This window comes from Pseudorasbora parva, chromosome 22 (assembly GCF_024679245.1).
Source record: "Pseudorasbora parva isolate DD20220531a chromosome 22, ASM2467924v1, whole genome shotgun sequence".
Lineage (NCBI taxonomy): Eukaryota > Metazoa > Chordata > Actinopteri > Cypriniformes > Gobionidae > Pseudorasbora > Pseudorasbora parva.
The window spans coordinates 9075322-9331602 of record NC_090193.1 but is presented as its reverse complement, the minus strand read 5'-3'; the positions used below and the strand labels follow the sequence as shown (position 1 = coordinate 9331602).

The 256281-nt window shown below is 38.6% G+C and overlaps 10 protein-coding genes and 1 pseudogene across 16 annotated transcripts; 5 read left to right on the top strand and 6 right to left on the bottom strand.

Annotated features, from left to right (window-relative positions):
* Positions 1-28742: 28742 nt before the first annotated feature.
* On the bottom strand, positions 28743-45622 carry LOC137058878 (serine/threonine-protein kinase NIM1; the record flags this gene model as incomplete). The annotated part of the gene is made up of 4 exons (XM_067432377.1): positions 28743-30053; positions 33122-33390; positions 39540-39830; positions 45529-45622. Coding segments are annotated over 4 exons (1407 nt in total), but the record flags the coding sequence as incomplete, so codon positions are not given.
* On the top strand, positions 45553-54045 carry pole4 (polymerase (DNA-directed), epsilon 4, accessory subunit). 2 transcript variants are annotated; one of them, XM_067431607.1, is made up of 4 exons: positions 45553-45883; positions 48331-48415; positions 48509-48550; positions 53786-54045. In XM_067431607.1, the coding sequence occupies exons 1-4, from the start codon at positions 45689-45691 to the stop codon at positions 53797-53799; spliced, it is 336 nt and encodes a 111-aa protein (XP_067287708.1). In that variant the 5' UTR covers positions 45553-45688; the 3' UTR covers positions 53800-54045. The 2 variants fall into 2 exon arrangements, with proteins under 2 accessions (XP_067287708.1, XP_067287707.1); XM_067431606.1 differs by having other exon boundaries at positions 45561-45931.
* Positions 54046-62989: 8944 nt separating this feature from the next.
* ccl44 (chemokine (C-C motif) ligand 44) lies at positions 62990-65409 on the top strand. 2 transcript variants are annotated; one of them, XM_067431566.1, is made up of 5 exons: positions 62990-63147; positions 63504-63633; positions 63950-64097; positions 64194-64226; positions 65023-65409. In XM_067431566.1, the coding sequence occupies exons 1-5, from the start codon at positions 63087-63089 to the stop codon at positions 65029-65031; spliced, it is 381 nt and encodes a 126-aa protein (XP_067287667.1). In that variant the 5' UTR covers positions 62990-63086; the 3' UTR covers positions 65032-65409. The 2 variants fall into 2 exon arrangements, with proteins under 2 accessions (XP_067287667.1, XP_067287668.1); XM_067431567.1 differs by lacking the exon at positions 62990-63147 and adding an exon at positions 63214-63302.
* A 5001-nt stretch (positions 65410-70410) lies between these two features.
* slc1a6 (solute carrier family 1 member 6) lies at positions 70411-88107 on the bottom strand. Of its 2 annotated transcripts, none has more exons than XM_067431585.1 (10): positions 87840-88107; positions 80150-80407; positions 79873-80010; positions 79097-79304; positions 78966-79008; positions 78553-78866; positions 77991-78224; positions 73153-73347; positions 72858-72992; positions 70411-71805 (listed from the first exon to the last, which is right to left on the bottom strand). In XM_067431585.1, exons 2-10 carry the CDS (start codon positions 80364-80366, stop codon positions 71607-71609), a joined length of 1683 nt encoding a protein of 560 aa, XP_067287686.1. In that variant the 5' UTR covers positions 80367-80407; positions 87840-88107; the 3' UTR covers positions 70411-71606. The 2 variants fall into 2 exon arrangements, with proteins under 2 accessions (XP_067287686.1, XP_067287685.1); XM_067431584.1 differs by lacking the exon at positions 87840-88107 and adding an exon at positions 87304-87356.
* Positions 88108-95409: 7302 nt separating this feature from the next.
* tax1bp3 (Tax1 (human T-cell leukemia virus type I) binding protein 3) lies at positions 95410-118551 on the bottom strand. Its single transcript, XM_067431812.1, has 4 exons — positions 118181-118551; positions 116920-117039; positions 110902-110979; positions 95410-96296 (listed from the first exon to the last, which is right to left on the bottom strand). Exons 1-4 carry the CDS (start codon positions 118217-118219, stop codon positions 96156-96158), a joined length of 378 nt encoding a protein of 125 aa, XP_067287913.1. The 5' UTR covers positions 118220-118551; the 3' UTR covers positions 95410-96155.
* A 10027-nt stretch (positions 118552-128578) lies between these two features.
* nr2f6b (nuclear receptor subfamily 2, group F, member 6b) lies at positions 128579-143259 on the bottom strand. Of its 3 annotated transcripts, none has more exons than XM_067430841.1 (5): positions 142216-143259; positions 140758-141108; positions 136303-136397; positions 135515-136087; positions 128579-130299 (listed from the first exon to the last, which is right to left on the bottom strand). In XM_067430841.1, exons 2-5 carry the CDS (start codon positions 141024-141026, stop codon positions 130025-130027), a joined length of 1212 nt encoding a protein of 403 aa, XP_067286942.1. In that variant the 5' UTR covers positions 141027-141108; positions 142216-143259; the 3' UTR covers positions 128579-130024. The 3 variants fall into 3 exon arrangements, with proteins under 3 accessions (XP_067286942.1, XP_067286940.1, XP_067286941.1); XM_067430839.1 differs by having other exon boundaries at positions 135515-136090; positions 142216-143252; XM_067430840.1 differs by lacking the exon at positions 142216-143259 and adding an exon at positions 141187-142149 and having other exon boundaries at positions 135515-136090.
* An 8675-nt stretch (positions 143260-151934) lies between these two features.
* On the bottom strand, positions 151935-172306 carry ushbp1 (Usher syndrome 1C binding protein 1). Its single transcript, XM_067431645.1, has 14 exons — positions 171457-172306; positions 170690-170824; positions 170465-170607; positions 169058-169221; positions 168759-168968; positions 167470-167690; positions 165417-165557; positions 165153-165220; positions 164961-165072; positions 163031-163259; positions 161488-161646; positions 159726-159823; positions 159518-159640; positions 151935-154751 (listed from the first exon to the last, which is right to left on the bottom strand). Exons 2-14 carry the CDS (start codon positions 170818-170820, stop codon positions 154586-154588), a joined length of 1965 nt encoding a protein of 654 aa, XP_067287746.1. The 5' UTR covers positions 170821-170824; positions 171457-172306; the 3' UTR covers positions 151935-154585.
* Positions 172307-176901: 4595 nt separating this feature from the next.
* On the top strand, positions 176902-185536 carry babam1 (BRISC and BRCA1 A complex member 1). The gene is made up of 9 exons (XM_067431062.1): positions 176902-177038; positions 177428-177835; positions 177917-177975; positions 179794-179914; positions 181745-181823; positions 181945-181969; positions 182059-182188; positions 184447-184533; positions 184626-185536. Exons 2-9 carry the CDS (start codon positions 177434-177436, stop codon positions 184824-184826), a joined length of 1104 nt encoding a protein of 367 aa, XP_067287163.1. The 5' UTR covers positions 176902-177038; positions 177428-177433; the 3' UTR covers positions 184827-185536.
* On the top strand, positions 182655-182771 carry LOC137058924 (5S ribosomal RNA; annotated as a pseudogene).
* Positions 185537-187622: 2086 nt separating the features above from the next.
* Positions 187623-192458, top strand: plvapb (plasmalemma vesicle associated protein b). Of its 2 annotated transcripts, XM_067431188.1 has the most exons (6): positions 187623-188503; positions 188585-188981; positions 189410-189494; positions 189576-190261; positions 190364-190442; positions 191927-192458. In XM_067431188.1, the coding sequence occupies exons 2-5, from the start codon at positions 188595-188597 to the stop codon at positions 190433-190435; spliced, it is 1230 nt and encodes a 409-aa protein (XP_067287289.1). In that variant the 5' UTR covers positions 187623-188503; positions 188585-188594; the 3' UTR covers positions 190436-190442; positions 191927-192458. The 2 variants fall into 2 exon arrangements, with proteins under 2 accessions (XP_067287289.1, XP_067287288.1); XM_067431187.1 differs by having other exon boundaries at positions 187624-188981.
* Positions 192459-194649: 2191 nt separating this feature from the next.
* Positions 194650-254768, bottom strand: gtpbp3 (GTP binding protein 3, mitochondrial). The gene is made up of 9 exons (XM_067431224.1): positions 254582-254768; positions 254255-254493; positions 246167-246253; positions 243586-243788; positions 217466-217538; positions 216758-216901; positions 199403-199568; positions 198050-198349; positions 194650-194985 (listed from the first exon to the last, which is right to left on the bottom strand). The coding sequence occupies exons 1-9, from the start codon at positions 254632-254634 to the stop codon at positions 194754-194756; spliced, it is 1497 nt and encodes a 498-aa protein (XP_067287325.1). The 5' UTR covers positions 254635-254768; the 3' UTR covers positions 194650-194753.
* Positions 254769-256281: the final 1513 nt, after the last annotated feature.

Below are 256281 nucleotides of genomic sequence, written 5' to 3'. Positions count from 1 at the left end.
CACCTAACGGAAAAAACAGATAACAGATCAGTTGTCATCCATGCCTGAAGTGTTTGCTTGCATGACTTAGATTATGAACTCACTGATAAAGTCACCCACCATATAAAGCTTAATAAAGAGGCACTGTTCCAATCCAGGGTGCGACCCATCTATCCTCAAGACATTGATGCGGTAAGGAAAATCTGCATAAATTGTTATGCTGGGATGAACTCTATTCATCTGTGTATTGATTTCAGAAAGCTTAACTCACAAACCATCAAAAATGCATATGCCTTGCCAAATCTGGACAAAGTCTTTGTGGTGTTGACTGTCGCCGAGAGCTACTCATGTTATGCAATACTTAAAAATCTTAAATAATGCATCATAATTCTCACATTGACAACTATCCAAACTGTTTTACACCTGAAAGAGTGTAGTAGTAGTTCTAGTAGTCGGTACTAATACCATAAAAATTGTCTGGTATTCGGTACCAATTTTGGTACCACAGCAAAATGTAAAACTATTCTTTAAAAATAATTAATTCAGTTTATTATTTATGTTGATAATCGTTATAAGTAAATCTTATAAACTCTAAAACTTTAAAACTTTTATTTTAAACTTTAAGCTGCGGGTTTCGAATATACTAGTTGGTACTAGCCTACAGAAATGGTATCGACCAGGTATCGACGTGTTGGAGACCCCTTCTCTAATCTAATATGAAACAAATTATTATTATTTTGTTATATTATCACTTTTAAATTCACACCAATGCACGTGTATTAAATTAAGTAAATTAAATAGCACACACACACACACACAAAGAAAAAATAGATGCAGCTCACTAGTAAGTGGCGCAATGGTGAGCTATTTTTAAAACAGTCCCGCAGGCGACTCATGTTGTGCTTGCAGGCGACCTGGTGCCTGCGGCCACCCTGTTGGTGACCCCTGGTTTAGAGGTTGTTCTCTGTCCTTGACTTAAAATCGGGGTATTATCAGATCGAGATAGACGAAGCTGAAAAAGGTAAGAATGCCTTTGTTTGTCCCCTGGGGTTCTGTAAGTTCAATAGAATGCCCCAGGGACTCACCAATGCCCTTAGTACATTTCAAAGGCTGATGGAGGGATGCATGAGGTATTTGAACAGGAAAGTTTGTCCTCATAAACAAACTGATTGTTTTCTCTGAAAGTCTCGAAGAGCATGAGTCACGTCTATTGCAAGTTTTGAAACAGCTCAGAGACTATAGATTAAAATTGTCACCTCAGAAGTGCAAGTTCTTTTTCAGACCTCTGTCCGATACCTTGGTCATATTGTATCTGGGAATGGAATGGATACATATCTGGTGAAAACCGAGGCCCTTAAAACCTGGCCAAGGCCTAGGAACCTAAAGGAGTTAAGATGCTTCCTGGTGTTTTCTGGACATTATAGGAGGTTTGTCCAAGATTAATCTAAGACCATCAAGCCTCTTAACGATTTCACAACAGGGTATCCACCACTTAGAAAGGTCACAATCAAGACAAGAGTAAACAGTACCTTGACCCAAAAGAGCAGTTTGGAATCATTTGTGTCAACAAGCCTTCGCCTTGATAATGGAAAGACTCACTTCTGCTCCTGTGCTAGGATTAACGAATCCAAAGCTCCTGTACATTTTACTTAACGATGCCAGTATCAGGGCAGCCTTGTGGGCGGCAGTGGCTCAGTGGTTCATGTAGGTTGTCTACAAACCGAAAGGTTGGTGGTTCAATCCCCGGTTCCACCTGACCAAGTGTCAAAGTATCCATGAGCAAGACACCTAACCCCAGCTGCTCCTGACAAGCTGGATGGCGCCTTACATAGCTGACATCGCCGTTGGTGGGTGAATGTGAGGCAAAATGTAAAGCTTTGGATGGTCATAGGGTCTGTTAAAAGCACTATAGAAATGCAGTCCATTGACCATTTACCTTGTACCAGAAGCAAGAAGGACAACTGCAGGTGTACTTGCAAGCCGAGGATTGACGAAAAGTGAAACCAAGTAACCAATCTCTAGCTAGTATTTTTCTCTCTCAAATAGGTGGTTGCATCATAGTTCAGTGATTACCTGTATGGAATGGAATTTGTAGTTGTAACGGATGCAAGCAGCAAAAACTGGTTGTCAAGCCTGTCCACCTAAAATTTCAAGCTACAGTACAGGGCTGGAAGCCAGAACCTATTACAGTAACTATTACACAGCTAACAGTTACTTGTCTCAAGAAAATTAGAGACAAAATATTGTCTTGAGTTTAAATATTTTATTAGCTCTTACACAAAGCTTCCGCGAAGAAAAACAGTTCCAAACTGCTTTAATCCTTTATCTATTGCTGAAGATTTGTTTAGGTTTTTTTTACTATATATGTTGAAATGAATCCTGAAAGGGACAGTTCACCCATAAATGAAAATTAGCCCATGAATTTCTCACCCTCAAGTCATCCTAGGTGTATATGACATTCTTCTTTCAGAGGAATAAAATCTGAGTTATATTTAGTCCATAAAAGTCCATAAAAAATGCATCTGTCCGTCAAATAACGTGCTCCACACGGCTCTGGGAGCTTCTGAAATAAATCGCTGCATTTGCGTAAGAAAAATGTCCATATTTAAAACATACGGCTCCAACCGATCGCCTTCTGTGGAAAAAGTGTTGAAAGTGCCTTCTGGCAATTCAAGATATGTACGGCCTTTTGAAATGCAGAGGCACTTTCAACACTTTTCTAGACAGTCGTCGACATCACCAGCGGAGTGACGCGTTAAGCATATAAGTACCCGTCAAGATAACTCGTAGTACCTGGAGGAGTGGTGTGTTATTCAAATTTGCGTGGTTGTTATCTGGAAATAACATACCGCTGCTATGCACGATTGTCCAATCAGAATCAAGTATTTCACAGAGCTGTGTAATAAAACAATTTACCCTTCATCATCTAGATGCAACAGCTTAAGATTCTGTTATCCAGCAGAAAACCATCTGTGAAAGACATCAGATTGAAGAGTTTCCTAATGGTTGTAGATTGTTGAACCCTTCATTTGCCCTTGTTGAGTCTTTGGCTCTACATGCAGATGTGCTAACTGATGAGTTTGAACAGGAAAATGAGCAGTCTCCCTGATATTCCTTACCTGTCTGATGAAGAGTATGAAGCAGCAGAGGGTGAACCCAGGCATTAAAATCATAATTGATTGTTTGTAGTTGAATGAGAATCATCTTATTACAAAGAGCCAGTCCCTTGCTATTGCCTTGTGGATAAGAGAGTGGAATCGAAAGATGAAGTGCTCTACATATATTGAAAAACAATCAAGGGCCAGATTTCAAGTCACACTTGATATGTCACATGCATAACAGCTCATGCTCACGCACTGTTGTCATGACAATCAGTACACAATATTCACTTCAGATTTTATTATTAGTGTTGTATTATTTCTTACCATTTACCTTATAGAAAAGACGAGAGTCGCATTTTTTATTATTCAGCCTGATTTCTTAAAATGTTGTGTGTGTGTTTATCTTGGGTGTCATGACAACAGTGCGTGAGCATGAGCGCCAAATCCCTCCTGGACACTCCATATATGGTGCGGGTCGCTGAAAGGGATAGAAGGACATGGAGCATAGAATCAACAGCAGGGTGAGTAAAAGATGGCTTTAATTTCATTTCGCTCAAGTACTAGGGAGCTAAACCATTTAGTGCTTTGTAAGTAATAAGTAAGATTTTAAAATGTACACACAGCCAGTGCAGTGTTGACAGAACTGGGCTAATATGATCGTACTTCCTGGTTCTAGTAAGAACTCGAGCTGCTGCGTTCTAGCCTAGAAATCTAGACGCACTCTAGCGGCAGCAAATTTAATTTGCCCGCAAGTGTGGTCTAGCAACTCTCAATTCCTATCTGAGCTGTATTCCTCAGAATCTGGACGGCCCAATCACATCGTGTAGGTAGGCTATAGAGTCGGCGGGCATAATGACGACGGCCGAGTTGCGTTTGCGTGCTTCTAGTGACACAGTCTTCTAGTAAACACAGAAACTGGCGAACGGCGGCGGTCTTTCGAATCAGCTCTGCCCGCGCCTCCGGAAGACTTGGAGTTAAGCTTTCCTCTGAGAAAAGAACAAAGAGCGGCACTGAAGTCATTCTTAAAAAGGGAAGATGTGTTCGGCGTTTAGCCGACCGGATACGGCGAATGTTTAATCAGTCAGCGAGCTCCCCTTCACCGTCGTTGCTCCGGTTGGTGTACCGCTATCCTATCGCGTGCAGAGGGAGTTTGAAAGACAACCGTTTATCCCGCCCCTCGGACAGAGCCCTGTCTATGGTGAGTTTCCAGACCAAACATCTTGATGTGGGTCTGGCTTGTCAGGCTAGCTGCGTTCTGGACCAGCTGGAGTTTATTTATTAAGCAAGCAGGGCAACCACTCAATATAGCATTACAATAATCTAGCCTTGAGCTCATGAACGGCATTTTCACTGAAAGCATGATTTTTTGTACAATAATTAAAAATTATTTTTTTCTGAATTAAGTTATGCATTTCATTAATCTTGTGAATTGGTTTCGTCAGGGCGTGAAGAAATATAAATGTAATAAACAGATAACGGTCAGATAAGTATGATTTAAACTATGCCAATGCAATTCCACCAATGCCAACATAATTTTCAAGTCTGTTCAAAAGAGTGCTGTATATCTTCACAGAAATTGACGACATGATTAATGATTATTATTTTGGCTTTGTGTTTGCGAGGCCTTTTTTCCCTTCCCTTTTCTCTTTGCAGGTGTGAATGTTTCTTCTGCTGTTGAGAGCTTCAGCAATTGAGATTGTCATTGAACAATTGTCCTTGCCTCTCAAAAAAAAATGATTCTAGCTGTTTGCTCAGTTTATTTAAATAAAATAAACTGAAACAACACAAATCTTTAGTTTTTTTACTTAATTGTCATTTTAATCAATTTTATTACGTTAAATGAACTAAAATTTGTAAAATGTTAAGTTAACCTAAACCATTTGTGTTGGGGTTACATGAATCATTTATGTTGCGCTGATTGAACTGGGCAGTGTATTTCTAGTTTCCAGCTTGCTTTGCATAGGGATGGATCAGGAGCGTAAATGTTGAAGTTAAGTGCTGTTTAATGTGTTTTTTAATGAAGGGGATGACCTGTTAACGTTTGATGTTATATTTGACATTTAAAAGTTGTCTTATGTTGTGTAGGTTTTTTGAGATTACCATTATGGTGAAGTTTAGACCTTGGGGTTAGGCTGTGCTGCTCTCTATATGCTGTAACTGTGCTAATGCCAGTGATGAGAAATGCTTTACTTGGTCATTACTTGCATGTTACAATTAGCAAATGATCAAGTGTTGTTGATTAATAATTTTATAGAAACAAAAACAATAAATGAATGTGACACAGTTCTCATAGACTAAATATGGTCATCAATTCTACCCCATTTTTATCCTATTTTACCTAGTTGGAATGACATGATTTTTTTGTAGTTTTAACTAAATTATTTTAAGTTCATACAACAAGATTGCAACAAATTATTTCAAACCAATTCGATTTTGTTTGAAAAGCAAAATTCAATTTTGTTAAAATGTTTTCCTTAATTTAATTATGTTCATTCAAGATAACTTGTCACAACTTTTTTTTAGATGTGCTGATGTCATGAAATTTAAAATCAAGTTATTTTCCCCTTAAAATAATACATTTGCTCAGTTTAAACATCTGATATGTCATCTATGCTGTATTCTGAATAAAATATTGAAATTTGAAACTTCCACATAATTGCATTATGCTTTTATTCACAATTTGTACAGTGTCAGTGAAATGAATTGGGTTTGTAATCCCATCAAGATCTACAGAAACTTTTAACTGACTATTGAAGTTTGAACTGAACACTGCATTTGAATGGTGATACATAACTTGAACTGGGATTATCTTAACATCATCATTATCTTATTTTATTTTATTTTATGTAATATTTCCCGTTGAACAAAGTATATATTGTGGTTTATAAGTGACTAAAGCCCCTTTCACACTGCGATTCCGGCAAATACACGGATAATGCGACCCGGCATTTGTTCCCGGGCCGCTAGATTTGGTCCATTCACACTGCCAGCGAAATACCATAATATGTGCGCTTTCACACACAACCCGTAACGGTCCCGGATCGAGTTGACACATGTATATCCGGATGTGACGTATAATGGCGAGCGATCTCAGCTTCAGCGTGGATAGTAAGGAGCTCCGTGGTCTCTACTTGTGTCCAGTTTGCGCACATTTCTGCTTGTTTAATTTTAGTTTCTTTTGTATACGAACACTCTCTGGGTTTAAAACAGACTAGCTCTTCTGACACTGCAGGGTTGTATTATTGAAAAAACAAGCTCTAGGAGTTGCACGATAACTACGTACACGTTGCGGCATTAGTTTCGGCTTGAATCCCGCAATGTTACTAGGTCCCCGACCCGGGTCAAATTCGGTAATCAATCCCGGGACTTGGTTGCTTTCACACAGAAGGCGACCCGGCAATGTTCCGGGAATATTGCGGGTCCGACGTGCAGTGTGAAAGGGGCTTAACAGGGCACAGGTAAAAGACATGACTAATTGACCTATCGGCAAGCCCCTCCCCTCGGACCCAGATGAGCCAATGGCAGTTGAGCATCAGTTGCATCTTTAGGTTTCAGCCACATGGAGAAACTTTGGAAAATCCAAAGCTCTCATCGTTTTGTGTTGATAAAAAAAAATGTTAAAACAATGTGCCTGGGGAACTGTAGCACTGATTCCAGGTATCCTAAAAAGAATTTTTTTTAGTTGTCATACTCTTAAGTCCCTGACTCCCTGCTAACATACAACACAAAACAACAGCACATCACTTAACAGTGTAAGTCAAAAACGACTGAGGTGAATCAGAGAAATATCCTCACTTACCCTGGAAACCAACTGATAAGATGTTTAATCTCCAGAGGAATTTCCCACTGGGAAATACCAACAATCGCATTGGTCAAGTCTATCCCTGGAGGGTGTGACTACTCCCAGAGTTTAAAAATAGACGGCTCAGATCTCCTCTCTCTCTTCTTTTTCTCCCTAGTGGACACGACACGCTGTGTCTGTGGGTTTCTACCCAAATGTGTGTGGAACAAGAAACCTGATGACCTCACAACTCCTTAGGTTGATGGCTGACCAAGGCGGAAACAGAGGGGCAAAGGAGCCCAGAGAAGCTCAATGACCACTAGGTTCCAGTAGAGCCAAGGGAGGGAGGAGCCAAGGCTGTTCTGAAGTGTCTACAACAGGCATTGGCATAGCAGGGGGTACAGAGGCTGGAGGTGGAGACAGGGGATCCTCTGTGGGACAGAGATGATGGCCTGAAGACACTAGGCAGCTCTACATGGCATGTAGGAGATGTAGAGGGGCTGAAGAACATCAGTGGAAATTGGGCTGAGGAGCTGGCTGACTGAAGAGGTGGGAGAGGGAGGGTGAGGGGGAATTCTTGAGAAACCGGGGATGCTGGAGAATCAGAATATGCTGGTGATATCGAGAAATTCTGCCAAAGAAAAAAAGGGGTAAAGCAATAGTAGGAAGTGAGGCAAAATATCAAGATAAAATGACAATAAATAAATCTGCTACTTACCAGATTTTTTTATTAACAGCTACTTCTACCCCAATCCTAAATCTACCCTTACAATAATGCAGATACAGTAATAAAATGACGCAATATTGATGTGTGCATGCACAGTGCTCGTAGCTGTAATCCTTCTAGTCTTTACCACGTCGTACGTGGTTTGATGACCACCATTTCACAAAATATACGGATTGGCTGTACTTTACACACAAAAACACAAGAGTGTCATTTTCAGATTTATCATGGGACCCGTTTTCAAAAAATACCAGTGTAGCAAGGTTAAAAGGTTAGTTCACCCAAAAATGAAATTGATGTCATTAAGGACTCACCCTCGTTCCACACCCATAAGACCTCCGTTCATCTTCAGAACACAGTTTAAGATATTTTATATTTAGTCCAAAAGCATATGGAAGTGTATGCACACTATACTGTCCATGTCAGTAATCAAAACATCATCAAAGTAGTAACATCAGCCATATGAATCAGAGTATTGAATCATGATTCGCATTGTGTGTCAAACTACTGAAATCATGTGACATTGGCGATCTGAATTAGGAATCAATCCACTGATTCATAACCGTTCTAATCTTTATTTTAGGATTGAAAACAAACCAGGAAGAGAAGACAATGCTGAATAAAGTCGTAGTTTTTGTTATTTTTGGACCAAAATGTATTTTTGATGCTGATGTCACATATGGACTACTTTGATGATGTTTTTATTCCCTTTCTGGGCATGGACAGTACAGTGTGCATACAGTTGGATACGCTTTTGGACTAAATATAAAATGTCTTAAACTGTGTTTTGAAGATGAACAGAGGTCTTAAAGATGTGGAACGACATTAGGGGGAGTCATTAATGACATTAATTTTTGGGTGAACTAACCCTTTAAGCTCAGGTAAGGAAGGAGGACGGGGTCAGCTTGGAGGAGACTCAGTAAGCTTTTCTTTCTCAAGCTTTGAACCAACAAAACAACAAACACTCACTAGCGTTTCTCAATAAGTCGCTGCTTTCGCTATCAGGCCTTATGCTCTCCAGAGCTCACTTAGGTTCTCTCATACCCCTTTTCCACCAAGGCAGTGCTGGTGCTAAATCGGAGCCAGAGCCTAGTTTCAAATCGGTTCTTTGTGTTTCCACAGCCAAAGCACCAGCTCCGAGCCAGGAAAAGTGGTTCTTAAGTAACACCAAAACATTGCTGGGCTAGAAGTAAGAACCGCTTGCGTCACCGGCTGGGGGCGGCGTTACCGTGACCAACAAGATGAACACAAACCTGTGACCGCCATTTTTTCAATAGCAGCTAATCAAGCTAACAGCTGCTGGATTGTAATCTCCGTCTATACAAATCATGGAGAGCTGCACAAATGCGTTGGATTTGCGGCGTTTTAATGCTGATGTAGGATCATAAAGCCATGAGCCACTGAGGGAAGGCTTGTTCGAGATGCATCGGCGCGCGCTGTGCAGACTGATTGCGTATGACATCAAAGTAGAGCGAGCGCCAAAGACCCCTTATGCTTTTGAATCGCTCGCGCAGTATTTGGATATCATATGTGGGTTGGTCTGCGCAGCGTCAATGCATTAGATAGAACACGCCTGGAAATTGTGTGTGTGTGTGTGTGTTTCCCGCTGCCTCGCTAGCAGTAGAGTCCTGCAACGGGTCGGGTACCCGCGGGCATAAAAGTGGCTAAAACAGGTGGATTGTGACATAAATTATAAAATACACGGGCGGGGTGTGGGCGGATAATTAATTCCGTGCGAGCGGGTAGAAGCGCGGATGAAAAATATGTGCAATATTTTTCTGTGCTGTGGCAAGGCGGAGGAGCGAGCGAGACCGGGGCGTGATGGCGAATGAGTGTCACCTGTGAGCCACACCGGTCTCAAATCCTCTCACGAGGAAGCTCGGCGGCATATAAGGACGAGAGATCACCAGACCTGGATTTTACGTTGAGTTGTGTTTGTTTTATTATGTGTGTGCGTGGCAGATGTCCGTGAGGGGCCGCGTTACTTTCGCTTTGTTTGGTTAAGTCTTTTAAATGTTCGCCGGTTCTCGAAAAACGATCAAAACGATCCGGTCCTTCTTCCCCCCCAAACATACTGTATTACAATTTCTATGTCCAATTTACCATTACACATACACGCAACAACTATTTGCCATTTGATCCATCACGTCACCACCACTGTGACTTTTGTTGATGCCACTCGTAGCCCAGATGGAGCGAGCGTTGCAGGATAAGCAATGGATGAAGTAAAAGTAAAGTTGGAGAGTGAAGTATATAAAATTGTTGACAACGAGTCTATAAAGGCACTTTAGCCTGTTTCTTTAGCCCATTCATGATGCTGTTGATGTTGAGAGAAGTGCAATATTAAAAAAAATAAAGCATTTTAATTGAAATGATTTTAGCGTGTGTGATTTATTGCGGGCAGGGATCGGGTAACGGGCAAATATTAACGGGTCTGGGATGGACCCGTGCAGGACTGGTATGACGTAAGACCTGGCTCTGTTGTGGCTCTTAGCATGTGGAAAAGAAAACGGTTCTTAGAAGGCTCTCAAGTCGAACCAACTTAGAACTGACACTATCACTGGCTCCGAACTAGCACCCGGTTCATTCTGGTGGAAAAGGGGTATCACAGGCTTTCCATTTGTTCTTTCTCCCCCAATGTGCTCCTTGAGCTGGTTTTATGCCATCTCCACGCCCATTACTGGAACAAGACACAGGTGTTAATCATTTGAACTTGATCCACTTATGCCTTGCTTGTCTCTCAACTCTCTCTCCTGCCACAGACCTCGCTAAACCACGCCTCTCCTAGCACAACCGCTTTAAGGCTCCTAAAACGGCGGATCCGTGTGGATGAAACGCTGATACAATACTAGTTTTTTACGTATACAGCAAAACACATCTCCGTGTGGATGGGGCCTAAGAAACACAAAAACAGCAGACGATACATTTATCACTGATTACATTAAACCCTCATTTTTATTTGTTCTCTCTCTCTCTCTCTCTCTCTCTCTCTCTCTCTCTCTCTCTCTCTCTCTCTCTCTCTCTCTCTCTCTCTCTCTCTCTCTCTCATACACTCACATTAGTCACATACATATGTAATCAATTGGTGTGCCTCTGTTGGTTCTTCATTTGATGTCCCATTAAATGTATTATTATGTCATAGATCAACCAGATAGACAATTAATCCATAAACATTTCACACTTAGCGATCCAAGGCCGTTCTAGGACAAAATATTTTATAATCCCTGAAATTAGTCTCAGATGGCATAATTGTACGATGTACATTTCAGACTATTCCTCACACAAAGCTATGCTTTCAGGGGACTTGGAATATACACTGTCAAAAAAGAGTACAAAATTGTATCTTTTAAGGTACAAGTGGCTGTCACTGGGGCTGTACCCTTAAGGGTACATTTTTGTACCTCTAAGTCAAGGGTATGTTTGTTCTTAGAGAGCTGATGTCCTCCAGAATTTAGCTCCAACCCTTCGAAGCCACCACAGTATTAAACTCATGGCTCCCAGCATGCATTGCAGCATTAAGTATGTGACCATTCTCGATATCTGTGTGCATCTAAACTTTTCCCCCTTTAGAATGTTTTTAAAAATAAAAATTTAGATTATCTGATCTGTGGCAAGAAAGTATTGTTGGTGAATATTATTTATTATTATTTTTATTCAGTGATGAGTTTAGTCAAACATTATTCTTCATGATACATTTTGTTTATGGCTTAGTTTGTTTTGAACAATTATATGTTTTGCTTACACTGTAACTAAAAATCACAAACTCACACAAAAATTAAAGTCAAACTGCCCAACTAAAGGAAACACTGATCTCCATAATGGTGACCAAACTTTTTCAATAAAACATCAAAATCTAAACCTGTTAATTCTCAATAAGAGCTTCTACAGATGTCTCTCAGGGTTGGAACCGAACTCTGCAGGACAGCGACTCACTAGGACCGAACTGAGGAACACAATGGTTTAATTGTACCCTACGGACCAATTCTGTACCTTTAAAGGTACAAAAGGAACAAAATTTTACCTCCACTGTACCTTTTTTTCTGAGTGTATATGCAGTGCACATGTATAGTATAGTGTAATATAGAGTCATATTGAATTTTACGGTATACTTTAACTGTGCTTTTGATGTCTTTTTTAAATGGAGCTTTAGAGTATCTGATCACTATATGATTGCATTGTATAAAAAGTGCAGATTGTACTTTTTGTCAAATTTTCGAAGCTTATTACCTTTTCTCTTGTTGTTTAATGGAAAAAGTAAGTAATATACAGTAGACTGTAGACATTATACTGTTGTAAAAGGCATGAGGGTGATAAATGTAATGAAAAATAATGATAAATAATGACAGAATGCCAGTGGAAGTGGTCCCATATTCATTTCAAAACAGCCAAATCATTGGTGCTGAAGAAAGGAAAGGTTGAAGACAAATTCAAATTCCACATTGTAGGCAGAGCCTTTCCATCTATCTAAGAAAAATAGGTGTTTGACAGTTCGGGGAACACACAATCTATTCCATCCATGTTGGATTGTTAGATGAAATCAGATGATAAGTCTGAGCTGCATGAAGTTCAAAGCCTGGGTGTATGGCATTCATCCATAAGGCCCCTTCTTGTATATCCAGTGCCAAATATTAACAGTTGAGAGAGGAAAGTCAGCAGCTTGTTCAGGAGATGGATTGAGTTGCCGAAGAGCCTGCACAGCTTCACAACAAGCTACCCTTCAAAAATCCTTCATTGTATAAAATGAACATGCAGTTGTTGCTTTAAAGGGGTACTTCAGCGCTGGGAAGATGAATCTGTATTTAAACTGGGTCATTAATGTAGAAGAAATGTGAAATATTTTAATTTAGTGCTTTCTAGACTGAGAAAAGACAGAAAACGTATTTTTGCCTCATGGGGATGAAAGACAACAATTCCCAGAACGCTTCGCTGCCCTACGAGGCCCACTCGCAAAGCCACTGCTACTAGATTACTGAATCACTTTCACTTTCCCACCACCATCTTCATAAAATCAGTTCAGTTAGAGAACAGACACTACAATTAAAAACTGAACGTGTGTGTTCAATATGTGATTTAGCCGCTGAGGGAGTCTCCCAGCCCAAAACGCTGCAGGAGTCAGATATATTGACAGTCATAGTGAGCTCTCGGGATGAGAGCTGAGGTAAACGCGTCCGCGGCATAGATTCACAGCACATGTTCAGTCTGGAGTGTTTTCAGTTCATGCCTTTGAAAGCTTAACTTTCATAGGAATTAGTTTGAGAAGTTAAAAGACTTACTTTGCTCTGCTGGCCACACTATTTAAACATGAATGCCTGAGGCTGCAGCTGCCCGAGCCGAGTACTGTGAATGTGATCTCCATCCCCCATGCGGGAGTTGAAAACATGCGGAAATAGCTCTCTCTGCTGGCTGTAGTCTTTAGCCTGTGGCCAACAATTCCTCCGATGGTGCAAATTGACGATATTTGCGTCATGGGAGGATTTTTTCCAGAAATAAAATGCATAAATCTCTTATCTCTTGGGGATATGAGGGGGGGGGGGAGCACAATAATTTCAATATACTCCAGGGTTTCTACTGAGACAAAGCCATATGCTAATCGCTGAAGTAACCCTTTAAGGAGGTATACTTCTACCTTATTCTACCTATAAATCCTAATTTTGTTGTTGTAACCTACTTCAATCAGTGTTATGTAGGCTACGAGAAAATACGAGAACTGGATGAGGGAGGGATGAGAGAACTGAAATTTAGGAATATGCTCTTTTCTCCAATAGGGATTTTTTTAAAGTCATTAAAGAGTCATAAAGTTGTGGACCAAACCAACCAGCTAAAGGTAAATAACATTACAAATAAAGAATATGGAGAAAATGTATAGGATTTTTACTTCTGGGACTCTACTGTTGCACAAACCTGTCAGGGTTTGTAGAGTGGAAAAGGAGCGAGGACTCAATTGCAGGCAGAATGGGCTTTATTTCATAAAAATAAATAAAGACAAACAAAAACTACCCCAAGGCCAGCAGAAGGCCAGGGCAGAGCCAGAGGGACACACCAGGGTGACCCTGGCCAATCAGGGACACCGTCAGACAACCAGGGTGGGGCCGGAGGGACAGTCCAGGCAGGCTCCAGTGGATCTGGAGTCCTGGCAGAGGGCCAGGGAGGGATGGACCAGGCAGGTTCTGGTGGATCTGGAGCCCTTGCTGAGGGCCAGGGAGGATCAGGTGGGTCTGGATGCTTGACTGGGGCTGGCTGGACAGGAGGCCTGAGCGGGACCAGCAGATCAGGAAGCTTGAGTGGGACCGGCAGAGCATGGGACTTGAATGAGGTCGGCAGGACAGGCAGATCAGACAGGACTGGAACAAGGTTAATGGTGGGACAGTTCCCGAGCTTAAGAATGGGCTCTGGGGCGGCCTCCGGGCAGGCAGAGGGCTCTGGGGCGGCCTCCGGGCAGGCAGAGGGCTCTGGGGCGGCCTCCGGGCAGGCAGAGGGCTCTGGGGCGGTCTCAGGAGTGCAGACAGGACAAGAGACACCCACCTTAGAGGTGTGTGCTTCCCAGGCACGCCGGAAAATGATGGCATAAAAGGCGAGGATAGCCCTCTGGGCCATGGCAGGACATAAGGGGGAAACAGTTGGCCCAGGAATAGTCTCTGGGCAGATAACAGGCTTCAAGGCAGCCTCTGGGCTGGGAACCGATGCTGTGTGAGTGGCCCAGACACTCACACGAGGGCAGTGACATAGAGAGAAAGGGCAACCTCTTCAGACATGACAGGAAATTCAGGTACCGTCAGACTTGACGATATGGAGGAAGCCTTCCTTCTCCGCCTACGTTGGTTCGGTGATGGCATGGAGATAGATGCTTCTAGGTCAACAGAAGCGTTCACTGCCATCTCAGGGAGAGCTGCAGCATCTTCAGCCACCTCGGGGGGAACTGCAGCAAAGCTAGAGGTGGACTTCTTTCTCCTCCTTCTGCAGGAGAGTGTTGGAGAACTGGAGGTCTCAGTGTCTGAAGGAGGAAGGATGTGCACCACATGAGGAGGCACCTCTTGCTGCAGTGCTGACTGCCTCCTACTTTGGGCTAGAAACTCCACGAACCCCTCAAATGAAAGATCTCTCATGCCCAACATCCTCCAAAAGCTAATAGGCTCATCAAGGGCATAGTTAAACAAGTCCTTGAGAGCCGCATCATTGTAACCCAGCCCATCCGCTGCCTTCTTGAACTCCAGGGCAAATTCCCTCAGGTCATTCCCCCGTTGACGAAGGGAACTCAATGCTGTTACCTGGAGCATGCGTTGGAAGAGGGGACTGTAGGCAGTGGATGCTGGTAGATGGTTTGAGCCCATTCTCCGCTGAGTCCTCATGATGGCTGGATCGTTCTGTCAGGGTTTGTAGAGTGGAAAAGGAGCGAGGACTCAATTCCAGGCAGAATGGGCTTTATTTCATAAAAATAAATAAAGACAAACAAAAACTACCCCAAGGGGGAAAAACAAGACTTGACTTCGCTTGGCTTGAGTAGACTTCAGGAGCAGGGAAACATGAGGTAGGTTTGACAAGGAAGGTTTGACGACGATCCAGCCCCGGACTGCAAACACAAGGAGATTAAATGGGGAGCAAACAAACGAGGGTAATGGGAGAAGACAGGTGGGGCAAATGAACCAATAATCAGGAAACAAGGTGGGTGGGGTTAGACAATTGACATGAGAGCACATGGGACAAAGAAACACATGGACATGTGCTCACACCAAACATGACATGAACATGCAGTTAATGAAAACTCATAAACTGCATGTTCACACGAAACATGACAACAAGAAAGCATGCAACAAGTAAAACACCAGCTGCATGCTACACAACACAAAACACACAGACAGGACAGCGCACACACACAACAACACAGAGTGCACAAGAATGAGCGAATGCTCATTCTGTGCACTCACAACAGAAGACAAAACACAAGGAGCATGAATGTCCGAATCCCAACACAAAACCGAAACCCAACTAGACAGAAGTGCTGGGACCCAAACACCACGCCCCACATAGAAAATGACAGGGACAGAAGAGCACGCAGCTCGAGCATGCTCAAAGCTGCGCGCTCACACAAGACAAGACAAAATACAGGAGTGTCAGGACTCTGTCACCAAACCAAGAGAAAGCTAGACCGAAGTGACAGAACCCTGACACAAACCCATCAGCCATCAAAAATATGTTTTCTGACAACATTTAGCTAAAGTTTCAGTTATGAAAAGTTATGAAAATGTTATTTCTGAATGCTCAAATGTTTATACCCTTTACCGGAAACCCTTTATCTGAGCCATCGGTATACTCTGTACCGGAAACAGAAATAATTAGTTCTCTTGAGTCTTCGGTCCAAGTCTCGTTCTTTTGTCACGTGACAAGGGCTCCTGTCTGTCTGCCTGCTGCTGCTGCTGCCACCACAGTGTTTGTAGCTCTGTATAGCTGTGTTTGAATCTCTATTTGATATATTTTCTTTGTAATCTACACTGCTAAATATAACTTACTCATCACCATATAGTGTTTAATATAGCCTATCAATTTAAATTTGACATTACTAGCTTTTAATCTAAATCACTACCACACGTTAGCTTTTCGCTAGCTTTGGTAGCTTTCCATCCCAGTATCCGGGTCTCCTGTTTTCTGAGTTCTTTAGACAACTGTGGTGAGTTGGATTATTAAAAAGACTCCATCAGACAACTGTGGTAAGTTTTGGATTCATCAACAAATACGGTAAGCCATGTCTTCTTCTCCTGTCATTGTCACTTGCACTGCATGCTACATGTTTAGCATATCTATCTCCGTTGGCGAACAGGGCTTCACATGTGATAAATGTAAGGAATTAATCAGGCTGACGGAGAAGATTTCAGATTTAGAGACACGCATCCAAGCTTTATGTGAGAGTAGTGAGAATGTAACAGCTTTAGATACCGCTTTGGATGCAACTAGCTTAGTGAACACTCATTGTTTGGTTCCGGCTGAGCCCGCGCAGCAGGGCTGGGTGACGATGAGAAAGCATAGTCGCGGATCAAAAAACCGCTCTTCCGTTCCGATTAGAACATCAAACAGGTTCTCCCCACTCAGTGATGCACCCACTGAGGATCCTGTTGAAAGTGCCCTAGTTATTGGCGATTCTATTACACGGAAATTGAAAATAGAGACACCAGCCACCATAGTCACATGTTTACCGGGAGCCAGAGCGCCTGACATCAAAGCAAATTTAAAAGTGCTGGCTAAAGCTAATCGTAAATTCTCTAAGATTATTATTCACGTTGGCACTAATGTTGTTCGACTTCGCCAGTCGGAGATCACCAAAATTAACATTAAAGAGGTGTGTAAACTCGCAAGTACGATGTCAAAAGCCGTGGTTTTCTCTGGTCCTCTCCCGGCGAAAAGGAGTGATGAAATAGTTAGCAGATTATCATCACTCAATGGCTGGTTGTCTAAGTGGTGTCTGCAAAATAACATAGGATTCATAGACAATTGGAAAAGTTTTTGGGGCAGACCTGACCTGTTGAAGATAGACGGCATTCATCCCTCCTGGGCTGGTGCTGCTCTTCTCTCTAGTAATTTGGCACATAGTCTTAGAGCTAAACCTTGACTCACTGGGGCCCAGGTCAGGAAGCAGACAAACTGGCTAAACCAACCGTCTGCTAGCTGTCTCACGTCACCAAAGTCAGCTAAATCCCAGCACATAAAGACTCTTTCACCTAGATATTATCAAATAGAGACTGTGTCTGTTCCCCGAATTAGTAAATACAAAAAACCATCAAAACCATTCAACAGTAAAAATTTAATTGATGTCCAACAAATAAACAACAGATATAATACGGATGAACAATTGATAAAGCTCGGGTTGCTGAATATTCGATCCCTTTCGCCAAAAACGTTTGTTGTCAATGATATGATTATAGATCATAACTTAGATGTGCTGTGCTTGACAGAAACCTGGCTAAAACCTGATGATTACATTACTTTAAATGAGTGCACCCCCCGAGATTATTGTTATAAACATGAGCCACGTCTGAAAGGTAAAGGGGGAGGTGTTGCTATAATTTATAATAATATTTTCAGTATTACTCAGAAGTCTAGTTTCAAATATAATTCCTTTGAAGTTTTGGTGCTTTATGTAACGCTGTGTAGTGTAAATCATAAATCCCGTTTGACATTTGTGTTGGCTACTGTATACAGGCCACCAGGGCACAATACAGACTTTATCAAAGAATTTGCTGGTTTTGTATCGGAGTTAGTATTAGCTGTAGATAAAGTACTAATTGTTGGGGATTTTAATATCCACGTAGACAATGAAAAAGACACATTGGGATTGGCATTTAGAGACATTCTAAACTCTATTGGAGTTAGACAACACGTATCGGGACCCACTCATCGCCTTAATCATACTTTAAATCTAATAATGTCACATGGAATAAATGTTGATACTGTTAAAATTCTGCAGCAGAGCGATGACATCTCAGATCATTACCTAATATCATGTATACTTAATTTACCTAAGGCTGCAAAGCCATCCCCTCGCTTCAAATATGGCAGGACGATAACCGCTGCGACTAAAGATTGCTTTGTACATAATCTTCCTCATCAGTTCCATCTCCTCAGCATTACAGATAGCCAAGAGGAACTTGATGCTGCAACAGAAACTATTGACTCTCTCTTTTCTAGCACTTTAGACATAGTTGCTCCCCGGCGCTTAAAGAAGATTAAAGCAAATAATCCAACGCCGTGGTACAACGAGCACACTCGGGCCCTTAAAACAGCAGCCAGAAAAATGGAGCGCAGCTGGAAGAAAACAAAACTGGAGGTTTTTCGCAATTTGTGGAAAGAGAGCATGATTGCATACAGAAAGGCCATAAAAACTGCTAGATCTGCTTATTTCTCAACTCTTTTAGAAGAAAACAAACACAACCCTAAGTATTTATTCGATACAGTAGCTAAATTATCAAAAAATAAAGCTTCAGCTTCAGATGTTTGTAAACAACACAGCAGTAATGACTTTATGAACTTCTTTACTAGTAAGATTGATAATATTAGGAATAAAATTATAACCATGCAGCCGTCTATTACAGTATCACTTCAGACAGAGCGCTGTAGTGTCACTGAGGAAAAATTACACTCATTCACTGCTATAGGAGGAGAAGAATTGGCTAAACTTGTAAAATCATCAAAATCAACAACATGTATGCTTGACCCTATACCGACTAGGCTATTAAAAGAGATACTTCCAGAGGTCATAGATCCTCTGCTTAATATCATTAATTCATCTTTGACATTAGGATATACCGAAAACTTTTAAGTTGGCTATAATTAAACCACTTATTAAAAAAACGCAACTTGATCCTAAAGAATTAGTCAATTACAGGCCAATCTCGAATCTACCGTTTCTATCAAAAATACTAGAAAAGGCTGTGTCTTCACAATTATGTTCCTTCTTAGAAAGAAATGGTATATGTGAGGATTTCCAGTCAGGATTTAGACCGTATCATAGCACTGAGACTGCTCTAATTAGAGTTACAAATGATTTACTCCTATCATCTGATCGTGGTTGTATCTCTCTATTAGTGTTACTCGATCTTAGCGCTGCATTTGATACTATCGATCACAATATTCTTCTGAATAGAATCGAAAATTATGTTGGCATTAGTGGAACTGCTTTGGCATGGTTTAAATCATACTTATCTGACCGTTATCAGTTTGTAGCAGTAAATGAAGAGATGTCACACCAATCACAAGTTCAGTATGGAGTACCGCAAGGCTCAGTGTTAGGACCGTTGCTTTTCACCCTGTATATGCTACCACTGGGAGATATCATTAGGAAACATGGCGTTAGTTTTCATTGTTATGCTGACGATACTCAGCTCTATATTTCCTCACGCCCTGACGAAACCTACCAATTCACAAGATTAACGGAATGCATAGCTGATATAAAAAATTGGATGAATAGTAATTTCCTGCAACTTAATTCAGATAAAACTGAATTTTTAATTATTGGACAGAAAAGTTCCACAAGTAGTAACCGAGAATACTGTCTAACACTTGATGACTGCTCTGTCAAGCCCTCGTCGTCAGTGAGGAACCTGGGTGTGCTCTTTGATACCAATCTTTCATTTGAAAGCCACGTTTCTAGCATCTGTAAAACTGCATTTTATCATCTTAAAAATATATCTAAATTACGGCACATGCTTTCAATGCAAAATGCTGAACAGTTAGTACATGCGTTCATGAGCTCAAGGCTAGATTATTGTAATGCTCTACTGGGTGGTTGCCCTGCTCGCTTAATAAACAAACTCCAGCTAGTCCAAAATGCAGCAGCTAGAGTTCTTACTAGAACCAGGAAGTATGATCATATTAGTCCAGTTCTGTCAACATTGCACTGGCTCCCTATTAAACATCGCATACATTTTAAAATCTTGCTTATTACTTACAAAGCACTAAATAGTTTAGCTCCCCGGTACTTAAGCGAGCTCTTAACGCATTATACTCCATCACGTCTATTGCGGTCTCAAAACTCTGGCCAGTTGATAATACCTAGAATATCGAAATCAACTGCAGGCGGTCGATCCTTTTCCTATTTAGCTCCTAAACTGTGGAATAGTCTTCCTAGCATTGTTCGGGAAGCAGACACACTCTGTCAGTTTAAATCTAGACTAAAAACACATCTCTTTACTATGGCATACACATAGAACATTTGTAACTTTTTATTATTCAATTCAATTGACTGATTGTTAGGCTGCATTAACTAGGTCAGCCGGAACCGGGAACACTTCCCATAACACCTGATGTACTCGTTACATCATAAAAAGAGTGGCATCTACGCTAATGTTGTCTCTCTGTTTATCCCGAGGTTTATCCCGGATCTGGGCCCTGTCCGGATCGGATGGTGGACCTGCTTGGACATGACCAGCTCATCCTGGAGTGTCTGCTGAGCCGTGTCAAATGGTGTCTCCTCCGAATTTGCCTCACTGGCACGACATGCTCAAAACCCGTCTTCGGCGCAATAATTCCGATCATTCATGTATTCATACTCTTGTGTAATCGACGCACCATCCCATCATTTATTTCCAAATAAATCTGTCTCTTCCGTTATACCCTGAAATTTTGAATATTCCAATCTAATATGATTTCTGACCTGTAAGGTTGCCAGAATAATAATCTTACACGGTGTGTTAATAGGCCAGAGGAGAACTGGCACCCCGACTGAGTCTGGTTTCTCCCAAGGTTTATTTTTCTCCATCATGCCCTGATGGAGTTTTGGTTCCTTGCCACTGTCGCCTTTGGCTTGGCTTGCTCAGTTGGGGACACTAAAAATATGATTAAAGTTATTCAACTTATTATACAAATAAAATGTATGAATTAGGTCTTATTTAATTCTATAAACTTAAATACTGATCTGCCAACATTGTTGCTATATGATAAATTAAACTAAGCTTATAACATTACTGTTTTCTCCAGTACGACTGTACAGCCAAATCTAATTTTGTCGCAATATTATCCTGTTTGACACTGTGAAGCTGCTTTGACACAATCGTGATTGTAAAAGCGCTATATAAATAAAGTTGATTGATTGATTGATTGAGTGACGTGACAGCCATGTTGGATACAGAAATAGTTCATTCACAACCTTCCTCACAAACAAGTGCGTAGGTTTTTTCAGGGTTTTTTCAGCTAGTAGGCCTATAATAAATGATTTTCCTATGAATCCTGGACACATTGGGTTCATCAGAATGGATATGCATAGTTTATTGCCCATATTCTGAATGATTTTATAATAATAAATATATTACAACATGCAGTCAATAATACGACTAATGTTGTGACTTGTGAGACACTGAACCGGCGCGGTCATGTGACAAAAGAACGAGACTCAGATTCAGACCCGAACGACTTGAACGAGAAGACTCGAGAGATGAACTCATTTCTTCTGTTTCCGGTGACTGCATAGCCTTGCCTATATGGGGCTGGGACTTGATGAATGAATGACTCAAAGACTCGAGAGAACAAACATTTTCTGTTTCCGGACGCATGTATTATATGAGGCTGTCACGGCCCAGATCAGACATGATGACAGAACTAACGGCTCGAACCAGAAGTCATGAGAGGTGTTAGCTACTAATCTTTCTAGGGAACAGACGTGATTAAATGTGAAGTGACTAAAGAAAGAATGGTTTGGATCGGGAAGTGAGGCAAGCGCAATTAATTAATAATTTCTTTCTCAAAGTTTGGCCATGACTGCATTAGCTTATAGTTTATTTTTTTATTTTAAAAGTACTAAATGTGTTGAAAAATGTAACATGTAACATTTTAATTAGAATCTGCTTAAATGAACGAAATGAATAAAATGACTTTAAAAAAAATCATTTTGCTGAACGAGATTCAAAGATCCGAGTCAGTAAAATGATCCGAAGTTCCCATCACTACGGAACCTGTGAGGTCACTAAGTGGAACCTTTTGCATTTATTTCACCACCAATAGGCTATGTGCCAGACAGTTATAAACCTGAAGACAATTTCCATATCGGCCTGTGTAACATAAACAGTTAAAGCCTGAATGTGTTTCGTATGTAGTATTTGTCATTCTGACAAAGCCGCATATTTGTCACCAAATTGCAAATGTTTCAAAGGTTAGCGTCACTTTTCTCACTCTCACGTTTAGGGCGTTTGAACGTTTTCAGGATAATCTGTCATCACTGTATGCCCTGTTCCACCAACAACTCTAAACTTGTTATTTGCCTCTTTCTAAAACAATAAAGAGGGTTCATTTGGCCTGAAGCCATGAGAACTTTTGCAAGTGCTCGGAAATGAATATTGAATAGTGTCAGCCAAATGCATGAACTGTTTCACATGCTCGTATCCTGTCTGCGATTCTGATAACAGAATCTGTGATTGCTCAAACAGATTTCAACTTATGTTTCTGATAGGTTTAATTTAGAATAAAAAACGACTTTGGCCAATTTGCTCATTAATTATGTGTTGACAGAAGGGAAACCCCCATGAGGTAATTTCTCATACAGGGGAGATTACATTTTTATGAGTAATGAAGGGTACATTTTTGTACATTTTGCAGATTAGGTCATCCAAAACACACACAGAGACACACTGAGGATAAACATTTATAAACCAAACTGTCCTGTTAGTGGTATTATAACAAAGTGGAAGAAATTGGGAGCAACTACTCAGCCACGAAGTGGTAGGCCACGTAAAATCACTGAGTGGGGTCAGCGCATGCTGAGGTGCACAGTGTGCAGACAATAGCTACAGACCTCCAAACATCGTCTGGTCTTCAGATTAGCTCAAGAACAGTGTGCAGAGAACTTCATGGAAAAGAGTTTCAGCAGCTGCATCCAGGCCTTACGTCACCAAGTGCAGTGCAAAGCGTCAGATGCAGTGGTGTAAAGCACGCCGCCAATGGACTCTAAAGCAGTGGACACATGTTCTCTGGACTGACGAATCACGCTTCTCTGTCTGGCAGTCCTGTGGACAAGTCTGGGTTTGGTGGTTGCCAGGTGAGCGGTACTTGCCTGACTGTATTGTGCCAAGTGTAAAGTTTGGTGTAGAGGGGATTATGGTGTGTGGTTATTTTTCAGGGGTTGGGCTTGGCCCCTTAGTTCCAGTAAAAGGAACTCTTAATGCTTCAGCATACCAAGACATGTTGGACAATGTAATGCTCCCAACTCCATAGAACACTATTGGGATGAACTAGAGCAGAGATTGACTTCACAAATGCACTTCCAGAAGAATGGTCAAAAATACCCCGAACACATTCCTAAACCTCGTGGAAAGCCTTCCCAAAAGAGTTGAAGCTGTTATCTGCAAAGGGTCGGCCAACTCCATATTCCAAAAGTTCATGTGCTTGTAAAGGCAGACACCCCAAAACCTTTTAAAGGGTATTTCTAAATGGGAAATGAAACGCAGTTTGGCTGCTATTATTGTGAAATATACAAGTAGCATTTGGTACATCAGTGATCTTGTGTGATTTTCACCAGTCATTGATTGTACATTTTGGTGTCGAAGCATGTGAGAACAAGTCTGATATTATGGGGCCAAGGATACGATTGCAAAATCCATATCAGTTTGTAAACTGTCAATCGCTTTAAAGAAACCATAAACGCTGCAAGCTCAAACTAGTAGCACAGAGGAAGAGCGCACGTATTGTGAAATTGAGGCTAAGTGAATTCACATGGAGATGAAAACAGTTCGTCCCGAGGACAGTAAATCTCGGCCATGCTTTGCACGTCTAAGAAGGATTGGAAAGGATGTTTTCTCAAGTGTTCTGTTGCTGGATATTTGGGAAGATGTTTTGAGAGATGTTTATGTTAAGCGAGTCTAAATCTTATGGGCTTAGCAATAGAAGGAACATTTTCAAAAAATACAGTAGGTCTGTATTTTTGTGGTTGACTATGTTAATATATCGGTTGTCTTGAAAAATCAGTAGGACAGTTAATCCTGTCCCACTCTTGTTTACACTGGATAGCTTATTCAAATTGGGCAATTCTCAGGCTCCAGTAAAAAAAACAAAAAAACACTTCTTTAATTGTTTATTTAACTGGATTCTTTTTTGTTAAACTAAACACTAATGTACACAGAGCACTTATTATTCATTTTGTCTGATTTCACAATTTATCGGAACATATTGTACTGGATTACATGAGAAAATAAATGACTCCTTAGTCAACTTTTTGGATCAGATGTTGCTCAATGAGATGGAAATCATATCCCGAAGCACATAGATATTATACAGATGCACAATGTATACATTCCTTTATTAAAGCTTATACTCTTCAAATATCCAGGTCACATTTCAAATCAAAATCAAATGAAAAAATATACAGGTATGTTGTTGTTGTTGTTTTTGTTTTTTTGTTTTTTACATTAGTCAAAAACATTATCTTTATGACATTACACACCTTCCCCTTAATTCTCATTATCATAATGCAAAATTTTATTTTTGATATACACTGCTAGGCCTATATAATTACTTAATAATATAGTTATTTTTAGTATGAGAGTGTCATTTTTTTGCATTACAGTAATGACAATTTGGGATGAAAATGGACTTAATTGTCATGAAAATATACAAAAATAAAATATAATGTATTTTTCACATAGCATAATTTGCGTGACATACATTACATGAAATCATATTCCAAAGGATACTTTTTTAATGGATATGAGTTAATATCAACATGCAACCATCTAACAATAAATCACATCCAATGCTTGGCTGTAAGTCGGTAATTAAAGCTGGAAATTATGCATAATAACAATTTCACATCTACTGTGTCATGACAAGGATCAATATATGATTAAGCAATATGAAAATGTCTCTAAATATTATTTAAAAGGCATATGTGTGCAACTACAAAATACTATTATGCCTGTAAAAACATCGTCTTGGCAGTTCTCCTCCATTCCTGATATGAACGTGCCAAGGCTTGTTTCCCTTATAAGGGAAAATTAAGGTGATTAATTCTATAGAATACAATGTAAGTGCTGATAAGCTTTTTATAAAGCAACACGGTAATTAGGATTAACAGCTGACCTCCAATTAATCCTTTACGTCATACCTTCGGTGTAAACCCTGCCTGAGAGAAGCGATTCAGCTAACGTAATGGAGACAGATGGCAGTCCAGTCCATCAAATCACCATCAACTCTATCAGGCTTTTGTTACATAAGGAACAGCCAGCAAACATCTACTGTGTGACACTCAGCACAAAGCTGTTACTCAGACTATGTCAAACAAACAACATTCTCAAACAGTCAACCATTCAGTGATACAACAATGTATCAAATGTTTGCCTAACCACTCAGTTGGCCACGTTTCCATATTCCTCTTGGCAAAAAGTAATTGACCGACTGCAAAACAATATTTCAATACAAACATAAATGTCCTCCATTTGAATTACATGATGATTCCAGTTGTGCACGCTAATTGTTCTGCATATATGTATGTACAAGTTTGTTAAATGTAAAGCACCTGTATTACACATACATCAATGATGTCTAAGAGTCTGAGACCTCTTTGAAAGGAGCTCATTGCTGAACCAGTGGCATAAAACATGAATGTATAACATTTAAAATGTAAAAACAATGTGAAAAGCATTTGAACTAGTCTCAGATCTTTGAACCCCACTGGACCCCATAGATTTTGTAAAATATAATGTTTTTAAAGCAATACAACTGATTCATTCTGATTCCTTTGAGCACATATTCCTTTGAATGATTCAGTCTGGTTATTAAACTATTAAAGCTACACTGTGATATTTTCCCTCATCTAGCGGTGTAAAGGTATATGACCATCCAGTGAATAATAGTTTCTGTTCCTCTCAATTCTGATTTCGTTTAACTCCTACGGTGGCCGATTTAGTTAACATGGCAATCCCCCTCTTCACATTCGACACGGTGCCATCGAGCGTTAAAACGTGAAAGGCGAAGCTTGAATTTACGGGTATGTCCCTCTTTGGCTAATGTACTTTCAAGATGGAGGAGCAACATGGCGCCCGGCATTCGAACCCCTCACCCGTATGTATTTTCAATGGCATATTATAAACTTACGAGAATACTTTATAACTTGAAAGAAGTAAATATACATTAATGAGCACATTAATTTTTGAAAGAACTAAGTGTTTTTAGCTAAGTATAAACTAAAATAGTTACACAGTGTAGCTTTAAGCTATAAGACTTTCTGGGAATTGAGCTACGCTCCTTGTGCTGTATGTTACTGATTCCCTAAAAAGACTTTTAAGATTCATTCATTTCAAGAATCTAACTACTTTTGTCGCGCTGTATGTTTTTCATTCACTAGAATCAAAGTACGAGTAATTTGTTTCGTGAATCAGGCTACATTGTATGTTTTTGATTTGCTAAAAAGATCCACCTCATAAGAGCCAGTTGTTTTGGGAATCGGGCAACCAATCATATTGTATAAATATATAAGTACTGTACTGAGTAATATTACTTAATAAATGTACTTACTATATAGTTAGGGTTTGGTTTAGGGTTAGTTACTTGTTATTATGCATAATTTATATGTAATGTAATTACGGTACCTTAAAATAAAGTGTTACCAAAATGTAAAGAGCTGGCTCTTAAAGGGTTAGTTCACCCGAAAATGAAAAATTACTCTACCTCCTGCCGTTCCAGACACATAAGACCTCACAAATAAAGATATTCTTGTTGAAATCCGATGGCTCAGACAAGCCTTTATTGACACCAATGTCATTTCCTCTCTCAAGACCCATAAAGGCACTGAAGACATCGTCACAAAGCCCATCTCACTACAGCGGCTCTACAATCATTTTACAAAGCCACAAGAATTAGTTTTTGTGTGCAAAAACTAAATAACGACTTATATAGTGATGGCCAATTCCAAAACACTGCTTCGTGAAGCATCGGAGCTTTATGAATCATTGTATCGTTTCATGATTTGGAACGCGTGTCAAACCAGCAAACTGCTGAAATCACATGACTTTTGCAGTTCAAAGCTTTACGAAGCAGTGTTTTGAAATCGGCCATCACTATAGAAGTCATTATTTAGTTGTTTAGTTGCACAAAAACTATTCTAGTCGCTTCATAATATTATTGTAGAGCCACTGTAGTGAGATGGACTTTTAATGACGTCTTTAGTGCCTTTATGGGTCTTGGGAGAGGAAATGGCATTGGTGTCAATGAAGGCCTTTCTGAGCCATCGGGTTTCAACAAAAATATCTTCATGTGTGTTTCAAAGATGAACAGAGGTCTTACGGGTGTCGAACGACATTAGGTTAAGTAATTAATGAAAGAATTTTCATTTTTAGGTGAACTAACCCTTTAAGGCAATTTGTTTGAGGAATCGAGCTATACTGGATGCACTGTATTGATTCACTAAAAAGAACCGGCTATTAAGAGTCTTTTTTGTTTCAGGAATTGGATAACAATTGGCCCTGTCCCAAATGGCACACTTCATCTACATTGAAGGACTTACAATGACTGCCATGTGATCATTAGGTTACAGAAGGGTTCTTGAGACATTGATGCGGGCACTGATGCAGGCTTCTACCCGTTTGTCAAAGCGGTGTTAGTTCACAACTCGTAGGAAGACTGTAAGTGTTTAGGGTGCCATTTGGGTCAGGTCCATTTGTCATGCTGTATGTTTTTAATTCACCAATAAGAATCAGCTCGTAAGAGACATTCATTTCGGGAATCATGCTACACTGTTTGTGTCGTGTGTTTTTCATTTCCTAAAAAGAACCAGCTCATAAGGGCAATTCATTTTCAGTATTCGGCTACACCAATTGCACTGTACGTTTTTGATTTGCTAAAACTTTAAAGGGACAGTTCACCCAAAAATGAAAATCACCCCATGATTTTCTCACCCTCAAGCCATCCTAGGTGAACATGACATTCTTCTTTCAGACGAATACATTAGAGTTATATTTAAAAATGCCCTGGCTAATCCATTTAGCCTGACAATCCAATTAGCCTGACAAGCCAGACCCATATCAAGATGTTTGGTCTGGAAACTCACCATTGACAGGGCTCAATCCGAGGGGCGGGATGAACGGTCGTCTTTCAAACTCCGATAGCGCTACACCAACCAGAGCAACGAAGGTGAAGCGGAGCTAGTTGATAGATTAAACTTTCGCCGTATCCGGTCGGCAAAACTCAGAACACATCTTCCCTTTTTAAGAATGACTTCTGTGCCGTTCTTTGTTCTTTTCTCAGAGAAAAGCTTAACTCCAAGTCTTCCAGAGTCGCAGCCAAAGCTGATTCGAAAAACCGCTGTTCGCCAGTTTCTGTGTTTACTAGAAGAACGCAAGCGCAACTCGGCTGTCATTATGTTAAGCCCCGCCCACCGTCTCTAAACACGATGTGATTGGCCCGACCAGAGTTTGGCGTTTACAGCTCAGAAGTGAATTGAGAGTTGCTAGACGACACTCACGGCAAATTAGATTTGCTGCCGCTAGGGTGCGTCTAGATATCTAGGCTAGAAGGATGCCTTTTTTGGACTTCAAATTTTGGGCTGCCATTCACTGTCATTATTAAGCTTGGAAGAACCAGGATATTTTTTAATATAACTCCAACTGTATTTATCTGAAAGAAGAATGTCATATACACCAAGTCCTAGGATGGCTTGAGGATGTGTAAATCATGGGCTAATTTTGATTATTGGGTGAACTAACCCTTTAAAGATCAGAATCTTAAGAGTAATTTGTTTTAGGAATTGAGCTACACTCAGAATTGACTCATACACTCTCAGAAAAAAAAGGTACAGTGGAGGTACAATTTTGTACTCTTTTTTTGACACTGTAAGAGTAATTTGATTCAGGAAGTGTCCTATGTATGGTGTATTTTTGATTAACTTAAAAGAAACGGCTGAAAAGAGTCATTAGTTTCAGAAATCAGTTTATAGTGGTCACCTTGTATGAATTGATTCGTTAAAAAAATGACTTGTAATAGTCATTTGTTTGTAAAACATTGAATCATTAATAAATCATTAAATCGCCATATTTAGCAGCAGGTGAGAGCACCAAAACACTGATAAAGAGAACATTCTAACGTGATAGTGAAAACATTAATGAAAGTAAAAGCCTAATCTTGGGATCGGTGCTGTGATGCTAGCTGTGCGATAAACAGCAGAATTTCCTACATGTCAATTCATTACTTTCTGAAACATGGCATCAGATGTACTATCCGCACATGGACCATTCAGATACGATCACAGTTGTCTTCATAAGACATTACACACTGCGGAGGCATTGTGCTTAGCTGTTGCACTGGTGGCCCAGTATTTCTTGGTACCAAAATCCTCTGGGTACAGGGCCGAATATCCCACCGTCTCCACGGACCTCCTCTTCTGGATGCGGTGCACCAAGATCCGATAAGTCCCTGTTATCGGGCTCCGACAGTCAGTGCAGGTGTTGTTCTGCAGATGTGTGGCACTGATACCCAGCTCGCAAAGGGCTGACTTTACTTCCTGCTCCTCCACGCACAGGCTCTTTGCGGGGTCAGCTAGGTAATTGGGCGTCATGCTGAAAGCGGGATAGGGTCTGGGGTATTCGATGCCCTTCATCCAGGAGCATATCAAGAGCTGTGACACTGTGGTGCGGTCCACAGGTACGGGTCTCAGCATGCCTTTGATAACCAGCTGGCAGGGGTCAGGGACGTAGGGCGGGATGCTGTACGCCCCCTGCAGGATGCAGCGCTTCAGTCGGCCTAAGTTGTCGGCGTAGAAAGGCATCGTGGCGGTCACCATGAAGTAGAGCAGGACGCCCAGCGCCCAGATGTCCACGTAACGGCCCACGTAGCTTTTGTCTCTGAAAAGCTCAGGCGCCGCATACGGCGGAGAGCCACAAAACGTGGTCAGGGATTCCGTCGACTCGCTGACGATGCTGAAACCGAAGTCGCCCACTTTGATGCAGTAGCATGTGGTGTAAAAAATATTTTCTGCTTTCAGGTCGCGATGGATAATGTTATTTTCATGCTGGAAAATAAACAGAGAACAAAGTTTATTTCAATTATAAATATAATGAATAAAATGAAACTAACAAAATGAAAAAAAAAATATATCATCTGAGCCAATTCACGTAATTCACAGTGATTATATCGCTGAGCAGTATTAATAAATACCAATATTTGTCATAAGGAGTTTCGATCTGTCAGTTCAATTGTATAAATACTCTATAAATAAATTTTAATATATACATGTCAATATATATTTGAAAATGTTTTTTTATTCCTGTGACACAAAGCTGAATTTCCAGCTTCAGTACTCCAGTCTTCAGTGTCTTATATGATTATTTGCTGCTCAAAGAAACATTTGATTATTATCAATGTAGAAAAAAGTTGTGCTGCTTAATAAAAATAAAAATAAATCAGAATTCAACATTAATTTGAAAAGCATTATACATTTCTTTACTGTCAATATAATGCATAAAAAGTATTTTCACAATAAATATTACTGACCCCAAACTTTTGAACGGTGGTGTAATTTTTATTGATTTTGTTTAATTTCAGTTAAAACATTTAAATAAATACAGTAACAATTCTCACTGAAAAATGTTGGTTATGAATTTCACCAAAATAACCTAATTTAATTTAATAAATTACCTATTTTTATTTAGAGACACTAAAATGGTCATGCGCATAAATATTTGCACCTCAAATCAGATTGTAGTTATTTTAAAAAGCTATATTGTTCCAGGTTGTTGCTAGGTTGTTGCCATGGAGTTGTTCTAGGTTTACAAGTTCAAGTCAAAATCATCCATCCCAAATTCTTGAAAATATTCTGGTTATTAGTTATGTCTCAGTTAGGGCTGTCAAAATTCACACGTTAACGCAAACTCATTATAACGGCACTAATTTTAGTAACGCGCCATTAACACAGAGCGCATTTTCTGTTTGATCAGTGGCGTAGCTGGAGAAATTGAGATCAGCCATAGATGTAAAGGATGCAGCAGCAAACATTAATAGGGAAAGAAAAGGATTAACAGGAACATTACTCTGAAAGAAGTGCAGATAGCCTACATAAGCTACCACAACTTCAGCTTAACTTTTATTAGATTCCAGTTTGAAAGAAAAGTGCGTTTTTTTCACTGAGCACATTCTCTGCAGTCCGAGCGTGACGCACTGCAAGCTCACTCTCACTCCTAATACGCAGGTTACTTTTCTGAACAAAAGCGCTCCCACGTCTGTGTTTGTGTGAATCGCGGCGCATCTCTTAAAGGGGCCGCACTATATTTTAGCTCTTAAAGGGGCCACACTATATTCCTGCTCGTGGAATATGGACCTCCTTCTCCAGGTATGGTGTGGTACTGGTGCGCTCTCAGGTCCGCATGACAGCTTTCACATTACCAATTTTTCATACGAACTGTGCCCTGTTCTGAATTAATCTGCGAGTGTATAAACTCCCTTTATTTATATTCTTAAAATGAGAGAAGTGACTGATTTTTTAAGCTGAGGCATAAGAGACATAAACTATTTTTTTGAAAAACATCTGTGACCTTTGATACATGTCTAGTATTAATAATCTGAGTATGGTTTCACAAATAATAAACGTACATTTGCATAAAGCATGCATATTTGTCCATAAACATGTTGATTAGAGTATTAAAAACTTGAAACATTAATTTAAGGAACACAAAAATGTGCGATTAAATTGCGATTAATCGCAAGTAGGGCTGGGTTTCGATTCAAATTTCAAGAATCGATTCGATTCCGATTCTCAAGATCTTGAATCGATTATCATTATTTAATTCGATCCGATCTTCGAGATTTAGATAAGTGTTTTTGAAGAAAGCATTTTTTTCCAGCTGTTACCTGAATTACAGGACTGTAGTTATGCAACATATTGATACTATTATTATAGACATTCAACTGCAAATTAATGGAGTATTGATGGTTGTAAAGAACAATCCCCCTTCCAGGCTGCTCTAGTCAGCGAACGCGCACTGTGGAGCTGTGCTGTCGCGCGCCGTCATGACAACGCAGCCATTACAAGATCCTTGGCAGCAAGAGCGCGCTGCAGTGAGAATGGCTGTGTTCTTCAGCACGGTGACGGCGGTATAACGTTAGGCTGTGTGTCCACCAAAGCGTTTTTAGCCAGCTGAAAACGCTAGGCGCTCAGCTGAAAACTCCCCACTGTGAGCGCTTGAGAGCGTTTTGGCAGGCAGCGTTTTTTCTTCTCAGTTGAGACTTGCTTGTTGTTATGATACGGAAAATCCTACTCGCTCAGCGCCTCCAGGCGTTCTAAAAACGTGGCGCTCTCATTGAAAACAATTGAAAATGCCAGCCAGTATTCTCTGTCCGCGGCGTTTCTGGAGTTTTCAAAGCTGCCATGTTCGTTGTGTTAATGTCCTTCCACCTCACGCGCATGCGTGAATTCAATGACACGGCAAATTTAAAATTCAATGTAGGCCTATTATTAAATTGATCCTCTGAGTTACGGATCGATATTTAGAAATTAATATGAAAATCGATTCAGAATTGGTGAATCGATTTTTTCAACACAGCCCTAATCGCAAGTTAACACATGACAATATGCAATTAATCGCGATTAAATATTTTAGTCGGTTGACAGCCCTAGTTTATTCGGCATGTCTCAGGCTACATAAGGCTACATAAGTTCAGTTGCTTAGAAATATAATAAAAAACCTCTCTTCAAGAAACAATGTGCAATTTGAGGTATCATTTGTCTGTACACGTTTTGGGATGATTAGTTTCTTTCTCCAGCTGAACACAACAGAATATATTTTGAAGAATGACAGTAAGCAAACTGTATTTTTTTCTCCATGCTATGGAAGTAAATAGGGTTTAATAGGGCATCAACTGTTTGGTTACTGTCATTCTTCAAAATATCTTCTGTGTTCGGCAGAAGAAAGAAACCCATACAGGTTTGAAACAACTTGAGGGTGAGTAAATGATGACAGCATTTTTATTTTGGGGTAAACTGTCCCTCTTAAGATGGGGGTTTTGAACTCAAAGTCTGAGTAATTACTATAGCGACATTTGCTGTTGTCAGGTCAGATGAGGATAAAGCCCTGCTCTTCTCACCATGTATTTGATGGCTGAGATGATCTGTGCAAATACGAGCTTGCTTTCCAGGTCTGACAGGCGCCCCCTGGTGGTGATCCTTGAGAAAAGGTCTCCTCCACTGCCATACTCCATAGCGATGTACAAATGCTTACTGGTCTCAAGCACTTCATACAGACGCACAATGTTTGGATGGCTGAGTTTCTCCATACAGATGATCTCTGAGGCAAATACATTCTGGGACTTCTTGTCAAGGCGCGCCTTATTGAGAATCTTTACTGCAACACGCTCTGTGTGAGAGAGAGAAAGATGAGCGTTAAGTCAAAGTGAGTGTTTTGGAGTGAGGGTGCTATTGAAATATTCGTGTTAAGCCTGTAAAGCTTACTGTATCATATTTAATAAGTAAATAAGGCCTCTAAATTCAAAAATGCGCTGGAAAACCTTTTGATCTCATTATATAATACTGCACTAGCTATAGCTAGTTTACAAACTTTAAACTAAAGCTAGCACACATTAGCATTTTAAAAGAAAGCATTAAAGCTCCTTCAGTAAAGCTGTTATGACATTAGATGTTTTAATCCACAGCCTAAGCAAATGATCCACTCTTGACAATGGTAACCCATGCACTGTAATTTAAATTGTTCTAATAACTCCAACATAATTTAATATTAAACACTAATAAACACAATCAAGTCTCCCCCTTTCTCAAAAATACATAAAATAAGACTTATACATATAAAATAACAACATTTACTCTCTCTTGATTTATCCATATGCAAAGCATGCTGGGAACTAACAAGCCCCGCCAAGTTTCATCATCAAATCATTCATGTAATCTCAACACAAACAGATTAAGTAAATTTAAATTGGACTTTTATTTAAGTGGATTGAACACAATCAAATTAAGTTAGGACAAAATGTATAGCAATTGTTTTGCTTTAGCTCATTTTAATTAAGCAATTTGAACAAGCAGTAAAAATATTCTTTTTTTCAGTGCAATTTAAAAAAATAAGGCTCTATTTTATCAGGCCCTGCTGATTGTTAACAATCTAAATGTAATAGTGCTTTATGAACTTGTGCTACTAAAATAGGATTAAAAGTAAAAGGCTGGGTAGAGCGACATGTATCATTTTCAACACTCCCTTTTATCTTATATTCCTTTAAACGACTAGGATCAGAGGCTGAACCAGCAACAATAAAATGGTTATTAAAAGCATTAACAATATTTTCTTTCCCCTTCATAATTATTTCCTTTATTTTTTTAATAGTCAGGTAAACCAGGTGTGGATTTTTGACTCAAAACTGAGATAGATCAGAAACTATGATTGATAGTTTATACTTTTTTTTAAGTAAAACACCTTTTAGTATACAAATAATAATAATAATAATAATAATAATAATAATAATAATAATAATTAGGTCGTGACATGCTTTTTTTGTGTGAAATCTTTACTGATTTTTATAAAGTAAACGTAAAAACTCTTATATTGTTTGTAATACTTCTAGATGAACACGTACCGGACTTAAGCAATTTAGGTTTATATATATATATATATATATATATATATATATATATATATATATATATATATATTATATATATATATATATATATATATATATATATATATATATATATATATATATATATATATATATATATATATATATATATATATATGTATATTTATCATGTAAAATGTGTATTATATATAACACATCATCCTCAAGTAGGCTATATGAGCACTATATTTGAGTATACCATAATATATAAGCCAAAAAAGCCAGAGTCTATGAAAAAAATAGTTTTAATATTTGTCTAATGTTTCAATATCAAACTATCCCATTTATTTCCTATGTCAGGCTTAAAATCTTAAGGATTTAAAAACAAAAATATGTGGCAAAATTCTTGCGAGGCCTCCCTGCTGTGTTGTTTTTAAAGAGGCATATCACCAATCCCCTCACAAATATTAAAGAGATTCACAGAGGGGGTGCTGTAAATCTGACGAGATTACACGAGCAGATCAACTCGTGGTCATTGACATGAACAGACCCTCTGTCATCTTTTCTTCTTCAGTACTTTCTCACAAAAGACTGGATATTGTTGATTGGATATTGAGATGTGGACTTTGCACTGAAAAAGTGGCAGATTAATGCCAGCTTGGTTTTAAACAGACTCAATAGGTGCGTTAACATAGCCTGACAAGCCAGAACCACATCAAGATGTTTGGTCTGGAAACTCACCACTGAAAGCTCAATCTGAGGGTTGATAAACGGTTGTCTTTCAAACTCCCTCTGCACGCGATAGGATAGCGATACAACCAACCAGATCAACGAAGGTGAAGCAGAGCTCGCTGACAGATTAAACATTCACCGTATCCGGTCAGCAAAACTCCAAACACATCTTCCCTTCTTAAGAATGACTTCAGTGCCGTTCTTTGTTCTCTTCTCAGAGAAAAGCTTAACTCAAGTCTTCCAGAGTCGTGGTCAAAGCTGATTCGAAAGACCGCCGTTCGCCAGTTTCTGTGTTACTAGAAGCACGCAAACGCAACTCGGTCGTCATTATGTTAAGCCCCGCCCACCGACTCTAAACACAATGTGATTGGCCCATCAAAAGCTTGGCGTTTACAGCTCAGAAGGGTATTGAGAGTTGCTAGACGACTCTCGCGGGCAGATTAGATTTGCTGCCGCTATTGTGCGTCTAGATTTCTAGGCTAGCGTTAACATTGAGCACTGTAATCGGTTTAAAAGTCCAATCCGAATGAAAATGCTCCATATAAACACCTCAATCGGAATAAAAATGCCCAAACTGAATCAAATTGTAATCGGCTTGAGAGGGGTGGGATAAACCTTTTCATTAACCAATCAAACGAAAAATTTCACCGTGTAAACGACCTGACTGGATTACTTTTCAGTGTGCTTCCTTATATGACGTGATACACAGCGTGCGCCTTCACCACTGACCGCACCGCGCTCACACGCAGGCTATAATGTTGCGAGGAAAGTAAATTTATCTGTGGGGTAAACCTTTTTATTTCGTTAGAAGTTATGAAGATAATGTTGGCATAATGACACAGACATAACCCGGCTACATCCGCTCATCTTGACAGCGTTTGTCCGAGGCCCTTTTTACTTCAACTGCGCCTGACAGAAGAATTCATTTTTTTTCCTGAGATGATTACACTTTTTAATAAATAAATAGCTTTTATAAAACCTTAAGTCCTGGTGGCCGTTGAGAGTTGCTATGGCATCTGTGAACACATTCCAGCTGCTGGAGAAAACAGCGTTGACATTTCTGATGCGACAAACAAACTGCTCTGTGATGATTGCGATTGAAAGTCAGCACATGTAAACCCCAGATCGGTTTAGATAACGTCTCATGTAAACAGTCCACTAAATCTTTCAATCGGAATTATTTTAATCGGAATGACAAAAAAGTGTAGCCTAGAAATCTAGACGCACCCTAGCGGCAGCAAATCTAATCTGCCCGCGAGTGTCGTCTAGGAACTCTCAATACCCTTCTGAGCTGTATTCGCCTAACTCTTGCCGGACCAATCACATCGTGTATAGAGTCGGTGGGCGGGGCCATAATGACGACGGCCGAGTTGCGTTTGTGTGCTTCAGAAACTGGCGAACGGCGGTCTTTCGAATCAGCTTTGACTGCGACTCTGGAAGACTTGGAGTTAAGCTTTTCTCTGAGAAAAGAACAAAGAACGGCACTGAAGTCATTCTTAAAAAGGGAAGATGTGTTCGGAGTTTTGCCGACCGGATACGGTGAATGTTTAATCTATCAACAAGCTCCGCTTCACCGTCGTTGCTCTGGTTGGTGGTAGCGCTATCCTATCGCGTGCAGAGGGAGTTTGAAAGACAACCGTTTATCCCGCCCCTCGGATTGAGCTGTCAATGGTGAGTTTCCAGACCAAACATCTTGATGTGGGTCTGGCTTGTCAGGCTAAAAAAAGTGTGCATGTAAACGTGGCTAATGATTGGAGAAAGCAGCATACGTCACCAGAGAAAATATGACGAGGTCAAAAAAATGACAAAATAGTAAAGTAGAATTGCCCAACACATGGTACAACACAACTCATGGTAATCACACTAATCAATTAGTGGCTAATTTGTATAGATGTGTACGATATTATTTTTACATGTTTGTTTGCTCTGCTTCATGCAGACTTTTATTCTAGAAATCATTTTTTTTGTATGAATCAAATCACACAAATTCATACTAAATCGGCACATTTAAAATACTTTTTTTTTTTCTTGTAATAGTTTGAATTTTTAATTTCATGCTGACTTTGGCCTATTTATTAAATGTAAAAAATATTTGATTAAATAAAAATCTGACTTGCGCATGTTGTGGCCTCATAAAGTATTTGGACAATTTAAAATTAGAGATGCACACTATTGGTTTTATTTAATTTATGTATTTTTTTATAATTTTAAAACAATCTTTTAAAAACGTATAATTTAAATTAAAAAACTGTTAAATTAAATGTTTTTTACTGTAAATTATAATGCTGTGATGCAAAATTCACTTGTAGCGTTTAAGTATTTATATTATTTGTTAATAATTTATTAGTCTTATAGGCTACATATATACTCATCTATTAATTAATGTTATGTAAATATACATTATTTTTGAATGTATTAAAATGTGTTTTATTAATTATATAATATTATACAAATATTAAACTATATAATATAAAAATATTATTTCTGAAGTGTTGATACATTTGCATATGTAGGCCAATTCCAGTGTTTATGTGAATATATATATATATATATATATATATATATATATATATATATATATATATATATATATATATATATATATATATATATATATACATACACACACACACACACAAATGTTGAACGACTGCTTAGCCTATTTCTATACATTAATTTCCTTTTTTCTATTTTTACAGAAAAAATCTGTAAAATATTAATCAAACTTATGTAAAAATACAGAAATTTCCTCTTAAAAAATGGAAATTTGATGTAATACCAAAATACAAGCAATTTCCGTAAATGTAATAGTCAAAATATAAATTACAGCAAATATCTGTAAAACAACAGGCATTTCACTGTATAATGAAAAAACAGGAAAATTCTGTAAAAAAAAATACAGACTATTACCGTAAAATTACGTTTTTTTTTACAGTATACATTAATTTCCGTTTTTCTATTTTTACAGAAAAAATCTGTAAAATATTAATCAAACTTATGTAAAAATACAGAAATTTCCTCTTAAAAAATGGAAATTTGATGTAATACCAAAATACAAGCAATTCCCGTAAATTTAATAGTCAAAATATAAATTACAGCAAATATCTGTAAAACAACAGGCATTTCACTGTATAATGAAAAAACAGGAAAATTCTGTTAAAAAATACAGACTATTACCGTAAAATTACGTGTTTTTTTTACAGTGTATATAATTTAATTATTAATATAATTATTAAGTAATCAGTATCAGACAAAATTTCACGAAATACTAGCATATTTGGTAACTTGTTTCCAACTGCCACTTGGTTCTATTTCCCTCCAAAGCCTTCTTAATCTTAAATTTTGTTTATATATATATATATATATATATATAAATATATATATATATATATATATATATATATATATATATATATATATATATATATATATATATATATATATATATACATATATATATATATATATATATATATATATATATATATATATATATATATATATTACCTTACATGTAGTGTGTAATATCACTGTTTGTGAATGTAAAATGTCTGCAAAGTTTAAATCAAAGTGCAAGATAAATGGAGTTAAAAGAAAGAACCGATTCTGAACTGCCAAACAATCAACTGTCAGTAATTCCAGTATTGCTTCCGGCATAAACCTATGTATTTTTTAAGTTATAACAAATTCACATAATGCCAGCCTATGGTCTTCATTGGCTGCCCATTAAAAATGTCTACTTTGACACATCCTCAATAACTTAGTTGAAGCTGAGACTGGAAGTGTTTAGTTTGTGTGGTCAAGAAGACTCTGTTGCTGTGCTGTGAAAGCAAATCCACTTTGCATGGGTCAGGGTTACTGTTCGTATACTGTGTATCAAGTGCTGAGGAGGCCTCTGGAGCTGAAATTCAGATATGGTAATGAGTGTTTCATTTCTGACATGTGCTGTTAGCGGTAGACCAATCACAACAGACTTAGCCTTCTGACCAATCAGAGAAGTCTATAGGAGAAGCAGGGGTTCAGAGAGACTGACTCCTCTGACTCCTTGAGACAATGTGCAATGTATATTATGAGAAAATGCATTTGTTTTGTTTTTTACTTTGGATGCATGTAAACCTGTTGTAAGAGACCTCCAAAACAAAACTAGGAACCTTTATCATAGCATGGTTAGTAACACACTGAAATTGATGACTGATTGTCTCACCTTTAGTCAAAGCGTGAACGGCCAGTTTGACCTGGGAGAAATTCCCTGTCCCTATTTCTCCTCGGAGTTCATAGAAAGCAATCCTGCGGCCCAGCATAACATCATCGCTGACCCGGTCATTGTGGGACATGTCATAGAGGACCCTCTCGAAGGCTGTCTGCTTCGCTCGTTGTTCAGGTGTTAGTAGCGGAGCCTTGTGTGTTTCCGATTCTTTCTGAGCAGGTTGGGCCGCTGGCTCATTCTTTCCTTTTTTCCCATGTCGCTTCGCCAAAACATTTAGTATTTTGGTACCTTAAATGGGACGAAAAAATTCAGGATGATTAAAAATCGAAGCAAAGTCAAATTACTCAAAATAATATAAAAAGAGGTGGATAAAAATGAATTTATGGATCATCTATGATTGAGGATATGAAGAGTGGGTAACACTTTATCTTAGGGTTCAATTCTCACTAGTTGCTTATAAGCATGCATATTACTAGGATATTGGCTGTTTATTAGCACTTATAAAGCACATATTTCTGCATTACCTTATTTTACATCCCTTAATTCTACTCAATGCCTAAACTTAAACGCTAAAAACACTACCTTACTCAATATTAATAAGCAGTAAATTATGAGTTTGAGGCAAAAGTCATAGTTAATAGTGAACACTAAAGTGTTACCGAAGAGTGTTTCGTCTGACACTCAATGTGTCTATGAAATAAACTGGTTTTATTAAAGTCAAAATATTATTTATCACAGAATTTTGACGTCTGGTTTAAGCAGGGAGAAATAAAATAAAAAACTGCAGGATTTAAATGCAGCAGTCTTCTCTTTATTAAACAGAACAAAATACTCAGAAAACTCAAAATCACAGGAACAAAAGACCCAAACATAATAAGACTAGAATGGACCATGGACTGAACAAATCACAGGGCTTAAGTACACAGAACCAACCAATCAATGAAAATTTGGTCAGAGAACTAAGACATTTGACAAAACCCAACTTACAAAGAAACAAACACAGACTATCCGTGTCAAGAATCAACTTAAAGGCTCACTGAAGTGTCTTGAAACGTGCAGCATTATTCAATTTGTTGACGTAATTTCCACTGAAAAAGGAAGACATGGCAGGACATATCGAACAGCCCCTCCCCTTTTAAAAGAATATCCAACAGCGTTTCGTTTATATCACAGCCCGGCCAGAGCCGTTGAGCTCAGTAAAGCTGCAGTTTCCTCCTAATCTCTAACCATTTCTCCTCTTAATCGCCTTCATATCGCATTCTTGTAAAATATAGCATTCTCCTACTTCGGATGAAAAGTTAAACGCGAGGTCCTGACTCTCTGTGGTCAATAAAAATCGCAGGATGTCCTCTGATTAAAGAGTAGGGGTGTAACAAATTTGCCCATTAGCCGCTGTCCATCGTGTCCTTCCAATATTCCCCATATCCTGACTGGCTTCATCAGTCTGTCTCCTCTCCACCCTAAGCTGGTGTGTGTGTGTGGTGGGCGTTCTGACCCAATATGGCTGCTGTTGCATCATCCAGGTGGATGCTGCACATTGGTGGTGGTTGAGGAGAATCCCCCCCCCCCCCCCTTCATGTCGACTCGCACATATGATCTGTTCTGTGCTAACATGTCTCTAGACCCTAGCAGACTGAATGTGGTTTGCGTGACACCAGACTTTATCTGCCCCAACTGAAAGCATATTTACGCTGTCTGAATTGTTCCCTATCCCCTATATACACTGTCAAAAAAAGAAGTACAAAATTGTACCTTTTAAGGTGGCCGTCACTGGGGCTGTAAATCAGAGGTAAGCAAGTTTGCTCCAAGAGATTTGATGTCCTCCAGAGTTTAGCTAAAACCATTCTAAGCCACCACAGTATAAAACTCATGGCTCCCAGCATGCATTGCAGCATTAAGTATGTCACCATTGTTGAAATTCATAAGCTAATTCTTGATATTGTGTGTGTCAAAGACTTTTCCTCCCTTAGAATTTTTTTAAAAATCAAAATTTAGAACATATAATCTGTGGCAAGAAAGTATTGTTGGTGAATATTATTTATTAACATTTTTACTCAGTGATAGGCTTAGTCAAACATTATTCTTCATGATACATTTTGTTTATGGCTTCTTTTCTTTGAACATGTGTTTTGTTTACACTGTAACAAAAAATCACAAACTTACTTAAAATTAAAGTCAAACTGCCCAACTAAAGGAAACACTGATCTCCATAATGGTGACCAAACTTTTTTAATAACATTTTTTCAATCAAAATCTAAACCTGTTTATTCTCAATAAGAGCTTCTACAGATGTCTTTCAGGGTTGGACTCAAACTCTGCAGGACAGCGACTCACTAGGACTGAACTGAGGAAAACAATGGTATAATTGTACCCTAAGGACCAATTGTGTACCTTTAAAGGTATAGTTATATGTTTTGCTCCCCAAGAATCGAAATTGTTCCTCCACTGTACCGTATTGTTTTGGAGCACACTAGTGTAGCCTTAGAGACAAAAGTATGGCTAACATATTCATACTAAAAGACAAACAAAAAACATTATGGGTTAAACCAAGTAAAAGTTCCTAAAGGTTTTTACTTTTTACGTTATAAGATTTGTTTAGAGTTGCAAGAACCCTCATTTTAATGTAGTAACTGTGTATATACACAAATAATTAGATCAATTATGTGTTTGATTGTTATGAGAAACATAAATCAATTATCTCTGAAAGTTTGATTGGTACATGTCTAGAAATGTAAAAGCAATGATTATCAGTCTACACAGACTGGGACACTTCCTCTTAATGACCTTCCGTGTTGGAAGAGAGGTTTACAGAGGCTTACACTTTCAAAGGTGAACAGGGACCATGATACTGATGTAGGAAATCTGCTCATATAGTCTAGGCTCTAGAGAATCGAACATCAGGGCCAATACAATGCCATACAAAAACTATTATTAACTGCAATAATTCAATGTCATGTGTATGACCAAAAGTGATGCCCAGCCTAGGAAAATTGAGATCTTCACTCTTTATTCAAATATTATAACAAATGTGTTATTAAAGCATAATATGTGTTAATAAGCATATTGTGCTTGGAGTCAATTGTTTGACAAACACAATGAAACATGCCAATAATACAATAATTTTGTGTCAGGCTTTCTTTAAATGTAATTTATTTTTAACATATTTAATTAACTTACTTATTTTGTTAAGTAATTAACACATTTTTAACAAAAAATAACAAATGTTGTAACCCTATACGTTTGTTTAATCAAACTTATAGGTCATTTAAAACAAATATCCACTTTTGGCCCCTTACTGTAGAAAGAGGTTAAGTTTAAAAATGACTAAACTTAAACTACAGGCTATACTATACAATGATAAGGCTATAGAGTACACACTTATTCATTAAAGACTTAAACCTAAAATGACACAGGCATGACACCAGCATATTAAAATTACATATTGAAGACCCTTTTGAAATGTCACCTGACATATTTAGAGTCACATCTCTCCAGTCTAGATGTTCTTGTATAATCCTAATCCATGACTGCATGTCCTTTCTATTTTAGTTCAAATGTCCAGTATGTCTGCGCTGGAGGCAAGATCAGCCTTGTAAGTCTGAATAGGAAAGTCTTTAAGCAGGGTGGATTAGGAGCCTTTTTAAGACCATGCATCACAGGTTGCAGACTCGACATACGTCTAAAAATACACGGAATATCCACTGAACTACTTTTAATATCGGTAATACCTATACTACAGGGAGAAAACAAACAGTTGGGAATAACTACGACTTAATTGAATGACACATTAATGGCTTTTGCTGTTTTTAATACAATTGCATTGTAATAACAAAAGAAAATCTAAAAAAGCATTATGATTTTCACTTAAACAAAACTACAAAAATGTTTCTTCTTAATAATATTTCAAATAATATTACATCTTAATGTTTATCTATTGGTCTCACGTTTGTATTGAAAGCCCCCTTATCATCTTTAACAAACCAATGTCTGCAGATCAAAACTGTGTTTAGTGTTCAAATGATTTTATACATTCATTATCATAATATTTAATTATCTTTTTTCCTTTTTGATATTGTTCATAATCCATGTAACCTATCCTGAAGTTTGTACTACTGCACATAAAACAGATCTTACATGGTACAGAATAATTAAAATACTGTTGCCCTTCAACATTAAAAGATGGAGCCTTTAAAAGAACATTTGAAAATGGCCAATGTTGTTCAGTAAATAAGATCTTATATTTGCATCTTTGATTAAAAACTCTCCATACGCTATTCCATGAAGAAATACACTTTACCTGGTAGCTGTGGATCCTTCATGCTGGTGTCTGTATGAATGAATGTAGAGAACAGCACGAGAATCTCTTACTCTGTACAGTCTTTAATCCTTCACCCGTCACCAGTGCTCAATCCAATTAGAACAATGTATATCCAAACTGCAACCTCAGTGAAGCTGTACAAATATCCTACTCATACAAAACGTACTATTGTGATTGTAACAGATGGTAATAACACGTATTTGTTATAGGGAAGACCTGTAAATATAAAATAATATTCAAAAGTCTGGTTGGGGCTGATGTAGCTTGGGGAAAGTCATTGTATTATTTGTTAAATTACACTTCACTAATAACTTTTTTGTTTTTGTTGGCCAAAACAATACTCTATATAGACCACTGACGGGTGAAGTGAATAACTCTAATTATCTCTTCATCACAGCACCTGTTAGTGGGTCGGATATACTAGGCAGCAAGTGACCATGTTGTCCTCATTGTTATTGTGTTAGAAGCAGGAAAAATGGGCAAGCGAAGGATTTGAGCAAGTTCGACAAGGGCCAAATTGTGATGGCTAAATGACTGGGTTGGAGCATCTCCAAAACTGCAGCTCTTGTGGGGTGTTCCCGGTCTGCAGTGGTCAGTATAGTGAGCCAAGGTAGGAACAGTGATGAACCATAGACAGGGTCATGGCGGCCAAGGCTCACTGATGCACGTCGGGAGCGTAGGAAGAAGGCAAGCCAGTCGAGGCAGTATGATGCAGACCATATCATGTACGCCCTTTTATGGAAACGGTATTCCCCTGGTGGCTGTGGCTCTTTAAGCAGGATAATGCACCCTGCCCCAAAGCAAAAATAGTTCAGGAATGGTTTGAGGAGCACGAGTTTAAGTTATTGATTTGGCTAGCAAATTCCCCAGATCTCAATCCAACTGAGCATCTGTGGGATGTGCTAAACAAAAAAGTCCAATCCATGGAGGCCTCGCAACTTACAGGACTTAAAGGATCTGCTGCTAACATCTTAGTGCCAGATACCACAGCACACCTTCAGGGTCCATGCCTCGAAGCACCAGGGCTGTTTTGGCAGCAAAAGAGGGACCAGCACAATAATAATCATAATGTCATGCCTGATCAGTGTACGCTGTTTATTTTTTTAGCTGAAAACCCTATAATAGACTGACAAGACTGTTTAAGGTTCATATTTTGTGAAAATGTACACTATATCATTAACAGTATCTTATTTCCTGGGCAGTAATGGAAGAAAAGTTTAACTCCAAAATGCAGTCTTTTGAACACATTTAATCAATGAAAATTGTATTTATTGATTAATTTATACATACATACATATACCATTTTTCTCAACAACAACAAAAAAAGTAATTTTCTTGGTCATATGGAAAACAAAATCGTTATTATAAACCTAATGCATATAAGGGGCTCCATTTCCAACCCATTTTTATTAAGGAAAGTGGACATAAACATGCTTCATATATTAAAATATCTGTGCAATCTATTATTATAATTATTTTACTAATAGAACATATTTTGAAGCAGAACATTTATGCCAATCCGGTTTATTTTGTTATAATTTAAGAGTAGGGTATCACTAATCACTCTCCATGAACTGGGGAAATAACACATCATCTGCGATTAATTAAAAATCAACCTCCCTTAAAATCTAATTTGTCATTTTCTCTAGTTAATGGACTTTAACTGACCTTTACTGAATGGAATGAGTTGACCCGCTAAAATGACGTCGCGTTGTGACGTCTGTTCCGCCGTCAGCCTCGAGGTTGTGTTTACAGTCAGATTTGGCGGGAGAAGATTAGACTATCCGCTTTCGGTTTACACGCGTTCTACTCAGAGCCGCGTGCGTCAATGGCGGCGACTGCGTCCGCAGCTCCCGCGGAGTCGGACTTGGACCGCAGCGGAGTTGAAGACGAGCCCCGAGGCACCGAGCCGGAGGAGGACGGAGGGAATGGACAAGCTGGGCCCACCGCGGGCGCGCAACAGAACCGTCTCGCCAAGTTACCGCTGTCCCGCATCAAAGCACTGATGAAAGCCGATCCGGATGTGAGTCTGGCGAGTCAAGAGTCCGTGTTTATCATAGCTAAAGCCACGGTGAGACGCACTTACACGGTCTGAATTCATCTCCCATCCTCTCCCACTACCTTCTTTTGGCTTACTCCTTAACGGTCTCTCTGTAATGTTAATTTTTGCTCGGTGTGTAAAACATTCCGGCCAGTAGAATATGTCCAATTTTATTTGACCCTGGACCGCAAAACCAGTCAGAAGGTTTTTTTTTGTTGTTTTTTTTATTGAGGTTTATACATAATAAAAAGGCTGAATAAAAACGCTTGTTAGGATAGGACAATTTTTGGCTGATATAACTAGGATACAACAATTTGAAAATCTGGAATCTGAGGGTGCAAAAACATCTAGCTATTGAGAAAATTGCCTTTAAAGTTGTCCAAATGAATTCCTTAGCAATGCATATTTATAATAATTTACTTTTACTTATATATATTTTTAATATATTAAATATCTAAACGGAACATGATCTTTATTTAATATCCTAATGTTTTTTGTCACAGTAAAAAAAAAAAGTTATTGTTATATAAAAGTTGTTATTATATATATATATATATATATATATATATATATATATATATATATATATATATATATATATATATATATATATATAATTAATTTTTTCAGGGCTTGACGTTAAAGGCCGCCTTGGAATTATTATTTTTTTGCCTCTAGGATGACTGTTGGCCGTAAGGTTATGATGCTGGTGTGTTCCAAAACAATGACAAAATTCACATTTAGGAGATATTTCAGGAGATATTCAAAACTTGCAGTCTCTCAAGCAATTAATCACTGATTTTGATGACATCATTGCAGACTTTCATCAGCTGTTCATACAATTACTATTTCCTACATTGAGAATGGCACATTGCCCACTATATATGCAATAGGAAATCGTTCAGACAGTGTAAATATGCTTTCAGTTGAACCAAACGAATTCTGGTTTCACGCACATCGCCGCAGCACACACACATAAGCTGCGTCCGAAATCAAATACTTCTGTAGCTACTATATAGAATGCAAAAAACAGTATGCCAACAGAGTAGTATGTTTGAATTCATAGTATTCGAAAAGCAGTAGGTGAAAAGTACCTGGATGACCTTTCGGTGAGATCCTGAAGTGCGCATATAATTGACACTTTACTATCCCATGAGGCCACGGGAGACGATTTATAAAGGGAGGTGAAGGGACGTAACTGACAATGGTAGGTCACATGATAATGTCAACATGGTTGATGTAGTACATTCATACTACCTTATTTTTACTATAGAGAACATACTTTTTTAATGGACACGAAGTTCTTTTAAATTCAAATGTGGTACCTACTCACATAGTACAATTTGAGACGCAGACCAGAGCCGTTGACTAGACACGAGCGTGGATCATATGTGTAAGTCGGTGGAGACAACAAAACGTATCAAAACCATTTAAATTCTGCACAGAATGCTGCGATATGGAGTAGATTATGATGATAAATCATAATTTAATGATAAAATCTGCAAAAATGTCAACAATTCTGTGTTTTTCTTTCAATATGGAGTGCTGTGTGTACATTAATGAGAGAAATGAACTTAAATGATTTTTAGCCAATGGCTGTTTTGGAAAAGTGAAAATTAAACAGCCATAATACAATTAGTTTGTACTTTCTTATTGATGCGTTGACAATCACGAGTCATTTTTGTAGTTTCAATAAAACTATTTGTATGTTAGCCGGCTAGATAACACAATCTGAAAATATAGAATAAATCACAGAAAACCAAACAGTTTAGTTTCCAAGGCATTAAAATAGCTTTACAAGGTCAGTAATTGTAAGATTTTTCTGTCTGTCTCTCTCTCTCTCTCTGCTTGACTGTCATTTCAATTTATCTGTCAATATCATATCTGTCTATCATTTTATATGTTTTTGCCATGGTTTGCTTTCTCTTTTGCTGATTGTAAAATTGTTATTTGTACGACAAAATATAGTAAGACAATCTCGAATCACATTTAAGCAATATCCCATTAGCAAGTGTAATATAATTACATATTAATAACTAAGCACTAATGCAGCACAGACAATCACATTCAAACTAACTGCTTTATAGATTGTGGCATGCTCAGTAAAAGCAAGTTACTGTAATTGCCTTACATGGCAGAATTGTTGAAAATTAAGTGTCAAAAAATGTTTACAGTCCTACTGTGTGACTGTTCATGTGACGCAGCAGCTGATTAAATGTTTGAAAGAGGCAGAAATGATCTGTATACTAGTTTTCCTATGGGCCTGTTGTGTTGATGGGCCAGTTTGTGCCTTACTACCGTCAGGACCATCGCTTGAATTCACAGAGCCCCGCCCCGGACAACTTTTATGGATGGCTCCCACCTATATACTTGGGTGGATAAAGACAAATCTCATATCTGAGTTAACAAAATAGTTTTTCTGCCTGCAGGAGCTTTTTGTTGAGATGATTGCAAAGGACGCTCTTGTTTATGCACAACAGGGAAAGAGAAAAACTCTACAACGCAAAGATTTGGGTAAGTTACAACGTTCAATTCTAAAGTAGACATTTTAACTAGGAACATCAGTGGTAATGATGCTGTAATGGTTGGTGCTTTTTCTCTTGGCAGATAATGCTATTGAAGCAATAGATGAATTTGCATTTTTGGAAGGTAAGTGAGACATAATTTAATGTTATTTCCTGCTGGCAATGGTCTAAAGGAGTAAGGGCGAGTTTATGGATCGTTCTGATTGCCTACATTTCTTTCCTCCCTTTAAACCTCATTTTCCAAGAATGACAAACCTAAAATCAAACAGTTCTGCCTTGGTGTCAGATTATATGTGACTACACAGACTTTTGATTCTAGGAAATTAAAAACTAAGGCAGTTGGTAATATAACTGCTTCATTAGAGAGAGAGATTCTGTTGTGTTGTTGAGGGTTCTGTTTGCTTGGTTTTGTGAAATTCCATCAGTTACCCACACCCAATCAGCTCAAAAAGGTTTCTTTGTGCAGTTCATGTGAACTTCAGGACAATTTTTACAGTATAATGCATTCTGTCCTAATCATTAATTACAATAAAGGCTTTCGTAGCGGAGGTCTATTTCCATAGTTCCTATAACTATTGGTGGAAGTACCCACTTTTTGGTGTGTCCACACCTAAGGAACTGGGAACGATTTTAGTTAAACGAATGCCTTTTAAGGGAACTAAATTGGCTCCTACTTTAGAGTAGGGTCTATTCTAGCACAATAGGAACTACCAGTGACGTAAGTGTACCTTTATTGGCCGAAATCATGCCATATGAAAAACACCAGCACTATTTAAAAAGCAGTGTAAACACAAAGCTACACTGTGTGATATTTTCCCTCATCTAGCGGTGTAAAGGTATATGACCATCCAGTGAATAATAGTTTCTGTTCCTCTCAATTCTGATTTCGTTTAACTCCAACGGTGGCGATTTAGTTAACATGGCAATCCCCCTCTTCACATTCGACACGGTGCCATCGAGTCTTAAAACGCGAAAGACATAGCTTGAATTTACGGGTATGTCCCTCTTTGGCTACTGTACTTTCAAGATGGAGGGGCAACATGGCGACCGGCATTCGAACCCCTCACCTGTATGTATTTTTAAAGGCATATTATAAACTTACGTGAAAGAAGTAAATATACATTAATGAGCACATATATTTTTTGAAAGAACTAAGTGTTTTTAGCCAAGAATAAACTAAAAGAGTTACACAGTGTAGCTTTAAATACTCTACAAACATGGAAGACTGCAATTAGATATAAAGTTCATGGTAATGGCATTTACCCGTTGCCTTTTTCTGCAGTGTTGTTCGTTTCTCACCCACGATGATATGTAGCACTGCAAGTGTTCTTAGGAGATTTTATTACTCCTAGCTCTCCTTTCCGTCACTCTTCAGACTTCCTAGCGGTGCAACTGCAACCAGGAAAATGGAAGTTCCTATAACTACCTGGGTCCCGTTTAAATAAGAAGGTTCAACCAACTATGAGTTAACTTGAACTCTGAGTAGACTTACCCTGAGATGGGAAACTCAGTTTCAGAACAGCTGTATTGAGTTAGTTCAATCAACCCAGGGTAGTCTTACTCTTTCTCTAATCCAACCTGTTACATTTCTTAGTTCACCTCACCTAGAAATTAAAATTAGCCCATGATTTACTCACCCTCAAGCCATCCTAGGTGCATATGACATTCTTCTTTCAGACGAATACATTCAGAGTTCTATTAAAAAAAAGGCCTGGCTCTTTTAAGCATTATAATGGCATTGAATGGCAGCCCAAAATTTGAAGCCCAAAAAAGTGCATCCATCCACTATTAAAGTAATCCACACGGCTCCAGGGGTTAACAAAGACCTTCTGAAGCGAATCGATGGGTTTGTGTAATAAAAATGTAAAACTTTATAAAGTAAAATATCTAACTTCCACCAGTCTGCCTTCTATATTCAACTTAGTCACCTTTTACAATGCTGATTGTTTCAGAGAAGCTTCACAGTGTTAACAGGAAAATAATGCAACAGAATTAGATTCGGCTGAACAGCTGCTGTGGAGAAAACGGCGATGTCATCCAGCTCATTTCAATTATCATAGTGTCAATGCAGGCAGATCAGTGATATAGTTGAAATTTAAGTGTCCCCAACTGAACAAGCCAAAAGCCAAAGGCGACGGTGGCAAGGAACCAAAACTCCTTCAGGACCAGAGTGGAGGAAAATATCTTGGGAGAAACCAGGCTCAGTCGGGGTGCAGGTTCTCCTCTGGCCGACGAACAAATAGTGTATGATTATGATTCTGGCAACATTACAGGTTAGAAATCATTTTAGATCAATGGATATTCAAAAGATTGGCGTCGTCATGCCAGAGATGGGTTTAATGAGGATGTCGTGATCGATGTGGCAATTACAGGGGGAGTTTAGTTGAAGCACTCTGAAGACACTCAGGGATGTGTTTGTCATGACTTACAAGAAAGTGTAACGCCTCTCCTAGGTCAAAATGTTTGCACTACGTCTGACGTCGTCATCACGACTGTTACGATTCTTTCGTAAGTTACGGAAGGCGGTCTGGTGGAAGGATATTTGTACTTGAAATAAGACAAAAATACTTAATTAATGAAAAGAAAATGAATGAATGAATGAATTAACTATTTAAACATCACTAAATTGTGAATAATGTGTTTATTTGACATCTGTGATAGTAGTTATGGCATATATCTTTGACCGATCCAACAGACATACTTTCATTCCATACAGTAATCCGTTTCTTTTTTGGAAGGTGCAATGATAGGAATATAAGTGTCATCAATGCATCCAACCCCATTAGAAATCCTATAGGAAATTCTAATTATTAGGTTACTTCCAGAGGTCGCAGCAAGATGTTATCAAATCAACTTAATTTATCAGTGTAAAGCACCAATCTTGTTTTTCTAATTATCCGCCAGCGTTGTAAGAAAAATATTTTGTATTAAAATCATTTTTCTTACCCTACTGGCAGACAATTTTACTTGTTTTAAGTAAAATGCGCTTAATTTAGACTTGAGATGTAAAAAAAATTAGGAAATTGAAATAAGACAAAAATCCTCAAGTAAGAAAAGCATTATTTAAACATCACTTACTCTTTAAAAAACAGGAAGGAGACTTAAAGAAACTCTGGGTTTACCGAAGAAAACCTGTTCCCGACCAGGGGTGCGTTTCCCAAAACTATAGTTGCTAACCTGTTAGCAACAGTAAACCTGTTAGCAACGGTAAACCTGTTAGCAACTTTGTTGGCAATGGGAAATTATATTACAACCAACAAAGTTGCTTACTCTTAGCAACTATAGTTTTGGGAAACGCACCCCTGGTTAGGTTCACAGAGTAAGTTGATCCGAGTAAAAGTTCTCTCTTTCAGAAATGGGCTTGACTTACCCTGCTTTCTCAGATTTGACAAACCGCCCTTTCTGAAACCGAAAAACCCAGAGTTTCCCTCATTTCAGGGTTTACATAATCAGAATTTTAACCTAACCTCCTTTCTGAAACGGACCCCTGGGGTGAAAGCCCCAAATAGTAAACAGTTACAACGCGTATACTTACAGTGTTACTTAGGTCAGTGATGCGAATGTACCATGTTACAGAATAGGGCTGGTAAGCTATATCATATCAAGATCACAATAAAATTTACGCCAATAATTATGATAAACTCTAGACATTTTCACTTGATATGGATATTCTGTATTATTCAGTGTTTTCAGTGCCTGCCGTCTCAATGTATGAGGACAATGAGGAAAAACTATAGTCAAATACGCGCTAAAACTGAAAGATCTTTACGACAAAAACAGCCAAATAAAAGTGCTGTTTACATATAATGACAAATACTACTGTAAAATATACTTCATAATTCTAAGGAATATCATACAAGCAAGATATTTTTTCATCCATGTTTTAAATGTATGCAGTTTTGTCCATTTGGCTCAGTCTCACAGTACAAACATGTTTTTGACAAATTATAAACCTGAGTCCAAAAAATTTGGGACACTGAACAAATTGTGAATAAAAACAGATTGCAATGATGTGGAAGTTTCAAATTTCAGTATTTTATTCAGAATACAACATAGATGACATGTCAATTGTTTAAACTGAGAAAATGAGGGGGAAAAGTTACCATCAGAGATGCAGGCTTCTGAACCGAGCGCTTGGGTTGTCCTTGTCCTCTTTAGTCTGGATGACATGGTGTCCCAGTTTTCCAAAAAGAACTTCAAATTTTGATTGGTCTGACCACAGGACGGTTTTCCACTTTGCCACAGTCCATTTTAAATGAGCCTTAGCCCAGAGAAAACACCTGCACTTCTGGATCATCATGTTTAGATATGGCTTCTTGTTTGACCTATGGAGTTTTAGCCAGCAATGGCGAATGGCACGGTGGATTGTTCACCGACACTGTTTTCTGGAAGTATTCCTGAGCCCATGTTGTGATTTCCATTAGAGTAGCATTCCTGTATGTGATGCAGTGTCGTCTAAGGGCCCGACGATCATAAGCATCCAGTGCGGTTTTCCGGCCTTGACCCTAAGTTTGTTCCAGAGTCCTTGAATGATATTATGCATTGTAGATGATGACAACTTAAAACTTGCTGCAATTGTTCTCTGAGAAACTCCTTTCTGATATTGCTCCACTATCCTCTGCCCATCTTGACTTCTGAGAGACACTGCCACTCTGAGAGGCTGTTTTATACCCAATCATGTTGCCAATTGACCTAATAAGTTGCAAATTGGTCCTCCAGCTATTCCTTATGTGTGCATTTAACTTTTCCGGCCTCGTGTTGCTACCTGTCCCAACTTATTTGGAATGTGTAGCTCTCATGAAATCAAAAATGAGCCATTATTTGCTATTACATTTCTAAATGTCTCACTTTCAACATTTGATGTGTTATCTATATTCTGTTGTGAATAAAATATAATTTTATGCGATTTGTAAATTATTCCATTCCTTTTTTTATTCACAATGTATACACTGTCCCAACATTTTTGGAATCAGGTTTGTAAAAGTGCAATATTTTTGTTTTTAAATTAGTTATATTTTCATTTGTTTTTGGGTACTTGTATTTAAAAGGCCTGACTAAATTGTTTAATAAATTTGTATTAAATCCTACAACAAAGAATTTAGAGGAAAATAAAAATGTATCTCAACGGTAGTAATCTGTTGAGTTTAATTGTGAATTTACATTCAAGAAGCTTTAACTTTTCCATTAATTGTAAATGAGTATTGTGATCTCAATATCATGTATGAAAAAACAATTGTGATGATATTTTTGGCCATATCACCCAGCCCTAGAACCAAAAATACAATGTAACAAAATACCTGTGAAGGGATATTGAATCAAACGTTAAACTCTGCTCTTTTTCTCTATCTCTCTTGTGTAGGTACACTGGACTGACTGAAATGCTGCATACATATGAATTTAAAGACTGTCAACCAGTTCTGAAGGGTCCCTCTCAGATTTGAGAAATCACAAGAGAGGCAAACTGGCTGAAACGTTTTTTTTATTATTGTGATGTTGGTACCTGGGCAGTTTGATAATTCTGTATAGTTGTCAATGTTGTAAAATGCCAATTGTATTTTTCTCTGTTATGTAATTCTTATAACCATGTGTAGTGTTTAAATAAATTGAAGTTCTTTTATATGTTCTGGGTGTTGTTTCTTAAAATAATTTGTTTGAATTGATACCTTTTTGTGTGTGTTTCTTGTATTGCTAGACTTTTGATTATCAGTATAAAGTCAGAGCCTGTATTCATGAAAAATCTTAATGCGAAGAGTAGCTCCTAGTGACAAAATTCTATGAAAATTCTTAGAAAGGTGGGTGTTTCCTCTTAAAATTAAAGAAAGAAATCCTTGTAAAATAAAGTAATTCTGAAAGCTTTTTAACCCTTAAAAGATGTCTTAAGGTCCAAAAGGGTTAGGGTATTTTAAGAGGCTTGAAAGTTGCTTTATCAGAGAAAATGGACAAAACGGAAGGGATCATGTTTGTGACTGATCGTATTAGACGCTAAGATTTCAAACACAGTGCAGAAATGCCTAGCATCAGAAATCGAAATAATCACTACATTTAACATGTTTGGCAACTGGAAAAATACAACTATCCAACCGTGATAATTTGGGTCTGTCACAACCCTCTATGAGCAAAGTGATCACACAATTACAGCAAGTTCAGAACCTTATTGTGTCCCTGTTCATTTCCTATCAAATACTTTAAGTACAACATTAACAGCATAACAAAAAATAAGAAAATAAATATACTCTACCAGTCAAAAGTTTTGAGAATAGTAAGATTTGAAAATGTTTTTAATATATCTTCTGCTCACCATGCCTGCGTTTATTTGATCAAAAATACAGCAAAACTATTGTGAAATATTTTTACACTTTATTGAATACATTTTAAAATGCATTTATTTCTGTGATTCAAAGCTGAATTTTCAGCATCATTACTCCAGTCTTCATTGTCACATGATCCTTCAGAAATCATTCTAATATACTGATTTGCTGCTCAAGAAACATTTCTTTTCAATGTTGAAAACAGTTATGTAAAAAAAAAATCAAGATTATTTAATGAATATAAAGTTGAAAAGAACAGCATTTACCTGAAATATAAAGCTTTTGCAACATTATAAATGTCTAGACTGTCACTTGATCAATTTAATGCATCCTTGCCAAGTAAATCTATTAAGACTATACGTTTTTAAGGTAAATTATGAGCTTTTTGAAAGGATACTTGAGAAGTTTTAAGAATAAGGTCCCTGGTCTGCAGATTATTCTGGCTGTACCAGAAGAACCCTTATGACCAACCTGCGAGGAACCAGCGACTGTGATTGTTTAAATATGCCATAAATCTGAAATACAGTGACAAGAAATGGAAAAACTAGAAAAATGATGGCTTCTCTGTGAATAATTGTATAAAAAAGGCATGGAACATTTGTGGAAAATGCATGTACAGTAGAATTGAATTATACAGGTGCTGGTCATATTATTATAATATCAAAAAGTTGATTTCTCTAATTATTTCACAATATATATATATATATATATATATATATATATAGAGAGAGAGAGAGAGAGAGAGAGAGAGAGAGAGAGAGAGAGAGAGAGAGAGATATTAATTTATTACACACAGACTGATATATTTCAAATGTTTATTTATTTTAATTTTGATAAGTGTTATAACTGTTATAACTGACAACTAAAGAAAATCCCAAATTCAGTATCAGAAAATTAGATTATTACTTAAAATATAGTGTGCCTACACTTAGATACGCTCTCGGACTAAATATAAGATATCTTAAACTGTGTTCTGAAGATGGACGGAGGTCTAACGGGTGTGGAACAACATTTGGGTGAGTAATTAATGACATAAATTAAATTTTTGGGTGAACTAACCCTTTAAGACCAATACAAAGAAAGGATTTTTAGAAATCTTGGCCAACTGAAAAGTATGAGCATGTACAGCACTCAATGCTTAGTTGGGGCTCCTTTCTACTGAATTACTGCAGCAATGCGGCGTGGCATGGAGTCGATAAGTCTGTGGCTCAGCTCAGGGTTATGAGAGCCCAGGTTGCTCTGATAGTGGCCTTCAGCTCTTCTGCATTGTTGGGTCTGGAATATCGCATTTTCATCTCCACAATACCCCTTAGATTTTCTATTGGGTTAAGGTCAGGCGAGTTTGTTGGCCAATTAAGAACAGGGATACTATGGTCCTTAAACCAGGTACTGGTTGCTTTGGCACTGTGAGCAGGTGCCAAGTCCTGTTGGAAAATGAAATCTGCATCTCCATAAAGTTGGTCAGCAGCAGGAAGCATGAAGTGCCCTAAAACTTCTTGGTATACGTCTGCGTTGACCTTGGACTTCAGAAAACACAGTCGACCAACACCAGCAGATGACACAGCAGCCCAAACCATCACTGACTGGAAACTTTACACTCCAGACTCTGGGACCCTGATTTCCAAAGTAAAGGCTAAATGTACTTTCATCAGAGAACATAACTTTGGACCAGTCAGCAGTCCTTTTTGTCTTTAGCCCTGGCGAGACGCTTCTGACACTGTCTGGGGTTCAAGAGCGGCTTGACAAGAGGAATGTGACAGCTGAAACCCATGTCTTGCATACGTCTAATTGAAACACTGACTCCAGCTGCAGTCCATTCTGTGAATCTCCTTCCACATTTCTGAATGGGTTGAGGTTCACAGTCCTCTCAAGGGGCGGCGGTTATCCCTATTGCTTGTACACTTTTTTTCTACCACATCTTTTTCTTTCCTTTGCCTCTATTATTTTGCTTGGACACAGCTCTGTGAACAGCCAGCCTCTTTTGCAATGACCTTTTGTGTCTTGCCCTTCTTGTGCAAGGTGCCAATGGCCTTCTTTTGGACAACTGTCAAACAGCAGTCTTCCCCATAATAGATTAGCCTACAGAACTAGACGGAGACCATTTAAAGGCATGTGCAGGTGTCTTGAGTTAATTAGCTGATTAGAGCGTGGCACCAGGTATCTTCAATACTGAATCTTTTCACAATATTCTAGTTTTCAGAATTTGGGTTTTAGGTGTCAGTTATAATCATTGAAATTAAAAGAAATAAACAATTGAAATATATCATGTTTGTAATGAATGACTATAATATACAAGTTTTACTTTTTGAATGGAATTAGTGAAATAAATAAACTTTTTGATTATATTATTATTATATGACAGCACCGGAATTATTTTTGACAGTCTAAAATTAATTGTTACAGATTATTTCATTGGCAGAAAATATATACCAGAAAAAACTGCTGTGCTTTTAGATTAAGATTTAATGGCAATAATTCGGAAAATTTGGGCAATAATCAGTTTTGAAAGTGATCCAAGGTCATCTCATTTACTTTTCTCAGATCAAAGGCCTTTTCTTACTACTGTTTTCTAGAGCTTTGCTGTGTCCACTGTGGGTGGTGTCCCATCAAGGGTGCATAGAGGCTGCAACTTTCTGAAACCTAAAACGACAAATGGGCCACCTACAGTCTTGTGGACAGACCAGTGAGAAAGAAGAAAAGTCCATAGATGCCATATGTAAAAAAAAAAAAAAAAAAAAACAAGAAAGAAAAAACCTTGAAATGGTTTTGTTTATTATCAAGCTGTGCAGTGACTTTCAGAAGTTGTGTAAAATCAAATCTGATTGAAGCTTGTGACTTCCAGTTTTATTGTTCAGTATGCATCTGAAGGTCAGTGAAAGGACTGAGCAGTGTTCCATCTGCATAATCAGACTACCTGTCTACCTCAATATCCAGGAGGAGATAGGCATCACTGTCTCTCTCTTAATATCTGGGACTTTGTCTTCAGGCACGGAGCTTAAAGACAACATTTTACATGGCAACTAATCCAAAGATTTTTATGAATCACCAGATCAGGAGGAACTGAGCAGAATGTGCATGATCATCTCACCATAGCATGTTCTTTCCTGAGATTTAACTAAAGCGTGTCCCCAGGGGGAAACAGTCTGCCTTGAATGGATCGTCCTAGAGGTCTCAGTCTGAGGGATGCTGTCGATCCAGCAGAAATAAAAACATTGCCAAAAAAATTTAAAACCAATATTTTACGTTAGTTAAGATGGCCTTATGTCTTGATCCAGGACATAAAGTTAATTAATTTTAGAGGAAGGCATGCAAGTATGTGAGTCACTGCATGAGCAATTTAAGACCATTATGAAGAACTCTAGTATGCATGCTGAGAATTCTTTGCATAGTTGTCTTTAGCCACGTTTTTGACCGCAGGGATCAGGGTCTAAATGAAGTTCCGGGTAAAAATGTCCCCCGCACTAAGTTTCTGCTCGGGAGGTAGTACTTTTTCAAAGTTCAGGAACTTTCGGGGGTGGGACTTTTCTTTCAACCACCATTTTTAAAAGTCTGCTGTGCGTGCAGTTAGAGTTGTTTGTAGACCCATTTGGAGCAGAAGTCATAGGTACATCACATGCAGTTACACATAGCAGTTACAGTATAAAATAATATTTAAACCTATAACATTTTACTTAGATAACTTTTATCTCACAATTCTTGACATTTTCTTGCATTCTGAGGCAGAATTGCGGCTTATAAACTTGCAATTCTGAGGAAAAAAGGCTGAATAATGAGTACATCTCACAATTCTGTTTAGCCTTCTAGAAATTGTGAGATATAAACTAAAAATGTACTTTTTCTGGTATTTAATTCCATGGCTTTCACAGATTGCTACGGCAGAACTGCCATTTTCTGCCCACAAAAAAACATCCCTGTTTTCAAACACAAAATAGGTCCACACACTTGGGATGTCGATCAATATATGTCTGGCCATGCTTGGCCATTTTGTTTCATCATTTAGCATTGACTATGGCAAACAGATCTGTAAGACGCATCCAACTAACTAACGTCAATTTTATTGAATAACAGTGCTTACTGCTATATAGGTGACAAGCTGTATTTTTAAAAAATAACATCTAATCAATATAATATTTTTAAATCTATAAAGTGTATTGTATCAGTGTCATTTTCTAGTCGAGCCGATCGGGTTTTCTGCAACCATGATGTACGGGTCCTGGGGGGAAAAGTGCATGAAGTAAGAGTTGTTTGCTATTTGAATCAAATCAATTCACATTTTTTTATATAGCGCTTCATACAAGTCCAATTGTTTCAAAGCAGCTTTACAGTGTTAACAGGAAGATAATGCAACAGAAGTTGATTCGGCTGTACAGCCGCTCTGGTGAAAACGGTGATGTCATCCAGCTAATTTCAATTATCACAGTGTCAATGCGGACAGATCGGTAATATAGTTGAAGAGACTAACATTAGCGTAGATGGCATTCTTCTTATGATGTAACGAGTTCATCTAACTGATTTGAACAATACAAATCGATAATGTTCTATGTGTATGCCATAGTAAAGAGATGCATTTTTGGTCTAGATTTAAACTGACAGAGTGTGTCTGCTTCCTGAACAATGCTAGGAAGACTGTTCCAGAGTTTAGGTGCTAAACAGTAAAAGGATCGACCGCCTGCAGTTGATTTTGAAATTATCAACCAGCCAGAGTTTTGAGACCGCAATAGACGTGATGGAGTATAATGTGTTAAGAGCTCGCTCAAGTACTGGGGAGCTAAACCATTTAGTGCTTTGTAAGTAATAAGCAAGATTTTAAAATGTATGCAATGTTTAATAGGGAGCCAGTGCAGTGTTGACAGAGCTGGACTAATATGATCATACTTCCTGGTTCTAGTAAGAACTCGAGCTGCTGCGTTTTGGACCAGCTGGAGTTTGTTTATTAAGCGAGCAGGGCAACCACCCAGTAGAGCATTACAATAATCTAGCCTTGAGCTCATGAACGCATGAACTAACTGTTCAGAATTTTGAATTAAAAATGCATGTGCCTTATTTTAGATATATTTTTAAGATGGTAGAATGCAGTTTTACAGATCCTAGAAACAATAAGTTGCAGGAAATTACTGTTCTTCCAGTTTTTTATATCAGCTATGCATTCCGTTAATCTTGTGAATTTGAATGAACAATATTCGAATCAACAATGGAGTTAAAAAAAGAAAAAAACATTGGATTGATGATGAGGTTCAGGTTTTATTAAGCTTAAATGTTGAGAACGAAATCCAGAGGGCTCTGGAGAGTTACTTTAGACCACGATGGAAACAAAAACAGCAATAGTTCTGGGAGAAAAATAATTCCTGGTGAAAAATTTTCCATTTTGGTGGAAATGGGGGTTAAGACTAACCTAGAAATCTAGACGCACCCTAGCGGCAGCCAATCTAATTTGCAGCGAGTGTCGTCTAACAACTCTCCATAGACTTGCAAGCTGTAAAAAACATACTCTGGTCAGGCCAATCACATTGCGTAGAGTCGGTGGGCACATATTGACGGCAGTTTGCAGAGGTTCCGCGTGCTTCTTTTAAACAAAGAAACTGGCAAACGGCGGTCTTTCAAATGGGATTTAAAGGCAACTCTGGAAGACTTGGAGACAGTTAAGCTTTTCTTTGAGAAAAGAACAAAGAACGGCACTGAAGTCATTCTTATGATGTGTTCAGAGTTTTGCCGACCGGATAGGGGAGACCAGGGATGGTTGTAACACGGGTCAGTTGTAACAAATCCAATCTGTCCAATCAGGAACTAGTTACAAATCATCTATTTCACTTTGCACATGCTCAGTTTAGTCCTTATTCCACATGATAAAGTAGAACTCTGTGGCAGACAAAGCAGATATTAGAGTAATAAAACAATTTTCACGTAAGAAAGTAACTTTTTTTACTTTGTTTATTTTTGTTACAGGAATTTCGGTTTTGTAGTTAAACTCATCAAATGTAATCATATAATTTAATCTCATGTTTTGTGTGTGTCTGTGTAGATATTGTTCATGCAAGTTGTAAGTGCTAATGTTTTAGCTGTTAGCTGTAAAGTGAGGTATGTCTACATGTTTAGTTGTAACAACAAGACTCGGAGTTACAGAGTCACACACACACTAGGGTGACCAAACGTCCTGTTTTCCTAGAACATGTTCTATCCTGGCCCTAATATAACAATTTTCTATCCATACAGAGGGGGCATACTTTAAATGTATTGAAATTAATAAGGAATCTTTAAGTAAACTTCGAGTATCACTTGAGTATCTCATTGCCGGGCCAAGTGTCCTGATTTTCGGTAGGCTAATCAAAATACGGTCACACTCTCACACACACACGTGCGTTCAAGTGTTCAAGTTCAATATTTCTATATTTTACTATGACTGACAGTAACAAACATGCTTACACATAATGTTTGTGTTCAAGTTCAATTTATTATGTTCAATTACTATGACTGAGAGTGACAAACACACTGAGACTGGGAGTGACACACATCAGTTATAGTGAAAAGTTAGTGTTGAATAAAAAGCTTTCAAAATATATATATTTTTTGTCATAAACCTTATATCACCCCGGTGGATATCATAACGCTCATCTCACACCAGGGTATGTTAAAACTAACCCAGACCATGGGTTAAATTGTAACGTTTCACTCCTTGTGTTTGAAACTAAACCATGCATTTTCTGTTTGTGTTGCAAAGATAATAGTTATCTCATTTAATAGCAGACACTTGTAACTAGTTCGAATCTCATTTTGAACACTGGCTTTAAACTACTCTAAGATATAGACTCAACTAGCTCCGCTTCATGTTGATCTGGTTAGTTTTAGCGCTAGCCAATTACGTACATGGGGAATTTGAAAGACAACCGTTTATCCCGCCTCTCGGATTGAGCCCTGTCAATGTTTCTTAATTGAATCCATATCCTGGGATGGCGCAGTTAATTTTTTGACTTTGTCATTTTAACTGACAAGTACTGTGGATCAAGCTCAAATGGGCATGGGGTAGAACTTGCCACCTCAGTGAATATCCTTTTTTTCCCACTACGTTTAATCAAGTAAATGAAACAAACCATTTTGTTTGATTTGTTTTCTTCCATAGATACTCAAGCAGATGATGCAGTAATGTAAAAACATGTTCATTTGTCAACAGCCCATGAAGCTGTTCTTCGTTCACAAAAGAACAGAGGTTTCTTTGAGTAGTGGCTGGCATGCTTTGTTTCGGCATTCTGTGCAGTGATACCTTAATTGCCAAAGAAATATGCGGGGAAAACCGATTGGCCCGTGGACCGCAGTGTCAGTGAGGTCATGGGCAGGGTATGTTTTCGCATGCCTTCCACACCCACCTTGGACACGCAGATGGCATATTTTCGTTCTAATGATCCCAGGTATGCCAAAACCATAAAGTCCCAAAACAGTTTCTCCACATGACTCAAGATCTTGACATGAGGACAGGCTCTAAATGTCTGCACATGAGAATCCATATTGATTCCTGATGTTTTGTTCATGCGAATGTTTTCTCATACTCCTCCCTGCATGCCCCAGGACTGTATTTTATCCAGTTCCAACATTTTTGACTGGATTAAATCACAAGTTTTATGAAAAAAGTTGGACATTTCAGTGTAAGGTGTTTCCAGTGTTGGGTGTAACTAGTTAGTAAGTCATTTGTTACTGTAATTTAATTACTTTTCCCTTGAAAAAGTAAAGTAGGGGATTACTCTTATTTTTTGTGTAATTTAATTAGTTACTTCACATGTAATTGAACTCTATATATATATTTAGAATTTAGGATATTTAGGATTTAGAAAGTAATAATTAAATAGTTTTTGGAAAGAGTAATGTGTACAGTAATCTAATTACACTATTGAAGATGTAATTAGTAACTAGTAATTAGTTACTTTTTTAAAGTAACTTACCCAACACTGGGTGTTTCGTTCTCTTCCAGCATCCAACTTCAGGCCCGTATTTCATTTAAGACAGCTGTTTTTAATCTTGTTTCTTCAAATGTTTGGAAGAATTTTTTATTGATTTATTGTTGGGAGATTTTCAGTTGTAAATTCTCAAGCAAGCAGGGATGATGGGCTCAAAACTGCCGTAATTATGCCACACATCGCACCATCGCTTGCACAGCTCAGTGTGTTAATTGAAGAGAGTTGTGCGTTTCTCAACACTGAGGGGAGATGCTACGACTGTGAAAACAGCACACGGGGGGGGGGGGATTGTGGGTGTGTTAGCGCGTGAGAGAAAAAATAGGGGAAGGGAGGGAGAGAGGAGAGAAATAAAAACAGCACAAGAGGACAGCAGACAGATCGGAGGAAAAAATCCCTCTGAGGTTCCACCATGTTCCTGCAGACTGTCTCCATCCTCTTCCTCTCGGCCGTCCTCTTCGGCTGCCTGGAAGGTAAGGTGAAACTCTCCCTCGCGTCTGATTGTGATGTCGGAATGGGGCGGTTGGGACCAGATCTCGGTGGGAGGGAAATAGGCATAATGCTACGATAGCCAGACTGGTTCAGAAGCTTCGGATGCTGGAGTTTCACGCATGTCTGAGAATATGAGGTGTGTTAAAGCATGATGGGAGGCTGTACCTGTCACAGGAAGCTCCAAAAAGGAGTCCAAATCCGATTGTGACTACTGCAAACTGTTGAACATGCCAGTTTCTATGCATCATTTCATTTCAGTTATGATACTTGACGGTGGGTTCCAGGTGTGAATCTTTGTTGAATTCTGTTGCTGGTTTGTGACTTCTCTCTATGCCAGGAAAGGGTGTGCAAATGCAGAGAGATGTTCAGTGCTGCATGCAGTACTCTCACGGAAAAGTCCGGACCAAAGACGTCCTGAGGTATGAGAGGCAGACGGAGGGGCCGGATTGCAGCATAAGAGCCATCATGCAAGTATTCCAGGCATCCTGGAACAATCACAGACTTGGAAAATATGCCCTATTAAAGCTCACAGGCATTGCCATCTAAGCAGGTCAGATTTTTATTACCGAGAGCAGTAATTGTCAGGCAAGTAGAGCAAAAGAATGCACTCAGGCTGGGTGGACAATACCCAAACTGTTTCTTTACTGGGGCCAATTTGGCCTGCGCTGACTTGAAGCGTAGCAGATTAAGAGATTTGGGACTTGCTGTATGTAAAGAGAGAGGTTTTGGAGGGAGCTCTTGAAATCCTGGTGCTCATGTTCTCAATTGTTTGAATCACGACAGATTGTACACCAAAAAGGCAGTGAAGTGCGCTGATCCAAGGGACAAGAAGGTGAAGAGGTTACTACGGAAACTGAACCAGAGGCTGGGAGCCAAAGCCCACAGGAACATGTGGCCACATCGGCATATGAATCTGCCCGTCATGTCGGAGGTAAGATCTCTGTGGATTAAAGGAAGTAACAGCAGTAACGCTGTCCAAATAAAACTTAAATTGAGTGTCTTAAAGTACCATTTTCTCTGTTGGCAGGTTGATGTTGTTAACCCCCAAAAGATGAACAAGGTAAACAAGATCCACATCATGCAATTTTAAGTAGTTTCGGTGCAGCAGTAGGGTTCTGAAAGTAAAAATCCCATTAATTTTTTTCCCCATTCATTGATTTATTGATTTCTGATATCAACCCCTCACGATGGACCTACCGTGAGCTCAGAGGTTAAAGGATGGTATATGATTCTGTAGAAGGCAACAGTCGGTGTGATTTCAGCTTTATCTGAAACAAAACTGCATTTCATCAGTAAATTCCCAGTAAAGAACTACACTACCTAAAATCTTGATGAAAGATCCACCAATCAGAGACGTCGCTGTTACCATGGAAACGGAAATTGGTGCAAAAGAGTTCAGCAGCGACCATCTACTCCAAAGAGTTGTGAATAAGAATGTTCTAGCCGATATCAATAAGCCATAATATTTATTTTCTATAGAAGCTTGTTCCTGACACAATTTATTTTTAAAGATAATTGCCACTTTATATCTCACAGTTGTGACTTTTTCTCAGAATTGTGAAATATAAACACAATTGCATGAAGAAAACTAGTCTGACTTTATAACTTGCAATTGGGTGTTATAAACTCACAATTGCAAGGAATAAAAATCAGAATGGTGAGATAAAAAGTTGCAATTACCTTTTCTTCTTATTCAGTGGCAGAAACAAGCTTTCATAATTTTCAATATCATCTTATATTGTTAAAATAAAAAAACAATTTTCATTTCATTTTGGTATATAAAAAAATCTTCACTTTGAAGGTAATTTCCTTGTTCATCTCTGTGAATATTAAAGTAATGTTTTTCTTTCTTTCAGACCAAGTGAAATTTAAGGGATGAGGGTGACTGATGAAACTCCAGCCTTCTCGTGTGTCATTGTTTTCTTATATATGTATAAGAAAATATATGTAGACTCATAACATTCACTACCAAACAGTATGTTATCCAGATATATTGTGATATTTAGATGTCCTCTCAAATGACTGTTAATCTATATGCCAAAGTATTCTTCTCTGAGACTTGTTAAAGGTTGTTTATAATCTCTGCAGCTATGTATAGTCTCTATAACTTATACAAGCTCTTCTATAGAGTCCAGTAAGCTGGTATGACTGTTCTCAAACAATTTATAGTGCAATTATTGAATCTCTTGTGTATGATAAACACAACTGATTTTTATATATAAAAATAAATGAAAAATATTGAATTTTTTCTTTTTGTTTTTATTGTAACAGACTCCCCCCTTTCTCCCAGTGGACGGTTACATGTATATTTCTCAAAAAACGGGTTTGAGTACATGAACCCAGTTAATTAATTATAAAATGATCTTACGTTACTTCAAGGTCTTTTTTTTTTTTTTTTTTTGGTAACAGAAGCAGCTCTAAAGTTTTTATATATAAAATTAGATTTGTAGGTCTGCACCATTTTCCATTTGGATGTCTTTGTTCTCTGTGGAAAAATACACTTTAATACATTTCACTCCTAATTTTGATATAGAAAAAATATTACATTATCATTCTCGCATAGCCTGAGACGCTGGGATAGGCTTCAGCATCCCTGTGACAAGAAGCTTGGAAAAGCAACAACAAATTTAAAAAGAAATCTAAATAATTGTCTTTTAAAGGCACAGTATGTAAGTTTCGCCACTAGAGGTCGCTTATTCCACACAATAACAAAAGCATAGCTAGATGAATGAGCGTGGAATCATGGGAGTTGTCGTCTTCACCTCCACAGGTGATGAAAACCATTCAGACAGGCCATGTCGTGTTCATGTATAGGCTATTGTATTAAAGGGGGGGTGAAATGCTGTTTCATGCATACTGAGCTTTTTACACTGTTAAAGACTTGGATTCCCATCCTAAACATAGTCAAAGTGTCAAAAACTAATGTTGGACGTTTGGTGGAGTATTTCTGTTTCAAAAATACTCCTTCCGGTTTCTCACAAGTTTCGGAGAGTTTTTTTCGAGTATGGGTCGGCTTGACGTTAATAGAACGGAAGGTCCTTGTATGGGCCGTACGGGCTCTTCTCTCGGTAGGTTGCGCGCGCCCGTAAACACTCTCTCAGGTGCAGATCCAGTCGTCCGTGAACACTTATGTCGCGTGCCGCGCTCCACTTTATTCCTAGGGGTGACGTCGAGCGACTTCAACGCTTCAGCACAGCATTCCAGGAAGGCAGCGCTGCATTTGAACCGATTTGAACGCAGAAATGACGGGAAGCTTCACAACATCGTTTCAGTCGAAGTGGATTTACACGCCACTGCTGTCACAGGACTTCACCAAATCATACCAAAGAAGTGTGTTTTTGACGGAGCGGTCCCAGCGATAAAGGTTCGGTCCTGCTTTGGAAGCAGCCGGTGAGTAAAACTGCTTCAAATGTCTGTGCTGTTGGCTACCGTCGCGTGAGTAAACATCAGTAAACGACACAATCGCGTGCTTCGTCATTCAAATGCGCTAACGGTTACTCCATTGCTGTTCTCTGTTTTATAATGTTACACTAGTCTGACGTGCAAAACCGTTTTGCTTGCTACCTCTAAGGTCTAGTCGCATACAATAGTCCATAAACCGAATCATGTCATCATAAACTGCGAGTAAACACACACAAAGGCCACTAAATACAGTACATACCACAGAGACGGACGTCCTGATGTTGCTGTTTTTCCTGTTCAATTTATTTCTGCCTCAGATTTGATTGTGGATCATTATCTGTATTAGCTGAGATAGCGATGGGTTTCTCCACGCTTGAGGAGGTCATCGCTTTGTGCACATTCGTCATTCTTTAGCTCCGCCCACACGATACGCCTCCAGGCGCTCGTTTTTTTCCGGAAAGACTCGGTACAGTCCATATTTCTTTTATAAATATAATAAAACTAACGACTTTTCGGAGATATGAAGGATGCAATACTACTCTATAGGTACTCAAGATTGACATGAGATTGACTGAAACTGAGTGTTTCACCCCCCCTTTAACATTACTGTGGTATGAAGCAGGGCGCTGCCCAGAGCCTGGGACATTTGCCCAAAGCCATAAAACATACCTTGCTGTTTTAATTATGCTTATATTTCGCAGTCAACATATAACTTGTTTAACTGTTTGTTTATTTTACGATTAAAGTTCCATTTAATGTTAGCCTCCTTACCTAAACTTGAACTTTTTTTACGATTACGTTTGAGCACTTAAATTCACTTTGATTTATTTAATTCTAATGAAACAGCCGCAAGTGCTGAATACTCATACAGGTCCCTTCATCTGACAAATAAAAATTGTGGGGTTATGCAGCTCATTTTTAATACATTTAAGTGTGTTGAATGTTATAACATTACTCTTAATGTTTGCTCTGTGGCTGGTATTGTTGCGCACTGTAGTAAGCTAGATCGATATCAGGATATCATATTAATAAAAGCTGGATGACTTGCTAAATGGTATGCAAATCATTTGTATAATAGAGAAAATGCTGTATTACGGTTACTACAAATAAAGCTCTTTCTGATTATGTTAGCCACTTGACAAAATAGTATTTGACATAATATATTTAAGAGTTTTCTGTGATTAATTACTCACCCTCATGTTATTCCAAACCCACTGTATCATAAAGGCGACTCATTATTGGTCAGCACTGTTCATGTGAGCACCACAACACGTGTGTGATGCTGACGCAGGACCTGGCCAATAATGAGCCAGTGTTCTGATGTAGAACCCGGAAGCGCCGAACAGTGTTTATTCCGTGAACAGCGTAGTAGACTGACTTGAAGAAATTGTTGAATAAAGTCTTTATTTTTGTTTGTTTGCAGTTTGAGGACACGCAACAAGAGTGTAAGTTCAACTGTAAGTTTATGAGTTGATTTATCCACATTTTAATCTGTTGCAATGCTCTTGGATTTCTACAAAAATATCTTAATTTGTGTTCCGAAAACGTATGGGTTTGGAATGACATAAGGGGAGTAATTCATGACAATTTTTCATTTTTAAGTGAACTAACCTTTTAAAGCGTCTTTGGGTTTCCCATTGTTTTTACATAAGAAAAATCACGCAGATATGATGTCAGGCGATGACATGGGACATTACACTTGTTAAAGGTGCCCTAGAATGAAAAATGTAATTAACCATGGCATAGTTGAATATCAAGAGTTCAGTACATTGACATCACACACATCTTAAACACCATTGTTTCCTCCTTCATATGTAAGTATTGTTTGTGAAAAACACCTACGGAAAAACAGACGAATCTCAACATAACACCAACTGTGACGCAGTCGCTGGGATCATTATTTTGTACGCCCCCTAACATCACCTTCTCCACCACTTAAGTTGAAACAGTTGTAATTTGACAATGAATCTAGTCAATTTGTAAAAAGAAAAAAACACCTTACTGTACTGTACAAACAACATATTTACGCGCTAAGGTTACCCAGTTCGCTGTTTAGAGTTTGGGACTTAAAGTGAAGAAGCTATCATTGGAAAATCATAAGGTGACGCATTACAATGATTAAAATGTTTTTAAAATGCTAAAAACAAAGATGTGGCTGCCGATGATATGAGTTAACGTGTAACGTAATAGTAGGCTGAAGATATACTGATGTTACATTTTGCAGGTCTTATAGATTAAACTTACCACTCAAACGCGTCCATTTCCAATCTCAAAACAATTGGTTGTTCCTTAAAATCTTTATCTTCGTCAGAAACAGGATCGTACATAAGGCTGCATGCATAACCTTTCCATTGTCACAATGGACAATATAACGTATGTGTCTGCTGTCACTGCCGTGCAGTAAAACAGCCAATCAGAGCCGAACTCCACATTAATATTCATAACCCTTCCAAATAAGGCAAAAACAGACCATTTCAGTCTAGGGACAAATTTCGCCTTTAGAACGGTCTTAATTCTACATTGCATTGATTCAAAAAGATGCTGAAAGCATTCTTTAGAAATGTTGGCCCATATTGACAGGATAGCATCTTGCTGTTGATGGAGATTTGTGGGATGCACATCCAGGGCACGAAGCTCCCGTTCCACCACATCCCAAAGATGCTCTATTGGGTTGAGATCTGGTGACTGTGGGGGCCATTTTAGTACAGTGAACTCGTTGTCATGTTCAAGAAACCAATTTGAAATTATTTGAGCTTTGTGACATGGTGCATTATCCTGCCTAAAGTAGCCATCAGAGGATGGGTACATGGTGGTCATAAAGGGATGGACATGTTCAGAAACAATGCTCAGGTAGGTGGCATTTAAACAATGCCCAATTGGAACTAAGGGGCCTAAAGTGTGCCAAGAAAACATCTCCCACACCATTACACCACCACCACCAGCCTGCACAGTGGTAACAAGGCATGATGGATCCATGTTCTCATTCTGTTTACGCCAAATTCTGACTCTACCATCTGAATGCCTCAACAGAAATCGAGACTCATCAGACCAGGCAACATTTCCAGTCTTCAACTGTCCAATTTTTTCCTCTTACCTATTACCAATTTTAGCCTCTTTTTCCTATTTGTAGTGGATATGAGTGGTACCCGGTGGGGTCTTCTGCTGTTGTAGCCCATCCGCCTCAATGTTGTTCGTGTTGTGGCTTCACAAATGCTTTGCTGCATAACTCAGTTGTAACGAGTGGTTATTTCAGTCAAAGTTGCTCTTCTATCAGCTTGAATCAGTCGGCCCATTCTCCTCTGACCTCTAGCATCAGCAAGGCATTTTCGCCCACAGGACTGCCGCATACTGGATGTTTTTCCTTTTTCACACCATTCTTTGTAAACCCTAGAAATGGTTGTGCGTGAAAATCCCAGTAACTCAGCAGATTGTGAAATCCTCAGACCAGCCCATCTGGCACCAACAACCATGCCACGCTCAAAATTGCTTAAATCACCCATTCTGCTTTCCCATTCTGACATTCAGTTTGCAGTTCAGGAGATTTTCTTGTCCAGGACCATACCCCTAAATGCATTGAAGCAACTGCCATTGATTGCTATTGATTGATTGATTGATTGATTGATTGATTGATTGATTGATTGATTGATTGATTGATTAGATTAATGAGAAATTAAACAGGTGTTCCTAATAATCCTTTAGGTGAGTGTATGTGTCAGTAGTGTTTAAAATCCCTAAACCCTACTGCGACACACCACTAGAGGATGCTGTTTTGTGAGTCTCATATACTGGCATTTGTAGCAAACTGTCTGCTGTGGTTTGTTGTGACAAGAAGACAAACACTGTAAAATGAGAATTTTTATTCCTGAGACATTTATTCATCTTAACACCTTCCAGAATTCAAATACCCCAAAAATTCAAGCAAAAAATAGGCCTACACTATAACATTACCTCAAAAAAAGCAAACTCAAAACAAATTAATAAATACAACAAACTAATTTGTACCATATATGGTTATATAAATACTTATAAGAAATATTAAACAACATAACACCATTTTCACAAACTGTAGTTTGCATTTAAAGATCATTTCTACTGAAAGTATATACTGTGTTTCAAAAACCTGTGAGGATTGTGAAGTGAATCCATAATACCAATACTGAACTCTTGTGTGAGAGTAAACTGTTATGAAACCTTTGGAGACTGTGGTAAAGATTCAAGTATTTCACGCAGATGCAGTTGCAATATGGGCAGCGCAATCTGGGCATATTTATAAAGCGGGCAAATAGACTTCAAATATAAATAAAACAACCACTACGGCACAACACAAACTGAATAATCATAGAATAACAGCCATATTCCACCACAAAACAAAAATCTGTTTCTTTATAAACCATCATTCACCTGCTGATATGTGCTATCAAGAATTGATTACACAGAAATAATGTTACTAAAACTATTCTTAAGGGGGAATCATATACTTGGTCTATCACGTAACAGTGAGTAAAGGAAAAGCTAAATCCATCAAAGAAACATTACATTTTAAACTTGCAATATCATATAAACATCTACAAAAATGACATCATCGATAAGTTAGATAACAAAAACACAGTAAGAACATCAAAGTAACTCAAAAAGGTTCCCTTTGTCTCTACATCTATGAGTTTGGCAGTGTGTATGAGGTAATATAGCTCAAACGTCTAAAAGACATTGTGAAATAATGCTGGTTTAATGACATCAACCAACTCTAAAACAATATCCACACAAATTACAAAAGACTTTGATGTTTTTAACAGTCTCAACTCAGCATTATAAAACTAGCATAGTGTTATTTTAATTGGGTGCTACTTTGCCTTAGATGTAATTTATTTTAAAGTAAATGAAAATACTGACTGATAAAACGTTGGATTGGCATGTTACATTCTGAGCATACTCAAATAGCTGTCTTCTTTCCAACATTTTATTCAGAAAGTTCTGATATTCAGAAAAAAAAATTCTCTATAACAGTGCTTAGGTTTGAACTATAACCATATGAGAATTATTACATGGTGGTTTCACTGTTGCGATGCTTGAGAGAGTCATTTTCTTGACAGATCAGTTGATATGGCTTTTCATTCTCCTCAATCACAGAGTTGCTGATTTCTACATCTTGGTTCTGAAGTTCCTGTCGTGACAGATGCTCTACAATCCCGGCACCAAATGAATCTCCCAGCACATTGGTGGTGGTCCTGAGTCGATCCCTGAAGAACCACACAAAATATTTACATTAAACCCTTTTGTACAACTTTTTATATTTTCTGAAAATTGTGAGTGGTCCTTGCTGTTCAAAACTCGCCAGCACAATGCTGGAGTGTTGCAGGTGGTTATCACAGGTGACTTGCTGTACTTACTGTTTAGACCTTACTGTTAATGCTACGGTATTGTGGGTGGTTGCCAAGGTGTTGCTATGCAGTTGCTAACGTATTTTGGGTGGTCGCCAAAGTGTTGCTATGCTATGTTATGCTAAGGTGTTCTAAATAGCTTTTAGCATGTTGCTAGGGTCTAGGGATGGTTGTCAGGATGTTGCTATGTGGGTGCTTAAGTGTTTTGAATGGTATTTTAGCATGTTATGTAGTTTCTAGGGAGTTGTGGGTGGTTGCTATGCAGATTCTACGGTTAGTTGCTAGGGTGTAGCTATGCAAAGGCTAAGGGATTCTGAGTGTTTTTTGGCATGTTGCGAGGGTGTTGGGGTGGTTGCCAGGGTGCTGTTATGCAGGTGCTATAGTTTTCTGTGTGGTTATTAGCATGATGTTATACAGTTGCCAGGGTGTTGCCAAGACATTACCTGGTTGGTAATGGGGGTTTCTAGGATAATTAAGATTCTTCAAGTCATAGAATCCACATGTCTATGAATCTAAGAAGTCTATATATATCTTGGGTTCCTTTGTCAATATAAACATATAGCATTTTTTTTTCTTTTTTATGGCAAATGTAAAGCATCTAATGTTTTAAAAAAAGTTATATCACACATCTTCTTGACAAACTCTTCTTCCTATCACATCTCTTCTTAAAGAAACATCAAGTCTGAGCCTGACTAGTTAAATGATGAAGTTTAAAATCAGTCATTTAAGTGAAACATTCAATGTTTTCAGTTCAGTTTTTTAGTATTATGGAAGCACAATATGAAAGCAGAATGTGTCAACACTGCTAACACTCCTTTAGATTAGCATTCTGCATTATGTATCAATAACCTTTGAGAGAGTGCTCTCTACTGGAGCTGCATGCTTCAATGTGACATTTGAGAGAGACTCACAGGAACCAGTCCACTGCGATGATCAGTGTAATGTCCTCTGTGGGCAGTCCTACCGATGTCAATACTATCACCATGGTAACCAGCCCAGCCTGAGGGATGCCTGCTGCTCCGATGCTAGCGGCAGTTGCTGTAATACTGAAAGAAAGATTAAGCGTTTCCTAATTAAAAAGCACTCGTTTTGATGAAAATAGCTCACAGGAGGTGTTATTGGCAAGGAGAAAATTGGCAAAGTACAAATGTTTTTCTAAATGGATGAGATAACACTCCTTCAGTACTTGTACTTGCCAAAACTAACCTGATGGTGAGGATCTGGCCAAAGTTCAAGTCCATGTTATTGACCTGTGCAATAAAAATGGCCGCCACTGCCTCATACAGAGCTGTGCCATCCATGTTGATTGTGGCTCCAACTGGTAGCACAAAACGTGTCACTCGTTTGTCCACATGGTTGTTTTCTTCAAGACAACGGAAAGTGATGGGCAGGGTGGCAGAGCTGAAGAAGACAAGGAAATAATACAACTATAGTAAAATAAGCTGTTAAAACAAAAGGTGTTAAAACAAAATGTGGCAATATAAATCTATACAACAGTGAATAATTAGGAAAATAACTGTGAAACTGGTACATTTTCACAGACTGTTATGACATGTTTCCAAAGTTGCAAATTTAGTTCCCTCTCTGTCGTTCACTTTCAATGTTGTGTCAAAAAACAGAATCTAGAGGTCACCCTTGAGAGCCCTAAACCAAACACCTCTGACATATTCAGAAAAGGCCAATGGAAATGATCCTGGGGAGCAAGGGCCATTCCATTGTAGTTCCATTGGTGCCGCTGGTACGGAGTCTGGATGCATGGCTAGCACTGCCCATCCTGTCGAGCTGGCTCATCAGAACAATCCGGTTTAGCTACACAATCCAATCCTTTAGGCACCCACCCAGGTACAGTGCCATGCTTTCCACCAAAGTACAAGGTGAGAACGCTTCTGTCCTTTGGGGCGGAGATCACTGTCCTTCTGGCAAAGGATGTGATAGGCTGAGATGAAGAATAGGTTTTACAGCCCCTACTTCATCTTACCAAAGAAAGGAGATGGGTTAATACCAATCTTAGATCTGTGAGTTTTGAATCTCAATGTACAAGAGTCTCTGTACAAGCTTTCAGAAACACATTCTTTCATGTGTCTAACACAAAGATTGGTTTGTGGCATTAAAACTGTGTCTCGATTCTTCCATGGCACAGACCATTTCTAAAGTTCGCCTTCAAAGGTTGAGCATATCAGTACAAGGCCCTCGCCTTTGGCCTGTCCCTGTCTCACATCTTCACAAAGGTCAGAGGCTTGCATACTCAACTACCTTGATGACTGGCTAATCCTAGCTCACTCACAAGAGTTACTGTGTGCACAGGTACATCATCCTCAAGCACCTAACCAGATTGGGACTGGGAAGAGTGCAAGCATCTCTTTTCTCTGTGTGGAGTTGTATTAGATCGCCATGATGGCGTTTTTGAAGTTTTTTTTTTCTCAAGAACTGTGGTTCCACTGAAATATTTGCTCCTGGGGCATATGGTTTCCTCTGCCGTAGTCACTCTGCTGGTCTTGATGCATATGAGACCGCTTCAGTATTGGCTTCAGGCTCAAGTCCCGAGATGGCCATGGTGACACGGCACACATTCCATGGCATCACGGCTATCTGCCACCATTAATTCAGCCCTTAGTTAGACCTTGCATTTCTATGGGGAGGAGTTCCTCTAGAATGAGTGTCCAGGCGTGTTGTTTTCACAAAAGACTCCCTGTTGGCATCAATTCCTCCCTGGTGGATTCCCCTGAGGTACCTTCTTTCTCAGGGGCAGGGCACATCACTCCCAGAAAGGTGGAACTCCCACATCTGGTCCCTGGAAGGGAAGAGGAGGAGGAATTCAGAGCAATGAATTCCATCGCTCCATCAGATACCAATACCGTGGAGATACACTTTTGCGACACGACTGAAGCGCGATGTTGTGGCGCTTTCCCTCATTTGTGCGTTGACGGGCCTTCCTCAAGTTTACCTCTATGGGCATGCTTTTGAGCCAGCAAGGAATGAAAAACAAATGACCCGAGAGAGACTTCCCCCAGTCTACATGTGCACTACTTCTATTGGATAGTCGCATCGCGTTCAATGGAATCATTTGCATAAAGGTGGGAATCGGTCAGCTTTTTTGATGTGCAGCATTTTTTCAAATGCAGCGTTGCCTTACCGGAATGCTATGCGGGCACGTTAAAGTCGCTTGACGTCACCCATAGGAATAAAGTGGAGCGCGACGTGTCAGAAGTGTTGCATGGATAAGTGGATCTGCACCTTTACTCAGGCCAGAACCCACTCTACTAGGCAGCTCTATGTTGTGGCATCTGGTCCGTGCTTTCTTCAGCAGAGCCTAGAGAGGCACCTGTCGGCCTCCACCCTCAATGTGTACATGGCCACAATAGCAGCTAATCTCTACACAGTGGGTGGCAGGTCCTTCGGAAAGTACAACCTGATCATTAGTTTCCTGAGATGGTAAACCCTCCTAGACCTCGCCACAATCCCTCTTGGGATCTTTTTCTGCTCTTTCAAGCCTTGCAGAGAGATCACTTTGAGCCCCTGCAATCAGTCAAGCTTAGCGCCCTCTCTTTGAAGACGGCCGTTCTGATCATGCAAGAGGGTAGGGGACCTACAAGCCTTCTGTTAGTGAATCATGCCTGGAATTCGAGCCGGTCTACTCTTATGTTTTCCTGAGACCCGGACTAGATATGTGCCCAAGATTCCCACTACTCCCTCTGGATGAGAAAGACTCTTTCTCTGCCGTGTGCACTTTGCATATATATCAGGACCCGATGTAGAGCTTTAGATAATCTGAACAGCTTTTTATCTCCTTCAGAGGTCAGCAGACAGGGAAGGCAGTCTCCAAGTAAAGAATGAACCACTGGATTGTATATCTGCCATTCTCTGGGCTTATGAGGATGTACCATGCCCACTGGGAGCAAGGGCTCAATCCATCAGGGATAGCGCAGCCAAATTGGCTCCCTAGTTCAGTAGTCAGGGCACTTATCAGGGAATCAGTCCATGGGCTGTGACTACTGAATTAGCGAGCTGATTGAGACACATCCATAGTTTCCTTGTGTGTGCCAGTTATTGGGTCCATTACTGAGATGTAATTGCCGTTGTGCCCTTGCAAATAAAAAAATTGAACTAACTTCTATACTTAATAACTATGCACAGTTTTAATTGTGCCTAAGTGTAATATGATAAGTGATTAGGCTACAATATTTTTCTTCTGCGTACCATATAGACTTTTGATTAATAATTGTCTTTAAATGACAAGCAATCTATAAAGGGGGAAAATAATACAAAAATTCAATAGCTGTTAATCAGATACATTTTTTAGGTTTATATAGGTGAGTTTAGTTAATTGCACATTGCATTTTACTGCATTTTACTGTAAAAACCAAGCAGCAACCTCCCCCAGTTTCTGTTGAAGCCAATACAGAAGAAACTTAAACTGCAATTCATTGGCTGGCATTGACAGGCTCCAAAAGGGAGCTGAATCTCATTGAGCCCCATCAATCAATCAATCAACTTTATTTATATAGCGCTTTTACAAAGACGATTGTTTCAAAGCAGCTTCACAGTGTTAAACGGGACAATATTGCAACAAAATTAGATTTGGCTAGTTTGATTTTGATAGTTTATAGAATTAAATATGACCTAATTCATTAATTTTATTTGTATATTTAGTTGAATAACTTGGATCATAATTTTAGTGTCCCCAACTGAGCAAGCCAAGCCAAAAGCGACAGTGGCAAGGAACCAAAACTCCATCAGGGCATGATGGAGAAAAATAAACTCTGGGAGAAACCAGACTCAGTCGGGGTGCCAGTTCTCCTCTGGCCTGTTATTAAACTGTGTATAATTATTATTCTGGCCACCTTGCAGGTCATAAATCATATTAGATAGGAATATTAGAATTCTGGGTATCATGCAAGAGACGGTTTCATTTAGGATGGCGAGTTGATTACACAAGAATATGAATACTTGAAAGATCACAGTTATTGCGCCGGAGACGGGTTTATTAAAGATGACGTGCCGGTGAGGCAAATTCAGAGGAGACACTAATTGACACGGTCTCAGCAGACACTCCAGGATGTGTTGGTCATGTCCAGACGCAGGTCCACCATCCGATCCAGACACGGCCTGGATCCATGTTAAAATTCCTAACTTTACAGCAGAAAAAAACATGTTTAGCCTGGTACAAATTGTGTTTTTGGTCTAAACGGATAATTTTGCCCTTCATGACAACTATGACAGGGATGATTTTTTTTTTATATATAACTCATTAGTTTACATTATATAAAGTCTTAAAGTTTAGCATAATTAGGGGTGTGGTTACTTTTAGTGACAGGTGGTTAGCTATTTATCTGCTGTCTGTTTGTCACTGCGTCACCTAAACCCCACCCACATTCCCATTTTCTATTATCAGGGAGTGACACGCGATGACGAGCTGCCAAGATGGCAACGGCCATTCAGAACGGCCCTTTGGAACATCCATATTTTTTATATGGTAAAAACACATGAAATCCAAATTGTTTTGTGGTTTTTAGTTCATGTCTGTTTGCTTTAAGGTCAACTAAAGTATATGGAAAACATTTTTTTTGTATATATACACATTTAAAACAGATCAAAAAATCAAAAAATATCATATTTTTGATATCATATTATTAGCCTTGAGTGTAATGGATTACTAAGTAACTAAATACTGTAATTATTTTCCCTTGTAAAAAAAAGTAAAAATGTTCTGTAATTTTATTACAGTTACTTCTGATGTAATAGCGTGAAATATTTTATAGTCTATATAATAATTCTATATAAAACAATAGTGGATTTAACATCAAAATATAACGTTAATGTCTAATGATAAAATGTATGTTTTTATGTAACCTTGTCCCTTAAATACTTTAGATAGTTCAAGAATAATTTATGCAATTTTTATTATTTATTTATTTATACAAATATGGCACATCCTGCACTTTACAAATAAATGCTATCAAGAATCTATTGAAAATCCTGAATTCTACCTACATCTGACTACCAATAAATATAGCAAATATTTTTTTATTTACACAGTTGGTTACCTGGATGAGGTGCCTAGAGCTGTGATCAGAGCCTGTAGCAGCCCAGCAATAAAGGTGAAAGGGTTCTTCTTGGTCACCACAAAAAAGAGCAGAGGCAGAACGAACAGGCCGTGGATGAGTAGCCCGACAATGACCGATACCGTGTACATCCCCAATTGTCCGCCCACCTGGGCAAGGTCTTTCATCTCAACAATCTTTCCAGCAATCAGGAAGAGGATACCCACCGGCGCATACCTGCTCAGCAGATTTGACAAGACATTTTACAGCAATAATAGTAACTTCTACATACATGCATCCATAAATAGACCCTTTAATAGATTTATATTTCATCACAATAGCTTTAATTGAAAGATTTTCATTTCAATGGTAAAATAATTGCTCCTTATCCAGTCAAAGACAAATACTAAGTATCACTGACATTTTTTATTTTATGGTCTCCAAAATAAAATGTAATACAGAAAATGTTTGAATAAATTAATTAGCATAATGTTACTGACTCTTAAATGACTGCCTCACTGTTGTCAGCAGGAGGGTTATCAGAACATCATAATTGGACACTAACCAGATAATGATGGCCACCAAGCGCATTATGGCTTCATTCAGGCAGTCAAAGAAGTCCCGGAGAGCCTGGCCCTGCTGTTTCATGTTTCCAATCACTAATCCAAAGCACATGGAGAAGACCACCAACCCTAAGGCATTCACCCCATTTGAGGAACCTGAGACGGGAACCCCCTCTTCCACCGTCTCCTGGATGGTCTGCAGGATTGTGCTGAAGTTGGATACTTGGCTGAGATCTGTAGAGTTGATGTTGTCTGTCGCATTGACCATTATGGTGACATTTTTTGTCAACACCGTTTTCTTGTATAGTGTTTTGTACTGCAAGAAAAATGGGTGATTAGTAATATCTGTTGTTTTTACCAAATGAGTAGAAGCACTTTAATGTTATGGAAATGTATTCGGAGAGGATTCACAAACCTGTTTAAAGCAGGCTTCAACTAAATTAGGTGGAAACATATTTCTACAGGAACAACAAGAAAAAATCAGATCCCATAACGTCTTAAAAAATGAAAAAGATTTGCAACAGTCAAACGAAACTTTCTCCCCACCTTATCAAGTCCAGAAAAGCATCAGCGGCCTGCACCGGCTCAATGCTGCCACTAGAGGCCACTGGACTATCCCTGCTACCTTTGCCCGGCCTGATAATAATCACCATGACAATACCAATGAAAACTGCTATAAACGTAGTCACCATGTAGTAGACAATGGCCCTGATTCCCATCTTCCCAGAAGCCTTGCTGTCCAAAGAGGAAATTCCTACACAAAAACATGAACAAAAGAGGATCTGTGGTCGAGCATTTCCACTGAGCTGACAATAAAATACCATATTTCTGCTTAAGAACTGGTCAATGTTGTTTTTTGAATGTACTTGTTATATATAATTAAATGTATAGTAGCTATCATATGCACTACCGTTTAAAGGTTTGGGGTTGGTCAGAGTTCAAAAGTATAGTAAAAATAACTTTGTGAAATATTATTACAAAATAACTTTACTATTTGAATAAATTTTAAAATGTAATTTATTCCTGTGACCAAAGTTGAATTTTCAGCATCATTACTTCTGTCTTCAGTGTCACATGATCCTTCAGAAATCATAATATGCTGATTTGAATGTTTTAACAGTTGTGGCCTAAATATTAACAGTAATTAATGTATTATGAATGAACATAAATAGACAATGAACAATTAACCTAAATTAATAAATGCTGTAAAAATGGTTGTTTATTGATAGATCATGACATCTAATGTATTAACTATCGTAAAGGAATTTAAAGTGTTACTGAATTATCTGCAAAGGTTGAAGTGATGCGTTTTGCAGACGTACCTGTGACAAGGCTAGAGACGATGAGGGGTAGAACAAGCATTTGAAGCATCCTCATCAGCAGCTCTCCAGGGAAAGAGAAATATTTCACCTCCCTGACGGTAAGGTTATAAGGTCTCAAGGCAAAACCTAGCACCACCCCTACATACAGTCAAACAGAAAGAATTGTAACATGCAACTTCAGTTAGCTAGTCTGTTAACTTTTTCATACTTCACACTTCCCTCCTAAACAGAGCTACAAAAAACAACTACAACCTGTTGTGTTTGCCCACTGATTTACCTAAAGCCACAGCCGCCACTGTGAAGAACACAAATGCATTCCTCCGCAGGAACGCCTTTACACCGTCTCGTGTGATGCCGCCCATCTTTCGCCTGCTTCCTGACATCTGCTTCTGTAATACTCGGCACAGACGGTGGAACCCCTCCTCAGCACGCTGTGGCTTCTCAGAATCTTCACTTAGAAACAGGCTGGTGCTGTTTGGAGGCTTCTCATTCATAATCAGCTCTAATACATGGTCCAAGAGTGTTTCATGGGAAACTGTGGGAAAACATTGAGGCAAAAAATAAAAAAATGTCATGACCTAAAGTTCACCATCTCTTAATGAGCATCTTGGTTACTATTGGAACCTGTTCCCTGATGGAGGGAACGAGAAGTTGTGTCAATGTGATGACACCGGGATCACACTAATGCTGCCTTTACACCTAATGCGAATAGTGCATCAAATTTGCGTATATCGCGTCTAGATAGACGCTTGAACATTTTGAATCCATTCGTGCAAATAAAGCGTATTGGAGGTGTAAATAAATCGAGCATTTGAGGCGAAATAGACATGTGTTCAAGGCGCCCCAGGAGCTCAGCTCGCTCTCACTTCTGTATGTATATTTTAGAAAACAATAAAACAAAATATGTTTTACGCTAGTAGGCTACAATGGTAAAGTTAAATAGCCTAAACAAATAAGTTATGAACTTTACTTTGCTCTCAGTCAAAATGATTTGCCAGACAACAAATTATAGATTCATGAGACCAAAGATCGGCTATTAGCTCAACACAAGACGAAATATAGCTCATGTTTAACCACTACAGGACATCAGAACCAGCGGCAAACGCCAGAAGGACTAGCTGAGGAAAGGCTGCTCTCGCCGGGGTTAACGAGCAATCGACTGGATCTCACAACTCCGAAAACGCCAAGATGTTCAAATAGTGCTCTCTCTATAAATAAACCACACATTTTAGCTTTAAACAACCACATTCTCACCTGAAAAATTCTAAAACTACATTTTGTGGCACAACAGTAGTATTTTTTAAATACTCTGGTTTATCATTAATCACTTCACATGTCAGCAGCAAGCAGGCTCCCGATTGGTTAATGGGGCGCGATTTCATGTCAATGTTCAGATTTTTCCACTCGGGCATCAGAAGCGAATTTGCTTCAAACATGTGAATGCACAAAAAGCACCACTCGCACATAACGCGCATATCATGCAAGATGCTAAATTTACGTAAATATGGTATATATCACGTCATTCGCACGAACTGGATGCACAAATCAGGCGAAATCACGCCCACGCTTAATGAGTCTATCCAGACGGGGACCTCCAGACGGGCGTCAACGTGCCTTTCCATTGACTTAACATGGAAATCACTCGCTCCGGGCACTCTATTCACATTTGGTGTAAACACAGCATTAGGAGTCCCAAACACCTCTGATACTTCAGAAAAGGCCAATTGACGGGTGGAATTTGCATGCCACTCCCCCAGACATACAGGTATAAAAGGGGGTGGCCAAGATAGTGCCATTTCAGCAGTAGTTCAGTGTTGTGGCAGGAGGGAACAGAGGTTAAAATAGTTACCAAGATGTTCCCTATCTGTCAGTCATTTTGACATTGTGTCGATGTGATGACACTAGGGGTATTTTTAAGAAACACCACAATTAGCTGAAATTTGTTACGAGGTTTGGCTGTGCATATGCAGTCAGGCTGCTGTGTGCCTAATAACAAGTGCACCAGGCTACGTTGTAACTTTCCAAATGCCAGTAAGAACCATACTTACAATGGGAAAAGGTTGCTTTAGCCGTTCCTTGAACTTTTCTGTCTCTGAAAGGCTCTGCCCAGATGGAAGACTCAGAGTTTACCAACAGATAAACAGAACAGTGGAAAATAGATTATATGGGATTACCAACAGGGAATCATCGCAATGATTATTGGGTACCGAACCCACATACAAGGGCTCAGCTGAAAAGGGGCATACCGCATATAATGGGCTCTGCAGCAAACTCCTCTGCTGAATTTGACTACTGATGAGTGCTGGAGAATAGGAGGGCATTCAGGCAGCAAAAAAGCCTACGTTATCACCTCAAGGAGGAAAAAAGCACTGAAAAAAAGTCATACACACTGCCGTTTGCCCTAAATTTACCTGTTCGTACCTGATAACACCCGGGACAACACCAGCTTACCTCAGAGAAAGTAAAATATTGCAAAGGAGTTGGGTGTAGCCCAGCATGCCACTCTACGGATGTCTGTTAAAGAGGATCCATTCACTAGTGTCCAGAAGGATGCAACACTCATTGTGGATTGATACCAAAGAAATGGCATCCACAATCCATTGGTTACACCTCTGTTTGGAGACAGCCTTCCCCTTCTGCTGCCCTCTAAAAGAGACAAAGAGTTGGTCAGAGTGTCTGAAGATCTCTGTGCGGTCCAGGTAGTAAGGGCAGAGTTTGCACTGGACACAGCAACGATAAGGCTGGGTCTGTCTTGTCATTATAGATCACTCACAAGTCCATCACCTGATCCCTGAAAGGAGTAGTGGGAACTTTGGACACATATCTCGTCCAGGGGCTCAGGATTACGTGAGAATATGCCAGTCTGAACTCAAGGCATGTCTCACCCACAGAGAATACTTGCAGGTCCCCAATCCTCTTGGTGAGTTGACCTCCTGGCACCTCTAAGGAACCTGATGATCAATTTGAGCTTCCCAGGGGACTCATCGTCCACTGCATTGTGATCTGCCACTATCATACCTGTGTAGGCCCCAGGGCCAGTTGTGGGCAATGGGAGGATTCCTGGGAAACAATCAGATCTGCCTGTGCTTCGCTGAATCAACTCCAAATCAGCTAGACCACCTAGAGTCGCCCCCTCTTCAAGGTCATTGTGTGAAGTGAACTTACAGACCCTTGAAGTAAATCTAGGACAATTACCCCAGGTGGTGGCACTCTGCAGGCATGATGCACCATGGTCGCCTGCTCAGCCTATGCAACCTCTGTAGTGAGGTACCTTTGAAGCAAGCCCTGGGGGTGAAAGGTACCGACTTCATGTGATGCCCATGCATTTCCGGGAAGAAAGAAACTGAGACGGAGGGTGGCTGTAAGCAGCACTCTGAACAAGGAACCAATCGTCCAACCGAAGAACGCTTAGGGCAGGGTGGAGGGTTCCACTCGAGCCAGATGTTCCCAGCGGCCCAGGCAAGCATGGCTGCCAACTCAGCATTGCCCTCAGACTGGGCAACCACACATGAGGATAGGGGTTCAGCTGAGTCCTCAGCATCTTAAGAAAATAGCCCACCCGCCAAAGCTACTCTCGATAACTCTAGTCTGTGTGATCAATAAAGCTCTTCTCGCGCCCCGAATGAGAAATTAAGTTCAACCTGAGACAAACAACCTAACTAATTCATGAACTCCACTGAGGGAAATTAGCGTGACGGGGAATGGAAATCCAATGGGGATTAACCCAGCAGAAATGCTTCCATTGAAAGCCCAGATCACCTCCAGCATTTGCCGCCGTGGCCTTTCTTGACAGCAGAAGGACAAAACAGTGAGCAACTGAAGTGACTTTGTGTCTAAAATGAAGGTCCCGGGAAGCTCTCTGCACTCAACAGTGCAATAGAAAGAGAGCTCACTGTAGTGTGCCATGTATAGGAGCAGAATAATGTTTCCTTCTTTTTGAAGAGGTGTATGGAATGAGTGATTGCACCTGCAACCACTTGGCTCCGAAGAACAAATCTGAATGAGTGGATGCAAGCCACCTCCTTTTATACCTGTATATCCAGGGGAGTGGCATGCAAATTCCACTTGCCAAATCTCATTGCCCTTTTTTGAAGTATCAGAGGTCTTTGGGGCTCCCGAATGGTTGACCACTAGGGTGACTGACAGATGAAACCATGATTTAATAGTCATGCAACGTGTAAGCTACTATACATCTTGAATTGATTATTACAATTACAACTTGAACTTACAGTGTTCTAGTTAGCAAAAGAGAAGACTTACTCTTTTCCATACAACAAAAGCATATTGTGACCATATAGATTTTAAGCACTTTTAAAGGCCCCCTATACTTCTCATTTACAAGTTCATCATTTTGTTTAAGGGTCCTACTAGAGTAGGGTCGTATCATATAATGTGCTCCTTCTGAACGCTTTAATTTACGTTTTGTTTTTTCTTTAAAACCTGTCTTCCAGTCTGCACTAATTGGTCAAGCACTTAGAGTGTGTGCTGGAAAAGGAACTCCTCATACTTACCACAACCTGTGAGTATCAGCTTCAGGGGCTGCCTGAGGTGCTGTAAATAATACTGTAACTACGTTAATTATAATTGTTTGTTTTGCCGTATCAGTCTAAGCCCAAGTCTGATAATGACAGAGAAGAAGAATAAACTGATTGACCTGAAAAAGTAGTATTTTTTATGTTATAATTATACATCTCTTACATTTCAATATTTGTGGTGAGACTTATAATGGAAGTGAAAGGGGAAATTTTTTAAGGACTTAAAGGTGCTACTTGAGGGCGTCTATTCTAAACAAAGACGTAGTTTGATGACTCAAAGTTTGAGCGCAGCATCTTGGGACATGTGGTCTTCACCTCACAGCCGGTGGAAAATAGGACTCGGGCAGAAATCATGTTCATGCATGCGGTTATTAACGTTACTGTAGTGTAAAGCAGAGCAGGAACGAGTGTTGTAGACCTGAGCACAGCTGCTGGAGCGATTGTTAAACAAATTCCCGCCTCGGGAACACCGGTACTTTTATTATGACGGGACGGGACACATTCGCCGGGCACATGCACTGATCAGCTCTTCCGGTTATGATTATGAGGTAATGCAGCTCTGTTTATCATATTAGACACATTTAAGTGTGTTGAAAATGATGTTATGATGTTACTCCATGCGTTCACTTGTTCACACTGCTAAGACTAAAGTGCTCCTGCCAAATAAAACCCGAAACCGAGGGTAGCGCAGATATGACACTATTGACAGATGACTTCCTCAAACGCTATGCTGAAACGTACCGGTCCTTAGTTAAAATAGAAATTTTCTTACAATTTACAAATAGTTGGAAACATTTGGGATATTGTAGGTGCTCAACTGAACAACATTTTGGAACCTTTGAACAAGGTTTTTGGATATTTTACTGCAAAAATACTACATAGTGCACCTTTAAAAGCTGAAATGTAAATAAATTAAAAAAAGCACTAATATTAAGTCATCTGTTTAAATCATAATTTGTATAGTTATTTTAAAGTTTTAAAGCTTAGGGTGAACAGTTCTGTTGTTATGGCAATAAAGTTGTAAAACTGGATATAACTTTAGACTGAAAATTCTACACTTCTAAAAAACTTGTTTTTTGTTTTTGTGTTCCACAGGAGATAGAAAGTATGTGGTTTTGGAACAACATGAGGAACACGACCCCTCCTAAAATAAGTACACTCACAATAAATACACTTACATTTTTCTATTCTGTATTGCATCCTTAAAACTTAAAACTTTTTCTTAAAACTAATTTAAGTTTTAAACGTAAACATTTTTTTTATCATTTGAGAATACAGTACTGATCTTGTAAGGGGAATGGACGACCTGTTTACATGGCAAACCTTTCTCGCTGCCTTAAAAGTCATTTTCAAGTGACTGAGAAATTAAATGAGAAACCTTAACGGTCAGCAAGAGCATTAGAATTCACCACATACTCTTGCAGTTAGCACCAACTAAATCCCAGCTCGTGTTTAGTGACATGCTGACACCATATTGATGAGAAGCTACAGTAATGACATGCTCTAGAGGATTTTTAAACTGTAAATACAAAATAAATGCCATACTGAGGTGCTTATCCTAAAGACAACAAACAAATATCATGTGACTTCCAGATAAGCAGTGCACAGTGTCTCCACTGAGACGCTCATTGTATATTCTGTTTCAGATGCCGACCAGGATGGAATTGAAGTTATGTAAGCTCTGGAGGGTTGCTCTAGAGTCAGTGTGAGTGTGAAGAAGCTGTTGAGAGCGCAGGGTTACTCACGACAACTGACTTGAACAAATATAGGAAGGTCTGGATTTGTGTTAAGGCAGAACTGAATGATTACAAAAAAAGGTAAATAGCAGTATATTGTGTGTGTGTGTGTGTGTGTGTGTATATATATATATATATATATATATATATATATATATATATATATATATATATATATATATATATATATATATATATAATACTGACGGTTTAAGGGAAGCTGGTTTATATTGGATCATTTTGAAATTTTGATCGCAATGAAAACTTTCTATAATACTGAAAATTATATTATCAATATTCCATGACATCATACACACCACACCAAGAAGACAGCTGGCCGTCAGATAATGTTGGGTTGTTTTTGAGCGTTTGTAATTGTGAATTTATTTCTCATAATTGTGACTTAAAATCTGACAATATTTATTATTTTACTTTTTCTCACAATTACTTTTTTTTTTTTATTTAAGGCAGAAACGAGCTTAAATATCTTAGATATGATGTTGAAAATTGGAAAACATTTACAGCAATACAGGAAACTAGGAATTATTTCAATTCTGTCATTGTTTACTCAACCTTTACGTCATTCCAAACCCATATGGTAATTTCTTTTTCAGTGTAACATAGTTTGGGATGTTTATAAGAATGTGCAGGTTGCTCTTTTCCATACAATGCATTGATATTGTGGCTGTCGAGATCCACAAAAAAGCACAATAAAAGTGATCTACTGTATATGATATATACTATATACTTGTGCTATATATTCCAAGACGTCATGCTGAAAATCTGTTTTGTTCCCAAGGCAAAATCAACTGAACCCTTGTGTTTCTAGAAAAAAATATCCTTAAATTATTGACTGGATAACAAAGAAAAGAAAAGAAAAGAAAAGAAAAGAAAAGAAAAGAAAAGAAAAGAAAAGAAAGAACAATCATAAAGACTATTGACACAAATGCTTGCCTAATGTCAAAAGACATTAAAAAAAAACTTCATAATACTTTACCAAGAAGAAAACCAATATAACAAGATAATTTTTCATTTTTAGTAAATGATGTAGTAAGACTTTGGCTTAATAAAATTAAGCCAATGTTAAACAGTAACCCAGCAATTCCACTACAATTTCCAAACTAATCTACAGTATAAAACATTGCGATGGGTTTACTCACCACTCATGGTTGCTCTGCGGTGGGTTAGTGCTGGAAATACTGACTGAAGTGGCCACAGGTAAAACTCAACTAGTGCCAAACACATATGAAACAGTTTATTATATGGCCTGACTCCCTCACCCTCCATGTGACCCCATACTGAGTGACATTAGAGCTACACAACATGACTTTTGACCTGATCTAGGGCCAGTTTTTCCTCCATTGATCCCTACTTGACGGTCTGATCACTGATCTTAAATCAGCACAAATACTCACATTAACAAACGCCCCAGGTGAGCACTACAAAGCTGACCCACACCATCTTGCTCCCATCCTTTCCACTGCCCAATAGTGAACTAAAATATCACAGCAGAACTCAGGGGAAAACAGAGAACTGATATTGTATTTATGAACTGAAAAAAAAAATTATGAAAGAAAAAAAATATTTGATGCCTCATCCAAAGTGCCAGCACAGTTAAATTTGCTAAATGTTTTTTTTATATATATTAAAGTATATTTAGACACTGCATTTCAAAACAATTCACAGCACGACTTACCATTTCTCCGCAGCTCTGTAGCTCCTCTGTTCTCCCGTAACGTCGCGTGCAGCAGAAGCTGGAGACTCCGCGATATTCTGCCCTCACAACTGTTTAAAGAAATGAAAACGGCTGAGATGTTTGCGTGGGAAGAGGAGGTTACGGATATTTTTCTCGTGGGGAAAAAAACAAACTACTGCCCGATAGCGCGAAGAATCAACACGTTAATAAAGTATCATTGGGGGAGGCGTTTACTATGCAGACAACACCCACTGTGCCTTTACTGATGAATTAATTTAATGACTGTGAATGTTGAATATCAGTGACATGTTGCCATTTAATAGTAGTTATGTAAACCGGTTGTATGCTATAATCTTCATTAAATGGTAATAAAGTTGCGTTTTATGTGACAATGATTTGTTGCACTGTAGTAGGCTGCTGTATTAGCTAAAGAAAAATATTCAGCGTATCTCATTACCATGACAACGTGATTGCTCGCACTTGTTCAGGTCCAGCCTCAGATCTGTGTGTGTGACCTTCTGCTCCGATCTACCCACTCACCACCCACACAGTGTCTTATAGGTCTGTTGTACTTTACAAACTCATCTCGCGCTTTTCCTTGCTTTCCCCAAGGACCCTCTAAGGAATCTGCAATTTTATACAAAACACGCACTAATTGACTTCATTATATTGTACTTTCAATTATGTTGTGATAACTGTGAATCACAGTTGTTCAGGAATATCAGTGTATAAAAAAATGTTCACAAAAAGTCACAATGCAATCTACAGATTACAGGTTTATAGGAGCTATAAGCGCCAACTAAAGACACTATGGAAATCAGTTCGCGCTCAGCTTAATAGGCTACACTGGAAAAAAAAAATTTGATTCGACCTGAAGAATTTGTGCATAATTCCCACAAAGTATTTTTGTTTTTGTTTTACTTTAGTCACCAATACTATATAATATATATATAGTATAGTATAGTATAGTATAGTATAGTATAGTATAGTATAGTATAGTATAGTAGTATAGTATAGTATAGTATATATATATATATATAGCCTATTATTGTTATAATTATTGTTGTTGTTTATGTTTGTAACAGTTAAAAAATAAGTTACAATATAGTTAAAAAATATTTTTGAAATATCATTTGAAATGATTTTGCACTCTTTTTTGGGTTTTATTTTTTGAGCGGTGATGAAATATATTGCTCTTGTAAAAGTCCTGGGGTCTCATTTATAAAGCGTGTGCACGCACAAAACGGGGCTGGAAACGTACCTACGCCAGTTCCCACGCAAAGGTTGTGATCATAGACCGTAAAAAAATTGTGATCTATAAAAAAAAACTTGATGGGACAATGTGCGCACCTTTAAGCAAAAATTTGAGCTGTGCGTAGGCCTACGCACATTCTGGAGACAAAAGGCAACACATGGTGAAGTCGTGAACTGAAGTTAGATTGTAGAAAATAAATGTAAGAAGAACGATTATAAGAATTAATGGCTTTTAATTTTCGCTCCATTTTATACATTATAACCACATTATCATGAAGATTAAATCCAAAAGTGTTATTTGAAAAATTCGCATTCGTGGGTCTATATATCACATAATAGCTGCTTCGACCCGCAGACATAGAAAACAACCCGCGTGAAAAAACGTGGACTCGGGGTTGTATGTCTATCCAATCGAGGTCTTTTCCTGGTTCGGTTAAAACACACCCCATAATCACAGCCCAATGGAGCATCAGACTCATATTCTGACTAGAATTGAGTATGACCACGTCAGGCTAGTAAGGCACAAATGGCATTTGTAGTCTGTATCTAATTTTCAATGTATTTTACCTTTGACAGTGTTGTGTCACGTGGATGGGAATATGCATGCAAATGATATGCAGATGAGGTCATGCATAGTAAAACTAGGCGTTGTAAGCTCCATATATGGGGATTTCTTGGAGGAGACAGGGTGGAGATAGCTAGGGTGGAGATGCACGTACGCACAATCTGCTGCTGGCTGTAATTTATAAAGGTATTTTTGCGCAGGTTCTGGCGTATGCATGGTTTTATAAATCTGAATTTTTTTGTGCATACGCAAAATCTAGCTTTTGTACATACATACACTTTTAGGATGAAATCTACGCAATTTTTTATAAATGAGACCCCAGATCTTTAAAATGCATTCAAATTACAGCAAAACGCAGCACTACGGGGCTTGGCAGTGGTCAAAAAGGATGTTAACAGTGAAATTTGGAGTGATATATTCTTGAATTATTAATTTATTGTTATAAACATGAGCCGAGTCTGAATGGCAAGGGGGAGGGTTTGCTATAATCTATAATAATATCTTCAGGATTACTCAGAAGTCTAGTTTCAAATATAATTGTTTTGAAGTTTTGGTGCTTTTATTATGTAACGTTATTTAGTGTAAATGATCAATCCCGTTTGACATTTGTGTTGGCAACTGTATACAGAAGACCAGGGCACCATACAGACTTTACCAAAGAATTTGATGATTTTCTATCAGAGTTAGTACTGGCTGCAGATAAAGTACTAATTGTAGGTATCCGTGTAGACAATGAAAAAGAAGCATTGGGATTGGCATTTGGAGACAGTCTAAACTCTATTGGAGTTAGGCAACACGTGCCAGGACCTACTCATCGCCGTAATCATAAGACTTAATACTATCACATGTAATTATTTTTATAAAGCATAAAGATAAAGTCTAGGTCTAATTCTAGGGGGGAAATAATCCTTTTGGGACTATTTGCAAACAATATTTGCATTCATTTGCATCAAATATATTATTAGTCCCGAGATTCTTTAAAAAAAATGAAATATTGGGGGTTTCGCTAGAAGCCAGCTGCCTTCGATCTCAATCAAAATGGTCCAATGGCATGAAAAGGCCATGGGTCTGCGGAATTTGCATAATGCAACTCGCCTCACCACGTGGGTATAAAAAGCGTTGCATTGCAATCTCGCATTTATGTTTTCCTTTTGAGGAGCCAAGGCTGAGCACCCCGGCCGTACCAGCGGTACAGAGGATGTGGCATCAGGGAACGACGGTTACATACGTAACCAAGACATTCCCTTTCAGTCAGTACACTTTAGGTTACATCAGTACTGACGAAATGGGTGCCAATCTAATCACGCCAGAGCAGCTGTCTTCCAGCATCCTGGGCTGACCTGAAATCCCTGCCTCGAACATTACATGATGAGGGGCCGGCTCAGCTACCAATGTTCACTGGGAAGCATATCCCACTTGGAGAAATGCAACACAATGCCTGCCCATAGGGGGGACTTAGGAATACACGTATGACCCACGTATGGGCTGCATACGAAAGAATCTGGAGTTTCCAGCCGCAAGTGGAATCTTCAACCCCAGAGGTGGCAAGGGTATTGCCAAGGGAAGACACGCGCTCAAGGAGACTTACCGGGGAGAATACACATGTGGAGGTTGCCCAACGGGGGAACCATGCACATGGGGCACCTAGCCTGACACGAGGGCTGGGACCATCTGGGCATGCACTCTGGTGTCGGTGTCAACAGTGCTGGAGGAACTCAGGGCCTACTGAGAAGCTCCCTTGAGCGAATCAGTGCATGTATCCAGTCCGTGGAGTGGAATGGCGTAGCAAGCGAAGAAACCTGAGCCTGTCCAGTTACTGGCCGTCAGAGGCAAGTACACAAGGCTCCACTCGGAGATTATAGAATTTCATGAATGTGTTCGTGTCGCCCAGCCTGCAGCTCTACATATGTCCTTCAGCGAGGCGCCATGCACTAAAGCCCAAGAGGAAACTACACTCCTAGTGGAATGTGCCTTGACCCCTAGGGGGTATGGCAAGCCCTGAACCTGGTAAGCCAGGACAATGGTGTACACTATCCAGTGAGACAACCTCTGCTTGGAGAGAGCCTTCTGTTTCTGCTTTCCTCCATAACAGACAAAGAGATGGTCTGAGGTCCCTGAAGCACCGCGTCCTGTCTACATAAGCGCAAAAGGCGTGTACTGGACAGAGCAGCGCCAAGGCTGGGTCTGCCTCCTCCAAGGTCAGCGCTTGCAGTTTCACCACCTGGTCCCTGAATGGAGTGGTGGGAACCTTGGGCACATATCCAGGGCAAAGTCTCAGGATCACGTGAGAGTTACCCGGCCCAAATTCCAGCCACGCTTCGTCAACCGAAAATGCCTGCAGGTCCCCTACCCTCTTGATAGAACCCAGAGCAACGATGAGCACTGTCTTCATAGAGAGGAACTTCAGCTCTACGGACTGCAGAGGCTCGAAGGGGGCTTTGCGACAGCAGACAAGACCACTGCGAGGTCCCAAGAGGGTACTTATTAGGGGACGAGGAGGATTTAATCTTCCCGCCCTTCTAAGGCAGTGTTTCCCAAACGGGGTGCCATCTGATGAGAGCAGGGGTGCCGTTGCACTTGCACCGCGGTTCATCTAACATCTGATGATGCATCTATAATATGGGTTGTTACTTGAAAATAATGCTTTATGTATGTTTCTGTCAATGGATACACGTGCTGGCTCCTCAGAGAGACATTACAACAGCGATAGTAAACGAAAAACGTGGGTAAAATGGTCTCTCTTGTAAACTTTGTTCAATCCATGCGAATGCTCCTCTGTGTTCAAATATAATCAGTCATTTTCGCCGTCATCACCCGAATGTAGAGCCAGAAGAAGCGAATGAGGACTCACGTGCGCTGTGAGAAGATCTGTCTCTGTGCACTCATCCGAAAGTGCGCATACGTCTCACCGGGCGCAAATATTGATTTCTCTTTCAAGTCTTGCTCTTAAACGGACAAACTCACACAAGAAGTATGTCAACATGTCGATCTTGATGAGTATCCAAGCAGACATAGTCTGAATTAAGTGAACTTTATACAGTCAAGAAAGACGACACATATCCCTGCATTTGGTCTTAAAGGGGCAGTAGCCTTTACTGCTGTCTGTTTAAGGTTAAACAAAAGATAAGGACATCACTCACTGCTCTTGATTGAATAGCTTGTGTAAGGTGTGGCAGTGGCTTAGTGGTTCATGTAGGTTGTCTAAAAACCGAAAGGTTGGTGTTTTAATCCCAGGTTCCACCTGGCCAAGTGTCAAGGTGTCCATGAGCAAGACACCTAACTCCAGCTGCTCCCGACGAGCTGGATGGTGCCTTACATGGCTGACATCGCAGTCGGTGCAAGAATGGGTGAATATGAGGCAAAATGTAAAGCGCTTTGGATGGCCATAGGGTCTGTTAAAAGCGCTATATACTGTAAATGGAGTCCATTTACCATAAGTTAAATAATGATTCATCTTTAATTTAAACAGTGAAATATGCATTTATTTTACATTTGACTACTTTAAATTTCTGTACCTGAAAACTAATGTTAGACCTGCCTGAAAAACCTGAAAAGTATTGTTTATTTTATTAGTATCTTTGCTCAATATCATTTATTTATGCTGCTGCTTGTATTTAAGTTATTTGTTCTTATTTTATTTTTTTATTTTTAACTTACCGTACGGAAACCGTGAACCTAAAACCATATTAAAATCAGTACCCCTCTAGCGTAACTTCTGCAATGGGGTGCCACAAATTTAGAACATTTTCAAAGGGTGCCATGAAGGAAAAAAAGGTTGGGAAACACTGAACCTGTGGACCAGGTCTGAGGTACTGTATAGAGACTACAAAATGTCCCATGGTATAAGTTGAGACAGCCATAGCTTTCCATGATGTCTTTAATTGGTACTTAGCTCCTAGAAACCTGTAATCAACACAAATAATTATTACTTGCAGAATTAATATATTATCCACTGATATTCATAAACAACTAGGTGTAAATGCAATATGTAATGAAGTTAAACTCATAAATGCATATCCTGGATGAAATTGAATTTCCATTTATAATTCTTAAGTTTAATCATTCTTAAGTTTAACAATAAGCAGGCTCATATTAGCACTGTTGTGTTGGCTTATTCAGACTAAATATGGCACAGTTATTGCACAGTTGGCATAGTTATTGCAAATTGCAAACATGCAACAGTGTACTGTTTTGGTACATTTTTTTGTAAAGAAAACATTATGCAAAGTAATAGAATAAACATCTAAGTATGATAATTCCATAGAGAACATAGTGCTGTAGGTTGTGTTTTATGAAAAATGTGTGTGGGTCTGTTCTTTAGGGTGTATAAAGATTGAAAACATGGCTTTACCATAAAACTTCATTTCTGAAAGGGGACAGCAGTAGATTGCATCGCTATGGTAACACAATAGAGTGCCAGAGTGTGGGTGGTATGTTTCATACATGTTCTACATTTAGCTACTGTAATTACACATTCAGCTGCTGAGAAACAGGCATGAAATGCATTGCACCACTAAATGATTTAGACACAGTTAATATAATTATAAAAGGTTTGGATTTACTATTATACAAATTAAGTGTTCTTATTACAAACTACTAGCTAAGCAGGGACAAATCATTGTCTTTGCTTGTAGTTATTAGGCTATATAGGCTAAAAATCAATATGCATCTTAGAATATCTGGCCACACTTTATATTAGGTGTCTTTAAAGGTGCAGTGTGTGAATTTTAGTGGTGAGGTTGTGAATTGCAATCATGCACCACATAGAGAAGCTATGGGCCGACGGCAGAAGTGCCTGGCCAACTTACAGAACCAGGCTAGTAGTCCCATAAATGTAGATCCTGACGGGCGAGGTAAGTGACGGTTGCTGCTAGATCCATATCTAATCCTCTAACCCTGAGGATCTACCCCTGCTGCTCAGCGTATGCTGAGGTGTATAGAAGTTGGAACTTTCTGCAGAGTAAATAGCTATAGACCTCCTGTGATTTCATGTTGCCTATCACTATATGGAGTCGCTGTTGTTCCCAACTGCTTCAGTTGACCGTGGAATATTTAGTATTGAGGAAATTTCATTCATGAATGGACTTATTGCACAGGTGGCAACCTATCATGGTACCACGCCTGAATTCACTGAGCTCCTGAGAGCGACCCATTCTGTCACAAATGTTTGTATGCATGTCTAGGTGCTTGATTTTATACACATGTGGCCCTTGAAGTGATTGGAACACCTGAAATTAATAGTTTGGAGGGGTGTTCCAATACTTTTGGCAAAATACTGTAGTGTATATGTGATACAGCAAAATGCTATTTGTTTGTTTACATATGAATATTCAAGGAAAATGTTATTAACGAATTCTATTCTATTCATATTATATCCTGTCTAATTTGCCCTCTTTCACTCCAGTCTTACCTAGAAAATGAAGGTTACTGCATAAATATTACAGCCCTATAATTATCAAATGCACAAAAAATACAGTACCTTCTGAGTTGCATCATGAGCTACCTGGTTGTATGCTCACCTTTACCTGCTAACATTAAAGAGATGAAAGTAGCCTGAAGTACAAAACTGCCTGGACAAACAGCAAAAGGTCAGGAAATAGATTTGTTGCTTTGAAATGTCACCATCTTCAAGCTTAACGTGAAGACACAGACATTTACAGCCCTGACCAAAAACCCAATGAGAGATTCATCAGAGCTAAAGACAGAAAACTCTCCATTCAGTTCAACAGCTCATTACAATTACACACACAAATCATGTGCTAGAAGATTCCTTTATTCGCTTAAGTGAAGAGATCTCCATACAATCAAAATGCCACAAAAAAAAAATCTGTATCAAAAACATCTTCAAACAAAAGTGTGGGTGTGGGGGGTATTGTTAAATACAAAACTATAGTGTTGTATTGTGCCAAATCCAGATGAAGCTGCTCATCTTTCCCATGATCAGAAGATGATATTACGCTAATACTGTTTAAATTTAATACAAAAACAGAGTTATAAGATAAAGAGTTACAAAAATTATAAAAGGATCTCACAAGTTAGAAAAATTAGTGGTCATAGTACCGCTGTATCCTGGCTGTTATTACTTGATTGATTAATTTGTTGATGAAGCAAAGAGAAATTAGGTGAACACAATTCACCATAGCCCTTGAGATCTATGAATAAAATGATGAGTTTACAGACACCACGATACATTCAGGAGTATAAGTAGTACATATAGTGTAGTATTTGGCATAAAGTGTAGATAAATGGAAAATATGAAATGCAAACCACAATCTTTACATTGTACTCTGAGAGTGATCATTCATACAATATGCTGGTTCAGTTAGAGTTTGATGCATCAAACTGATCTTTAACAGAGGTGACTGATCAAGAGCTTCTTGGCATCACTCTTTGGCTGAGATAAGCTGTTTGTTTTTTATTAGTTAAAACATGCTCTGAACTTTAGATTTACCAATGAGGACATTCAGTTAGCTCAATGAGTGTGTTTGAGATCTGCATTAGTGTTGCATCATGGACTGTCTGACTGTTTCCTCCAGGGATTTTCTAGTGATGAGAAGCCTGACCACATCTTCTTTCTTCTTGGTGAGTCTTTTTCGTGCCTGATCATGTGTCACCATTGTCATGTCCCAGCCATTCACCTGGAAAAAAAACATTGAAAGCACACAAAAACTAATATGATATTTTATACCAAATATACAGTATAGCTACAGAGTATACACAGGAGGACATCAAAAGGCAATTTTTATTGCTGGACTTCTGCCACTTTTATTAGAGAGAAAGAAAAAATCCATTGGGTAAAAAAAAGGGAGAACTGTGTCTTGAAAGGTTTCCCGTAGAAGCATTAATCCTACTACTCCTTAAAAAATGACCTACTGGCATTTATCTGAGATCAGGCAGTCAGCCCATTGACTTATGTCCTGATCAGTGCCCTGACTAGTGAACTAGGGAGCCGATTGAGACGCAGGGTAGGTCTTCTTTAAACTAATGACCAAACACAAAACATTGTGAAAAGGGCTGTCACCAGTATATGACAAATAAAATGTCAAAAAAGCACCATAAAAGTTGTCTGGCTATCCCCAGACCAAGCTCAATCTTTTAAAGGAGTGATGAATAGGGCTTGGGCATGGGACGTGGCGGCCATGTTGATGGCCTCACAAATGTAAACATACAGCAAGTGGAATGAGGAGAAGCAGAGTTGAGAGAAAGAAAAAACATGTTAAAATCCCAAAAGGGATGTGGAATTTACCGGGATATGTTAAATAGGGAAGGCAGGGACCACTATATGGACAAAATTGGAACTATTAACGTTTTGGATCCACATTAAATTCCCAACAAAGAGTGGAGCACCGACGACGAAAACTTAATTTTTTTGGTCCCCAATAGACATTCTACTGACTATAAGTAACTTTGCAACTACAATTCAACTTATTCTACTAACCCAAACCCTAACACATATAACCATAACCTACTACTACTCTCATGAGAGTTAGTTGACATGTTGTTGAAAACATACATAATTAGTAGAATGTTTAAAGTGGACTTTCGAAATAAAGTGTAACCGAAACTAGGGCTGTGCTGTGTTGGAAAAAAAAAAAAAAAAAAAAAAAAAAAAAATTCGATTCACCAATTCTGAATCGATTTTCATATTAATTTCTAAAGATCAATTCGTAACTCAGAGGATCGATTTAATAATAGGCCTACATTTTCCCCGTGAATTTTATTTTACCGCGTCATTGAATTCACGCAAGCGTGAGGTGGAAGGACATTAAAACAACGAACATGGCAGCTTTGAAAACTCCAGAAATGCCGCGGACAGAGAATACTAGAGTAGATAAACTCGAGCCGAAGCTCTCGTCACTATACCGCCGCCGCCGTGCTGAAGAAGGCAGACAGAGAATACTAGAGTAGATAAACTCAAGCCGAAGCTCTCGTCACTATACCGCCACCGCCGTGCTGAAGAAGGCAGACAGAGAATACTAGAGTAGATAAACAAACTCGAGCCGAAGCTCTCGTCACTATACCGCCACCGCCGTGCTGAAGAAGGCAGACAGAGAATACTAGAGTAGATAAACAAACTCGAGCCGAAGCTCTCGTCACTATATCACCACCGCCGTGCTGAAGAAGGCAGACAGAGAATACTAGAGTAGATAAACTCGAGCCGAAGCTCTCGTCACTATACCGCCACCGCCGTGCTGAAGAAGGCGGACAGAGAATACTAGAGTAGATAAACTCGAGCCGAAGCTCTCGTCACTATATCACCACCGCCGTGCTGAAGAAGGCAGACAGAGAATACTAGAGTAGATAAACTCGAGCCGAAGCTCTCGTCACTATATCACCACCGCCGTGCTGAAGAAGGCAGACAGAGAATACTAGAGTAGATAAACTCGAGCCGAAGCTCTCGTCACTATATCACCACCGCCGTGCTGAAGAAGGCAGACAGAGAATACTAGAGTAGATAAACTCGAGCCGAAGCTCTCGTCACTATATCACCACCGCCGTGCTGAAGAAGGCGGACAGAGAATACTAGAGTAGATAAACTCGAGCCGAAGCTCTCGTCACTATACCGCCACCGCCGTGCTGAAGAAGGCAGACAGAGAATACTAGAGTAGATAAACAAACTCGAGCCGAAGCTCTCGTCACTATATCACCACCGCCGTGCTGAAGAAGGTGGACAGAGAATACTAGAGTAGATAAACTCAAGCCGAAGCTCTCGTCACTATACCGCCACCGCCGTGCTGAAGAAGGCAGACAGAGAATACTAGAGTAGATAAACAAACTCGAGCCGAAGCTCTCGTCACTATACCGCCACCGCCGTGCTGAAGAAGGCAGACAGAGAATACTAGAGTAGATAAACAAACTCAAGCCGAAGCTCTCGTCACTATACCGCCACCGCCGTGCTGAAGAAGGCAGACAGAGAATACTAGAGTAGATAAACAAACTCAAGCCGAAGCTCTCGTCACTATATCACCACCGCCGTGCTGAAGAAGGTGGACAGAGAATACTAGAGTAGATAAACTCAAGCTGAAGCTCTCGTCACTATACCGCCACCGCCGTGCTGAAGCGCCGCGGACATAGAGTTTTCCTCACTCTTCCTCTTCTCTCGTTCCGTCGAGCTAAGAAGAACCGTCGCAGACAGAGAATACTAGAGTAAGTTAGACGAGCGAACTCGGGCTGTTGGATATGTCAAGAACGTGCCTTACGCCACAGCAGTTCTCACTGCAGTGCGCTGTCTTACTGCCAAGGAAGTTGTAAGGGCTGCCTTGTCATGACAGCGTGCGCCCCCTCCACAGCGCGCGTTTGCTGACTAGAGCACTCTGGAAGGGGGATTGATCTTTACAACCATAAATACTCCATTAATTTGCAGTTGAATGTCTATAATAAGTAATAGTATCAATAATAGTATATAGTATAATAGTATCAGTATATTGCAACTACAGTCCTGTAATTCAGGTAACAGCTGGAAAAAATGCAAAAACACTTATCTAAATCTCGAAGATCGGATTGGATCAGATCAGATCGAATCGAATAATGATAATCGATTCAAGATCTTGAGAATCGGAATCGAAACGATTCTTGAAATTTGAATCAAAACCCAGCCATAACCGAAACGTATATTTATTATTATAAAATATTGCAATGTTATTGTTTACTATATGTATAATTTGCACTTCCTCCATTTTCTGTGTCCGTTGTTATTTTATAGATACCTATTTATTTATTTAATTTGTTTATATAGAATTGAAAGAATTTATTTTAAAAAAGTATTTATTATTGTTATATTAGAAATTGCACTCTTGTTTTCTGTGTCCATTTTTTGTATTAGTGCATTTGTAACTTTTTACCTTGAAGCATTCCAACTGCACTGCACCGTTCTGTGTTTTACTGTTACTTGCAAATAAACACTGAAAAACATCTGATTGTGTGACAATTCTTGATTTTTGCACATCGTACTGTTATTGCTTCTTGTCCGTGGTTGCGCCTCCAAGCAGGAATGCGGTAGCCTGACGTGGTCATACTCAATACTAGTCAGAATGGCCCTCATTTATCAAAAGTGCGTACACCAAATTTCCAGCGTACACCTTGCGTACACCCAAACCCACGGTGACTTTGAGATTTATCAATATGGACGTTGACGTACGGTCGCTCAAATCCTAAGCCAGCTCAGGAGGTGGTGTACGCACGTTTGAGTTAGTGGGAAAATGCGCAGAAAAACAATTCCTAACACCACAAAACGCACTGACAAGATATGCTATATGACCCACTGTAAAAAACCACAACAACATTCAGTGTTTATTTTTGTGCAACATGAACGTCAATGTTTAATTTGTGTGACTTTACCAAAAGCGCTTGATTTGTAGGCTTATGTATTCCTCCAGTCGCGAGCCTGTGCGCTTTATCTGACGTTTCAGGCCCGCCTGGCCCGGCAGCTGCGCACGGACTGGGACTAAAATAATTCAGACTGACAAAATAATAAAAATGACCTTCTTCTTTTAAATAATAATAAAATCAATAAAAACGACATTCTTCTTCTAAATAACAAGCGTCATTAAGAATAATAATCATAATAATAAGTCAACAAATTGTCATGTAATTATTAATGTGAATGAATGGTACTCCACATCACATCATCCTCACTATCGTAGGCCTACACCCCAATACATGTGCCGTGATACGAAATTAAATGCTAATTGTTTCAAAACATGTGCTGTAAAATAATGCAGTGATGGTAATTTATCATCCAAACAGCTATTTAAACTGCTGGAGTGCGCTTCTCAACCTCCACACTATTAAGAGTACTCGTAATTTGGGTCCATATTTTGTTTTTGTAGGTGCCTTTAATCCCACTCTTTAAACTCCCAAATAAAACAATTTCGGGTTTTTTTTTCCACTTCCCTGGTGATGGTCTCGATGGGTGCGTCTCAATCATCTCACTAGTTCAGTAGTCAGGCACTGATCAGGGAGTCAGCCCATTGACTTATGTCCTAATCAGTGCCCTGACTAGTGGACTAGTGAGATGATTGAGGCGCGCCCGATCTCCACGTCGGAGAAGTTTCGTTTCTTTGCCGTCTTCTGTTTGTCCATGCCGTGAAATGAGGGCGTGGGGGAGGCGGAGACTTGAATATATAGGGGCGTGTTATTCTAATGACGATCGTTTTCAGCCGCCGCATTTATCAAGGGCAGGTATTGCGTCCACCTGGATTGCAGAGGTGCGCACAGCTTCATAAATCAGGCGGTGAGAGGAGTGTACGCATAATCTTACGCCAACATATACACCTGTTTCTACGCAAAGGACATTACGCAATTGATAAATGAGGGCCAATATGAGTCTGAAACTGCTCCATTGGGCTGATTATGGGGTGTTTCAACCGAACCAGGAAAGATCTCGATTGGATAGACCTACAACCAATCAGAGCAACGAAACGAAGCGAAGCATTGTCAAATGTCAACAGAGCTCAACTGCACTGTGTTGCCAAGTCCGCGTTTTTTTCCGCCGGTTGTTTTCTATGTTCGAGGGTTGAAGTGACTATTATGTGATATATAGACCCACGAGTGCGAATTTTAGCAGGCAATCTTGCCTAAATAACACACATTTTAGCACCCAAACACCTTTTTTTTCCGGAGAACCCCCACGAGAAGCTATTGTTTAGGGCTAGGGCTGATTTTGTTGTAAAAACTTGGCAACCCTGTCTGCACGTGCGCTGGAATAAACGATCTTTGCCGGTGTTTATGAATTTATTGATACACAGAGTACTTACCCAACATGATCATCATTTTTGTTTAGAGAAATTGTGAAGGTGAATGCATATACAAACAAGCTCTCTGTTTAGGATCCGAACAAATATAATCCAAGCCCCTTTGATGATGTGCATGATTATGTTACTGTTTATCATCTGTCCGTCATCGGCTAAAGCCCGCCCTGATGATTTCATTGGTCCGAACAGTTTCTGTCCTGGGATAATTACTCCTCGATGGATCAAGTCCAGACCAAACCGCCTGACCTAAAACAATTGTGGGCGGGGCTAAGTTCGGCTGGCATCCAGGCGAGGAATGCGGTGAAAAGTTTATCTATTTTCGACCTTTTTCCAATGGCGATTATGTGTTGAGCGGTTACACCCCAAAATGCACCAACGGTTCACCATAGTTGAAATAACGCCAAAATAATTAAATTAAGACACGACTGAAATATAATTCATTCATAGTGATTATACATCTATAAACAGTGCGCAGTAGTCCAAGTAGCATTAAGGGGGTAATGACGTCACAACACCCAAGCCCTATTGAAAAATCAGCTTTTCCTTTTGATATACAGTCTTGTTCAAAATAATAGCAGTACAATGTGACTAACCAGAATAATCAAGGTTTATCGTATATTTTTTTATTGCTATGTGGCAAACAAGTTACCAGTAGGTTCAGTAGATTCTCAGAAAACAAATGAGACCCAGCATTCATGATATGCACGCTCTTAAGGCTGTGCAATTGGGCAATTAGTTGAATTAGTTGAAAGGGGTGTGTTCAAAAAAATAGCAGTGTGGCATTCAATCACTGAGGTCATCAATTTTGTGAAGAAACAGGTGTGAATCAGGTGGCCCCTATTTAAGGATGAAGCCAACACTTGTTGAACATGCATTTGAAAGCTGAGGAAAATGGGTCGTTCAAGACATTGTTCAGAAGAACAGCGTACTTTGATTAAAAAGTTGATTAGAGAGGGGAAAACCTATAAAGAGGTGCAAAAAATGATAGGCTGTTCAGCTAAAATGATCTCCAATGCCTTAAAATGGAGAGCAAAACCAGAGAGACGTGGAAGAAAACGGAAGACAACCATCAAAATGGATAGAAGAATAACCAGAATGGCAAAGGCTCAGCCAATGATCACCTCCAGGATGATCAAAGACAGTCTGGAGTTACCTGTAAGTACTGTGACAGTTAGAAGACGTCTGTGTGAAGCTAATCTATTTTCAAGAATCCCCCGCAAAGTCCCTCTGTTAAAAAAAAGGCATGTGCAGAAGAGGTTACAATTTGCCAAAGAACACATCAACTGGCCTAAAGAGAAATGGAGGAACATTTTGTGGACTGATGAGAGTAAAATTGTTCTTTTTGGGTCCAAGGGCCACAGGCAGTTTGTGAGACGACCCCCAAACTCTGAATTCAAGCCACAGTACACAGTGAAGACAGTGAAGCATGGAGGTGCAAGCATCATGATATGGGCATGTTTCTCCTACTATGGTGTTGGGCCTATTTATCGCATACCAGGGATCATGGATCAGTTTGCATATGTTAAAATACTTGAAGAGGTCATGTTGCCCTATGCTGAAGAGGACATGCCCTTGAAACGGTTGTTTCAACAAGACAATGACCCAAAACACACTAGTAAACGGGCAAAGTCTTGGTTCCAAACCAACAAAATTAATGTTATGGAGTGGCCAGCCCAATCTCCAGACCTTAATCCAATTGAGAACTTGTGGGGTGATATCAAAAATGCTGTTTCTGAAGCAAAACCAAGAAATGTGAATGAATTGTGGAATGTTGTTAAAGAATCATGGAGTGGAATAACAGCTGAGAGGTGCCACAAGTTGGTTGACTCCATGCCACACAGATGTCAAGCAGTTTTAAAAAACTGTGGTCATACAACTAAATCAGGGTATATGCAGGAATCCTGAAGTTAATTTCAATACCTTTTTAAGACTTTTTAAAGACCTTCTCAAAATATTTTAAGACCTCATCGCACTTCAAGTTCTAATCGGCAACAAACCTTTAATAAACAGTTGTAGTCGAATGTAAACTTAAAATCTCTATCGTAGGCCAATTTTGTATTGTTTATATTGCTTATCTGTTTTACAACGTCTGGAGGGCGACAACATTACCTAACTGCGCATTTCGCAAAATACATGACGTCACCCTTGGCTACCACTACCACTCAATGTTTTTACCAGCCACTTTTTTGTTTTTAACAAATTAATACTACAAGCTCTACAATACTTAAGCAGTTTATTTAATCTCAAGTCTCAATGAAATACTGACATTTTCACGATGATTTGTGGTCTTTTATGGCTTCCAGTTTTATGGTTTTTAGTCCCAAGAATGAAACTATTCGTTTTGGCATCTCTGAAGCGTGTTGACAACATACCGAGCAGAACATTGTCAGAATGGGATGCACCGAAATCAAAATTCTTGGCCGAAACAAAAAAAGAAGAAACCAAAGCCGAAAAACGAAAAATAAAATTTAAAATTCAAACTAGAATGTTTAACTCGATTTCACTCATGTGTACACTAAATAATAATGTACAGGTCTACTGGCCTGCAGAAAGGTACAGAAATTGAATAAAGTAATCAAATGTAAAATAACTGCATATTTAACTGTTTAAATGAAAGATTAATCCTTATTAAACTTACAAAAGCTATTCAATCAAGAGCATTGTTTAATGTCAAACTAAATATAAGGACATCACTCAGGCAGCAGTAAAGGCTACTGCGCCTTTAAGACCTGAGGCAGGAATATGCTCGTCTTTCTCGACTGTGCATAATACAGTTCACTTAAGGCATATTCAGACTATGTCCTCTAGGATACTCATCAAGATGGACATGTTGACATACTTCTTGTGTGAGTTTGTCCGTTTAAGTGCAAGACTTGGAAGAGAACTCAATATTTGCGCGCTGTGAGACGATGCACAGCGCGCTCTCGATTGCGCGCTCTCGGATGATGCACAGCGTCAGATCTTCTCTCAGCGCGCGCGAGTCTTACGGCGCGTCTACACGTGAGTGATGACGGAGAAAACGACTGGTTATATGCGCACATACGGCAGCACTCGCATCCATTGAACAAAGTTTACAAAGAGGTGAAACAGTTCGGTAGGTGAAGCGAGTTTACCGCCACAACTCAAAATCAGCCGCATTTGGCTGGTGGCGTTGCTAATTTCCACCCCTGGCGTGCGCGCTCCGAGCCGATCTCAGACTGAGCACCCCGTTGTTTTTTAATACTTATGGGGATGAAAAGAAATATATTCACAAATACTTTTTGGAGTCAAACTCTTTTGACAAAATACTTTCAAAATTTAAGACTTTATAAAGCCGGGATAAGACTTTTTAATACTTTATAAGGGTCTTAATTTTCCCAAAATTGATTTATCACCTTTTAAGACTTTTCAAGACCCCGCGGATACCCTGTAAATATTAGTTTAGTGATTCACAGGATTGCTAAATCCCAGAAAAAAAAAATGTTTGTACAAAATAGTTTTGAGTTTGTACAGTCAAAGGTAGACACTGCTATTTTTTTGAACACACCCCTTTCAACTAATTCCCCAATTGCACAGCCTTAAGAGCGTGCATATCATGAATGCTGGGTCTTGTTTGCTTTCTGACAATCTACTGAACCTACTGGTAACTTGTTTGCCACGTAGCAATAAAAAATATACTAAAAACCTTGATTATTCTGGTTAGTCACATTGGCCCTCATTTATCAAAAGTGCGTACACCAAATTTCCAGCGTACACCTTGCGTACACCCAAACCCACGGTGGCTTTGAGATTTATCAATATGGACGTTGGCGTACGGCACGCTCAAATCCTACGCCAGCTCAGGAGGTGGTGTACGCACGTTTGAGTTAGTGGGAAAATGCGCAGAAAAACAATTCCTAACACCACAAAACGCACTGACAAGATATGCTATATGATCCACTGTTAAAAATCACAACAACAACATTTAGTGTTTATTTTTGTGCAACATGAACGTCAATGTTTAATTTGTGTGACTTTACCAAAGCGTTTGATTTTTAGGCATATGTATTCCTCCAGTCGCGAGCCTGTGCGCTTTATCTGACGTTTCAGGCCCGCGCCTGGCTCAGCAGCTGCGCACGGACTGGGACTAAAATAATTCAGACTGACAAAATAATAAAAATGGCCTTCTTCTTTTAAATAATAATAAAATCAATAAAAACGGCATTCTTCTTCTAAATAACAAGCGTCATTAAGAATAATAATCATAATAATAAGAAGAAGAATCTTACTCCACAATACATCATCACTATTGTACACCCCAATACATGTGCCGTGATACGAAATTAAATGCTAATTGTTTCAAAACGTGCTGTAAAATAATGCATTGTGATGGTAATTTATCATTCAAACAGCTATTTAAACTGCTGGAGTGCGCGTCTCAACCCCCACACTAACAGTAGCTACTCGTAATTTGGGTCCATATTTTGTTTTTGTAGGTGCCTTTAATCCCACTCTTTAAACTCCCAAATAAAACAATTTCGGGTTTTTTTTCCACTTCCCTGGTGATGGTCTCGATGGGCGCGTCTCAATCATCTCAATAGTTCAGTAGTCAGAGCACTGATCAGGGAGTCAGCCCATTAACTTATGCCCTAATCAGTGCCCTGACTAGTGGACTAGTGAGATTATTGAGCGCGCCCGATCTCCACGTCGGAGAAGTTTCGTTTCTTTGCCGTCTTCTGTTTGTCCATGGCGTAAAATGAGGGCGTGCGGGAGGCGGAGACTTGAATATATAGGGGCGTGTTATTCTAATGACGATCGTTTTCAGCCGCGGGATTTATCAAGGGCAAGTATTGCGTACACCTGAATTGCAGAGGTGCGCACAGCTTCATAAATCAGGCGGTGAGAGGAGTGTAAGCATAATCTTACGCCAACATATACACCCGTTTCTACGCAAGATTGATAAATGAGGGCCAGTGTACTGCTATTATTTTGAACAATACTGTATAAAAGGTCCTGGTAATATAAGATTATCCTGAAAGTTTCAGAGCTGAAAACTTCCTTTTTAGTCAAAGAAAAGCTTTTGTAGACACCAGGACCAGAAAACGATCGTGTGCTTCATCCTTATGGAATTATCTTTGTCTCAATAAAACTGAACGAAACTTTTTCAGAAACTATCAAAAATATGCCATAAGAAAAGAAAAACACATTGAAAATAAAAAAGATAACCTCAGTCACACAAATGTAACAGGATATTTAGTAAGCTTCATTCCTTGTTAATGTTTTTCAAAGATTCATTTTCGCAAATCCTGGATTGTGAATGCATTGCCAAAGATTTCGCTTACATTTCTCAGTTATTCGTTTGTTCTTCAAGGCAGCAATAAGTAAGTTATTGAAGTAACCAATAGTATCCATATACAGTGTACAACTTGTTAAGTAAAAACAAGTTTTAAACTAAATTTTAATTTTGATATACACATTCAGGCTACATTAATATTCCAGTTTCATTAATGGTATTATGCACTGAAATTACATAAAGTTACTCAAAAATACATTACAAAAATTATATGAATTTAGGATTTTGATTGTGGATTTTGTTCATTTTTCCCTGTAACACACTTTTACATTTACATTTATGCATTTGGAAGACGCTTTTATCCAAAGTGACTTACATTGCATTCAAGGTAAACATTTTACATTATTGTCAGTTCTTGCTTTCCCTGGGAATTGAACCCCTGACCTTGGTGTTCCTAGCACCGCGCCCTACTGGTTGAGCTACAGGAAAGCCTGGGTGCTGTTTTAATGACAGAGATTCAGTACTTCCTCCACCAGTGGTGTTAGAGAACGCGTTATAAGCTACTCGTAAACAGCTTGTTGGACTGAGCAGCCCGCCAAGCGTCGGTAAGCACCCAGTCGTGATCGGTGTTGTGCAAGTTACTTCCAAACTGTAATATATTATAGATTACTTATTACTCCTATTTAAAAGTAATTCTTTACATTACAATATTACTGTCTCAGAATTGTAATGCGTTACATTACTCCTGTATTACTTTTGAGTTACTTTCACCAAAATAACTACAGAAGTAGCTCTTAACTTTCTAAAATGTAGGCTACCAGAGAGCATTTTACATCCAGTAGAAGGCGATGATTAAGCATAATGACGTGGGCCATCCAGGCTAACAATAGAGAATTGGCAAAGTGAATGCTCAAGACAATGCAAGAAATCATGACAGACAGAATCACAAACGATCCAATTCTGTTATAAGTGTTGTAGAGGTAAAGTGATTATCTGGCAATATCTGGGAATAGCTAGGTCTGTTCATAAACACAACAGAACTGTGTGTAAACTCTAAGTTATGACAATATGCGCATTTGTTCTTTTCTTATTGTTGCGACATCGATAGTTCTTTCGGTTTTAGACAAATGTTGCATTTGACTGCATTTGCATTTTGACTAGTCCTTATCTCTGATAAACTAAGTAAAGCGCATCCATCTCGCGAATGTACAGTAGAGATGTGACGGTTTGGACATTTTCCCACCGGAATGAAAGTTATGCTTCCATATGAACTGAAAACGCGCCAGTGCGCGCACACCGTGAATGACAGCTCGTCAGTAAATGCGCGCTCTGTGCGGCCAAGCAGATTTTAGTTTCGGTTTAGAATTAGCCTATTATTCTTAATGAAAAACACAACACAATGACAAACCACCTTTAATAGGCGCTTTTACATTTCACTTTGAAACCAAATCTTCCGCGATCATCTGACAGCTCAAAAAAGACTCCTGCTGCGTTTGTGCTGCGACACATTCGGTTTTCAGTTATTTGAACGGTCTGTTCTCTTACTGAACTAAATTGCTTTATTACTATAAAAAAATCAAAACGACTGTGTCACGGTGTGCAGTAGGCCTGGTCGTATTCTGTCATCTTCACCCAAGTGTTGTTTATACAGTTTGGCTCAGCAGCGCGCGCCTCGTCCTCGTCCGTTCTCCGTTGTGCTATTCTTTGAAACGACAGAGCCTTTAAACCTCATTTAGCCACTTTTCCACTGGCCAGTGCGAGCACAGATGCTGAAATCATGCCTGCGGCACTTCTGTAAAATCCGCAGTAAACACATACGCCGTCACAGGACTATGTCACACAATATCCAAATGTAGGCTTACACCAGCAAGAGGGAGATTAATTGAAGTACTGAATTGTAGGAAAATGAAGTAAATGCAACGACGCGTCGACGTCATCGATGACGTCGACTACGGAAATACGCCGACGTTCGTGAAATGCGTCGGCGCGTCGTGTCACGCATTCATCTCGCGTAATGTTGGCTTCTGCTCCTGGGAATGGAGAAAGTTCTCTATTCTATCACAAAAACCTAGACCATGAATATCAAAAGTATGGGAATGCTTTAAACAGAGGCCAAAAAGTGTTTCCCACACATAGACTAATTTGTGGCGGACCGCCACATAATCAATAACGGCCGCCACATATTGATTCGTCATTCATTAATTTTTACTCTATTTAAAAGACGCACGCATATTCGTTTAGCTGCATTTCCTTAAGTTCTCTCTCCGCCCTTTTGCGCGTCTCTTACGCCGCATTCACACGGGGCGTAGGCGTTAACGCTTGACGGAGGGCGTGACTGAAGCTGGGTGCTGACGCGATTGTCATAGTGACAACAGCCAATCACATTAACTTGCCGCTTGGACCAAAACAACACAAAAAAGCGCCTTTTTTGGTTGTATGTGCGAGTGCGATTGCCCGTGTAGTTGTTGTCAGCGCACTGCACAGGTGCACGAAGCTGTTAAGTACATTAAATCCTGAAAAAGCGCAGACAGCGGGAAGAATATCACGTAGTGGTCAAGGAGCTGCGTCTGGATTTTTAACTGTCTATGGTCTGGACGGTTCACGGAGCAGTAATGAACGCAATTGGCTAGCGTCTGCTGTAGGATATTTGCATACGGCGATCTGATTGGATGACGCCTGCGCTGGCGCTTGAAAAGTTGAGAATTCTTCAACTTCTGCCGCTTGCAACGCGAGTGAAGCGCCGCGACGGAACCCACAATTCAGTTCGGCAACGGATGATGTCACCCATTCAAAGTAAATGGGAAGCGTTAACGCCTACGCCCCGTGTGAATGCGGCGTTACTCACTCACACACACACGTGCGTTGCATTCGACCGTAAAACAAGTTTTATTGCATTTTGGCGCATTTAGTATGACATAGCTTTTAAAACCAGAGCAGTTGAATAACAGAGTTGCGACACGCCTTCATCACGCGGCAGCGCGCGGTCACGGCGCTCATTATAATTCTAAACAAACCAGCGCGGTGTCAATCAATTACAGACCAGTGTTTCCCAAGCGGGATCCCGAGCAAAAGGTGCCGGGACGCACTTACACCGCGGTTCATCTCACATCTGATGACGCATCTTTAATATGGGTTTAATATGGGACCTTTTGCCTGTTCTATTGACTACGACTTTGGATTACCCTTCAATAAATACTGCGTTTGGATCTTCAACCAACCTTCTGTCTCAGAGCAGTTCGTAACACATACAAAATAATAGATTCCTAAGATTATTTTCATAACTGTAAAATAATGTATTTCCTTGCCGATATAGTGATAGAGAGCGCGTTATACTTGTAGCTCAAGTCAACAGCAGCTGGCTAAACTGAGGCGTGAGTCGATTGGTGACGTCAACTTCCCTCTTCGATTGATTGGCTACGGGATGATCTGTCAATCTAGAACTAGTGGACCAATGGTGATGCTAAGACCCGCCCCTGAATTACATGAAACTCGAACCGCAACATTTGGAAATGCAAGCGCAGAATATGGAAACAAGAGCAAAGGAGAAAAGAGAACGGGCATACAAAAAAGAAAATAAGAGCAGAAAACATGATTTAAACTTGTTTAAATGTTTGACTTGTTTATTATTTTTAATTTCTGTGACCGAGTAGTTTGAGATTCTGGTTAACTTTGCATTGATTTTTCAGTTTTGTGCGTTATATTGTCACATGCGTTTTTTAAAATTTTGATTCATGCTTATTATTTTATTATTAATGACCGCAATTTAATTGCCGGGAATCTGATCCCATATGGTGCTGCCCAATTTATCAGTGGCCCACCGGGAATTCTCCCAAATCCTCTGATGTCAGCTCTGGGTCTGTACACATTGGCTATTTATATCTTATAAAATATACAGAATTTGCATTTGCAGCGTTGTTGTTTTTTTTGCCTAGAGTGGCAGCTGAGCTTGTGCTGGCCCTGGTCATATGGATTAATTTTATGTTTCTTTTTATTTTATTGTAATGCGTCACAGCCTCAATCCTCATTGACTTTCAAAAAAAACTAAAAACAGAGAGAGGTGATTTCAAACAACATGTAAAACTAAAATAGTAAGCAAGTAATTACAAAATAATACACAAACAAAATAGACAAAATAACGTCACAGCTCCCTCTTGTGGAGCTTCTTTTAGCAAAATCAAGTTTTGATTTTGACAAAAATCTCAGCAAAAATACATAACATGACAGGTTTGGACCACTCACCTGCATAATTTTGTCTCCTATCCTGAGACCAGCCACCTCTGCAGGTCCACCTTTAGATACACGCGTGACATAGATTCCCTGTAAAATAAATAAAATAACAAAGGTCACCTCTGAATTGGGTAACCAGGCAGTCCCCGGAAATGTCCCTGCTTGTTTTAAATTATTTATATGTGCACATTTTTTTTTTTTAATTCATAAGCTCTCGTAATCTTTAATAAAAAATGTTAACCTTCCCTCCTCCTCAAAAAACGTCCGTTTTCCCTTTATGACGTATATCTCAGCGGAGGGTGGAGAAATGTCACTTGTAAGTCTTACCAATGGAAACCTATTACAAGTTGTGGAATTTGAACAGGTCATTTTTTAAATGTCAAAAGTAATTTTAATTCATATAAATTATACGTTAACAACTTGGTGGAATTGGCAGACGTTCCTAAATGTGGTGACACAAAATCATAAATAAATAGCCTAATTGTGATATTACTGTATCTAATGCATTTTATTGATATTTACTTTATAAATGCATGAGATAATGATTTAGGATTTTGTGTCTCAATTACGTCAGTATAGGTTCTCGATTAATCTGTCACTACTGGAGGTGTCACAACACAAGGCGACTGTGTCAATCAGGTGTCAGTGTGTCGTGATAATGTCAGTGACACATGCCACTATCCACTGACACATGACAATGAGGACAGGATGTACCACCAGATGAGCCAATACGCAGTGACGTGCCACTGGCTTCTGTGCATCAGATGCCATGTCACAATGTTAATATTGCTATTGCAATTTCTGATAAAAATGAGACTAAATGCCAAATAATAAGCCTAATTTTAAATAAAGATCCACTTTCAAAAGCACAAACATTAAAAAGCAACAGTTATAATTAACTTATGAGTATATTCAGTCTGTGAAAATGACAATACAATTAGAAAATGCAATTTTTAATTCTCTCAAAGCCCTGTATTTCTTTGTTTTATTTTTGAAATGTGCTTTTGTAAAGTCCTAATTTTGTTATTATACAGTTATGATCTGTTTTGCTGTTTGCAATAGTTACTATTTTTCATGTTTGTTTTTTTTTTTTTATAAAATGCATTACACTTAGTTTGGGTCAGTTTGGCCCCATTATCATCATAATTATTAATCATGATAATAGTATAGTAACCAAAACATACAAACATGTATTGTCCCCGTTTTTTGATTCATTAAGAAGTGTCATTCCATTTAGATTTGGATCACTGAACTAGGAAATGCCCCAATTTCAGGGATGCAAACACATGTATGGTCAAAAAAGAGAGGTAATTAAAGCCCTCGCCCCGCGGCAAATATCCAGATAGGGCCTACTTGCATTGCCACCAAGCACTGCCATCCCCGGCCCACCCCTATAGGCACAGAGTAAAAAGAAAATCTGGAAATGTGTTGCAGTGAAAGATGCCATAGACCAGTGATCTTCGCTATTATTATTTTTTCAGGAGAGCCACACTGATTGGACAAAATCAATAGGAGATCCACTTTTAGCAAAGTGTAAAAGTTACATCCAATAGCATATCTGCTTATCAATCTGTCATCCCTGAACATACAATAGGCAATGTGATAAATAAAAAAAAAGGCAGATAGATAGTGGGTATGCATGCATAATATATTTTTAATGTAAACTTTCTTTTAGTGCTGTCAAACGATTAAACAAATAAGATTAAATCACACATTTTTTAGGGATGGGCAACAGTGGTCGAGTGGTCGAGTACTCGATTACTCGAACGTGACAGCAACGATCGATCATGAAAACGATGATCACCCTGACTTTAAAAAATATATTTGTATATTATTCGGATTGGTTATTGCGGCATTTTGGACGGTAACTGAGGTCTGGTTAGTTAGCATTAGACAGCACGCCTTCCAGACCACGAAATAAAGTTAAACTAAAACGCGCAGTGATGCCTGAAGCACTGTGAATGATCATGAAATACAGTGCAAGATGTGCGGCAGCCAATCTGTCACATACACAGCATTACAATGAGAACATGATTGTCATATAATGTTGTATTCTCCGTGCTTTAGTTCCCCGTGTATCAGCACGCTGTTAATAAAGGAAATCCCCAACCAGAGTCAGAGCGCGGGCAAGATCATCTGCGCATCTGCGTCCTTTTCCACAGATGCAAGTTGTAAGATTACTTGCTTTATACTTGATTATATGTTGTCTATATCTGATTAATCTCATATAGGACGGCGTTTGGTTGAGTTTAATAAACAGCTAGTAAAGCGCTGCCGTTATTTTGTCTGGTGTTCATTCTCTTCAGCTTTAGCTCAAATGCGACATTATCGACTCTGGGTTATTTGAGACGGTCATATTATTTTTAGATAGGCTATTTCTTTTTCAAAATCATTGATGATATTAATAATACAGCAGTGTTACTCGTTTTTTTAACATTCGATCTGTTTTAATGTTTCTCATGGATTCAAAAACGCACAGTGCTGCTGTTCTCACTTTGATCATGAAAAATAAAATGATGTGCAGCGCCAATCTGTCATGTAGGCATCATAGAATTATAATAAGAACACGATTAAAGTGTTGTAAATTATCTGTGGTTTCGTTGCCCGTGTATTAGCGTTGAAGAGCGCATTCAAATTGAGTTTCGTTTTCAAGCCTGTTGGCCAAGTTCACGTGCGCATTTGCGTCCTTTTGGGCAGATGTAAATTGTAATAGGCATATATCTGATTAATCTCATATAGGATGCATTTGACTGAGTTAATTCATTCTCTAGCAAAGTTCTGCGGGGTGGTGTATTCACAGTTGCAGCTCCAATACAATGCCCGATATCATTGACTGGGTTATTTGAGACTGTTAGGCCTATTTAGTTTATTTTTCTTTAAGACATTTATGCATCATAATGTAACAGTTATTTTTTTTATAGCCATATGTTCATATTTGCATAGACATCTCATGTTTTTGTCGCATACATTTTCATAACAGTCTTAAAATAGTTTAATATCTCCATGACGGAGATGCCCCGCCCCCCGCACAAGCCCCGCCCATGGTTAATCGATCACTCGTTTTTGAGACCTATCGATGATCGAAATGAAAAATTGACAAATGCCCATCCCTAACATTTTTCTGTGATTCATTGCGATTAATCACAATTAAAAACAAGCGTTTATATGTTAATATATTTTATGATACAATAATTTTACAGTAAATAACCAAATTAATGTAGAAAAAAAAAAAAGTATATTTTAAATATTTGTTCAATGGCTTTTTTTTATGAATATAAATGAAGGCCGGTATCAATGATATGTATGTCTATAAAATATTTTTTATATATATTTATATATAAATATTTTTCCCACCAATTTTAAACATTGATTATAGCCATTCAACATTACAGTATAACTGAAAGCTTTTTAAACATTTATTAGGCTTTAAACCTCAACTTAAAAGAATCCTCTCAGAAACCCATGTCATATTTTCCTGTGTCCTTCCTGTATCACAGGTAGAAAATAGGCTACAGAAATTAGTTATCAAAACAGTGAAAAGTTATCACGGGTGCACTAATATGCATTAATTCATGCTTAACTAATGCACAGATAATCATGAGTTAATGCATTACTAATGGTGAACTAACCCATTCATTAATGATTACTGCCTCAGCAACTAATGAAGATTCTGCATGAATAATATATTAAGTAATCAAAAAGTTATCAAACAGTCTGCACTGCATAAATTATGAATTAAATATGCATTAATCCTTATTAAAGCTACAAAAATTCTTTAATCAAGAGCAGTGAACGCTTAACATTAGTGACAGACAGCTGCTGTGGCTTTAAGATCTGCCGCTGCAGAATTGACGCACTGGCTCGCGCCTTTTTAAGTTCGTTTAAGGCGTTATTTGATATTTGAATACTCAACAAAACTGACATGTTGGCATAATTCTTTCTGTTATTAGTTTTTTCAAGTGCGAAAGGGAACTGGATTCTGGCATGTTGTCTGCTCATTATGCTGCCGCGTAACCCACGAATCCTAGTTGACCATGTGTAGGGCTGGGCGATATGGCCAAAATTTCATATCCCGATATAGCTCATTTGATATCCCGATAACGATATACATAACGATATAGCAATTTTTCTGTTATTTCGGTTTACGAATTGTCTATACAAAATTGCAATGTGGAAATGCAGTTTGAAATGATATACAAAACAAATAAAGGTAGTATGGACTACATTTTTATTTTATGTAGAACCTTTTTTTAAAGCAAGACTATTGGTAAAGTTAACACCTGCCTAGGGATGTTAACCGATGACCGTTTGACCGATGGCTGACCGTATCAACGTTAACCGATCAAAGTTGTCGGTTAAAATAAATAAAAAAGTGATCTCTAAATTAGGCTATTATAGACAGTGGAGTAAACGCTACTACAGTTGGCCGTCTCATTCCAAAATCTTTTTGTGTGAAGTGAACATATCCCTCGCACTCAATTTTTCATAACTCTCCTGTTTGTACTTAATAAACCAAAAAAAACATTTGGCGTGAGGTCACAGCGTTTGGGTTTGCGCGCTCGCAAAAAGTAAACACTCGAGGTTAGAGCCAGGGCAGACGACAGTATGAAGGGTGCATTTCGCTTAAGATGGGCTTACATTTGGAAATATATTACATCTTCATTTCAGTGGTAACATATAAGGTGTTGATCGTCTTTCTTTATTATTGTTAGCACTACCTCGAACTAAAGCGGCGTCTCTTCGGAGCTGTCATTTTCTTAAATGAGCCGCGGCAATGTTTTAAATGAGCTTCTAACGCTGGACAAACGCCTTTATTTTCAACGCAATCACCTTGTACCCAAACCATTTCGAAACTAAGGAGCAATTTGTCCTCTGATTACAAACAAGCTCCTCAGCGGCGCATTTGCGGGACTCGTATTTCGCGCTGTGGGGGATTTAAAAAAAGTGACGTGAGTGGAAGGGAGGCGGCAGCGCGTGTGTGTGTGAGTGAGAGAGCGAGAGAGAGACAGAGGGAGCGCGGCTCGCGGCTGTTGTTTCAAATAGCGCAGCATATTTTAAACTAATCGGTTAACCGGTTTCAACCGGCTAATGAGGCTCGGTGGTCGGTCAAGAAAATGTTTAGTTTTCGCCATCCCTACACCTGCCATTAAAATATTTCAATAAATGGCTATATGGTGTGCCACGCGTAGAAGCCCGTTGCAGCGTCTGTGTCTGAAGTTTGCTTTGAGCGCTTATGCCACCACTCTGGCATAATTACTCTGAGAATTACCCTGGTCTGAACCACGTCTACTACCGTCTTCCTCCATGTTTGTTTATGTATTGCAGCGTGCATGGGCATGCCGTTGCGTAAGGTGCATCTTGACGAAAAATTCTGCCATAAACGCCTTATCGTGGCGTAAGCGATAGAGCCTTATATAAAACGATAGACATTTTCTATCGTCCAGACGATATATTTCGTCATATCGCCCAGCCCTAACCATGTGTATCATATGCATGTGAAAAGTCATTTTGCGGTATACATCGCACGATAAATACAATTCATGTTATAGATACGGAGTTAAGAGCAGGAAAGGCAGCCAAAACTGGCAACTCCGCAGTGGGACGTAAGGGCAGAGCTGGTATACATTTTTTTGTGTATATTTCCAACTTTTGTAATGCCGCTGTTTTGGGAATTTAAAAATACATTTAAAATGTTTTATTATTTTTGTTATTAGAAATAGAGCAGACACTGAGTTTTTAATGGGTTATGTTATAGCCCTTGTATTTATCAAGTATTGACTGCATGATCATTTCACCGTATTATTTACTGCCATGCAAGCCACAAATTAAGCTGAGCAATAGCCGCGCAATGATACTGCCATAGACAGTAAAAGATACTCAGCAAGAAGAAACACCAGTGGTTCATGCTTGCTCGCATACTGCATCCCTGCAATTTATATTTCAGACATCTGATCACTTTAAAGACATTCAGCAGCAGAACGGAAAAATGCCTCACTAACAGAATTAATTTAGTTAAACATGATTTTTCACCTTGTCTGCCTTGTCTTCAGAAAATGGATTCTGGCTTGCATCCTGGTCGATTCCCCCTCCTATGCTGAATCCAAGTATTAAATTATCGCCATCTCGTAGTTTTTGAATCTCAATTCGTTGCTGAAATGAAGAGAAAAACAGGCACACAAAGTTGGTTTCAAATTGTAGCTAGCTATCAACATAGTCAGCCTTTTTGAGAATGATGCCCAAAAATGCTGTCTAGGTGGGCAGTTCACTAGGGCTGCGTCCGAAATCGCATACGCTCGAGGTAGTTATTTTGAATAAGTAATTAGTCACAAACGCTAAAATAGTTCTATGCATTATCTGGATGCACTACATTCGCCATGCTGTCATTATCATGTGACCTATCAGCGTCAGTTGTGTAGCTCCACCCACATTCACAAAACCTCTCCCGTGGCCTCATGGGATAGTAAAGTGTCCATCATATGCACAGTTCAGGATGTCGCTGGAAGTTTTAGGTCATCTGGGTTCTTTTTGCCTACACTTTCATTGTGAATTTGGACATATTTATTTTGACACATATAGTTTTTTTTTCCCCTACTATATAGTAGGCGATTAGGGAAGTATGCAATTTCGGATGCAGCCTAGGATTAGGATTTAAGACATCCTACGGCACAGCTGTTTATGACCATATATGGGAGCACTACCTGACGAAAACACGAACCACACCTGCTTACATCACACCTGAGTGACATCAGAGCAGTTTAAATACAACACAATGGACAATTAAACTCCAACTAAAATTAATCGTTATGTTTTAATTGAATCCCCAAAGGAGCTTTGTACAAAAAGTATTTCAATGAGCCAGCACTCTCTGGTTTTGATAAATTTTTCTCTCGTAAAACGTTTGGTGTCGTTGTATTGTGTCCCAGAACAATTATTTTTAATATAAAAAATCAAAATATAAAAACTATAATAATTCTTTAGTTATATAAACAATATAACTATTGTTCACTTTTGTTCGCCCCGGCTAGCGTTATCCTAGCATGCTAACAATTTCCATTATGTCAACTGTTAGCTTAAACTCAAATAAACTGAACTAAACTGTACTATTATGTCATATATTAGTCTTGGGAATAAAAGTAATGTTTAAATTAACTACTTTCTCAGGCAAACGATATCAAATGAATCACTGTCAGAATTAAAACCACACAAACACAAAGCTGAGTGTACTAATGCTAGTAACGTTAAAGCTTTAACGTTACATGCTAAAACTTTCACATACTGAACGCATACTCACCACAACAGCTGTGACAGGCTGGCCGGGTATGAACGACATTTTCTGCTCGTTAAAAAGACTTTTATTCCCTGTTGGTTCTTCTCGGTGTTTATTTCAGTGATTTTTCACTGATAATAATGTGAGTGAGGGTGTTCGGTTCCTCCCTTTTGGCTGTGTGTGTCATGTTGGGGCTGGGCTGCACCACACACCCTGCCCTCAAGTGCATTAACTTTACACTCTCTCTATCGTTGTTATTCGTCGAATTCAGTCATTTACTTAATCAAATTTGTCTGCGGAGCATGTGTAAACGTTGATACGATTAATTCACGGGCATACAACTAAAACAGTGATGTTGCTGTAATGTATTCAACCAGCGCTGAATCACCAGCAGATGAAGCTGTTTGATCAGTAACGTTATTCATTGTCTACATTATAGCAAGGCCAAACATGACTTTCTCTCCAGTATTAGAAACAGGCATAATAGGCACTTTATCATAAAATGATAATCATCATTTAAATTTCTGAATAAAATTAAATGTAGTTATTTTTCATGGATAAAAAGTAAACTTCCAAGGAGGCGTAACTTCATAATTAATACAAAATTAAATACTAGTAAACCTAAGTTTTCTTTTTGTTTAATGATTAAACTGCCCCTAAGCTATTTAAAAGGCTCCAAAAACATTTTTGGAGGTCACCTAGGTGAACGCTAGGTTTAAGCTTTAGCTAAAGCGTTTTCGCATTTTACTTCACCCAATTTTGAAGCTGCAGTCCATTATGCTCAGGTTTTGCTTCTTTTTCGCCATCTCTGTTGGAAACCTGCAACTGCAGTTATTTGAGTAATCATAATGTATATTTACACGTGTTGTGCATCGACTCAGCTCCTCAGCGCGAATTGATCTAATGTTTTGAAGGAGTGTGAGGCTGTCATTCATTCACTGCAGTGGTGTGGTTGTGGAAACTGTACTTCCGAATCACAGTCTTGGAAGTCAGACCAAAATAAGAATTTTTACTGTAGAATATCATCTGAACAAGTAAGTAAATGTCTGCAACTTATGTTCTGACCCAACTGAGAAAAAAGCATTACAATAAATCACTATCTCTTAGCTCATATCACATTTTTATTATTATTGTTGTTGTTATACTTTATTCTAAAAATGTTATTGTTAACAGCATCAGCATTGCGTGACATTTAGCGTTACCTGTAGATTTCAATTTCTGTACAGTCTAATCTTTTTTCTTTTAACTATGGAATCTCTAGTTGTTACTGATATTTGTCATTTGGGACTTTCTAGATTATAATCCGCCATCAAAATTATGTTTAATTATTCCAGCTGCTGTGAGAAAAGGCTATAAATGATCCGCCACCTGCAGCATCCTCACATGCTTCTTTAAAGGTCCCCTAGAATGATTTGTAACAATATGTTAAATTGTTCTCTGATATCTCAGGGCTCGACATTAACGCTTGTCCGGGACAAGTGGATTTTTTGAAGGGACAAGTGAAAAAGAATTGTACTTGCCCGACGGACAAGAGCCTGATTAAAACAAACAAAAATAACTTGCGAATCACCAAAATGCAAGAATGTGCATTAATTTAGTGTAAGTGGCGATCGATAGTGGTGGATAATATATGATGAACTGATGATAACAAGGTCGCGCTGTTGACACTCGTGCAGCCTTTTGAGGAGAAATTACAACACTTGAGCGTTTAAGCTGTTTCCTGAATACCATCACGACTGAAAATGACACTGCTTTCATATGGCAGTTTCATAAACAATTAATTAACATTCACTTACATTTTCATTCACTTAAAGTCACTTACATTTTAGATGCAATATTGAGTGCTTTTGTTCAATTTCAGCAGTGAAAATCGTTCACACAGCAGAGCCGTAACGCGTCTCACAGCAACAAGTGTGTTACTGAACGATTCAGTGTTTGAATGAATCGTTTAAATGAACGACTCAATGACTGACTCATTAAGACGGCCACCTACAAGAGGTTTAGTTTTTCATGTTTAAACAAACTTTCTAGGGCTGCACGTTTTCAAGTTTTTCATTAACCGTTAACCGAGGCCCTTAGCGGTTAATACTCGGTTAACCATAGTGTGCGTCAGGGTTATTTTTAGTTTATTAATTTGACGACCACCATCTCCGTAGTGAACGCGCCTATAGAGAGAAATGCACATCATGGATTACATAATCAGAGAGTAGACTATTTCTTTTCGTTTTAAATTGTTAAAAGACATTTCAAGCTTTCTTAAGATATATTTCATGTCTGTGAGGCGTACGTTAAATTAGGATGAGATGCGCTCCAGTTCACGAGCAATCCAAGTGGCCGCGAGGGCGCCTGCATGGTTAGGGCATGTAGTAAAATATGCAGCCGAGAATGATTCACACAGCGTTTGACTCGCGCGGCTGAGCCTCTCCCGGCAGAGTTCAAGCATCTGTGGTCTCGTTCCTTCAGCTCTGGCCATCTTGCTTTCAGTCCACGATTGGCTTTTTTTGTTTTTTTCATTACAGCTAAAGTAACCTCTGCTTTTCGCTAGTCCCTCACAAGTTTCTCACTTCAAACTTTCTTTCCTCTGCTCCGTTATGCACAGCGCGCGCGGCTCCCGCTCTGATCTGCCCTAATGCGACTTATAGTCTAGTGCGACTTGTTATTTTCCTCTTCATGACGCATTTTTTGACTGATGCGACTCCAGAGCGACTTATAGCCTGAAAAATGCGGTAAGCACTGGATTGCAATACTTGCATTTTGCCCCGTCACTCTCATTTTTAAAGTGCTACCACGCTCTACTTTTCTTTGCCCGCTTCATGTTAGAAAGCTGGTCATGACTAGCCTGACAAGCCAGACCCACATCAAGATGTTTGGTCTGGAAACTCACCATTGACAGGGCTCAATCCGAGGGGCGGGATAAACGGTTGTCTTTCAAACTCCCTCTGCACGCGATAGGATAGCGCTACAACCAACCAGAGCAACAAAGGTGAAACAGAGCTTGTTGATAGATTAAACATTCACCGTATCCGGTCGGCTAAACTCCGAACACATCTTCCCTTTTTAAGAATGACTTCAGTGCCGTTCTTTGTTCTTTTCTCAGAGAAAAGCTTAACTCCAAGTCTTCCAGAATCGCAGTCAAAGCTGATTCGAAAGACCGCCGCCGTTCGCCAGTTTCTGTGTTTACTAGAAGCACGCAAACACAACTCGGCCGTCATCATTATGGCCCCGCCCGCCGACTCTATACACGATGTGATTGGGCCGTCCAGATTTTGAGGAATACAGCTCAGAAGGGTATTAAGAGTTCCTAGACGACACTTGCGGGCAGATTTGCTGCCACTAGGGTGCGTCTAGATTTCTAGGCTAGGTCATGACTTCTTCTTGTGGATATTACAAATGTCTGGGAGCGCTCTGGCGGTCTCTAGTGGTGCAAAAATATATTACAACTAAATTCAAAGCCGAATTCAAATTCGAAAATTCAAATTTAACCGAGCAAAATGTTTCACTCGGTTACGCAATTTTTAACGGTTAATCGGTTAATCGGTGAACCATGGACACCCCTAAAACTTTCCAACATTTCTTTTTTGTCTATTCAAAACTACAAATCTCAAAACATTATTTAATGCAGTTGTAATTTTTCAGTGTAAATTATTTAATTTTATTGTTAACAGCCCTTATAGTGTCTTAATTTAATTTAGTGTATTGATCAAATTTAACAATATAAAATTAAACCTGAAGCATAGCCTATATTTAATAAGATTAGGGAAATGCCCTTTATAAAAGGTAAAAATATCACAAATTTGAAATTATTCCATAAAAAAATAAAAAATAAAAAAAATACACAAATATGCAGATTTAAATATGTCAAAGCTGATTGAACACTGGTGAGAATATTGCTTCAAAATAAATTACAGTTACAACACACACACACAGAATTAAAAAAATATCGAACTTTTTTCCGGATAAGCAAATGTTTTACTCGGACAAGTGAATGAACAATTTACTTGTCTGAAGGACAAGCACACGAACATGCTTAATGTCAAGCTCTGTATCTACTAGTGTTGTCACGATACCAAAATTATGACTTCGATACGATATCAGGCTAAAATATCGATATATCGATACTAAATCGATACCACAGTAAAAAAATAAATAAATAAATAAGATAAGATGCTTAATATGACAACAGAACTTATTATTCATTGTTATTTTTTACTAAAAATTAATGTGGCCAGCATGTTCCTTAGGGTTGGGCATCATTTTGATTTGAACAATTATTGATCAATTGATCAATTACTATTAAAATTATCTCACAATTTTTGCCATCTCAATGTATTTTTTACAATGGGGTAATTGTGTTGCAGTAGCTTACACACAGCACAAGAAAGCTTGATTTCGAATGGTAAATTGAATTTAAAAAGACGAGTAAACAGTAATAAAATAAGAACAAATAAACAGATTACAAACAATAGCACAAATAAATGCAATAGAATAGAAGATAAAAATTAAAAAGACTGCTTTATTTTTTCAGGTAGGTCTAACATTCAGATAAGAAACTGAATTTAAAAAATGCATAGTAATTACATTTAAAACAACATTGGATAATGTTCTTTGTAAAAAATTCAATAGCGTACAGATGAAACACAAGTTGCACAAGTTACACAAGTTGATCAATCAAGAGCAGTGTGATCGTTTGTCTTTTTGTAGTTTGAATAGCAAATGACTGCGGTCCCTTTAAGACTAACAGACGCATGGATCCACACTGCTCCTGTTACTCGTTCTTCCTGAACTGTTTGCGACTGTGTTTACGTTAATACTCTTCCAGATGTGCACTGATAATTCTTTGAGTGTATTTGACCAATAATATGCTGGAAAAGGAAGCAAATGTTTGCACTTGTATCATGTCAGAGGAGGCGGCTTTATTAGGGTAGGCTATGTGTGTGTGCGCTTCAGATGTGGAGCACGAAATCTGCGGGCATTAGTAGGCTAGAATTAATTTATGTGCAATCCCGCGCGAAATTCAGACCGATCACACACTAACACTAACACACTGTCATGAGGAAAAAGTCCAGCAGAACGCGCGTTCGCCGTGCTCAGAGGTTAACCGGGCTGAGTGAGAATATGCCGGTGTGTGTGTCAACTCGCTTTCGGTCGGAGAGGAGAGCCCAGCTGATATCGATACTGTAAAAACTGAGAATCGTATCGTTTCAGATATTCCAGTATCGATATATATCGAAATATCGATATTTTTGACAACACTAGTATCTACATAGAGGATATGTGGCTTATTTCAGGGCAAAAATTGTCCAGATACAGTTTTACAGGTCCATTAACAACACTCTAAATTGTCCCTAGGATGCAATGCTCTGTTTTTGCCTTATTTGGAAGAGTCATGAATATTAATGTTGAGCTCTGCTCCGATTAGCTTATTTAAGCAGCTCACAGCTCACAGCAGTTCAGCTCCTGACCGAACACAGACCGGCTGAATGATACTTTAAGCAAAACATCTCAAATGGAGATTGATAAAATGGAGCTTACTTGTTTATTGGTGTTTTCAGATCATCCGCGCGCGAGAAAGAGCTTGCGGTGGTGCGGTGGCCAGATTTCAGTAATTAAATCCCCCAAACAGAGCTTTTCTGTGAAAAAAACCTGTATACTCTCCGGTGTTTTACCTAAACATGTCCAATCTGGCAACCATATGCACGTGAGCTCTCTCTCGCGCGCGGATGATCTGAAAACACCAATAAACAAGTAAGCTGCATTTCAGCAATCTCCATTTGACTATCGTTTTAACTTATATGGTGGAAAAGGTGATATTTGCTAGAAGGATCGAGTGAACGATCGGTTGTATTTTGTAATACAAACTAATATTAACCTTTGTCATTAGGCACTATTTAGTTTTGTATGGTAAAGTTAGGCCTACTTGGAGTCTCCTATTGTTACTGTAACAATAGGAGACTCCAGATACTCATCTAGACAATGCCGTCTCTAAGAAACTTTCAATTTAATCAGATATTGTTTAAACGAGTCAATAAGTAGATAAATCACTTACTGCTTGCAGGAATATAGTTGCCCCTTTCTTCAGTTTAAGACGCTGAGTGAAGCTTGCTTGAAATGGTCCAAACAAACAAACAATTTGTTGTGGTATCCGATTATAATAAACCTCAACCGTGATTGCTGACATATAACAACAGTCCCCTGCACAGCCTGAACATGACGTGCCATGAGAGCCGTTTTTGCTATCCTCAAGTGTCGTTTGATGATTCGGCTCCACCATTTCCGCCTGACATTGCACATGTTTGGCCAGATGCAAATGTTGGGGGCATGCATATAAATGATTTCCCCCCCTCAACGCTTACGTCACAGTTGGGTTTATGTTGAGAAGCACTTTTTTTCCGTGGAGTTTTTGATTTACGAGATTTACATAAGAAGTAGGAGGCAATGGTGTTTGAGACTCACAGTATGTGATGTCCATGTACTGAACTCTTATTATTTCACTATGGCAAGGTTAATTCAATTTTTCATTCTTGGGGACCTTTAATGGGGTATTTCAGCTCTGAAAAGATGAATCTGTATTTAAACTGGGTCATTAATGTAGTAGAAATGCAAAATTATTTTGTAATTTGGTGGTTTCTAGACTGGTTACTCTAGGGTTTCTACTGATACAAAGCCATATGCTAATCGCTTTAACCCTTAAGTATACATGCGTGATGTAATGACACAAAGACAAACTTGTATTTCCTGTGGAAAACCACCAGAACCACGCACATTATTACAAGCTTACCGTTTTTACTCTGGGTAAAGGTAAGGAGGCTGGTTGACACTGCTGGTTATGTACTTGTTTAAAATTAGATTTTATTTATTCATTTTTAACCAAAAAAAAGTTGCGGATTGCAGCTTTAAATGATTTTCAAAGGACTAGATGAATGAGTAAATTTCTTTAAATCCTTCCTTCATGCAAAGCCCCGTTTCCACCAAAATTACCCGGAACAATTTGTACCAGGAACTTTTTTACAGGAACTTTTCTCCCCCCCAGACCTGCAGCTGTCTGCGTTTCGACCGCGATAAAGTTCCGAGAAGATTAGGCAAATTTTAGTCCGGTGATGTAGGACTCCGCGCGACTGCTCCTCCAAATCAGTGAAGGACAGTTATCATTTTTAAGTGTACCGATTGAAAGATTTAGTGGACTGTATACATGAGACGTTATCTAAACCGATCTGGTGTTTACATGTGATGACTTTCAATCGCAATCATTTTGTCACATGCCGCATCAAAAATGTCGCCGCTGTTTTCTCCAGCAGCTGAATGTGTTAACTGTAGCCATAGCAACTCTTAACGGCCACCAGGACTAATACAGTATTATTTATAGCTATTTGTTGTAAAGTGTAATAACCATCTCAGAAAAAAAAATCTTCTGTCAGGCGCAGTTAAACAATACGCAGCAGGCAATATACGCTGTGTCATTACTCCAACATTATCTTCATAACTTACGAAATAAAAAGTTTACCCCTCAGAAAAATGTACTTTCCTCTCGTCAACATGAGCGCGGTGCGCACCGTCACGTCATGTAAGGACACACACTTAAAAGTAATCGGTCAGGTCGTTTACATGGTGAAAACAAATTAATAATGAATATGGAAGAGATTCAAGCTGTGCCGCTTTTGCTGGTTATGTATAGGTTTACTGAAGAGGTAATTAACAACGACAGAAAAGAGCACTAATATGCAGATTCAGCAGCATGCAGCATATTCAGAAAGCTTGTAAAGCTAGATTTAAAATGACAATGTATATTATTATCAGCTATTACGGACATTGAACGTGAGATGGCTGAGACGACCGCGCATCACCAGACAGAGAGCAAGACTGATATTTACTGAACGCAGAACGAACGAACCTCGCAAAAGACTTTTAAAAATGCCGGTTGAACTAAAATGCTGCTTGAGCTCAACCAATCAGCATGTTCAGCGCCCAAGTCCCGCCCTCGAAAGTTCCTGAACTTTGAAAAAGTACTACCTCGCGAGCAGGGCCGTTTGGAGGGGGAAATATTTACCCGGAACTTCATTTAGACCCTGGTTCCTGCGGTCTAAACACACAAAGTACCACCCAAAGTTCCTGGTTCCTGTGTAAAGTTTCTGTGGTGGAAACGGGGCTCAAGTTATTTTGCTCTGAATGGCTAGATGGCCCTACTGCTTACAGTGCATGTTTTAAAGCTAAATGTCTATTACCATAACTGAACTTCAGCTCAGTGATGGTACACGCTGTCTTCTTCTTTCGGCTTTTCCCTCCAGGGGTTGCCACAGTGAATCATCTGCCTCCATCCAGTCCTATCCTCTATATCCACTGTGTACACACTGTTAAGACAGTAACGACATAGATTTTACCATATCAACCTGATAATAATTCTGATAAAACATTAAAAAACCTAGTTATTTAACCCAAACCTCTACTATTACGCTACTCATTTTGAGGTACATTATGATATGTTGCAATTCCTCACCATCAGCATTAACAAGAGTATGTCCATCAACTAACCTGTGTGTGCGTGTGTGTGTGTGTGTGTGTGTGTGTGTGTGTGTGTGTGTGTGTGTGTTTCTAATTTATTTGTGGTGAACATGCAAGAACTGTATTAATAAAAGTGCGTATCTTAGCCTAGCGTTCATTGATGAGTGATGTAACATTAAAGTTTGTAAAACAAATCTTGCTCCATCCTTCAAATTAGTAAAAACGACAGACAATCTGCATTAATAGAAAAAAGTGGCCCACAGCTGATTATCAGAAGTATTTCAGTAAGACAGTGATAATGTGAGTTAGCTGGTTAGCTGGAAACTATATAAAACACAATATAACAAACAATATAAAACAAAAAATGCATATTTTGAACACCCAGTAGAAAGTATGTACATCGGTAATGAATTATACTTACAGGTTACTGAGATTCTAAGGAACAATCTGGTTCAAATAAAATGGGTGACAAATGGGATAACTCATCTTTTAAGAGCAAGAGTTTTGCAAATTCCCTGTTGAACTCCAAAATTTGAGAAGCAGTCAGTAAAATGACGTTTAAGGGCTGGTCAAGCTGACGTAGACGTAGTAGTAGTGACGTAGAACCTTAACAGTGTGATTCGCATTACAAACGACTCGTATAGGCGGTTCAGTGATTGAATGTTTCTTTTGGAAGACAATAACTTTATTTATTGTGCACTTTCGACTTTACAACTTTGCAGACCGTCTACATTCACAAACAGCGATATTACACCGCACGAAAGGGAATATTCTAAAAACCATAATAAAAAATAAAAAAACTTTAATGTTTGAAAAACTTCAGTCATTGTAGGATGACTAGATCATTTTTTATAAGGGAACTTCTTATTTTTTTTTCACTTGTCATTGACTAATTAACTCTAAATTCATGAATGTATTTATGAATTTTCGTGCTCGCTTAAGTGCACTGAATCTGCACTTGAAGTGTACTTTAAATCTTAAAGTGTTAGTTCACCCAAAAATGAAAATTATGTCATTAATTACCCTCATGCCATTCCAGACTCGTAAGACCTCTGTTCATCTTCGGATATTTTTTCAACAAATGATATTTTTGTTGAAATCCGATGGCTCAGAAAGGCCTTCATTGGCCACAATGTAATTTCCTCTCCCAAGACCCATAAAAGGCACTAAAGACGTCGTTTACAAAGCCCATCTCACTACAGTGGTTCTACAATTTTTATATGAAGTGACGAGAATAGTTTTTGTGCGCAAAAAAAAAACAACAACAACTAAATAACGACTTATATAGCGACTTATATTCAAAACACTTCTTCCTGAAGCCTCGGCGCTTAATGAATCAGCATATCGAGTCATGTTTCGGATCGCGTGTCAAACCACCAAACTGCTGAAATCACGTGACTTTGGCAATCCGAATTATGAATCGATATAATGATTCATAATCGTTTAAAGCTTTGTTTTGAAATTGGCCATGACTATATAAGTCGATATTTAGTTTTTTTGTGCACAAAAACTATTCTCGTCACTTCATAAAATGATAGTAGAGCCACTGTAGTGAGATGGGCTTTGTAACGACGTCTTTAGTGCCTGTATGAGTCTTGAGAGAGGAAATAACATTGTGGCCAATGGAGGCCTTTCTGAGCCATCGGATTTCAACAAAAATATCTTCATTTGTGTTCCGAATATGAACAAAGGTGTCACGGGTGTCAAACGACATGAGTAATTAAGTAATTAATGACAGAATTTTCGTAAACTAACTCTTAAAAAGTATATTTTTAAAACTGTACTTGCAGATAATATAATATTAATTTTAAAAAAAATGTGTCTTAAGAGGATTTAAAGAGAGCACACTTTCACAAATGTTTAACACGCGTAAAAAAACATTTAACATTAAATGTGCATTTTGTAATAAGTTTTAACTTTAAAGTATTTAAAGAAAAAAAATATTCCTTTTATTAAACCTGTAGTATATGACCAGTAAAGCAAATGTGTAGATGTCTGCAGTTTCACTAATATACAGTAGTCAAAAAATTCAGATGAAAAGTTGGACCAAATATACTTTTCTCTTTTCTCAGTTTGTTTATTTTACTTTTTTTTTCAATACACTGCTAAAAATGCAACGGTCTTCTTACATAAGAGCTTGTTTGTTTATCATTGATTTTTATTTTTAGTATGCAAAAATACTTCCCACATTCAGCAATGTAAAACTTTGTACCATTTTTTTACCCCAATTAAAAACTCATCAGATCTGTTTAAATATGACAAGACATGGTCTATGTTTCAGAATAGCCTACTACTATGCTACTCCTAATATTTCTTAGTATATAGTAGGTATACTGTGCATAGTGTGTAATACCTGGATGGCCATTTGTCAACTTATGCGGTATACAACCAGAACATACTGCACAGAATACTGTATCCCACAATGCAGTGTATCATATTCAGATGATAAACATGCAATATTATGAGGTCATGTGACAACAATGTAGCATAGTACTGTTCCGGACATGTAAGGTTGCATATTTTATACTGTTTTACAGAGTATTTAATATAAAGCAGTATACAGTGGTGTGCAGTTTGCTATAGGGATGTGCCTGAATCTTAAATCCAAATGTGGAAAGGTGCTAAAAATGAATAACACTTCTACGGACCCCCAAAGGAACATGGTTAGGCTTCATTGACAAATATTCGAATATCATAAATCCGAAAATGAAAGTAAAAAGCGTATTTATAACGGCTCTCTGATACCTGCAAATTATACACAATATAATTACCCAACTATATAGGCTTGCCTTTTTACCAATATATTTTTATTTTATCTTTTTTCCAATCACCATCTCACTTTTAGGGTCTCCGTAGAATGTATGATTTTATTTTTTCCAAACATAGTGTTCGGCTTCAGACACATCCCTAGTTTGTAGTTTGCTAATATTCCATTCTAAACATAGCCATTGACTGTTCAACCTTGATTTTTCAAGTATATATCCCAACATTTTTACAAAGATCCCTAATGCACATCTAAACTAATGCAATATACTCTCAAAAGAAAAGAAAGTAGCCTATTATAAATTCTTCTTTAAAACTTTGGATCTGTGACACATATCAGCTGACTTCTTCATAATCAGCCCTTTTTTATCATTCATCTTGTCAAATGTTTTAACAGAATTTGTTGATGCTCATGATGTGAAACATGAGGTATCCTGGTACTGGATGGCTCAATTTAACTGCATAGGAACATGTGTGTCATCCTCTTTTAGTCATACAGTATTTACAGAATCGACAAAACCAGCAACACAACATCTATCCACACAGTTACTGTGGAATCATAGGAGCAGCCTGAGATGGGACATGGGAACAAGTTCTCTGATTGTTCATCTACTGTCCAGGGACATACGGCCAGCTGATGGAGCTTCCAGAGAGCTGCATGTCTCGGATAAGCGTCTCGATTGGCGTCTTGCCTACCAGCCGCATGAAGAAGAGTTGAGAGATGAGGTTGGCGGGAACGGCTCTCAGGGCAGGCAGTCGCAACAGGAGTCGGCCGAAGCGCTGTGGCTGACCTGGGTACTGTATGCGCTCGTACTCCGTCAGGGCCACCTGGGCTTTCTCCTGCAGGCTCTCGATGTGCGCCGGATCTGACAGCCCACATGCGTCTGAAAGGGAACACAGAGTTTACAACACAGCTGGAAGTGAAATAACAGTAAAAAATTGATATTTGGCGATGTTATTTTCTCTTTTACAAAGATAAGCTTCAAAAAGAGCAACACATGGCCTCTTAAAATTTTAGAAATCTGTGAACAACATCCTAGAAAACTGAAATTTGTCAGTAGACTTGCCTTTTTAAAACCTAACTAGAATTTTACAGTTTGTGAAGGGTGACGTTTACCTGTGCAACAATCACTGCCACTAAGGTGTTCAGAATGGTTTCAGCAGAAAACTATGCATTTACTAACGTGTTCTGGGAGGTTTAGCATGTGGCTATGCCTTTACTAACATGTCCAAGTGGGTTTTAGCATGTTGCTATGCCTTTATTAACATGTTCTGATGCGTTTTAGCATGTTGCTATGGCTTTATTAACACGTTCTGATGCGTTTTAGCATGTTGCTCTGCCTTTATTAACATGTTCTGATGCGTTTTAGCATGTTGCTATGGCTTTATTAACACGTTCTGATGCGTTTTAGCATGTTGCTATGCCTTTATTAACATGTTCTGATGCGTTTTAGCATGTTGCTTTGCCTTTACTAACATGTCCAAGTGGGTTTTAGCATGTTGCTATGCCTTTATTAACATGTTCTGATGCGTTTTGTCATGTTGCTATGGCTTTATTAACACGTTCTGATGCGTTTTAGCATGTTGCTATGGCTTTATTAACACGTTCTGATGCGTTTTAGCATGTTGCTATGGCTTTATTAACATGTTCTGATGCGTTTTGTCATGTTGCTATGGCTTTATTAACATGTTCTGATGCGTTTTAGCATGTTGCTATGGCTTTATTAACACGTTCTGATGCGTTTTAGCATGTTGCTATGGCTTTATTAACATGTTCTGATGCGTTTTGTCATGTTGCTCTGCCTTTATTAACATGTTCTGATGCGTTTTGTCATGTTGCTATGCCTTTATTAACATAATCTGATGCGTTTTGTCATGTTGCTCTGCCTTTATTAACATGTTCTGATGCGTTTTAGCATGTTGCTATGGCTTTATTAACATGTTCTGATGCGTTTTAGCATGTTGCTATGGCTTTATTAACATAATCTGATGCGTTTTGTCATGTTGCTCTGCCTTTATTAACATGTTCTGATGCGTTTTAGCATGTTGCTATGCCTTTATTAACATAATCTGATGCGTTTTAACATGTTGCTATGCCTTTATTAACATGATCTGATGCGTTTTAGCATGTTGCTCTGCCTTTATTAACATGTTCTGATGCGTTTTAGCATGTTGCTATGGCTTTATTAACATGTTCTGATGCGTTTTAGCATGTTGCTATGGCTTTATTAACATGTTCTGATGCGTTTTATCATGTTGCTATGGCTTTATTAACATGTTCTGATGCGTTTTAGCATGTTGCTATGGCTTTATTAACATGTTCTGATGCGTTTTAGCATGTTGCTATGCCTTTATTAACATAATCTGATGCGTTTTAACATGTTGCTATGCCTTTATTAACATGATCTGATGCGTTTTAGCATGTTGCTATGCCTTTATTAACATGTTCTGATGCGTTTTAGCATGTTGCTATGGCTTTATTAACATAATCTGATCCGTTTTGTCATGTTGCTCTGCCTTTATTAACATGATCTGATGCGTTTTAGCATGTTGCTCTGCCTTTATTAACATAATCTGATGCGTTTTAGCATGTTGCTATGGCTTTATTAACATAATCTGATGCGTTTTGTCATGTTGCTATGGCTTTATTAACACGTTCTGATGCGTTTTGGCATGTTGCTATGCCTTTATTAACATGTTCTGATGCGTTTTAGCATGTTGCTAAGGCTTTATTAACATGTTCTGATGCGTTTTGTCATGTTGCTATGCCTTTATTAACATGTTCTGATGCGTTTTAGCATGTTGCTATGCCTTTATTAACATGTTCTGATGCGTTTTAGCATGTTGCTATGCCTTTATTAACATGTTCTGATGCGTTTTAGCATGTTGCTATGCCTTTATTAACATGTTCTGATGCGTTTTAGCATGTTGCTATGGCTTTATTAACATAATCTGATGCGTTTTGTCATGTTGCTATGCCTTTATTAACATGATCTGATGCGTTTTAGCATGTTGCTAGGCCTTTATTAACATGTTCTGATGCGTTTAGTCATGTTGCTTTGCCTTTATTAACATGTTCTGATGCGTTTTAGCATGTTGCTATGCCTTTATTAACATGTTCTGATGCGTTTTAGCATGTTGCTATGCCTTTATTAACATGTTCTGATGCGTTTTAGCATGTTGCTATGGCTTTATTAACATAATCTGATGCGTTTTGTCATGTTGCTCTGCCTTTATTAACATGTTCTGATGCGTTTTAGCATGTTGCTATGCCTTTATTAACATAATCTGATGCGTTTTAACATGTTGCTATGCCTTTATTAACATGATCTGATGCGTTTTGTCATGTTGCTCTGCCTTTATTAACATGTTCTGATGCGTTTTAGCATGTTGCTATGGCTTTATTAACATGTTCTGATGCGTTTTAGCATGTTGCTATGGCTTTATTAACATGTTCTGATGCGTTTTAGCATGTTGCTATGGCTTTATTAACATGTTCTGATGCGTTTTATCATGTTGCTATGGCTTTATTAACATAATCTGATGCGTTTTGTCATGTTGCTCTGCCTTTATTAACATGTTCTGATGCGTTTTAGCATGTTGCTATGGCTTTATTAACATGTTCTGATGCGTTTTAGCATGTTGCTATGGCTTTATTAACACGTTCTGATGCGTTTTAGCATGTTGCTCTGCCTTTATTAACATGTTCTGATGCGTTTTAGCATGTTGCTATGCCTTTATTAACATGATCTGATGCGTTTTAGCATGTTGCTATGCCTTTATTAACATGTTCTGATGCGTTTAGTCATGTTGCTATGCCTTTATTAACATGTTCTGATGCGTTTTAGCATGTTGCTATGGCTTTATTAACATGTTCTGATGCGTTTTAGCATGTTGCTATGGCTTTATTAACATGTTCTGATGCGTTTTATCATGTTGCTATGGCTTTATTAACATGTTCTGATGCGTTTTGTCATGTTGCTATGCCTTTATTAACATGTTCTGATGCGTTTTAGCATGTTGCTATGCCTTTATTAACATAATCTGATGCGTTTTAACATGTTGCTATGCCTTTATTAACATGATCTGATGCGTTTTAGCATGTTGCTATGCCTTTATTAACATGTTCTGATGCGTTTTAGCATGTTGCTATGGCTTTATTAACATAATCTGATCCGTTTTGTCATGTTGCTCTGCCTTTATTAACATGATCTGATGCGTTTTAGCATGTTGCTCTGCCTTTATTAACATAATCTGATGCGTTTTAGCATGTTGCTATGGCTTTATTAACATAATCTGATGCGTTTTGTCATGTTGCTATGGCTTTATTAACACGTTCTGATGCGTTTTAGCATGTTGCTAAGGCTTTATTAACATGTTCTGATGCGTTTTGTCATGTTGCTATGCCTTTATTAACATGTTCTGATGCGTTTTAGCATGTTGCTATGCCTTTATTAACATGTTCTGATGCGTTTTAGCATGTTGCTAAGGCTTTATTAACATGTTCTGATGCGTTTTGTCATGTTGCTATGCCTTTATTAACATGTTCTGATGCGTTTTAGCATGTTGCTATGCCTTTATTAACATGTTCTGATGCGTTTTAGCATGTTGCTATGCCTTTATTAACATGTTCTGATGCGTTTTAGCATGTTGCTATGCCTTTATTAACATGTTCTGATGCGTTTTAGCATGTTGCTATGGCTTTATTAACATAATCTGATGCGTTTTGTCATGTTGCTATGCCTTTATTAACATGATCTGATGCGTTTTAGCATGTTGCTATGCCTTTATTAACATGATCTGATGCGTTTTAGCATGTTGCTATGCCTTTATTAACATGTTCTGATGCGTTTTGTCATGTTGCTATGCCTTTATTAACATGATCTGATGCGTTTTAGCATGTTGCTATGCCTTTATTAACATGATCTGATGCGTTTTAGCATGTTGCTATGCCTTTATTAACATGTTCTGATGCGTTTAGTCATGTTGCTATGCCTTTATTAACATGTTCTGATGCGTTTTAGCATCTTGCTATGCCTTTATTAACATGTTCTGATGCGTTTTAGCATGTTGCTATGCCTTTATTAACATGTTCTGATGCGTTTTAGCATGTTGCTATGCCTTTATTAACATGTTCTGATGCGTTTTAGCATGTTGCTATGCCTTTATTAACATAATCTGATGCGTTTTGTCATGTTGCTATGCCTTTATTAACATGATCTGATGCGTTTTAGCATGTTGCTATGCCTTTATTAACATGTTCTGATGCGTTTTAGCATGTTGCTATGCCTTTATTAACATGTTCTGATGCGTTTTAGCATGTTGCTATGCCTTTATTAACATGATCTGATGCGTTTTAGCATGTTGCTATGCCTTTATTAACATGTTCTGATGCGTTTAGTCATGTTGCTATGCCTTTATTAACATGTTCTGATGCGTTTTAGCATGTTGCTATGCCTTTATTAACATGTTCTGATGCGTTTTAGCATGTTGCTATGCCTTTATTAACATGATCTGATGCGTTTTAGCATGTTGCTATGCCTTTATTAACATGTTCTGATGCGTTTAGTCATGTTGCTATGCCTTTATTAACATGTTCTGATGCGTTTTAGCATGTTGCTATGCCTTTATTAACATGTTCTGATGCGTTTAAGCATGTTGCTCTGCCTTTATTAACATGTTCTGATGCGTTTTAGCATGTTGCTATGCCTTTATTAACATGTTCTGATGCGTTTTAGCATCTTGCTATGCCTTTATTAACATGTTGAGATTGTTGAATCTTGAGATTGATATAGGATTTAGAAAGTAATTAGTAATAAGTAATTAAATATTTTTTGGAGATAGTAAATTGTACAGTAATCTAATTACACTATTAAAGATGTAATTAGTAAGTAGTAATGAATAACTTTTTAGAGTAACTTACCCAACACTGCCTACAATCTAGTAATTCTCTCCTCAAAGACTATTCAAATTTGTATGTATGAACAGTTGTAATAGTTTTGCATTACTATGAATATCTTGATTAATTTATGATTTGGTGGGAATTCAGAAAGACGGTACTTTTGGAATACATTTCTAACTTCATCACTGATCACTCACCTGGTGAGAACAGAGCGATGGCTTTCAGACAGCTGTATTCAGCAGAATCCACCTGCAGTCGTGCCAGCTTGTCCACCTGGTCCTGGAAGACCCGCACCTGGTCCATGAAAGACACAACGCGGTCAGCGGGCATGGGGGAGGAGTGAAAACCAGCAGCTGCTAGAAGAGGGGCCGTGTGCAGGGGCAGAGCCGATTGGGCTGCATTCAGGATGAACAGTTCACTCCAGCTGAGTCTCAGAAGGGCCACCTGCTCCGACACGGGCAGGTCAGGAAAGTACGGAATATTCCGGGCCCACTCTATGGTACTGAAGAGCAATCGGGCTGCCAGCTCACATATATTGTCAATGCCCATGATGGAGCTGTTGGCTCCCGAGAGCTGCTGGCCGCATTGGGCTCCGTAGCGGCTGTTGGGGTACGGCTCTGCTCTCAGCAGCAGAGAGATGAGTTCAGACACTGGCTGACCATTGAAGAAATCAGCACCCATACCCGGACCTCCTCCAGCATCACCGCCTGCTCCAACCATGGAGGCTGGGCTGATGCCTGCATGGGAGGGAGGAATTCGACCACGCTGGACTGCTGGAAAGGAAAGAACAGAGAGAAAGGAAACATCAATATAATGATTATAAACAATTAACTCCCTTTTCCGATAATGCAAGCATGAAACCAGCAAAGTTATGTAGGAGATTGTTTGTTCAGGACAACTGTCAGGTGTTTAGTAAGAAAAAACAAGCATGTATGCAGAATGTTTAAGTTACATATGCATATTAGTCTACTTCTGGTTTGCTGACCTTCTTTCCTCATGCCGACCCGGAAACACTTCTTCAGGCGACAGTACTGACACTGATTACGGTGGTGCTGATCAATCTGACACTCTCTGTTTGACCTGTGAAGGTAATTTAGATAAATTTGAGCCAAGATAGTACATGAGATAAACAGTAATTAAGATTGAGCACTTTAATGGATAATGAGCGTTCAAATAAACAGAAAGTGCAAATAGGTGTGAGCATACCTATGTTCAAACATTATGATTAAAACAAGACCAAATCCTTGATAAAATATTAAAATGTATTAAAGAATATTAAGAAATATTAAAAATCATATTTTCCCTGAATGTTATTTAATTATGTTGGGGTATGTTCACATAACAACGATGTACTAAAAACGAACAAGTTTTTCTTTTGTGTTTTACACATTCAGAAGGCAACGCTGTCAAAACGATTCTCGCTCACACAGATCCACAAAAACGACTACAAATGTTGCATTATACATGCCAAGCCAGCAGATGGCAATGTCACTTGAAGAGTGTAAAGAAACACTACTGGTCTATAGACTGAAGTCTTTTTTCTAGCATTATCCATTCCTGGCAAAGAAGCAGTCAACGGTTTTGTGTAGAAAAAAAGGCATTAACTTGGGAATATTGTTATACTGAGACTTGACAAAACTACACAAAACATCTTAAGTACATGGCAGCTGCACTGTATTAATTAAAGACACAAACACTTTAATAAATTAATTAATACATTATTTATTTTAGATTGTATTAGTGTCTACCAAATAATAATCACTATCCCTAAAAAGAAAAGAAATACACTGTAAAAAATTATTTAGAAAAAAAGTTACCTGGTTGCCTTAAAATTTTGAGTTCATTGAAATTAAAATTTTGAGTTAATACAATGAACATGTTTTGAGCTTCGACAACCTTTATTAAAAGATTATTAAAAAATGTTTTAAGCATATTGGGTAATTGCGTGTGTTTTATTTCTGATGATGCAGTGAAACATGCCAAATAGTGCTATTTTCATGATTTATCACATTTTTTATGTGGTTCAGATACAAAAATATTTTGAGTTTCTATTTATTAAACAAATTTCCTTCATTGTATCAACTCAAATTTTTAATTTCAATGAACTTAAAATTTTAAGGCAACCAGGTAACTTACTTTTTTAGGTTAAACCAACAAAAAACAACCAAAATTTTTTACAGTGTATATATATATATATATATATATATATATATATATGATATTCTCTTTTTTTTAAAGACAAAAATGACTTAATGTTGAAAATGCATATTTTGTCATTGTTCAAAAGACAGAAATTCTAACTGTAATGGAAATAAAAAATTAAAAAAAAATTGTTTGCAGGTTACAGTCCAACATAAAGCTGAATGTATTGCCCATTTTGTGAATTAATCTCTGTCCTTCGTGAGCTGCCATGTGTGAAGAGCTCTCAAGTGATTCTCAGGTAAATTATCAGTCGCATAACCTTGGCACAAATACAGAAAGGACACAGTTCTGTTCATTCATTCCTAAAGTTCCCATGGCAGCAGGGCTAATGTTAGATCTGCTGTAAGAGACCAATTATATACACACAACATGCACAGTTGTGTTCCGACAGCCATGTACATTTGTGCAACATTCAGCTGTAATGGCTGGGTATTTTTGTAGAAACGTACATGCTGCTCGGAACCAACACAGTCACGGCCAATCAAGGCTGTTGGTTAGGACAAAAACTCCGATTTCAGGAACTGTTGGCGATTAATTCACTGGTGGTCATGCTGTTGCTTTCTCCATTTGAACACTGCTCAATATTGTTTCATGCTGCGGTTTCTGTAACCTCAAAATTTCAGTTGAAAAATGACTTGTGCCTGCTTTGTCGTTGTCAGTATTTGTGCTCAGATAGCTTGACTGCATCCAAAATCTCAATCTCTTGAATTGGTACTTATTTTGAATAAGCAATTATTTTGTGGCCACTAAAAAAGTATGATCCATATAGTGAATGTAATCCAGACATACTGATTTCCCCATGCTCATTATCATGTGACCTACCAGCGTCGGTTGTGTCACTTCACTGCATAAATCCTCTCCCATGGCCTCACGGGATAGTAAAGGCCCTGCCCCAAATGGAACACTTCATGTGCACTTTCAGTCTTGTGAACCTACAATGGCCGCTGAGCGCAAGTGTCCGTTAAGTCCACAAGACCGTAGTAGGGTGTCCCATACGTCATTTAAGTTTAAAGAAGGGTGCTCGTGAGCGCCCCCTTTGCAGCTGCTATCTGCCCTCGATATGCACTTCAGCTGAGCCCTCAAGTTCACAATCTATGCAGAGGACTTCTACCCGGCAGTCAAAGCGGCATAAAGGTGTGGATTCTGAGGAAGACCGTAAGGGTTTAGGGTGCCATTTGGGACAGGGCCTAAGTGTGCAACGTATTTGCACACTTCAGAATCTCGCCGGAAGTAGTAGGTCATCGGGGGACTTTTTGCCTACCCTTTTAAGAGTGCTGTGACTTCTTTTGTTGCATACTGTTTTTCGCTCCCACTATATAGTAGGGAAGTATGATTTCGGATCTACTGCAGCTCATTTGTTGCACTGCACCTGGTTCAGTCAAGAAGTAAGTAACCTGACTAGTGAAATACAACTGGTGTGCTCAGCTAAGCTATGTAATGTGAAATAAAATCCTCTTTGCTTGCAGAAAATGGCTTAGATCTTTACATTTGTATTTATTATAAGATTACAGAGGTGGACTAGCCTAGAAATCTAGACGCACCTTAGCGGCAGCAAATTTAATCTGCCTGCAAGTGTCGTCTAGGAACTCTCAATACCCTTCTGAACTGTATTCCTCACAATCTGGACGGGCCAATCACATCATGTATAGAGTCGGCGGACGCGGCCATAATGACGACGGCCGAGTTGCGTTTGCGCTTCTAGTAAACACAGAAACTGGCGAACGGCGGTGGTCTTTCAAATCAACTTTGACTGTGATTCTGGTAGACTTGGAGTTAAGCTTTTCTCTGAGAAAAGAACAAAGAACGGCACTGAAGTCATTCTTAAAAAGGGAAGATGTGTTCGGAGTTTAGCCGACCGGTTACGGCGAATGTTTAATCTGTCAGCGAGCTCTGCTTCACCTTCGTTGCTCTGGTTGGTTGTAGCGCTATCCTATCGCGTGCAGAGGGAGTTTGAAAGACAACCGTTTATCCCGCCCCTCGGATTGAGCCCTGTCTATGGTGAGTTTCCAGACCAAACATCTTGCTGTGGGTCTGGCTTGTCAGGCTAGAGGTGGACAGTAACTAAGTACATTTACTTGAGTACTGTGCGTAAGTACACTTTTGGAGTGTCTGTACTTAACTTAATATTATTTGTTTCATGAAACTTTGACTTTAACTTTACTACATTTGAAAGACAAATACTGTACGTTTTACTCTACTACATTTCTATCAAGGTCCTTAAAGTTGAAAGTCGTTTCTGTAGCAGCTTTGAAAGTCGTTGGATGATTTTTTCCTTCTTTAAAAGGTTTTTTGTTGTTGTTGTTGCAGACAGTCTATCAGTAATCTCTCTTATAGGGTCATATAAAGTTTCCCAACTTTTTTTGAACACTGATCAGTTCATAGCAAAATGGAAGAAGATGGTTCCTCGGCACAGTGTGTGCACACCACACATAGCCATACTTTGAAAGTATTTTCCAGTTTTTAAAAAAATCAAGATTAGTTTAGTTGGCATACACTTGATGCATGTCTTATAAAATGTTAAAAATGTAAACGTCTGGGAGAAAGTGAAGAGTAAAGTTGGGAGAATACCGGATGTGTTTAAGTTTATTGGATCCGTGCATTCAGCGTTAAAGTGACCGCAGCTTTGTAAAGAGCTTTGTAACTTTTATACAAGTATTGAAATGAGTTTAAGTTAGTTGTATGCTAGCATGTCAGATGGAGCATCACTGACTGGCTTAAACCATGATGGCATAGTGTGCATTCATATAACAATAATAAAATAATGTGTTGACATAAAAAAGGAAACTTACTTTTGATACTTAATTACTTTTAAAAACAAATACTTCTGTACTTTTACTTGAGTAAAAATCATTTTTTAGAACTTTCACTTGTAACAGAGTAATATTTGACCAGTAGTTCACTTTTACTCAAGTAATAGAGTTGTGTACTTTGTCCGCCTCTGCATGATTAACATTATAACATGATTACTTTTATTCATCTCCTCTATTACAGGCTGATTCATGAGCATTGTAAATGTTCACTTACATATATTCTAATTTAAATGTCAGTAAGAGGTTAACAGAGTTCACAGAAAGTTCAGCCAAATTCCTTTGCTGGGCTGCATCTGGACACCAAGCGTGTGATTGGGTGTTCTGTCTGACCACTCACAAATCATGTGATTTCATGTATGTGGAAAACATGAACTTGTTTGCTAAGCAATGGGAGAAGGAGCGATAGATAATGCATCTGTGTTTCTCACCTGCAGGTGTAGTTGAGGTTCCGCCGGATGCTCCTTTTAAAGAAACTCTTGCACCCTTCGCAGGTGAAAACCCCATAGTGCTTCCCGCTGGATTTGTCTCCACACACCACGCAGTCCACCACGCAGGCCTTGTCCTCCTCGGCACCTTCCGCATCGCTGTTCCCTGCCCGGGGCGAGCTTCCCTCCTCCTCCCCCCGCAGGTAACCTTTCTCACCGAGTCCATTAGCGCTGCCGTTGGGGTTGGCCCATCCCCCGCTCACCATGGCCATCTCTGTGTACACCAGCAGGAGCTGCTTGAGAAACCTTCCCGCGTCGAGAATTCAGAGCCGCCCAGGAGAGAATCCCTTTAAGCTGCAGACAGTAAGCCGAACAAGTCAGACTTGGAGGAAAAACACGTTTAACAGCACTCTGTAGACCTCCGAGGCTTACCAGGCTGACATGTTATTGACGTCAAATGTCATATCAAAATCCCGCAGGGGAGTGCTCATCCCTGTTGCTTTTCTTCATGTCCACTAACCACAAAACCTCTGAAGATCTCAAGATCTCTTTGATTCAATGAGCAGTTCAGAGTTGGACAGCTTACCTCGCCCTTTTCACAGGAAATAATAAATTACACATAAACTCACCCAGACTTCAGGGGAAAAGACAAGCTTATCCGCATGCTGCACAGCTCTGAGACATGGATAAAACGAAACTCCTTAGCTAGCAGCCACTGTGACATTACACCATAGTCGACATGCCCCCTAGTAACCAACAAGTTAAACCAGTTCTTCAGTACTGAGAACCGTGCCGTTCTGTTTAGAAGCGTTGAGGGTATTACAGGTCAATTGGATAGGTTTGAGGCAACCTGCCAGTGTATTTCGTAGTCATTTGTTTTAATCATCCACAGAAGAAAAATCACAAATTAGATCTCGATTGTTTCCACTAATCTCATAAGTGTCTTCTCCAACAGTGTTTGAACTCAAACATTTCTCATAAAAATTTTCAGAGACCAAATTAAATGACATTAACTGTACATAAAAAAGGTCTAATTTGAGTCTACTTCCGCTTTTCCTAATTTTAGGAGAAACATCAGAGTTGATAACTGAGAACTCCAGTCCCCTGGGCTATGAAAGGGCAGCAGCTGAGCAATACATAATTATCATCTGGTGTTATCTTAACTTCATGCAATCTAAAAGAAACTGCCTTCTAGTGAAGAGTTGATTTCTAAACAGGACTGAACCACAATGCCAAACATGCAGACAGCAACCTGGGTAATGATAAACAGAACTCAGCCCCCACCCTGCTCCTCAAGGATCAAAGTTCAAGAAACTTCCTTGGTCTTTCTCGTTGTTAAACAACACAATCCTGAATGCTCTTTCAACTTAGTTCTCACAGAAGAGAAGGAAGCACTTTTTGGCCATGCAGAGGAAAGCCTCCGTACGGTCTGTGCAGATACGACAGAGAGTCCTTCCGTACCTTGTTTCGTCAGTGCCGGTTCGTCCAGCCGTATGGTCTACGGGGCCTCAGCATTTCCAGGAACTGATCCGAAGCTCTTTTAGCAGTCTGCCACTTCCCGTCCCCTGCTTTTCTCCATTCATCAGTAAATCATGAGATCCAACAGTCAGGAGAGACAGCTGACCCGAGCGTCTGTGGTGACTGGCCAACAAACCTCGCTCTGTTCTCTGTCTCTTTCTCTCTCTCTCTTTCTCTCTGAGTAGTGGCGGGTGAGCGAGCGTGTGTCTGTGTGTTCAGGGATTTGACACTGCTATTCAAGCCCTCTGGTTGCCATGGTGCCGCTTGCCTTATAAGGGTAATAGAGTCAAAGAGCAGTGAGTGGGCTGTAGCCACTCTACACAAACAACCAGGAATGTGTAACCACACACACGGTTAACCCCTCAAGGGATGACCATAGGTACACTCAGCATGCATCTTAGGATGGTGAAGACTTCCTAAGTGAAGATCTCAACATCAGAAGGTGTGTCAGTGTGATTAAAATCAAATCACTTGACAGAATGTGGCTAAGGATTTTATTTTAAAGCTTATTTCACTTTAGAAAGTTCCTCAACAAACTATAGCTTGAGCAGAAACTGTAAACATAGTTCTTTCATTTTATTTCACCAAACATCCTACTATTATAAAAGAAGTCTTTATTTTATGTAGATGTGTCTGGCAGAGCACTTTATGCTGAGCTGCTGTAAATTCGGTGCATTTGTGCAGTGAAGAGCTTAGAGCTGCTTTGTTAATCTGATTTAGAGCTTTTTTAGATCACTCTCTGAGGAGGAAGCTCACCAAAATCTTTTTGTCTTCTCATCTGATTGTTTTGGCTTTTACCCTGAGAAAACCACCTTAAAGCAACTGAAGATGGTTTGATGGTCTTAGATGGTTTAGATAGCACACAAGTTTGAAAAATGTCAGATGTTACAACCACAAGAGTTTAAAAACCTTAATTTTTATCATTTATTTAAATATTTTTACCTTGAAAAAACCTTTTGAGCATGATCTGTATCATTAAAAAAAAAAATCTTTATCTTGAACTCTCTTAAATTACTTCTTTAAGATATAGTATATTCTTATACAAATTGATGCTATTCCTTTTTATCTTTTTCCAAGTCATGTTTATTCTTTTTACAGGGATAGTTCACCCAAAAAGGAAATTTTGATGTTTATCTTCTTAGCCCCAAGGCATCCAAGATGTAGGTGTGTTTGTTTCTTTAGTAAATCACAAAGGAAGATTTTTTAAATCCAACCATTAACCTCCAAAATACAGATGCGATCATATAGGATATCTATCTATCTATCTATCTATCTATCTATCTATCTATCTATCTATCTATCTATCTATCTATCTATCTATCTATCTATCTATCTATCTATCTATATATATATATATATATATATATATATATATATATATATATATATATATATTCCTGATTAGTGCCTGCACAGATCGGTCGAATGAGGCATCTATGTAAATATGTCTATGATTGCTCCGGTATTTTGACCTTTCCGGCGGAAGTATTCGTCTGTTCGGTTACTCGCAGAAACTGATCGTTTTGTGTCTTAAAGGGATAGTTCACCCAAAAATTTCAATTCTGTCATCATTTACTAATCATCCTTTATAAGCTTCTTTCTTCTGTTGAATACAAAAGAAGATATTTTGAGGATTGTTTGTAACCAAGCAGAGAGAGAAACCATTTACTACCATTTTTTCTCCCTACTATGTTAATCAATAGTTGCTCTATCTGCTTGGTTACAAACATTCTTCCAAATATTTCCTTTTGCCTTTAGCGGAACAAAGAAACTCATATAGGTTTGGAACAACTGGAGGGTGAAGTTTTTCAGAATTTTCATTTTTGAGTGAACTAACCCTTTAAGACATCAATGTGTCGCCACGAGCCACAGGGTTTAATACGGATTCTTATGTCTATGTGTTTTTTACTCTCATAGAATTGCATCCCATTGACATGCATTAAATGACTGGCACAGCAACAGCTGGAGTTAAAAATCTTAATTTGTGTTCTAATGAAGAAACAAACACACCTACATCTTGGATGCCCTGGGGGTAAGCGGAGAAACATAAAATTTTCATTCTTGGTTGAACTATCCCTTTAAGCATTTACTGATTTGCGTCCTACAAATTTCAGATGGCACCCTTTGAGCCATTTGTTCTCTGCTCTCTTTGCTTGCTTTGCTGTGTTTGTTTTCTCTCTGTGTGTTTCCAGGTTTCTGGGGTTGAATTGTTTGTATTTAATCTGCAATGCAGTCTCTCCTAGAGTCTGGTCAGTCAGTATATGTGCAGTCTCTTTCCAACATCCAAAAGGCGATATGTTTCAGATTATCATAGGTCATTTACCTGTCAAATACACACAATCACACATTGAAACATCTAGTCAAAATCCAGCTCTTTTAAATTAATATTTTCAATCTTTAAATTTTATTCTGGCCCCTTATCATCTTATAGTATTGGCAATATACAGAGGTTTTATTTATTTGATCAGATTTTTCAGGAAAAAAATCTCAGTTTCACCAATGCTGTTAATAGCCTAGACGGTCTGAGCTCTTGGTTCAGGTGTTGAGGAATGTTGTAAGTGGGTTTAAACGTTAACCATTTCAGGTGTAAAACCATTTGCCCGAGCAACACACACTGAACTCAGCTTCTATTAACGTCATGGTGCTCTCTGACCCATACGAGAGGTCTGTCTCCCGATGTTGCGGGACCTTTGACCTTAACAGAGAGACTGAGCGTCAGATACTGACCAGCACGCCGCAGCGGGCCGTAGAAGAACATCTGCTAGGGCCACAGCAGAGCAAGGCAGGGCCAAGAATCAACATCCTTCACCCTGAGAAAAACAGAGGAAACTGCCCTCATTTGGTGGGAAAGTCACACTTGAGCAATTGTTATTCAAATAAGTTGACCTCAGTATTGATTACGAGGTTTTTAAAGATGTCTTGCACCAACTAAATATTTAGTCAAGTGTTCCTCTAAACAAAGGTGGAATAATTAAAAGTATATTTATATGTTCCTATAGAATCTATAAAAGAATCACTTCTATTTCAAGCACTTCACTTTAGCACAAGGCAATTATGACATTTTTAACAAACAAGTTACATTGTGTACCTTCAAAATAAAACCTTAAAAATTGAGTAAAATGTAAAGAAAATATATAACTAAAAATAGAATAAAAACAATTGATCAATTATTTTACTTTATTCTCTACATTTCTGCAGCTTTTGTATAGTTTACTTTTCAAAGCTAGTATTACGGACTTACGGACAGTTGCTGAGAAAGCTCAACTCGTTGCAACAGAAGAAAATACATGTAAATAAAATAAAAAAAGGAAATTAAGAAAACATCAGTTTGGCAATGAATACAACTCAACCAAATACAGAAGTGTGCCGCAAATACACGCATACAATCAGGATGTTAGAGTAAACAATAAACTCAAGGTCATCAACAACACTGCTGAGTAGACATTGAAAAATAAGCGTTCGTTACTTGTTGGTGTGCCCTTGGAACATTTCCATTGTGGTCTGTGATATTTGCAGTATGTTTCTGCATTTGGTTTCATTGGAAGTATTTTTAGTGCGTTTCTGTATTTGGTTGTGTTGTGAGAATTTACAGGGCATTTTTGAATTTAGCAAGTAGTGAGTATTTGCAGTGTGTTTCTGCATTTGATTGCATTGGAAGTATTTTTAGTTTGTTTTTGCATTTGCTTGTGTTGAGAGTTAGCCTGACAAGCCAGACCCACATCAAGATGTTTGGTCTGGAAACTCACCATTGACAGGGCTCAATCCGAGGGGCGGGATAAACGGTTGTCTTTCAAACTCTCTCTGCACACAATTGGATAGAGCTACACCAACCAGAGCAACGAAAGTGAAGCGGAGCTAGCTGATAGATTTAACTTTCGCCATATCCGGTCTGCAAAACTCAAAACACATCTTCCCTTTTTAAGAATGACTTCAGCGCCATTTTTTGTTCTTTTCTCAGAGAAAAGCTTAACTCCAAGTCTCTGGAGTCGCGGCCAAAGCTGATTCGAAAGACCGCCGTTCGCCAGCTTCTGTGTTTACTAGTAGCATGCAAGCGCAACTCTGCCGTCATTATGTTAAGCCCCGCCCACTGACTCTAAACAAGATGTGATTGGCCTGACCAGTTTGGTTTTTACAGCTCAGAACTGCATTGAGAGTTGCTAGACGACACTTGCGGCAGATTAGATTTGCTGCCGCTAGGGTGCGTCTAGATTTCTAGGCTAGTTGAGAGTATTTGTAGTGTGTTTCGGCAATTGGTTGCATTGGAAGTATTTTTTTTTTGTCTCTGTATTTGGTTGCTTTGTGAGTATTTGGTTGTGTTGTGAGTATTTGCAGTGTGTTTCTGCATTTGTTTGCATTGTGAGTATTTGCAGTGTGTTTCTTTGTTTGGTTGTGTTGTGAGTATTTGCAGTGTGTTTCTTTGTTTGGTTGTGTTGTGAGTATTTGCAGTGTGTTTCTGCATTTGTTTGCATTGTGAGTATTTGCAGTGTGTTTCTTTGTTTGGTGGTGTTGTGAGTATTTGCAGTGTGTTTCTGTATTTGGTTGTGTTGTAAGTATTTGCTTGTGTTGTGAGTATTTGCAGTGTGTTTCTTTGTTTGGTTGTGTTGTGAGTATTGGCAGTGTGTTTCTGTATTTGGTTGTGTTGTGAGTATTTGCAGTGTGTTTCTGCATTTGGTTGCGTTGTGAGTATTTGCAGTGTGTTTCTTTGTTTGGTTGTGTTGTGAGTATTTGCAGTGTGTTTCTGTATTTGGTTGTGTTGTGAGTATTTGCAGTGTGTTTCTGCATTTGGTTGCGTTGTGAGTATTTGCAGTGTGTTTCTGTATTTGGTTGCGTTGTGAGTATTTGCAGTGTGTTTCTGTATTTGGTTGTGTTCTGAGTATTTGCAGTGTGTTTCTGCATTTGGTTGTGTTCTGAGTATTTGCAGTGTGTTTCTGCATTTGGTTGCGTTGTGAGTATTTGCAGTGTGTTTCTTTGTTTGGTTGTGTTCTGAGTATTTGCAGTGTGTTTTTCTGTATTTGGTTGAGTTGTGAGTATTTGCAGTGTGTTTCTGTATTTGGTTGTGTTGTGAGTATTTGCAGTGTGTTTCTGTATTTGGTTGTGTTGTGAGTATTTGCAGTGTGTTTCTGTATTTGGTTGTGTTGTGAGTATTTGCAGTGTGTTTCTTTGTTTGGTTGTGTTGTGAGTATTTGCAGTGTGTTTCTGTATTTGGTTGTGTTGTGAGTATTTGCAGTGTGTTTCTGTATTTGGTTGTGTTGTGAGTATTTGCAGTGTGTTTCTTTGTTTGGTTGTGTTGTGAGTATTTGCAGTGTGTTTCTGTATTTGGTTGTGTTGTGAGTATTTGCAGTGTGTTTCTGTATTTGGTTGTGTTGTGAGTATTTGCAGTGTGTTTCTGCATTTGGTTGTGTTGTGAGTATTTGCAGTGTGTTTCTGCATTTGGTTGCGTTGTGAGTATTTGCAGTGTGTTTCTTTGTTTGGTTGCCTTGTGAGTATTTGCAGTGTTTCTGTATTTGGTTGTGTTGTGATAATTTTTCTGTGAGTTTATGTATTAAATGCATTGTGAGTATTTGCAGCACATTTCAGTATATTTCTGCAATATTAAAATTGTGTAACTGTAATTATTTGCACAAGTAAATAACTTGCACTAAAATATAAAATTGAGACAATTGAGACAATATAAAATTGAGAAAACAGGGGATGGAGAAAAAAGGAGGGAAAGAAAAAAGGGTCAGCTAGGGTTATTCAATGGGCTCTAATACGCTCAATGAAGACATCTTATTGGGTAAAGGGATTACAAATCTGCTCCCTTCACTGAAGGCCTATGCTGCCTGCTTTCACCTCTAAGATTCTTACTCTCTTAATCCGTCTCTTACTGGAAAATAGAGTTAGGGTTTTACGTGAGGTCAGTGTTTGTGTGTGGCGCAGTGGTTTGGGGTCAGCTTAGGGCTGCGCGTGTAGACTCCAATGTATCCAACCTAGCAATGATATTTAAAGGGTTGGTTCACCAAAACTTTCCAAACACTGTCAACATCCAAAAAGAACACTATACAGTATAAGTGGTCCATATGGACATTATATTCCAAGTCTTTTAAGCCATTATTGTTTGAAAGTCACAGCTCCCTATTTACTTTTGTGTAGCTAATGAAAAGATTTGGACATTTAGCTAAATATCTTCATATCAATTAGCTACATTAACAATGAGTGTGAGTAGATGTGTTCATTAATTTCTCCACCCTCCACCCAAAAGTCCTTAGGACATACAAAATAAAAGAAAGAAAAAGAAAAAAGAAAAACATTCAATCATTTGATCAGGGTCAAACCTCTTTTTTTATTTGAATAGCAGCATGCTTTACTGATAAGTACTGAGAGTGAGAGGTTAAGAGCGAAGAAAGGGAGGGCCAGAGGAAATGAGAGGAAAACAGAAATAGAGAACAAGATGAAAAAGAGAGCATTGACGTCTGTGAGAAAAAGAGCATCGGCCAGCCACAATCCGCTCATGCTGTTCAGAGGGAAGCGTATTTAAATGTGACATGATGTTTGGGGTAAATGAGGTGACCTTAACCCTGTGGGTCAGAGCCTGCTGTGTGTGCGTGTGCTTTTGAAGAGGGGGTGGGGTCCTAATAACCCACCCCCCTAGCTGTGATTGACAGCTCTTGTTTTTGTGAGTTTTTTCCCAGGGATCGGAGCATCCCAAAGCTCTTAAAACACTTTACACGACACAGATGCTGCTGGATTTGTGTGGCATGCTCTTCATTGACATTTGCCTTCACTTTCCTTTTGTTGCTTTGTATGACGTCTGTACGGCTGTGTATTAGTTATGAATAGCTGATTTAATACATGCGTGTCAAAATTTGAAGGCTTCTGTTAAAATATGGGTAACACTTAATTTCAATGGTCCACTTTAGACATTCTACTATAACTATGAATAACTTTGCAACTACATGTCAACTAACTCTCATTAGAGTAGCGCTTTTCCACTGCATGGTGCAGTTCCGTTTGGCTCAGTATGGCTCGCTTTGGTGCTTTTGCACTGCATTTACAACGATCATTCTATAATCCCACCCACTTTAAAGGGATACTTCACCACTTTTTCATATTAAACTATGTAATTCCCTTAACTAAGATGATTTGATTCATACCTCTCTCGTCTCAGTGCGTGCAGTTAATCGGTCTGACGCGCGGTAACATTCTGAAAGCATTTAGCTTAACCCACTAAGCCCAGTTCATTCACTATGGTACCAAACAGAGATCAAGTTAGAAGCGACCGAACACCTCCACGTTTCCTCTATATAAATACAGTTACACGAATAATTGAACGACCTAGTATGGTGACAAAATAAAACGTGGTGCTTTTCTAAGCGGATTAAAAAGGAGAACTATAATACATGGCGGAATAGCACTTCTGAGAGTACTTCGACTCGACACAGTAAAAAGTCCCGGCTGAAACATCCTCCCCATAGACTGTAAAAAAATATGGATGTAGTGTCTGTGACGTCACCTATAGGATTCCGATAAGCCGTTCTGAAGCTAAAAGTAGAGACGAGCTGGGCGTTGCCATCATGCGAGCGAGTCATTGCGTGTCACGGCCGGATAACATAAAATGGGCAAAAAGGCGGGATGTGGGCAGAGCTTAAGTGACGCAATGACTATAGACGGCGGATAAATGGCTATCCACCTGTCACTCAAAGGACCCACGCCCTTAATTATGCAGAACTTTAAGGCTTTATATAACATAAGCGAATGAGATTTAAAAACATTCACCCCCCTCACATGAAGGTCAAAATTAGCCGTATAGGCAAAAACCACAATTTGTACCAGGCTGTAAACATGTTTTTTTCTGCTGTAAAGTTGAGAATTTTAACATGGGGCTCAATGAGATTCTGCTTTCTTCTGGAGCCTGCCCCCTAGTAGCCAGTAAATGAATTGCAGTTTACATTACTTCGGTATTGGCTTCAAGAGAGATCGCGGGGGGTTGCCGCTTTCCCGCGATCTCTATCTTGAAGCCAATACAGAAGTAATGTAAACTGCAATTCCTCAACTGGCCACTAGGGACAGGCTACAGAAGGGAGCAGAATCTCATTGAGCCCCATGTTAAAATTCTCAACTTTAAAGCAGAAAAAAAACATGTTTACAGCCTGGTACAAATTGTGGTTTTGGCTTATAAGGCTAATTTTGATCTTCATGACAACTGTGAGGGGGTGAATTTTTTCATTCGTTTACGTTATATAAAGCCTTAAAGTTCTGCATAATTAAGGGCGTGGTTACAAGTGGATAGCCATTTATCTGCCGTCTATAGTCATTGCGTCACCTCAGCTCCGCGCACATCCCGCCTTTTTGCCCATTTTCTGTTATGCGGGAGTGACACATGATGACTCGCTCACAAGATGGCAACGCCCAGCTCGACCCTACTTTAAGCTTCAGAACGGCTTATCGGCATTCTATGGGTGACGTCATGGACACTACGTCCATATTTTTTTACAGTCTATGGTTGCCGCTTGAGCCTCCCTGACATCTCCCCCTCCCCCCTATTGACAGAAATGAGAGAGCCATTTCGAACCATACCAACAGTTACCATGCAGTGGAAAAGCGCCTGTTAACATTTTATTTAACAGACATTGTACTACTAACTATAAGTAAATTTGCAACTACATGTCAACTAACTCTCATTAGAGTATAAGTTGACTGTCTGCTTAATATCTGCTTAACACTTTATTGTGATACTCCCTAACAGACATTCTACTGACTATAAATCATTTTGCAAGTACATTTCATCCCAGACCCTAACACCTAATTCCGTCTAATAATACTCTAATGATAGTTGACATGTAGTTGCAAAGTTACTTATAGGTAGTAGAATGTCTTAAGTGGACCTGGACCATTGAAATAAAGTGTTAACCATATTTTAAAATTAAAACTGCAGTCCGTAGTTTTTCCTCTTTGTCGCCATCTCTGTTCGAAAACTGCAATTGCAGTTTTTTGGCGGAATTATCAACTTTACGCCAGTTGTGCCTCGGTCAGCACAGCGTGGAGGAATCCAATGTTTAGAGGAGAATGTGCAGTCATTTACCGCGGCGGTGTGGATACTTTACATTGAAAATCACAGATTTTTTGTTTGAAAGTATGACCGACATAAGGATGCCATCTGAACAAGTAAGTAGCTCATCCACTTTTGTTCTCTAGCCACTCCGAAGTCCGAAGACTTTTATATTTTACAACGGATGAATCGGAAATGGAGCAATATAGCCTGCTAGCTGGGACTCCTTCTTTATGTATACAGATATGACACAATGAGGCAACGATATGCTTGAATTTCTCGCAAAAATTCACCAGTACCACTGGAATTAAAAACATTATTACAAGCTTGCCTTTGTAAATCTAGCTACAGTACGCAGATAGTTTTAAACACTGGCTGGTTATGTACTTGCTCAAATTTATTTTGGATAATTTTTAACCCAAAAAATTACAGACAGCAGCTTTAAGTTTAGTAAGTTCAAAGAGAAAACTCAATTCGGTATTCGCATGCTGTCCAACAGGCAACTTTTTAGAATTCAAGACAGAATGGGACCAAGCGATGCATCCTTTGGAACGAGTATCTGAAACTGATACAGTCAGTTATATCTTAAGTGAACTTAAACAGTTGGGACAAAAATGATGACTTGGATCTGGAAAGGTCTAGTTTTGGTCTGGGTCTGTTTCTTAGAGGGTCTGGTCTAGGTGGGTTCTTACTGATCCCAAAGTTTCAATGAGAATCTGGTCTGTACATACCTCATAAATCCTTCCTTTAGTGTAGATCTAGAGGTTGTTTTCACACCTTTTATGTCTGTGATCACCAAACATTTCTTTATGGTTGTGAAGAAACAAGAATGATAATCTCATCATTCGGTATGACATTTTTCAGAGCTGAAGTGAGCAGTTTATTCAACACAGAGAGCTTTCAGAGACATAATCATTATCTTTATCCAAACGATCACTAAAACTCGGATCTTCCCCAGCAGGCGTGTTCAGGACAGAGTCTGTGTTTAACGTGACCCCATGACCCCCTTTATTCACCAGCTCCTACAACAGAGAGCAAATCCTTTAACCCCGGGGGTGTGACACTCAACCTTTGCCACAGCTGCAGTCAGCTGGCCCGGGCAGCACTGAAAGACGTGGATCAGTGAAAAGAGAAGACAAACGTGCGAGTCAGGCTCCTCTGACCTCTCTCTCTATTGTGCGTCACTCCCTTCCCCCTGTTTCTGCTGTGAGAGCGATCGTGAGGCCAAATCTTCACAGAAAAAGTGATCCGCGCTGGGAAAGTCACTCCACTTCTGGCATACACTGACCCATTTTCTGTGATCTCTGTTTTTCCGAGACTCACAAAGAAAAATGCTTTTAAATGAAAATCATTATGCAGCCTCTTTGATCGTAAAGAGGGAAAGGTCTCAGACGAGAGGGAGTCAGAGTTACAGAGTTTGCATAGCGATCTCAGTGCAACTGTGAATTGTAAGATGAACAATAGTGTTTTTCTAATGTGCATGCACCTATTGTTGGTGTTGTTGTCTGCTTTTATGCAGAAAACTACCAGTTCACAGTAGGTTTTAAACTGTCAAAAACTTTAATAGATTTAAATAATAAACAAAAAGCCTTTACCATTTTTTTACAGAAACATACACATAAACAATTATATAATACTTATAACAATTTGTTTAAAGGTCCCGTTCTTCGCGTGTTTACGAAGCTTTGATTATGTTTACAGTGTGCAATATAACATGAGTTCATGTTTCGCGTGTAAAAAAACAGTATTTTTCACACAATTTACTTATCTGTACGCCGCTGTTTTCTCTGTCCTAAAAACGGCCTGATGATTTCCTTGTTCTATGAAGTCCCTCCTTCAGAAATACGTAACGAGTTCTGATTGGGCCAGCGGTTCCCGTGTTGTGATTGCACAGCAGCTTAGCGCACTTTGCCTGGAAAGGTCCCACCTCTTACTATAACGGAGAGATGCCCGCACTGAATGCGCGCTCTTCTCCACGTGGGAGAGCAACAAGACCACGCCCCCTTTTTTGCGTGTTCTTGTGGGCGGAGGGTTAGTCAACAAACGGTTCTAGTGACGTCATTACATCCCTGCACTTCCTGCTGTAGTCCAAACCGGCCGTTCGCTGTAGGCTTTGAAAGGGAACTTCTATTTAATAAAATATCTCGCTTGGCATTGAACTTTGAGCTTTATAATTTAACAGGTATTATTTATGCTCTAACCGCAACATTACACACTAACTAAAGTTTAAGAGATGGGATCGTGAAGAACTGGACCTTTAAACAATGTACGCTCAAATGATGAATAAGCGCTCAGTCATAAGAGTGGCCTAGAAAAAGCTCAATACCCACACTTGTGGTCTTTGCACTAGATGTCTACGTATTTCCTGTACTTGGCCCAGGAGGGCGTGAAGACCGCGAGTGTGTAGAACTGTTGATTAACTGATGGGACACACTTACAGCATATTATGATGATATAAAAATGCAAGTAAAGATTTGAAGAGCTTTATTTACACATTGATTGTAAGTACTATAACTTGTATATGTCTCTTCAGTATGTAATATAAGTTCAGTAATAATATTTATTGAATATTTTGAGGAGCTCTTTTGGTACTAAATACTATTTGTGCAATAATTATGGTCCATTTATGACCACTTAAAATATTTGTCTTCTATTATTTATACTGCAAGTAGTGTAGTAATTAAGGTTAAAATAGAGAATTCCAATGCAAACAGGCAAATTAGTGGCATTTTGTGACTAGAAAAATAATAGTATTGCAGATCATAACTGCTTGCTTATTTTTAGGTTTTGCATTTGAATAGCCTACATGTTTAGACATGGTCAAACGCTAGATTTCTTTAAATGTGAATTTTAAAACTTAATAAAGTACATCCTAATATTTTTTTCCAGCGCTATATAAGTTCATATTTTTCCACACAAAAACTATTCTCGTCGCTTCATAAAATTATTGTAGAACCACTGTAGTGAGATGGACTTTTAATGACATCTTTAGTGCCTTTTATGGGTCTTGAGAGAGGAAATGACATTGGTGTCAATGAAGGCCTGTCTGAGCCATCGAATTTCAACAAAAACATCTTCATTTGTGTCCCGAACTGAGGTCTTACGGGGGTCAAACGACTTGAGGGTGAGTAATTAATGACAGAAATTTTATTTTTGGGTGAACTAACCCTGAGCGCTCAGTATTTCTAAGCCAATCATTGCCCAACCTCTTACTCAAATTCACTTAGCATTAGCCTTTGGAAATGTTTATCTGTAAAACGACGCTAAGAACTGTGCTGTAGTCTTTTAAAGTATGGTCTCCTCTCTCCTCCACTTCATAGCTTCCAGTGTGGCACTTAGCTCAGCCTCCTTGGAAGCGTGCCGTTCGTTCATGACTGCGATTTGCTTCTCCAGTCTCCACAGCTGCTCCTGCTGCTTCTTTCGAGAACTTCTGTAAGTGCTTGAGGCTTTACTGTTGGAAAAAAATAATTATGATTAATCCTAGCATTCTTATACATGTGTGGTTGACAATGATCTTCAGTTTTCGCTGAAGGGCCTGTCTCACAAAGTCTGATATTTTGCTATGAGACAAAAAGCTGTTGTAAGTCAGGCATACAATGTCCGATACGCCCGAAACTTCACATTTCTGATAAGAGTCCTGACCTGAAGACATCTACATGCCAAGTTAGTCATAGCGCCACCTACTGGCAACAGGAAATGGCATGCTTTACACTGTAATTTTTTTGTAAAGCTTTTAACACATTATACGTGTTCACGTCTATTGCGGTCTCAAAACTCTGGCCAGTTGATAATACCTAGAATATCTAAATCAACTGCAGGCAGTCGATCATTTTCCTATTTAGCTCCTAAACTGTGGAACAGTTTTCCTAGCATTGTTCGGGAAGCAGACACACTCTGTCAGTTTAAATCTAGACTAAAAACACATCTCTTTACTATGGCATACACATAGAACATTTTTAACTTTCATTATTCAAATCAATTGACTGATTGTTAGGCTGCATTAACTAGGTCAGCCGGAACCGGGAACACTTCCCATAACACCTGATGTACTCGTTACATCATAAAAAGAGTGGCATCTACGCTAATGTTAGTCTCTCTGTTTATCCCGAGGTTTATCCCGGATCTGGGCCCTGTCCGGATCGGATGATGGACTTGCCTGGACATGACCAACGCATCCTGGAGTGTCTGCTGAGCCGTGTCAAATGGTGTCTCCTCCGAATTTTCCTCACTGGCACGACATTCGTCTCACACACTCAAAACCCGTCTTCGGCCCAATAATTCTGATCTTTCATGTATTCATACTCTTGTGTAATCAACGCCCCATCCTAAATAAATCTGTCTCTTCCGTGATACCCTGAAATTTTGAATATTCCAATCTAATATGATTTCTGACCTGTAAGGTTGCCAGAATAATAATCATACACGGTGTGTTAATAGGCCAGAGGAGAACTGGCACCCCGACTGAGTCTGGTTTCTCCCAAGGTTTATTTTTCTCCATCATGCCCCGATGGAGTTTTGGTTCCTTGCCACTGTCGCCTTTGGCTTGGCTTGCTCAGTTGGGGACACTAAAAATTAGGGATGTATCGAATCCAGGATTCGGGTTCGGATTCGGCCGAATATTGGGCTTTCTGACTGGGTTCGGTTTCTGCCAAACCCTAGAATTTTTTTCCACCGAACCGAACCCGCATGCACTACGCGATACTGATCGAACATGATGCCGCGGTTGATTATGACAACGTGTTTACTAGGTGGACCGTTCGAATGCAGTAGGCTGTGTGAGAGTGAAAATGGAACTTGTGAACAGAAAATGTGTTGTTTGGCAGTACTTTCAGTCAAAAGAAGGCAATATGTTAAAGCTATATGTAATAAGCTATATGTTTAATTTGCAATGCCGATTTGTCTCGTGTTGGCAAGAACCCTAAACAATAGCCGCTGGATGCCCGGTTCGCGAACGAATCGTTCTTTTTAACCGGATCTTTTTAGTGATCCGGTCGAACCAGTTCACCAAATCGGACTGAATCGTTCTAAACGATTTGCGTCTTAAATCAGCGCAGATCTCACAAGTTACTATAGTTACTCACTTTCTGACATGAGTGGCAGTCCCTCAGACTAGAAATAAACTAATATCTTGAAGTATATGTTGTAACTCCAACAGTTCACTGAACTAAGACATGTTTTGCTGTGAGAACCGGTGAGCTGAGATACTGCATGCGTGATAACCATCTTGAACCAAACTGTTTCTCTCGGAGTGGGACGGGTGCTGTTTCTCTCGGAAAACGGATGCTGATAATATATGAGCATGGGTGAACCAAGGATTTGTGTAAGTTTATGTTTATCTTATTTAATCTGTGTAAAATTGAGTGCTTTTGCAAAACATGAATTAAAAAACGTATCCAAGATGATGATGATTACAATAATAATAATTATTACTATACTAAGTTTTGATTACAAATACTTTACATGAATGTGTTTGAATGTATTTTCATCCGCCGGTAAGAATGACGTCATTACTTAAGGACGTAAAAGAAGCGGTGATCCGGTTTTTTTTGTGCATGAAGGAATCTACAGACAGCAATACAGCACAGTTATCCTGGCATAATGTTGCCTTTAAAAAAAACTAAATTAAATTAAAAATACACTGCTGTGAACGTTGTTTATGTCATTAATGTGTTTACTGTGATAATGGACTGAGGATGGGAGTTGGATTCGGCATTCAGTTTCGGATTCGGCAGAATCTTAACCAGTGGATTCGGTATTCGGCCAAACCTCAAAAATCTGGATTCGGTGCATCCCTACTAAAAATATGATTAAAGTTATTCAACTTATTATACAAATAAAATGTATGAATTAGGTCTTATTTAATACTATAAACTATAATACTGATCTGCCAACATTGTAGCTATATGATAAATTAAAATAAGCTGATAACATCACTGTTTTCTCCAGTACGACTGGACAGCCAAATCTAATTTTGTCGCAATATTATCCTGTTTGACACTGTGAAGCTTCTTTGACACACTCGTGATTGTAAAAGCGCTATATAAATAAAGTTGATTGATTGATTGTAATTCACTCCTAGAAAAACATTTAAATATGCTACCAAGTCCCAAACATGCCAAAAACACAATAAATCAAGCAACACTTGGCTAAATGCTAATGTATGCAATTTACACCACAAAACAGGAAGTTGTTGTAACTTAGGCATACAATGTACGATCTGCCCCAAACTTAACGTATGATAATAGTCCTGGCTTGAAGACATCTAAATGCCAATATTCAGTTATATCCAAAGTGCAACCTGCTGGCAACATGAAGTGTGGTACATTGAAGTAACTTTGCCATATTTCTCCTATTTTTAACCGCTTGAATGCATGTCGCCTACTAGTCGCTGTTTTCCTAAGGCCACTGGCAGTGGTCCTGTGTGTGAGGGCCCTTTCATCGCTGCTTGCAGCTTTAATTTTATTTATTTTTTACTTTCGTCACTGGGGTTAGGAACAAGTTAACAACACGTTAGCGTTTCATAACCGTTTACAAACTATAATTTCAGATTATGCTGGCTCCATAATGTAACATAGGCTGTTTGCATTTGACTGTGTATTGATTATTTTAAAACTTATATGGTAGTTAGCCTCTAGACCAGGGGTGCTCATTTAGAAACCTAAAAGGTCCACTCCCCAAATTTTCCTAACGTCCAGGGTCGGGAACAGTGATGGTCAAAATCCAAAAAAGAACTCCAACAACAAAAGTGGTAAATCCACCAAAACGTTCAAACTATGTACAAAGGTGATGTGGTCTGGTAGTCTAGAAATCTAGACGCACCCTAGCGGCAGCAAATCTAATCTGCCCACGAGTGTCGTCTAGCAGCTCTCAATACCCTTCTGAGCTGTATTCGCCTAACTCTTGCCATGCCAATCACATCGTGTATAGAGTCGGTGGGCGGGGCCATAATGACGACGGCCGAGTTGCGTTACGTGCTTCTAGTAAACACAGAAACTGGTCTTTCGAATCAGCTTTGACCAAGACTCTGGAAGGCTTGGAGTTAAGCTTTTCTCTGAGAAAAGAACAAAGAACGGCACTGAAGTCATTCTTAAAAAGGGAAGATGTGTTCTTGAGTTTTGCTGACCGGATACGGCGAATGTTTAATCTATCAACTAGCTCTGCTTCACCTTCGTTGCTCTGGTTGGTGTAGCGCTATCCTATTGCGTGCAGAGAGAGTTTGAAAGACAACCGTTTATCCCGCCCCTCAGATTGAGCCCTGTCAATGGTGAGTTTCCAGACCAAACATCTTGATGTGGGTCTGGCTTGTCAGGCTAGTGGTCTGGCCTTATTAGTGTGAAAAGTGACACCTTTTTTGTGCCACCAGTTCTTTGTTGACATTGTTTTGGAGGAGCAAATCATCAAATTCTGCATTCACCTCTGTTAGGAATGAGCGCAACAAGCGATGCTGCAGAGCAGATGATGTCCTTATTTTAGGTTTCAGTAGGGTGCACTCAACCACCTCCTTTGGGGTTAATGATATGTGGCCTTGATGTGAATTTTTTCTGAGCTCGCATTGCCGCAACAGACTTCTTCCCGACAGTGAAAACGACGTTACGTCACGAAAGTGTGGACTCAAAGGAAGACTGCAAATGTTTAGGATGCCATTTGGGACAGGGCCGTTAACGATCACAGCTCTTACCAGTTAGCCTCCATTACACTCCACTCCAATCTAGCATCAATTGGCATGGGAATCGGATGCACAGAAGGACACTAAAGTCCACAGCCACTAGAATCAGTTGCTACTGTGCCTCTTAAGGCCATGTGAGATTTACCTGTACATCTCTTACAAGCTGGTCTCCGTTGCATATTATATCTTTCAGGATAGTTGTTAGCGAAGGGCTTGGGACTGTCAGATAGCTTTAAGGTCTAGCTTTCTCCAGGTCAGCTCCTGGAGGGCTACTTTCCTGCAGATTTCAGCTCCAAACCTGCTCCAACACACCTGCCTGTAATTTTCAAGTAACCTTGAAAACCTTGATTAGCTGGTTCAGGTGTGTTTGACTGGTGCTGGAGCAGAGCTCTGCAGGACCCCTGCTCTAGGTATATTATACCTTCCTGATGTAAATTGGGTGATCATGTGACTATATCAGTTGTTGCTATGGCAATAATGTGCCAGCAGATACTCTAGTTGTTATGCTAATTATAGTGCTGTGAAGTTAAGTTCATGTGGTTTTTGATTACTTGTAGTAGCGGGAGAGACGTGTAATATCCTCTCTGTTGATCCTCCTCTGAGTGGTGCTGTCTGTGACCGCTGAGTCCAGAGACTCGCGTAAGGCTGCCACTCTCTTCTTCAGTGATTGCTCCCTGGAAGTAGAGCATCGACAGGTTAAGTAATGCGCCTTTTTCATGAACTGTATGTTTTAATGTGTTTTGATGTTTTTTCCCCCACCTTTGCATTGCTGCTTGTAGTTCTCTTAGGATAGAGTGATTGCGAGGACCAGGAATTCCCCCTTCAACTTCTATTTTTGCCAGATTTTCGGCAATTCTCTGCAACGAGAAGCATCCAGTAGGTCAGCACATGAAGGGCCTTATTTTAATGGTCTGAGTGCATGGTCTAAAACATACGGTGCACTTTTTGTGGACCCACCTATAGGCGAGTATAACTAATGCGCCCTATAATAATAATAATTTATTACATTTATATAGAACTTTTCTAGGCACTCAAAGCGCTTTACATATAGGGATCTCCTCAACCACCACCAATGAGCAGCATCCACTTGGATGATGCGACGGCAGCCATATTGCACCAGAACGCTCACCACACACCAGTTTATGGTGGAGAGGAGACAGAGTGATTAAGCCAATCAGGATATGCATTTACATTTACATTTTATGCATTTGGCAGACGCTTTTATCCAAAGCGACTTACATTGCATTCAGTGTACACATTTTTATATCATTGTCAGTTCTCAGTTCTTGCTTTCCCTGGGAATCGAACCCATGACCTTGGCGTTGCTAGCGCCACGCTCACCTGGTTGAGCTAAAGGAAAGATGTGGCTGAAGACATGAAAATTATAACTGTGTTGGGCTGAAACTAGAAAAAAAACACTGTCGTGCCTGACGCCATCACCTTCTTATGATAGGGCCCTAAGTGTTCACATATTCACGTTGGCCCTGTTTACACCTGGTCACAAGTGGATGATGCTAAATACTGGTATAAACAGGGTCTAAAAAGCTTGTCCACTTCCAGAGGCAAAACACATTTGATCTAGTGTAGACGCTCATGCGGTCAAATGTGTTCTAACAGCCACAAAAGGCTGCTTAAACTCTGCCTACTGACCTAACACGTAAACATTATGGGACGCACGCTAGCCACACAGGATTTAAACTTTTAGCTGGAGACCCAAGTTTGGTTTGACGCTGAAAAACACCATTCCTGATTTCTAACACGCACTCTCATCATTTGACATGGTCTTGCAGCTGTTAGAGCAAAACAGAAAGCTGCTGCTCTCTGTATGTTTTTCCATTGCCTCCAGGTGCATTCAAATTTAAACTGGGCGAGTTTACTTTAACACATACATTTAACCTCCCCACAAAGAAATCAGGAAGTGGTTGAAAGTGTACAAAAGAGATAAAATACACCTGGTATTAACGGATATGCGTATCCCTTGTCTACTTGTGGTCCGATCAAACAAAACGCATAATACTAGATGTAATCAGAGCCCTAGATTAGCTGGACCAACCTTCTATTGACAAATTAACTCTAAAGTTTCCTAATTGTAAGAACAAATGTAATGTTAGTATTTCAGTGGTAGAGGAGCTGAATGTTAAAGTTTTTTGTCTTGCACTTTGATCTTTAAAACTTTGCAAATCTTTAACCTTCACAAAAAGCTATAATACACACTGCATAAGATGTATTATTCAAAAAAACATAATAGGGGCACTTTAAACTTACACCAGATTTGTCCTGCACCTGGGGGCCAACTTCCAGCAGAATTTAGCTCTAGCCTAATTAAACACACCTGGGCATGCTAACCAAAGGCTTCAGGATCACTATAAAATGCCAGGCACGAGTGCTGAAGCTAAACTCTGCAGGAAAGTGGCCATCCAGGAGCAGGTTTGGACACCCCTGTCCTAAACAGTAAGGAGTGAAGATATCACATTGTGCAGGCTAATAAAGAAAAATAAGATTTTAGGTCATTCAGATTTACCTGCTGGGTGGCTCTCCTCTCCCCCAGCTCATCTCGCAGACTGTCCAGGATTAGAGCACCAGCAGAATCTTGGGCACTCTGGACCATCAGTGCCAGGTCCAAACACCTTCTCTCTTTTTCCAAGAGCCGGAGATTCCCACGCATCTCTGACATCTCTTCCTGTGTAAAATTTAATCAAGTTATGACAAACTGTACATTTCAACTGTAACGTAATTATGATAAAACTGTCACTCACACGCGCACACACACGCACGCACGCACGCACGCGCACACACACACGCGCGCGCGCGCACACACACGCACACACGCGCACACACACACACACACACACACACACACACACAACACCTGGAACACCTGTTCAATTTCTCATTACGACAATTATCTAATTAACCAATCACATGGCAGTTGCTTCACGCGCATGCGTGCACCAGCTCACTGTGCATAACCAAGCAGAAGAAAGAAAGTTTAAAGTGAGTGAGAAACTTATGAGGGACTGGCGAAAAGCAGACGTTACTTTAACTGTAATGAAGGAAACAAAGAAAGCTAATCGCGGACTGAAAGCAAGATGGCCAGAGCTGAAGGAACGAGTCCACAGATGCTTGAACTCTGCCGGGAGAAGCTCAGCCGCGCGAGACGAACGCTGTGTGAATCGTTTTCGGCTGCATATTTTACTACATGCAGTTTGTAATTTGCAGAATAAGATTTTCTTTATTGGGGCATTTTGTTTGTGTTCAGTCTTTCTAAGTTGTTGTCTTTAAGTTTTTTTCTGTTTTCAGTAATTTTTTTCAGGGGTAGGCTACAGGAGCAGCATAGAGCGCCCTCTCACGGCTATATGTTTATTCTTGTCAGTCAGTATGAATTAAATTTGATGTATAAGTCGCACCTGACTATAAGTCGCAGGACCAGCCAAACTATGAAAAAAGTGCGACTTTTAGTCTGGAAAATACAGTAAACGTCAGAATGGGAAAGAAAGGTGATTTAAGCGTGGTTAATTAATTTTGAGCGTGGCATGGTTATTGGTGCCAGACGGGCCGGTTTGAGAATTTCACAATCTGCTCAGTTATACTGAGATTCTCACGCACAACCATTTCTAGTTTTTTTTTTTAAGGGAAAATGTTTTTTAGGGGGATGTTTTCTTGGCAGACGTTAGTGCCCTTAATGCCAATTGGGCATCTTTTAAATGCCATCTCAACCCAATAGAGCATCTTTGGGATGTGGTGGAACAGGAGCCTCGTGCCCTGGATGTGCATCCCACAAATCTCCATCAACTGCAAGATGCTATCCTATCAATATGGGCCAACATTTCTAAATAATGCTTTCAGCACCTTGTTTAATCAATGCCATGTAGAATTAAGGCAGTTCTGAAGGCGAAAGGGGGTCAAACAAAGTATTAGTATGGTGTTCCTAATAATCCTTTAGGTGAGTGTATATATATATATATATATATATATATATATATATATATATATATATATATATATATATACACACAACTTGTTCTAAACAAGAAAGAACGGTTGAATGTTTCGAAATTGCCCACCCTGGCTGTCACCAGCTCATACAGTAGCACTGCTTTCTCCTCTTTCGTGTTTTTGGAAAGTGAATTGGTGCGACCTCTGACCCCTGCAAGGGTCCCAGTGTCGGGACTGATCTTGTCCTCCCCTGCTTTGCCCCGCTGCGGGATACACATTGCAGCCCTGTCCTGCTTCAGCCTGGCGATCCTCTGGAGAATTACACCAGCCTTGTCCTCAAACTCCTGCTCCGACAAGCTGGAGTATACAGAAAAAGATAGAGAGAGGCTTTTTAGATCTTAGATGACGTCTGTTTCATTATCAGTCCAAAATAAGTGGATTGATTGAATTGGTTCAGGAAGCTAATTGCATTTTAAGCCATTGTAATTAATCTAATTAGGATTGAAAATTAGAATAAAGCTTTGGTGAGACACTTGCACTGAGATTTGAGCTGCATACTGGCGATTCCTATTCACTTACCTTCATTTTGCGTACTACATGGGATGCAAATCTGTCCCAAATGCCACCTTAAGAGTCCATAATTTGAGGACATAATACACCACCTCACTGAATCCTAAAATGTCAAATGGGACACTGCATTCTTGTGGACATAAAAAAAATGCAAAATTTGTATCTTTAGGGGCTCAACAGCTTGTCGCTGGGGACATCTTTGTACCTTATTTACCCCTAAAAGTTCATAGTAGTAACTTAAGGGTACATATCACTACTCCAAGGCACTGAAATGCACCTTTTAGGAGTTGATAAAGTACTAAGTTCTCCTTTTAAGGTCCCACATCTAGTGCACTATTTGAGGCCATCTAAAGGTGCAGTCATATTTACCATTCTAGGCTAAATTTTGCAGGCAAAAGAAAGTGGGACTGGATGGAACAAATTACGCTGACTGAAATATAGAATAATAAGGCAGAAATAAAATAATTATATTAGCAACAAACAAACCCTAAATAACTGCCTTCCAAGCCTTGTTTTGTCATAATTTTATAATATTGAAGTGTAGTGTAATACAAACTTTTTTTTTAAAGTGTAGAATGTTAGCCTTACTGTGACCTATAAACTAGCTCTAAAACATTGACAAAATTTGCATTCAGAAGATATATAAGCATTCAAAACTTAGAGTCTCTCACTTCCACCAATATGGAGCAATGATTTTGACAATATGACCACTCTGCAAGTGACCTTCCCATCAGATTTTCTGGCCAATCAAATGCTCTCTAGAATCTAAAGCATCCCACCGCATACATTATAAATTGACACTGACGCTGTGGCTGAAATTGGTCACTTGTTTGCACATTTACCTATTTTCTACTTGGTGGATGACACACAGTGCACTATATAGGGGATAGGGGACGATTCAGACAGTGTACATATGCTTTTCATTGGGACGAATTAACTCTGGTTTCATGTTAGTGTCACGCGAACCGCCACAGCGCATTTTCACAGAAAATTAAAAGTTGCTATTTTCTAGACCGATTTGGTAACCCCTAACGGTTTTGGGGGGTTAAAAATAGGGTCTACACTCTCATTCCAGTTAGCCTAGATGGAGCCGTTTACCTCCAGTCTTTGTGCTAAGGTAGGCTAGCGGTGGGTGTGTCAGACAGAGGCCTTGTCCCAAATGGCACCCTAAACCCTCCTCTGAGTCTGCACTTTCAAGGCGTAATGTCACTTTGACTGCCGGGTAGAAGTCCTCTGAGTAGCTCGCAAACTTGCGCACTCAGCTGAAGTGCTCGTTGAGGGCGGATAGTAGTCGCACTGGGGGCGCTCACAAGCCCGCTTCTTTAAGCTTAAATGACGAACGGGACACCCTATGGTCTTGTGGACTTAACGGACACACGCACGCAGCGGCCATTGTAATTCCACAAGACCGAAAGTGCACATGAAGTGTGCCATTTAGGACAGGGCCAAAGTTATGGCATGCACAATGACTGTATATGATGCAACAACCTGTTTGGTCTAGTCTCTGCAGTGCCTCCTGGTGGACTGGAGGATGGCTCGCCTTTGACCGAGTTCTTGTCTGTAAATTTTGAGAGGTCAGGCTGGGGTGTGCTAATTGTTTCTGTAAGAAAAAACCACTGTATTTGTATGTGTGTCTATGTGTGCTTGTACATTCATGTTTTTGTGTCACATGAGCAGCACCTGCGTTCTGTTGTTTTCTGGCGTTGCACAAGGATAGTAGGTCGCTGTAAGCGTCCTCACACTCCTCGCTGTCAATCAAAGAGCCATTATCAGCATACCACTTACACACATGCCAATCTTAGGGGCCAAAGGTCAAGGTTTATAACGTCAAGAAATCAGTTTTAGAAGAGTTTGTGATATGTAAAAGTGACTAAACCCTGATCCTGGATCAGTGTACATTTTAGGCTCATGCAGTGTGAGACAGAGGTGAAGACACCAGCACACCAGTATGCCAAAGCCATGTGTAGAGCCGAGCTGTCTGCCTCCTGTTGGCTAAGACTCATGCTCAGCTGCTCAGATTCTCCCTTCCTCCTGACCAGTGCGGCATTCAGACGCTCATTCCGAGCTTTCAGTCGCTCCAGACACCTGCTCAAACAAAACACACCTGTCAGAAGAGATTCAAACTTAACCAATAATTACTGCTTACTATGGCCTCACTATGTTACCAACACCTTAACTCAAAGTATCACGTTGGTATGCGGCAAGAAATAAAAATCGGTTTTCTAAATGCATCCATGCATGTTTAATTTTGCATCCATGCATGTTTAACATCTCTGTCTAGAAGATCTTTTGTTATATTGCAGCCATTTGTAAAATAATTTAAGTTCATTTTTTATCATAAATGTACACACAGCACCCCATATTGACAGAAAAACACAGAATTGTTGAATTTTGCAGGGGAAAAAAAGAATAAATGAAATATCACATGGTCCTAAGTATTCAGACCCTTTGCTCAGTATTTAGTAGAAACACTCTTTTTCTCTAATACAGCCATGAGTCTTTTTGGGAAAAATGCAACAACATGTTGCAGATCCTATCTAGTTCTGTCAGGTTGGATGGTAAACGTTGCTGGACAGCCATTTTCAGGTCTCTCCAGAGATGCTCAATTGGGTTTAAGTCAGGGCTCTGGCTGGGCCATTCAAGAACAGTCACAGAGTTGTTGTGAAGCCACTTCTTCATTATTTTAGCTGTGTGCTTAGGGTCATTGTCTTGTTGGAAAGTGATCATTTGGCCCAGTCTGAGGTCTTGAGCACAGGGATATCCCTGTACTTTGCTGCATTCATCTTTCCATCGATTGCAACCAGTCGTCCTGTCCCTGCAGCTGAAAAACACCCCCACAGCATAATGCTGCCACCACCATGCTTCACAGTTGGGACTGTATTGGACAGCTGATATTTTTCTCCACACATACCGCTTAGAAGTAAGGCCAAAAAGTTCTATCTTGGTCTCATCAGACCGGAGAATCTTATTTCTCACCATCTTGGAGTCCTTCAGGTGTTTTTTTTTAGCAAACTTTCAAGTGTCTTGCACTGAGAAGAGGCTTCCGTGCCTTGCCACAATTCGGTCTCTGAGTTCTTCAGGCAGTTCCTTTGACCTCATGATTCTCATTTGCTCTGACATGCACCAAGTCCAATCAGTATAATCAAACACAGCTGGACTCAAATGAAGGTGTAGAACCATCTGAAGGATGATCAGAAGAAATGGACAGCACCTATAGAGTTAAATATATGAGTGTCACAGCAACGGGTCTGAATACTTAGGACCTTGTGATATTTCAGTTTTTATTTTTTTTTATAAATCTGCAAAAATGTCAACAATTCTGTGTTTTTCTGTCAATATGGGGTGCTGTGAGTACAGTAATGAGAAATTAATGAGAATGATTTTAGCAAATGGCTGGAATATAACAAAGAGTAACCAATATAAGGGGCTCTGAATACTTTCCGTACCCAATGTATATAATCTGTTTAATTTGGATGTACATCACAAATTATGCAGGTCTCTACTTCAATTCCATCTTTACATTAAACACAACTATATATGGTGCAAATATGAATGACACTTTACATTATTTATCTTTTTGAGAAGAGGTGTGCCAGTTCTTTTAGAATTTTTTTTCTTTTTTGAACATATTATTTTGGCCAGGCTTACAATAAAAAACAACAAAGAAATACCATAGTCTAACAATAAAGGTGGGAATCAATCACTAAGTAGGAACCAGAACAACATAAAGACTTGAGGGTGGACTCTTTTAACTTTTGACGGTGATAAATTACCCTAGCAAACATAGAGAACAGCCTAGCACCCATACAGCAACATGGCCACTCAGAACACCCCACCATCCTGTTCACAACCATCCAAAATGCCCTGTTTTGTACCCATATATATTTTTTATTATGTGTTTTGAGTTTGTGGCCCTTTTATTAGACTAATGACCAGATATGACCTGGGAATGGAATCAAGAAGTCAGTATTGATGAATAAAGCTATTAACCTCTCACCTCTGTAGCTTTTCGATCTCAGCCTGAAGCACAGAATCAACGGTGCAGGGAGATGAAGGGGAGTTCGGCCTGGAGCCAGGTAGTTTGCGGGACAGCAGAGGGGATCCAGGATATGGAGGAGAGGAAAAGCAAGGGCTCGAAGTTCCACTAGAGGACAATGATGGGCTAACAGGAGGAGAACGACTCACTCCGTACAGCCACTTCCTCTTCAGGTCCACTAACTGCCAAAAAATGAGTTCAGCAATATAAGTAAGAATATTATCATTAAAGGTAAAGCTAATGCTATTTCATGATTTCTGACTTATTTACACTGTTAAAGAGTTGGATTCTCATGCTAAACACGGTCAAAGGTTTGTGGACATAGTACACTCCTTCAGGGTTCAAAGAAGTTTTAGAAAGTTTTTTTGAGTATGACCCTGTATGACTCCATAATTGCTTGTATGGGCGATCTTCGTTAGAAGCCGTCGACACCGCTGTCATTTTGTTTTTAGACCACTCGATGAACAATGTCACTAATGAAATGTTTGGTTGTGAGAGAAAGATAACCTTGTTCAGCTTCCCAAATCAAATAGCTTCAAGGAAACAGCAGATGCACTTTTGTTTTTCTTGAGCAGCAACTAAGTTCTGCAAAGTGTGTTTGTTTGTTCCCGGTCGAGTCAAAGCCTCAGGTGGTAATTGAACTGCATCAAATGTCTGTATTGTTGGCAATCGACTCATATGTGCATATAATGTCAACAACATGAACATATAGTGAATCGAAAGTTATCCAGGGATAATGCCACGATGTATTTTGTGTGTTTGTGTGTGTGTGTCATAGGTGTGTGTGCGCTCATGTTGGGGCTCTTTAGCTCCGCCCACTGAACGCCTCCACGAGCTTGGCTGTTTTCGAAAAGAAACGGTACAGCGTATATGTCTTTTATAATATGAATATAGAAAGATGGAAATATGAAGGATGCAATCCTCAATCCTATTCTATAGAGTACATGAGATACATGAGACTGGCAGAAACTGTGTTATGTACCCTTTAAATGACTGAAATAAAAAATGCATAATGAACATAATTTCATCAAATTACTTAGTTGAACAATTTTTAACTTATTTGTAACTATATTATTACTTTAATGTGCTACTGATGTACAATGTTAATATAATTTAAAATAATGTTTCAGTAGCATATGACATTTATTTTAATATAATTATGCAATCATATCCTAATATAGCCTACTTTTAATACATTAATGGTACATTAATTGCACTAAAATGTAAAAATTGGAAATATCCCAATCAACCTTTTCCTGCAGCCACTTTTTCTCATCCTCAAGATCCATTAGCATACTTTCAGCACCTATCAGCTCTTCCTGGCGGCTCTTTAAGGAGGTGTTGAGGTCTTGGTTGTGTTTGTACAGTGAGAGAACATCCCGCTGATACTGACGTCTCTCATCAGGGGGCAGAGCAGAGGGGTATGAGATCCCCAAATCGCTCTCCATCTCCTCCAGCACCTGGAGTAGATTACAGAGATCAGAGCTGGAGGAAGTTCAGACGCAGTACAGCACATACAGTATCCTACAGCGGGAGGCTTGACGAGCACCTGTGTGGCCTGAACCCAGCTCTCCCGGGCGGCAGAGAGATGGTGTGCTTGGATTCTCTCCGAATTCTGCGTTTGCAGCCTGAGCATCTTCCTCCCCCGACCGCTAGAGATCTCCAGAGCAGAGAGAACGTTCTGCAGCTCGCTCCAAAGCTCACTGCTGCCCCCTGCGGAAAAACTGTCATTTTATTTTTCTTTGTATGTATATTTCCAAATGATTTCTATATTCAAATTAATCTGACGTAGCTATTAAATCAAATGTGAAATAAGAATAACAAATGTTAAGAAAATATAAAGAAAATAATTAAATGTATTATTATTAATAACATTAATATTCTTAATTTATAATAATTACTAGTAAAATTTTCTAAACATTTGTATTATTTTATTAGACAAATACAATTATTATTTACTTTATTTATTAGAAAGTTATGTAATTGTATAAATAAAATCATAAATTAATAATAATAATAATACAATAACATTATGAATACAACTCAATACATTGTATTGAGTGTTATTTTCTTTTGATGAGTGAATGAATGAATATGGATGAAGTTGGGAGGAAAAATAGAACAAAAAATTTTAAATAAAGTTTTAAATTTATGAATAACCCTCCTTATTTATTACTTATATTATTAATAATAATAATCATAATCATAATGAAACACTTTTAGATGTTTGCAATTTATTGCTCACAAATGTATCAATTTTTTCTTACAAAAGAGATTAAAAAAAAATATCAAAAGAAAATATTGCAAACGGTACTAATTTTTTTTAAAATCAAAAATGATTATTAGTCAAATTCCTAGACTTCTTTATGGTCATTATTTTATATTTTATAATTATATTAATGGTATAATTATATTAATGGTAATAATACATGTTTAGTTGTTTGTACTTCATTATGAACCCAATTCCCCCCCAAAAAAAGTCTAAAGAAAATGTTGAGAAAATTTGAGTCAACTTCCTAGAATTCTTTATAATAATTATTTTTATTAAAGAAAAATGTTTTATTTTTTATTATAATTAAAACAACAAAAATATGTATAATTATTATTATAATTGTTAATAATAACCTTTTAGTTGTTTGCACTCAATTATGAACACAACTCCTAGATTTTTAAGATAAAAAAATAAAATAAAACCTTTTTTTTTTTTTTTAAGTTTTTGATTTACAGTTTTATTTTTCCTCCCAACTAAAAAAAAAAATTTCACAAAAACTCTCAGGAGTCTTGATTTAGAAAAAGCGTACTTGCATGCGTATAGGAAACGTTAAAGTTTAATAAGTAGTTTTGCATTTGGAAACAAAAGTCTGGCAGGACCAATAGTGCAGTAAATAGCAGGCTGTCTGTTCTGACACAGCATTTACTGTGATTGACGACGAGGCATTATATAAACAGAGCGTGCCTTCTGAGTCTCTGCAGACGTTCTTGGGCTCCACAGATGCTGTGCCAGCGTCCACCGCCGTGAGGCTGCGGGCCGGAGATCTCATGCCCCGCTGCGGGACGCACCCACTGTCCCGCACTTGACCCTCAGATGCTTTCAACTCTCTGTGAGAACACAGACCTTTTCACATAGTATACTTGTTAGAGCAAAACAACATAGTTTGCAGTTGTTTGTGACGGGTGTTACCGTGGTATTTGTAGGGAGTCCATCTTCCTGTTGAGCTCAGAAATGATCTGCAGTAAAGTGCTCACCTCCGTCTCACACTGCACCAGTTCGGAGTCCGCTGACGCCAGACTGTCCGATCTCTGCTGGAACATGTCACTTGTGTGAAATAATGAGAAAACTTCAGACTCTTTACACATCACACTAGAGGGGTTAGGCAGGATGACACTATCTAGTGGCCCAAAATAAGTATTTAAACACTTCCATTTAATATAATGCAAGTAGCACAGCAAACAATGAGCTTTCTCATGGCTAAATTCAATGACATTTAAAAGTGATTATTGTATCACAGGAGTAGTTCGAAACATTCACTATGATTGCTCCACTAACATTTGAGCAAATAGTAAAACAAAATATCTATTGTTTTATAATGTGAAATAAATTTTTACTCCGTACATTGGATAATATGGGTGTTGTTGTTTTTTTCTCACCCTTTTGTTCTGAGCGAAGGAAAAGGAGGAAACAGGCACATCCTGTAACTGCCCTTCCTGCTGCTTCATTGTGGAGCTTAATGTAACAACTCAAACTGTTATTCTCAGTAATCAGATATAAATATCATTTAACTATGGTTTTAGTACCTCGTTTGCGTTAGATGTCTCTGCCAAATAACTGAGTTTGGTTTGAAACTGGTGACTATTATAAATTCCATGCAGCACTACATTATGACATGATTTAAACCCTCTAGGTATATCAGATTGAGGGTAAATCGCATCACCATCCCAGAGACTCACCTGTGTCATTTGTCTGATGGTTGAGGTCCTGTCCTTAGGGAATGTCCTGAATGAAAGAGTGATCCAGTGCTGCTGAGTTTCTCTGTCTCCTCTTCTGCTCGCTGAGCAAGTGAAGCGTGTGAAGCATGTGCGCTGTGAGCTTGATCAAACACTCTTCTTCTCCACTTTACTGGGCTAAACCTGCTCTCTGCTGAACACATCTCTTCTCCTGACTGTCGTCTCCACCCAGTCTTTTTAGATCTTTTCCTGTTTGGTTTATTTTTGACTCTCTGTCTAGAAGATTATTTATGAACCTTATTGTTTATAAATAAAGTATAGAAATCCTAATCATCTCATTTGAATCACCACTACAGTTTTTTAATGATTAGCTACTCCAGTGCTGCTAACATGGTTTTAAGGAAAATGGAAGACTAAAATATGCTATAGGCTAAATTATTCATCCCTTCCTTTGGAGAAGTTTATATAAATTAAACAATTATTTGGGATAAACTCTCACAGTTCAAACAACTGTTTTTAAGATTTGTAATTTAATAATTTATGCTTGTCGTTTAGGACTGGGTTTGTAATTTAAACATTCAGTCGACTGAACCAAACTGAACTCTGAGGAACAGTGGTGGCAAAACTTCTTAAATACTATAATTCTCATTTGTTTTTACTTACAGCAGTAATCTTTGTTATGTTAGGCAATTAAAATGTTCGTGTTAGTTCACAGAGCATTAACTAATACATCTTAGTAAACGTTGAGAGTAATATTAACTCAAATTAATAAATGCTGTAGAATTATTGGTTATTCTTAGTACATCATGTTAACTAATGATTTAACGAATGTTGACATAACATAACATCAGGCATAACATGTTCAGTGAGCGTACCATTTTCTTTTCTATTTATTATTTTCTTCTGACTGTTTTCTGTTCAGGTTAGTTTTTGTCTTAAACTGCTCGTGATAGTAACGTCGCAGCGCGAGGCGTTTTTTTTTTTACCGGTCGCCGAGAGTTGAAGAACGTTCAATTTTATGGAGCTAGAAATATGACAAAATGATCTGAATTTGAATTGTATAAATCTGAATTATTGACAAGTGTAATCTAACAAAATTGAATATTATGTTGCATTTTACACAGTTCTGAATTTGAATTTTTTTAATTGTTGAATAGATCCTTTGAAATTGAGCACATCTGAAATGTTTTTATGTCGAAATTGTTTAGACATGTATTTTCAAACAGCAGATATTTTGTTCTGAATTAATCGACTGGAAATATTCAGTTTTTGAAAATACAGATTCAAGATTTCAGATGAAGAAGAAATTCAGATCATCAAATTCAATGTTCTAAAATTCAGATCATCAAATTCAATATTCTAAAATTCAGATCATCAAATTCAATATTCTAAAATTCAGATCATCAAATTCAATATTCTAAAATTCAGATCATCAAATTCAATGTTCTAAAATTCAGATCATCAAATTCAATGTTCTAAAATTCAGATCATCAAATTCAATATTCTAAAATTCAGATCGCAGAAATTCAGATCTTACAGAAAGTAGGCCAGAGGTCATCAGGGAAGAGTAAAGGATGTCAGAAAAATCCAACGGAGCACCATCTGATCATTTCATTTCCTATTTGTAATGGAATAAAGAGAAAAGATCAAACAACCCCTTTATACTTTTTTGTTTATTTTAGATTAATGCACAGAAAAAAAGATTTCGGCTAGATTTCTCATTTTTCGTGCGTGATTTACAAATCGCTGATTAGTGAAGAAAATCTAAGCATTTTACGCCATCTGTCGTTCTCCAGGGTTGAATCCAAAATTGCCCCCCTAAACCCTCACTATACCCTACTTTAGTCCACTAATACAGTTAACTCGAACAAGTAAATGAATGTAGATCCGATGAGTTGTTTTTTGGGGGTGGGGGGTGAAGTTGTTAACAATAATAATGGGAAATGCTCTAATGATGCGTGACCTATTTTTAACAGTCTATGGCGTGACATTCACAGATCACTGTAGCCCTCAGTTCAAGCAAAAGGCAGCGCTCATGACATGAACCAATCACCTCCGCTTTACAGCACGAGAGAAACCATGAATGAACACACAGGGCTGACTGTAAGGGCTCCACATTATCTTTGTCTGGGACAAATCAAAGAGGGTTTTACTTTCCCGACAGGACAAATAAAACATTAAAATAACCAGCTAATAATTTATTTATTATTATATTACAATGTAAACAGCGACTGATAATGGAGTGTATCTCTGGTAACAAAGTCACATTGAGGCTGGCTGCCTGTCTCTTTGTGAGACATTCGTGGAGAAATCAAAACAAGTGAGCAGCAATCTAAACGATTTCAAATACATTGCAATCGTGAATTGTGTAGCATAATTCATTATTAGGTACTTACATTTTAGACTCAAAAAACTTTTTTTGTTCTATTTCAACTATGATTTCACCGACGAATATAGTTCCAAAGGAACAACACTCAGCGCGGTGTTTTGAACTGAATGAATCAGCGTTTTGAATGAATCATTTGAATGAACGACTCAATGACTCACTCATTAAGACGATCACTTGCTGCCACCTATTGGCGGTTTAGTTTCATGTTTAAAAGTATCATTGCATTTTTTTATTTGTATATTCAAACATTTAGAACATCAATCTCATAACATTATTTATTGCTGTTTCATTTTTGCAGTTTAAATTAATTAATTTGATTGGTAAAAGCCCTAGTGTCTTACTATTATAACTGCATTTATTAATCAAATGTAAGAATTGAACATGAAATGCATACATTTAATAAGATTTAAAAAATGGCCTTTATAAAATGACATAACGCCCTGGGGTAAATATCACAAATATGCAGATTTAAGCAGGCCTATGTAAAAGCTGATAGAACACTGATGAGAATATTATTTCAAAATCAATATATGTATACCACCAAAAATCCCCCCAATACACTGTACAGTACATAAAATTTACTCTGTACTCTACCTGATAGGCCGGATTTTGAAACTTGTTTGCAGGTATGTATTTGAGGGTATAGGGGACGATTTCAGATTCAGCCCAGGTCTGTTCAACAAAATAGTAGTCTTATAGCAGTAGAAGACTACCGCTTCTTAAACTGTACTGGGCAGGTCCTAGATCAGGCAACTTTTCTGTGCAACTTAACCCGTTTCACAGAAAAAAATGTTTATCTGATATATAAAATATGAATCAGTACCCAACCTTATTTAATTGTGCGGTAAACCCAACCCGATCACACGAAAAATGAGAAATCTAGCCGAAATCTTTTTTTCTGTGCATTAATCTAAAATAAACAAAAAAGTATAAAGGGGTTGTTTGATCTTTTCTCTTTATTCCATTACAAATAGGAAATGAAATGATCAGATGGTGCTCCGTTGGATTTTTCTGACATCCTTTACTCTTCCCTGATGACCTCTGGCCTACTTTCTGTAAGATCTGAATTTCTGCGATCTGAATTTTAGAACATTGAATTTGATGATCTGAATTTTAGAACATTGAATTTGATGATCTGAATTTTAGAACATTGAATTTGATGATCTGAATTTTAGAATATTGAATTTGATGATCTGAATTTTAGAATATTGAATTTGATGATCTGAATTTTAGAATATTGAATTTGATGATCTGAATTTTAGAACATTGAATTTGATGATCTGAATTTCTTCTTCATCTGAAATCTTGAATCTGTATTTTCAAAAACTGAATATTTCCAGTCGATTAATTCAGAACAAAATATCTGCTGTTTGAAAATACATGTCTAAACAATTTCGACATAAAAACATTTCAGATGTGTTCAATTTCAAAGGTTCTATATTTAACATTTTAAAAAAATTCAAATTCAGAACGATGTAAAATGCAACATAATATTCAATTTTGTTAGATTACACTTGTCAATAATTCAGATTTATACAATTCAAATTCAGATCATTTTGTCATATTTCTAGCTCCATACAATTTTGGATACAACATTCATCACTGTCTGTCACTTTTACCCAGCCGTCCAATCACAGAGGAGGGGGGCGGGGCTACAGTCATTTTCTGCTTGTACAACGCATGGTACAACGAATAATGAACTATCGTTTCGTCCTTGCATTTTATGTTCACAAACAAGCTATTTGCGAAATCAGATAGCCTAATAGTGCGCTAAAAAATAAAAAGCTAGCATGTGTCTACATACCCAGAGGCTGCATTTTCAGCGCCGCATAGGACCATAGACCGTAAAAGATTAGGACCCTAGTTATGATTTAGTTGATTAAGTTTAATTAATATATTGTTTTATCCACCCCCTAGACCTAAACCTGCCTATTTCTAACCCTGTTGAAATATTTAAATACATTAAAGTAATTAAGTTTAAAATGGCCATGCCTGCTGTTCTGTTAAAAATAAGGTGGAATATCTGGCATCTGTTCGTAGCCTACGTCGCTAACTCAGCTGGATTTGATTGTTGACGATTTTGATCTTGGATTGTTTGGTTCTTTGAACCTCCTCCTGAACTTGATGTCTCGCGATGCGAGCAGGTTTCATGTCAAATTATATTTTTAATCTTTTTAAGCAGTGTTGATACTTAAAATCTATCTCAGCCTGCTACTTTATTAGAAGAGCTGCCTACAGTGTGTAACTTTTTGCGCTCTAGCGGTTAATAAACAGAGCATGCGTCTTAAGTTGCGGAAGGTCATTGCAGCCGGAGCTACTTCTCTCTGTTTGTGTGATGGCAAGTCACGCAGGGACTGTGGGGTGCTACCAGTCTGGCCTGAAGTAGTCCCAGTACAAACACTTATTATAGTCTACCATAATGATTCCGGGAAAGACAAAATCACTGTTTGGAAAATAGATTCATGCTGTATATTCTCATTATATATTTTTTGTAAATCTTAAACACACAAAAAAAGTTACGGACAGCAGTTTATATTTATAATATAAAAATGTATTTGAAAATAATATTATAATGTTTTGTATAATACTATAGACACAGCCAATTGATTTATGATAGAATAATTACTTTATAATTGTATTGGGGTCTTACAAACATACTGTACAGTTAATCTGGGTCGTACATTAATTTAAGTGATGACAGATATTATGGGATGGCTTAATGCAGTAGGAGGTGCAAATAACTTCATCTTGACCCTTAAGAAACTTTAATTAATATGGTCACATAACAAATCTGCTTAAACGTGCATAAAAAATATATAAAATTGTGAATATCAATAATTATGTAATGTTTAAAATGTATGTAAATAATTTATTGTACACATTTCATTTATCTATTACAACTTTTATGTTGTTTTGGTTGTTTCCTTATAAGGTCCAAAAATTCATCCTTGTTTTTCTTTTTTATTATTCATCAACTTTTTTACCAGGTGTCTTTTTTGATTATTATATTATGACATCCTAAAAAAAGTGCAGCCTTCTCCAGTCCGCTAGAGGCGTCAAAGATCAGAAACACTCTTCGGCACTCGCCTCTGAATGTCGCCGACACAGAAGCGAACGAGGAAGTGTTGAAGAATAATATTGTGAAATAAATTTTAGATATTTTTTCACTACTAAACTCATATTTGTTGAATGTTCGGTAAGTTATTGTTTGACGTTATTTCGCTATTCTGCTTGTGCTGCCTGTAAGTTACATGTCTTTTATGTTGATTTAATCACGACTGTTGATTCACTGCTTTTGCTTTTTGCAAACAAATATTCAAGAACGTATTTTTAAAAAAAGTTAGGTTTATATTTTAAGATAAGCCATTTTACAATACAAATCTTTTATGTATTAACATAATTTTGTTTATTAAAATCTGAGAATATATGCTTGTATACAATCCTTATTCAAACGTCTTTAAAATGTTAAATATGAAGGTTGTCTGTATATTATTCAGTATTTTAGTATAAGTTTGGTTTAAAAGGTTATTCTTCTTGATTTATTACTGTTGTTGGTGTGTTTTTCTGTTTATGGGATGGTGTCAGGTTGCTATGGAGACCCCTGAGCCCGGTCAGGCAGATGGAGAGGAGCGGATGATGGACCTGAGACCCAGGACCCGGTCCAATCCGGAGGGCGCAGAGGACCGGCGCAGCAGCACCGGCAGCCTGAACAACAGCAGCCTGGCTTCCCTCCCGCAGCCGGCCGTGGGCAGCCGTGTTGAGGGAGAGGGAGAGGCGGCCAGCTCCGATAGCCCCCCGATATCTGCCACCGCCATCACAGCCGCTGCACCTGCCCCTGTTGCTGTGGCAGGAAACACCACAGCCAGCATGCCTGCTCTGGCTTCTGCAGTGAAGGAAAGACCTAAACCCCCTCAGCCGCCCATGGCCCCCCAGATCCCCCCGTCGGCAGAGTTACACCTGCGGGCACCACGAGTCAACTGCCCAGAGAAAGTCGTACGTGTGTCAGTAAACACAACTTCATAATCTTTGCATCTGAAAACACGTTTGTCATTCATTTATATTTTTCTTAAACAGATCATCTGTTTGGACCTTTCAGAGGAGATGTCTGTACAAAAACTGGAGTCCTTCAATGGGTAATGTTATGGGGTTATTTTATTATGTTTTTCTTGATGTACACTACTGTTCAAAAGATTTATATCTACGGTTTTAAAGAAGTTTCACCAAGACCGCATTTATTTGATCCAAAATACAATAAAAACAACAATATTGTGATGGTTTTTTTTACAATAATAATAACTGCTTTCTATTTGAATATATTTCCAAATGTAATTTATTTGTGTGATCAAAGCTGATCAAATTGATTTAAAAAAATCATTACTCCAGTCTTCATGTCACATGATCCTTCAGAAATCCTCATATGCTGATTTGGTGCATTAGAAAGATTTCTTATTTTTTTAATCAATTTTAAATACAGCTGTGTAAAAAAAAAAAACTGGATTCTTTGATGAACAGAATGTTCAAAAGAACAGCATTTATCTGAAATAGGAAGCTTTTGTTAAATTATTTACTACCATTTAAAAGTTTGGTGTCAGTAAGAATTTTTTTTGGAAAGAAATTAATACTTTTTTTCAGCAAGGATGCATTCAGTTGATCAAGAGTGAAGTTAAAGATGTTACAAAAGCTTTCTATTTCAGATAAATGCTGTACTTTCTTTTAACCTTTTTGTTCATCAAAGAATCCTGAAAAAAAGTGGACACAGCTGTATTTTACATTGAAAATAAAGAAATTTCTTGAGCAGCAAATCAGCATATTAGAATGATTTCCGAAGGATTTTGTGACACTGAAGACTGGAGCAATGATGCTTTGACATCACACTACACTGATCAGGCATAATATTTTTTGTTAGTTCCATTTTGCTGCCAAAACAGTTCTGATCCATCGAAGCATGGACTCCACTAGACCCCTGAAGGTGTGCTGTGGTGTCTGGCACCAAGATGTTAGCCACAACCACCAGGGAATACCATTCGCATAAAAGGGTGCACATGGTCTTCAACAATGCTTAGGTAGGTGGTACGTGTCAGAGTAACATCCACATGGATGGCAGGACCCAAGGTTTCCCAGCAGAACATTGCCCAAAGCATCACACTGCCTCTGCCGGCTTGCCTTCTTCCCATAGTGCATCCTGGTGCCATGTGTTCCCCAGGTAAGATACGCACCCGACCAACCGTGTGATGTAAAAGAAAACATAATTCGCCAGACCAGGCCACCTTCTTCCATTGCTCTGTGGTCCAGTTCTGATGCTCTCGTGCCCACTGTTGGTCAGCATGAGCATCCTGACTGCTCTGTGGCTGTGCAGCCCTATACGCAACAAACTGTGATGCACTGTGTATTCTGACTCTACCAGACTATCGTACATTTTATTTGTACAGAGAGTCTGGCCACTCTCTATTGACAAGCATTAACTTTTTTGAAGGTGGGTCTATTGGATCTGCCCAGAGCAACTTTGGGTCTGCCATAACCAATCGCTAACGTTTGGTCGTGACGTATGTCAAACTCACTCAAATCCTTACGCTTGCCCATTTTTCCTGCTTCTAACACATCCACTTTGAGGACAATGTTCACTTGCTGCCTAATATATCCGACCCACTAACAGGTGCTGAGATGAAGAGATAATCAGTTATTCACTTGACCTGTCAGTGGTCATAATGTTATGCCTGATCAGTGTTTATTCAAATAGAATTATAGATTGTAATAATATTTCACAACATTACTGTTTTTGCTGTATTTTGGATCTAATAAATTGCAGCATTGGTGAGCAGAAGAGACTTATTTCTTATCTTAATCTTATTGATCAAAAATCTTTCGAACAGTAGTGTATTCTATTTGAAATTACAAATATATTTATTTATTTAAATGTTTTGCATTAAAATGTAAATGATTTACATTTTCAGATCCAAGACAAACGCCTTAAATATTTCACAGAAAATGATTGAGATGTTTGTGAGAACCAAGCACAAGATCGACAAAAGGCATGAGTTTGCTCTGGTGGTGGTGAATGACGATGCCATGTGGGTAAGTTGACAAAACTACACAGAAATTTTGAAATTCAATCTAGCTGTAATTTAAAATATTACTGCAATTGAATTAAACTTTTAGGTAGTTGACAAATGGCTTTGTGACATCATGCTGATCTTTTTTGTCTGGGTCTGTTAAATTAATCAGAAGTATTCAAATATTCTAGAATGATAATTTTCTTAAAAATAATCAAATTCTTTCAAATAAGTTCTTTATTTCATAGAAAAGTTTTTTTTTTATGCTTTACTGCCTGTGTTATTTTAGTATTAATTAGATTACATTAATGTATTTATTATTTAGCTTTTATTTTTATGGTTACACTATTTTAAGGTGTCATTGTTACAGTGTAAATATATATTTCAGTTCTGAGTAATATTGATTAACTACATGTATTTACTATAGGGTTAGGGTAGGTTAGTTGCGTGCAATTATGCACGATTAACTGCTATTACTATGGTAAATACATGTAACATATGTAACAAGGAAACTGTAAAATAAAGTGTTACCATTTTTATATTTTTATTTTTTATTTTAGTTTAACCTCCTAACTGTTTAACCCTTAACCCCCTTTTTTAGAATAGTCAAGAAAATGCACTATCCAAACTTAAAGGGCTGTAATTCAATAATGCTTTGGAATATAGACTTAAGTTTGCTCTTGATTTAAAGCCGACATTTAGCCGATTATTGCTGAAGTGCATAAAAGCATTTTAAAATATGAAAGAATGAAAAAGTTAAGGAAGTTTAAATTTACGGAAAATGAAAAATACAGATCTAAATATTTTTTATAAATATAAAATATATATTTTATAAAATTTGTTTTACTCTAAAATTACTATAAAACCAAAGCCATATGTCTAACCAAGTTGTGTTCCAAATTTGATGGTGATATCACAAAAATTGAAGTCCCCATGAGATTTTGTTTAGGCGCTCTACCAAAAATAGCCACTGGGTGTCATTCAATTTCCATTGATTGTTTTTTGATGCATTTCCCTGTAAATATCTGTCCAAATATCACTTTCATCATAAGACACACTAAATATGGAACCTTGAGACTCAGACCTTTCCAATGATATGTGTTTTGTCAAGATTAAAAAAGATTTTGATTATAAAGAAGTTAAAATACATTTCGTACTATGAAACATGACACCGCCCACTAGGGGAGGAGCCCGCTAGAAGAATTTAGAGTACAGTTTCCATGGTAACGCAACGTCTGATTTCAAAACGGTTTTCACAGGATGAAATTTGAGTTCATCAGCTTTCATATCAATGTCATGTGGAACAAACAAAAGCATCAATAATTTTTACCTTGAAAAATACATTTTTAATACTTTTTACTTGATTACAACCACTGTTGTTTTAGTATTATTTATATACTATTATAATTTTTATTACACTGGTCTACAATTGTTTAGGAGTCGTCATTTTTATTTGAAGATAAAATCCGCTATCGATTATGTATTTTGATATGATGAATTCAAATATGACAATTAAAACAAATGATTAACTACTGTTTTAAAGATACTTAAATTTTTACATTTTATTTCTGTGTATATTATCTAGATAGTACTAGTCACTTGTCCTCTTTAGGTTACACTTTAAAAATCAGCAAAAGGGTTATATAAATCACATTTATTATGAAACAAAAGGCAAACAACTATTGTGTACAATAGTTTAGTCCTATTCAGTGTCGGCTCTTGTATTCATTAAGTGTAGTATCTCTCTTCACTGTCCAGCAATAGTCAGCAAGCAATTCCATTTGTTTTTTCATCTAATATTTATGTTTTATATCAGTTTCTGTTATCAGTGTTTGATATTCTTCTTTCACAGTTATCAGGCTTCACCTCTGACCCGCGAGAGCTGTGCAGCTGTCTGTACGACCTGGAGACCAACGTCTGCAAGTCCTTCAGTATCCTTCTTTTCAGAGTTAGGCCCGTTTTTGTTGTGCTTTTGGTCAGTCCAGATAAACATTGAAAGCAGTGAGAATTAATCATGATCATACTTATTGTTTCTTTAACTTTTACCTGTAGATTTGGAAGATCTCTTAAATGTCATGTAAGTAGTTTTTGTCTTTTGTGTTTGTTCATTTGACATCTACAGATTTAAATTCCTTCATTTAATTATTTAATTTCTTTCTCTTGTAGTTTGCAGAAAATTGAACTTCCTCAGATGGAGAACATCCAGACCATCCCTCCTCCTTTCGTAGTTCGGACTCTCCTGGTCTTTAGCCGGCATGCTGGTATGCTTCAGTTCAGTCCTCCTGATGCTGTCAAAGTAAGTCGGTTTGACCCATGTTTTTATACGGTCATGGCTCAGTGACAAGAACACTCCTTGTGTTGAATTTTGTCTGAATCTATTTGCTTATTCAAAAATACTCCTTAATGAAATGACACCCAAAAATGAAGTGCATCCAAAATGTAGGTGTCTTTGTTTCTTCAGTAGAACACAAATGAAGATTTTTAACTTGATTTTTAAGATTTTATTCTGCCTGTCATAATGCATGTGAATAGGTAACAACTCTATGAGAGTTAAAAAAACAAGCTTAGACAACATGCACAAAAACCCTGCTGCTCCTGACGACACATTGATGTCTTAAGACACAAACCGATTGGTTTCTGTGAGAAACCCAACATTATTTGTTATTTTTTTTAACCTCATATCCAGACGAATCTCATCTAGTGTTCCTGTCCATCATTACTTACGTTCGGTAAGGTCAAACTGGTGAGATCATAGATATATAGCCAGCAGCCATATCACCCTGTAGCCCAAGACTGGTTTCCCACTGAAGCTAAGCAGGGCTGAGCCTGGTCAGTACCTGGATGGGAGACCAAATGGGAAAACCAGGTAGCTGCTGGTAGAGGTGTTAGTGAGGCCAGCAGGGGGCGCTCACCCTGTGGTCTGTGTGGGTCCTAACACCCCAGTGTAGTGATGGGGACACTATACTGTCAAAGAGCACCGTCCTTCGGATGAGACGTTAAACCGACGTCCTGACTCTCTGTGGTCATTAAAAATCCCATGGCACTTCTCGTAAAAGAGTAGGGGTGTAACCCCGGTGTCCTGGCCAAATTCCCTTGATTGGCCCTTACCAATCATGGCCTCCTAATAATCCTCATCCACTGAATTGGCTCCATCACCCTCTCTCCTCTCCACCTATCGCTGGTGTGTTGTGAGCACACTGGCGCCGTTGTACTGTGGCTGCTGTCGCATCATCCAAGTGGATGCTACACACTGGTGTTGGTTGAGGAGAGACCCCTGACATGAGTGTGAAGCGCTTTGGGTGTACAGTAGTACATTTGAAAGCGCTATATAAATGCCTCATTCATTCATTCATATATTATGTAGATGACTTATTCGACCTATCAGCGCAGGCACTAATGAGGGATATATATATATATATATATATATATATATATATATATATATATATATAATTGCCAATTTGACCTTACCAGATGGAACAAATAGTGGATGGGAACACCAGATGAGATTCGTCTGGATAGGAGGTAAAAAAAAATAACTTGATGAGTATTCATGTAAACCCAGTTGGTTATGCTTTAAGAGAACGGTATCAGTTAGGGAAAGAAAGCGAATACGTGTCGATAGGATCTTAAAGTGACAGTCTGCTAATACAGTAAACATGCCGCTGTCTGTCTAACAACAGAAGAACAAGAGAGAAATCAATAAGTGCTCTTGGCTGAATAACTTGTGTACCTTTATTATGTTTCAGGGTATATTTAATTCAAGTGAAAACTACTTATTTTTAATAAAGATAAATAAAAATAACTAAAATAATTCCACTTTCAGAAGTTGTAGCGAAGCTTTCTTTTCCCAGAAAGAATGTGAAACACATAAATGGTATCATTCTCAGTTTTGAAATATTTTTTTTTAAATATAATTTAACACAAATGTAAACTTTACACACTAAGAGTAATATCGTATCACATATCGAATATCACATTTTTTAACAAGGTATTGCATATCGCATTTTTCTTCAATATCGCACAGCCCTAATAGGATCCCTTTATATAACTTTTGTCCACCAAATCTAAGCATCATTGCACCATAGGCAAAAATAAGCAAAACAGAAAGTTGTATTATAGATAGGTACACTGAAGACCATCATGACTGTCGAATAAGTTCAGGTTGTAAAATGTCACGTGGTACAACCCCTTCAAAAAACTCTAAATTAATAGTTTATGATATTTGCCAGAATTTTTTTCTTAAACTATTGGTAATAAATATTAAGATGTGTGCACCCTTAGTCTAGTCACTAGGGTCGCCGACTCTCATGCCGGCGGAACTGGGTTCGAGTCTCGCTTGGAGCGGGCGGTTCGAACAGGAGGGGTTACATTAGGAATATTTACTTTAAAGTTACACCACATGGCATTTTTATAGTCATTGAATTTAAACGCTTGTTGAAAATATGTTTTTCAAAACATATTGAGGCATGATCATCTTATAGCTTTAAACCAAATGAATCCTTCATAATCAAGTGAGCAATCCTGCATGTCTCTAATATTCTCTCTTTCCAGAAAATGCTGCAGTCTCCATATTTCTTCTTTGATGTTGTGTATCTTCATAACGGAACTGAAGAACAGACTGAGGACACTAGCTGGAAGGTTTAAGCTTCCCATAATTCCCTTCCACCAACTCAAGTTATGGTTTGCCTGTTTGTATACGTAGTACTGAACCTTTGTGCCTGTATTCTCAGGACGTGTACAGCTCCTTCAGCGAGTTGGACTCTAAGGGCATGTGTTATCAGTTTGAGGTGTCACTGTGTGGTCCTGCTATCGAACTGCACAACTGCATGGCCAAACTGCTGTGCCACCCGCTGCAGAGACCCTTCCAGAGCCACGCGTCCTACAGTCTGCTGGAGGACGACGACACGCAAGAGAACGAAGCTACGGTGTGAGATTTTACTCAACAGACCCGTTCAAATATACTATAGTAAAAGCCAGAGACTGATGAACTCCAAAATGAAGGAGTGACTTGTGCATACGGCCTTGCCCACTATTTCTCTACTGGCAACGTCTCCTTTATTACTTTTGAGAAATTCATTTAATTTACTAAAGCAGCCGTAACCACATAAGCCCAAGACCCTATTGTGGAACGGTCAAGTATTGATGATTTGATCTTGGCACAAGGCTAACTAAAAAGTTTTGAGAATGTCAACTGTAAATGTTTTGGTTTCTGAAAGCTTGTCGTTGAACATCCACTTGTTATGTGGTGGAGATTCACAGTTGAGCTCATGTGATCTAATAAATAATGTTTGCTTACTCCTGTCAAATAAATGAAATGAAATGTGAATGGTCTGTAGGACAGAGGTTCCTTATATACAAGACCACAAAACGTTATGGTTGCAGTGCGACAAAACTGTTTTAAGAGAAAATGGATTTGAACTGCGTTTTACTTCTATAAAAAAAAAATATTTAGAGCAACTAATAGTTCAACTTATAGACAAGGCTTGATGCTATCAATCATTATTTGATAAGATAGCAAAAACCATTCTGTGACATTATCAGTTCATATTGTTGAATGAATATACAGGTGTATGCTACACTGAATTGTTTATGTGCTGTACTAAATGTGTATATATACCTGGCAATAAAGTTCTGGAAAAAGCCTGTGAATTATACATTTTGATTTATAGAACAAGGCGCACCGATTCATATAATAGTGTGGACATGTCAGTGATATCTATACAAAAAAAATATATACTGTCACTTTTGATCTATTTAATGCATATTTGCTGAAAAAAAATATTAATTTCTTTAAGTTCTTTCCCGTAAAATAAAAAATTGCTACTGACCAAAACTTTTAAACGGTAGTACAATGTTACAAAAGCTTTCTATTTAAGATAAATACTGTTCTCATGAACTTTATATTCATCAAATAATCCTAAAAAAAGGTGTTTTCAACATTGATAATAATCATACTTTTTTTTTTGAGCAGCAAAAATCATATTAAAATGATTTCTGAAGGATCATGTGACACTGAAGACTGGAGTAATGATGCTGAAAACTCAGCTTTGATCACAAGAAATAAATAAAATTAAAAAAGAAATCAATTAAATCATTAAAAATCATACAGAATATTGAATGGCAATGTGTGTGTGTGTGTGTAATATATATATATATATATATATATATATATATATATATATATATATATATATTACACATTTCTTCCACATTCTTGCGGGTGTCCTTCATTAAAAGTTTTGTTTTGCATTTTTAAAAGTATGAAGTATCTTTAGAGGATATTATATCCTTCATGATAAAAAATTATTGCCCCAAGATCCAAGATTTTACATATATATAATTAAAATATATATATATTTTTTAATCTTGGGGCAATTATTTTTTGTCATGAAGGATATAATATCCTCTAAAGCTTTAATGAAGGATGGGATAAATTAAAGCAGCAATACCATTATGTGTCCACAAGAGGTCGCAAGAGTACAGTTGAACAAAAGGAAACCTTTAAAGGAAGGAAGCCTAAATTATAACGTGAATTACGTTGGTTAATTTACCTTTGGGATTATCGGCTTGAATTGTCTTTGGCTTCTTTAGAAATCGCGTTTGTTTTGATTCTTTGACCACACAAACTCGTATGGATCTGTGATTCTGCATCCTGTTGAAAAGTCGCTCTAAAGTTCATAGATAATAGTCGGAAGAGTGTTCAGGTCACATTTTTTTCTCCTTTATTGTGTTAATAATCATTGGCCTAATTCTCTTTGCAACCACCTTAATTCTGAGAAGTACTTTGTTCCAGGCTGTAAACAAAGATGGGGAAAATATTAAGATGCTAAATTCTTAGAACGGGTCTTTAAACACGTGCCAAAAATAAAGGTTCCAAAATGTTATAAATGCCATTAAAGGGTTAGTTCCCCCAAAAATGAAAATTCTCTCATTAATTACTCACCCTCTTGATCGTACCTCTGTTCATCCTCAGAACACAAATGAAGATATTTTTGTTGAAATCCGATGGCTCAGACAGGCCTTCATTGACACCATGTCATTTCCTCTCTCAAGACCCATAAAAGGCACTAAAGACGTCATTAAAAGTCCATCTCACTACAGTGGCTCTACAATAATTTTATAAAGCAACGAGGATAGTTTTTTGTGTGCAAAAACTAAATAACGACTTATTATAGTCAGTGATGGGCCGATTTCAAAACAAAAGCTTTGAACCGTTATGAATCAGTTGATTCATGATTCGGATCGCCAAAGTCACGTGATTTCAGCAGTTTGACACGCGATCCGAATCATGAATCGAACGGCGGTCTTACTGGTGTCCAATGACATGAGGGTAAGTATTTAATGACAGAATTTTCATTTTTGGGTGAACTAACCCTTTAAAACCATTTTCTTACTATTTTAATCATATGAACCCTTTTTTCAGCTATAAAGAATATTTTGTGTAATGGAAAGGTTCTTCATGGATCCGTAGTCAATAAAGCAAAGATTTAAGTGTACCCACCACAACAAGTACTCTTCTCAGCTTTATTTGTCTTTCTTGATCACCCAATATTTACTCGGCCTCAACTTTTATTAGACAGAATTTTACATTTCAGGTGAAATTATGTTTAAAATTAAACTGAATATTTGATAGCACCAAGAAAATCTTGGAATAACGAATAGATTTTCAGCTCTCGCTCTGATATCCTGTAATACTATCCACAGCTCATCTGTCTTCATTTTCAAATGTTATCAGAGTTCCTCTGTCTTTTGCAGATTCAGCTTCCTGTTTTTGTCTTAAAGCTCATCTGCAATCTGCAAGGGATTTTTTGTGAGAACTTTTAGTCAGTTTCAAAAACCCTCTGTAAATGACTTTCCGTTGAGGATGGATTGGCAAGGAGACAATGGCCTGCAGGAAAACCCCTGACTTACTTTATGTTCCCTCTTCACACTCTCCCAGACACGGCTGTCAGCTGCGAGCGTCATCAGCAGCCCGGGATCAAACGTGCTGCCGCCTCCTGGGCTTCTGGGAGAGTTTGTTATTCATTCCTGCGAGGAGGATGACGGGTCACCATTGTTGTCCCTCCGACTCCACCGATAGTCTCTGCGGCTCTGCAGGAAACCGTTTCAGATGGGTTGTTTTGATCATGTGTGTTTATGTATCTGATCTGATCCAGGAAGAGATGGAAGGACCTGCTTTTGTCCTTTGCAGGAATATTGTTTTTCTTGGCCAAAGTGGGCGATTCCAAAATGACACTTGATATAAAATTCATTAACTCGGTATTAAATATTGAGAAATGGCAATATGGACGCCAAAAACATCTCAACACAAATCCCACAGTGAACTTAAATAAGTGCTATCTAGATTTTTGATGGTGGTCTGCATTGCTTGTCAGGGTTGGGTGTGATTTATGAGGGAAAGTAAGGGAGGAGCTCTGGTTCGTTTCTCTCTGGAGATCTCCGTAGGTTTGGCGTGAAGCACCGATAACCTCTGGAGCTTTCCTGGGGAGGGCCCGGAAAGAGTCACGGCGCGGGAAGTGTGTCTCCACGTTTATAAACGCAGCTGCCGCCTCGTGTCCTGCTTGAAGTGTTTACATGTCTTTGCCCACGAGTGTGACAGCACTGCAGGGTATTTTGGTAACCTTTTGACCATTGCTTTTTCATAACAAACCTCTAGAATCCCAGGCATCAGAAAGTTCATCTCCTTCAGGACCGCAGAAATGTACAACAACAGCTACTCCCGGGCCACATTAGGGCTCGAGGCGAAAAAAATCCACAAGGCGAAGGGGAAAAGCTGCGGCTACTACATGAGGATTGTGTTCTTCTTTTCGTCTCTAATCCAGTCCCTCATCATCGCCAGTTTGGTGCTCTTCCTTGTGTACGGCCAGCCGGAGAAGACAGCTGAAGAGAAGAGAGTAGAAGAGCTGGAGCAGGCCTTTAACAAGTTCTCAACAGACAACACCAAACTCAGAAAAGAGAAAGCTGACCTCACCGGTGCCCTCAAAGCAAAGACTGTAGAGAAGGAAGCAGCAGACAAAGAGATAACAAAGCTGAAAAATGATTTGAACGCAACAAGTGTCAGTAGCAGAAACTTTCAGAAGAACCTCGTAAGTCCTTTTTACTTCCATCTGAATGTTCAAATCATATTTTGAGTAACACCCAAAAATGAAAATAGTAATTTACTCATCCTCTTATCATTCCAAAGCTGTATGACTTGCCTTCTTCTGTGAAAAACAAAATAATGATTTGAAGAATGTTTCTAATGTTTTGTTAGTGGGGCTCAAAGCGATTTTACATGAGATTCTATTGACTTTCAATGAATGGACCAAAGACAAATGCTTTCTTTTGTATTCCACAGAAGAAAGAAAGTCATACAGGTTTGGAATGATATGAGTAAAGGAGAAATTAAGTTTAATTTTTTTTTAGTTCTAAGATCTTGTGTGATTACCTTAAATTAATTAATCGTATTATTGGTATATTAATCTTCTAACCCTAACAATAATTACAAGTTTAATTTCGATTGGTTGTTTTACAGCTTCTTTGTGAGACCAATAAATTGAAGCTTGCAAGCACTCGAAATACTCCACTGCCATGTCCACCAACCAATAACAATCAGAACGGTGAGTGTAATAACTGATCAATGAATAATCAAATTCATTAACGGGCTCTCCTGTAAATGTGCCTCTCTTTTCTCTCATCAGAAATAAAAACTCTGAATACTCTTCTGGATCAGCAGAAAGTTCTGTATGGTATCCTTAAGAGTAACTTCAGCCAGACAGTGGAGTACCTCAAAACTGACTTGGAAAATGCAGTGAAGGATAAAAACGAACATCATACTCAGCTGATACAAATAAGACAGGAAAACATGAATTTGAAATCCCAACTTGATGTTTACACCAAGAAATGCAAAGAAGACTTTGCCCAGTCTCTCCAAGGCATCCAGACGGTCACAAGTGCCTTCCTAACCAAAATTGACAACTTCTTCTCCAACTCGGTCACGTTTCACCTCACCTGCCCGAAACAGGAAGAACAGATGGACAGGATTCGCTCCAACTGCTCCAGCCTTTCTCGGCAGGTGGAGGACAAGTTCCAGAGCTACCTCAACAATGTGGGAGCCAAAGTCTCGGACATTCAAAAGCAGAGCAGCTGGTTGGAAGTGCAGAATACGGAGCTGACTTCAGAACTGGACAAGTGTAAAACAGGCCGAGAGAAAGAGGCGGCAGAGAGCAGCAAAAAACTGCAGGACGCCCAGCAGACGTGTGACCGACAACTGGAGCAGCTTCTCAAGGATCAGAGCAGACTGAGGGATGCCAAAGATCTGCTAGACGCACAGCTTGCTGTGAAGGACGCCACCCTCATATCTCTGCAAAATGGCTGTGTACAACAGGTATGTTGGGATGTTGGGATGAATAACGATGCATAAAACTTTTTTTGTGACAATGTTTCAATGTTGTAGAGTGTACCATAATTAACTCCACTGCTTCTGCAGCCCAAAACTTCTGGTCTTCAGCCCCCAGGCAAGGCTGGCCTGCATCCCTCCTTACCTGGTAGGAGCCATTAACCTAAAGGTAAGTTACCCATCATGGGAAGAATTCTAATTGAAAGTCAGTATTCAACTGGCCTCTACCCACTCTGAAGGGTGCAGGGGATTACTGTCTGTTTATACATACAACACCAGGGGGGTCCGATCCCGCTTCTGGAGGGCCACAGTCCTGCAGAGTTTAGAACCAACCTGCTCCAACGCACCTTCCTGGAAGTTTCCAGTAATCCTAAAGACCTTGGCTAACCAAATCAGATGCGTTTCACTAGGGTTAGAGCTAAAATTTTCAGTAACTCTCCAGGACCAAGATTAAACACACCTACCCTACAAAGACGTATGTCACTGCAACTTTATTTTGAATCAGAATGTTACCATGACAGTGTCAAATCCTGCTTCTGGAGGGCCACCGTCCTGCAGATCCTTTAGCTCTAAGACCCCTACCTTCAAGTTTCTAGTGATCCTGAAGACCTTGTTTAGCAGGTTTAGGTCTTTTTAATTGGGATTGAAGCTAAACCCTAAAGGAAAGTGTCCTTCCAGGAGCAGGATTGGACGCCTCTTAGCTACTGAGATGGTTGTGAAGAAAAAAATATAGCTATATATAAATGGCACACTGTCTCTGTGTAGCTTTTTGTTGAAACAACATGAAAAAGTTAAAGCTGCAGTATGAAATTTTGGCACTCTGGCAATACATCTCTGTTTATGTCTATGATGAGGCATGCAGGAACTGGACAGCGAAAGCGTCCCGGACAGTGTTAAATAGTTTAAATAGTGATGAAGGATAACAAAAACACGGCTCAGAAAATGGATTCATACGTAGCCCCCTACATCTCATGCAAGAAAAAAAAGATAACTAGTGCGCACGATTGACTATTTCGTTCCCTTGATTTATAAATCGTGCGCAGATTATACTAATTAATTTCCTCGATTTATAAATTGTGCGCACAATTTAGCAAATGAAGGGAACGAATTAGTAAAACGTGCACACTATTTATAAATCGAGGGAATGATATACGGTAGTAATTTGTGCGAATGATTTAGCCTACTACTTTTTTACTCCATGTCATGTGCGGGGCTCCGTAGATTCATTATGTACTCATTACATACATTTTAAACACAAAAAAGCTTATACATATAGGAATATTTTTGGCCAATAGTCCAATTAGTGTACAGAGGCTCAATTTAGGATTTCAAAATAATAAAATTACCCCACAATCAACTGCAATCCTCATGCGATCATGAGGTGATATATGACAAAATAATTTCTTCATATGTATACTTCGCTGCCTCAAACCTTAGAACTTGCCCAGGACCTCCAGAGTCTGAAACAGAGGGATGGACATGTGACTGATCTAAAACCAAACATACAGTACATTGTGAAGTGCTATAATCACAAGTGACAGTGATTTATAATCTGAAAATATGGATAATTATGCTTTATAAAGAGCTTATCCTTTGGAGAGTTAACGACTTGTTCAAAATGTTTTATTTAAGCGTTTTCCTTTTGTCCCGTAGGTTGGGTGTGGAGAAAGGAATGATCTGAATCTCAAGGGAGGACGGACTCTGAGTTTTTGAGTGAGGGAGTTTCCTGATTTTGAGCCTGCGGTGTCTTATGTCTTATGTAAATAATGTTGTCACTGTGGATCACTGTAAATGTACATGCACTCTAATGTTTAGTTCACTGTATAGTTGTATTTAAGCGATGGGGGCTGTGAACTTACACGATGATTTTGTTGTTTAGAGTAGTGCGGATGTAAAAATGTGAGTAAATACAAAGACTGCCTTTCTTACAATTGATATGAAGTTAAAAAAAATGAAAAAATTATGAAAAAAAGCATCAGTTAATGTTAAAATTGAGAGATCCTGATCATGTGAAACCTCCACATGCTGTGATGTATATAATATTCTTGACACAATAAGAATTGTGTTTCAGCAATTACTTGTTTCAACCCTTTGCAGGTTTCAATGGCATTTTACTGTTTTTGTTTTTCTAAATAATGTCCTTGTTAATATATTGATCTGTTTTAATAAAAAGACATAAAACGTATCCTATTTCTGTTTTTTTTTACTTGTTAAAACAGTAAATTATGACAAAGTGAATAAATGATGCACTATTTCTAGTTCACTAAACTGATAACACCACCTCTGCATATACTTTTGCCTTATGTGTCATTATGCATGTTGTTGTAAAACAATGTTTGCACCGTGTCCTCATTACATGTACTTACTGTAGTAATAACAGTTAATTATGCATAATTACGTGCAACTAACACTAATGATATAGTAAGTACATGTTGTTAATTAATATTACCCAGGTATAGTTATACTGTAACAAGTACACCTTAAAATAAAGCATAACCCAATATGTCAAATCGACTAATTGTGGCCAAAACCTTATCTCATTTAAAATATTAAACATGCAATCTGAGTTATATAAACTGCATATTTAAAGATTAAATTTAATATCTGGGTGTGGTGTATTTTATATGAAGGGGAGGGAGTGAAATATTAGTTACAAAAAAGATTTGTCTATGCTAGATGTTTTCTGCCCCAACATGCGTAAATATTTTCGCTTTTCTGCATTCACAAATCAATATAAGGAACTATTCTCAAGGAACCTATATGTTCCAGGGCAGTAGAGCAGTCCAGTGAGATTTATGGGTCCGTTTTAACCCCACTAATCAGCAGAAACAACAGCACAACAGTGCCATGAATGAGAGGAAGGCAGAAGGTACAGCGTGCTGCGCGCAGCCCCTCGCACCCTGATGTCGTCAAACGGGTGAAGAGTTCAGCAAGCACACATAAATATTTAAATGAATGTCGGATTGACAGGAGAACAAAGGGCCGTGGGGACCGTTTCTGAACACCTCCTTCCTACACAGCCGGTACAGTTGAACACAGAGAATGCTCAGCTGCATCAGAACGTCACCGGTGTGTTTGAGTTTTGCCTAGGCTAGTGTGAAGATGTTCTTTTAAAAAAGGGAGGAAATGTAATTGTTTTTGTAGAAGCCGAGATTTTAAACTATGAATACTATATGCAATAAGAAAATGACATTTGTCTGTTTACGGTGCACTCTAATGTTGGCTGTTTGGACTGATCATGCCGTTCTATGAAACAGCTTTTCATTTTTCGGGGGGAGGTTTTTTTTAAAACATTTTATCAGCTAAATTGTTAGTTTAGTTTAAATATCTTATGTAGTACCGCTCTTTAGAAACTACATAAGCTCTCGGCTCTTAATGTTGTGCGTTGGCTTCTTGAGCATCCGTGAATGCTTGCACCTTTTGTAATAATGATGTATCACTGTCAAATATTATTACAATTAAAAATAAATATTTTCCAGGGAGGCTTGTTCCCGCCAAGGAATAAAAAAACTAAAAATAATTGCGACTTCTTATCTCACAAATCTGACTTTTTTCTTGCAATTGCGGGGTTATATTTCATAATTCTGACTTCTTTTCTCAGAATTGTCAGATATACTTTATTTTCACAAAGTATTTGTTAACATTTTATTTTAGTGTCTTTGTTACATATGTTACATGTACTTAGCATACCTTAGTAATAACAGTAAGTTATAATTTCATGCAACTAACTAACCCTGAACCTACTCCTAAACCTAACCTTAACTCTGAAGTTACCTTACATTATCCAGTATTTTCTTAGGTAAAATACAATAAAGTGCAACCTGTTTTATAAAGTCCAATTTTGGAGGAAAAAGATCCCACAATATCACACAATTCAAAACTGTATAACTCGCATTTGCGATGAAATTCTGAATTGTGAGATAAAGTCGCAATTACCTTTTTATTATTCAGTGGCAGAATCAATCTTCCATAGTTTTCTATTAAAATAAAGTAGAAAAGTTAATTTATTTCTGTGATGTCAAAGCATCATTACTCCAGTCTTCAGTGTCACATGATCCTTCAGAAATAATTCTATTAATTTGCTGATTTGTTACTCAAGAAACATTTATTATTATTATTATTATTATTATTATTATTATTATTATTATTATCAGTATTAATTATCAGTACTTATTATTATATATTACTTGTCAGTTGAAGTTGAAAACAGTTGGCTAGCTTAATATTGTGATGAATATTTTTACTATCACTTTTGATCAATTTAATGTATCCTTGCTGAATAAAAGTCTTAATTCATTTTACTAAAAAATCTTACAGACCCCGAGCTTTGAACAGTAGTGTGCATGCCCTGGAAAATAATCAGAAAATAAACTCTCTTTAAATGTTTGATTCAGATTTTTATTTTAGAATTACAAATGAAAAATGATAAACATCTTCCTTGTTGGCCCATTTACACTTCTATTGTTTGATTCTAGTTGTTCTATTTCCCAATACAGAAGTCTTTGAAAATGGTGTCTAAAATTTCCTCAGGACCGACTCTACCGGTGATCCTGCCCAGGCTGGAGAGGCCCAAACGAAGCCCCTCTGCCGCCAGCACCAGGTCCACGTCCCTGTACTGAAAGTACTGGTGTAACGCCTCCACGCTCTTCTGCAGGTGAGTCCGGTGTCGGCTCTGAGTCAGACTCGGGCTGCCGCTCAGTGGGTCGCCACACCTTAAACACACAGACATCAAAGACTTTATCAATGTGTCATAATTAGGTTTACTATTTACAGTCTCTATCTATCTGTCTGTCTGATCTATCTGTCTGTCTGATCTATCTGTCTGTCTGTTTGTCTGATCTATCTGTCTGTCTGTCTGATCTATCTGTCTGTCTGTCTGATCTATCTGATCCGCCGTTTTCTTGGTCAATTGGGTCATTTACGTGAATCGCTAACCGAATTGCGAATAAGACGCCTGGCTACCACGCGAGTCTGACAGATGGAAGGAAGCAAGCTTAGTGTTCAATTCAAGCATGGGCGTAGATTACGGGGGGACCCGCACTTTTAATAAAGTGTATTTTCATCCCCCGCACTTTTAATAAAGTGTATTTTCATCCCCCGCACTTTTACTGGGTCCTAGTCCTAGTCGACCCGCTCCGAGCGGGATTCGAACCGGCGTTACCTGCGCGAGGGCGGGCAAGTTAACAGGGACGCTAACGACAGCTTTCTCTACCTCGGTTGATTGCGCACTTCTTGAGGTCACGGGGAAGTTTATTTATACATAGAAACCAATGTGAATACATCAAGATTTAAATTCAGAGACAAAAAATAACCTATGTATGACCTGTCATTTTATTCGTATCTAAATATGAGGAGGCGCTCTCACAGAAAGTCCAAAAGCGGATTCGTAGAAACTTACTGTCACGCTGGAGCTGCAGCTGAAGGAAAACAATCGTTATGAGCTGAAAGGTGACGACGACAATCGAGATAATATATGCTTTATGTGTGTTTTTCAATTTATCTCAATGTAGGCTATTTATTGACTATAGAGTAGGCCTATATCATATGAATAATGCAGTGCTAACTGACAGCTTTGTTAATGTTTATCTTCTGCTCACCAAAGCTGCATTTATTTAATCAAAAATACAGTTAAAACAGTAATGTTGTGAAATACCATTACAAATGAAAGCAGCCTTTTTCTATGTGAATATAGTAAAGTGTGATTTATTCCTGTGATCAAAGCTGAATTTATCCTCATTACTCCAGTCTTCAGTGTCACATGATCCTTCACTAATCATTCTCATATGAGGATTTTATTATCAAGAAACAATTTTGATTATTATCTTTGTTGAAAACAGTTGTGCTGCTTAATCTTGTGGAAACCATGATACATTTTATTTTTCAAGATTCATTGAGAAAGTTCAATGGACAGCATTTATTAAATAAATGATTATCTTTTGTAATATTAAAAATAACACTTGTGATCAATTTAATGTAGCCTATGTATGATCAACAAAAGTATTAATTTCTGTCTTTTTTAATTTTATCACAAATGTTTGAATGGTATGGTGGTTTCCACAAAAATGAAGCAGCACCATGAGCAGCAAAACTGTTTTCAACACTGTAATAATCATAAATGTTTGTTGAGCATCAAATCCTATGAGAATGATTAGTGACACCGAAGACTGGAGTAATGATGATAAAACCAGCTTTGACCACAGAACAGATGATGTAGATCGCAATGATATTTCACTGTATTACGTCTTTTACTGCATTTTTAATTAAATAAATGCAGCATATCCGTCCATCCGTCTGTCCGTCCATCCATCCATCCTGTCTGTCTGTCTGTCTGTCTATCTATCTATCCATCTGTCTGTGTGTATATATCTGTCTGTCTGATCTATCTGTCTGATCTGTCTGTCTGATCTATCTGTCTGTCTGTCTGATCTATCTATCTGTCTGTCCATCTGATCTATCTGTCTGATCTGTCTGTCTGATCTATCTGTCTGATCTATCTATCTGTCTGATCTGTCTGTCTGATCTGTCTGTCTGATCTATCTATCTGTCTGATCTGTCTGTCTGATCTATCTGTCTGTCTGTCCGTCTGATCTATCTGTCTGTCTGATCTATCTGTCTTTCTGATCTATCTGTCTGTCCGACTGATCTATCTGTCTGTCTGTCTGATCTATCTGTCTGTCTGATCTATCTGTCCGTCTGATCTATCTGTCCGTCTGATCTATCTGTCTGTCTGATCTATCTATCTGTCCGTCTGATCTATCTGTCTGTCTGATCTATCTGTCCGTCTGATCTATCTGTCTGTCCGTCTGATCTATCTGTCTGTCTGTCCGTCTGATCTATCTGTCTGTCTGTCCGTCTGATCTATCTGTCTGTCTGATCTATCTGTCCGTCTGATCTATCTTTCTGTCCGTCTGATCTATCCGTCCGTCTGATCTATCTATCTGTCCGTCTGATCTATCTGTCCGTCTGTCTGAACTATCTGTCCGTCTGATCTATCTGTCTGTCTGATCTATCTGTCCGTCTGATCTATCTGTCTGTCTGATCTATCTGTCTGTCTGATCTATCTGTCCGTCTGATCTATCTGTCTGTCCGTCTGATCTATCTGTCTGTCTGTCCGTCTGATCTATCTGTCTGTCTGATCTATCTGTCTGTCTGATCTATCTGTCCGTCTGATCTATCTTTCTGTCCGTCTGATCTATCTGTCCGTCTGATCTATCTATCTGTCCGTCTGATCTATCTGTCCGTCTGTCTGAACTATCTGTCCGTCTGATCTATCTGTCTGTCTGATCTATCTGTCTGTCTGATCTATCTGTCCGTCTGATCTATCTGTCTGTCTGATCTATCTGTCCGTCTGATCTATCTGTCTGTCTGTCTGATCTATCTGTCCGTCTGATCTATCTGTCTGTCCGTCTGATCTATCTGTCCGTCTGATCTATCTATCTGTCCGTCTGATCTATCTGTCTGTCTGTATGATCTATCTGTCCATCTGATCTGTCTGTCTGATCTATCTATCTGTCTGTCTGATCTATCCGTCCGTCCATCCATCCGTATCTATCTATCTATCTATCTATCTATCTATCTATCTATCTATCTATCTATCTATCTATCTATCTATCTATCTATCTATCTATCTATCTATCTGTCTGTCTGTCTGTCCATCTGTCCGTCTATCTGTGTCTATATATCTGTCTGTCTGTCTGTCCATCTGTCCGTCCGTCTATCTGTCTGTCTATTTCTACAATCACAGAACAGATTTCTGGGTTGACCAGTTCCACTTACAGAGTCTTTAGTCTGTTTTGTAATAAATTTAGGAGATCCTCCAGGCCATCCCTGGTGTGGCAGGACAAAAAGCAAGCAGGAGGAACATCAGGGGACTGCTCGAGGGAAGCCTGGATGCTGCGGTTGTGCTCCGCGGAGATGAGGTCACTTTTGTTGAGGATCAGGATGCACTCCTGCCTGTGAGATGAGTGCTCCAGGATATTCTTCAAGTGTCCACTGAGGAAGACAGGCAGTAGCTGGTGCTCTGAAGGAAGCTGCGTCAAGTCCACGACCACCAGAGACAGATCTGCCTGCTCCACCCTGTGGGCAGCAGAGGAAGGTCATTTCTTAAGCCTGTTTCCTGAGCCTGGTCAGCATCTTACAGCCTTTGACCTCGTAGAAACAAAGTGGCCACTTCCTGTCAATGCCATCTCATTATTAAATCACAGCATAATGTACAGTGTACAGCTATTCACCACAACACACAAAGGTAAAACGGAATAAGGAAAAAGGCCTAATGTGCAGAGATGGCAAAAAGGATTTGGACACTTTTTTAAATGGACTTACAAATGTTTAATTGTTTTCATTGCATTAGATACAAATAACAAATAACGGCAAATGATTTATGCTAGACTCAATACATTTTTGTTTTGGGATTTGTCTCAATTCTATACAATTATTAAAGGTTTGGAATAATCCATGAGCATATTAGAAGGATTTCTGAAGGATCATGTGACACTAAAGACTGCAGCAATGATGCTGAAATGCTAATGATGCTAATGATTCAGCTTTGAATTACAGAAATAAATAAAGCACTTATTCCAAACGTTTGCATAGCTGCAAAAATTAAAGTTAATATGCAACAAAAAAACTACATGAGTGTAAAAATTGTGAATATCGGTAAAAAAAAATCTATTATCTATCCCTCATTTTTTGTCAGTTTTCCTCAAGGTCAATTTGGACATCCATCTATTGTGTGAAGTAAAACCAACTTCTTTTGTAACATGTTTCTTAAAAATATTTTTTATGCTATCTTGCCTTAAAATAAAGTTGTTTTGATATTTTGTTAAATAATAAATGGCTAATTCTTAGACAAACTCACCACTAAACTGCTGCCTTTTTCTGCAAACAGTATGTAACAAATGTTTGCATTGCATATTGTCCATAATTTGGCGCACACCTATATCTAAGTCTGTGAATAAACAGATCATTTCCCCTCACACGGCACAATGAGTGGCAAAAAATCTTGAGAGATATTTCCCCTCTACAGGCCATTTTTAGGATGGCGATATTTATCACTTTGAATTGTTTGCGCAAAAAAGCCTCTCTGTTTATTTTACCTTGATTTTCCCACACGTGTCCCTAAATACATACCGCTGACGGGCGCGCCGGACACCCTCCTGCTCCACGCTGTCTGTGGTGTCCCGTAGCCCTGCTGTGTCACTCAGCAGCACAGGATAGCCCCCGATGTCCAGAGGGACCTCCACCACATCTCTGGTGGTCCCAGCTGTGGCAGACACTATGGCAGCAGGACGCTGAGCTACACAGTGAGAGAATGTACTGAATTTAGTTCAGAAACTAATAAGGAGAACAAAGAAAAACACCTCAAGGAACAATTAACTAGTTCACGATTTCCCCTTTAAGAGCTGAGATGTTGGGTGGCCCGTGAGACCTTCTTTTCTTGAACTCAGACTTCTCAGAAGTCTTTCATTTCTCAGGATGGAGGGCAGAGGGCATTTACAAGGGAGCTCAGCAAGACTTCAAGAAAATCAAGATTAACTATATTTAAATGTGGTGATTGCAAGTACACAAAAACAACACAAAGTTCATATCCTGTAGAAACGTAGCAAATAATGCATGCGCAAGAACATATACAACTTTTTAGATGAGATAACCCTAGGAGACATCAATCTTAAAAAAGATTTGGAAGGGTTGTACAAAAACAAAATGAGGCAGAAAAGGCCTCTGTTAGGAAGTTTAAAGACAACAACAACTGAAGTCTTTACAGTTCAGGTAAAGGTTCTGGATGGATTGGTTCTCCTGCGCCTAATTTATAAAAATGCATTTATACACAACAATTTATAAAACGTCTATGTTTGTGCACAAAAGACTTAAAAATGCATTTCACTTCATAAAATCACAGTTAATCTTTAAAGATGCAATGTGTAAACTTCATCTACCTTTGAGGTTGTGAATTGTATCCCCCCCTCCCTTTCGAAGTGCATAGAGAATCTACGGTGGCCAACACAGGACAAAAATTGGACTGTGCTCCGAGACATTAGTGAAGCGAAGATTGTTAATCCTGCTCCTGTTGTCGGCATCATCGGCTTTTTCCCTCAGGTATGTGTTCTCCTTTTCAAGCGCAGCAACTCGCTTAGTCAAATCTTCAATGTTACATTTAGTGGCACTTACACGATGCTCCAACTCTGTAATTTGGTCACATAGTGTAGATAGTGACCCTTGTATATTGTTTAAAGTAGTCTGCACGGGTAGAATCATATTGTCAATATGGGCAGTCGTTTCAATTTTGCTCTGCTGTATGGCACCCAAGATTGTTTGGAGGGAAAACTCTGGTTGATCCATATTCTCCATTGTGACAATGTTTAATTTCCAATTGTTGATAGAACAGACTTTAAGTTTAACTTTAGGTCAAATAAATTGTGTAGCACCTACTCAAGGAGTCATTATTCATGCAGCAGGCTGAGACCTTTTGGAGCACTCAATCAGTAGCGGCCATAAATTAAAGAATCCCCCATCATAAGTACACATTGATGGCCTAAGACACGAAACGAGCGGTTTGTGTAAGAAAACGAACAGTATTTATATAGTTTTAAACTCGGAAATTCAACGGCATCAAGTGTGGTGAGCCTTCATACAAATCCTCTGGCAACTGAGAATTATACAGCACTAAAAGTCCACCTGTTGAAAACGTTTTAACTGTCGGACGATGAGTGAGCCAACAGGCTTTTCTCCCTTCAAGGACTGGGTTACAACAAACAGTCTGAGCTCACGGACCATATGCTGGATCTCTTGGGTGATCACAAGCCCGGTTCTCTTTTCACCCAGCTTTTCCTGTGTCAGCTGCCTTCCCAATTGAGAGCTGCACTAGCCAAAATCATAATCACTGACTGCCGGAGACTGGCTGAAGAGGCTGATCCATTTTTCCTGGCGAGTCAGGGACTTTTTCCCACGGACATCACTTCTTTGACTCAGAATGAATCCACACTCATCCCTGCTACCTCTTCTTGTCGGCAGCAGCTTTGTCTGGCCCCCAAAGACCTTCAGGCTTGTGTTTCTGCTATGTAAAGTTTGGAACCAAGGCTAAAAAATGTTGTTCACTATGTAGTTTCGGCAGGTCGGGAAACGCTAGTGGCCATGAGCATTGGCCACGTAGGCAGGCTGCTTTTCATCCGCAACAGCATCTTGCTTTGGCTGAGTTCGCAAACATGGAGCACCTGGGCATAGTCCGCTGATCCGACAGCTCATGGGCTTCACCCCTCCACATCGTCCCCAAACCTGGCAGCAGCTGGCACCCGTGTGGAGCGACGGTTCTATTGACGGTTTAAGGAGGCAATGGCACCTGGGCAATACCCAATCCCGAATTTTTCCGCAAACCTGGCTGGCAAGTTTAGTCTGTTTGAGTTCCTGCGCATGCTATCCAGCCTTAAAAAACGACGTGACATCCTAGTAGAAAAGCACCTCCAAGTCCCAACACCTGGCATCACCAAACCCTTTTTGAGTGGCTAAGGGTATACTCACACTAGCCAGTTTGAACCGTGCCCGAGTGCGTTTGACTACCAAAGCGCGGTTCGTTTGACTAGTGTGAGTGCTCCGAACCGTGCCCGGGCTCGGCTCGATTAGCCAACATTTTCGCGCCACTAAGGCGACACATCTGTTTAACAACAGGCTGTGAGAGGGCTGTGGACCACCGTGGACCAAACGACACAAAATTATCCACAAAGAAAACAGAGCGATGGACTCCATTGTGTTCAGAGAGCGCCACTCTTCCTGTTTATCCCGAAACCGTCGCACCATAATGACGTAAGCGTGCTCCGACACGAATGCTGAAACCCAAAACCGTTGCACCATAATGACGTAAGCGTGCTCTGGCACGAATGCTGAAACCCTCCTATGTGAGTGCAGGCCAGCGGGTGAGTGGGGAGGGGGGACAATCGTACTCGGGACCGGTTCATGGCGTGCCTAGTGTGAGTCCCTCTCCCATCAAAAGTGGAGGTGGTTACACAGTTCCCACGCTCGCTCACTGTCAAATCCCTGCAAGAGTTCCTCGGCATGATGAACTTTTTCCACCCCTTCATCCCTCTTAGCTCATGCAGCCATTGCATGAGACCTTGAAAGGTAAACCAAAGCACGCCATGGACTGGACTGAGAGCAGAGACAAGGCTTTTGCTTCCACTAAGGCAGCACTAGCGAACACCACCATGCTGGCACAGCCTTCTCCTACAGCCCCATCACCATCACCTCGAATGCCTCAGACTACGCTGTCATTGCTGTCTACGAGCAGTGGGTTGACAGGGCCTGGCAGCCGCTGTCTTTCTTTAGCCATCAGCTGCACCCCTGTGAATGGAAGTACAGCACTTTCGAGCGGGAGCTTCTGGGTCCTGCCTCACCATAAGACACTTTTGTTCCCTGCTGGAAGGCTGGCATTTTACTGCTTTTGTGGACCACAAGCTGCTGAATTTTGCTATGGCCAGGTGGCTGAGCCGTGGTCAGCTCGCCAGCAAAGTCATCTGTCCTGCATTTCAGAGTTCACCACGGACTTGCAATACATGTTGCCGGTAAGAACAACCATGTGGCGGACTGCTTATCACAGGCTGTGGCAGGGGCAGTCCATCTGGGTTTGGATTACAACAGCATGGTGGCGACTCAGACCACAGACCCGGACGTGCAATTCCTGAGGATCTCGACTACATCTCCACAGGTATTCCACGACCGGTCGTCCCCTTGGGATGGAGATTACAAGTTTTTGATACCATCCATGGTCTCTTCCACCCAGGTTCGAAAGCATCACAGAGACTGGTTGCAGAAAAGTTTGTTTGGTAACACTTTATTTTAAGGTTCAGTTATTAACTAATTACTAGTTGCTTATTAGCGTACATATTACTAGGATATTGGCAGTTTATTAGTACTTATAAAGCACATATTAATGCCTTATTCTGCATGACCTTATTCTAAATCCCTTAATCCTACCCAATACCTAAACTTAAATGTTACAAAAACTACCGTACTAACTATTAATAAGCAGTAAATTAGGAGTTTATTGAGGCAAAAGTCGTAGTTAATAGTGAATATGTGTTCACTATACTTAAGTGTTACCGTTTGTTTGGCACGACCTTAAGAATGACGTTAGGGACTGGGCTAACACCTGCGTTGAGTGCCAACGGGCCAAAGTACACCGGCACACTAAAGATAGAGTTAGATTTGTTCCCAGTTTCTGAGCGGTTAGACCATGTAAACATGGACCTGGTCGGTCCTCTGCCCTCATCTCACAGTTTCACATATCTGTTAACCTGAGGCTGTGCCTGTGACGTCAGGGGCATCTGTCGAAACAACACAGGCATTTATTGGTACCTGGGTTGCCCGTTTTGGCACTCCTTCAGACATATCCTGTAACTGAGGCGCACAGTTCATGTCTGAGCTGTGGGACATGGTCGCAGAGTGAAACTCCACCGCATGACCCCATATAACCTGCAGGGGCCAAAAGAGGACCTTCAGTCCTCATCCGCAGAGCTTGTTTATTGACAGCCACTGTTTATTGAAGGCTGATTATGTTTTCATTTGCCACAAAGCCCACAGGGGACCACTACATCTGCCCTACAAGGGCCCATTCCAAGTTCTGGAGACAGGGGACTACATTCTTCTGGTGTACAGGAGCGGCACACTGGAGCGACTCTCCATTGACCACCTCAAACCGACTCACTTGGACATAATCAAGCCGATTGACCTGGCCCAGCCCCCATGATGTGGATGGCCTCCTGCTCTGCCCCCACCCCTTGCTCCCCTCCCTCTCAAATATCCCACACTCCATGCCCCATATCCGTATTATGGCTAAGACTGTGTTGAAAAAATCGATTCACCAATTCTGAATCGATTTTCATATTAATTTCTAGGGGTGTCAACAATAATCGATTCGGCGATGCATCGCGATGCGGGGCATGAACGATTCAGCATCGATGCGGTGTCATGACAAATCCTGTCCCCCTGTGAAATCGTGTCCGCAAGGACCCCCAGAGCGATTCTATTGGCTGAAAGAAATTTTAATAGGTATTCTGTTCAGAGCCTGATTACAATTCTTACACAATCGCGTTTTGATTGTTGCTGTTTAAATTGTGTTAAAATAGTCTTTAATGTCTTACAAAGCATATGTTTCATATATTAGTAGTAGGGCTGGGCGATATGACGAAATATATCGTCTGGACGATAGAAAATGTCTATCGTTTTATATAAGGCTCTATCGCTTACGCCACGATAAGGCGTTTATGGCAGAATTTTATGTCAAGATGCACCTCACGCCATGGCATGCCCATGCAATACATAAACGCGCTCCCTCTGTCTCTCTCTCGCTCTCTTACTCACACACACACGCGCTGCAGCCTCCCTTCCACTCACGTCACTTTTTTAAAAATCCCCCACAGCGCGAAACACGAGTCCCGCAAACGCGCCGCAGAGGAGCTTGTTTGTAATCAGAGGACAAATGGCTCCTTAGTTTCGAAATGGTTTGGGTACAAGGTGATCGCGTTGAAAATAAAGGCGTTTGTCCAGCCTTAGAAGCTCATTTGAATCATTGCCGCGGCTCATTTAAGAAAATGACAGCTCCGAAGAGACGCCGCTTTAGTTTGAGGTAACGTTACTGCTAACAATAATAAAGAAAGACGATCAACACCTTATGTGTTACCACTGAAATGAAGATGTAATATATTTCCAAATGTAAGCCCATCTTAAGCGAAATGCACGCTTCATACTGTCGTCTGCCCTGGCTCTAACCTCGAGTGTTTACTTTTTGCAAACCTTGTGAGCGCGCAAACCCAAACGCTGTGACCTCGCGCCAAATGTTTTTATTGGTTTATTAAGTACAAACAGGCAAGTTATGAAAAATTGAGTGCGAGGGATATGTTCAATCACACAAAAAGATTTTGGAATGAGACGGCCAACTGTAGTAGCGTTTAGTCCACTGTCTATAATAGCCTAATTTAGAGATCACTTTTTTATTTATTTTAACCGACAACTTTGATCGGTTAACGTTGATACGGTCAGCCATCGGTCAAACGTTCATCGGTAAACATCCCTAGGCAGGTGTTAACTTTACTAACAGTCTTGCTTTAAAAAAAGGTTCTAAATAAAATAAAAATGTAGTCCATACTACCTTTATTTGTTTTGTATATCATTTCAAACTGCATTTCCACATTGCAATTTTGTATAGACTATTCATAAACTGAATTAATAGAAAGGTTGCTATATCGTTATGTATATCGTTATCGGGATATCAAATGAGCTATATCGGGATATGAAATTTTGGCCATATCGCCCAGCCCTAATTAGTAGTATATAACTGAAGCTATAAGTGCTTATATAAGTATATAATTCAGAACATGTTTTTGCTCCCATTATAGCAATTACATATTTTAAATAAATGTTTTGCGTGTGTACTTAGTATGGCAATGAATTCATAGTTTATTAGTTTATTATTTAGTTATTTTTAAACAAATAATTTTCCAGAACCATGTATAACAACTTTTGATCAGGCATTTAAAACTGCTACCAGCGGATACGATTTCACAGGGGGACAGGATTTGTCATGACAGCGGCAAAGTACCATAATCGATTATGTCACTGTTTATTTTCTGGCGGACGATAAAGTTGTGAAGTTTCAAATACTCCGGGAGAATAACAACAACAACAAGGAAGATGGCTGAGGCGGAGGGAGATGACCGCGATAGACGGGTTATTAAAAACGCGCTAACGACCCGAGGTGTGTAGGATTGTACGTATATATTTTTTGCACAATAATAAATTAATCTATAATGACGAAATACGGCGCAATTCACCTTTATTCCACAAGGTGGCAATGTCTGATACCCAATGATGAAGTGACGTTTCACTCATAGTTACCTCTGACAGAAAACTAAACAATAATTATAATCTGCAAAACTTGAAATGGCTTAGTGATTTACTTCAGAGAGCAAGTACTAAACACAATCATATGTTAGTGTCACTGTCTCTTGATGATGGATGTGGTCAAGAAGCTGTCAGTGATCAAAATATTGATTTTGAAGACATTGAAAATGAGTTTGGAGAATATGCTGGAGATCGCGAATATGAGGCAGATGCTGAATATACTGGTAAACGAACTCTGACGAGGACAGATGATGATGGTATTAAACATCTGCTCAAACTGAATCCTTCCAAGCTCCAAAAGGTAACGAAATAGGTTTTATTTTATTCTTCTGTAGCTGTTACTCTAAAATCAGGAGTTTTATATATTATCACGACAGGTAGAGGTCTATCCATGTTAAATATAGATCTGGGTCGCTAACGACCTGAATATGTAAGAATGTTTGGTGAAACAGTCATGCATTTAAGGGTTAATTGCATTTAATTTAATTTTATTTAATTACATTTTATTTTATTTAATAACTTTTATGTCAAAGATACAGGAGACACATAGCAGCCAATACAATCTGTTGTTTAATATCTGCTTGTATTGCCTCATGACTGATGAAAAATTTGCTTTGTGTGCAGTAGAATTTTGATGCATCACAATGCATCGTAGAATCGAATTGAATCGAATCGTTACCTGGTGAATCGTAATCGAATCGAATCGTGAAGGCAGTGCCAATGCACACCCCTATTAATTTCTAAAGATCGATCCGTAACTCAGAGGATCGATTTAATAATAGGTCTACATTTTCCCCGTGCATGCACGCGAGGTGGAAGGACATTAAAACAAAGAACATGTCGCGGACAGAGAATACTAGAGTAGATAAACAAACTCAAACCGAAGCTCTCATCACTATACCTCCGCCGCCGTGCTGAAGAAGTGCCGCAGACAGACCGAGTTTTCCTCACTCTTCTTCATGTTCCGCTGCGGTAAGAACCGCCACGGACAGAGAATACTAGAGTAAATAAACAAACTCGTGCCAAAGCTCTCGTCACTATGCCGCCGTGCTTAAGAAGCGCCGTGGACAGACGGAGCTTTCCTCACTCTTCCTCTTCTCTCGTTCCGTCGAGCTAAGAAGAACCGTCGCAGACAGAGAATACTAGAGTAAGTTAAACGAGCGAACTCGGGCTGTTGGATATGTCAAGAACGTGCCTTACGCCACAGCAGTTCTCACTGCAGTGTGCTGTCTTACTGCCAAGGAAGTTGTAAGGGCTGCCTTGTCATGACAGCGCGCGTTTGCTGTCTAGAGCACTCGGGAAGGGGGATTGTTCTTTACAACCATAAATACTCCATTAATTTGAATAATATAATAATAGTAATAGATTTAAACGGTCATGAATCAGTGAATTGATTCATAATTCGGCTCGCCAATGTCACGTGATTTCAGCCGTTTGACACGCGATCCGAATCATGAATCAATACACTGATTCATAACCGTTTGAATCTTTATTTGAGGTTTGAAAACAAACGCGGAAGAGAAGACCATGCTGAATAAAGTCGTAGTTTTTGTTATTTTTGGAACAAAATGTATTTTCGATGCTTCAAGAGATTCTTGACCTAAGCTATGACTTGACTTCACTTGCATAAAGCAGTGACTTGACTTGACTGTCACAACACATGACTTGGACTTGCTTGCGACTTGAATGTTAAGACTTGAGACTTGCTTGTGACTTGCACATGTGTGACTTATCCCACCCCTGAATTCAGGTAACAGCTGGAAAAAAATGCTTTCTTCAAAAACACTTATCTAAATCTCGAAGATCGGATCGGATCGGATCGAATAATGATAATCGATTCAAGATCTTGAGAATCGGAATCGAATCAATTCTTGCAATTTGAATCGAAACCCAGCCCTAATTATGGGGGTAAACTGGCTGCAGGGGGGTCTCCTCAACCTCCGGTACAGCGCAGCCATTCTGGCCAGTTGATAAGCCCACCTCCCCAATGACTGTTTGGTTTTTGGTGAATTCTGGGGGGACATTTGTAGTGATTGAGACATAAATAAATGACCTTTGTTGTTAAGCGTAGTTCTATACATTGTTGATTATAAATGCAGCACTTTGTTCTAATCGTGTTTCTTCAAGACTGTTCAGGGATCACAGTCACTTTAAATGTTCTGAATTAATGATAACATGGGACGCTTGTCAACGCCATTTTGCTTCGAGTTTTCTGCTACTAAATATAAATGACACACACACTGGTGTTCCCAACGTGAGAAGCTGTCTCTTGTAATTTACTGCGATTTCACAGATGTGTTATACAGCTCACTGGTAAACATGATGCTGACATATTTATAGAACGTTACAGTATTTTATATACAGCATAATCACATATTTGCATATAATGTCTGTTATCAATATTTCATGTATTTAAATACTTGCATTAAAAGCACCTCAATGATGTGAAGGTCATTTGTCATATATCATTTAAATGATCTGCTGAAGAATATGATATCAGTGCACGGTCTTTATAAGAGATAACCACAGTTTAAATGTTAGCTGGCTATCAAACGGTAGTCTAGTGGTGAGTGTAACCGAGTAACAAGTTGTTGTTTCAAAACTAGTATGAGGGTTTCATTTATTAGCAAGGTACTGTAACATGTTTTCATTATCCAATTACCTTTTGTCTTGTTTTGTTGCATGTTAGTTATGATCTGTCTAGAATTTTAAAAACTTTTAAATAAAACACAGTTAGCAACTCTTGTCCTTTAGTGTTTTTTTTTGCTGCTCAGCACTGAACCAAAATAACTGCAGATAAATCAACACAATAAACCACTTTAAACCAGTGCTGTGCTTTGCAGTTTCTTTGAGTGGAAGAAAGTTTGAAGAAATGTTTCACTGTTGTACTGAAATGTGTGCTATTTTTTTCCAGTCTGGTATAGTCTGGTATTAAAGTATATTTCCATATGTCCACTGGAAGGAAGAGGCCAGTTTCACTCAAGAGCTCTTTGTGTGAACTTCCTTAAAGAGTTTATAGAACTTATCAATCTTAAAATCAGCATAAAATTGAAAATATTAAATCTGCATTTACTGCAAATCTCAATTCTTCAAATGCATAACATTCAATTCAGATTTTAAGCAAATTGCTTAATTAAAATGTAGAAAGTGACACCATTGGACCGCAAACAAGACAAGCTGGACCACAAACAATAACAGGCCTGATGAATGTGGGGTAATTCAGGGCAGGAAGTGTGGTGATATCCAAACATCCCCCTCTGCTACTGGAGAGGTCAGAGGTCAGAGATAAACGTCACTAAAGGTCGTACGGTGCCTCTTTATGAGTGTGCATGATAATATGTGCATTTACCACAGCCTTTAACCTTCTGTCATAAGACAATAAGGCACTTTTGCCCCTAAAATTTGTTTAACCTTTTTAAAGTAAAAACATGATAATCTTGTAATCAGAAATATGATTTGGTACAGTGTTTAGTGTGAGCAAAAGGAACAAAGGAAAGTTAAAAAAAAAAGTAGAAGAGCAGAAAATATTCTTCTTTTAAGTTAAAAAATAAAGTCCGAAGGGGGCTGGAAAGAGTTGTGATAGGATCCATGAAAAATTGGAAAGAAACAAAAAGTCTTTCACTTAAGATCACTTAAGATCTACTACTGTTTAAAAGTTTGGGGTTGGTAAGACTTTTTCAAGATTTTAAAAGAAGTCTCTTATGCTGCTCACCAAGGCTGCAGTTTTTGGATCAAAAATACAGTAAAACAACAAAAAGATTACTACTATTTAAAGAAAAAATATTTTCCATTAAATATACTGTATATATATATATATATATATATATATATATATATATATATATATATATATATATATATATATATATATATATATATATATATATATATATATATATATATATATATATACAGTCATGGTTAAAATTGTTGGTACCCCCTGGTAAATATGATCAAATATGGCTGTAAAAAATAAATCTGCATTGTTTATCCTTTTGATCTTTTATTAAAAAATGTGCAAAAATCGAACCTTTCATTAAAGTAAGGTGTTAAACTTTTACTTCATTAAAGTAAAAGTTTGGGGTTGGTAAGACTTTTTCAAGATTTTAAAAGAAGTCTTTTATGCTGCTCACCAAGGCTGCAGTTTTTGGATCAAAAATACAGTAAAACAACAAAAAGATTACTACTATTTAAAGAAAAAATATTTTCCATTAAATATACTGTATATATATATATATATATATATATATATATATATATATATATATATATATATATATATATATATATATATATATATATATATATATATATATATATATATATATATACAGTCATGGTTAAAATTGTTGGTACCCCCTGGTAAATATGATCAAATATGGCTGTAAAAAATAAATCTGCATTGTTTATCCTTTTGATCTTTTATTAAAAAATTTGCAAAAATCGAACCTTTCATTAAAGTAAAATAACTGACAAAGGGGGGTAAATCACATTAGGAAAAAAATGCTTTTCTCCAAAACACACTGGCCACAATTCTTGGTTCCCTTTTATGAAATACTTTTTGCAACCTCCTTTTCCCAAGATAACAGCTCTTAAGAGTCTTCTTCTATAATGCCTTATGAGTTTGGAGAACACCTGACAAGAGATCAGAGACCGTTCCTCCATACTGAAGCTCTCCAGATCCTTCAGATTCCCAGATCCATGTTGGTGCTTTTTCTCTTTAGTTCAGCCACTCATCTTCTATAGGCTTCAAGTCAGGAAACTGGGACGGTCATGGCAGAAGCTTCATTTTGTGCTCAGTGACGTGTGTGTTGATTTTAATGTATTTTTTTTTTTGGATTGTTGTCCTGATGGGAGATCCAACCACGGCCCATTATAAGATTTCTAGCAGAATCCATCAAGTTTTAATTTTTTATATTTTGGTATTTGCTAGAATCCCTGATACCATGTATCTGAACAAGAGGTCCAGGACCTCCAGCAAAAAAAATAAGGCCACAACATTAAAGATCCAGTAGTATTTTTAGCCGTGGGCATGGGGTACTTTTTATCCCTGTTTGCACCAAACCCATCTGGTATATTTAATGCCAAAAATCTATTTTATAGTTTGATCTGACCACAGAACCAGGTGCCTTTTGACTTTCCAGTCATGTCTGACAACTGAATATGCTGGAGTTTGTTTATGGATGAGCGAGGAGGATTTTTCTTGAATCCCTCCCAAACAACATGTGGTGATTTAGGGGTTGTTTGAAAAAAGATATTAGGCTTTCTGACCCCAAGACTCAACTAATCTCTGCGATTCTCCATCTGTGGTCCTTGGAGAGTCTTTGTGCACTCAAATGTTCCTCCTCACCGTGCATTAGGAGAATACACACGTCCTCTTTCAGGCAGATTTGTGACATCTTTAGTTAAATGGAGCTTCTTAATTTTTGCCCTGATGGTGGAAATAGGGATTTTCAATGCTTTAGCTATTTTCTTACAGCCACTTTCTTTTTTGTGAAGCTCAACAATCTTTTGCTGCACATCAGAACTATATTTTTTGGTTTCACTCATTGTGATAAATGATTAAGGGAATTAGGCTTTTATGCCTCCTTATATTTATACTCCTGTTAAACAAGACATCATAGCTTGACAAATACATGTTCCTTGTCACCCTGGTGTGCTAAAAAATGTACATATTAATGTAAATATACTTCAGAGATATTTTACTCATTTAAAATTCTAGGGGTACCAACAATTGTGGCCAATGTGGAGAAAAGCATTTATTTCATAATGTGATTTACCCCCCCATTTTCAATTATTTTACTTAAATGAAAGGTTGGATTTTTGTGACTTTTTTTAAATAAAAGATCAAAAGGATAAACAATGCAGATTATTTTTTTACAGCCATATTTCATCATATTTACCAGGGGTACCAACAATTTTGACCATGACTGTATGCATACACACATATATATATATATATATATATATATATATATATATATATATATATATATATATATATATATATATATATATATATATATATATATATATATATATATATGCATACAATCATGGTCAAAATTGTTGTTATTTAAAAAAATGTAATTCATTTATGTGAAGGTAACAAAAAATGTAACTAATTATATAATGGTGTTTAGTTTCTAAGCAAACAGCACGGCTTTAGGGAAGAGAAAACACTTCCAATATCCTTTGTTGTAACATCAAAGGCTGTACATCCAATAAAATCCTTCAGCACGAACACATCTGCTGTTTTGGTAGAAGCTAGCCAAATTACGCAGATGCCAACATGGACAGGTTGCAAAACATGCCCTTAAAGGGTTAGTTCACCCAAAAATGAAATTGATGTCATTAATGACTCACCCTAATGTCATTCCACACCCGTAAGACATCCGTTCATGTTCAGAACACAGTTTAAGATATTTAATAATTAGTCCGAGAGCGTATCCAAGTGTATGCACACCATACTGTCCATGTCCAGAAAGATAATAAAAACATCATCAAAGTAGTCCATATGTGACATCAGTTGGTTACTTAAAATCTCTTGAAGCATCAAAAATACATTTTGGTCCAAAAATCATAAAAACTACGACTTTATTCAGCATTGTCTTCTCTTCCTGGTTTGTTTTCAATCCTCAAATAAAGATTCAAACGGTTATGAATACCAATACATGATTCGGATCGCCAACATTACGTGATTTCAGGAGTTTGGCAGGACTCACGCAGTTTGACACGCGATCCGAATCATGAATCAATAAGCTGATTCATAACCGTTTGAATCTTTATACTGCTTTGATACTACTGCAAACCGGGAACACCCTACATGAGCTGCAGTTTTGGAGATGCTCCAACCCATTTTAATTTACTTTATTTTTTATTGTTTTTAACATTGAATAATACTGAAGAAATTGAAATTATGGCAGAACATTAAGCCAGCCTCATGAGGCAGTCACCTGGAATGGTTTTCCAAGAATCTTAAGGGAGTTCCTAGAAGTGCTGAGTACTTTTTGGCTGCTTTTCCTTCACTCTCTGGTCCAACTCATCCCAAGCCATCACAATTGGATTTAGATCGGGTCAGGCCAGGGTCAGGATTGTGGAGGCCAGGTCATCTGATGCAGCACTCCACTATCCTTCTTGGACAAATAGCTCTTAAATAATCTAGAGGTGTGTTTGGGGTCATTGTCCTGTTGGAAAAATAATGATAGCCCCACTAAATGCAAACCAGATGTCGCTGCAAAATGCTGTGGTAGCCATGCTGGTTAAGCGTGGCCTCAATTTTGACTAAGTCTCCAACAAATCATCCCCAAAACATCACACCTCCTCCTCCATACTTCACAGTGGGAACCACACATTCAGGAACACAAAGACACAGCGGTTAGGATTAAAAATCTCAAATTTGGACTCATTAGGCCAAAAGACAGTTTTTCACTGATTTAAAGTCCATTCCTTGCATTTCTTGGCCCAAGCAAGTCTCTTTTGCTTGTTGTTCTTCAAAAGTCATGGTTTCTATGCCACAATTCAATCATGAAGGCCTGACTCACGCAGTCTCCTCTGAACAGTCGATGTTTAAGTATGTCTGCCACTTGAATTCCGGGAAAATCATTTATGTGGGCTGTAATCTGAGGTGCAGTAAATCGGCAGTTCCTGAGGCTGGTAATTCGCATCTTATTTTCTGCAGCAGATGTAGCTCTTGGTCTTCCTTTCCTGGGATGGTACTCATGAGAGCCAATTTCATCATTGAATGTTTTGGTGACTGAATTTGGGAATACTTAGGAATGTTCTTTAGATTTTTCGGACTCACTGACCTTCATTTCTTAAAGTAATTATGGACTGTCTTATCTCTTTACTTAACTGTAGAGTACTGTTAACTTGTAGTAGCACTAATAGGGCTACTGACTCTGTACCCACTCTTCCTCTGCACAAGACAAGTTATGGTCTAAAGCACATTAAGGTGGAAAGTAATGTCACAAATGAACTCTTGACAAGGCGCAACCATTCCAGGGGACTACCTTATGAATTTAATGAGAGAATGTCATAAATGTAGCTACTTTGAACAATATATATAATTGTAACCGTTTATAATAATATTTATAATAAGTCACTTATTAGTAAACGATGAAATAATCATTTACAAAACATGACTCTACATTCATAAATATGCTACCATTTCATGAATGTTTTGTTAATTCAGATACAAGATATTTATAAATTATTAGTTAATACATTCATAAATTATTAATAAGTGGTATGCTATACCGCCTATATCTGTAGATATAAGTGCTAAATGTTTTATACTTTAGATTAGGGGATGCAGAAAGCTTTGGAAATGATTTACACATCATCTATAACAGGCGCTGGACATCGCAGTGTAAGTGCTAACTGGTGAGACTGTCTTCTCTGACACACATGGAGTCTTTAACCACTGAGCAGCTGAAGTGAGCTTTAGTGGAACTGGTTTACATTACTACTAGATCAAAGCATTCATTACCCACCCAAGTTTGACAACTACTTCAATGATTTGTAAGTGATAAATAGTTATCAACTAATAACTTATCAACTATCTACTATTGATCTGTTTGATTTGCAAAATCAGATCAAAAGGTTGGACGTGAGGTTATTTTAGCCTACTAACCTGACTCCTCTTTCTACAGATTGGTTGCACGTGAGGGAAAAAAAAGCTTCCTTCCACTTAAGAGTTGTATACTTTTAAGCACTTTTTATTTTAATATATATCTTTACATAAATATTATTGTCTATTTTAAAAAACAATGATTTCGTATAGCCTATTGCGCTTGAGGGAAAAAGCTTCCTTCCATTAAGAAGAGTTGTGTATTTTTAAGCAATTTACTCTTTACACAAATATTATTTTCTACTTAAAAAAACTATAATTCCGTTATCTTTCTAACGCAATTAATGGCTCCGCACTTTCTAAATATCGTTGCACGTGAGGGGAAAAAGCTTTCTTCCACTTAAGAAAAGTTTAAGCACTTTATGTCGCTTTACTTTTTTTTTTTTTCTTAAAAACTATAATGTCGTTATTTTTCTGACCCATCTAATTACTCATCCGTGCTTCTAATAGGTTGAGCACACTTTTCTCAGAGATATTCAATTTTGATTATGCATATTGTTTTTTTAAATGGTCTTTCGTGTAGCCTAGTTCATATGACCACTTTGCAGTATTTCATCAACATCAAAAGCCTATTCAGTTTTATTGTACAAAATAAAATATTTTAAGTTAAATGCAGAGTAAGAGAGGTGAAGATCAATATTTGTGTAGCCTGCCTGACACAGTATTTTCACAGACGTCGAATCTCTCATAGACTACAGTAGTAGCCTATTTAAAATGCCATAAATGCATCAGTTATATTCTCAATTTAAATTACAGAGCCATCCCTACAACGTTTTTAGGTTAACTATAGAAGAGACTACTATAAGATTAGTGTGTGTCGGACTCGCAAAAACGGAGTGCGTGCATCAGAATGGTTGCATGATATCGGTCACGCTCAGCCGGGCACATTACGATGAACTTGAATGCACATTAAATGAAAGGCTTTTAGGAGATTATCCACACATTTTCCCCACGCCTTTATTTGAGACTGGCCTTTATTTGTTCATGCTGACCATGCCCCCAGCCACTATCAGAGGCCCAAGGTTTAATTGCCTACAGGCTTTTATTTGAGGAATATACGGTAATCATGTTTTGTAAATGATTAGTTCATTATTAACTAATTATTAATACATTACTATTATTAATAATACCTAAATTAACAAGACATTCGTAAAATGTAAGCATATGACCTATTAATCATTTATGAACATAAAATCATGTTTTGTAAATGATTAATTCATTATTAATTAATAACTTTTGAGAGACTTATAACTGAATGTTATTACATGAAACATTCTGGGTTGTTTAGAACGTTTTTGTTTACTACAAATTCCATGTGCTATTTCATAGCTTGGAAGTCTTGCCTATTAATGCACAATGTTTAAAATAATAATCAAAAACAAAACAAAAAAACACTGAAGCAGAAGGTGTGTCCAAACCTTTGACTGGTACTCATTTATATCTAAATAAATACATAACTTATGTGTGATTATATGGCTTTTTTTTTTTTTACTTTTGTATGATAATATGCAGCTGTTGGGTTAACACACACATGATATGGTAACACTTAATTTTAAGGTTCAGTTATTAACTATTAACTAGTTGATTATTAGTGTGCATATTACTAGGATATTGGCTGTTTATTAGAACGTATAAAGCACATATTAATGCCTTATTCTGCATGACCTTATTCTAAATCCCTTAATCCTACCTACCCAATACCTAAACTTAAATGTTACAAAAACTACCTTGCTAACTAATAAGCAGTAAATTAGGAGTTTATTTAGGCAAAAGTCATAGTGAATATGTGTTCCCCATACTAAAGTGTATGATATCAAATGTAAAACATGGGTCCGGAAGCTAAACCCGTTGGGAAGCACTTGTCTGTCTGAAGCAAGACTTTAGTTCAACACTTATTGTCGGTATTTGACATGTCAGATTTAGCATAATTGAATATTCCACACAGATTGTATGTCTGATCTTACTGAGCATGTTGAGCAGGCTGCTCTTGCCCGCGTTGGTGCTTCCAGCGATGACCACCTGAACACCACTGCGCAGGCGCTCTCCTCTCCGCTGATCTGAGAGGTGATTTTCCATATCGGTCTGCAGCTGCCGAACAGCTGTGTCCACTGCAGCAGACAAAACACTCAGCTCAACGCATCAAGGTTAAAAAAAAATATCACATTGATGCTGTAATTTTACATTTTGTAAACTAAAATGCAATATTTAAATTAACATAAGGGCTTTAACTCTAAAGGACATGGATAAAACATAACTTACAAATCCACAGAGCTATTGCACACTAGAAGTAGGTCAATGAGGAAAGACTATTTTTCATGACCTCTATCAGTGGCTTTACAGCCCGTTAGTAACTCTCAGAGGAAGAAGATGGTCTGTGACAGGTTTGTTCCTTGACGCACAAATGAAATCCCTCAATTCTCCAGAGCAAAAGACTCTGTCATGTAAATATAACACTTAAAGCATCTAAGTAACATTGGACAAATGATGGCAGGGGCATCAACTGTACATGCAGTATTCTTCAGGCACTACGACTATGTCTCTATATGGCCTGTCAATTGCGACATTCAATGGCCCTTCTCTCAACAGCTGCTGTGGTTTTACCAACAGGAAAGTCTCACAAAACATTCTGGAAATGAATCACTGTTTTAACCAATCCATTTAAGGAGACATACCATCATTTAAGATTCCATCCTCTATGAGTTCATCCTCACTGAAGTCGATGAATGCCTCTACGTGCGCCAAGCACTAAATTGAAAACACACACATACAACAATTAAGTCATAATTCCACAGAATGTAGTTCAGCGGTTTACTAATGCTTTGAGAACAGTTCAATAAACTAAGTTGATGTTGAGTAACGTACACTACCATTCAAAAGTTGGGGGTTAGTAGGTTTGTTTTATGATTTTGGTAATAAATTAATACTTTTATTCATCAATGATGCATTTGTTTGATCAAAAGTGATATTTATTGTTACAAAAGTTACACAATTTCTATTTCAAATAAATGCTGTTCTTTTGAAATGTCTATTCATCAAAGAACTACTGTTTTCAATATTGATAAGACAAAATGGTTCTTAATCATCAAATCAGCATATTAGAATGCAAGGATCATGAGTGCTGTAATAAATTACATTTTAAAATATATTGAAATAAAAAAACATTTCTTTTAAATCATAATAATATTTCACAATATTACTATTTAGGGCCCAAGCCCTGAAAGGGCGCAGAGCCCTATTGTTCTTCTAAGGATTATTATTAGGGCCCAAGCCCTGAAAGGGCGCAGAGCCCTATTGTTCTTCTAAGGATTATTATTAGGGCCCAAGCCCTGAAAGGGCGCAGAGCCCTATTGTTCTTCTAAGGATTATTATTATTATTATTATTATTATTATTATTTTAACCCGACTATTTGGGCATTTTCAAGGCCCTTCCCATGCTCGAAAACTCTTGAAACTTTGCACACGCATCAGAATGCGCGGCCATCAGGGCCGGGCTGAGGCTGGGACCCGGGCGTGGCAGGGGGGCTCGACAGCGCCCCCTAAAGTGGGGTCTGAAAACGGGGTCTATAAATAAAACACACTTGCACGTACATATATGAAACTCGGTACACATATAGAGCTCATCGGGCCGAACAACTTTCGTGCTCTAAGTTATGTGTCAGCCCAACAGGAAGTGAGCTATTATGGGTTGTTCAGAAAACGCATGCTCTGGAATTTGCGATACTCCTCCTAGACGATTGACCCGATCAGCACCAAACTCGGACAGCATGAAGTCAAGACACTGAGGATGCTAAATTGCGAGCAACTTTTTGATATCTCAAACGGTTTGGCCGTGGCGAAGAGACGAATTTATAGCGAGAAAAAGGAAACAGGAAGTGTTTTAAAACTTTTGCATACATTAATTCATTTTGATGAAACTTCAGCTTTGTGTTCGTTGTAAGAGGCTGATCACATTGATATGACTTTTGTGAGACAAAGTTATAGCGCCACCAACTGGCAGCAGGAAGTGTCACTTTTGTCCAAAGTGGGGGGTTAGTTTTATCTGCAGTCACCAAACTTGGTATATATATTGTACTTTTCGAGCCGGACAACTTTCTAATTTACAGTCATTAGCTCTGACCAACAGGAAGTCAGATAATTTGGTTGGAAGATAACACAAAGTGGAAAGCGAGCTCTGAGTTTTTACCTTCTCCTCAAAAGCGATTCATTCAATCTCCTCCAAACTCGGACAACATGAAGTAAATATACAGAAGATGCTAAAATGTGAACGGTTATTGGATATCTCAAACGGTTTTCCCTTAGTAAAAGCCTAAAAAAGACCAAATTGGGACACAAGTAATGGTTCATAAATAAGGCTATACTCCCACCTGCTGGTTATTCTATATATCACACTGTTTTTTTTTTCCTGTTTTTTCAACACTCATGCTCTCCCTTAAATGACCAGTAGAGGGCAATATTGTATAAGTTTTCAAGCAAAAAACCTTGCCTCTGTGTGTGTGTGTGAATGGTTTTCTAGCCTGGTGGGGACTTAAACCTGAAGGCACACAGACTCATGGGGACTTCCCAATGGGTACAAAAGCTTATAAATCACACAGAATGAGTTCTTTTGAAGAAAGTTTTGTGTGATGGGTAGGTTTTGGGGCAGGGGCAGTGTAGGATGACAGAATATATGGTTTGTACAGCATAAAAACCATTACGTCTATGAGTCCCCAGAAAGATAGTGAACCAGACATGAGTGTGTGTGTATGTGTGTGTGTTTGTGGGTGGGTGTGTGTGTTGTGGATGGGGGATGGGGGATGGTGGATGGGCTTAACTGATAAGAGTTGCCTGCAGCATACTTCAGCATTACTACTGTGTGTGTGCGTGTTCTTTTTTCTAGCCTGGTGGGGACTTCAACCTGAATGCACACAGACTCATGGAGACACGTGTCACTGATTTCTACAGTGTGTGTGTGTGTGTGTGTGTGTGTGTGTGTGTGTGTGTGTGTGTGTGTGTGTGTGTGTGTGTGTGTGTGTGTGTGTGTGTGTGTGTGTGTGTGTGTGTGTGTGTGTGTGTGTGTGTGTGTGTGTGTGTGTGTGTGTGCGCGTGTGTGTGTTCTTTTTTCTAGCCTGGTGGGGACTTCAACCTGAATGCACACAGACTCATGGGGACATGTGTCACTGATTTCTACAGTGTGTGTGTGTGTGTGTGTCTGTGTGTGTCTGTGTGTGTGTGCCACTCTTCTGTCTAAAAAGATTACCTCTCAATGCTGTGCTTTGGCCTGCATTAAAGGATAAAACATATTATTCTGGGTTTGAATAAAAAAATAAATGTATAAAACCAGTTTATTTGTAGGGCATTGACAATATTGTTTTATATAATTAGCTAAATATTTGTGTAAATACAAATAATTATTAATAAAAAATATATAAATATAAAAAAACATTACTAACAAAGGAAAAAACACATTTGAGTGTCTTTAAAAAAAAAAAAAGTAGTGTAACTTAAAAATTAGAAGATTAATGCCTTTTGTTTAAGGACAAAAATGAGAACCAATAAGCTATTGGTTTGATTTTGTGTCTCTGTCACAACCCCCCCCCCCCCCCCCCCCCTCTCAGGATCACTCTATGTGTGTGTGTGTGTGTGTGTGGAGGGGATCTCTCTCACTCTGTGTGTGTGTGTGTGTGTGTGTGTGTGTGTGTGTGTGTGTGTGTGTGTGTGTGTGTGTGTGTGTGTGTGTAGGGGGTCTCTCTCACTCTGTGTGTGTGTGTCACCTTGTCTCTTGTTTTTTCATAATTTAACCCTTTCATATCATAGGCTATCACAAATATCTATCACTTTATTGTGAAAAATAAGTAAAACAAAAACATATATTATATCTTTAATTAAATACTGGTCTTGTGAACTTACAAAATTTTGAGCTGCAAAAAATACATTTGCACATAATTGAAAGTGATATGCTAAATACTTTTCTATAACATGGGCTTTAAAGAAGGTCATGTGCTGTGTTTGCAAAGGTCACGTATGACACCTCTTTAAACTAATTATTTATTGATAGAATTCAAATGGATAAAAAAAAATGTTTCACATGATCTTATAAAAGTGGCTGTTTATAATAAACTTCCATAAATTATATGCACGGATATTACTCTTACCTGACACCGATATTAAAATCATTGTTGCGGTCTCTGTGATTTGGCTTAATTTATTTTTAAGAGAAGTGTAAGGATAATACAACATCAGCATTTGGACAGTATTCTGCACTCATTTTGAAATTGACATTTGACGTCATCTGACATAAAATTAATGAATAAAATGTAATTGATCTCAGAGATGTGAGTGTTGTGGTTCCTGGTCATAGCGGCACCAGTTGCTGCAGTTAATGAGGTGAATTCAAATGACTTTGACATAGTCCCTTTATTTATTTTTTCCCATATTAAATGCCTATTGGCCTGCTGTGCACAGTTAAACTGATGCCACCAGGGTGGCGGTGCCACCGGCTTGGGCCCGTCATCGCTGCTCGTTATTATTATTATTATTATCTTTTCGCCTTTTGGGCATTTTTGGGGCCCTTCCCATGCTCGAAAACTCTTGAAACTTTGCACACGCATTGGAATGCGCGGCCAACAGGGTCTGGCAAAGGCCTTTGCCCCGGGCGTGGCAGGGGGGCTCAACAGCGCCCCCTTGAAAAACTGGGTCTATATATTAAACACACTTGCACGTACATGTATGAAACTCGGTACACATATAGATCTCATCGGGCCAAACAACATCCGCACTCATAGTCATAAGCTTCGCCCAACAGGAAGTGAGCTATTATGGGTTGTTCGGAAAACGCATGCTCTGGAATTTGCGATACTCCTCCTAGACGATTCACCCGATCAGCACCAAACTCGGTCAGCATGAAGTCAACACACTGAGGATGCTAAATTGCAAGCAACTTTTTGATATCTCAAACGGTTTGGCCGTGGCGAAGAGACAAATTTATGGCGAGAAAAGGGAAACAGGAAGTGTGTTATAACTTTTGCATACATTAATTCATTTTGATGAAACTTCAGCTGTGTGTTCGTTGTAAGAGGCCGATCACATGGATATGACTTTTGTGAGTCAAAGTTATAGCGCCACCAACTGGCAGCAGGAAGTGTGTCACTTTTGTCCAAAGTGGGGGGGTTAGTTTTATCTACATTCACCAAACTCGGTATATATATTGTACATTTCGAGCCGGACAACTTTCCAATTTACAGTCATTAGCTGTGACCAACAGGAAGTCAGATAATTTGGTTGGAAGATAACAAGAAGTGGCAAAGCGAGCTCTGAGTTTTTACCTTCTCCTCAAAAGCGATTCATTCAATCTCCTCCAAACTCGGACAACATAAAGTAAATATACAGAAGATGCTAAAATGCGAACGGTTATTGGATATCTCAAACGGTGTTCCCGTAGCAAAAGCCTAAAAAACACAAAATAAGAACACAAGTGCCTGGTTCATAAATAAGGCTATACTCCCACCTGCTGGTTATTCTCTATATCACACTGTTTTTTTGTTTTGTTTTTTTTTCAACACTTATGCTCTCACTTAAATGACCAGTAGAGGGCAATATTGTATAAGTTTTCAAGCAAAAAAACCTTACCTCTGTGTGTGTGTGTGAATGGTTTTCTAGCCTGGTGGGGACTTAAACCTGAATGCACACAGACTCATGGGGACTTCCCAATGGGTACAAAAGCTTATAAATCAAACAGAATGAGTTACTTTGAAAAGGTGAAAATGCAGAAAGTTGTGTGATGGGAAGGTTTTGGGGTAGGAGCAGTGTAGGAGGACAGAATATATGGTTTGTACAGCATAAAAACCATTACATCTATGGTGAGTCCCCAGAAAAAGATAGTGAACCAGACATGAGTGTGTGTGTGTGTGTGTGTGTGTGTGTGTGTGTGTGTGTGTGTGTGTGTGTGTGTGTGTGTGTGTGTGTGTGTGTGTGTGTGTGTGAGGGGCAGGGGCAGGGGTGGGGGGGGGTGAAGGGGGGTGTTGTGGATGGGGGGATGGGCTGAGCTGATTTGAGTTGCCTGCAGCATACTTCAGCATTACTACTGTGTGTGTGTGTGTGTGTGTGTGTGTGTGTGTGTGTGTGTGTGTGTGTGTGTGTGTGTGTGTGTGTGTGTGTGTTGTTCTAGCCTGGTGGGGACTTCAACCTGAATGCACACAGACTCATGGGGACACGTGTCACTGTAGGGGCCTAAATTGAGGTCCCAATGGGTACAAAAGCTTATAAATCATAGAGAATGAGTTCTTTTGAAAATGTAAAAATGCAGAAAGTTTTGTGAAATGGGTAGGTTTAGGGGTAGGGGCAGGAGGACAGAATATATGGTTTGTAAAGCATAAAAACCATTACGTCTATGAGTCCCCAGAAAGATAGTGAACCAGACATGAGTGTGTGTGTGTGTGTGTGTGTGTGTGTGTGTGTGTGTGTGTGTGTGTGTGTGTGTGTGTGTGTGTGTGTGTGTGTGTGTGTGTGTGTGTGTGTGTGTGTGCGTGTGCGCTAAAAAGATTACCTCTCAATGCTGTGCTTTGGCCTGCATTAAAGGATAAAACATATTATTCTGGGTTTGAATAAAAAAATAAATGTATAAAACCAGTTTATTTGTAGGGCATTGACAATATTGTTTTATATAATTAGTTAAATAATTGTGTTAATACAAATAATTATTAATAAAACATAAATATTTAAAAAAAAATACTAACAAAGGAAAAAACACATTTAATTGTCTTTTTCAACAAAAAGTAATTGGTGTGTGTAACTTAAAAATGAGAAGATTAATGTTTAAGGACAAAAATGATAACCAATGAGCTACCGGTATATAGAATAACCAGAAGTTGGGAGTGTAGCCTTATTCAGTAACCAGGTTGGATATGTCCTAGGGAACACTGTTTTGAAGATAAAACTATTGTTGTTATTGCAAAACAGTGTTTTCAGACAGTGAAATAAAAACAATAATCTCTCTCAGTTTAGATTTTGTGTCTGTCATTCCCCCTCCCCCCTCCCTCTCCCTCTCTTAGGATCACTATGTGTGTGTGTGTGTGTGTGTGTGTGTGTGTGTGTGTGTGTGTGTGTGTGTGTGTGTGTGTGTGTGTGTGTGTGTGTGTGTGTGTGTGTGTGTGGAGGGGGTCTCTCTCACTCTGTGTGTGTGTCACCTTTTCTCTTGTGTTTTCATAATTTAACCCTTTCATATCATAGGCTATCACAAATATCTATCACTTTATTGTGAAAAATAAGTAAAAAACAAAAACATATATTATATCTTTAATTAAATACTGGTCTTCTGAACTTACAAAATTTTGAGCTGCAAAAAATATATTTGCACATAATTGAAAGTGATGTCCTAATACTTTTAATTGTTTTCTATAACATGGGCTTTAAAGAAGGTCATGTGCTGTGTTTGCAAAGATCACGTATGACACCTCTTTAAACTAATTATTTATTGATAGAATTCAAATGGATAAAAAAAGTTAATTTCACATGATCTTATTAAAGTGCCTGTTTATAATAAACTTCCATAAATTATATGCACGCATATTACTCTTACCTGACACTGATATTAAAATAATTGTTGCGGTCTCTGTGATTTGGCTTAATTTAATTTTTAAGAGAAGTGTAAGGATAATACAACTTCAGCATTTGGACAGTGTTCTGCACTGATTTGAAATTGACATTTGACATCATCTGACATAAAATTAATGAATAAAATGTAATTGATCTCATAGATGTGAGTGTTGTGGTTCCTGGTCATAGCAGCACCAGTTGCTGCAGTTAATGAGGTGAATTCAAATGACTTTGACATAGTCCCTTTATTTATTTTTTCCCATATTAAATGCCTATTGGCCTGCTGCGCACAGTTAAACTGATGCCACCGGGGTGGCGGTGCCCCCGGCTTGGGCCCGTCATCGCTGCTCGCAGCTTTAATTATTATTATTATTATTATTATTATTATTATTATTTTAACCCGACTATTTGGGCATTTTGGGGGCCCTTCCCATGCTCGAAAACTCTTGAAACTTTGCACACGCATCAGAATGCGCGGCCATCAGGGCCGGGCTGAGGCTGGGAGCCGGGCGTGGCAGGGGGGCTCGACAGCGCCCCCTAAAGTGGGGTCTGAAAACGTGGTCTATAAATCAAACACACTTCCACGTACATATATGAAACTCGGTACACATATAGAGTTCATCGGGCCGAACAACTTTTTGTGCTCTAAGTTATGTGTCAGCCCAACAGGAAGTGAGCTATTATGGGTTGTTCGGAAAACGCATGCTCTGGAATTTGCGATACTCCTCCTAGACGATTCACCCGATCAGCACCAAACTCGGTCAGCATGAAGTCAAGACACTGAGGATGCTAAATTGCAAGCAACTTTTTGATACCTCGAACGGTTTGGCCGTGGCGAAGAGACAAATTTATGGCGAGAAAAGGGAAACAGGAAGTGTGTTATAACTTTTGCATACATTAATTCATTTTGATGAAACTTCAGCTGTGTGTTCATTGTAAGAGGCCGATCACATGGATATGACTTTTGTAAGTCAAAGTTATAGCGCCACCAACTGGCAGCAGGAAGTGTGTCACTTTTGTCCAAAATGGGGGGGTTAGTTTTATCTACATTCACCAAACTCGGTATATATATTGTACATTTCGAGCCGGACAACTTTCTAATTTACAGTCATTAGCTCTGACCAACAGGAAGTCAGATAATTTGGTTGGAAGATAACAAGAAGTGGCAAAGCGAGCTCTGAGTTTTTACCTTCTCCTCAAAAGCGATTCATTCAATCTCGTCCAAACTCGGACAACATGAAGTAAATATACAGAAGATGCTAAAATGCGAACGGTTATTGGATATCTCAAACGGTGGTCCCGTAGCAAAAGCCTAAAAAACACAAAATAAGAACACAAGTGCCTGGTTCATAAATAAGGCTATACTCCCACCTGCTGGTTATTCTCTATATCACACTGTTTTTGTTTTGTTTTTCAACACTTATGCTCTCACTTAAATGACCAGTAGAGGGCAATATTGTATAAGTTTTCAAGCAAAAAAACCTTACCTCTGTGTGTGTGTGAATGGTTTTCTAGCCTGGTGGGGACTTAAACCTGAATGCACACAGACTCATGGGGACTTCCCAATGGGTACAAAAGCTTATAAATCAGACAGAATGAGTTCTTTTGAAAAGGTGAAAATGCAGAAAGTTGTGTGATGGGTAGGTTTTGGGGTAGGAGCAGTGTATGAGGACAGAATATATGGTTTGTACAGCATAAAAACCATTACATCTATGGTGAGTCCCCAGAAAAAGATAGTGAACCAGACATGAGTGTGTGTGTGTGTGTGTGTGTGTGTGTGTGTGTGTGTGTGTGTGAGGGGCAGGGGCAGGGGTGGGGGACTGAAGGGGGGTGTTGTGGATGGGGGGATGGGCTGAGCTGATTTGAGTTGCCTGCAGCATACTTCAGCATTACTACTGTGTGTGTGTGTGTGTGTGTGTGTGTGTGTGTGTGTGTGTGTGTGTGTGTGTGTGTGTGTGTGTGTGTGTGTGTTGTTCTAGCCTGGTGGGGACTTCAACCTGAATGCACACAGACTCATGGGGACACATGTCACTGTAGGGGCCTAAATTGAGGTCCCAATGGGTACAAAAGCTTATAAATCATACAGAATGAGTTCTTTTGAAAATGTAAAAATGCAGAAAGTTTTGTGAAATGGGAAGGTTTAGGGGTAGGGGCAGGAGGACAGAATATATGGTTTGTAAAGCATAAAAACCATTACGTCTATGAGTCCCCAGAAAGATAGTGAACCAGACATGAGTGTGTGTGTGTGTGTGTGTGTGTGTGTGTGTGTGTGTGTGTGTGTGTGTGTGTGTGTGTGTGTGTGTGTGTGTGTGTGTGTGTGTGTGTGTGTGTGTGTGTGCGTGCATGTGCGCTAAAAAGATTACCTCTCAATGCTGTGCTTTGGCCTGCATTAAAGGATAAAACATATTATTCTGGGTTTGAATAAAAAAATAAATGTATAAAACCAGTTTATTTGTAGGGCATTGACAATATTGTTTTATATAATTAGTTAAATAATTGTGTTAATACAAATAATTATTAAACATATAAATATTTTAAAAAAATTACTAACAAAGGAAAAAACACATTTAATTGTCTTTTTCAACAAAAAGTAATTGGTGTGTGTAACTTAAAAATGAGAAGATTAATGTTTAAGGACAAAAATGATAACCAATGAGCTACCGGTATATAGAATAACCAGAAGGTGGAAGTGTAGCCTTATTTAGTAACCAGGTTGGATATGTCCTAGGGAACACTGTTTTGAAGATAAAACTATTGTTGTTATTGCAAAACAGTGTTTTCAGACAGTGAAATAAAAACAATGATCTCTCACTGTTTAGATTTTGTGTCTGTCATTCCCCCTCCCCCCTCCCTCTCCCTCTCTTAGGATCACTATGTGTGTGTGTGTGTGTGTGTGTGTGTGTGTGTGGAGGGGGTCTCTCTCACTCTGTGTGTGTGTCACCTTTTCTCTTGTGTTTTCATAATTTAACCCTTTCATATCATAGGCTATCACAAATATATATCACTTTATTGTGAAAAATAAGTAAAAAACAAAAACATATATTATATCTTTAATTAAATACTGGTCTTCTGAACTTACAAAATTTTGAGCTGCAAAAAAATATATTTGCACATAATTGAAAGTGATGTCCCAATACTTTTAATTGTTTTCTATAACATGGGCTTTAAAGAAGGTCATGTGCTGTGTTTGCAAAGATCACGTATGACACCTCTTTAAACTAATTATTTAATGATAAAATAATTCCATAAATTTTATGCACGCATATTACTCTTACCTGACACTGATATTAAAATCATTGTTGCGGTCTCTGTGATTTGGCTTAATTTATTTTTAAGAGAAGTGTAAGGATAATACAACTTCAGCATTTGGACAGTATTCTGCACTCATTTGAAATTGACATTTGACATCATCTGACATAAAATTAATGAATAAAATGTAATTGATCTCAGAGATATGACTGTTGTGGTTCCTGGTCATAGCAGCACCAGTTGCTGCAGTTAATGAGGTGAATTCAATTGACTTTGACATAGTCCCTTTATTTATTTTTTCCCATATTAAATGCCTATTGGCCTGCTGTGCACAGTTAAGCTGATGCCACCGGGGTGGCGGTGCCACCGGCTTGGGCCCGTCATCGCTGCTCGCAGCTTTAATTATTATTAGGGCCCAAGCCCTGAAAGGGCGAAGAGCCCTATTGTTCTTCTAAGGATTATTAGGGCCCAAGCCCTGAAAGGGCGAAGAGCCCTATTGTTCTTCTAAGGATTATTATTATTATTATTATTATCTTTTCGCCTTTTGGGCATTTTTGGGGCCTTTCCCATGCTCGAAAACTCTTGAAACTTTGCACACGCATCGGAATGTGCGGCCAACAGGGTCTGGCAGAGGCCTTTGACCCGGGCGTGGCAGGGGGGCTCAACAGCGCCCCCTTGAAAAACTGGGTCTATATATTAAACACACTTGCACGTACATGTATGAAACTCGGTACACTTATAGATCTCATCGGGCCAAACAACTTCCGCACTCATAGTCATAAGCTTCGCCCAACAGGAAGTGAGCTATTATGGGTTGTTCGGAAAACGCACGCTCTGGAATTTGCGATACTCCTCCTAGACGATTCACCCGATCAGCACCAAACTCGGTCAGCATGAAGTCAAGACACTGAGGATGCTAAATTGCGAGCAACTTTTTGATACCTCGAACGGTTTGGCCGTGGCGAAGAGACAAATTTATGGCGAGAAAAGGGAAACAGGAAGTGTGTTATAACTTTTGCATACATTAATTCATTTTGATGAAACTTCAGCTGTGTGTTCGTTGTAAGAAGCCGATCACATGGATATGACTTTTGTGAGTCAAAGTTATAGCGCCACCAACTGGCAGCAGGAAGTGTGTCACTTTTGTCCAAAATGGGGGGGTTAGTTTTATCTGCAGTCACCAAACTCAGGATATATATTGTACATTTCGAGCCGGACAACTTTCTAATTTACAGTCATTAGCTCTGACCAACAGGAAGTCAGATAATTTGGTTGGAAGTTAACAAAAAGTTGAAAACGAGCTCTGAGTTTTTACCTTCTCCTCAAAAGGGGATTCATTCAATCTCCTTCAAACTCGGACGACATGAAGTAAATATACAGAAGATGCTAAAATGCGAACGGTTATTGGATATCTCAAACGGTGTTCCCGTAGCAAAAGCTTAAAAAATACAAAAGAGAGACACAAGTAACTGGTTCATAAATAAGGCTATACTCCCACCTGCTGGTTATTCTTTATAGCACACTGTGTTTTTTTTTTTTTTTTTTTTCAACACATGCTCTCCCTTAAATGTCCAGTAGAGGGCAATATTGTATAAGTTTTCAAGCAAAAAAACCTTACCTCTGTGTGTGTGTGTGAATGGTTTTCTAGCCTGGTGGGGACTTAAACCTGAATGCACACAGACTCATAGGGACTTCCCAATGGGTACAAAAGCTTATAAATCAGACAGAATGAGTTCTTTTGAAAAGGTGAAAATGCAGAACGTTGTGTGATGGGTAGGTTTAGGGGTAGGAGCAGTGTAGGAGGACAGAATATGGTTTGTACAGCATAAAAACCATTATGTCTATGGTGAGTCCCCAAATAGATAGTGAACCAGACATGAGTGTGTGTGTGTGGGGGGTGGATGGGCTGAACTGATAAGAGTTGCCTGCAGCATACTTTAGCATTACTAGTGTGTGTGTGTGTGTGTGTGTGTGTGTGTGTGTGTGTGTGTGTGTGTGTGTGTGTGTGTGTTCTTTTTTCTAGCCTGGTGGGGACTTCAACCTGAATGCACACAGACTCATGGGGACATGTGTCACTGATTTCTACAGTGTGTGCGTGTGTGTGTGTGTGTGTGGGGGGGGGTTGTTGTGGATGGGGGATGGTGGATGGGCTTAACTGATAAGAGTTGCCTGCAGCATACTTCAGCATTACTACTGTGTGTGTGTGTGTGTGTGTGTGTGTTCTTTTTTCTAGCCTGGTGGGGACTTCAACCTGAATGCACACAGACTCATTGGGACACGTGTCACTGGTTTCTTCAGTGTGTGTGTGTGTGTGTGTGTGTGTGTGTGTGTGTGTGTGTGTGTATGTGTGTGTGTGTGTGTGTGAGAGCCACTCTTCTGTCTAAAAAGATTACCTCTCAATGCTGTGCTTTGGCCTGCATTAAAGGATTAAACATATTATTCTGGGTTTGAATAAAAAAAAATCATGTATAAAACCAGTTTATTTGTAGGGCATGGACAATATTGTTTTATATAATTAGTTAAATAATTGTGTTAATACAAATAATTATTAATAAAAAAATATAAATATTAAAAAAACATTACTAACAAAAGAAAAAACACATTTAATTGTCTTTAAAAAGAAAAGGAAAAAAAAAGTAGTGTGTGTAACTTAAAAAATGAGAAGATTAATGCCTTTTGTTTAAGGACAAAAATGAGAACCAATGAGCTACCGGCATATAGAATAACCAGAAGGTGGAAGTGTAGCCTTATTTAGCAACCAGGTTGGATATGTCCTAGGGAACACTGTTTTGAAGATAAAACTATTGTTGTTATTGCAAAACAGTGTTTTCAGACAGTGAAATAAAAACAATGTTCTCTCACTGTTTAGATTTTGTGTCTGTCATTCCCCCCTCCCCCCCCCCCCCTTCTCTCTCAGGATCACTCTGTGTGTGTGTGTGTGTGTGTGTGTGTGTGTGTGTGTGTGTGTGTGTGTGTGTGTGTGTGTGTGTGTGTGTGTGTGTGTGTGTGTGTGTGTGTGTGTGTGTGTGTGTGTGTGTGTGTGTGTGTGGAGGGGGTCTCTCTCACTCTGTGTATGTCGCCTTGTTTCTTGTTTTTCATAATTTAACCCTTTCATATCATAGGCTATCAGCAATATCTATCACTTTATTGTGAAAAATAAGTTTAAAAAAATGTATTATATATATATATATATATATAACACTGGTCTTCTGAACTTACAATATTTTGAGCTGCAAAAAATACATTTGCACATAATTGAAAGTGATATCCTAATACATTTTAATTGTTTTCTATAACATGGGCTTTAAAGAAGGTCATGTGCTGTGTTTGCAAAGATCACGTATGACACCTCTTTAAACTAATTATTTATTGATTAAAATTCAAATGGATAAAAAAATATAATTTCACATGATCTTATAAAAGTGGCTGTTTATAATAAACTTCTATAAATTTTATGCACGCATATTACTCTTACCTGACACTGATATTAAAATCATTGTTGCGGTCTCTGTGATTTGGCTTAATTTATTTTTAAGAGAAGTGTAAGGATAATACAACTTCAGCATTTGGACAGTATTCTGCACTCATTTTGAAATTGACATTTGACATCATCTGACATAAAATTAATGAATAAAATGTAATTGATCTCATAGATGTGAGTGTTGTGGTTCCTGATCATAGCAGCACCAGTTGCTGCAGTTAAAGGGTTACTTCAGCGTTTAGCATATGGCTTTGTATCAGTAGAAACCCTGGAGTATATTCAAATTATTGTGCTTTCCCCCCTCATATCTCCCTGAGACGAGAGATTTATGCATTTTATTTCTGGAAAAATTCCTCCTATGATGCAAAATGACGATTTTTGCATCATAGGAGGAATGTTTGCCCAGAGGCTAAAGACTACAGCCAGCAGAGGGAGCCATTTCCGCATGTTTTGAATCCGGAATTGGGGGATGGGAGATCACACTCAGCTTGCAGGGAGAGCTCAGCTTGCAGACAGGATCATTTAAACGGAGCTATGGTGAGCAATGTAAGTCTTTTAACATCTCAAATTCATTTCTATGAAAGTTAAGCTTGCAAAGGCATGAACTGAAACACGTGCCAGACTGAACTCCTGTGTGAATGTATGCCGCGAGTGTAGTCGCAATTACCTCAGCTCTCATCACTCGTGCAGTTAGTGCTCAGTGCTGTGATACTCGCGCGGCGACTCACTCATTATATTGAACAGACAGGTTCAGGTTTTAATTGTAGTGTCTTCTCTAACTCAGTCACAGAAGTTGGTAGCGTTGGGAATGGCCTCACGGGGCAGCGAAGCATTCTGGGAATTGTAGTCTTTCATCCCCATGGGACAAAAATACATTTTCTGTCTTTTCTCAGTCTAGAAGACACCAAATTCAAAAATAATTTCACATTTCTACTGCATTGATGACACAGTTTAAATACAGATTCATCTTCCCAGCGCTGAAGTACCCCTTTAATGAGGTGAATTCAAATGACTTTGACATAGTCCCTTTATTTATTTTTTCCCATATTAAATGCCTATTGCCTGCTGTGCACAGTTAAGCTGATGCCACCAGGGTGGCGGTGCCCCCGGCTTGGGCCCGTCATCGCTGCTCGCAGCTTTAATTTTTTTTTTTTTTTGTTATTATTTATTATTTTTTTACGCGACTATTTGGGCATTTTGGGGGCCCTTCCCATGCTCGAAAACTCTTGAAACTTTGCACACGCATCAGAATGCGCGGCCATCAGGGCCGGGCTGAGGCTGGGACCCGGGCGTGGCAGTGGGGCTCGACAGCGCCCCCTAAAGTGGGGTCTGAAAACGGGGTCTATAAATCAAACACACTTGCACGTACATATATGAAACTCGGTACACATATAGAGCTCATCGGGCCGAACAACTTTCGTGCTCTAAGTTAAGCGTCAGCCCAACAGGAAGTGAGCTATTATGGGTTGTTCGGAAAACGCATGCTGTGGAATTTGCGATACTCCTCCTAGACGATTCACCCGATCAGCACCAAACTCAGTCAGCATGAAGTCAACACACTGAGGATGCTAAATTGCGAGCAACTTTTTGATATCTCAAACGGTTTGGCCGTGGCAAAGAGATGAATTTATGGCGAGAAAAGGGAAACAGGAAGTGTGTTATAACTTTTGCATACATTAATTCATTTTGATGAAACTTCAGCTGTGTGTTCGTTATAAGAGGCCGATCACATGGATATGACTTTTGTGAGTCAAAGTTATAGCGCCACCAACTGGCAGTGGGAAGTGTCACTTTTGTCCAAAGCGGGGGGTTAGTTTTATCTACATTCACCAAACTCGGTATATATATTGTACTTTTCGAGCCGGACAACTTTCTAATTTACAGTCATTAGCTCTGACCAACAGGAAGTCTGATAATTTGGTTGGAAGATAACACAAAGTGGAAAGCGAGCTCTGAGTTTTTACCTTCTCCTCAAAAGCGATTCATTCAATCTCCTCCAAACTCGGACAACATGAAGTAAATATACAGAAGATGCTAAAATGCGAACGGTTATTGGATATCTCAAACGGTGTTCCCGTAGCAAAAGCCTAAAAAACACAAAATAAGCACACAAGTGCCTGGTTCATTAATAAGGCTATACTCCCACCTGCTGGTTATTCTATATATCACACGCTGTTTTTCTGTTTTTTTTTTTCCTGTTTTTTCAACACTTATACTCTCCCTTAAATGACCAGTAGAGGGCAATATTGTATAAGTTTTCAAGCAAAAAACCTTGCCTGTGTGTGTGTGTGTGAATGGTTTTCTAGTCTGGTGGGGACTTAAACCTGAATGCACACAGACTCATGGGACTTCCCAATGGGTACAAAAGCTTATAAATCAGACAGAATGAGTTCTTTTGAGGAAAGTTTTGTGTGATGGGTTGGTTTAGGGGCAGGAACAGTGTAGGATGACAGAATATATGGTTTGTACAGCATAAAAACCATTACGTCTATGAGTCCCCAGAAAGATAGTGAACCAGACATGAGTGTGTGTATGTGTGTGTGTTTGTGGGTGGGTGTGTGTGTTGTGGATGGGGGATGGTGGATGGGCTTAACTGATAAGAGTTGCCTGCAGCATACTTCAGCATTACTACTGTGTGTGTGTGTGTGTGTGTGTGTGTGTGTGTGTGTGTGTGTGTGTGTGTGTGTGTGTGTGTGTGTGAGCCACTCTTCTGTCTAAAAAGATTACCTCCCAATGCTGTGCTTTGGCCTGCATTAAAGGATAAAACATTTTATTCTGGGTTTGAATAAAAAAAATAATGTATAAAACCAGTTTATTTGTAGGGCTTTGACAATATTATTTTATATAATTAGTTAAATAATTGTGTTAATACAAATAAATATTAATAGAAAAATATAAATATAAAAAAACATTACTAACAAAAGAAAAAAACACATTTAATTGTCTTTTGAAACTTTTCCCCACAGTTTAGACTTTACTATTGTTTTGCTGAAAATCATGTTTAATCTAAATCTCACTTTGCCTCTCTCTCTCTCTCTCTCTCTCTCTCTCTCTCTCTCTCTCTCTCTCTCTCTCCGTATGTGTGTGTGTGTGTGTGTGTGTGTGTGTGTGTGTGTTTGTAGGGGGATGGTGCCAGCTTCATTTTGATTGTGAAAAGATTAGCTCATTGCTGTGTGCTTTGGCAAGCATTAAAGGATAAAAAAATATATTATTCTGGGTTACAATAAAATTATAGAACCAGTTAATTTGTAACAATAGAAAAAACACATTTGAGTTTCCTTTTCAAACAATGAAGTTTGTGTAACCTAAAAATAAGCAGATTAATGCCTTTTATTTGTGGATGAAAATGAGAGCAAATGATATAGAATAACAAGAAGGTGGGAAGTATAGCCTTAGTTATGAACCAGGTTGGATATGTCCTTGAGAACACAGTTTTAAAGATAAAACTATTGTTATTGCAAAACAGTGTTTCCAGACAGTGAAGAAGAAAAAAAAACTTTCTCCCACTGTTTAGATTATTATTTTTTTGTTTCTTTCAAATCTTGTTTCTTTCGGAATTAGACTCTGTCTCTCTGTCTGTCGTTCCCCTCCCCCCTCACTCTCCCTCTCTGAATTTCACTCTGTTTGGGTTGTTTGTTTGTGTGTGTGTGTGTGTGTGTGTGTGTGTGTGTGTGTGTGTGTGTGTGTGTGTGTCACCTTGTCTCTTGATTGTCATAATTTAAACCTTCATATCACAAATAACTATCACTTTAGTGTGAAAAATAAGTTTAAAAAAAAACAAAAAATATACTATATCTTTAATTAAATACTGGCCTTTTGAACTTACAACATTTTGAGCTGCAAAATATACATTTGCACATAATTGAAAGTGACCCATTATATCCTAATACATAAAAAAAAAATCTATATTTAAATTTCATAATAGGTGTGGCTTGTGGTCATAGGGGTACCAGCTGCTGTGATACATGTGGCATATTAGAGCAATTTTCAAATATTCTCCTGTTTAAATGCATATTGCCTGTCGTGCACATTCTCAGCGGTATAAAAACATGCTGCATGTTTTAGAGAGGTCGACTTTGACCAGTAAATATGGCATATTCAGATGACTTTGATATCGTTATTTTAAATTTAATTACATTTAAACATTTAAAAGTGGCTGTTTATAATACACTTCCATAAAATGTATGCAGGCATATTCCTCTTACCTGACACTGATATTAAAATAATTTTTGCGGTTTCTGTGATTTGGCTTTATTTTTTATTTTTTTATTTTAAAAAAATATTGAATGCCACACATATTGAAATAAAAACAAGCATGCTTTTTGCTGCATAAAATTGGTGAACAATCACAAGCTACGGTAGGTCAAAAACACATAAAGAGAAGTGTAAGGATAATACAACTTCAGCATTTGGACAGTGTTCTGCACTCATTTTGAAATTGACATTTGACATCATCTGACATAAAATTAATGAATAAAATGTAATTGATCTCAGAGATGTGACTGTTGTGGTTCCTGGTCATAGCAGCACTAGTTGCTGCAGTTAATGAGGTGAATTCAAATGACTTTGACATAGTCCCTTTATTTATTTTTTCCCATATTAAATGCCTATTGCCTGCTGTGCACAGTTAAGCTGATGCCACCGGGGTGGCGGTGCCCCCGGCTTGGGCCCGCCATCGCTGCTCGCAGCTTTAATTATTATTATTATTATTATTATTATTATTTTAACCCGACTATTTGGGCATTTTTGGGGCCCTTCCCATGCTCGAAAACTCTTGAAACTTTGCACACGCATCAGAATGCGCGGCCATCAGGGCCGGGCTGAGGCTGGGACCCGGGCGTGGCAGGGGGGCTCGACAGCGCCCCCTAAAGTGGGGTCTGAAAACGGGGTCTATAAATAAAACACACTTGCACGTACATATATGAAACTCGGTACACATATAGAGCTCATCGGGCCGAACAACTTTCGTGCTCTAAGTTATGTGTCAGCCCAACAGGAAGTGAGTTATTATGGGTTGTTCGGAAAACGCATGCTGTGGAATTTGCGATACTCCTCCTAGATGATTCACCCGATCAGCACCAAACTCGGTCAGCATGAAGTCAAGACACTGAGGATGCTAAATTGCAAGCAACTTTTTGATATCTCAAACGGTTTGGCCGTGGCGAAGAGATGAATTTATAGCGAGAAAAAGGAAACAGGAAGTGTGTTATAACTTTTGCATACATTAATTCATTTTGATGAAACTTCAGCTGTGTGTTCGTTGTAAGAGGACGATCACATGGATATGACTTTTGTGAGTCAAAGTTATAGCGCCACCAACTGGCAGCAGGAAGTGTCACTTTTGTCCAAAGTGGGGGGTTAGTTTTATCTGCAGTCACCAAACTCGGTATATATATTGTACTTTTCGAGCCGGACAACTTTCTAATTTACAGTCATTAGCTCTGACCAACAGGAAGTCAGATAATTTGGTTGGAAGATAACACAAAGTGGAAAGCGAGCTCTGAGTTTTTACCTTCTCCTCAAAAGCGATTCATTCAATCTCCTCCAAACTCGGACAACATGAAGTAAATATACAGAAGATGCTAAAATGCGAACGGTTATTGGATATCTCAAACGGTTTTCCCTTAGTAAAAGCCTAAAAAAGACCAAATTGGGACACAAGTAATGGTTCATAAATAAGGCTATACTCCCACCTGCTGGTTATTCTATATATCACACTGTGTTTTTTTCTGTTTTTTTTCTGTTTTTTCAACACTTATGCTCTCCCTTAAATGACCAGTAGAGGGCAATATTGTATAAGTTTTCAAGCAAAAAACCTTGCCTCTGTGTGTGTGTGTGTGTGAATGGTTTTCTAGCCTGGTGGGGACTTCAACCTGAATGCACACAGACTCATGGGGACATGTGTCATTGATTTCTACAGTGTGTGTGTGTGGGGGGGGGGGGGGGGGGGGGGGATTGTGGATGGGGGATGGTAAATGGGCTTAACTGATAAGAGTTGCCTGCAGCATACTTCAGCATTACTACTGTGTGTGTGTGTGTGTGTGTGTGTGTGTGTGTGTGTGTGTGTGTGTGTGTGTGTGTGTGTGTGTGTGTGTGTGTGTGTGTTCTTTTTTCTAGCCTGGTGGGGACTTCAACCTGAATGCACACAGACTCATTGGGACACGTGTCACTGGTTTCTACAGTGTGTGTGTGTGTGTGTGTGTGTGTGTGTGTGTGTGTGTGTGTGTGTGTGTGTGTGTGTGTGTGTGTGTGTGTGTGTGTGAGAGAGCCACTCTTCTGTCTAAAAAGATTACCTCTCAATGCTGTGCTTTGGCCTGCAGTAAAGGATTAAACATATTATTCTGGGTTTGAATAAAAAAATTCATGTATAAAACCAGTTTATTTGTTGGGCAATGACAATATTGTTTTATATAATTAGTTAAATAATTGTGTTAATACAAATAATTATTAATAAAAAAATATAAATATAAAAAAAAATTACTAAAAAAAGAAAAAAACACATTTAATTGTCTTTAATCTTCTCATTTTTACAACTTTTTTTCCCTTTTCTTTTTAATGCCTTTTGTTTAAGGACAAACATGAGAACCAATGAGCTACCGGCATATAGAATAACCAGAAGGTGGAAGTGTAGCCTTATTTAGTAACCAGGTTGGATATGTCCTAGGGAACACTGTTTTGAAGATAAAACTATTGTTGTTATTGCAAAACAGTGTTTTCAGACAGTGAAATAAAAACAATGTTCTCTCACTGTTTAGATTTTGTGTCTGTCATTCCCCCCCTTCCCCCCCCCCCCTTCTCTCTCAGGATCACTCTGTGTGTGTGTGTGTGTGTGTGTGTGGAGGGGGTCTCTCTCACTCTGTGTATGTCGCCTTGTTTCTTGTTTTTCATAATTTAACCCTTTCATATCATAGGCTATCAGCAATATCTATCACTTTATTGTGAAAAATAAGTTTAAAAAATGTATTATATATATATAACACTGGTCTTCTGAACTTACAATATTTTGAGCTGCAAAAAATACATTTGCACATAATTGAAAGTGATATCCTAATACTTTTAATTGTTTTCTATAACATGGGCTTTAAAGAAGGTCATGTGCTGTGTTTGCAAAGATCACGTATGACACCTCTTTAAACTAATTATTTATTGATTAAAATTCAAATGGATAAAAAAATATAATTTCACATGATCTTATAAAAGTAGCTGTTTATAATAAACTTCTATAAATTTTATGCACGCATATTACTCTTACCTGACACTGATATTAAAATCATTGTTGCGGTCTCTGTGATTTGGCTTAATTTATTTTTAAGAGAAGTGTAAGGATAATACAACTTCAGCATTTGGACAGTATTCTGCACTCATTTTGAAATTGACATTAGACATCATCTGACATAAAATTAATGAATAAAATGTAATTGATCTCATAGATGTGAGTGTTGTGGTTCCTGGTCATAGCAGCACCAGTTGCTGCAGTTAATGAGGTGAATTCAAATGACTTTGACATAGTCCCTTTATTTATTTTTTCCCATATTAAATGCCTATTGCCTGCTGTGCACAGTTAAGCTGATGCCACCGGGGTGGCGGTGCCCCCGGCTTGGGCCCGTCATCGCTGCTCGCAGCTTTAATTTTACTTGTTACTTTTGATCAAATAAATGCAGCCTTGGAAAAAAGAGACTTCTTACAAAAATATATTATTTAAAAAAGAAAATACTGATCTCAAGGTTTTGAACAGTAGTGTAAATTTTAGAGATAACATTCACAGTTTCTTTGTCTGTTTTCTTCCTTGAACAAACTGGTTGAGTTCAGTGACTCATAATATACATTTTGAGCATGATTTATGTAAAAAGTCTGAGGAACTACCACGAAATATCCGAAAGTCTTATTTAGTATGTCGCTGTTTGTTTTAATAAAAGCAGCTGTATGAGCTCCATAAGTTCAAAACATGATATTTTTTGTTACTGACAACAAAAAAATACAGCAACTAACAGCAAACAACATAATTTGCGAATGATCCAAAGACAATATTGTGCTTTAATGGAAGCAAGAAAATCTGACCATCTGTCACATATTTGCTTGTATGAATACTGGTGTAGAAATGTGCAGAATTTTAAATATTGCCTATTAATTTTACATCATAACTTTTATTTGTTTTTATTTATTTCCAGAATTTGAAATTAAGTGCTTGTGACAAAAAAAAAGCTCCTTCCAGGAGTCATCACTCAAACCATTAGCCAACATCAAACTGGTCCTGTGGGCTCTAACGGCTTGGCACACACCCCTACTCAGGATGTCCTGTCTCCTGCTCTCTGCTCCTCACTGATTTGAGCAATCAGCACGGTCTTACACACAAACAATAGATGGACACCATACGTGACAGAGCGACAACACTGCCCAATCAAGCAGTACATTTTGGAATTATTTATTTACCTTAAATAAAAAAGAATAACCTCATATAAACACACTTACAAGTGTTCTGTTGGCGTATAAATCATGTTCAACAGCCAATTCTGCCTCTGTTCCTCACTAAAAGGAAACAAGGACTTTTCCTATTACCAAATAGCATATTTTTGAACTTGTTTAGTTGGAGGTTCTCCAATCTATCAATCCATCTGTATTAATAGACCTATTTTGTGTTTGCAACCAGCAATTATTTGTTATGGGGGCGGAGCCTACCAGGTGGCAGAAAATTACAGTTCTGTAGTAGCAATCTCTACTGCCACGGAATTAAAGAATTAAAAATGTTAATTTTGAGTTTATATCTCACATTTCTTAGAAGGATAAACAGAAATGTGAGATATACTCATTATTCTGTCTTTTTTCCTCATAATTGCAAATCCTGCAATTCTGACTCCTTTACCCTCAGAATTGTGATATAAACTCTCATTTGTGAATTATAAAGTCAGAACTAGGAGATATAAACACGGAAATGCAAGAAAAACAGTCAAGAATTGTGAGATTAAATGTTATAGGCCATGTTTAAAAGTTATAGGTTTCAATATTTCATACAGTAACTGCTTTGGATGTTTGTTCCCTATGAACTGCATTTGTAAATATTATGTAGGCATACTGTTTACATCAAATTAATGCTTTAATATTAGACTAATCATTGCAGGTTTCATCAGTCCAGTCTGTGTCTTGCAACATAAACATCTGCGTTTAGCTTCAAAGGGTGTCTTCAATGATGTAATTTTATAAAAATGAAGGCCATTTTTTGAAAACTGATTCTGACAAAACATTTTTCTCTTATTCTGTGGATTTTGCCCATTTTCCTCCACTTGTTACTGCAATTTTTCTGCCACTACCCTCGTGCAGCTGCACGTGATGAAACTGTGACGTCTGCTCCAGTCCAAACTGGTCGATTTCATGCATTTCAAATATGAGACGAGGAATGAGAAAACTGGGTGCTTTGTTCCTCACAGATTTCATACTATGGTTGTTCAGGGAGTTGCAACACTGAGGAAGTTTTCTCATTGGTCGTTAACATGTTGCTTTACAGTTCCTAGGGTGTTTTGGATGGTTGCTTAATGGTCCAAGTCAATTGTGCCGCACACGTCCTGAAAAATGAAGCCAAACATTTCGATTGGCCGCTGATGGCTGGCTGCAGTATAGGTCATAAACACCGCCTACTCTATGTAATAGAATGGGATGCGAACCAAAATAAAATATCTGATTACACTTCAAAAAAAAGTTTAACGAAGATGGCTTGTTATTTTAGGTAGTTCTCATCCCACTGAAGTATGTTCAAGTAAGTTTGATTTTAGTTAGGTATTTGATGCTATAAAAACGAGGTTTAGCGTCATGATTGACAGCTGTGCTTGCGATTGAGTCTGCGGGAACGGGACCTTGATACCTTAAGATCACTGCACAGACTTAGGCTCCAAATGGTGTAATCGGCAACAACCAATTCTGGGATATTTTGGCTTGATTTTTCTGCCGTGGACTAAAGTGGACATGTCGACTTATGGTTCAAATCAAAAGAACCCATCCCGCATCCCTCTGATATTCTGCTCTGTAGATAGGACTTGGTTCCCTTCTTCAATGTTAGTCTATGGGATTTCTTTAACCAGTTGTATTATCCAGTAGGTGATAATCATACACTATTGTTCAAAAAGGGTCGATCATTTTTTTATATATACATTTTTTGAAAAATAAGTCTCGTGCTCGCCAAGGCTGTATTTATTTGATCCAAATTACAGTAAAAACAATATCACTGTACAAATTTGAATACAGTTCAAAATAACTTTTAAAATGCAGTAAAATGAATTACTCCAGTCTTCAGTGTCCCATAATACTTCAGAAATACTAATATGCTGATTTGCTACTCAACATTTCTTATTATTATAGTCAGTATTGTACAGCTAAATATGTTTGTACTTTGATGCATTTTTTTCAGGATTTGTTTTTTTGGCAGGATCAATTTAAATTTAAAAATAACATTTCTTTGAAATTGATTTTTTTGGGGGGGTAACATTAGAAATGTTTTTACTGTCACTTTTGATCAATTTATTACTTCTTTAATAAATATCAATACAATTATTAATAAAAAAAATCTTATTGAACAGTAGTGTACATCAAACTTAAAAATTCTGCAGGATTTATGAAGATAAATGTAAGACCTTTGTAGGGCCAAGTAAAGACATTTTGCTTTAGATTTAACACTTAAGAATAAAGGTCATTAGTTAACATTATTTAATTACATTAGTTAACATGAACTAATAATGCACTAATAAAAGCTGCACTTCTATAGCATTTATTTATCTTTGTTAACGTTAATTTCAACATTTACTAATGCTTTATTAAAATCTTGTTAACATTAGTTAATGCACTGTGAACTAACATGAACAGCTGTATTTTTATTAACTGACGTTAACAAAGATGAACAAATACAGTAACATATGATATGTACTGCTCATAGTTACTTCATGTTAATACATCAACTAATGTTAACTAATCACCATTATTCTAAAGTGTTAATGTAATTTTAAGTAATAAATTGAAGGGAACACATGTTGTCTAAATATAAATGTTTAGGGAGAAACACAATGAGTTGTATTAGCAACACTTTAGAGTTCATCATAACATTATGACCACCTTCCTTATATTGTGTTGGTCCCCATTTTGTTGCCAAAACAGCCCTGACCTTTGAGGCATGGACTTTACTAGACCCCTGAAGGTGTGCTGTGGTATCTGGCACCAAGATGTTAGCAGCATATCTTTTAAGTCCTGTAATTTGCGAGGTGGGGTTTCCAATTGGATTGAGATCTGGGGAATTTGGAGGCCAAGTCGACACCTCAAACTCGTTGTGCTCCTTAAACCATTCCTGAACCATTTTTGCATTGGGGCAGGGCGCATTATCCTGCTGAAAGAAGCCACCAGGGAATACCGTTTCCATGAAAGGGTGCACATGGTCTTCAACAATGCTTAGGTGGGTGGTACGTGTCAGAGTAACATCAGAGTATCAGAGTAACAGGTGCCCACTTGTTGGTGCTTTCGGCAGTGAGGCACCCTGGGCTCCCTGACTGGTCAGTGGCAGCCCCATACGCAACAAACTGTGATGTACTGTGTATTCTGACACCTTTCTATCAGAACCAGCATTAACTTCTTGAGCAATTTGAGCTACAGTATCTCATCTGTTTGATCGGATCACAAGGGCCAGCCTTCGCTCCCCACGTCCATCAATAAGCCATGACCCTGTCGTCGGTTCACCACTGTTCCTTCCTTGGACTACTTTTGATAAATACTGACCTCTGCAGAACAGGAACACCCCACAAGAGCTGCAGTTTTGGAGATACTCTGACCCGTTGTCTAGTCATTAAAATTTGGTCCTTGTCAACCTCACTCAAATCGTTATGCTTGCCTTTTTTCCTGCTTCTAACACATCAACTTGGACCAAATGTTGACTTGCTGCCTAATAAATCCCACCCACTAACAGGGGCCGTGATGGAGAGATAATCAGAGTTTACTTCAGTGGTCAGTGGTCATAATGTTATGCCCGATAAGTCTATATATTTTACTGTATCTTCTAAATGTGCTGCAAAAAAGTGACGTTCTTCCCTTACTAGTATTGTTTTCAGTGCAAAAGTCTTTTAAAATTGACCAAAATAATGAAGTGAGAACAAACAACTGCCAATGGCCTCAGAAAAAACAACTTAATTCAAAGGGAAGTTTTGCCAACTCATTGTTCTTGTTTTAAACATAAACACATTTAAAAACACTTTTGTTTGTATCCCTGATTCCTAACCATTAGGAAACCCTCAAACACGTACACCACTCAACAATTCCCACATTAATGATGTATATGGCATCTGTCTGGAATTTCCTGGCCTCTTAGTCATGTTAAAGCAATTAGGGCTGTCACAGCAATATTCTTGCACAAAGGTGCCATAGCCCATGGAGAACTGTGTTAATTTGGTGGTCAGATGACATGAAATATGGGGACATAAAGAGGTTCTAAAATATAAGTTACACCCTGATCAATCCTTTACTTACTCGTTTAAGCCGAACTCTCCAGTCTTGGTAAATGCGGCCCAGGTCTCCCGCCATTTGCCGGAGAGCCTGTCGCCTCTGTGCTTCTGTCTCTGCATGGATCAGGTCACCTAGACCCTCTACTTCAGTAAGGTCCAACTTTCCAGCACAGAACGCCCGTCTGGTGAACTCACCCGCTTCTGCAGGCCGCAGCCCTGGCAAACTCCCTAAAACGCACACAAAACAAGACATCTTTATAATAAAATAAACTTTAGAATAAACTAACCACATCACTATTTAAAGACATTTGAGTAAAATTGTGTAATATCTTCAGGCTATTAGTTAAATAGGATTTTATGAGTAAATACATCAGAAATAAAAAGTTACTGCATGGAAATATGCCTACAAACAGGAATTATCAATATATATTATTCAAAAACAACATTGCTTTAATATATTTTGTAACAGATTTTAAATCAGTCAGATGACCTATATAATTACACTGAATTTGTTAATAATCTTGGGACAAATGTATTGTTAAAAGATTAATTAAAACTTATTCATGGTGTTTCCCAGAAACTACTTTACCTTTAAAAATTAGAAGATGTACAACCTGAATTCCGAAAAACTTGGGATGCTTTTTAAATTTGAATAAAATGACAACTAAAAGACTTTCAAATCGCATGAGCCAATATTTTATTCACAATAGGACATACATGTTTAAACTGAGAAATGTTTCACTTTTATCCACTAAATGAGCTCATTTCAAATGTAATGCCTGCTACGGGTCTCATAAAAGTCGGCAAATGAAAACTGAAAACGCAAGAAATTTGGAAAAGATTCAGCTGGGAGAACATCTAGCAACTAATTAAGTTAATTGATATCAGGTCTATAACATGATTAGCTATAAAAGAGATGTTGTAGAGAGGCAGGGTCTCTCAGAAGTAAAGAGGGGCAGAGGCTGTGAAATCTTTGCAAACCTCATCATCTATAGCATCATCAAACGATTCAGAGAAACTGGAGAAATCTTTGTGTGTAGGGACAAGGCCAAAGACCTTTATTGGATGCCTGTGGTCTTCGGGCCCTCAGATGACACTGAATCACTAAATGGGCCCAGGAATACTTCCAGAAACCACTGTCGGTAAACACAATCCACGTAACATCTGCAGATGCCAACTTAAAGCTCCATCATGCAAAAAGGAAGCCGTATGTGAACATGGTCCAGAAGGGCAGTCGTGTCCTGTGGGTCAAGGCTCATTTAAAATGGACCATTTCAAAGTGGAAAAGTGTTCTATGGTCAGACGAGTCCAAATTTGACATTCTTGTAGGAAATCACGGACTCCGCATCCTCCAGGCTAAAGAGGAGGGAGACCTTCCAGCATGGTATCAGCATTTAGTTCAAAAGCCAGCATCTCTGATGGTTTGGAAGTGCATAAGTACATACGGTATGGACAGCTTGCATGTTTTTGTAGGCACTATGAATGCTAAAAGGTATATAAAGGTTTTAGAGCAATATATGCTCCCCTCCAGATGACGTCTATTTCAGGGAAGGACAATGCAAAACCACTGCAGCTATTACAACAGCATGGCTTCATCATAGAAGAAGTCCGGGTGCTGCATTGGCCTGATCCTTCACCTATAGAGAGAACATTTAAGATGACCACAAACTCTTCCAATAGCTGAAAACCTAGGCAAGAATAGGACCAAATTCCAACACCAAAACTCACAACCTTGATGCCCAGACGTCTCCAAACTGTTTTGAAAAGAAGAGGAGATTCTACACATGCCCCCATCCCAACTTTTATAAGACCTGTAGCAGGCACCAAGTTTAAAATGAGATCAATTAGCGGATAAGTGTAACATTTTTGTTTAAACATTTGTAATCTATGGTCTATTTTGAATAAAATAACGGCTCGTGTGATTAGAAAGTCTTCTAGTTGTCATTTTATTAAAATTTTAAAAACGTCCCAAAATTTCCAGAATTCAGTTTGTATAATCCTGTAATTGGTTGGGGGCCTTTCCATTAAGGATAAAAAAATATAATAATATTAAGAAAAATGTTTCAGCTAAGACAACGGTGAAGCATTATCATTCCCATTGTTTTAAGAATATGTGGTCAGATAGAAATAAATACCGGTATGCAATTCCTAATGAAGTCAAAGAAACTAACTTAAAAATAATAAACAGATATTGTCCTTGTAATGATTTTATTAATATGTTTAAAGAAGGGTTTTTGCAAAGAGGAAACAGAAACAATCTTGCATTAATTTTTCAGTTGTAATCATACCAAATTATTCTGGTCCCAAGACCCTGTGTTTCTTTTTTTAATGTTTTACAGGTTTGTCACTATAACTGATATAATGGTCGTTTATGGATTGTGACTTTCTATACAGAACAATGATAAAGCTGTTAAGTCTCTGCTGATACAAAGCTAGATCCAAAACAGATGCTGCCATCTAGTGTTAAAATAGTGAATCAACAACTAGCTGTCATCTGTTTGCATATTATAAATACATTTCATTTATAAAGGATTGGGTTTATAGACAAAATTGTGATGTTATCCAGAAAGATTTGGGACAATAATGGTTGACTCTCTTACACATACCAATCGCCTGTAAGACTCCACTGATGACAGCGGGACCCCCGTGAATGTGAAACTCTGCACTGTCCTCTCCTGTGAAACTACCAGGACCTGAAAGAGTGAAATATGTCTTAGCAGGAATAATACACAATTTAGAAATTGTAGTAACTGTAAATTCAATGCATACTAACAATCAGTGGTTTTATGGTTTTGTTTTTGTTTTTCGAATAAATGAATACCTTAATTCACAGTAAGGAGGCATGCAATTGATCAAAAGTGACACTTAAGACATTTACAGTGTTAGAAAATATTTCTATTTCAATTAACTGCTGTGCTTTTTTTACTTTCTATTCATCAAGAATCCCCCAAAAAATGTAGCACTGCTGATATGAAGCAGCACAACTGTTTTCAACATTGATGATAATAATAGGAAATGTTTCTTGAGCAGCAAATTTTCATATTTGAATGATTTCTGAAGGATCATGTGTCACTAAAGACTGAAGTAATGATGCTGAAAACTCAGCTTTGATCACAGAATAATAAAAATACATATAAACTAGTTTTGTTGTTTTTTATTGTATTTTGATCAAATAAACCCCAAACAAATAAATGTTAGTTTGGACTAATTCGATTCTAAACTTCCATAAAAATATATATTCTGTATATATTCTTAAGTTAGGGGACTTTTCACTAAGTGCAGACTTAAAAAATGTAACTTCTTCAACCTATGATTCAACAACTTTAACACATTTGTCACATATCCTGAAACATATCTTGATCAACCTACAAATTAATTTTGCGGATTTTAAATATGGTGTGGTGTTATGAAGATTTTCTAGAAAAATCTGAATAAACCTTGGACCAGTCAATGAATCTGTAAGACTATTTTACATTTTTCTATTGTATTTTTTATAGGGCTGTCAAATGCCATAAATGGGCATTCATAAATTATGATCTGAAAACAGGTGTGACTGTGCAACAACTTTATCAGGTGTGATTTAATTTCAAATTAAAAACTGTTAGTAAAAAAAATAAATAAATATATTTATGGTTTAAATACAGGTCCTTTTAAAAAAATATCGCATATTGTGATAAAGTTCATTATTTTCCATAATGTAATGATAAAAATTAAACTTTCATATATTTTAGATTAATCGCACATCAACTGAAATATTTCAGGTCTTTTATTGTTTTAATACTATTGATTTTGGCATACAGCTCATGAAAACCCAAAAATGCATATTTCACATTCAGGTCAGGAGAGTTGGCAGGCCAATTGAACACAGTAATACCATGGTCAGTAAACCATTTACCAGTGGTTTTGGCACTGTGAGCAGGTGCCAGGTCAGGCTGAAAAACCAAATCTTCATCTCCATAAAGCTTTTCAGCAGATGAAGCATGAAGAGCTCCAAAATCTCCTGATAGCTAGCTGCATTGACCTGCCCTTGATAAGACACAGTGGACCAACACCAGCAGCTGACATGGCACCCCAGACCATCACACACTGTGGGTACTTGACACTGGACTTCAGGCATTTTGGCATTTCCTTCTCCCCAGTCTCCCTCCAGACTCTGGCACCTTGATTTCCGAATGACATGCAAAATTTGCTTTCATCCGAAAAAAGTACTTTGGACCACTGAGCAACAGTCCAGTGCTGCTTCTCTGTAGCCCAAAGTGGCTTGACCTGGGGAATGCGGCACCTGTAGCCCATTTCCTGCACACGCCTGTGCACGGTGGCTCTGGATGTTTCTACTCCAGTCTCAGTCCACTGCTTCCGCAGGTCCCCCAAGGTCTGGAATCGGTCCTTCTCCACAATCTTCCTCAGGGTCCGGTCACTTCTTCTCGTTGTGCAGCGTTTTTTGCCACACTTTTTCCTTCCCACAGACTTCCCACTGAGGTGCCTTGATACAGCACTCTGGGAACAGCCTATTCGTTCAGAAATTTCTTTCTGTGTCTTACCCTCTCGCTTGAGGTTGTCAATGATGGCTTTCTGGACAGGGTCGGGTCGGCAGTCTTACCCATGATTGCGGTTTTGAGTAATGAACCAGGCTTTTAAAAGCCTCAAAATAAGTTGATTCAGATGATTAGGTTAATAGCTCGTTTAGAGAACCTTTTCAAAATATGCTATTTTTTTTAGATAGGAATTTTGGGTTTTCATGAGCTGTATGCCAAAATCATCAGTATTAAAACAATAAAAGACCTGAAATATTTCAGTTGGTGTGCAATGAATCTAAAATATATGAAAGTTTAATTTTTATCATTACAATTATGGAAAATAATGAACTTTATCACAATATGTTATTTTTTGAGAAGGAGCTGTACATTAAACAATCAATAAGAAATAAAACATTAGTGCTGTCAAACGATTAATCGTGGTTAATAATATAATTCATATAATCGCGATACAAAATAAAGTTTGGATTCTTAAAAATGTATACATGCATGTGTATTTATATTTACATTATAATAATAATAAATAAACACACACATTTTATGTAAATACAAACTTTTAATCGTTTGACAGCACACCTCTAATGTTTTATTTTCTATTGATTGTTAAACCATGAATTGATTTTTGTCTAACTTATTATATATATATATATATATATATATATATATATATATATATATATATATATATATATATATATACACACACACACATACTAGGGCTGAACGATATTCTGTTTTAACATCGACATCGCGATGTGCGCGTGAGCGATAGTCACATCGCCGGCATGCGATGTGAAGGGTATTAGCCCATGGTGTATAAAGAGAACGGTAGCACAAGTAAACACGAGTTTGTTGCTGGAGTGACATGCACGTTCAGCGAGCCTGCACATTGATTGGTTCGCTGTGCCGCTGCTCACCGCTCACGGCCAAACAGTCAATGGCACTGCTAAAATGCGCAACGAATAGGAACCAACCGCCGTTTCGTACCAGAAATCATCTTTTAGGGACTATTTTGCCAACAAAATGGAGGATGTTGACCAAAAAGAGGAACTTTGCATGGAGTGTCTTGTCGCCACAAAACAAGAAAACACCACCAATTTGTCTGATTACTTAAAACGGCACCACAAAGCTCTTTACGACGAATAAAAGGCAGGGCTCAACATTAAAGGTCCCGTTCTTCGCATGTTTACAAAGCTTTGATTATGTTTACAGTGTGAAATATAACATGAGTTCATGTTTCGTGTGTAAAAAAACACAGTATTTTTCACACAATTGACTTATCTGTACAGCGCTGTTTCCTCTCTCCTAAAAACGGCCTGATGATTTCCTTGTTCTATGAAGTCCCTCCTTCAGAAATACGTAACGAGTTCTGATTGGGCCAGCGCTTCCCGTGTTGTGATTGGACAGCAGCTTAGCGCACTTTGCCCGAAAGGTCCCGCCTCTTACTATAATGGGGAGATGCAAGTGCTGAATGCGCGCTCACGTGGGAGAGCAACAAGACCACGCCCCCTATTTTGCGTGTTCTTGTGGGCGGAGGGTTAGTCAACAAACGGTTCTAGTGACGTCATTCCTGAAGGAAGTGCAGAGGTGTAGTCCAAACCGGCCGTTCGCTGTAGGCTTTGAAAGAGAACTTCTGTTAAATAAAATATCTCGCTTGGCATTGAACTTTGAGCTTTATAATTTTACAGGTATTATTTATGCTCTAACAGCAACATTACACACTAAATAAAGTTTGAAAAATGGAATCGCGAAGAACGGGACCTTTAACGCCTGTCCAGGACAAGCAGATTTTTTGAAGGGACAAGAGTAAGAGAATTTTACTTGCCTGACGGCCTAATAACTAGCGAATCACCAAAATGCTCGAATGTTTGTGCATTAATTCAGTCTAAGTGGCGATCGATATTGGATAATAATATATAAATATAATGAACTGACGATAAGGTCGCGATGTTGACGCTCGTGCAGCCTCTCGAGGAGAAATTACAACACTAGAGCATTTTACTGAATAGCCTAACATCACGACTTACACTGAAAATTACACTGATTTCATATGACAGTTCCATAAACAACTAATTAACATTCACTTAAAGTCACTTACATTTTAGATGCAATATTTAGTGTTTTTGTTCTATTTCAGCAGTGAAAATCGTTCACAGCAGAACCGTAACGCGTCTCACTCACAGTAACAAGCGTGAACGATTCAGCGTTTGAATGAATCGTTTGAATGAACGACTCAGTGACTCACTCATTAAGACGGTCACCTTCTGCCACCTACTGGAGGTTTAGTTTCATGTTTACACATACTTTCCAACATTTATTTTTGTCACCTGTAATGAAGCTTGCTTATTACTGAAATTATTAATATCATGGAATGGTAATTATTGACTTTAGCCTGGATTGATGGCTCTCAAAATCGCAATATATATTGTTGCGGAAAAAAATAGCGCAATGTAATTTTTTTCCAACATCCTGCTATTATGCAAGTTTTTCCACTTAGAAATCATGGAGGGGTCTGAAAATGTCCACTGTGAGAGACATAATCTAAAAAAAATCCAGAAATCACAATGTATGATTTTTTAAACTATTTGTTTGTATGATACAGCTGCAAATAAGTATTTGAACACCTGAGGAAATAAAAGTTAATTTTTGGTAGAGTAGCCTTTGTTTGCAATTACAGAGGTCAAACTAGGGCTGGACGATATGGCCAAAATTCATATCACGATATTTTTTTTAATTTTGGTCGATACGATATAATTCCGATATCGATATGAACTATATAAAAGCTTTAGAAAAAACTACTAAGAACTGCCACATAGGATGTCTGTACCTACAAACTTCTGAAAAATGTATTGGCCAAGTCTATGAATAGTCCTCCTATAAAATATAATATTTTAGAAATAAAACCAGTACAAATAAATTAATGTTCACCTTTTATTTGTATTTAGCCTTTATATGAAAAAGAAATGTGAAATCAACATCAAATAAACATAAGACTCTCACTTTATTAATATTAATATCTTTAAGTTTAAACTATAACATAGGCTGATTATATTATTCTTAATATAGATTAAACAAAAGTGATTCAGCCAGGATTCAGCCTGACTCAGAATATTCTAGCGGATGGATCTTCTTCAGATGGTGGATCTGCTTCACAGCGTACAGTGCTCCTATGCCGCAGACGCAGTTTATTGAGCATTTTCTTTTAAGTTTTAAATTTCAGTGAAGAACAATTCATAGCGCTCTATTTTTCATTTATGCAAAATTATAGCATATATTTAATGCTGCATTTATTTAATTAAAAATGCAGTAAACAACGTAATACAGTGAAATATTATTCTGATCTACATCATCTGTTCACTACGTGAATATATAGTAAAGTGTCATTTATTTCTGTGATCAAAGCTGAATTTATCATCATTACTCCAGTCTTCAGTGTCACTCATCATTCTCATATTAGGATTTGATGCTCAACAAACATTTATGATTATTATCAGTGTTGAAAACAGTTTTGTTGCTCATGATGCTCCTTCACTGCTTTCATATATTGTCGCAATCGTCTGACTGTCGATCGTCACCTTTCAGCTCATAACGATTTGTATGTATATGTAACGTCCTTCAGCTGCAGCTCCAGCGCGACAGTAACGTTAGTTCTGCGAATCCGCTTTTGGACTTTCTGTGAGAGAGCGTCCTCCTCATATTTAGATACGAATAAAATGACAGGTCACGCATAGATTATTTTTGGTCTCTGAAATTAAATCTTGATGTATTCACGTTGGTTTCTATGTATACACTTGCCCGTGACCTCCAGAAGCGCGCAATCAACCGAGGTTAGAGAAAGCGGTCTTTAGCGTCCCTGTTAACTTGCCCGCCCTCGCTCCAGGTAACGCCGTTTGGAATCCCGCTCGGAGCGGGTCGACTAGGACCGGGGAGACCCAGTAAAAGTGCGGGGGACACGCCGAACCACTTCCACCCCACTGAATTAACGTTAGTCTTTTTCTCTTATCAACTACCGGTATTTCTTTCTCCTTACTTGTGGAAGTTCGTTCAGTCACATTTGTGTTGCGGTCAGGGAAACTCTTTTTGTAGCTAAAACTTGCCGCGTTGGATCTGTCAGCCTACTACTGCTGAGCACTGACTGCGTTTCTGTGGTGTACGTCATCACGCAAGTAGCCAATCATGTTCTGCTCTTTCTGACGGCTGCGCCCTGCCTGAACGTCAGTCAGTGAGGAATGCTGTAATATATTTATCGAAATATCGGAAATGTGTTTAAAAATCATATCACCGTTATTGAAAAAAATTATATCGCGATATATATTGATATTGAATTATTGTCCAGCCCTAGGTCAAACGTTTCCTGTAGTTTTTCACCAGGTTTGCACACACTGCAGGAGGGATTTTGGCCCACTCCTCCACACAGATCTTCTCTAGATCAGTCAGGTTTCTGGCCTGTCGCTGAGAAACACAGAGTTTGAGCTCCCTCCAAAGATTCTCTATTAGGTTCAGGTCTGGAGACTGGCTAGGCCATGCCAGAACCTTAATATGCTTCTTACAGAGCCACTCCTTGGTTATCCTGGCTGTGTGCTTTGGGTCATTGTCATGTTGGAAGACCCAGCCTCGACCCATCTTCAATGCTCTAACTGAGGGAAAAAGGTTGCTCCCCAAAATCTCGCAATACATGGCCCCGGTCATCCTCTCCTTAATACAGTGCAGTTGCCCTGTCCCATGTGCAGAAAAACACTCCCAAAGCATGATGCTACCACCCCCATGCTTCACAGTACAATGGTGTTCTTGGGATAGTACTCATCATTCTTCTTCCTCCAATCACGTTTAGTTCTATTTTGGTCTCATCCAACTCATCCAACCCAGTCACCACATGACTTTCTCCCATGACTCCTCTGGATCATCCAAATGGTCATTGGCACACTTAAGACGGGCCTGGACATGTGCTGGTTTAAGCAGGGAAACCTTCTGTGCCATTGTAGTTCTGGGCTGATTTCTCACCTTTCTTAGGATCATTGAGACCCCAGAAGGTGAGATCTTGCATGGAGCCCCAGTCCGAGTGAGATTGACAGTCATGTTAAGCATCACCCATTTTCTAATGATTGCTCAAACAGAGGACCTTTTTTCACCAAGCTGCTTGGCAATTTCCCCTGAGCCCTTTCCAGCCTTGTGGCGGTATACTATTTTGTCGCTCGTGTCTTTGGATAGCTCTTTTGTCTCGGCCATGTTAGTAGTGGGATTCTTACTGATTGTATGAGGTGGACAGGTGTCTTTATGCAGCTAACAACCTCAAACAGGTGCATCTAATTTAGGATAATAAATGGAGTGGAGGTGGACATTTTAAAGTCAGCCTAACAGGTATTTGAGGGTCAGAATTCTAGCTGACAGACAGGTGTTCAAATACTTATTTGCAGCTGTATCATACAAATAAACAGTTTTAAAAAATCACATATTGTGATTTCTGGATTATTTTTTTTTAGATTATGTATCTCACAGTGGACATGCACTTACTATGACAATTTCAGACCCCTCCATGATTTCCAAGTGGGAGAACTTGCAAAATAGGAGGGTGTTAAAATACTTATTTTCCTCGCTGTATATATAAATCACACCTCATAAAGCAGCTTTCAGATCATAATGCAAAAATAATAAAATGACTGACTTTTCTGAACAAACTTCACTCTGCTGTCCTGGTAAATTATAGGTCCGGTTTCTCAGACAGGGCTTAGATTAAGCCAGGATTAGGCCTTAGTTCAGTTAGGACATTTAGCTTTTATAAATGTGCCTTTCAAAAAAAAAACACACATTACTGTTGTGCATTTTTAAACAAAACAATGTCACTGACATATTTTTTAAGCTATATCAGTGCAAGTTTTCAGTTAAGACAGGTTAAACGTTTAGTCTGGGACTAGTTTAAGCCTTGTCTGTGAAACCGGGATATAAAGTCTGAGTAGGGACACTAAAAAAACATTTCAATGCTCTTAAAAACAAGGGAAAGGTATTTAAAGATGGACAGTACAAATTAAGCTATTGAAGTCAATCCTTTAAAACTTATTTGTTGTATTTTTTTCTTATAAATAATAACCAATATATTAGACTGAGGGTTTTTAGCAAACTGTGAAAAACAAGCTATTTTGTGTTTAAAACTTGTCATCCGACCTGGAAACCACAGGACCAGGCCGCGGTCCAGCAGCTCTTTGGTCTGCGGGTGAGTGATGCTGCGGAGGCTGGCGACGCGAGCTGCGGGGAAACCTCGGGTCAGACTGCGGACAGCGTGTGCAGATGCCGGACCACTGACCCGAACCACCGCCACCCCACACCGGCCCTGACCCGAAGACAAGGCAAAGATGGTGTCATCCTCCGACCCGACAGAACACAGCCTTTTCACTGAAAGAGATCTGCCAAAGACAAACCAGTCATGTTTAACGTTACTGTGCGTATTACCGTAATAGACAACCCAATGGGTTATGAGTAGATGCAAGAGACCTTATAGCAGTCATGACAGCGCCACTTCTTCTCCAACCACTAATAAAGTGCATGCTAATTAACTCTATGACCTGATATACGGGTTTAGTGTATCAATAGCCCTCCAGAATTACTCATTGTTTACCATGTCGCTCCACGTGTGTTTAGGACAGTTATTTTACAGGTTTGTTAGTTATTGATTCCGTTCAGGCATGTCATTGGTCCGCGTCTTTATACGTATGAGTGAAGATGCTTGCCATTCGCCAGCTTCACTGTCAATCAAATAAAGCCTCTCCCCTTGTGCGCCCTTCAATTCTCTCCGTGTGACACTAGCGACAACTGAAACCATCAAAACAGATTTATTCTACTAACGTTACTCAGATTTTAAAATATATTTATTTTATTGTTAATTTGACTTATCGTGTATTCAATATAATAACATAGCCTTAAGAAATGTCTTTAAGTGTGATACATTAGGTAGGCCTATAATTAATCAAAATGTATAAGTTATTTATGTATTTGTGGATTTGATTAGCATGTAGCATCATTTGTATATATTATTAAAAGTAGGTTCACTCAGGAATCGTTCACTTTCCTGTTTAATTGAACATAAATTTATAAGTGACTGTGGAGTCTGCCAATAGATGTATTGCATTTTGCATTGACAAAATGTGTGATTTATTAATTAATTCAATTATCATACATAGTTTTAAGATTACATCCAAGACGTGTGTTTTAGTTAAGAGATTCAAATGTTTACCTTCTGGCATTGTTTTTTTTTATTATTTCTTAAGTTTTTTTTTTTGTGTGTGTTTTTCTTTTTTTTTTTTTCTTTTTTTTGGTGGTGGTGGTGGTGGTGTTTGATGGGTAGCCTATGCAAAAATGGTTATTAGGCTACTTGATTTAGTGTCAGCTCAGGTGATTGCTTCTGAAAGCAACAGGGCAAGGCTATATCTAGAATCCTCTTGTCATCTGTAACCTTCTATTTTTTACATTTACTTATATACACAATAATATATTTTTATCACAATGCAGAGCTTATCATTCCAATCCATTTAAACTTTTAATGAGATCATTTGAAAATGTGGTTACAGGTAATATATATCTTGTAAACAGTTTAAATGTAACTGTATGTAACAAAACTAAATCTGGTGTTAATATAATATAAATCACAGTTATATCTTTGGACAGATCTATCTTGAGTTTGGAGAAACTGATATGCCTTTTGTTCAGCGAGGGATGAAATCACCTTCATAGTTAAACCATACTGAAATATTCAGAAGGGAAGATATTTTTTGCATTAATTAATAATTAATACCCTCCTTCATCCTTTCGGACAGGCGATGTCTCATTTTAGTCCCACAGAAATACAGAGGGGAAAATATAACCACACTCTTTTAATCAATGAACATCCGTGCGAGGATTACGTTATTATAATTAAGAATATAGAATTAAGAGCAGTTTTACTGTAAATTATGGATAGTTAGAAGTTGGCATGCTGGTGTGCTTAAATATTTTAAACAGCATCTGCAATTATTTTATAATCATTATGACTGCAGTTTTAATGAGCCAATATTAGCTGAGAGACTGCAATATTTATAGGCTACTAAATTGGATTTGGAAAATTTAAAACTAAAAAACTCACATTTATTTACACATTTTACTGGTGTTCATTTACAAAATTTACTGGATTTAAGATATAATTACTGTATTTTTGGAAA

Bases quoted from the DNA above. Each gene is read 5' to 3' on its own strand.
- pole4 (XM_067431606.1), top strand. From the start codon at position 45,689: ATGGCGGCGACTGCGTCCGCAGCTCCCGCGGAGTCGGACTTGGACCGC. The intron at 45,932-48,330 runs GTGAGACGCACT...TTCTGCCTGCAG, and splicing joins TTATCATAGCTAAAGCCACG to GAGCTTTTTGTTGAGATGAT. The intron at 48,416-48,508 runs GTAAGTTACAAC...TTCTCTTGGCAG, and splicing joins TCTACAACGCAAAGATTTGG to ATAATGCTATTGAAGCAATA.
- ccl44 (XM_067431566.1), top strand. From the start codon at position 63,087: ATGTTCCTGCAGACTGTCTCCATCCTCTTCCTCTCGGCCGTCCTCTTC. The intron at 63,634-63,949 runs GCAAGTATTCCA...GAATCACGACAG, and splicing joins TGCAGCATAAGAGCCATCAT to ATTGTACACCAAAAAGGCAG. The intron at 64,098-64,193 runs GTAAGATCTCTG...CTCTGTTGGCAG, and splicing joins ATCTGCCCGTCATGTCGGAG to GTTGATGTTGTTAACCCCCA.
- slc1a6 (XM_067431584.1), bottom strand. The intron at 79,009-79,096 runs GTGGGGAGAAAG...TTGTTCCTGTAG, and splicing joins GCTTTTCTGGACTTGATAAG to AAATATGTTTCCACCTAATT. The intron at 78,225-78,552 runs GTTAGTGTCCAA...TCTGCTGAGCAG, and splicing joins TTGGTGGCCATCATTATCTG to GTATGCGCCGGTGGGTATCC.
- tax1bp3 (XM_067431812.1), bottom strand. From the start codon at position 118,219: ATGTCGTTCATACCCGGCCAGCCTGTCACAGCTGTTGTG. The intron at 110,980-116,919 runs GTGAAAAATCAT...TTTATTTTACAG, and splicing joins CTGAAGACAAGGCAGACAAG to GGAATCTATGTCACGCGTGT. The intron at 96,297-110,901 runs GTGAGTGGTCCA...TTTTTTTTCCAG, and splicing joins TAGGAGACAAAATTATGCAG to GTGAATGGCTGGGACATGAC.
- nr2f6b (XM_067430839.1), bottom strand. From the start codon at position 141,026: ATGGCCATGGTGAGCGGGGGATGGGCCAACCCCAACGGCAGCGCTAAT. The intron at 136,091-136,302 runs GTCAGCAAACCA...TTTCCTTTCCAG, and splicing joins GGTCGGCATGAGGAAAGAAG to CAGTCCAGCGTGGTCGAATT. The intron at 130,300-135,514 runs GTGAGTGATCAG...GTTCCCTTTCAG, and splicing joins CATCGCTCTGTTCTCACCAG to ACGCATGTGGGCTGTCAGAT.
- ushbp1 (XM_067431645.1), bottom strand. From the start codon at position 170,820: ATGTTCCAGCAGAGATCGGACAGTCTGGCGTCAGCGGACTCCGAACTG. The intron at 165,558-167,469 runs GTGAGAGGTTAA...TTGTTTGAGCAG, and splicing joins GAGATCGAAAAGCTACAGAG to GTGTCTGGAGCGACTGAAAG. The intron at 165,073-165,152 runs GTGCTGCTCATG...TTTTTCTTACAG, and splicing joins CAGAAAACAACAGAACGCAG to AAACAATTAGCACACCCCAG.
- babam1 (XM_067431062.1), top strand. From the start codon at position 177,434: ATGGAGACCCCTGAGCCCGGTCAGGCAGATGGAGAGGAGCGGATGATG. The intron at 177,976-179,793 runs GTAATGTTATGG...TTACATTTTCAG, and splicing joins AAACTGGAGTCCTTCAATGG to ATCCAAGACAAACGCCTTAA. The intron at 181,824-181,944 runs GTATCCTTCTTT...TTTTACCTGTAG, and splicing joins CAACGTCTGCAAGTCCTTCA to ATTTGGAAGATCTCTTAAAT.
- plvapb (XM_067431188.1), top strand. From the start codon at position 188,595: ATGTACAACAACAGCTACTCCCGGGCCACATTAGGGCTCGAGGCGAAA. The intron at 188,982-189,409 runs GTAAGTCCTTTT...GTTGTTTTACAG, and splicing joins GAAACTTTCAGAAGAACCTC to CTTCTTTGTGAGACCAATAA. The intron at 189,495-189,575 runs GTGAGTGTAATA...TTCTCTCATCAG, and splicing joins AACCAATAACAATCAGAACG to AAATAAAAACTCTGAATACT.
- gtpbp3 (XM_067431224.1), bottom strand. From the start codon at position 254,634: ATGCACTTTATTAGTGGTTGGAGAAGAAGTGGCGCTGTCATGACTGCT. The intron at 254,494-254,581 runs GTCTCTTGCATC...TGTCTTTGGCAG, and splicing joins GCTGTCATGACTGCTATAAG to ATCTCTTTCAGTGAAAAGGC. The intron at 198,350-199,402 runs GTATGTATTTAG...TGCTGCCCACAG, and splicing joins GTCCGGCGCGCCCGTCAGCG to GGTGGAGCAGGCAGATCTGT.